This window comes from Adelges cooleyi, unplaced genomic scaffold (assembly GCF_023614345.1).
Source record: "Adelges cooleyi isolate 19-005CV unplaced genomic scaffold, UGA_ACOO_1.1 ACOO_flye_CR_arks_rails_tigmint_CR_PRNA_574, whole genome shotgun sequence".
NCBI lineage: Eukaryota > Metazoa > Arthropoda > Insecta > Hemiptera > Adelgidae > Adelges > Adelges cooleyi.
The window spans coordinates 14005074-14222651 of NW_026096268.1; the positions used below are offsets into that span (position 1 = coordinate 14005074).

Below are 217578 nucleotides of genomic sequence, written 5' to 3' on the forward strand. Positions count from 1 at the left end.
GTATTATACAGTATAATAATATTCATATTACTTAACTTTACTAGGGAGAGGGGGATATTCTAAGTGACCTGTGCTTCAATGGAGATTCCCCGTTGACACTAACATCGAATAGGTACCATCCTTGAACCAATAAATGAAAATTTAAAACATTTTAGTTAGAAAGTTTAAAAAAAAATATATTTTCCAAGCTTGATACTATAAGAATGGACTGGCTTTTTGTTCGAAAGTATTGGATAACTTACCGAGTTTACCGAAAAAATTAACTGTTTAAAAAAATCAATTTGGTAAATGGTACTTGATAAAATGTAGTGTAAATATATTCAACAGTTAACCCTGTTCGTACCTATTATAAACAATAATTAGCAATATAATAATATATAAAATATGTACATTTATATTATAATATTGAAAAACCGGTTGGGCGATGTCGTCTCTACGCCGATTACATTATTATAATTTATAACGTATAGCAACCAGCAGCTGTTATTAATTATTATGAAACTACTTAGGTTATTAGGTACCAAATAAACTGTTGAAAAAAAATTCCACGATTTCTTAAATCGTTACGTTTTTAAGTCCAAAAGTCAACTGGGGATGTAGCTCAGTGGTAGAGCGTTCGCTTTGCATGTGAAAGGCCCCGGGTTCGATCCCCGGCATCTCCAAAAAATTTTGCTTAAAATAACTACTAATAATTAATTCTAAATAAAACAAAATTTTAATATTGGTTAATTTGTAATTTATAATTATTCAAAATTGTTTAACAAATAACAATACAATTTCTATTTAACATAAAACGTTGAATTTATTGCGACATCCTGGGATCGTCTAATATGGGACACGGATTTTAACTAATTACATAATAATAATTGTAATAATAAATGTTGAATCAATCCGTGGAAAAAATAAACACATTTTTTAACACTGAACTAAATAACTCCGTCAGTGGTAGGTAACAATAGACAATAGTTATAATGTACAGTTGTACAAATTATCATTTTATTTTTATTTTTTTGTTAAAATTATACAAATATTTTGTTATGTAGCTCAGCCTAGGTCAGTACTATACTCCAACTACTGAACGTGTTCTATTTATAACATTTTGTTAATTTGTAAAAATAGTATATTATACTTAAGTAGTTTGTTAATTACCCACATTTTATTTTTACTACATGGTTTTTAGATTTAAAATAAAAATTAAATTTACCTATTCTACAATTCTGCAAAGTATGTTTTGTCACAGCAAATATTTTAATAATTTTTTGTTTTTTTAATGTAATATTTAACAATTACAAAATTGGTAGATATATTTGTTATCAGAGCGGCTAGGTTTTTTTCTTAATAATATAAATACGGGTATATAATATGGGTAATCAAGTTTTCAAGGTGGTTTGACGAATATTATACTTCATACTTGGTACATGGATTCGGAGTTAATTATATTCATTGTTTCGTAAACACATACTAATATATATTATATAAACTAATATAACCTACTTCATAACATTATTACTATTGAACAAAATCTGATTTCCATACCCTATGGCTATGTACTTACTTAAATGACGCTGTTTTCTCACTTGACATACGTGCGGGGATGTAGCTCAGTGGTAGAGCGTTCGCTTTGCATGTGAAAGGCCCCGGGTTCGATCCCCGGCATCTCCAAAATATTTTTGCAATTTTTTTCAACGACAATTAAAATCAATTTCTATATTTTTTGTTTAAAATTTCATGTTTCACAACTTGAGAGTTGATAAATGTTTTTCACTTTATTTTTATTTATTACACATTATGTTCGCGATTTTTAAATAACGCTTTAACTTAAAACCACAGGTTAACTCGTCTTATCGCTAATTTATCTCATAAATTATTTCATAAAACGCGGTAATCGTTTATTATCAAAATGTAAACCACATTTAAGGACGACGCAGCTGTTAATGAGCACTGGCCACTGAACATAACATCAATCAATAGAATAAACGATAATTTAAGTACCTATAATACAAACTGTTAAGGCTAGTATGTCCATTCTGTACACATTATAAAAGGCATTAAATGCGAATATAAATAAAATGCGTGATGCACTTTTTATTCCTATTACGTCCCATTAAGTATTTACAGAAACAATATAATATAACAATAGCTAAACACAAATTTAATGTAGAAAAAAATAGATTTTAGGTTGAAGCTTGCATAGAGCTGTTGCTAACTGTAAACATGTTTTTTAACGAATGTTAACAGATGAAATTGTCCACTGTGTTGTGGGTACAATTTTGGGACAAGAAGTCAAGAATAAAAATACTTGTTTTACGGGGATTTGGTACGTTTAGCGTGTTCTGTACGTTTGAATAATTATTTGAACCCAAATAGATCTTTACTTTTTTTTTTTTTTATAGTTGTTTAAGTTTTAGAGGCGATTAGAAAACTAATAAACGAGATAAATTCTGTGTTCAGGATGGATTCGGATTCAGCGAAAAATTTTTATTGTTTATTCTTCGTTATTGTTATTGTTTTAGTGTCGTTAAACTGCACTTAACTTTTAAGCAAAGGTGGTTGAAAATTAAAAAAAATTTTTTTCAAAAGAAAGCATTTTCTTTCTTCTCGTTCCAAACAGGCATTTTCGAGTGGGTGGGGGCTCATGTGCATGGTGTCGCGTAGAGCAAAAAAAAAAAAATTGGCATTCAAAATTGTCGGGTAAGAAAAAAAAAATATTTTTAATCAGCGACTGGCCAGCAGCGACGAGGGCGACTATTTTTGATCACCGTGTCAGTCCCTCGGATCTCATGCATACGTTGCAGCTCGAACAAATCTCATACTTGTGCCGCCGACACGAGAGTAGTACTTACACGTCGTCGTGTATGCTACTCTGAATTTTTTTTTTTTTATTATTTTTAATTTATTTATTAAGAGTGTTAGTGGTTTTTGCATCTCGCGTTTGCCTGTATAGTATCAAAAGTGTATATTATCCACCGGCCGTCAACGGAACAGAACCAAACGCAAACTCAGTTCTCGAGAACCCGGATAAAAAGTGAGTAATTATTATTATTTTAATTTTTTTTTAAAATTATTATTGCTTAATGGTCGATTAAAAGAACAGAGACAATAGTCGACAACTCCGTCTAAACGGCATTTTGAATTTTATCGATAATTAGTATGTACATTAAGGCAAAAAAAAAATAATAAACGCGATTTCAGAATATAATTATGGTTATTTTATTATTTAGGTAAATAACATATGTTTTCGGGTAATTTATCGCCCGAACGATGCATAATAACAAGAATAATATTATTATGTAATATACGGTTATCCTACGTTTGACTAGAAAAAATTGGTGTACCTAATGTTCAAATGCCACCAGTCGCGCGCCAGTATTATCTAAAAAATATCTTTTCGGCGTCGAACCAAAGCCAAGTAGATGTAAAGACTTCGCGATTTTCGGTTGTTAAGTTTTGTTATCTTATTGTAAAATTTTATTTATTTTTCATTTACATACAATCTGCAAATTTACCAAATCGTTTAATTCATACGCATTACGTTGTACTTATTTAAAGTTGAAGACATATTTTGTAGGTAAACATTATTTCCGTTAATTACCTTATAAACTATTTTATAGCGTCATCATTTATCATAATAATAATGGATTTATTTATCATTTGTATCATGTTCATAACTGATACGCCCGGCATTTGAATAATTATTAGTATATTTATAATTTATCATTATGCTAAAATAGGCAGTATAAATAGGTACTATCGGGCAAAACGGATCATTAAAAAAGAAAAAAAATTACCGTTTGATCTAAAATTATAAATTCATGCGGCGTTTCACGTGAGTAAAGAAAACAATTGGCACAGGTCATATAATATAATATCGAAATATCGTTTTACAGAGCAGACTTTAAAAATACTTAAGTACGATTTTTCCTTTTTTTTTTTTTTTCGCTCGAAATTATCTTTACTGGCAAAACACCAACGACATGTGTTCCATAAAAAAATATTAGTAGTGTTTAATCTATAGAGGTATACATTAATGTTTATTTCCTCTTATTTCTGGCGTTCTCCAATCAAACATATAATAGATTTCGGAAAAAAAAAACTTTAATTAAAGTGTTCCAAATTTAAACAACATTAAAAACAATTGCCAAAATATTTTCCCTATGCCGTACGGTTTTCGCCGAAATGACGTAACTACTAAAATAATAATAATAATAATAATATTACAATTATTTTTCGGTAGAAAAAATCCATCGGTATTTTTTGCGTTTATCGAATCTCCTTGGCTTTTATTGTACTATTGGTTCTGGTTAATATGTTTTCTCGCTATCGAATATTCGAATCCCTATTAATTATTATTCGTGTCACATTGTGCCATTACGGTACAGCTGTCGCTGGATTCGCTATTATCGTCAGCAATGACACGTCGAACGTGTATGTGCGTACGTTATGATAACAATAATAATTACTAATGACGTTCGACAATCTCTGTCCTCTGATAAAGAACACGGAGAGAACGTACACGTTATTTTATTTATTTTTTGTCCACCGTTAGACAAATAACGAATTTTCGATTGACAACGTTAACTATTCCGTAGAATAGCCAGCTAGGAAAAACGCAAACACGCTGTCCGTAAAAAAAAAAAAAAAATTAGCCTCGATAATACCCAATATTATTAATAATATTATAATAGCCGGTAGACCAGCTAGCTAATTAGGTAACTCACGAGCTGTAATAGGTGTGCGCCGTAGCGAAAATCGTACGTCGTTGGCAAACGAACGCGGTAAAGTATGTTTAATAATATATTATGATATTAGGTATACCTATAAAATTGTTCGTATCGTTATTACGATCGTTTTGTAATAATATCGACGACCGGTCGACTGTCGATAAAACGAAATAGAATAAAATTGTATAAAAAATCGGTTACGTAAAAACTAAAAACAATAGTGTATGATATAATAATTAATATTAAAATAATACACCTATTTAATTGTTATAATGAAATTATATTATTATTATCATTTTGGCAAGACGGATAACGGTGGGGCGCATAGAGGCAACGTCGTCGGTCGGCGGGGGTGGGGGGTAGGGAGGGGGCGGGTAGAGGTAAACCGGCTTCTGATAACGTGCCGCCGTGTGGTGTGTGCGATGTACGTAAAACGTTCCGATTGGCGGTCGCGGTAAATGGCCGTCAGTCCGTCTCTGTCGCACCGGTGCCGAGTGTCGAACGTTTGCACTGCCATAGGAAGTGCGTGTGCCAGTTTTAATATTAATTTTACACTACCGTTCCGTTTCGTACGTCGTATATAGCGCTCTATTGTATTATAGTAATTATTGGTCGCCCGCAAATTTACCGTTGTTAACGAGAGAATAAAAATAATAGGTAATAGTATAATAGGTATTCGAAATAGTTTTTGTAAGTTTTGTTCCCATCGAGTTTTGCCGGCGCCCGCTTACGCCAAGTGTGATTTTTCGGGTTTTTCTTTTCTTTTTGGCCGTCACCGATCAAGGCGCAACGAACGCGGTCAGTATTCTTTTCCACTTGAAACACACACACACACACACACACACGTCCTTACCTGTATAATATTAATATTGCCACCAGTATTGCCTATTACCGATAACACCATCATTTGGGCGCTAACGTGATTATGCCGTAACACGGACGCTCTAAAGGTTAGTGGACCGCACGTTTTGTATTATGTATTAATTATGCGCCTGTAATGCAAATATTTCAATATTATTGTTAGTTAAAGATTTTCCGTCCGTAAGTAGGTAAACGCGTTTTTCCGTGGTCACAACGGTCGGTCGCGAGGCTGACTGAGATCATAATTTCTTTGCCTCCTTGTCTCTACCGTTTTATTTTTCGGTGTCTTATATAAATATCAAGACACCGTGTACTTTGATCGTTCTCTGTGACGTTATTGTTGTGCTGCGCCGACCGAAAGTCGGGAAGCTCGAGACAATGTTGCATATCGGTCGTAGGTCGCATCCATATTGCCTTCATCAGTGGTTCACGTTAACGTCTGGGTATCGTGTGTTTAGTCGTCATCCATAGGAATGTATGCTGATGACTTAAGCAAAGCCGAGATAAGGCTCATACAGTTTGAGTCAATATTATGTCAACTCGCGGTGCCGAATTTGTGTCTCGCTGACCTAACTTGTCAGATTACATGTTGAATTTGTTTGTACAACAAACCTATGTACCTAGTTTAATTTGTAGATAACTATTAGGTAACAGTATATATAACATGAGGCTGCTGGTTTTTTGGGATAAAATTCATATCAGTAGATATGATAACCGGATTAATTAGCTTTATGAGCAGCTGGTATGTTATACAATGCTCCATATTATAGGTTTTATCTTTATTTTATTTGACATTGCAAATAATACTTAGACATTGTAGTTATTTATTGTAGATAAAATATAAATTCAACATGTTGATTATAATATGGATTTACTTTTTTTTTAATTTGGTGTACATGTTGCCTACCTGTTGAAGTTTCAAGTCGAACATATTTAGTTGTACAATTATTAAACTGACTATAAAATCAATACGGTTTTCTATACGCACAAAGTAGATTTAACTATATTATATCTTAATATTTGTATAAATCTATTAGTGAACAATTATTTTAAATAAATATTTATTTACCCAATTGAGAATAGAAATAGAACTCTGTATTAAATTATTTAATTATAATTACATTTAGACATAGTTATTTCCATATTTAGTTATTAAATACTTTCTGACTTTTAAGTGACTATATTTGATTTAATGTATCTCTTAGTTAAACCTCTGGTTAATTCATATTAAAAACTAAGCAGTAGTTGGTTTTTTCTAACTATTAAAAACAATGCTCGCTAATCATTACGACCAACTCTGTGCCATATAATATCTTTACACGTTTGCAGTAAGAGACACAACAATATAATTTCTAATCAACATCTCAATTTTTGTCAACAGGGTTCAACTATAGGATTGTTGTGAATGTTATATTAAAGGATTGCTGTCTTAAGCTACCAAGCCGTCCACGATGGAGGACGCCCACGCGAAAACCGTGGATGAAGTTGGAAATTTCTTTGGCGTAGATTCAGAAAAAGGACTTACCCCAGATCAAGTCAAAAGGTACCAGGCCAAATATGGACCAAATGGTATGTATTAAGTGTTATTTTTTCTATTCTTTGTAGGCTGTGACATTTATCACCTTATTAATTAGATTTGTTACCTATTGATACCGGTATCGTTAAGTTTGACTTTAACAGTTATTGCTTTCTGTTATCAAATGTTTGTTGACTGAGCCAAGAGTCCAAACAGAAGTAATATCTAACAATGTATATACTATAAATGTATCTAGTTTAAAAACTATAGGCTAGCTAAATTTGAATCTATGTAATGTATGTAAATCTATGACTAGGATATATTAGTAGAGAAAAATCTTTTAGTTCCAAATTTGTTTTCAAAATTATCGATATAAAATGATGAATACTAAAAGTCTTGGAAGTATACAACTTGTAGGTATATAGAATTAATTTTCAATCAACGTCCAAGAATAAAAACTTTTTTTATGTTAAGCATATTTTTTTTAAGGTTTCACGACCGCGATTAGGGCTCAGTATAATTCAAAATCCTTTTCTACGTTATATCCTGTTCATTTCTATGGGTTTTTCAAATCAAATTGAAATAAGATTTTCAATCTATATATTATAATATACATTCTTATCTGTGTGCAGACAATAAGTCATACCTTAAATAACAAAGTAATTATTAAATAATATTAAAATATTAATTAATCTTTTTATTAAGGAATTATTAGATAATATCAACATATTTCTTTTTATTAAATTAGAGGAAAAGGTGAGGAGGTTGTGTATCTTTTGTTTCTAATGGTTATTACGTTCTTGTTAAAAAGAAACCTTTAAAAAAAAAGGCATAGCTCATTTGTTATGATATTATAATGCATTTGTAACACGCCCTACCACATGTTCTATTATGTGATGTAATTATATAAAACACGGTTAATGGCATGCCACAGTTCTCTTTATTGCATACGAGTATAAAAATAATGAATTTCGCTGTTGAGCATTATTCTAGTTATGTGTTTTTTAACTTTTTATTTCATTATTAAAATTAAGTATATCAATGTTTATGTTAGTCTAAAAACTAGTGTTACTTGCCAGGGAATGTCTCCCATTATTGTTTTCTAGACCATTTCCCTATTTTTATTTATTTTTTTTTTTTTGGCATCTTTTTATAATTAAAATAATTGAAAAATAATTTAATTAAAAAAAAAAATAATGTAAGGTTATCAGTAAAGCTGTATTATGTTTCTTAACTAGCTATTTTGTATTGTGTAATAATCTCATTCCATGTTGTGTGCATGTCGTACACACAAGTACTTAAAGCTCTAGTATTAATTTATATATAATGTTTCAAGGTTTTTTTTTTTATTATTGTAGTAATCTTTCTGTCTTTTGAGCAATAGATAAAAAAAGATTGCACTGAGGGTTTAATAAATTATAAATAGTTGAACTAACCAAATTATAATAAAAAAGTAATAAAATGGGTTTTTTTTTACTTGATAATATTATGAACAACTTTTTTATCAATAAAAATATTCTGTATTGGTTAAATAGCCTCATGTGACAATAAATTGTTGTATAATACTTCTGTATGGATGCTGCGGGTATTAATAATAATAATAAAAAAAAAAAATACTTCTGTACCTAATGTATTATGTGCTGTTTAAATAGACCAGATTTTAATTAATTTTATAAAAATTATTTTACAAAATATTAATAAGATAATAAATACAAAATATGTAGGTTCTAAATAATATTGTATTTTCCCTATAAATAAGTCATTGAAAACTAATAAGATGTTAATTAATAAATTTGTTCTTTTTTTTTGTTTCAGAATTGCCCGCAGAAGAAGGTAAAATTTGAATTCTGTCACGATGTACTAATGATACATTTAATGTTTGAGCACATTATATTAGCAGTAACAAAAACTTATCCACAAAAAAATATATACTGATAATTTTTAATTTAACTTTTGTTAATTAACTTTATGTATATGTTGTACAATTTTTATTATAAACACAATTTATTTTTAATTATTGGATAGTTAAACGAATTCAGTGAACATTTTTATAATAGTTCATTCAACTTTTTTGCATTAGAATATTTATGATTTTTTAACTATTTTTTTTTTAATATTTTGAATTTGTTCTACTTTTAAAAAAAATTGTAATGGTTTTTTTAGTTTTTGTTAGTCATTTATAAAACTACCAAGTTAAAATTTTGATCTATCTGATAACAAGTTTAAGAAGGATAACAGCTAATTTCTTCTACTCATTGTTTTGTTTATATTTTATATGCTTATTTTTTTTTTTTTTTTATTAACTAAATAATGTTTTGTTTAAATACATATTTTTAGGCAAGACAATTTGGCAACTCATCCTCGAACAGTTCGATGACCTATTAGTTAAAATTCTACTATTAGCTGCAATTATATCTTTTGTGAGTTATTTATTTGTTGCATAAATGTACACATAAATATACATTTATGTGTACGTATATATATATCTATATATCTATCTATATACACATTAATTGTACAATTATGTTTTTTTTAAAGGTATTAGCATTGTTTGAAGAACACGACGACATTAACGAAACCCTTACGGCTTTTGTAGAACCATTTGTAATTTTACTTATCCTTATTGCAAATGCCGTAGTCGGTGTGTGGCAGGTAAGTCAAATTATGTTATTCAGAAATAATTTTTAAGTCTTAAGAAAATTAAATAACATTAGAAATGTATTCATATTATGTTCTATACATTCTGTGACTAAAAATAATAAATTTTGGGTCCTACTTTTTCATATTTTTAAAGGTAATTTTAATCATTTTAATTATTGTGTATATATGTATATTTTAAAATAATACATTTTTCTCGACTGAAGATTTTCACTATATTTTACTGTCATCATCTTGACAATGGCCAAAAAAATAAATATTTTATCCTCATAAATCTCTAAATGTTGGCTACACTTCAATATGAAAAAAATACAATATATTTTATAGTTAATTGTGTTATTTTTCAGTTAAACGTCATAAAATAATGCATACTAGGTATAGTTAATATTTTTTAAATTATTCATTATTAATTGATTGGAGTAAAAATACTTTAGAATAATATTAGGAGCTTGTCAAATATATAAATATATATATTTTGCAAGTCATACATCAGTAGCTATCATGGTGGTCCAGGCAGCTAGTGATTGATGTGTACTTTGGCTTTGTGTTAAGTTATTGGCAACAGTATTGCTCGCCCACAATGAGTTTATCTAAATACACGCATAATGACGCATTAATTTAGGCATGTGTAGCTAAAACGTCCTACATATTGTTTAAGTTGTATTTCTAACTAATGAACATAATTAAAAACTATTATATAAATAAAGCATAATTTTAGAATTACTATTAATTAGTTTTAGTATTGTTATTTTTAACAACTATAGATATAATCCAATAAGAATATGTATTAAATTACAAAACAAATTAATTTAAATTTTTTTCTTATGAGAAAATATTTTTACCTTTTGAATTTCAAAAGGGTGGTAAAGGAAAAAAGGCTAACATTAAAACATAAAAAAATTGCTTACACTTAAAATGTTTTTTAAAAAAAAGGATCACTGACAGTTACTACAGTCCAAACCTGGGAAATTTTTTTTCAAATACAAATTTGTTTGATAATTTATTTTTTTTCAATAATTTAAATCCTCGGGTTTGCTGCAGTTTTTCCCAAATCAGATAATGTAGTAATTTTCTTAAACTTTAATTGTATTTTTGTTTAGATTGTTATAAAATAGTAGTAATTTGTTCACAGTTTCATAACAGAATATTTGTTTTTGTGTTGTAGGAACGGAACGCTGAGTCTGCCATAGAGGCGCTAAAAGAATATGAACCAGAAATGGGAAAAGTTGTCAGAGGTGACAAATCTGGTATACAAAAAATCAGAGCGAAAGAAATTGTGCCTGGTGACATTGTGGAAGTATCAGTTGGTGACAAAATTCCTGCAGATATTAGATTGCTTAAAATATATTCAACTACTCTGAGAATTGATCAATCTATATTGACCGGCGAATCGATTTCCGTAATCAAGCACACGGACGCCATTCCAGATCCAAGGGCTGTGAACCAAGTTAGTATCTTTATTTCACTTATTTGTTCATTCGAAAATAAACACATTCTCCTTATCTGTTTTAGGATAAAAAGAATATTCTATTCAGTGGAACAAATGTTGCCGCCGGTAAAGCTAGGGGTATCGTTATGGGCACAGGCTTAAACACTGCCATTGGTAAGATTCGCACGGAAATGAGCGAAACTGAAGAGATCAAAACTCCTCTTCAACAGAAATTGGATGAATTTGGTGAACAACTCAGTAAAGTTATTTCGGTCATCTGCGTCGCTGTTTGGGCTATCAATATTGGTACGTAGCGTACTATTCATATGTTATAATTAAAAAACATATTACTTAATATATTTACTGTATTTTTTTTTTTATAGGTCATTTCAACGATCCTGCTCACGGCGGCTCCTGGTTGAAAGGTGCTATTTATTATTTCAAAATTGCTGTAGCCTTGGCTGTGGCCGCTATTCCGGAGGGCTTACCAGCAGTCATTACCACTTGTCTGGCTCTGGGAACTCGCCGTATGGCTAAAAAGAACGCTATAGTCAGGTCGCTACCTTCAGTCGAAACTCTCGGCTGTACCTCTGTGATATGTTCAGACAAAACTGGTACTCTCACCACCAACCAGATGTCTGTTAGCAGGTAGGGTGCAAATTATTTACTTTGTTATTTGCATAATTCTTTTTTATTTTTTTATGGAATATAAACTAAAGATTATGATTTCGCGTAGGATGTTTATTTTTGATAGCGTCGATGGAAATGACAGTTCGTTTACGGAATTCGAAATTACTGGATCAACTTATGAACCGATCGGTGAAGTATTCCTAAACGGTCAAAAAGTCAAAACTTCCGATTATGAAACTTTAAATGAATTGGGAACGATTTGTGTGATGTGTAACGACTCGGCTATTGATTTTAACGAGTTTAAACAAGCTTTTGAAAAGGTAAACTATCAACATTAAAGTTAATGTTTTAATTAAGTATATTGTATTTAAATGTGACCAATAACATTTTTTTTAGGTTGGTGAAGCCACTGAAACCGCTCTAATTGTGTTGGCAGAAAAAATGAACCCTAACAACGTATCTAAATCTGGACTTGATCGCAGAACAACTGCTATTGTTGTAAGACAAGACATTGAAAGCAAATGGAAAAAAGAATTTACTTTGGAATTCTCGAGAGACAGAAAATCGATGTCTTCTTATTGTACACCCATTAAGGCTACCAAATTAGGAAACGGTCCTAAATTATTTGTGAAAGGCGCACCGGAAGGAGTATTGGACAGATGTTCTCACGTCAGAGTTGGCGCACAAAAAGTATGTGTTTATGACCATTACTTTTGTTGTTAAAATATGACTGTAAATTATACATGATGATTTAAGGTTCCGTTGACGTCTGCACTGAAAAACCGCATATTGGAGCTGACTCGTAAATATGGTACAGGACGTGATACACTACGTTGTTTAGCCCTTGCCACAGCTGATGCACCCATAAGGCCGGAACAAATGGATCTAAACGAATCGAGCAAATTTTACACTTATGAAGTTAATTTGACATTTGTTGGTGTAGTCGGTATGTTGGATCCTCCCCGAAAAGAAGTTTTCGATTCGATTCAAAGGTGCAGAGCTGCCGGTATCAGGGTTATTGTCATCACAGGAGATAACAAGGTAATTAAACTATAACATCTTGTATTATACTAAATATTACATATTTTAGTGTATATTTCGGTTTTTCAATATTATTTCAATGTTTTTGTAGTCTACCGCTGAAGCTATTTGCCGCAGAATTGGTGTGTTTACTGAGGAAGAAGATACGACCGGCAAATCATTTTCCGGCAGAGAATTTGACGATCTTTCTCTATCTGAACAAAAACAAGCTGTCGCCAAGGCCCGTCTATTTTCTCGAGTGGAACCCGCCCATAAATCGAAAATTATTGAATACCTTCAAAGTATGAATGAAATCTCTGCTATGGTGAGTGTATTATAATATTTAATTTTTATTATTTATTTTAAAAACAATTTATCTGATTGTGTACAATGTTTGTTTTTTTAGACTGGTGATGGTGTGAATGATGCACCTGCATTAAAGAAAGCCGAAATCGGTATTGCTATGGGCTCGGGAACGGCTGTGGCCAAATCTGCTTCTGAAATGGTCTTGGCCGATGATAATTTCTCTTCGATTGTGGCTGCTGTTGAAGAAGGCCGAGCCATCTATAATAACATGAAACAATTCATTAGGTACTTGATTTCATCGAACATCGGTGAAGTTGTCAGTATTTTCTTGACCGCTGCTCTCGGTCTGCCCGAAGCTTTGATTCCTGTGCAACTTTTATGGGTCAATTTGGTCACAGACGGTTTACCAGCCACTGCACTTGGTTTCAATCCTCCCGATCTCGATATCATGAGCAAAGTAAGCGTATTCATGTTATTTAATTGAATTAAATTTATTTTTTGCATTCTATTTAATTCTAATATTCTTTAGCCCCCACGTAAAAGCAATGAAGGTCTGATCTCTGGCTGGTTGTTCTTCCGGTACATGGCCATCGGTTTCTATGTTGGTGCCGCTACAGTTGGTGCTGCGGCTTGGTGGTTCATGTTCTGTGAAGACGGACCTCAAATTTCATACTATCAACTGGTAAAATATTTTATTATGACCAAATAAATAAAAAATACTTTCAAGTTATATAATTATTTATTTATTTTATTTTTTTATTAGACACATCACTTGGCTTGTTTGACTGGTGGAAATGATTTTAGAGGATTAAACTGTGCAGTGTTCCACGATCCTCACCCAATGACTATGGCTCTCTCTGTATTAGTCACAATTGAAATGTTAAACGCTATGAACAGGTATGAACAACTTCATTTGAAATAAAAATTTTAAAAAAATGTGTCATATTTTACTAAATGTTTCAATTTTTTATGTTTAGTTTATCAGAAAATCAATCGTTAATAAGTATGCCACCGTGGTGTAACTTATGGCTTATTGGCTCCATGGTGTTGTCGTTCACACTTCATTTTGTTATTCTCCATGTGGAAATTTTATCGGTACGTATTTAGTTTACCTAAATGTTAACATTGTGTTTTTACAACTTACCTTAATTTTTAAAAATATAGACCGTGTTCCAAGTGACGCCACTAACAGTGGACGAATGGATCACAGTAATGAAGTTCTCAATACCCGTTGTGCTATTGGACGAAACTCTGAAATTTATTGCTCGTCGGTTCACTGACGGTAAGAGCGTTATCACATCGGTGTGGGGTATCGTGCTCATGTGGTCCGTGTTTTTCGCCGTCATCATTTACGGACCCTTGTAAAGGACACAAGTTGGCCACCGTCCTTTTTGCTTCTTTCCCAAAAAATTATATTTGAGAAAAAAAACATTCTGAAACATGTACAAAACAAAATTCTCTGCAATTAAACAATTTTATTATACATTTTTTTTTTTTTTTTGCTTTTTCGTACTATGACATGAAAACAAGACTGAAAAAAATTACTAACACACCTTTTTGATAAAAAATATATAAATTATAAAGTTTTTTCCTTAACATTCCTTTAGTTATTTAAAAAAAAAAATTTGCTGTGCAATAGGCGTCTAACTTTTGTTTCAAGCTTCAAATGAGCAAAAGAAAACTTGAATATGTTTGTTTGTTTGTTTTTTTCTCTTTATTTATATTATGATGGTCTGCATTTATTGTGGGGTAAGGATAATTAGTTATAATTGTAATACGTTCGTTGCGTGCCTCGGTCCTGTGATTTTTTTTTTTATACATATGGTAAGGTATGTTGTTCTTTAGACAGACGAATCCCATATACGTCTGTGATTTTTTTCACTGCCAATCGGATATTGTTCTGATTTATTGTATTGTATTGTTTTTTTTTTTTTTTTTTAACATCTGGTGTGTGAGAATTAATAAAGTTAAATGCTTCGAACGTATTAAAAAAAAAAATTAAGCGTTACGATCAAACCAATGATAATATTTTAACGATATTTCCGAAGTATTGTTAAAAGTGTTTTGAGGTTAATATTTTTATATTTTAATTTTTAATCGAGTTAGTTTAACAAAGGCAGTTATAATATTTTTTAAAGTGTCCATCTGACGTACTGTAGTAAACACTTCTGTAATATAATCTTTGAAAATCCAAAATTAGTCAAATGTTTTAACATAAATTATTTATAAATATTATTTTTTCTTAACATAATCTATATATCTACACATCTTAATAGTGCGATAAATTTATCCTTTTTATGTACGATTTATCATTTTACAATAATAATTATATTTAATTATAATATTTTATTAATTTATATATAATAAATATACATATATTTTGATCTTTATGTAAATTAAGAAAACTAAAATTTTGGTTTTATTATTGAATATTAAAAATATTTTCAGAGTACACATTAAAATTAGGAGTTTCAGACTAAATTTCTAAAAATATCCATTGTTCTTTTGAAAGGTAAATTTTAGAGCATTTTCAATATTTTGTAATATAATTTGTCATCAAAATTTAATTTTAACTCAAACAAGTTAAAAAAAGCCAACATATTTAACTCAAAAATAAAATTAAAAAATATCACCATACTATTATCGTTCAATACGCATGTGAAAATATATTCTTAAATAATAATTTAACTTATTTATTAATGATATTAATACTTTTTTTTTTTTTTTTACAAATTTTGTTGGATTTTAAAACACTTTGCACTTTACCAGCATGTACAGAATAATTGTCAAAGTAGTGAATTTTTTGGAAGGTCGTAATATTATGGAATGTCACGTAATGTTGTAACAAATGTCCACTAAACAATGATATTTTTTGCATCCTCTTTCTTACCACGTAAATTAAAAAAAAGTTTCTTAAAATATAAGTAATTTTTAAATTTACTCACGTTGACTATCTATTCTGTACTTAAATCTTTTTGTGTAAATTATAAAGATTATTATTATTATTATTATTGAAATTTTATTATTCGACTAGTTAGTGAAACATTGTGTAAATATATTTGTATGTTTTTAAGTATTAAAAAGTAACATTAAAATAAAAAAATGTTTTTAATTCAAACTTAAAAGCGATTAATCGCTGAAGAACAAAACACAATGATCGTTCATCTGCTAATTTGAGCTTATTATTATTATTTTTCTTTGTATTATGTTTTATTGTGTGATTTAATGGTATTATTTGAGCTGTTTTTTAGTTTTAAACAAAAACAATTTAACAAAGTCGCTTTGTGTTAGCAGTGAGCTTTTACGGAAAACTCTCGATTAGGTTTTGCTAGTGGGCGTGTTAGAGTTTACCTTGGTCGAAAAGATTACGGAACGGACACATAAAAACGACGTATAATCGCGTATCGCTTAAAAATAAACTTGCTTAATATGTGCGGGTAATCATCACGAGTTTTTGGGATGTACACGATTTTTTGTTATTTAAAAAAAAAAAAAATTTCTATATACAACTTATAGGTACCCAGCAATCAAGCATAATCCGTTATTACGATATCGATGGTCAAAAAGTAGAACGGGACAATGGTTTACCAAACTTAACGTGTAAACCCCACGCGGATTAATATGCTGACACGCTCAGTTTCATTGTCGTTAAAAGTGCATGTGCAATATCCCATTTAATTGCAATTCCCATTGCATTTTCGACCATACGTTTTAAATGCGCTTAACTCTATTGATATACATTTTTATTTTTTAATTTGCATTATTATTTTATGTTATTTTTCAATTACTTTAAAATGCCTGCCGAGTTCATTTTATGGTATTGTAAAGGTGAATTTTATTTTAATGTTAAATTTCTAGTGAATTATTTATTTATATACTTTTAATTATTGTAGACGTAATATTTTCATTGTGAAACTTGGTCGACAAGCGGTAGCTTTAAAATTGTATTCGGCCTCTAACATTTAGGTAATTAAAAATATAATTTTAGTTTAAAACCCTTCCACGAATCTAATTAAAAAATAAATCAAATAAGTATAGCGGTAATTCATTTAATTGACCGTTTATCGTGGTAGGAAATTAGTTTGCGTATTTAGCTAGAATACTTAATATTGTGATGCTGTTTTGTACTTATATTTATTTAACTGTTCTTCTTTTGTCATAGATAATACTTGTAAGTAATTTATAATTATTATAGTTTAAGAAAAGGTACCCAATTTTGGATACCGCCTAAAAAAATAGCACCCAGAAGTGCCTACAGGGTTGTTAATGTATGAATATTAACTTGATTAATACATAACTGTTATTATTGTATTAGCGTTGTATACAATTATGTTGTTCGCTTAACCTTTTATCCAACTTCAAAGTCACATATAAATTTCAAACTGTCAAACCGAGCAAAAATTAAAAACAAAACACAATATTTTGGGACGCTCAACACCAACCAATTTGTGTTAATCAATTGGGGGTTTTTTTTTAAGCTATTAAAAACAAAAATGTATTTTTCTAACAACTGCTGTTGAACTCGTAGTAGTACCTGTTTCAATTTTTTTAATACATTTTTTTTTACTAATCTGCATAACACAAACTTTGGATCCACGAGTGCCGGCAATTTGGCGATCGTCGAAGGTACGTAACTGCTGTTTACTTATATTAATACCTATACAATATAAATATTGCAATCTAACGTATAATATTAAAATAAATTGTATACATTTAAATATTATTTTTTATGCCAGATAAAATATTTTTTATATATATACCTACAAATAAAATATTGTCTCTGGGATAAAAAAAATATCAGTGTAGGTAGTGTACTGTGCTTGAAATGTTGACAAATAAAATATGAAGAAAATGTTGTGTAATATATTTTTCTTTCATAAATAATTTTTTTTTTTGGCAGCGAGTTGCTGACGTACAAAATTATTGGTTTGAATAGTAATTTTGGGTCAAGGACCGACTTAGCGTGGCTATAAATTCCCTTCATTGTGTTTTAACTATAGTTCTCATTAGCAAAGCTCAACGCGCGTCAATCGTTTACTATTGTTCGTTCTCGTCAAAACTATCAGCTCTGTTGAAAAAAAATTAGGTATCCATTGTTGTAGGTTACACCACTAACCAATAGAATATAATAGTAATATTATGTTATATTTAATTCACAAATGAGAATAATACTAAACGGCAATGGTTTGCATGATGATGAAATAATAAAAACTTAAAAAATCGCCGACTTTATTTCCAATATGTTTTTTATTTAGTAACGTTTAATTATGCTAAACAAAAATTGTTCTGATGAGAAAAATGAGAGACTGTGGTTTACGGGCAACAAAAAGATAGATAATATTTCTATAATGTCAAAATCATAAAAAATAATTTGTTTCTATGAACGTGCTTCTTTGAAACTGTTATTTTTTAATAAATATAATTTCACTGATAATTTTTAAGTTCTTGTAGTTAAATAATGCAGGAAAAATGATTTAAAAAAAAATGGGAATAATGACTTAACATTTGTATTTATTTGTCAAATAACAGCTTTGTTCGTACCGATACTCAGACAAATGATGATTTTATAGGCACATATTTATTTATAATTAACATATTGTTAACGTTGACAATTTAAAATTTAATTAAATAATTATTTCGTACATAATATAAATAAAAAATTAATTATTTTTGTCATTTAATTGAACAATTGCCTATCTTAAATATCAAATATTTTTCTTATCTTAAATAGTAATTTTTATGTTTATTTATTAATATTATCTATGTACAGATAAGTAAATTAAATCGTTCAAACAATTTAAAACTATTATATAAAAGATAACGAATTAAATCAATTAGTCGCTGACAGTAAATCGTGTTCAACCGATAATTTTTAAATGAATATCAAATAAATTGGCAAATGATTATTTAAATAAAAGATAATTTTCTATTTATCACTTAATTTAGATTAAAAATTATTCGAATAATATCCAACTCTGTATACAGTTTTTAAACGCTAATAACTCGCAAGATTAATGTTATCCCTTCAATAATGTTCATCATCATCCGATCCAAATGTCTGGTAAACACTAGACATCATTCTCGATTAAAAAAGTTCATTAGAATATATTGTTATATGAACGTTTCCATTAACTAATCAGGTTTCAAAACGAGTTCTAGAAATAGAAACGAGAGGAAAAATATTTGGATAACCGGAACAGCACATTATTTACTAAGGGGTTTAGTATAGGCAATACTCAAAGCATATTAATAATCTAACCCGGTATGTGTTACATTAGTTCAGGCATAGGGGTTCTTTATTAGTAAACTATAGTTTATTAGTTTTTTTGACTACTAGAGTAAAAGTATGCATTACCAATAAATTCAGATAGAAAACGTTTTTATAGATTTTTTGAAAATAATGGAATTTGAATGAACTGTGCCGTACAGATGAGAATTTTCAATTTTGTTGATAAAATTAATTTTTTTTTTAATATAAAAATGAAAATAATCGTTTATTCTATAAAAATAAAATCACCTAATATACTTTAAATCCGTTCCAAGAGCATTAGTTTATAACACAAAGTAAATACATAAATACGGCCGAATAACAAACTGCTGTTGCCGAGTAAAGGCATAGTTTAAGCGATTGCCTAACCGATTAACATTAAGGCGCACCTAATTCAATATTTTTGCCTTTATATTTTCTACTCCACTCAAAGGTAAAACAAAAAAAAAAAAACTATTGTTTTTGTTTGTACTTGTTATATATTATTATACCTTACACTGTAATTGTAAACCTATACCTGGTGTTTGTTTTTCTAGTTTCCACCACCGTGGAACAGAAATGGTGAAGCGACCCGGACGAAAAATCGATTGTTTTGTTGGAATAGAGCCAAATATTATTGTATTGAAGGTGTATTCATATTATATTTAATGCGTTCGAAAGGCGATACCGGAAGAGACGTGCAACAAAACAAAAAAAAAAAAAAAAAATTAAATTATAAAAACGAAACCTTAAAATTATTTGTAACGTTTATTAGACTGTTTGTTGATTTAGTATAATCTATAAAAAAAAAAAAATAATAATAATAGACGAAGTACAAGAAGTTTATTTTCAAATCGCTATTAGTTTATATTGTGTGACGTAGACGGTGTACGGATGGTTTTGTGCTTGTAAAAAAAAAATAATAATAATAATAAATCGGCGGTCTCCAAAGGCCAATTCAAATGTGTTCAAATGTACAACGATAATATTGTTATTTTTGAAATTTAATTTATTCTAGAAACCATCCATCTTTGTTTACGATTCACAATCGGGTACCTCACATCGTAGCTAACCCGAGACGATTTTTTGCTCATTCGCTCATCTGCTCCTGTGTTGATTATTAAAATAAAAATGTATTTTTATTATTATTATTTCTAAATAAATCGTATTTGAAATTTGCTAATACTAACTTCGATAATACGTTAAGCTTTATATACCGTCACAGTAGAGCGACAACTGGCAGTTGCCCGGGGGAATTGTGCTTAATGTGAGAGCTGCTATATGGGGCGACGCATGCTGTTTCAAGTAGGATAGTTTTAATGTGCAAAGTCTTAATAATATGATAATAATTATAATTATATATTGTGTTGTTGATTGTCGCATATTTTAGGTACTGTTAGAAATAGAAAAAAATAAACTTTATTGTTGAATTTTCATGTAAATAAAATAATTATTTTAATGTTTTTAAATGCTGAAAATGAAAGCAAATCTTTTAGTTAGTTGTTTAGCCGTTGTATTATTTGTTGATTTTTTTTTTTTGTTATGTATAAAAAAAAAATATGATTATTATATTGTTTTGTCTCGGTTAGAATAAATTGGAGAAAACCCAAACAAATTGTTTTTGTTGCTTTTTATATTAGTTAAATGGCGAAAAGGGCTGTGATTTCCACAGTGTAAAGTTGAAAACAGTTTTACATCAAGTGGGTACCGTCAATTGAGTCAATATTATTGTATTAGTCGACGATTATTATTCGTTATAAAATTATCAATACTCCTCGGTGGCAACAAACAGTACAAAAGGATATATCATATACATAAAATTTGTAAAAAATATAAATAACTATATTATTTAAAAAATGATTATATATTTTAATAAGATGTAATGGTTACAACATATAAAGAGATATGAATACACGAATGTTTTCGAATGGTACTTAATTCAACTATAAATATGTGTCAAATAAATTTGTTTTAAAATAGTCAACTAAAAAAATGAAAAAAAAAAAGATATAAATTATATCATAATATAAAATGAACCATAATATAATAGTTAACTAAAAAGGTACTTGTTTTTCAAAATAAATTTTATCACAAATTTGATCGATTTATCAGAGTATGATAACTTAACATTTGCCGAGTATCATCGCTATAAGAGCCATCCTCACGTACATTCCATACTCGGCTTGTCGGAAGTATGCTGCTCTGGGATCAGAATCGAATTCCGGGCTGATTTCAAACACTCTGGGCAACGGGTGCATGACGATCATCTTACGTTTAGCCTTGATCATAATTTCCGGTGTGACGACGAAACGGCCGCACGCTTGTTGGTAGGTATTCTCGTCTGGGAACCGTTCACGTTGAATACGCGTCATGTACAACACATCTGTCTCGGGTAGCGCCGCTTCTAGGGACGAGAAAGATTCTTGAGGAATGCCACGAGACGCGACAAACTGACGTACTGATGTCGGCATACTCAAGTTGGTGGGACTGACATAGCGAAGATTCACTTTGTACAGTGTTAATAATCTATAAATTATACATCAAAGCTTATGTTAAATCCGAGGCCAGAAAGCTTGTTCGTATGTTGTAAAAGTAAAGGTTTTACCTCGCAAGCGAATGCACAGTTCGACCGTTTTTCAGATCACCGACTAATGTGATGGTAAGGCCGTTAACAGTACCGATTTCTTCTCTTATTGTGAATATATCCAAAAGAGCTTGAGTCGGGTGTTCTCCGGTTCCGTCTCCAGCATTGATCATGGGCTTGCGGCAATGTCGAGCTGCATTCTAAATTTGTTACAATGATAATTTCCCAATTGTTTTTGACTATACATTCTGAAATACTTACTCTAACTGCGCCAGGCTGAGGGTGACGCATGACAACTACATCTACATAACCGCTCATGACTTCCACGGTATCTAAAACATATTATACTATATCAATAAAAACAACATTAGCCGTTTGACATCAGGTTTTTTTATCCTAACCTTCCAGCGTTTCTCCTTTCTTCACAGAACTACTAGTTTCGTCGACGTGTACAACTCGGCCACCCAGTCTTTGCATGGCCACTGAAAAACTACAACTGGTCCTCGTACTCACTTCGTAGAATATCAAAGCCATGACTTTACCCTAGAATTTATGAACATGAATTTTAAAAAAATGTGCTAATACATATAACAGTAATTTAATTTTTACTTTGAGTATATTGTCAAGAGATCGTCCCTTAATGACGTAAACTCTCAATGTCTGTGCCAAATTAAATATTTCGTTCAAGTGATCTTTGGAGAACATGTCGACAGACAAAATGTGATTGTGAGCTAATCCGTGTGTAGGTATAGGCGTCAGCAAGTTGAGCCCTACATCATTTGTAGTCTCTTTTGACCGTTTGTTCAACCCGGCTGTGTTTATAGTTAACAAACTCATATCCTTGGACTCGCTGCCCGATAAATTGCGCTGTCTTATGATGTCCGACTTAACGCCAGTTACACTTTCAATTTCTTGTACTACTTTTTCTCTGATTTCAGACAAAACGTTGTTAAACAAAGCTAAAAAAAATAGAAAAATAATAAAAACACTACAATTGGTTTTTTTATCATAAATAATTTTTCATACCGTGCACGTCAGTGTTCTTTATAGGCATTGGAGTTTTCATATTTATGTTCACTTGTGAGCCGGCGTCTGTGAGGACTTTTCGAGATAAGGTCGGGTCCCGTAGATCACAACCAAAACCTTGTTCAGCTAATACTTTGCCTTCGATGCATACTACTTGTCCGCGTAAAACAACTCTATGTATTGAACCGCAAACACGAAATCCGGCAAAAGGAGTCCATTTGGCTTTTGAATAAGCCGTCGAAGACGGAATGGTCCATTCGGTGTCCATATCCACTTCAATGTAAGTGTCTGGTTGAGGCGTTAAACCAAGAATTTTCATGGGATTAGTGTACATTTTTTCCACAATGTCCTAATTTTTAAAATTTAATATTTATAAATTAATATCGAGGTCATTTTCTTGTTCATTCTTCATAAATTATAAATATTATTTATACATTTGCTAAAATTTTATACATAAGTTTTTTGCATTTATGACATATTTCTATTAATTTTTATTAATGAATATATCGTGATTATGCATTAAGTAAACCTTTTTGATGTACTTCAGATTAAATACTTACTTCAATGGTCAAGCGCCCTTCTTTAACTGCATTCAATAACAGAGGCACTACAGTCTCGAGACCTGGGAAACCGGGTGGTGCTTTGTCGCTTAATTTCTCTTCTAAAGTGTGTGGTGCTAAAAAATAAAATTGTTTAAATATTTCAACATACGCTAAATTAGTACAACCATACCATGGTCTGTGGCAATACAATCGATGTATGCTAAATTATCCCAAAGAGCTTGCTGATCCTCTTTGGTACAAATTATTGGTCTGACTTGAGATTTATTAGGACCTAACGAAACAATATCTTCGTCGCATAAAAACAAATGATGAGGAGCTACTTCGCACGTCACCATTATGCCCTAAAAAAACGACAGAAATCAATATCGAAATCGTAATGTTCTAAAAGCGTATAAGATGTGTTTACTTTTTCTTTGGCCGCTTTAATGAGAAGTATTTCTGATTTGCGTGCTACGTGGCATACATGAACTGAGCGATTATACAACGAAGCCAACATAAGAATGGCGGCACAAGTCTGATCTTCGGCGTGCACAACCAATGGCATGTGTTTTGGCCAACTTTCAAAATGCTAATAAAAGTTTTTTTTATTAATTTTATTGAATTCAATCTTTTGGACAGAGTTGGAAATTACCCCCTCCCCCCCCCAAAAAAAAACTAGTTATGCTTTTATGGGTATGCGTATAAGCAATATTTGGGGGGTGAATACCAAGATTTGCTGGGCATCCACTAGGTATTTTAGTTTTGGTTTATTTTTTGCCAACAGAGCTCTACTTCAGTATTAAGTGACATTTGTATGCTCACCGACACCCACGAAGACACATTTTGCAGGCGCAACGTGCTAAATGTTTCATTGAGGTACATCTTGAGTCCCGCAAATTGATTGGCATTTTGTGCGATTTCGAAACTATTTGTATTGGATGCTCCCGCGTACAGAACATAATCACACCTAGCGCCAGCTTTAGCACACTAAAAAATAAAAATGACAATGATGAAAATTTGATAGGTAATTAAAAAAAAAAAAAATCTTCATTATACTTTTTTTGCCAACTCGTAGGATTTTTGATCAATTATAGAAGGGTTAGTGTTGGGCATGGCTGCAATTAACGTAATACCACCGGCTAGCGCCGCAGCCGTACAAGACGCAAAATCTTCCTTATGGTTTGCTCCAGGCTCACGTGCGTGCACATGCATGTCGATTAAACCGGGTAACTTCAACAATCTCTGAGACGAAATACAATCTATATGGGTTTTTAACGACGGGTTGCAACCTATTCCGACCATTGCCTAAGAAAAAAAAAAACAATTTATTTTACATATTTTATTTTTATCCTTTTATTGCTAACCATTCTAAAAACAGTCAGTATAAATGATCAGCGTTTGTAGCGTCGATGAATGGTTAGTGTTTTAGGGTTAATATAAATTTATAATTTATTACTTGTCATCAAAAACTTACTTCTATAAGGAGTTTGGCGCATTTGACGTCAGTCACCAATGGAATGGAATGTTCAATTGCCATTCTTCGCATACGATAACCAGGCGTTAAAAACGAAGCTACTCTGTTCGCTCCGCTCACCATCATCGGAGCGTTAATGACAAAATCAAAATTTTTGTTACTTATATACTCGGCCAAACTAAGTAGATCACCACGTGTCGTGTTGACGCCAATATTGTCAAATCTCCAGTCGCACGGAGTTACCTGAAAACGACATTTTAAGTACACAATATAATATTGCATTACCTAACCATGTTGTAGTTATATTACGGAAATTTCTTTAGTATTGTAGTTGTAGTAATCGGCCGTTCCGCTGCTCCCGTACAGTTTGTAGCCCATTGCTTGTAGTGCTTTTACGCTGTTGAGCAATTCTTCTTTGTGCTTAATCTTTCCGATAGACAGAAAAATTTTGGCCCCTGGTTGTGGCAATTGCATGCCAGAGCTTATCATTGCTTTCAAGTATGCTTCATAACGATTCTCGCCAAAACATGCCACTTCACCAGTCGAGGCCATTTCTACGCCCAACATAACATCAGCTCCGGCAATACGAGAAAATGAAAACACAGGCACTTTAACACCAACTCTTCTATCGATGCCGGACAATACGTCGACCGGTTCTACTTCTTCTCCTATGATCACTTGAGTAGCCATCGCGACAAAATCATGGCCTAAAGTTTTCGAGACAAATGGAAAAGATCGGGACACTCGTACGTTACATTCTATTACTTTCAATTCGTTATTTTTGGCAATAAGCTGCATGTTCAATGGTCCATTTACGTTCAACGATGAAGCAATATCTCGACAAATACATTTTATTTTCTCCAACGTTTCATCGTTAATATCTTGCGGCGGTGTCACAAGAGTGGCGTCTCCCGAATGTACTCCGGCATTTTCAACATGTTCACTGACAGCCATACAGAGTATTTGTCCGTCTTTAGCTACGGCGTCCACGTCTATTTCTTTGGCGTCTTCAAGGAATTTTGAAATAACCACGGGATGTTCTCTTGAAACTTCACTAGCGGATTTCAAATATGCTTCTAAATCGCCGTCATTATGTGCTACGTTCATTGCGGCTCCACTCAAAACATAAGACGGTCTGACCAGACAAGGGTATCCGACTTCTCGGCAAAATTCTATAGCACACTTGAGATCAGTAAGTTCTTTCCATCTAAAGATAAAAATAATATATTGCATGCATAATTTCATGTTATAACATTGCGACAATATACCTCGGTTGCAATATTTTAATTCTGTCCAACATTCTCGAGAATTTGAAACGATTTTCTGCGCCATCTACATTTTCTGGAGATGTTCCCAGAATACGAGCGTTCTGTCTGTGCAAATCCATGGCTATATTGTTTGGCAGTTGTCCGCCCATACACAAAATAACACCTTCAGGATTTTCCAAATTGTAAATATCCATTACCACCTAGAAAGAACTGATAAGCATTTTGATTGAACAATTAGAATTTGAATTTTACTTCAAACGAAATTTCCTCAAAATACAATCGGTCACACATGTCATAATCTGTACTGACAGTTTCTGGATTACAATTGACCATAATAGTTTTTTTATTCAATTTCCTCAATTCACGAAGACAGCCAACGGCACACCAATCAAATTCAACAGAGCTTCCAATACGGTATACACCCGATCCTAAACAAAATACAAATCATTATAATATAACAAATAAAAACGGAAGAAAAATCTATATTACCAATGACCATAATTAAGTTAGTAGGAAATTCTAAGTCATTGCTAATTGCGTTGTAAGTTAAATAAAGATAATTAGTTTCCGCTGGATATTCGGCAGAAACTGTATCAATTTGTTTTACAAATGGAGTGATTCCTTGTTCTTCTCGACGTTTTCGAATTACTAACTCAGTACTTTGAACGCAAGACGCAATTTGTTTGTCAGAAAATCCTAAACGCTTTGCTTTTAGTAATTGGTCGAATGGCAAATTTGGATAATTATACGATTCCAATAATGTCTGATGTTTTATAATGTTTTGCATCTTATATAAAAACCAACGATCAATTTTGGTTAATTCATATAGTTTATCTATAGAATATCCATTTTTTAAAGCAGCAGCTAAAACAAATATTCTCTTATCCGTTGGCTGTTCTAATTCGTCGTCGTTTATAGACTTTAAGTAGGGGTCGAATCCGACAAAATTTTCATCGACCATTCTAAAAGCTTTTTGAAATGCTTCTTCAAAATTACGACCTACAGACATAACTTCGCCTACACTCTTCATCGAACTGCCAATCTGATAAAATATACAAACAAAATGCAAGTTAGACATTTTTAAATTATCTTAATTGGCATGTACTCTAATAGAATATAGCCAATAATTTACTTTTGTAGTAGCACGTATGAATTTACTGAGGTCCCAACGAGGCATTTTGACTACACAATAATCTAAACTAGGTTCGAAACATGCCGTAGTAGACGATGTCACAGAGTTAACAATATCGGGTAACGCTATGCCTAATGACAGTTTGGCTGCTACATAAGCCAAAGGATATCCAGTCGCTTTACTCGCTAAAGCTGAACTCCGGGATAATCGAGCATTAACCTAACATTAAAAAAACATATTAAGTGTAAATTTTATAATTATAATAACAAATAAATAAAATTACTTCAATTATGTAAAACTCATCAGATATGGTGCTGAGGGCATACTGAATATTACATTCCCCGATGACGCCCAAGTGACGAACGACTTTAATTGCCGTTGTTCTCAGTTTATTATACTCAGCATTGGAAAGCGTCTGACTAGGAGCAACGACAATCGATTCGCCTGTGTGTATACCTAATGGATCTACATTTTCCATGTTACAAACCTAAGTAAAGCAAACTTGTATAATTTATGTAACTCACACACTGAATGAACTTATTGAAGTAAAACCTTACTGTAATGCAGTTGTCATATGCATCGCGCACAACTTCATACTCGACTTCTTTCCAGCCTTTCAACGACTTATCTAAAATCATTTGACTGCTATGAGTAAAACATTGTTTGGCTAACACGCGTAATTCTGATTCATTATTTGCAAAACCAGAACCTAAGCCGCCCAAGCTAAAAGCGCTTCGCGCTAGAAGCGGGTAACCTAATTGTTTAACAGCTTCCATGGTCTAAAAACAAATTTAAAAACTTTATTGAATCGATTCACCTTTACTTTAATATAAACTTTATTATACTTCGTCAAAAGTCGTAACAACAGCACTCGGAGCGACTCGTTCACCGATTTCAACAACCCTATCAGAAAATTCTTTTCGATCTTCTGTTGCTATTATAGTTTCAATTGGAGTTCCCAATACTTTAACATTGTATTGTTCCAGTATGCCAGACTTTTTTAACTCGATTCCACAATTCAAAGCTGTCTGACCACCGAAAGTCAACAATATACCATCTGGTCGTTCGGACTGAATTACTTGAGTAACAAAATTAAGTTCTAATGGCAAAAAGTACACTTTGTTTGCTAATCCCAATGACGTTTGTACTGTTGCGATGTTTGGATTGATTAGAACGGTAATGATGTTCTCTTCACGCAACGCTTTTATTGCTTGAGAACCAGAATAATCAAATTCACCAGCCTGACCAATCGATAATCCGCCGGAACCTAAAATCAACACTTTTTGGACGTCTACACGAGATTTCGGTATTTTGGGTTTTAAATGAGTATAGATTTGATCTATTAATTTAAATTCTCGTTTTGCCATATTATTCTTGACAGATTCCAGGAAGACATCGAATAAACATTCCAAATCTTCAGGGCCAGGACAAGCTTCTGGATGGAATTGAACACTGCGATTCATTTAGAAATAATAATATATATTAACATACAGCAATATAAGCACATTATTTTTATTAATCTAATTATTAATTACCTGAAATATGGTAAATTCTTATGGATGACTCCTTCATTAGTTTTATCGTTAGCATTTGTAAATAACACATCCCATTCAGACTCGACGTGCTTTACTGCATAGCCGTGATTCTGTGAAGTCATGTAACATTTACCGGTTTCACCCAATACACAAGGTTGATTTTGACCTCGATTTCCAAATCTAATAATTTTAAAAAGACAAAGTAATAAAAACATTTACGGAGGAAGACGGTGGTAACTTGCTCGCAGCCTTCCTTGCATACACGAGTCTTTGTTATATTAAACAAATATTAGTGTATCAATATGACCATCCGGCGCTAGCCGTACGAATAAATAAATAAAATTAAAATATTGCATCGAACTAAATATTCTTAAAAATGCAAACATACTTCATTTTATAAGTTTTAAATCCAGCAGCTACAGACAGGAGTTGATGTCCCAGACAAATTCCAAATATAGGTTTGATATCGGATTTCTTTTCTAATACTTTAATCAGGTTTAAAATTGTCGTGTTGGCCATATCTGGATTTCCAGGGCCGTTACTTATGAACAGTCCATCATAATTGTTACCATCGTTTAACGGATGGTCCCATGGCACAATGTCGACCCGAGCACCACGTTTTAGAAAACATCTTAACTGATTGTATTTTGAACCGCAATCGACAAATCGAATCCTGGGCGATCCAGTTTCGTTAAGTGTTTTAGGTGCCTAAAATATTAACAATTAAGATAAGCACACAGGTGAAATTTGATTCAATTGCAGTAAAAAATTAAATTCGCTCTTACGAATATTAATATTTAAAATATAATAGTATTAACAAACTTTAGCTTTTGTAATATTTACTAACAGATATTGAAACATCTTTAACTAAATTGATTTTGTTCGGATTGACTACATTGGTGAAGTCTTTGTCTACACCATAAACAATTTTTGCCAGTAGAGATCCTCTCTCTCGGATGTGTTTTGTTAGTGCACGTGTGTCTACACCGCAAATGCCTGGAACTCCACTTTCGGCAAGCCATTCATTCAGCAACTTTTCACTGCGCCAATGGCTCGGTTGATCACATACTTCATCAACAATTAAAGCCGAGACCCATATACGATGTGACTCAAACCATCTATAGAAAGAATTCAACAACATGACGAAGTTTCAAAAGTTTTTTTTTTTATAAATTAACAGTTACAAATTATTAATCATCAGCGACTCATTTGGAATTAGTGATTTCCTCTGTAGTTAAAAAAAATACAAGACTGTTTTTTGGGAGCTCAGGCCTGAACATTAACTTTTAGGTCAAATTATAGGCCTAACAAAATGTTTGGCCCTAGTTCTGGTAAACCTAAATATGATCCTGAATAAATGTAGTATGAACAAAATACTACATCAAGTACAAACTCCAAAATTCTGTTGTATTATTATTGAGAATCACCTTTTGATTCCATAAGAATCTTTTTCGTCGCCAGGAACTCCATAATTGCCAATAAGCGGATATGTCAAGACCAGTAACTGCTTATAGTACGATGGATCTGTTAGAGATTCAGGATAGCCCACAATACCGGTTTGAAATACTGCATAAGACCAATAAAGTCAGTTAGTAGATAAAACAATAGAAAATTAATGATCATAATTTGTATATTAACTAACCGACTTCCCCGTCGACAGGTAATGTACTAGAACCGAAATTGTAACCAGAAAACACAGTTCCATCTTCCAAAACGAGCGAACAAGGTTTAAGGGCCATTTTTAAAATTGTTTATTATAACATCCAGAGTAAATAAAGCGACAGATCAATATTTTCAAAATCAGTAGAATTTCAACTGGTAATTTGGTAAATAAAACAAACCGTTCCTTTAATCAACTGTTTCACTTAACACGTGAACTGAAATTACGAAGACTTTGGAAATTGGACATAACCTCATTAACGGTTAACAGGTGGCTGGCCTCGAGTCTCCCAATCACCAACAAATAATAAAAAAATAGAATAGCAGCATTTTATCCTCCTACAAACTAGATTTCCATACGTCATTAGGTCCCCATAGTGATGAGCACTTTTAATAACCATTGAGCATGTACAAATTTAATCAATGTAGACAATAGATCAACTTAATAATTTGTATAAAATGATATTACTACCAATAGTATAAATTATGTTTTTAAAATTCATTCAATTTAATTTATCATGATGTTTATTAAATTATTACTACCTATATAATATAGTACCTATTACTTATGACCGGACTCGCTAGTTTGGCTTAACGTTTAAGTATAGTTAACAATATTAAAATTATAGGCTAAGCTCAATTTATAAATGTTTAGTTAATCTGGCAACTGGTAAGAACGCTGAACGACCATTAGGGTACCCTCTAAAATATTACGAAATACAATGTAACTTATGAAGGTTGTGATCAATTGACTGACCTTTAAGTACAATAAACAACTAATAAGTACATTGTTATTTGTAACAAAGGTACAGCTTACAAGTAGGTCTAGACCACACTGTCAATGAGTGACCAAACTAAATTATTTTTTTGAAATACAACAAACTGTTTATTAATTGCTTTCCAACTTGGAAATAAGAATAAGTTGTAGAATTAAATTTTAATTTAACTCCCGGTTTAATAATTACAATATGTATATGCTGAACAACAACTATAGTTATGTAACTGTAGTATGTATGAACAAGAATCAATATATCTTTATTTTTTCGTATCGCAATTTAATTTGGTTCTATTAATCAGGTTTTAGTTTCATAATACACATTCGACATTTTTAGAGAAAAAGTTAAAGAAAGTTATTGTATAATAATAATAGATAATGATCATACAATTGGGTCGATTTAAAGAATACCCAAAGAACAGATTTGGAACTCTTTCAACATGCCTTTAAAAAATGTGGCATAAGTGTTGTTCTCGGTTTTAAGGAGATGCGACAATCGGTGTACTTTTTTTTTATTTCATCGCACAGATTAGTGAAATTTTTTAACCAGTCAACTTATACGGATACCTACTGAAAAATAAAAAAAAAGGGGAAAAAAAAGCTGTTTTGTGTAATTAGTTTTTTTCGTTATTAGTTTTGAATTTTGGTCCGGTACTACGGCCTAAGCTTTCAGACAATCCATGTTTTAATGCAAATTGCAAAATTGAAAATAACAAATGAATATAATGATCAGCAGTCAGCTAGTAACTATAGTAGCAGCTGTTAGCGGAGAGTCCGATTTGTATGCAGTTGTGTTTGCATTCCATGAAAAATGCATTGTGTTTTTGATATCTAAAAAATGTGTTATCAAATAATTAATCCCAAAATTGAATACTGAAATACTCTGCTGACTGCTCTGCATTCTGCAATCACTATAATATAATTATTTAATATTTACATTAATTTGTCGTACGATGTAATTACTAAATACTATTATCTTGTGAATGTTATATCGCGATTTCCAATTATGTAGTATCTAGTAGCATTTACGTAAATTTTTGTATATAATATGTATTATATGTTATATATAATACAAATATGTAGGTATATGACGTATATACCTATGTATAACTTAGAAAAAAATTAAATTTTGAACTTTAATATTAATATTCGTCCAAAATATTAACAAACTTTATTATTTTTTTTACCATTGAACGATATTGTATTGAACGAATTTGTGCATTACTCACAAAACTACTACTACGAACCTGCTACATTAGTAAGTGTTAATTAATAATTTTATACTTTTTATTATTGTGTAAGCTGTGTTTTTAATCATATTTTTTTAAACTAGAAATATTACGCGATGGATCATCTAAATGATAATGTGCACAGCGTCGAAGAAGTTGTGTTTGTACTGTTGGAAACTCTCAAAGCAAATGGAACGTTTGATGAGTTTCGCAGGGATTGTGTATCTAATATTGATGCAAAGGTATGTTATTAAAAACCATATTTCACAAAAAAAAAAAACCCGTAAGAATTATGACTTGAGTATCCTTAAAGTAATGGCCCTTTTTTTGTTTGATTTAGTTTTTATTTATTAAATATTATTAATTTTTGTTGGATTATATAATGTATGTATGTTATTTTTTAAATGTATAGCCGACTTTTCAAAACTGGAAACAGCGAATCGAGTCAAATATCAACAAATTTCTTAGTAAAATTAATTATACACCCGAATTAAACAAAAATTCAATTCGAGAGCGACTACGAAAGCATTTGTTTGATGGGTATGTAATAAAGCAAAAAGTTTTAGAGTTTTGTGTATTGAACTAACTGTCAAAGTTATAGCTTTAGCTTTATTTGTTTTTAAAAGGCAATAACTTAATCAAAATAATACCTTATTCCTCATTATTTTTATTACGAAAGTCTTAATTTATGATATTAAATAAACTAATTTTTTAGACGTGAATCTCGTGAAATAGAAGATGGAGCAGACAGAATACTTACTCAAGTGTTCGCTTCTAGAACTCTAAATGTTTTTGAAACTAAAATAGAGAATGCCGTCAATGAATATTTGGGAATCAAAAATGAGAAAACAATTGAACAAAATGGTTTGTCAATATGAATGTTAAAAATATTTAAAATTTAAAAGCAATAAAATATTTATTTGGCATTTATAAAAGTGTACTAATTTTAATAAATTATGTTTTATATATTTGTTAAGGCTATTTAAAATGAAAGTGGTTTGATTATCAAAGCTTATACATAATTATTAAAACTTTATTTTATACAGGTATGCAAGCTTCTTGCATCAATGTGAACAATTTGACTAAAGTTAGTATAAACTCTACCAACTCAGATGATAGTAAGTTAAAATGAATATTAATAATACTGTTAGGTTTTCATGAAATGATATATATTTTTTAAAAATTAAATAGGTTTAATTGTTAAATTGACTTAAATAATATGTCTTGTTTATATTTATAGGTTACCTTAATTATTATAGTCTTATCTATTTTTTTTTTAAATAATTTTTTGTATAACTTGTTTTAGACCAAGAATCACCAAGTAATCACACCGATAATGCTGAAGTAACGTCTCCCGAATTCGAACCCTTAATTTCGGGTATGGACAATGAAAATAGTAACGATGAAAGTATATCTGGAATGTCAGATTTAAATAGTATTGGCGGAAGTCCTGTGCAATGTACAACCAAAAACAATCTCGAAACTAACTCTAATGGTATTAATTCTGAAAAATCTTCAATTGATAAATTACAGTCAATTCCATCAGAAAAAAATGGCATAAGCCCTAAGAATGATGATGATGATGATAACGTAACTGATGTCAATAAAAATACTAACGATGTTGAAAAACACAAAATAAGCGATAACAGTTCAAAGAGTAAACATCATTCTTCAGTAACAGACAAACAGTCCAAGGAAAAGTCCAGTAGTAATCACCATCATAAGTCTGACAAGTCCAAAGATCGTAGTTCTAATGGTCAAGAAAAGAGTGATGTAAAAAAGAGCAGTAGCTCTAAAGATAAAAAATCTAGTAGCCACAGTAAACACCGCAGTGAGTCGAGAGATAAGGATAGGAAGCATCGAAGTGACAAAAAATCACATCACAGTGATCGAGAACGAACTCCAAAAAGAGATAGAAAAGATTCTCGTTCAGATATGAAAGATAAATCGTCTAGCCTTTGCAAAGAACCCAAATCAACTAATGATAATCGTAGCGACGACGAGAGCAATGCTGGCGGTTCTTCAAAACAACAAAAATCTAGTTTGCATAAAAATAGAAGTTCCACGTCTGAGAAGTCCAAATCGTCTTCCAGTAACCATAAAAGTGGTAGAAAAGACAATGGAAATAAAGACGACGCTGTTAAAAGTAAAGACAAATTATTAGAAAGTTCTAAACATTCAACTCGTAAAAATAGTACCTCAAAAAAACATGAAAAAAAATCAAAAAAGGAATCGAATTGTCAAAATGATTTATTTTCAAACAATGATCAAGATATGGCAAATGTTCTTTTATCGATAGGAGGTACTGTTGTTCCGTACGACAATGAAAGGAAAACTGAAGATATGACGTTAGGTCAAAGGGAAAAAATAGAAAACACTCAAGATGATATTCATGATAAGCTATCTGAAAGTTCACAAACTATCCTTAACGTCGAAGAAACCGATAAACAGGGTGGTGTAAAAACAGTGAGCCCAATGCAGAATGCTTCAACTGAAATTCCTGAAGATTTGTTAGAATTGAATGACTATACAAAAAAGACAGAGGAGCCACATAAAGATATTTTAAGTAGACATAATAAATTAAATGTTGTTGTAACAAGCGAAAAAAACGGTGAGAACAATCCAGTCAAAAGTATTTCTGATTTCCCACTAGAACAAAAAATTGAGAAAATAACAGAAATCAATGAGCTTGTTGATTCCCAAGATAATATTGAAAAAAAATCTAGAATTCCTTCTTCAGACTCGTCTATTTTAAGAAATGTATTCATCTCTTCCGATTTAAAAGAGAAAGACCTAACGGACACAGTAAAATGTCAGGATGAAAATATAAGTGTAAAGGAAGTCTTTAAATGTAAAAACCCGTTGCAAAAAATAGAACAATTGAACTGTGATATAAAAACTAGTAACGCTTTTGATATTTCTGACGTCTCCATGGATAAAGATAAGATAACTGTGTTAAACAATATATTGACTACTAAAACTATTCAATCACCTAAGGAGTTAAATTATTTGAACGAAATTCCTACACCTAACAAAGTAGGTATGATATTAAAATTGAAGAAAGTTGGGTTAAATAAATATAAAAGGAAATCCAGTACCGGGGTTGAATTCACGAGTAAAAAAGTTAGGTCGTCGAAAAACATTACGTTTTTGAATGAAATTGATATTTTTCAAAAAAACGTTCAATGTAAAAGCAATAATGTAAAAATTGACAACCATGTAGGTTCTGAAACAAAAACCATTGTAACTAATTCTACAAGCGTACAATGTTCAGTAGTGAATGATTCTGAAGTGCTTAATGATTTTATAGGGTTTACTGAATCACAAGCTGTACCTTGTCAAAACTATTTAAATTTGAAAAATTTACTTGACAATTACATTGTGGACACATGGAAATTCGAAGGTTTTGCTCCCACAGAAGTGATTCCATGTAAAAATCGAGAGAAAGTATATGCTGAAGTGGTTAAATTAAAAGGCGATGAAGAGTTTTATGGGTTTACCGATGAAGAAGCTCGAGTTTGTTTTGGGTACGAACAGGTCAAACAGCACCTTGAACAAGCTAAACAACAATTTATTACATGGCTGAAAAGTCAACACGAAGCTGTAGGTGGTGGGAACGGCACACAAAACGGAAGAAACATAAATGAAATGATGGCTGTTTTGTATGAAAATGATAAGATAACTGACATCAAATCAAATATAATTTACAGTCGGCCAAATAAAAGTAATAGCAATCTAGAAGAGATATCTACAACGCCAAATAATAATAATCGCAATGAAATTACAACATCTAGCCATTGGGTTGCCGAACAAGAAATGAAATATAAACTTTTACCGGTCAAGGTAAAACTGGAAAGGCTTTTAGAATCCAGATCTAATGGTGGGTAAATTAAAATTTGTACACGTTTAATTCATTTTAAATAAATATCATATTTAAATTTACAGATACAACCTAAACGTTTTTCTGAATCTCTACAAGTATTGAGTGCATCAAGTGTTTCTCTTGGAAAAAGTACACATATTTTCATTAATTTCACTTTTACCTTTCAATAATAGTATAAAAACCAAATAATCTTTATCAATATTCTATTACACTAACACCAATCACCACCAAAATTTACTTGGATTAACTAGTTTTGATAGAGGACAATCAAAAATATAATAATATTAATTGTTAGTATGACATCAAATCAAGTAACTCTCGATACACATATTTTCTCAATTTTTATAACTGTTAACATACACTTTTGTTACTCGTAGTATATTTAACAATAAAAATCAATTTTGTTATTAATGTATTAATATAATTTTCTAATTTGGTTTAGGACAGAAGAGAAATAATTCACAAGTTAGATCAAATCATTTTTACAACCAGTGTTTGACATAGCCAAGACTGAAATAATATTGTTTTTTTTTTTATGGAAAATAATATATTTACAATGAGCCACGTGAGAGAAAAAACTGGGAAAAATAAAATTTCAGCTTAATTAGTAGTTAAATAACTACACAAAAATTGTATTGTATTATATTACGCTAATACTTTATGTTATTATAATGATTAATTAATAAATCATCTTTAGTTTAAAGTAGTTGAAAAGAAGATGTGTAGATATATGTATGTATTTTTTTTATATATGTTTATTATTAATAATATTTATTTTTATATTATAGAAGAAAATCTAAACAAATATTAACAATGAATTCTATTATTGATTAAAATATATATTTTATGTACTAAAAAAACTTATGTAAGTTGTGATGTACGCCTTTTGGGTACGAACCAGTTTATAGTTTTTTATATTGTTAATAATTTAATATTAAAATTAATATAACGAATGAATAAATTACAATGTAGTTCTTTTTGTTTTTTTCGCTGACGCACAGTCAAAGTATTTTTTTGAAACAAAGTATCATTACAAAAGTATCACTAGAGGTTAATTGCAATTTACCAATATGATAATTAAAAATAGCACGGTTATGTCAAACAGTTATTGCAAGTGTCTCGATCGAGAAAAACCATACATATTTTTGACAAATTAGTCAATTTGTCACTAAAATGTATTTTAAAAAAAAAGTTACGAGAAATTTGAAAAAAATATTGGTATTGTTATTGGGTAAAAACCGTTTTTAATCAATTTTTATCGTTGTGTGGTTTTAACCAATCCAATTTTCGCGATAATGAGATTTTTTAGTGTTTTAAATCAGATTTTTTTTATGAATTCAAATTCAATATATAAAAATACAAGGTTTCCTAAAATTGGCTTGACTGATTTCTCGCAGAAGAAATTTTTTTTATTATATAATACATTTTTTTCTACATAAATGTTATACAAAAAAAACAATATAATTTACAGATATGGTCACACTGTTCGTCCGGGCGTTTCCTTCCCATCGATTGTACAATTCCTACTCTACTATTCTTATCAGTGGAAGGTAGAGCAAATTTTAATTTTGCAGGAGAGATTGAAATTATGACTCGTTAGTATTTTTAGTTATTTCAAATTAAAATAATTTATCCATTTAACATGGCGAACTACCCGTTATTATTTGTACTATTCGGATCGTTGGTATGTGTGCACACATCATCGGTAAATCAGGTGCCGGTGATGTTTTTTTCTTGCGGTCAAACAGATTTGGACGCTATGGCCAAATATCAACATGCAATGAGCAATGAAGAATTTTTCGACTTGCTTGTAAAATTGTCCAGTACCAAAGTGAAACTAGCTTTGTTCAGCGAGCATTCACTTAGTCTTGAAGACTTCAGGTGGAGAGGTGAGTTAAAAAATCAATATTTATTTTGTTGACACAAACAAATAATTGTGATTTCAACACAGGTAAAAACATTAGGTGTGGTCAGAAGCTTGATTGGTTAGGTCATTATTAAACTATGAATTTATGGTTTAATTGTTAGTGAATATAATCAAATTATTATTTTTTTTACCAACTGTTTATAATGTATATTAAAATATTTTATAATTAAATTAGTATTTCAAATTGAAGTTATTTATTTTACAAATATTATTGAAAAAAAAAGTCTAATAATTATTATTAAATTATTTCAGGAACTGATGGACAAAGTGCTTTCCCATTGCTGCAGGCGTTTGTAGATCGTCGTTTTATCCCTTCTGTTTTTCAGCCCAATGAAGCTATTCAAAAGTTAAGGGAGAACGGATATTTTTTTGAAGATTTTAAGGATGACGGTGTATTGCCAAATCTCGATAAATTGGTAATATCTACACAACTGGAAGATGCCAAATCGTCTGATAATCGACAAGAAATGTTGAGTAGACACGATTCAAAAATAGTGCAGTCGTTTGAAAAAATATGTGAAAAATATGAAAACGTCATTGGGTTGTTCACTGGCAAGCGGAACTCTTGGATCGAATCAAATGACATCGTCCATCATTTAGTAGCAAGGCATTTGATGGCTCTTGATGACAGTAATCCATTGGTTTTGGACGGAAAAGGCAAAGCGTTAATATACTCGTCAAGCTATCCGACGTTATCAATCAATGACGGACCTGCTACTGATCTCAAAGATACAAATACCGAGGTAGACATTTGATTTTTGATCGGTTTTTTTCTTGTATGTTTCCGTGCTTAACAATTTATGCATTTCCGTATCTAGGTAATTTTAGACGATTCTCGTGACTCCTTGTTAAAAGTAATCAAATCATTTTTGGCCAACGGAACAAAAGTTACTATACGTTTTCGCTTTGAAAAACAATCTTTCACTTGGGAATTGAAAAATATTGAATTTGAAGGGCTTAACAACAACGCTTTGTTGTCACCACAGAATTCAATTGGTGCTCTACAAGACTTATCTTACTTCTCAGAAGGACCGGTTGTGTTCTCCAACAATTCAGTTGTACTGAAGTTCAACGGCAAATTCCAGGTCAGTAGCATTAGGGTTTACAGATTTATGTATTCATTATTAAATAAAAGAGCTATTATGTTTGTTTTAAAAAGTTAAGAAAATAATAATTCAAATGAACTCTATAAACTTTGTTTCTATAGGTTCAACCGTGGATGAATACACCATCGTCAGGAAAAGCTAAGTTTAGCGAGCCCCAAGATCAAGATGCGTTCTTCACACCACCAATTTTGGCAGGGTTATTCGTGACTGCTTTGATGTTGTTTATTGTTACGTGGGGTATCATGATGATCATGGACATCAAAACCATGGATAGGTTTGACGATCCCAAAGGCAAAACCATCTCTATAAATGTCGCTGAATAATCATTCATTCCAACCATGTTCTTTAATTAAGTATTTATCTTTTGTTAAAACTTTGTTTTAGAAATAATAATTTGTTCTTAACCCTTGATTGGTCAAACTTTCAAAGGGGCCTATTAAGGACCCCTTTCCCAAGGGGTCTATTAGACCCCGCACAACCAACTAAGGGTTAATTTTAATTTTGTTTATTTTAGTGTGATATTATTTAGTAAATAACACTGCTGTTTGTTCGTAAACCATACTTGTAAAATACCGATAGATATAGTTTAATTTGGTTAATACTTAACTGTGAATTTTTTTTTTTTCAAGTAACTACAGTATCTATATTAAGATATTTTATCCATGTAGTTGATAAAAAAAATTCCTGTTTCTATTAAGATTGTAAAAAAAAAAAAAACCAATGGAACCGTCGTATATAAAAAAATCATGTCTAATCATAAAATACCGTGCATTTATTTTTATTGGCCTATTTAACTGTCCATTTTACATTTATATTTGCATTATTTATTTTACTATTTCAATTTATTACATTTGGTGTTAAAAACATAAAACTATATAGTTTCTTTGAGTACAGCATGTTGGATAGGTATTCACATTTTATTTGAATTGTAACTTATATGAAGACTATTAAACAATGTATGAAATAGATTGAAACAGATATTTGTAACGGACATTTTAAATTATTTGTATTGTAACCTTTATGAATATAATAACAAAATGTGTGTATGAAATAGGTAAAAAAAAATCTAATTTCCAACAAACATAAATGTCAATTTAAAAAGTTTTATTAACTTGAAGTGAATAGTATAGTAAAAAGTTAACAAGCAATTAAAATTATGCTAAGTATAGTTAAGCCAATAATTATGGTATTAATTAAATATACTTAACTTTAAACCTTATACAATAAACTGTATACACGTATTACATTCGGTTATAAATTAATATTAATGTTAATTTGTGTAGTGTAGGTTAACTGATGAGAACGGCCATGGAGGATTTCAATTTTTATGTTACCTACTAAAAAGTCAGTGGAAAAAATATTTAGGTTCGTCAGAAAAATAAGCAATAACTAATAACTGCGTTATTCTATTTATTTTACAGAATAGGATTTTATCTTATACAATATATATATATATAGCACTGCTATTAAGACTTTCCATCAAGACCTTAGTTCGTGCTTTCCACACAAGTTATTTATGGCATAGAGTAAACAGATTTATCTATAATAAAATTTGGACGACTAGATTTTTGGTTGTGGTTTATCCTTCACTAAATATAGGTAATAACTATAAGTAATATAATTTACTGAAAATAAAAAAAAATTTGCCTGTCTTGTCAAATTTCAAAGATTAGTATTTAGTTATCAGTTATCACTTCTATCTAGCTGTTGTAGCCATAGACCTATTAAGAAATCTTTATAGGTCTGTTAGGAGGTTTATAGGATTATTAGTTAATCTTTATAGGTCTATGGTTGTTGCTGAAGGTTTATAATCTACATATATGGATAATTTATAAACCTTGGTTGTTGCTCGTGTACATCTAAAGTAGTAACTGGTAGCTGGTAACAGACTATATACATTTATAGATAAGAGATAATAACATTGTAAAATTGTTGTCTGTTAATGAAAATTAAGATTTGAGACTTGGGTTGAGCGGTCACGAAGTGAAGATTTATTTCTGTTTGAGATTGATAATTTCAAAATATATTTTTATAAAAAAAACCGTTAATTCTAGTAGAGATTATTGTTCTAGGTTTATATGGTATTTTGGTATTCCTTAAAGTTTTTTAATTGTCTGTACAAGAACAAAAACGATGGTAACTGCAATCACATCTGAAAAAGAATTTGATGCCTTTAAGTAAGTCAATAATTAGTGTACTAATCGTCATACTTGCATTTTAAACCTAAATGTTTCAATTTTACAATCAGATCGAGCGGTTTATCAATCGTGCATTTTTATGCCGACTGGTCAGAGCCATGTCAACACATGAATGGGCTTCTCGGTGATTTGACGTCCGAATTTAAGGTAATTAATAACATTATTAAAGGTGTACTCCTAATTTTAACAAAACTATAATCGTATATTTTAGAATGTGAGATTCGGGAAATGTTTGGCTGAAGATTTAGCTGAAGTGTCAATGAAGTACAATGTTTCTGCTGTGCCAAAATTTATATTATTTTCTAATGGTGTTCAAGTGGATGCACTGGATGGAGCTGATGCTATTCAATTAAACAAAAAAATTCAATCATTGGTACAAATTTCAAGTTGAATTTTAAAAAAAATCATGTATAATGTGTTGGTTGTTCAATTTTGTAGTTGACAAAATGCGGGCAAAATAGTGATAAAAAAAGCGAAGACATATCTTTGAGATTAAAATCACTAATAAATTCGGCACCAGTTATGTTATTTATGAAAGGATCTAAGTCTGAGCCTAAATGTAAGTTTAGCACTGCAATTGTTAATCTGCTGAAAGAAATCGGAGCCGAATTCAGTACGTTTGATATACTACAAGACAATGTCGTACGCGAACAATTGAAAATCTATTCCAACTGGCCTACCTATCCACAGGTAAGATATCGTACGACTTTAGATAAAATAAACAATATTCTACTATCTTATTTTTTAGTTGTACATAAAAGGCGAATTGATTGGAGGATTAGACATTGTAAAGGAACTAAAAGATAGCGGCGAACTCGACGAATTGTTAAAACCAAAGAGCAGTAAAACTGATCTCAATGAACGGTAAGTATTTTTTTTTGTTTGTCATGATGCCGTTAGATGAATTTAAAGCAATGACAACAAGAATTCAGTATGAATATATTTTATTTTTTAACATTTGTTGTTATCCATTCAGTTGTCTAATTATTTCTAGTTGTCTGATTTCAGTTTTGTTTTATTGTAGACTAAAATCGCTTACCAACAAAGCTAACGTTATGGTGTTTATAAAAGGTAACAAACAAATGGCTCGCTGCGGATTTAGTAACCAATTGCTACAAATCTTAAACCAAACGGGGTGAGTGTAAATTTAACACACGGAATTAGTTAATAGTATTCCGATATTTAAATTTAAATCTAATTGTATCTTTTGCACCAGGATTGATTACGACACATTTGATATTTTGTCTGACGAAGAAGTACGACAGGGACTCAAAGTGTTTTCCGAATGGCCGACCTATCCTCAAGTTTACGTGAAAGGATCGCTGATCGGCGGGTTAGACATAATAAAAGAACTCAAAGAAGCCGGCGAGCTGATTGCTACTCTTAAAGGCGAACTTTAATGTAATCTTTAAACGAAAATGTTCATTATTCCCATTACCAAATTTAAATGATGAATGTAGCCTAGTATATGATCGGTTTTTTTTTTTTTTTTCGGTGATACATTTTCAATAAATTCTAAACAAAGAAACAACACGTGTTCTTATTGTGTATTTGTTTATAACATTTAATAAAACATTTGGAAAATAGTAAAATAAATTGATTGAAGTTTTAGTAGCGTGTCAAGTGTTTATCTTATTTCACATTTAGGTTTCATTAAACAATCGCATCTAATTTAATTTCTTTGTAATAAAAGGTATGAAAAAGGCATGTTATAATTGTACACTGTGTTGTAGACATCCAATTTAAATGGTTGCAATCGTTACTCGAAACACTTAGAAAACAGTAATATGATTTATACCTATGAATTCTTATCTTAATGAATAAATAAATATTATTCTATTTGGTATACTGTAATTTTGGACTTGAGTGTTTACTGTTTTTTAGATAAGATTACGATATGTTTAAAAGTAAACTTTACACATAACAATGTTTATATTTAACTATGACATAGTTGTTACGAGTAGTGTTCAACATTTAACGTAATAATTTGAAGAGTATAAAATATTGTCGTTTTTACCTAACACAACAGCATTTTGTTTGTTTAGTTGCAACAATTGAAAATGTTTTAGAACTATGATATTCATTTGGTTCGTATAGTTAAGTCTTACGGAATCTCTGTAATTATATGTGTTTAACATACCTAAAGTACACTTTTACTGTTTTTATTAACTTAAGTGGCGTGTATTTATATAACTAACTTAAAATAATATATATTTATATAAAAATAATGTTGTCATAAATTTTCTCTTTTTGTAATTAAAAGTATTTTATTGTTTTTTTTTGCATAACTCAGATAATATGATCTTCAGTTTCTCTGGATCATATGTTTAAGGATAGGAGAGAGAGAAAGAGACAGACATTTCGACAGACCATTTTAAACAACAGAGTACATTTTGTTTATTTACAAAACACAAACAATAAAACATATTAAGATAATAATAAAAATTTACAAGTTATAATGTTTAGTTCGTAATACATCGGATTCGAATAATATTTCCCGTTTTTATAATTTACACACCAAAAATTACTGAATAACTCGTATTAGTATATATTTAATAGTAATCAAATATAATAATTAATAAATAAATTGTAATGTGGGTTATATTTTATGTTGTTAGCCAAATACATTAAAGAGCAAAAATAAAAAAATATATATTAAAATAATAATGAAATATATATTTATATAAATAACAATGACCGTTGATTTATCATCGGCTCTAATACAATATCTAATAATTACTTTTAGAATCTTATTGAAAATCGCACAGAAGCGCTTTACACAAATAACGCGTTCTGTAGACTACTTTGCGAATTATCATTGATATTATAATTTACTATACTATTGTATTTATTTATACAAATAATGTTAAATTATATTTTTGGCTAAAGAATTATTATTCAATAACTATAATAGGTGTAGCATCTAAAAAAAATAAAAAAAAACCGCCATGACGTTTAAAGAGGGTTTTTTTTTAAATAGAAATATTGAGCAAACAGTTAAATAACGTTTAATAATAATAAGGTAAATATACTAATAATAATTAAAGAAAGGTCACTAAATGTTTTGTCCATATTATATTATGTTAGAGGTAAATAGATTATATTATATATTATTTTATTAATCGTTTTACATTAGGATTTCAGTAGGAGTTGAATTCAGTTATTTCAGCATACTATACAGCAGGTTGGAGGGGGGGGGGATAAGGATGATACTATAACAAAAAAAAAAAAACAATAACGATTTTTGACCTTATTTAGGGTTTAGGGTAGGGTCGCCTTTAGGTCAGTACTGGCGATAGAAAATAGCGTTTTTGTAGCCGTGTTTCGACTTGAACGGAAACACGGAAAAACCGCAACGGAAACAAACACACCGCCTGTTTTATTTCGACGACGACGCAGCAAGTGTGCACGTTTACAGTAATAGCGTAGGTCCTTAAGAATTTTGATTGTTGAAAACACCAAGCTCGACGAGCTTTGACCTTAACTGGCGTTTGGCGTTGTAAGAAAAAAAAAGGCGCGCCCCGATCAGGCCCTGATCTTTCTCAGGTTGTCGCGGCCGCCGAACGCCTTGATGGCTTCCAGTAGATTCTGCCGCGGGTCTTCTTGTTCGGGACAACCTTTAATCCCGAACGACGGCTGAGGCTTCTTGAGCACGGGACGCACGCAGTTCCTCGACGATTTGAGCTCGCCGAACGTGGGGGCCGCCGGACAAGGCTTGACGCGGTCTTCGCTGCTACGGTTCTGCTGGCAACCGACGCCGCCGCCGTAACCGTTGCTGAGCTTGGCCTGAGCTTTGATGACTTCGGACAACGCCAGCGCCGGCGGTATTTGCAGCTGTTCGGCGTACGGTTTTTTTAGCTCCACCGACTTGACCACAGGCACTCGGGACACCGACGAGTCTGGCACGGCCGCGGTCGACGGCGAGACGGCTGCCATAGGTTTCTTGTCCGCCTGTCCTTTGAATGCCACCCAAGGTCGTTGGCCGTCGTTTTCGTTCTGTTGGAACCTCTGTCTGAGGCCGCCGATCACGTAGTCCCTGTCCGTCTTGATGCTCACCTGTCTCTTGGGACGTTCGTTCCACGTGGACAGGCTGATTTTGGGTGGACCGGCGTAAGCGAATTTGCCGGAATCTGGTTTATTACGGGTTTCTGCGTCCCGAGTAACGGTCGACGTTGCCGGCCGTAAACGGTTTTCTACATCGGTCACCTCCGTCTTCTGGACGTGGGACGCAATAACGTTGTCCACGGCGGGTGTGACGAATGGTGACGTTGTTTCCTTTGTTTGTTCAACGACCATTTCTTCTTCTCTTTTTTGATTATTAGCGTTAAACTTCCAACTAGACCGGAAGTCGTCGTCGTCGTCGAGTATAACAGCAGTCGATTTGTCGTCGGCAAGTCTGAAACTTCGTTTTAAAAGAAACAATCATTATAATGGGATGAGCAACATAATGTTTTTCAATTTCATAAAATACTATCCTAAAAAATGATGATGTACACATAAGGATTACTCACTTGGAACTCGTCGTTTTTTGTTCGTATTCTTTGGGTTGGTGCTCTTGCAACTGCGGTAGAATAGTTCTTAATACCTAAAACAGTTTTATTTTTCAAAATTCTACCACTGCCACTGTGATTTATTGTGTGACGCTGGTCTTACCTGTAGAGAGTGCAGCGGTGACGTTTGTTCTAGCGTAGGCTCGTTCACAGTTTTGGGCGTTTGCTCGTCTGTACTGCTCTCTCGCGCATCTGAAACACCAAAGCGTTTGTGAAGTCGTTGAACGACTCGAGAAACTCGAAAATTATCCCACTGACCTTCCGTTATGTCGTCCACGCTGTACGATCTCCGGGCCAGAGGCCGGTCATCATAGTCCAGCGGTTCCGTTGAGTACGTACGGCCGATGTAGTGGTGTTTGGCCAACCGATTCCACGGTTTTATGTTGCCGCTCAACAGGCTTATATGGGACGTGCTCCTTTTGACCGTGACCGGGCCGGCGGCCGACACCAGTGGCGGTCGGACGCCCGTCGAGTTGAACGAATTGCGTCTGCTGACCGTAGACGTCTTGCCGGCGGCGGTGGCGTTGTACGCGGGATTGGCCTCCCTGGCCTTCTGCGTCGTCTTCCAAGTTTTCACGGAATCGTCGCAGAATATCTCGGTGGGCCTGCTGCCGCAGCAATCATCGTCGTACGCAACGATTTTGAAGTTGTTCAGTTTCTTCTTGGCGGCCGACGCGTCGTTGGTCGCGGGTTCGGCGATCTTGGCGGACGACAATTTTTCGTCCGCGTGAGCCGTCAGCTTCTCTTCACAACTGGACGGCAGCGACGAGTCGTCCGACCCGACGCCCGAATCCTGCAGGAAACACGAATGCACGTATTCGTCGACAACCACAACAGTTTTCTCGAGGCCGCTCTCCGGCCTGATAGCTTCCTCTTTTACTTCTTCTTCTTCAACAACGGTGACGGCCGTCGCGGACGCGTCGCCAATGGTACCGTCCGTGGACAGCGCGCCTATGGTGACGGTGTCGAACGCGGTGACGGTGGGCGAACGCCGTTGGTGGTCCCTGAAAGCCGTCGGCGGGTCCGGAAGCTTGTACTCCCATTCGATGTCGTCTTTGGCGGCCGGCGTGCCGGACGGGCTGTCGTACCCGTCGGTGGCGTCGCCGAATATCCTGTCGATCTCCTCGTCGTCCATGCGCAGTTCGTCTTCGTCGCCCGTCGAACAACCTGGACAAAACGAACAAGCCCAACGGTTAAGGTCGGAAAACGTGGTCGCCGTTGGCACCAAAAAAAAAAAAAAAGCTTCTTAAACATTGCGCGGCGACCGAGGGAAACCCGCTGCGTCGCGAAGCACCGTCAATAAAGCCGTGGGACGTGGGCCGAGCTTCTTGTTACATTAGCCGTTGTGAATAATATATTTGTAAATTTATTCGTCGTTAACGAGAAAATTATTATATTTTTTTCTAAAATAATCACTACTCCATTATTGTACATTTAACAGGTAAATCAAATACTTAGGTTGCAATTTGACTTCAAAAGGTCTACCTAGAAAACTACTCTTTTAAATTGAATAACGAAAATAAAAAAACATTTCTCCTCGATTAATGTTCGACACTTGTCTTCAGAGTGTCCGCTTTCATGTCTGCGTTTAGGGTTACTAATGGATTGGGATTTAGTGTTAACACAACTTTCTGGTGTGAAGTAATTTTTTTGCTCTTCGAATCAAAACCTAAATACACCAATTCTGTACAATTTTTCTTATTTGATTTAAGTATGGACACTTACATTTTACCCAAGCCTTTATATCGGACCACCTTGCACAGTCCACACGGGCAAATGGGAGAGGGGGGGGGGGTTCGGACGCATTGCGAATTTCCCAAAACGCCGTCGCCTACATAACCGGCGATTAAACAACATTATATTAGTGTTATTTATTATTTATTCTTTAATATACAATATTATTATGTACACCCGCCGCGGTGTTAGTTAACCACCCGCGGCGGTGTTATACCCGTCACCTCGAGCGTATGTCAAAGCGTTGTAGCGAATTATTGTAAAACAAATAGAAGAAGAAGAAGAAAACAAGAAGATTAATTATGATAATATTAAATTAAAATAAAAGCACCTGAAGGTAACCGTAGAGGCGATGCCGAGGCAGACTGGGGCTCCGACTGACGACCTATCGACGAAGACCGTGCCGGTGGCCTAGGCGCCGGCCTTTTGGTTCTCGGTGCATTCTTTGCCAGAGGAGCTTGTCTACTACAATCTACAGATACCGAGGACACGGGAGACGAGGGTTCGGCAAACACAACATCTATACGGATAGGGTTTCAACAATATTTATATTTACATAGGTATAGGTAGAGCTAAGAGCTACATATAAGCGACCGAGAATAACTATATTAATATTATTGTTATTATACTAAATACATATTATTATTATATACACACAGTATTAAAGTATTATAATAGATTATATTAAAAGTAAGAGGGCGAAAGCGGACAGTGGCTTAGTCAGGGCGGCATAAGGATTCTGTCGGGGGAGGGGGGAGGGCTATGTTAATATTTTAATTTAAAAAAAAAATGTTGGCAAAAAAAAAGCGACGGAAAACAAATTACAGTCGGATCGACTAAAATTACGGTCGGAATGACTAAATAAATAGTTAGGCCAACAAGTTGTTAGCAATTAGTTCAACCAACTAAATGTTTGGAAGTATAATTTTAGTCGATCCAACTGTGTATTTTTTTCCGTGCAGTTCCAAGCGGTATTTTCGTTTGTTTTCAAAGAATTTTTACACGTCCAAGAGGATAATTGCACAGGGTGGCCATTGGCCTGACCCGTACGTTTTTTTTTTAAACCGTCATGCGCTCTGACTAGGCCACTCGAAGCGGGTACGACAAGCTGTTATACAGGGTGTCACGAGGGCGCCACGACTACACGTACTCCTCTCGTTTGCCGGCCAGCACTTGGTCGAGTCGTTTCAAAAAAGCGTCCCAAGATTCTGCGGTTTTTTGACAACTACCGGCCGGGCTAAGACGGGTCGAGGAGCCGGTGTCGTCGGCACCGATCGAGTGGTGTGGATCGGAGTCGGCCGATAGGAAGCTCAAGGGCATTTTCGAGTACTTAAGCACGGCGGGCGACGACGTACCTCTGTCTACGTCGGACCGGCTAAGCGACGACAGCGAGGACGTTGCCGGGGATAGGTCGGGTGGTTCAACTACGTTATTGTTCAGCTCTATTCTGGACGCGGTTTTCGACTTGCACGCGCCGCCGTTGGCCGGCAGAGTCTGCGATTTCCGGTGCACTTCCGGTTCGCGGTCTTCCGGTTCTTCGGGCGGAGGTTCCAACTTGGGTTTGACCGCGGCCGACGGCGGAGGAGGTGGAGCCGCCTTCTTCTTACGACCTGCAAAAAAGAAAAACCATCAAGAACACATTTAACGCAACACCTCCGACTTGAACTCACGGGGGTGGGTGTCATTACGAGGGAACTGATGAACAATGTCATTATAGCCCCTAAAAAGGTAAAGCACGTTTGTGGGTAGGCGGTTCTTTGATATTTAGATTTTACTTCGCATTAAAGTTAAGTGTCTGGACCCCACCGATTAAACGTGAAGTCAACATGTCGATTGAAATAGTTGTAAATATCTTGCGGTCATATACTGGGCACGCATGGATTGTACAGTTTGTTATTTTGGCAGCCAAAGTCAATAATTTCAAGAGCAGTTTTTATGGTAACTCGTTAGTCGTTCTACAGAACAAAACAACGTTAGAGCGTTCTACGGATATTATAATAATCATTTACAGTAGATTCGCCACGAAGAGATTACAAAAACTCAAGTCTGTTTTCATTACTTACGAAACGCGCCACGACACTTGAACGTTGTTTACCGACGGTCACTATCTATATCTGTATTTATATATACTAAATATATGGTATTACTATTGTTTACCAACTCTTCGGTATAATATCATAAAGTTTATTACGCCGAAATCGACAAAACTATTGATGGCGTATTATCTGTTTACAACACCGTCGCCGCGGCTATTAGGTAAGTTATTTTAATGGTTTTTTTTTTTTTTAATTTAATTTTTTTAATCTAGCTCTTCCGAGAAGCACTAGTCGCGTTTCTCGGTACGATAGTTGCGCAATTTATTATCGTCTGGGGTCGAACCGCCGAACAACCCCTTACTCACCTTGTATGGACACCAGAGACGTGGTAGACGCCGAGTGTTTTGATTGACTTATGCCGTTGGACGTAAAAGGCGTGACCGAGAACTGGTTTTGATTCTGTCCGCACGCTTGCAGGTTGGTCATTGAACGCGACAAGCTCGGGCCAGACGCTTTGCCCATAGGGTATTGTCTGGAGCTGTATGGGGGAAAATGAAAACACCAAAACATTAGTCGATCGCACACAGCACTACAATAATCGACGTGGGAAAGGGTTCGCGCGTACACACACTTTTAGGGTCATCACACACTGTACTCACTTGCAGTCGACCGCGTCGCTGAGCACCGACGACTCGTGGTAACCGCTGCTGTCGGAACTGTTTCGCGAATGCGATATCATCGTCTGTTCCGGCACCGAGTACCGGTGTTGCTGTGGAAATAAAAAAAAATATGTCAAAAAACCCGATACGGTGGTCTACCCTATATTGTAAACAGTAACGTTGTGCGATTGCCGACGAACGCTTACCGAAGGCGGTTTTGGCGCCAGTCGCCTTTTCCGCACCGGCCTGGACGGCAACACCTTCACCATGAGTGACCTGCTGCGAGGCGTGTCCGACGATCCGTCCGACCGGGTCGGGCTCAGGCTTCTCTCTCCCAGGCTGCCGCTGCTCAAGCTGTCGTCGCACTAAAGGAAGCACCAACGAAGTAAACATCCCGTGTTAGCAAGACGTTTTTTTTTCTTTCAAGTTCAACCGTCAGTTACTTACCGAAAACTTTTTGGGCGTCCGGGACATGATGTCGTCCGAGGAGAGGCCGCCGATCAGGGCGCGGTTGGCGTTCAACACCAGAGCCAATTGCTGCAGCTTGTACTCCACCAGGGTCTTGTTCAAGTCCAGGGGCTCGTTCGGTTTGTCTGCGAAAACGATTTCGATTAGCGCCAAATGGTCATAGTATAATATATTATAAACGCGCACCGAAAAGTAACGGCCAAGTTCGAGCGAATTATTTTTGCTGTGCTACGTGCGTCAGTCGCGCCAACAAACGTGGCATTAAAAATATGAAAAAAAAAAAAACGACGATTGCTCACCGCTACGGAATTGTTTTTTATTTTATTTTATTATTTTTACGAGTAGTAGCTAAACCGATAAGATAAGCGATTACACGACGAGCAACGAGGAGGAGCTCTGCGCACGTACTACACGGGTACACGGGTGTGAATTGTTTTATTTTTATAATAAACGAAAGTCAAAACGTTATTGCCGATACCGTGACTGGGAATCGTAAAACGATAATAGTAGCTAATAAGTTGTTGTTTCGTCAGACGTCATCCGTGAACCGCGCCGAATATAATGGAGAGCACAAAAATAAAAACAAGAATAATTAATTTTTATCGACGCAATTCGTAGTGTAAATCCAGCACACGGAAAAGGGCAAGTCGAGCTGCCCGTCAAAAGAATAATATAGAAGAAAGGTGGTGTTCGCTTCCCTTATCTTTTTCACCGTGTCTCATAAAAATGGGGCGGTTTAAACTAGTTGGTCAATTCGACACCATTTTTTTTGTTTATTCACTTCACACAACCCCGTATTTTTTCTATTTAAAACACGTTTACCCGCGTTTTCTTCTTCTGATTCCTCACACCCGTTTAACTCATTTTCCTTCCCTCTTTCGACATGCCAAAAAACGTTTACAGTTAAACGTTTAGAAACGTTTACATAGTTATTATATTTTATAAATCGTATAACCACAGCCGCGTTGATCTACCAATCGATCACAAGAAAATACTATGGTTTTGCCGTTTATTCTAATGATACCACCTATGATATTACTTATATTACCTGGTTTTCTCAGAGTATACTTGGCCGGATCTAGGTTCTTCTCGGAGCACACTTGTTTCAGAATACTGGACAGTTGCGTCTTCGGACTTATCCGGGCCACGTACAGCTGATTTCTCGGCAAGTGCACCTGAAGCACGAATTAATAATAATTATTTTATTCAGGCCACTCTGCTTTTGTTGTTTTCAATTACCTGTAGGCGAAAAGTCTGTTCGAACGGTTTGGGCACGCACTTGACGGCCGACTGGTATCTGCCGTTCTTGCTAATGTTTTTAGGCACGACGTTCACCGTCCACGTATCTAAGGTGCCTGTACGAATTATCATAATATGAATAAACAAAAACAAGAGATGGAATACGATTAAAAGGTGGGCAAAGGTCAAAATAACAAAATGGCATTTTTTGTCACCGAGTTCGTGCAATATCACTAACACTACAAACGAATCCGTCGACATTGAAAACGGAAATCTGATAAAAAAAAAATAATACATCCTTCGTCCTTCACAGCGCGACGCGACGGTTACAGAGTAATTATTAAAAAGCAAGTTTATACTATTGTGTTTGTGCGCGTTGGGTATTGTACCTGTTGCTCGGTATTGTTATTGCGACGGTTAAATTGAAGAAGCGCGGTTACGACTGTTGACTTGACCGCAAACTTAAAACGTTAATAATTCAGTAGCTGTTCAAATAAAGTGCCGTAATTAATTTATTGGATGTGGACCTTATAAAAAAAAAAAAAAACACTTCATTTGTCGCCGGCAAAAGTGAAAACGAGACTCGAATAAGACTTATTTTTTCGCCGGATTTCCCGTCGGTACACTATTGTGTTATTTATGTTTGTTTAGAGAGAAAGAGAGAGCTTCGATTGTTTTGTACATGACCTTGAACGAGAAATAGACTACCAGACAGAATGTCTGTTTGCCATTAATATGGATATTGGGTGGACGTTTTGTGTACAACCGACGCGAAAGTAAAAACAAACACATCCAATGCAGTCAATCATATTGTCGTTAACACAGCGAGCGCCAAGAAAGTAATAATTTCTCGTATAAAAAAAAAAAAACAATAATATTTTCGCCTTGGTGTCGCGTTGTGATGTTATCTGAACTCGGTTACAAACTTAGCTTAGCTTTGTACAAAGCTTTTTACGTTAGCCGTTTTCCCCGGCGAGCACCTGATAACTTAACCAGGGGTAACCGCACCCTCACCCAATAAAAATACATGCACATACCGATGGGAGTGCTCGGTTTGTAGGGCAGGACTCCGAGATCTCCGATGGCGTGTATAGCGTGGCTTCCGGGCGACAACTTGTGTGCCGTGGTTATCTGCACGAGCAAGTCTATCATGGGAGTGCTAAAAAACAAAAACAAAAATAAAAACAATCGCCATTATTAACCAATCAAAACCGTACAGTACCACCGAGAGGCGAGTATATGAACCTAGCCCACGCGAATGGTCAAAAACAATAGAGGACCAAGCCTCGTCCATACCGTGTCAAAAAATCACAACATGCACTTGTTTTGCGCATCAGCATCACACACACACACATAATAATATGTATAACGTGGTGCCCGTCAAAACGTTACTATAGTGTGTCGGTGATTACAATGGATGCAAAAATCTATAACAACCTCCTCTCGTCATCGTCGTTATTATTATTATTATTGTCGTTGTCGCGCCGTACAGCCCAGAGGCTTGTATTTAGGGCATTAGACCGTACACTTTTTTTTTTTTTACTCGACTACACCGGGTACAGGCGAGCCGAGAATCGAGATCACAGGTTGTCGATTTTATCATAGAAAACGAAACGATACAGTATACTATTGTGTACACGGATATCGTATGGTTTGATATTATAGAAGAGAAGAAATGGAAATTATTTTTCGGATACGCTCACCACGCCAGACGTCATTGCGGTTGTTTGGCGCCGGCGGCAGTTGACAATGTGCGTTTGTGCATTTAATTTAATTTTTTTCCCTACATCTATTTAACACAGTAGCCAGGCCTAGGAAAACGAACAAGACGAATAACGGGTTAGAATAGAGATTTAAGGTTCACACGGTTGACGGTTATCGATAATAATGATATTCATTTATAATTAAAATATTATACATTTATAAAACAGCGCACACGGATGTTTGCGCGAAGGTCGACAAATAATACAATACAGTAGAATACCCACTATACTTTGTGACACCTTTGTATTATAAGATTTGAATTATTGCAGGCTCTGTAACCGTGTCAATAGGTCGAAAGTTTAATGTTGCGAATCGGAAATGCGTTTAAATGTTGAATTTCTGTAATGTCAATAATATATACAATACTATTATGGCGAGTTCAAAGATTAACGTTTTGAACGCACAACGGTATTTTATTATGCAAATGTGATCTAGCACAGTCTAGGTGCAAGCCGCGCCATCCAACTACATTAAACTACCTATACCACTATTGTCACAACAGGACAAACATCTATGTAATGATTTAGACTATTCTAAAAGCGTTTGCAACTATTGTGCTTTTTTCACTTTATTTTTCAATGGTGACAGCTGCGTACTTTGTAAGTACTCTTCAAGCACAACCACTTGTCTGCTTGTGTTTATATTGTTCGTGATACATTTTAGTTACAATATTAACTAGGCTATTCGAAATTATTCTCTCGTGTCAAATAAATCAAGAAACATTACAGACTGGTTACATTTTAAAATAAAAAAAAAAATAGATCTTTCGAAGAGTTTTTATTTAGAGCAGGCAGATTTTATGTTAGCACTTTGTCGATAAGAGTTATGACGCATAAATGGTGTTACCGATTGTCATTAATGGACTTTTCCTCAGTTTACTTTTTTTTTTTGGAAATTCAGTTTATCCGGAAATCAAGATATTATATGAAACTTAGAAAATCCTATGAACACACCATGCGATTTTAAAGATAATATAAAAATAGAATTAATGTGTAATTGACGCTCATCTATCCTTTTTTTCTCTGTTGATATATACTTATACACATTAGCCACGTCCACGGGTTAAATCTATTTTACCGTCCAGTACAGCTGATATAAAGCTATTGCAATGGCAAATTATAGTAGCACGTGTAAGTGCTTAACGACCTTTATAAATATAATTAACAACACTCGAGAGCTTAAAAGGGTGAGTAAACAGATACATATAAACACTATTGTCAAGGTGAATAATGATGCGTAGGGGCTAGGATGCTTAAAAGCAGAAAAAAGTAACGAGGGTGTTTTTTTTGTTACAAGTACCGTCATGCGAGACACAAATTAAAAATAAAATAAGCACCTTAATTCGAGTAGAAAAATATTGCTCTGTTGTAACATTTTTTTACTTTTGCGCAAACATGCAATGGATACTATTATTTTATTGATTATGAATTATTTCATTTACATTTAAAAATACAGAACTAAATTCAACGGTAGTGTTAAAAAAAAAAAACAAAACGATTTCGCCCTTTCTTTTTCAGTTACCTTCGAGATTTTGAAAATTCGTCTTATCTAAATACATCCGCAGCATTCCATACATTTAGTAAAAACTAAATGAATTTATTATTCAGGGCACAATAGAACCAAATCTCTATGTTGTCTCAAAGTATCAACGATATAGAAATTTAGTATGCGAGGTTTTATTTCGGTGCCAAACAGGTGGTGGTTTTACTCGTTCAGAGCGTCTCCTGAGCAAGGCAAGGAACACGGTAACCAACATTTCCATACAAATTTACTTTTTAGTCTTGCAACTAAAACGTCTCAAAGTTACACTTAGACGATAATACACATTAGAAAAGGGTTGGTGGTACCCATGTATACGGTTATGATGTAATCATTGACGACTACGATAGCATAACGACCAAGACAATAATATTACAGTTGCCCAGCAAGTACTGACCTTCTCTCGACGCTCATCTTCATCACGGAACCGTTGGGCAGTATCACGTTCAGATCCATTGCCCCGGCCAACATGTCGGGAGGCGTGTCTTCCGTCACCGGCATTATCTGCAAGGACATCGCCTTCGCCGCAATCCTGTAACACACAAAAATACAAACGCATTAGTGACACATTCGCCGACAAACCATGATGTGTTACGCTTTCGATGACACGATATGAATATTATAATATGACCCCAAGTCACGGCGCACGAAGATTAAGAGGGCACACGTCGATCCAAGTCGGTTAAAACCTTTCCAGGCAAAGTTTAGGCAGAAAAATGATACCTAACACTAATCAATATACAAATAGGGTTAAAAAATAATGATATATCATATTTATAGATATTACAGATGCTCGTGTAATGTAATTCGATGCTCCATTTATCTAGTCCTCATATTATGATTTCATTGACTTGTGAATTTTACTTTATGCTATTGTTCTAATACGGCTAATGCCACTTTATTTATTCCGTTTTTTAGTAAATTATATTTATTAAAGTAACCTCATAAAGTTGTATGTACTGGATTTTTTTAATCAACATATAATCATTATGTAACAAGTATTGAATTAATAAACCACTATAATATAGTATAATCGTTCAAGATCTAGTTAAAATATATCATGTCCACTGTTACCACAGGCACAATAATTATAGTTTGGCTTTTCGCGGATATATTATGGGTTTCATACAACTCGGGTTTGAGGTTTTAAAAATTTTATGTTAGAAGCAAATAAAGTACGAGGGGTATAATTACAGTAGTACACGTAGTCGGTAAGTATAATAACAGAGCACTTTTTTTTGGGAGGAAATCGCCAAGCAATCACGCATGACGAAAGAGAAGGTGTATGCGGTGGCGGTAGTGAATGATTTTTTCACCAAGCTTTTTGCAACGGTGTGTATTTGGTTTCAACTTTTTTTTTACTGCCACGAGGCTCTTATATTATGTTCAAAGTGAATGGATACACGCACTACCGATTCTAAATCCGTTAACCAAAGCCTAACAAAAAAAAAAACTAGACACTTTACATACCATTTTAGGGCCATATTTTAAAAAGTACACTTTTTTCAAAGAACGGAAGAAATTAATCGTATTTCTAATGTCTTATCCGTTAAAAAAAAAAACGTGTCCGGTATAACGAAAAAATGATAGGTTTCATACGCGATGTCCGGTAGACTCCGCAGAGTCCGCTTGTTGTTTTCCTATTTGCGTTTGGCCAAAATCTAATGACTTTGGTCGTTAAGTCGTTGAAACCAGTTTGGAATGGTTTGTACGCACTCCGGGGCGAATTCCGTCGATTCGATTAGTATTCGAAGGTAAGTTGTTTGTTTTTTTTTCCAGCAATTCCGACTGAGCCCCGTCGAGGGAGGTATCCACTAATGGGACGCCAAGACGCGGACAGTTTATAGCAACGAAACGGTCGGTTTAAAAAAATAAAATAAAACAAATTACTCAATATTTTGAGGTTTTTTTATAATTTTTATTTTATTCGTTTGTGTTTTTCATTGTCGGTTCAGAGAAGTGAGACGTGGCCGGCGCCGCGACCGCGACGTTTAAAAATGGACATAACACTACTTGACCGCAAAGTAACCAAGTATGTACTTATGTAGTTCTTGTACAGTTATACCGCAAGAGTTTCCGTCGACTCTCTGCGCGTGCAAGTGTGCGATTATTACCGTAAACGACGAATTAAAACTCGGTGGCGATAATAATTATCGTGTTCTGGCACGAGAAGGCGTTTATGCGATTATTATTGTTCACAGAATACCATATACGAGTTGGCATAATAATTAACCATTGTCTGTGTAATCGCAACACACGTCTTGAAGAGTTTAATGCCGGCCCGAACCCCGTTGTTAGGTACGTTATAAGATGCAAATATGCCCGCATGAGTCATTCGGCGCGACATAAGAAACGCGAGGCCATTATGGGAGAGATCTGAGTTGGTTTTTCTTTTTCAAAAAGGCAAAGACAAAAAAAAATAAACAATTACAATTTTTGAAAACCGCAATAAAATGGTCGATTTAATACGGTGAACGAATTTCCGCCCGGATACGGTTATCTTGAAAAGTAAAATACCGTTTTTATATAAGATGACCGAGTATTTAAATCTCCATAGCATTTTTTTTTTGTATTACATAATACAATAATCTGACCACGTCTAATTTATCTTTGTACTCGAACCGTCTATCGAAAATACATGCTTGTCTGGCTAGACGTTTTTTTATTGATAAACATGTTTCGCTCTATTCTTATGACAGTACAACATTTTCAACAAATTATCGATACCAGCCAATGCCCGTAACTAATGATAACATATTTTTTCAGTGCACTCTCGGTTCAGTTGTTGCTAAACACTCGTTGTACTGTTCGAGTGTCAAGTCAAAATTCAAATCAATTAAAGCAGCAATATCGAAATACTGATAAAAGCTCAGTTCGACAGTGAAAAACTGAAATTATAAAATTCCATTATATTTTTGCTTGGCATTACTCAAAGTGTTATTTAATTTCGTTTAGATGCTAGCATATATAAAATATATAAGTTTTAGATATTAGTTGAGTATACCAATATACCAAGTGGATGGGTCAAGTCAATAAGAGATAACAATAAATAAAACACATTAATGGGAGTAAGTAGGTCAAATCAGTGTTTTCCGTTGTAAAGACAACAGATTTACAAACGTAATCGTGGGCGGCTATATATATCACACGTATGTTATTGTTCCGGTTATGACTTCATCCGGATTTTGACCTTATACTTGGCGTTAATACATGGCGTACGTAGCAGGATGCAAATAATACGAGTACAGCGAACGCTACCGGTACTCCTTGACCTTCGGATGCCGCCGGCAGCACGCTCTTCCTCCGCCTGTCCGAGTTCACCAAACTTATAGCGGGTCATTGCCGCGCTGCAGCCATCGTCGCTAATTTCTACTTCGTTCCTTATGGCGATGCGATTTTAACAGGTGGCGATTAATTGTCCGTTTTCTCTATACTTAGCATATGATAATGAGCCACAACACGACGGTACAGGTATAAATGCGATTAGAACGCATCTCCGTGATCAATGCGGGATTCCGTTCTCCATAGGCATAGGATGACTTCCGAGCAAAGGTACTGAAAAACGCGTCTCCTTTCAAATGTATTCCATTAAAAAGTAAAAGCGACATTCGTATAATAAATTATATTAATTTTGATGTAGTCGAGTCTCGAGAGTAATTTGCTTTGATACAGAAAATATCAACACAACATTTTCTAATGGAACATCGGATGTTGCATTCCTAGCGGATCTGTTTATTAAAATCTTTAATATAAAATGTAACTCTGTAATGTGTATCCTGCAATAACGATGTGACAGACAAAGTATTCACCGCCGCAACGACAGCAACTGTCGTGCAACACGTTGCTGGTTAAGTATTTTAAGGTCTTATGTCGATTGGTCACAGTTCGTTATAGTCATAAAAACTCTGGTCATTTTTTGTTTTCATCTTGACCTATAGCGTAATAACAGGATATTATTAGTCAACTGTTTTCTATTTTAAATTTAAGATTGTTAGTAATATCCGCAACCATTAAACGCCCCGAAGAACCCAAGGAGTTTATTTTTTCAAGAAACGCATTACAATTTGTGATGTTTCCAAAACGCTTAATTTTATTTCAAAACAAATTAAGTTTTTAACGAGTGGTTTTGATTATTTTCTGATGTTTATTTGTTTCTTGCAATTTTTATCTTTTCATCATAATATCACCGCTTAACGCACGTTTGCGTAAAAATACAATATACCTAAAACCTCTTGACCGATAAACATCATGACTTTTAAGTTGTCACTCCACTCTGTTTACGGACATGTTGTTATGAAAATTACCGTTTAAAGAACAATAGAGTTGGCCTTGGACATCTTCTTACGTTACCGTTTACGCGAGCGTTAAATGTTAGTGGTTTTTTTTGTTGCCGTTGAACTTGTACCGATCCACACCAAAAAAAAAAAACCCAACAACGATTTTAAACAGCGCTGAACGTTTTCTAATGCTTCCAAAACAAAACGGTTCTTCACGTTCTAAATATTCGATTACGTTCTAGAGTAACATAATATATCACCTCGTTATGGCGATTCTAGGTTGTATTACCATGGGTGTAATACGCCAATCGTGCGGTTCACGCTTGGATTTCTCTAGCCAACTATAATTATTATCATTACGTTGTTTTGACATATCTACTACGTTTGAACAGAAGTCGGATGTTGACCATAGGTAATCTACAGTTGTTCGTTAAATATAATTGCTATTAATCTGCCGGTGTTTGCCAGAGAGTTTGCCGCAGGCGACCGTTTTCAGTAGGGCGCACAGTTAAAAAAAAACTCAACACTCTATCACTAGTAGCAAGCAGTCACATAAATATTTTTTAAACTTCTCGTCGATCTCCATCCATCATATTATTGTGTTCAGACAGTTGGACATGACTTCGGTTTTTGAAAAATTCAAACATTATGGTACAAGCGAGCGTATTTTAATTTAGATAATTTACTATATGACGTGTCGCTGAAACAGTTCTGGGTAGCCTTCGGCAAAACAAGTAGTGAAAACAATACAATTAAGTAAATAATTGACAAAAGTATTCGACGGGTATTACGCAAACAGTTAACAAATTAAATGCTAGGTCACGAGAAATGCGTATGGTTTACAATTAATTTAAAATGCAAATATTAAATAAGGCGCTTTTTAAAATACTTTTTCTAACAACAATATCTAGAATGACGGTACACCGCGATACTTTGCGATTTTCTACAAGTACAACATCCGGTGTTGCATCAAGTTGTATTGGTTCTCGTGACACCCTTCCGATATTACTCACCATCTTTTCCACTAATAAAATATACCTTAGAGATCACACGAGAGGGGATATCAATCGTAGTATCTATTCTAAACAGATTTGTGTTTCACATCAAGTTAGCCAAGTGGCGTTGATAATTGCTCATATGAAATTTGTTAGCATAATAAATAGTAATATAGTTTAAGGTGCATCGAAATGGTTCTTCCGGATTTGCTTTTATTTATCTTTTTCGTGGAGAGAGACCCAGTGACCTGTTTCTTCGAACCCGTTTGGCCACTACCACCTAGCACAGCAGCGAATGCGGCGGTTAGGGGCCGTCTCACTGGTCGATGAAGCTGTCTCAAGGCGGTTTAACATATTCGAAACATGCCTAACGTTTGACGAATCCAATGACTAATTGGTTTTTACTCTCACCTTAAAAAAAATAATTATTCTTGGCGAAATCTCAATAGGTCGATGTAAAAATATGTTCAAATTAATTTTTGTAATAAAAAAACTCGACCGGTAGTTTCAAATTTCAATAGTATAATTTATGACTTTTTTCAATACAATTTTCAAACTGACAAAACGTAAAACTAGACTTGAGTACGAGGTATAAAAATGTGTAGATTAAATTTTACTGCCAATCACGTGATGAATAATTGCACTCGATACTGTTTAACGAAATAGTCGATAATAATTTCTATGTGAATTCCTGTGTGTTATAAAGTTATTACAAAACAACTTGATAGATAATCCGGATTACGGATAATTGTTCTATTATATGTCTTTTGAGAATGAGCGTAGAGGCAATATAAATGTTTATTTATAGCTACTATATAATTTAAGACCTTTTATTTTGTACAAGTCTCATGATATTGTTTGGTGTGTCATCAAATAAACAGGCATGCCAGTTAGATAACGATTTACAACACTGTTACAACAAAGTTTTAGCCAGCAAGTATTTTTTTTATTAATCTTTATTTTTAATCTTAAGGAAAGTTGGATTACATTTTTTTATTTTAATGGTAATAGGAATAATTTATTTTATCGTTTAAGTCTCGGGAGAGCTATCTTGTGCAGAACAAGTTTGTTGACGAAACGCCAGTCGTCCTACCATTAATAATAAATAAGTATACCATTGATACTTTATAACATTTGCTAATTATTCTCTAACCATCATTAATATGTGCAATTGAGTAAAAATAAATAATATGTCTAGTGTACTAAGTTAATGACAATATTAAACTTAATTACTATAGTCTATAAAATCAAATTACTTCAGATCAGCTAAATTATGGGAATTGAGGACGGATGTGAAATGGTATTATTAAAATAAAATAAACACCGTGACCAGCGTAAACCGTGAGTGGACAAGGTGGTTCCAGCACATCGGTTCTTTGCAGTTCAGTAGATTATCACAAAAAACACACTCAATGCCAATGTAGATCTAATTAATAATAATAACAAGGCGCTGGAAAATTATAAAATGTATAAACCACCAACCACGTTGTGTTTAGCATAATTATTGTTATTTAATCCGTGAACTTTCTCTACAATTATAAACATTGCACGGAATGGACATTTTGTAGTGTCCGGTGCACGCGTCTGCCCTTCGTTAATAATGATGGTAGCCACTGACCAATTTGTGTGAAAGCATCAAATAGGTACTGGTAATCACACGGCGGCTGGTATGAATGAATGCACTGACCAAACACCGTATCATTAGGGTAAGACGATAATTTAGATCGCGTTCACGAATTTTTTTCACATCCTGTTGTCCGGTAGAACTTCAACGCGGGGGAAAAAACGACGAGGAGTTCAACTGTTCAAATAGGAAAATCCGATGAACCGTTCAAAGCAATTTCCTCCGGTCGATTAGAGTGACTTAAGGCCATTTTGACATTTCGGTCCCTACCGACCAGGATTGTCGCAATAAATATTTTGGTCAACGAACACATCCATACAATGTTGCTGGGGTTTGGAAAACGCGTAACATCTCCTTTTCAAAATATATCTCTCGAACCTACCCTTTAAATTATTATATATCTCTAGCGTCTCCATTTCGCATTTATCAAACAGCACAACCCACGTGCACAAGCCGCACTTCAAACCGTTAGTTTATATTTTAGACGATTTCGAAATTTACCCAATTGCCAATAATGGTAAATACACGATTTATGAATGGAGCCTTAAAAAGTAATAACGTGCTGAAGAATGAATTATATGATTTTTTAACAACAAAACATATATATAAAATAACTTATAAACGTTAATGGTTAAAGTTTACTTGTTTTTTTCCCATTCGAAGATTTGTTATTGTGGTAAATTCTGTTTGGGACATGAAGTGAATTAAAAAACACGTCTCTTACTATCTGGCTTCTGGCATGTATGTGTCTTTTAAACAAAACTTAAGAAAGTACATAGTTAGTTTGATCATTTTCGAATCTATCCACGTTGTCATTAGCTGTTACCTGTCGTTTCGGACCGATATCTTCAGAGCGATAGTCACCGTTCCACTGTTGCGGCTATACTGAGTAAAGGTAGAATGTAGAAGTTTTTGGTTTACAAAATCATTGTTTACTAGAGCCAACGATTAAATCTTAAAACGATTGGCAATAGTGACAAACAGAAATTAAATTCACCAGTAGTAGACTTTATATGTGAACACCAATCCAGTGAACCGGAATTATAACACTTTCATTCGGTTGTTATGTTTAACGAGCTCTTGTTTGCTTACTCGATCCACATAAATGTTTTCAGTGTTATTTACTAATCTGATAAGCAATTAAATGTCAAACATTGAATGTTCCATTTTCCTCGCACGGAATCGGTATTGACCGCGACCGGTTTAGATTGTTGGGAAAAAAATGTTATAAATGCGTTCAATTTCTTAATTAACATTTTTGTCCGTTGCCGCCGAAGACCATGCGAAAACTCTACTTGGCGGTCGCATGCTTCATTTTCGTTTTTACTCTTGTCCTTTCAGCTGAGAATCTCGGGCTCGCTTTCTCTGTCTATTGTGCAAAGTACTTACACGAGTAAGGATAATATTTACAACATATTCGTTTTATTTATCCGCTATTATCCGGTAACAACGAAATGTACTCCCAACAACGATTTTGTCCGTTCTCTCTCTCTCATTAGGTCTTAAGACCAGCCAGACCCAACACACAACGGTGTCTGGCCGAGGTCAACAACCAGATAGGACGTGACTCGCACGCATACACCTTCGACCGCCGTCTCCTCGAACCTAGCCGATGAACACGCTCTAATTGGTCATATGGAGTATAAAGAAATAATAACAATAATAATAAAAAAAAAAACCTCGGTCGCCCTTAATTATAATTTGACGTCAGCGGAAGGCCGTTAGGTTTAACGCTTAAACGAGCATAATGTTAGCTGTACACGATGGATTATACGTTTTTCGGTCAAGAAATGTCGGTCGGCTGAACAGAAATTTTTCTCAACGGACTAGCGACAACAGAAGAAGTGACGTTTGATGGCCCGTGAAAGCTGTTGCCGTTTTTATACCATCTTTCGCCCTTCTAATTTGGCAAGTAACCGAATTTCGAAACGATATCGAATTACGCAGCCAACACATTTCCATGTCACCGATTACACTGAATAACAAGAACACGTTCACTTTTATCACAATTGCACAACATTGTAGCTCTTCTATTGTAGAATAGTAAAAGTGTCATCGGCGGTAACTAACAAGTAGAACTAGCCAGTGGGACGCGCAAACGTTTAGCAACGAACAAATTTCAACGTCCGTCAAGGGAAATTACCAAGATTTAGATTCTCAGGGATCGACATTGCAGACTAGAATGGCGGTAGAATATTAGTATACTAGTTAGTAATATTCCAATAAAATGAAATGTCAAAATGTAAGATCAAAATTGTAATAGTAACGTGTGATTGGTGACATTATTTCAGTCTAAACAACATTTAGCTTTTTTTTTCATGGACGATTTACGAATTTGCCGGTGAACATTTTTATTTACTTATATCATGGAATTGTCGGTACTTGTAATTTTATATCTATTTTCTTTTTAATGGTGTGTTTTCAGACGATATGTCTAATTTGCATAGTTGACGGTTTGTAGACTTGTGTTCGGACCTAATGTACTGTCAAATAAATGAAGCAAAAATAGATATAGTTGCACTTTGGACCGTAGTTTGTGGAGAGAAAAAAAAATGATTTTTAAAATATTTTTTTAAAAAAATCATTTTTTTTTCATATCTCTTCCGGAAACGTAGAGAGAGAGAGAGGAGAGCGACTAGTCCGGAACACCAAAAACTCGACAAACATTAAGGTTAATTAAAATTACGTTTTTTAATATCGAAAATCAACAAGGTATTTTCCCCCGTTTACACCTGATCACTTCGTATGGGCGGCTGTGCAGCGGTCACGATTACTCATTTGGTAAATACCGGTGTTATTATCGAAAGACCTTTTCTAATCCGATTCACCGGTTACCAAAAAAAAAATGTTTATTTTTTCTCCAACACTTTCACAAACTGGACGCGCGTTTTGGTTGGAACACGACATATTATTTTACTTTCCGTGATTCACCCGTGTCCCACAATTAATATATTTTATTATTAGTAGTACTACAATATTATTGTTAACGTCTGGCAGCCGACGAAGAACGTGGCGCATACCGCGGCTGACAACCGTGAACTCCAGAAGGTCGCCGCCGACGTAACATCGGTTGTCGTCACGATTCCGGCGGGACATTTCTCCGTGCGCCCAAGATAGCTGTTTGACGTTTTATTACTATTTAATCCTACATTTTATCGATATTGGTCGGTTTACTTTCGTTGTTGTACTACGCACTCCCGTCGGATATCCTGCACTCGAATTCCGATCGTCCGTATGAATGCAATCATCGGTCTCAAGGCTAGAACAAGACTAGAATATAACTTTGGACGGCGCCTTCGAATTATTGTTAATAATTAACCATAAATAACACACAGTTAAAACGGATAAGGTATCCGGCTTATATAATTAACGATTTTGAAGAGGGTTACATATGAACCGTCGGGCAATCATATTGTCTAGGACCTAGACGTCCCCTACAGCCTACGCCGCAATATCTTTCGGTTTACACCGGACGTATATTAAATTGGCTGTCGGGCACACGGTATTTCGGGATCACATCAGCGCAGAGTGACGAGTCCGAAGCGGTTGTCCGTCCACCACGTGCGTGTGCCAGTTCACATGTCCGTCATAACGCGTTCGTTTATGGCTCGGAATTAAAGTGAAACCGACCGAGAAGAAAGCTTTTTCTGAAGTCAAATCGCAGAATGCATTTTCACAAGCCTAACGCGATAAGGTTTTACTTTCGACTTGCATTATTACCGCGTCAGTGCAATAACCCACGTACTCGCACATAGTTTTGTGTAGAATTTTCGATCATTAATAGCTGTTATATCGGATTGTTGTGCGGGAACGCGGTTTTCTTAAGTATTTACCATTACGCCAAGGTTATGCCGCCTTCAAGGTAAGCACGTGTAATTAGGCTCTGTCGATGAATTCCGCACACCGCCGCTCTGTCGCCTAAACAGGTCCGCGCACGTCGTCAAAACGGACGTTTTTCAATTAAAACAACGTTCGCCTCACAACGCCATGACGACCATCGAATCGTTTAGTTTTAAGCCACGACAAGCCGCCGGGACCGAGTATACGATTTATCGTATATGGTCGTCTGTTGTGGGCCCTCGAGTGACGACTTTCAAAAGAGACGGGTTATCTAGGAGTATAATAATAACAGTAGAAGTACACTAGGACCGACGCGACGGTATATTCAATCGATAGAGCACACGGCTTCGGGGCTTCCGCGTTTGTGTACATAGTCATGGACATGGGTGTATTTCTCGTGTGATGATGATGATTATCATTATTATTGTTCATCCACCGTCCACACACAAATAGACGGGCACATCGCGAACACAACACGCGAGAGCATGGTTTATTGCACGCACACAAGTCAGGTAGGTAGGCGTAGGTGCGCGTTTGAGAGGGACGTGTTGCAGTCGCGTGATTGATGGCGAATCCCGAGTAAGTATAAATTAAAGTGGATTTTCGTTTGGCGCAACCTTTACCGCCTCATATGGATATCATTAGAAATAAATTCCCAGCTTAATTTCGATCGGCCACCTGGAATCATACACACACACACACACACCTATTGTTATTGTATATACCGCGAACGCGTTATATTAATTTTATGGTGTTTGAAGTGGGCACCACGTTCGTGTTCCTATGGTCGTGGATGCCACGGGCTAGTATATTTGTACACTTTCTAGCTGGTATTATGACTTTGTAGTATATTACACTGTGTATGCGCCGGCGGTCCAAAGGAAACGGCCAAAATGGAAATGTGCTAATGCTAATGTCCGCGGGAAATACGGTTAACGAATAATATCGAACGAGTATAATTGTTGTGTATGCCGATTAAGCGCTAGACGAAGCAGTCGTTAATGGATAATAAATTATAAAATTACTACGAACCAGTCAATATCTTAAAAGATTTAAGCCTTGGTTTAATTATTCTTTTTCACACTTTCACAGTTTATAGATATATATTTTTAACAATATAACCCCACCATGTATTAAAACCCTATGAACTTTAAATTTTTTTAAATAGTAACTTACAAGATGCAGAAGGCAACGGGAAACCACTGCATTAATTTTCCCAAACAAGCAATGAAGGTTAATCATAACAATGAGGAGAACCAGATTTGCAACGACAAGGCAAGGCCTTTAGTAGAGAAGAAGAAGAACTTACAAGATGTTTCCATTATTTTTAAGTTGAGATTAATTTTAAAATAGTCCAGTATCTTATAAGATATTGACTGGGTCATACTTGGTGGATCTCACCTTGTACACGGTGAAAAACTTTAGGCTAGCATGTACTCCGGCAATCGCTGGTACATCTATTACACCGTCTGAAGGTGTAACTCGGCGGTGGTCTCTCTCGTGGAGGACAAGAGTGATCAAAACACACGACCGCCGCCGTCGTAACAACAACAACACAATTGCTTTAATAAATATTATACTTTTTTTTTTTTTTAGATTCGTCTTATTACTCGTACCGGTCACGTTCTCCTTATCTGTTTTATTATATGCCACTACCGTTATGAATGTATTAAAAAAAAAAAATCCCTATCGTACAAACACACGCACACGGGGCGCTGGCCTGCACGCTAACCGTTTAAAAGGCGTGTCACACTCGGCCGGCAAAATAGTCATCCACTTCCGAAACGATTCTTCGGGGTCTGCCAGGCGTGACCGGCCGCCGCAGCAGCATTCGACGGAGCTATCGGTTTATGGTGCGACCGTTTAAAAAAAAAAAAAATACCCCAGGACATATAATACGACTTCTTGTACAATATAGTAGTATGACTTGAATCTACCGCTTTTTCGTTTTCTCCGCCTAGGAAATATAATCTCAATGTCCGGAAACGGGACTACACAGAATCGGATCGCTTATAATAATATTATGCCTGTACACAATGCACAAAACAATTCCTATTATTCGAAATCCGAGTGCGTGCGAGGGGCAACTCCGCCTCGTTCGGTCACAATGCATAATCCGCCTGCGCTTATAATATGTACACACATCGACCAAAAGAAAGCGCCGAATCTCAATAGTGTCTATCGGACGGATTCGAGTTTACAACTACGAGCACGAGTAAATCTTATTCTCGTGTAAACTCTGTAGTAAATAATATTAAGGTCTACGGGTTTTGAGACATGTCGGTCAGGTTCGCGTTCAAAACGTTGTTATTCAAGTAGTGAAGTGCACATTTGTACGGCTGTCGTAAACACGTCAAACGCAAAAAGTTTTACGGATATAATTTAAAATGTATACAAAATATATATATGCGTGTGTGTGTGTGTGCACTGTATGTTATTGTGCTCAAAATGTATTAAATTTTTGTTGGAAAAAGGCCGAGGTTTTCTCATAAAACGCCTTTTCCCGGATCGATATCTTTATGTTACCCGTGGTTGATTGTAAAGATGGAAAAGAGGTTGGCCGTTGTTATAATGAACTGCACTTGCCATCAATTGGTTTATACCTTTATTTGCGGTACGTTATTTACCTAACGCAGTCCCATTCTCTGCCCAAGGGGTTTAATCGAAATTGTCGGTTTTTCGTCGTGTGTGTACTTACGATGTTATTATTATTATTATTATTATTACAACCACTACTAGAGTAAGCGGTGCGTGAGTAGGTTGTGTATTGTTGGTTTGTATGCGGGAGTAGAATCTTGTGAGAAAATCGGTACATTGCATGCGGTTCAATCAACGTTATGACCGCAAGGGTTGTGTTAATAATAAAAACGGGTACAGAGATAGAGAGAGATAGTATAACGGTTAATTTTTATTATAGATGAAACTCACCTTGATTTTTCCGAGTTTTTCGAACGAGTCCTTTTTAACTGAGACCTGTAACAAAAAAAAAAAAAAACGTAGACTTAGTATATATTTTGTAAAATGTAATCGTGGCATTAGAGTATGACGGCGTGTACAATTGACTATCAGAAGGCCATCTGCAAAAGTTTAGTAGATATTTTTAGTATTTTATTAAATACATTTTTTTTTTTTTTTGATAACGAATAGGTATACTTTATGTATGACAAATCTTGTATATTATTTGTACATTTATTATTATGATTTTTTCTTAATTTAGAGACATAGAAACCGCGAAATTTGATGCATGACGTAGGGTTCTCTCTGTGAAATACATTGTATGGTATTACATATTTATATTCGACCAAGGAGAACTCGTGTTCCTTTCTCGGCCATGCAACAAAAGACACATCGCAAGCAATTATTTCAGGCGGGCCAAATACAAAATTGTGCCACGATGAATCAATAAAAAAAAAATGCAAAAGACATCCGTTGACCGCGTGCTCGTCGGCCGAAGATTTGCATACAATTAATATACACATACATCTGTGCACGGATTGTTATGATAATGACATTATTTTAATGGATAAATTTCATACACGACCGTGTTATGCGCAATCATCGTTATGGATTAACGTATGTGTTTATTATAACGGGTTGACCAGAAAGCAAGTAGGTCGTTGTCGTCCGTATTTAAATATACAACCCCCGTCTTCATCACCATCGCCATATTATTATAATGCTTATCCGTTGATCACATTGTATTATTCTGCGCGTCGTTTGCATAACATTTAATACACGTTACGGTCGTCGGTGTTGTTACATAAACAAAATCCACTCGTGTGCATATCGTTTTGTTTGTTTTCGAGAAGGTTAAACGCACAAAAAAAAAAAAAAACAATAATTCTTACTAGTTAACATAAAAAAAAAATGTGTTCATCGTAACAGTGTATTCGATATTGACCCGACGGTGTTGTTAGTTATCGTGTCAACGTTTTCTACAATCCCGGAGGATTGATGTTCAGAGGCACCATAGGACTCCGCCCAGGGCTTAGGATACAATCGAGGGCCTACGATCAAAATAAAAAGTAACTAGGCACGTGGCAAAGTAAAATAAATTATACAATAATACCGTAATCGTGTAAAAAGTAAATGGTCAAAAATAATCCAGAGTGCAAGAAACAATTTTTTAGTGCTCAAGTTTATTATCGCGTCAGCCGTTCTGATACATAAAAAAAATGTGTGGAATCGAACGACCTTTTCTTTTTTTTTTTTGTATATATTTTGAACGTCAGATGACCGCTGGTTATTTTGTTCGCGTGTAAACTCGATGAACGCGTTTTTTTATATTATGATAAGTAGGAAAGTTACCCACGACGGGTTAGCGGTTAAACATTCAAGTCGAGTATTGGCGGGAGTTTTTTTTTGGTACGGTTCAATAAAAAAATGTTTATTCCAGTTTCCGGTGGCCGCCTGCAATGATGGCGATAAACCTTGACCATACAAGAGTGTGTATTATCATCATAGGCGGGACTTTTTAAACCGTAATCCATATAAGATATATATATATATATATATGTATACTTACATATACATTTGACACATAAGACGTATCAGTACAATGTGTATGTTTTACGTGTTTTCTGTGGTGACTTTATGTAGGTTTCTGGAGCTGTAATACTTTTTTTTTTGCAATGGTACACATGTATGCGTTTAGATATTGTATTGTTACACAAAACACATCCAATACGTGTATCACCATGACTGTAATATAGTTCATACTACACAGTATTCGCTTACGCCGTACGAAAACTGTTTGCGCGGAATAGGTTTGTATTATTAACATTATTGTTGTATTATATATTGTATAGTCATTTTAATTTTCGTTTTATACGGTCATGTACATGTAGCTCCGGGCACTATAGTACTATAGCAGAGGTACACACTGAGCTAGACCAGTTTTTGTTTGTTTGTCACACCGACCTTCGACGCATATTATACCTACGTAGTTATTATTTATAGTAATTGTAGTGTTTTTTTATTAATTTTTTTTTTTAATGTCACTTTATTCCTTATTTTTGACCCATAACCGCATCTACTAGTTTTAAACAACCTGTCGTAATATTTTTAACGTTGCATACAGGTACTATTGTTTTATAAATATAATCAATACAGTGAACGACACGTGTATTTGTACAGCTTTTTTATTGATAACAAAATATTCCGAATAAGTTTACTTAAAACGAGATTCGATAGAAAAATAATATAAAAATTGAACTTAACGCGGATTGGCGTATAATAATTTGTATTAACATTTAAGAGACTCGGCAAAAAAGTTCAATAAATAAAAATAAGAATAGTAGGATTAGATTTGCACAGGTATATTATACAAAAGGACCTTCGATAGCAATTTTTGCTTGATGATTCTATACAGTTTTTAAAACGTAGAATTTAAATTCGAACAAACAATAGAACTTTATTTTTTACAAGTCCATTTTACCATGAAATTATAAAAAACAACAACAACAATATGTGCGCTGAAACAATTGTATTCGTGTCAATGTCAATTTAAATATTAGCTTCGGTTAGAAAATTGTATTTAATTAGTTAATAACTTTATGTTTAATTTTGAATTATTCAAAATGAAAGAATTGAAAATAACATGTAAATGCATTGTATTTGTGACATTGAAAAATAATAAAACAAGGAAATCATTTTTTGTGAGAAATTATTGTTTCAGGACTAGGACAGTACAATGTACTAACTCGAGTGTATTAATTATAATATTATTATTTACACACAAATACAATAATAGTATGTGCATTTTTTAATTAGTAATAATAGTAAAATGCAAACGCGGGTATTATATTATGTCCGTGGCACATACGAATAGGGAAAGTGTAATTACGATACAGTGATATTTTGAATACAAGCGAGCATCTAAAACAACAAAAATTAATTATCACTTTTTGGACTCGTCGACGGAAAAAACAATTTCCAAAAAAATATTTGTTTTGTAACCGAGCAAAACAGGGAGACAGGAACCATTAATTCGATTTCAATATAAATTATACTACCCATAGTTAGGCGGGTGACGTTTTGGCAACGTTTTCGCTTATCAACACCGCCACGCCCATCGACCGCTGGACCAATGGCAGGCGTTTTATTCGCTCGAGGTTGCCGATGTGCAAAGTGTATAATATATATCGGTAGGATTTGCGACCATCGGCAATTTCGTGTCCAATCCGACGCCGTTAAGCTGTTATAATCCCTAATGGTTTTGTTTCCTACGGGAATAACACTGGATGTGCTGTCATATTATATGGCTTTTTGATTACGACATGTATTATGCATTTACCCAGCCGGGAAACCGTACGAAGCGGTATACATCCGTGACAAGGCCTCCGGGCACGGCAAGAAATCGTCGTCAACCGTTTTAAAAACGTTTACAATGTTCATTTAAAATAATAATGATAATAATAGCTATTCAGTCGTCGACGCGTGATTATTGAGATTTTTGAACGCCATTCCTAATAGAAAGTCTGTCCGTCAGCTAATCACTATCATAAACTCTTAATAATCTTAAGAACGTTCGACGTGCTAATGGCACGCGTTAAATAATAGTTATTTCTGTAAGTGACTACGGCCTTTAAACAAAAAAAAAAAATAAAAATAATAATAAGCCAGTAAGAGAGATAATTTTTTAATTCCCACTCACGAAGAGCTGAAAAATAGTATTATATTTATGTACAGAAAAGGTTCGAACAGAGGATCTTGACAACGCAAACACACACAACAAGTTGGTCTATATTTTGTGAACGCCTGGGATTTACAGAATACGGTTAAAAGGCCGTAATACTTATTAAGATTATAGATTAGTTAAACTAATAATTAAACCGGTTTAAGTTTGTGTGAAGTACCTATCTATTACATTTGTAAGTAATAAAATAATTTGGGGATAGTCAGTGATTAGTGCAAAAAAGTTAAAAACGAAAAGTTGTAAAAGAAATTGTTGTATTAAGCCAAAACAAACAAGGTCTACTTACTAACGAAAACAATATTTTTGTTTGTTACTAAAAACCACAAAGTGTATGATACATATCATGTTATATGATATGTATCATATTTCCTTGTATATCTAATATATTAAAATGTGTATAACTATAATATTGTGTTTCAAATTATGTTTTCAGTGATGTCGTTAGTTATATTTTTGTTTATACACAAAACACACGAAAAACTTGAGCTTTTCATCATTGTCAAAGTACAAATATTTTGATAAAATTATCAATCAACTCTTAAACCTCGACTTTCATAACTGCGCCTAGTAATATGAAATAAATAAAAAAACTTTCTCCACTTTCAGATTCCTAACAGAGGGTAGTTAATTTTGGAGTGTTTTTTATTTGATTTTAGAGCTGGAGGATAGCGAAATTTTAGGAACGGCCTGTGGTATCTGATCGAATTAAGTATCTCTATCAAAGATAGAATTAAATAACGTCTTTAGGCACAAAAAAAAAATCATTGTTAAACTCATATTTGTCCAAATTCATATGTACCTATCGACGACAGAAAAAAAATTCGCAGTTAGTTCCCCCACTAATATTAACAAAAATGTATTAAATGTTGTCAAAACGGGCTACAGAAATTTGCATCCGCCGGGAGTTGCGTGGGATTAGTACACCTGTATGTATTTGTGAGCCATGAGTAATGTGTCGAAGAAATTTTTTAGCGTTTGTAGTCGGGGCACCTTTAAAACTAGTTTTTCACGCCTAGAGCTTTGGCTACGGGGCTGTATAAAAGGTCGACCTTGCCACTCTCCGAAACCGCTTTGCCCAAGGTCAACGTCGATCTGCACACCGGGCTCGTTAAACGATCAAGTATACACCGGAGCAACATAATAAATAATCAATTTTATTAATACACCTCGGTCTAATTTCAATGTACAACAGATGAAATTTCTTGTAGACGTTCGGCCGTATCCGTGTTGGTGTGTGTGTATGTGTGTGCACAGTCGATTTGATTAACGGTGGTTTCAATAGGAAGAACAAAAGGAAAACAATTGGAAAGTTTATTATGAATAATATACAATACGACAGTAATATTATACCGGCAGTGTTTTTTTAATAATAAAATACATTGTTTTTACGACGAATACATTCAAATTGCTCGAGGTTTAATAGTTATTATTATTATTACCTATGAGTTAATCCTTCAATAGTTTAATGCACTGTAAAGACTTAATTATCGACTGAACACGTTTTTTGATTTAAACAAAATAGAGGACCGATTAGTCGGTGGTTTGCATTGGAAGTATTCGTCGCGTTGGCCTCTTTTCGTTTGTTTTTATATTTTCAAAATTAGGTTGGTTTCACATAATGTGCGTTTTGGGACTACTACTTCTACAAAAACATCTGACATTTACTACTCTTATAAAGAGTTTGCCGCCGCCACATTTCTACTATATAATATTTAAGCTTGTTTTTCTACTACATCCGCATCTTGATTCGACCCTATCGTAAGAAAATTTTTTCTCGATATTTAGCTGTGAAATAAAACCGGTGCAAAGTTTAAAATAATATTGTTAACAACTAACAATATTACATTAAACGCGAGCAAAACTTTTGTATTACACACATATATAGTTAAGTAATACAAAAATTACCCCCATCAGAAACATGATAATACACTTTTCAGTATACCTGCGTACCCAGTACTGAATATTATTGAATCATGAATTATTTTTTAAACATATTATATTCGTGTAATATAGAAAAATTCGACATTGTCTGCGAAATCTCGTTAAATTGACATTAATAATGATAAACAAGGTCGTCATGACTTTAAGAAAAACTATAAAGTTTATATTACGTAATTGATTACATGCTAAATGACCTCTGCTAAATTAACTCGACGGTCATGAAATTAGATACTTGTAGTGCAACAAAATCATTTTAGTACGGATAAGTAATTTTGTGGAATATTTAAAATTCGGCGGTGGGAATACATCGCCGACTTCGTGTGCTAAGGAGTTGTCTTCGGATTTACAGTGAAAATGGGGGAAATTCGTTTACGGAAAAAATGATTATGTAACACGACAAAACAAACACTCGGTTTTCGTATTTTATTAAAAGCCATTCCGCTTGACCGATTAGGTTCGGTCGACCCGTTTCTTTTTTTGGAAATAATGTTAAGGCTAACCGTTCATTTTCAACATGAACTTCCCCAATAGGTGTTATTACCCGACGGTGCGGTCATCGATCGGTCCCGGCCTATAGAAGGCCATCGTCCAGTAATAAGGCAATTAATCCGCCGCCCGTTGGGCGATCTCGGAACGCACGACTTGGGATTTATTTCGCTTGGTTTTTTTTCTCCATAGATATTTTAAATTTGTTCAACGCCGGCCGAGGCAGCAGAAGATTAACGGTCGAATCTCCTCGCCGGTCGGTTCGTCTGTGGTCACACCCCGCGGTCGTTAAAAAGATCTCAGCCGCAAAGTTTCTCATGGCGTACTAAAAACACGAGGATGACGTGTCCGCTAACGATTTGTCTTACTATTAAATTACTGTTTCTTTGGACTTGTCCGGCCACGCGCCTTACACCGCGCCATAATTACCACGGACGATCGGTTTTTCGTTTGCCCAGTGAAAGCCGGCCGTGTGTGTGTGTGTGTTGGTCGTTATTGAATTGTCCCAGCGAAACCATCGTTATCATTTACTTTGGCGGCATTGTTGCTGTTGTATGCAGTTGGATGGAAAAAAAAATCGAAGGCGACGTAGAAAACAACGGCGGTGCAATTTAATTGGGCGGTTTCGGATATAAAACTACTCGTTTCTCGAGAGCGCGAGAAAGAAGGTGAACAAACTGAAAGACAGTACACTCACGAGTTATTTTGACCGTTAGACGTTCGAAAATTATTGTCGGTTGGATCCGCCGGTGTTTGATTGTGGAGTGTGTATGTGCATTTTCTTTCTCTTTACCGCAATCGAAAGAGTTACGAGGTAATAACCGAATGTATTTTAAATATACACATTTAACGCAACCGTACAATAGCCTCTGTTTCGGTTCATTTGTTATTTTAGATTAAAAGCTATTAAAAAAAAGTTTCCAAACTCTGTTTTTGAAATTGAAACGAATTTGAAATTAATCTGTCACTAAAAACGCGCGCAGGGATAAAACAAAAAAAATATCATCAAATAAATGTACACAAATGCGTTGTATTTTTTGGAAGTTTCCCATTTCAGTTGACTATAAAAATTGTCATTTCAGGCGGTGTCGATTTAATTTGCGGGTTTACTTTTGCATACTATTTAAATTATTTGGGTTTGAATAATTTAAGGGTACACAAATTTGCTATATTAGTTCCGAGTAAATTGTTACATGTTATAAAAGTATAAGGGTTTCCACTTTTGTCTGTAATTACAACGAAGGGGGATGACGGTATTTGTGAAATGTCAAGTAGCTCAGCAAATGTAACAGATCCGTTTATAATAGAGGTGGTGGAATAAGCGAAAAAATATATAAGCATAAAAAGCTTTGTTCATTAGTCATTACCAAGACATTTTTCGTCTCGCGAATTGGTTACAAGTTTAATTTCTTTGACTAAACGACCGTTTTCATTTATCGCGCCAAGGTGTTCCACGTAAATGCAATAGTAGCGAATTTGTGATAAAAGTTTTGCTGTATTGACATTAGGTCGCTAAGTAAAATCTCTCTGTAAGAAACGCAAGTCACAACATAAACCGTAGGTAGCGAATGAATTATACTCTTAGGCACTATCCGTCGGTAAAGTATATTATCTACTGAATTTGCAGCCTTTGCTATCTACAGTAACTGTAGCTGATAAAGAAAATGAATGAAAAAAGAAAAATCCCACACCGTAATAATTCATCCGGTAATTTTTTTTTTTTTCATGAGCAAATTTTACATGACGTTTGTATATAATTTAGCTTCGATAATAATTGCGAATGAAGAGGCGTTATTCTATACGGGGTTTCCGATAGAACCTACGCGCAGTCGTGTTACGGTCTAGTCCACGTTTCACATGTCAGCAATGACATTAATCAAAATCACTGATGTAAATAAATCTGCATTGCACGGATCCGAACAGAACACGATTCGTCAGTTTTTTTTTATTAATAACGTATGCGCAACTTTAAAATTTTTTTTATTGTTGGGCTAAGGTTTGAACAACAGCAGGCAGTAGGCACACACAAATTAATTGTACACAGTTTTACACCAACTGTATTACGTTTGAACTTGATTCACTTTAGACGACTCGTATATGCCGCATTACAATGTATAATACTACCGGAGGACTTGACATAGGTATGTATATATATATATATTAGGTACATCGACAAATTATTTTGCTTCTCTGTACACGCCACACAAGCGGATTTAACAATAGCACACTGCACAATGAAAGTCGACCGGTGTTTGATTTAGCTGCGTTTCCAAAGAAAGGGAGATTTGTTTGATTTTTTTCCTTCGCACAAGACTAGCAACTTTCTTCAATCGAAGATATCGACACAAACCACAGCGAGAGCTCACGGGTCGTGGGAACTCATGTTTTTTTTTGTTGATATTTATTTGATTTGCTCTTATTTGTTTTTATACACGCATTGAGTATCACAAATGATAATTTAACGTGTACGCAAAAAAAAAACGCAAGTTAAATTAAAACAAATTAACATGGAACGACTTTTTTTTCGGCAAACCTAGTTTTTTAAATTTTAATGTCAACCCAAAGAAATACGGCAAGCGTTAAAAAGTCTAACGTTTGTCCGTTAAAAATATATACACATAAAATTGATACCGAAATTCTTAAATTTTCGAGACGAACAGAATATACATAGGAAATACTTGTTTCTGCTTAACGTCACGTGAAAATTAACAAGACAATAAATAAAGACGTTGACCTCAACAACGAGTGTAGGTATTGATTGATTCAAGCTAATACACGTCCAGAGTCCATTGGTAATTGTTAATCCCGAAGCACTTGCAATGTTGGGCTTGTCGACTTAAACATTTGTATCGTCGTCTATCTCACGGATTATATTATACAGAAGAAGCCGTATTGTGCAAAAAAAAAAACTATTAGTAATATTTATAGATAGGTCTAGAGTCTATTGTCTAGAGTTTGATATTCGCAAATAATAATACAAAACAATCTTTAGGTTCTATATGGAGTAATAGATAGGACGAGGTTGATCGCTTTAAAATAATAACTCAAACCTTATAACTAGCGAGTGAAATATTGGGGTGTCTTAATTTTGTAGGGTAGATAAAATACAGTGAAAAGAGAAATGGTCAGAATTGCATGACCCAACAATGTTATCTATTTTGTGCACGATTTCTGTTCGGTAATATCGACTGAAAACTTGAAATTATATTTGACGGTCGTTCATGAATCGTGAATAAAATATGAAAATCAATACACCGTTAAAATTCCTGCATAAAGTATGTACAATAATAATACAAAATATCGACACACACAATGTGGCTTTGAACAATATTATTTGTTGCGCTCTTTTTGGTTCACCAAAAACCAAGTATTTTCGACGGGCTTTTGAAAATAAATGTTTTTTAACGTTATTTTATTATATTGTTAACAGCTGTTGATTTCATTGAGAGCACTCGGACAAATTATGTAAAACTATCCAATTTATTTTTTTTTACAATAAGTTACTAGGTGTTTCATAGAAATGTTTTTTTTATTGTGAATTAAATAACAGTTCGGCATATAATTAACTAAAGTAGTTATATGGGGCTCAGTACAACTTTTACTGCATCTTGTGATTTAACGTGAAAGTTCTCTTGTCGAGCACTATATGTGTTCTACCACGAGCGCGACGTGGACTAGGAGATGATATGGTTTCTCCAATTAATAAATGTAGTTTCCGGCATGTACTATACGGGCGCGGCAAATTTATATCCGTCTTGCAGGAAACTAGACATGTAATGGGATGACTTTATCCAAGTCTAGTGCAATATTTTCACTTTTGAGTAGTGGAAACAATACCAGTATCGTGGATCCACGGAAGTCGTTAGCCTTCCACCCTTCGTTTTCCATTTGTGGAGTACAAAATAAGATCCATAACAAATATATCATAAAAAAAAGTATTATTACAATACAGCAAGTATGGAACATGATACTCATTTGGCTTTTATTCATTTAATAGCCCATTTGTTATATTGTCTCGTTCGATGTAAAGTTAAGTAAAAATAAAGCAATTTCCAAATGATGTGATAATATTTTGTCAGTCCATCTACTTTAGATATTCCAACAGTGACGTTTTCGATCGTTCAAACCGTGCCTGGACTTAAACAAACCCGATAATGGCTCAAGGGCACGCGGACGCATCATGATTTCACGTATTGCGTTCTGTTGACAATGCAATGTATTATAGCAGTAATTATTTTTATTACGGTCGAAGGACGCGTTATAAAAATTAAATCACCCGAGAATTTATTACCTCGGCTAGCGCGCGGTTATTGAATAAATGATCTGTCAAACGCACACAGAGGCGACGGTCGTGATTAAATGGAATCCATTGACCAGTAGACGACGGTAGTAGATCAACTGCGTTTACAAGCCAAACACAACTCCAGCTCTACGAGGCCTTCGAAATACTGATTTCGGATATGCTTATCGCTGGCACACGGAATAAATAGAAAAGAAACTATAACATTTTTACACGGGCTCTATTATGGGACGAGATAAAATCTTGTCCGACATCTTGAAAATGATCGAGAAATGCTCAGTGCCAAGTGTAGGAAAATTCTCATTTTTCGTTCATTCCGGCTAAACATTGTTGTAGGTGGACGACGATATTTAATAGGTGAACAGTGTAGCCACGAATCACAGAAATTTTTTTAAAAAAACTGATATATCTGGCACCACTGCCTATATCTTAATATGTCTGATCGTTTTTTGATAACATCTAAGATTTCCTTCTGTTTATTCTGTGGCTGATATTTTGTTTTATCGAAACGCTCGGTGGCCAAAACGATCATTGGAATATTGCAATATCCGCCTGTCGAAAGTACAAACGTGTGTGGTCGTTCACGCGACATTTTAAAAGAAGAACATTTCGCAAAAAAAATAATCACATCTACTAACGCAACGTCACATTACCACCGTGATTAGATTAATACACATGCGTGTTTGTGTGTGCTAAGGAAGAGCAATAAGATTACTGTTACTGTGACCGACTTACGTGTATCCATACCAGTGTGTGTGTGTGTACATCGGTGTGTTATAAGGCTTAGAATATATCATTTCATAAAAGTTACATATGTGAATGTGTATACTATGAGCGGTTATCAGCTTGATTAACGTTTGTATGGTGAAGAGTTTTCAGGAAAACGGATTATTACTATTAGTCGGTACGGCGTAAAACGTGTCTTAGGATAAATTAACCGTCGCCGTGTGACTGGAGAAAACCGTGTGTATCGGTGATATCAGAAAAACGGAACTTTCGACTTAATGACGGTCGTCGGAAAAAGGCCCTCGGCAGTCGAGTTACGGTGTTATAATATTTTATTTATCATCAATTGCGTTACGCATTGTGTGGTCCGCGGTTAGAGACTTGAGAACGATTTCCTAGTTTGGACGATTGGTCGTTAAATTTTGAGAGCAGAGAGTGCGATTTAAGAAAGTAAATTGACTTGATGTGTTTGTTTTTTAAGTATGATATTTATTATTCTTTAAGGATTCGTCACAGCAATAGCGATTATCGTCTAAAACTTGGGACGTGCTTCTTTCGGGTCAACGATTGGTTAGCGAAAACTAATTTCGAGGATTAACAATAATCCTCGGGACGTTAAACTCTTTACAGGAATCTCGTCACACCCGCAGCACTATTTGCGTAGAGCTTTCCCCAGGAAAATAAATTAAGCCTAATATAGGAATGACGGCTCTCGGGGGGACACGTGCTCGTCTCTCCCTTTTTACCTCGGACGGCGTGTCAATAATAACGATGTAATGGACTGGTCCGGGTGCAGTACGCAGCGCATACGTTACGGTTCACTTACCTGAAACAAAAAAAATAAACATACCTTCGTTTAATAACATGCTGACAAGCGTACATCCACATGTATATATATATATATATTATAGGTACACACACTATGGCATACCGAAACGGCGACGGATATCGACAAGGGAATAGTATTATTGTGATCATTACGACACCGACGAACGGGTTATAGAGAACAAAATACTCGACGACGCGTGGATATTATGCATAAAAATATTTATTTATAACTAAGCAGAAAACATAGCTTAAATACAGACCCGGTACGTCAGTAAAAATTGCACACACAACACGATTATTATTATATAACTGTTGCTCTACAGGTTTTCTCAAGGCACAAAGCTCGGTCGTAAAATTTGTAGAGCATCATAATATCGGTTTCGCGTACAATCAACATGTGGTATCTATTTCGTGTAGACTTGGTGCCGACCGTTGGGATCTCGTTTTGAGCTTATATCACAGATCAATAATTAATAAAAACACAGGCAGTCAGTTAGTTGTGTGCACTGTTATAATCAAATAGACGATAAAACCCGCCAGTGTCACATATAGGAACGGCTATAAGTTAGGTTATGTTAAATTGATGGATATTCATACTATTCAAAGATGGTAGATAAAATCTAAATCATTTGGAAATGCAAGAAGAAATACTGATCGAATGTGTATTAGAAAAATAGCAACGCCCTCGACGCGAGTTCAGAAATATTTCTCGTTTTTATTATTGTAATTGGTGAATAGGCGGATACACTTAAAATATACACCAATTATCTCCTATTAAGTAACTGGTGTTTTTATTTTTTTTTTCATTTCTATAATGTACCCATTATGAATGGTTTTAACTTTTAGCACCAAAACGAGCATAACCCAGCGGAGACGGAGAAAGAAAATTGTCAACAGTTCCATAGTTTCTCATTCGTCAGTAATCAGTTTTTATTTTATACTCGCAAAAAAATAATATTTAACGACTAAAGAGTTTTATCGACCGTTTTGTTTTTTGTCAACGCTAAAATGGGTTGGTGACGGTGTACGTTTTACTATCAAAAAGTACAGCGACAACAATTTATAGTGGCAAAGTAAAAAATTTAGCAGTAATACAGTTTAGTGTTCCATTTATTAATCGCTTTTTCCGAGCAATTACAAAAGTTTAATAACAAAAAAAAAATGGGAAAATCGTCTGGCGGGTCAAGTACATTTCATCCACTCAACAGTAAAAAATTAAAAAAAATGTATACAACCCGTCGAATAAACAAAGTATTCATGTTTGGGTTTTTACATAAATCGTTAATTCTTCCGAAAATATGAATAATTTTGATTACATTTCTGCTCCAAAGTTGATTACGGTTTTTTTTTTGGCAAAACTATTAAAATTTGAAATTTAAATTGATACCTCCGCCAAACTCATACTAATATCGTTCATTCAAAATATATTGACTTGTTTTGAATAAATAATATTTTTCATTTATGTTTGTATAGTTATTTACTCCAATCGGCTCAAGTCGAGTATTAAGTATTCATTTAAAATGTTATAGGAACGGCTAGGTTTGTTGAACTTTAATTTTTCATTTACATGAAATACCGTTTGAATTAAACGATCAAACCTTGGTAATAAAAAACGTGTAAAAAAAAATGAATTTTAATCACAATTTCGATTTTTCCTGAGTAAATATTTTATAGACTATTCGAAATGGTTGTAAGCGCAACATCAGTTATAGAAAAAAAAATGTCAAAGAGAACATATTACAGGGGAATATTCTTGAAACAACGACAAAATCTTAAGATATTCTCTGAGCACATTTTTTTTATAAGTGATAAAGTGATACCACGATAAAATACAAAGTAAAAAAAAAACGCGTTTCTAGGATTCGACTAATTTTTTTTTGCTTGTCTAATACTTGTCACTGAAGATAAAATGATTAGACATTTTCACACTTTCGGAGGATCTATATTTAAGATTGGCTATAACAGTATCATTTATTATATAGACAATGGACATTGGACGTTTCAATATAAACGCAGATGGCTTTATTTTATTTTTAATCGATAATTTTCGGGGTAGCCAAGCAGTTCCAACGTCCACCTCAACAGTACCTTTTAACGTAAAATAGTTTCATCGAGGCTATCTATAGGGAATAGTGAAGAACTCGATTGTGATGTGCATGCGTATGATCCTGTATAAGATCCATAGGTGTTTTTGTTTGTTTGTTATCTCACTCAATCTTCTAGATTTGTGTAGTTTCGATGATTTTTCGTACACACCGTGATATTATACACAAATTGGAGTTCGTCTCACGTCCAAACACCACACGCCGTCAACAATACATTAATATTACAAAATCGCCGACATAAACGGAATAGCGAAGACGGGCATTGTATTTGGGCACTCACCGTGGTCATCACTCGCGGTTGCTAACGAGAAGTTTTTGTTGTCTATTGTAGCCGGGTGTAAACGTAATGAAGTATGTGTACACAAACACACTGTTGGTCGTTGTTGCTGTCGTCAGACTCTTACTCTACCGCGGCATTCGACGAGAGACCACCGCCGTAACCGTCTTCTTCGAGGAGTTGCTCAAGGGGCTTAACCATTCGAATCTCCAAAAGCGGACGAAAATTGCGCAATATCTTGGCGTGAAAAAAAATTACCCATGACGTGTATCGCACCGGGCGGATATCTTATACAACAGCCGAGCCGCCTGTCTTACATTACCGGCACCCTTCGAACCGATAAACAAACCGGTGTTTACGCCACTGGCACCAGTTTAATGTAATGTGTATGCGCATTGTGCATTGCATATGGTACGCCGCGAGGTAGGTAACCGTTTCCTTTGAGAACCGCAGTAGTTTTCGAGTTATGATGTTTCCATTTGCCGTGCACTGTACTTACCGATTAGGTTAACCTAACCCAACCTAACCTACCGGCCATGTTCGTACGTCGGGTACAGTATATTATAGTAGTATATTATAGGTAAGTATATTATAAGTATATTATTCGCTGAACGGCGCGGCGTTTGTCCGAGAATCGGATAGTACTGTAGATGGAGCATTTGGCGAGCGGTCGTTTTAAACATTAGGATAATGGGAAGAAGCACGTGCGAGTGGCCGACTAGCGCAGGTAAACGACATTGATATTGATAGAGTTATAAAATCATGAAAACACCGTCGTCGATATTCGAAAACGATACTAAAGCGACAAATACGAGTTGTGCCGCACCAACAGGTTTCTGTGTATACACTCGGATGTGTCGTAACAACGGCAACGATTATTATTATTATACTTGGATGTAGCGGCGTTATGTCAATACATTTAGTATCTCTATCCGCAGCCGCGTTCACTTAATCGACTCGATTAAGTTGTCATTTGCCCGAGCGAGTCGCGAGACACGGCGTTTTCTTCTAGTCAAAAGGATTAAAACGTCTAGTATACGTGCAGGTGTTATACTTGAGAGACAGCCAACACATTCAATAGTCAATACAACACATGGAAGGTGCGATTACCGAAGTTTTTTTATTTTTATTTCCAACAAAACCCATTTGTAGGGTACAGCACGAGTCGATAAACTGCAGAAACTCGAATCGAACAAAAATGATGTTAAATCTGCTCAGACGATTATTGGCAGCGATTCACCAAGTAAATAGTTGCGGTCAAATTTCTTTCGATAACGCTTTTAGTGCAAAACGATGAAATTATTTACATAAATAAATTTCCTCCCCCTTGAAAAAAAAAACAACAATACTTCCTTCGGTTAACGTCGACCGCGGTTGGTGGGCGATGAGCCAAAGATGGCTCGCAACCGTCACACAATGGTATCGTCGTTATAAACTTAATATCTGTCATTTAAGCGACAACAATCGTTTCGGTCGTCGGTCGCTACGAGTCTAATGATGTCAGAAATCATCATTAGTACCGCATAATAAATAAATAAACGCTTGAAATCGATAAGAAAACAAACATACAATAGGCCAACAATGGTCGTTTTATCGGCGAAACGCAAAGCTTTAAAAAAGTTTTCCATTTCAAAATGTGTTTGTACACGAATCGATTGAATATTAAACACAGTGCGTCCTATAACATGCCACTGTAGTCGTTTTAAGAGCTGATACTCTACGTATATGTTGTGTTCACTAGTTTTACCATAAAAGCGTTCAAGCACAATCCAAAAACCTAAAGTTTTTGTGTATAAACGAAACCACCGATGGCCTGTCGACAAACTAAATTCTACGACCGCCAACACGTGTTAATAATAATAAAACATAATATAGGTAGTATCATAAAAACTTAATTGCCATCGAACATAACGTGAAATTTAATTGTTTCGCAGTTGTGGGTAGGTAATTATAGCTATAGTAGCTATAGTATAGGTAATTGTAGCTATATAGTTAAAAATACACTTGGTAGTCTAATGCAACCAGAGTAATATTTTTATTCGATAACGATTACCATAGTTGTAGTTGTAAACTACTTTTGTGTTGTGGCACAATACTATGTTTTTACTTCGGGAAAAAAAACACACATTTTTCATCATTACAGCGCAAATGAGTTCAGCTATTAAAGTGAGACGGACACATCGAATGCATAATAACTTGTTGAGCGATCCTTTCCAAAGTCGTACAATGTGTTTAGTCGTTTTAATAACGCGAGTATTAAGTGTAGGTATAGTAATTTTTTTAATGCCGAGCAGCTTTACCTCGTAATGTTGTAAAACATACCTCGTTGCGTTGATAGTTCCTTTATACTGAACCACCACTCTTTAAGTACAGCAACTCGAGTCCTAAACCGGTCTTGCGGAAAACGAAAACTTCAAACATTGGTTTGCCGAAAAGATTCTAAGTATAAGTTTTTACTAATTTTTCAAATATACCTATACTAGTTGACACATATCGCGTACCATAATAAAATGTAACGATTGTGGAAGATGTTTCTTTCTTTCAATCCGACTGTAAACACTTGAATATAAATCACAATTTGATCAGGGCCCAGTTCGAATTGTTTATGTTCCTGTGCTCATACGTTCCCACGGGTAGGTACTATCATTTGTATTCGGTCGATGGCTGGCGGCAGGAGCAGTCGAGGTTTATCGATATCTTTATTATACTAGCTGTTATAACATCTTGCTTCTATTTTTTTTTTTTTTTTGCAACACACCATTCTGACCGGTCAGAAAGTTCTTTTTCGCCGAAACAATGGACCGGTAATTACTGGTGTCTGCTCCTGCTGAACGAAGAAGGCACGTCTGACGTGACGGAGGTACCGGCGAAACGATTGATATACAGTAAAAAAACAAAAGGATGGACGTCTGTCGTAGAGGAAAAAAAAAATCAAAAGAAATACCTTGTACATAATAACGTATAGTATATAATATGTATGTTGTATTATATATTATTCAGACCGGCTTGAGCCGCCAACCACTACCGGCGTTGTTATCATATTTTCTTAGCTTAGATTTTCAGACGTCATTTGCCCTTCCGTCGTCCTTGACTTCGATCCACTTGCACGCCGGGACTCTTGAAAATTCTCTAATAGAGACCTCGACACCGACGACGGCGTTGTGTGTAGACGAACCTATATACTCTCTCGTGTAATGTAAATTATTGATACAGGCAAATTAGTCGACCAACCGAGGGCCGGTTCACGCGACGTTGGTAATTAGCAAAATATATTATATTGACTTACAGCTGTCGGTGAAGCGTCGTACCTACATATGTATGTGCAGTCGACGAAATACGATTTTCTACTCTGCAGCGCACGAAAAGCCCAGAACGACCGTCAGTGTTGCTTTTTGAGTAATCAAATTCAATCTACACGGGTATATATAATTTTTAAGGCGAGATCAAACGCGTATGATGGTAATGAATGATTGAAAAACGACGGATGACTATTTTTTATACGCGCGATTAACGTTTGTAGATTAAACGTTACGAGATGTTGAACTTGTCGATATATAAATAAATATAAACTGGTATAACAGTGCCGTTGCCGATACCAGTTCTGGGTGCAAGTCTAATGTTGCGGACATTTCAGGTTATCTTATAATGGTCGGTGAACGACGCTCGTCATAATATTTTGTCACAGAGTGTATTTTTGTAATGAACGTTTTGACTTTCGTCCAGTATAGCTTTCGTGTCGTCAGAAAATGTTGATTGTATAAAAGATAGCGTTGCACACTTCATACTCCATACGTTCAATCGTTACTACGCCGTAATAAATTCGGATATTCGCGTTATTATAGTTTTTTATTGACAAAAAAATTAATTTAAAAAGCGCACGAGCATAATAACAATGCGCCGTCGCCGGCAATAGTAAACTCTTCCCACGCGCCTCGAAAATAAGTATACATTTTCACCTTGAACACGACCGTCGTTAGATTTACATACCGGGTTGTGGGCAAAACAACAAAAAAAAAATATCCCCCGGCGATAACAAAATCTAATTTTCTAAGTTTACGGTAAAGATTTGTGCAAAAAATTGCGTCGTTTCCGCGCCCAACAAGTCAATACACTGCGTGGGGGCAATTGGCATGGACCGATATGGAAGTCGTTCGCGGCCAACCCATCCGATTATTGTAATAATCATTTTTTATGTCCGTATTTCTTATTGGCCGCTTTTAAATTCCAACTAAGATTACTCATTAATGGTCCTTCCGATCTACGTGATAGCTCACAGTCAGCAACGTGTAGGTTTATCTGCGCCATAATCATACAAAGTGTAATATGCTTGCAAAAATCAAAAAACACCAGACCAACTTATTTATTTTTCGATTAGGGTTTGTTTGCGTGCACTCCAAGTGAGTGCATATTTCAATGATAAACAGGCCTGTCATCAGGTTCGGACACCCATATTTTTATACTTAATTATTGGCTAGACGCTTGGCAATTAATATTCAATTGACCAAATGATAAAGAAAGCGAAAATCCAAAATTAAATTCGTCGAGCATAATTTTTATTTTGATCTGTAGCAATTTTTCTTGAATTTCTCAATTTTTTCGTTTCCATGTTATGCTGAAGGTCGATGGTGTCGTTAAGAATCCGTCACCTAGATAACAGTAAGCCGGCACCGTCTCCGCGTACGAAAACGACTGACCGCGATTCGCAATAGTAATTAAGTCGACAATTTTTTTTTACCCCATTTAATTTGACGGTATTCGCGGTACATGGGTATAAATGGAAAACGGTCGACTAATTCTATCGGGACGGTTTAATAATAATAATAATGAGGGTTTGGACTGCCTTGTCCTAGATACCGTGTTTCGTACCTTACCGGCCGGATCTTTTGTTGTCACCACAGTCCACACAGACACTCGGACGTGCCCTCCTATATAGTATTGTACTTATGTATATATATATATACACAATAAACCGCAGCAAGAAGCCTCACGTCTCTATTGAAGTACATAGCGGCGGCTTGTTCCGGTCATTTGCCGCTGCTACCGCTGGTCGGTCGACCGACAGGAGTCGCCGCCGTTTCGCCCAGTCATCGGCAACGGCTATATTGCGCCCCGCTTTATCATTATCATTATCGTCATTATTGTATTGTAAAGAACTATATAATATATTATACCTATGTATGTATAAGCCATCACGGACAAGACCCAAATAACAATAAATAATAATAATAATAAAAAAACAGTGACTCGATATACTCCGCGTCGCGTTTATACATATTATAGTTTTAGTGTGTTTCTCTCTCTCTCTCTCTCTCTCTGTGAAACCTTGAACACCATATCATAATCATGTTATAATGTATATTTTATATATAACGCATTGTTTCGAAACTGAGTGAAATTAATTGTTCATTTTTTTTTCTTCCGAAAATTAATTTTCCTGGTCGCCACTGGCCTATAAAGAAAAATCTAATTTCTGAGCGAATTCGGTCGTCCGTCCAAGCCGAAACGTCAACAACGCGTCACTCGACCGCGCACTGATGTGTTTTTTTTTTTTAAGCCCGAAGCAGTTTCATTACTTATTTTACAATTTAAGGTAACCTTGAAATAAACACAATGACGTGAAAAAAAAATATATATAATAACGAGTTCGACGTAATTTGAAAGAGGAAGACACATAAAAAAAAACACATGATCGCGTTTCAACGATACGATGATCGTAATGAATATTCGGCACGATCAGCGCATCTCCTTTATTTTGTTTAAAACAAAAAAAAAAACCTAATTTTCAAGTGCTTAACCTTCTCCGGCGGTGGCGTTTACTATGGCGAATAAATAACCAACCGTTGTAATCGGGTTATCAAACAGTTTTCCTAAGATTTTGTTTTTTTTGCAAGTCATTGTTTGTATCTAATGGCCATTATAAGTATGCATATTAAACACGAAGCTTCACTTACAACAAAGGAGTTTTTATTTTTGTTTATTTTTCCTTTTTTTTGCTAATTATTTTTTTTTTTTGGTCCACCATTGTTTGAGGGTCCGGATTTGAATGCCGGAAACTGTTAAAGCACTGTTCCGCCCTTACACCGCTCTGACGTGAGATCTTTATTCATCTCACAACTTTTTTCCCAAATTAACCCGAATCCAATCTCTGATCAGTGACCACCGACCAATCTAATGATAAACACCTTGACCGATAAAATACTCAATGGTAATTTTAACTTGTGGTACATTATAGGCGCTCGATAGTGTCATTGAACATTTTTAACTGTTTGGATATTCAAAAAAAAAAAAACAGTCTCAATACAAATGTGTATAAAAAAACATCCTTTCACGGGTACTTAAAATGCCACCAATCGATACGTATAACCGACATACATAATCACAGAAATAAAAAAAAAGCTCTTCCCGAGAATTTGCTTAATTTTTTACTATTTCTCGTTCATCATTGTCGCTTATTGTGTACATTTTCTTATTGATCAGTTCGATATACCATATATTCTGTACAAAACGAGTAACAAACCAAAAAATTAACCGTCTCAAATATACAATGTAGGTATACCTAATGATTTATTATGCATATATATTCAAATTCGGGTAAATGCGTTCGTCACTGACACGTTGTACGATTAATGTGCTCGCCGTACACGTATAACGAGCATACAGATAGATACACACCGCGTAGGGGTTAAAACTTAAAACCCAATTATTTCGACCGAATCTAACTAGACGTGACGTTGATTTCGGTGTCGCGTACCTATCTACCAGTTAACCTACCTATACGCTGACACAGTTTAGCAACAATGACAATAATAAACACAGTGTACGCTGATCCGCAAGGGTAGCAGCAGCATCCTCGTCCGGAACTACATCCAGGTTTAATTTCGCCAAAAGGCTTTTACGCGCACAACCCTAAAACACAAGTCGCATATTATATTACCCGTGATTATTATCGTTATTACTATATCGCGTCAAAGGGCGCCAGGATAATTCATCTTTCCCAGTTTCCAATTAACCACCCGAGCTCACAGCACCACCTCAAAGGCATCGTACAAAGTAATAATAACAATAATATTATCGTCGGATTGTATAATAACGAACGATAATTGTTTACTGTGGTATTATAGATCGAGTTACTACGACGGTATGAGTTACACACCGATAATGTAGTTAAACACAAATATCTGAAGGAACACTAACTTTAGGCGCTAAACGATAACGTCTAGAGATACTTTAAATGGGAACAACCGCGGTAACCGTTGCGTAAATATTGTAATGTTACTGTAATAATAATGTCTCGTTGACATTTCCCGTCGATAGGTAAACCAGTACAGCTACTGGAAAAAAAATCAACACAAATATTATAACATACAAATAAACGCACGCCGTATATATTATGACCGCAACTGGTATTCAGCAAAATCGGTCGGCCGGCCGGCCGGTCGGGTATTCAAAAGTATGTACCATTTTTAAAAAAAATATAATTCATTTGTAAGGTAAAACATTAATTACATAACAAACGTTTGTTGTTCAAACTATATTTTATAGTAAAAATCATGATTTTTAAGATGACATATCATTACATAAACTCGGTAAAAAAACCGCAAACACGGCTAGAAGTCAACGCGATGGAGTTGAATTGGCCAAGTATCAGAAATTAATGTATAGTAAAAAGTTAATCTAGATGTGACGCGTATAGCCAACGCACACAGCAGAGCCGGTTTGGACTTTATAATAACGTTAACGGAAAATAGAACAGCAAGACGTGATGCCGACATCAGTAATTTGGTTTTCTTTATTTCCCAAAATACCTGCTTAACCGGGACACTTACGCGTTTCTCGGAAGGTCGTGTTCCCGCGGGAGTCGTTTACTCGGTCCAGACGGAAACCGTGTATTATCTTCCCCTGGTAAATTTTTGATTTTACAAAATCTCTATCTTATATTAGCGGTCATTCAACCTCTTTTGAGCCCGCCAGCGAATCAATTTTGACTTACAGTTTATTACACATGGGTTGGATTAAACAATTCGCAGACACCGCTAGACCCAACAATATTGTAAGTCGCAGATTTTTATAACAAACCCAACCTACACGATTGATTTCTATTTTCGTTTTATAACAAAAAAAACTTGTCGTTAGGCACAGATATTGTTATAATAATATAATTTACTCACTACTTGACGTAACACAACGTGCATTAATTTAACGAAATAAGACTGATGTAGTTATTATTTTTGGTATGAAAAAGAAATACTACACTAATAACTATATAGGGCCTCGCCTCCGAATGTCATTATCATATTGTAAACACATTTTCTATTTGTCCGGGTCATGTCGCAAGTCCTGTACATTTTACTCCTAGGCCCTGGGCCCAGTGTCTATAGCTGTTCAGCCCCGGCCCCGTTCATAATAATATAATAGATTGCAGTCGCTTAAATTGGCAATATTAAAAAACTTGAATCGCGTTACGTAAAGCGGACAGTGGCTCTTATAATGCGCATCCTATATTTGGTTGTTTCAGTGGTTTTTAAACGTTTTTCATATTATTGTTGACCATTTATATAATATTCTCATAGAGCGTTGTGTATTGTGCGATGTGTTGTAATGAAATATCTTCGAATCGAAATGACGTTATTTTCAAATTTAATGTAAGACACAACACAAAAAAAAAAAAAAACACATTTATAATATTATTATCGTTGCCGCGATAGACTTTAACAGCCTATACACTCTATAGGTATCCCTAAAATTTAACGACTATAATGTTAATGTAGTTGGCATTGATCCATCGCCGTTAGTGTTGTAATCATTTTAAATGCCAAACATGTATAAGTCTTCGTCGAAAGATAATATTCGAAACGACAGTGTTAAGTTTTATTTTGTAAATATTATGTTATCGATATTGTTGGATTTAAGCAGGCGACAACCGTCGTACGACAGCTAGGAACACACATGACAATTGATATACCTAAACATAATATTATAGCGGTTTGAATTAATTTGTAAATGTAGGTACATTTTATGTAGTCACATAAAATGGTAAGTATTGGTTTAACTATGATGTAAAAATTGAATTTTTATACAATTAAATAATAATATTTTGTATACTCATTGCTTAGTTGCATTTTTTATACAACTGTACTATACTATACGTTTTAGGTGAACTTAAATAAGATGAAATATTATGATAACGAAAAATATATTTGTTTCAATCAATATTTTAAACAATAAAAGGAAGACGCGACACAAATTGAATTCGAGACGCTATAAAAAAAAAGTTGTATTATAGACAAAAAAAACTTCGGCCAACAGACAGTTATATTCTAGTGTTTTTTTTTTTTTGGATAATATTGTTATATTTCGCGACACGCGTTGGAGGAATTTTTTTAAATGTACAGATTTACTTTTTTTACTTCCGTTGAACCGTAAAATTGAATTTATCCGGAAGTTCGACGACACGCGGCCAACCTCCGTTAAAGAATATATTATGGAATTGAAAAAAAGGCCAGTTCTTTTGTCAAAAATATATTATAGACTTTACGTGGACACGTTATTATGTTCACGCTTATAGGATAAAAAAAATCAAACCCAATATAAAAACCCTGGTACATTAAGAAGTAGTGTACGCTAGTCGGGTCGAACGAAGCAGTCGCTGGTTTGGCGGTAACGATTAGATTCACTCCCAAGTAACCGGTTGAACGCAAAACTTTGTTACTTACATCAGATGACTACTTGCTTGGTTTATTATTATTTTTAACGTATAAAAAGTTCAAATACGGTGCTGCCATGCACTAATAAAATCTTAAAACATACTCCATTAAAAACCGGTAAAATAATTTACAAAAAAGCTCAATCCTTAAAATAATCTTAGATCAATAAATTGTCTAAATTTTTTACCACCGTTGAGCTGCATAAAACTAACAAATACATATTTGTCAATTATTCAATTGAAACAACACATTTACATCAAAGAAAAAAATATATAATTGCATATAATTTCTTTGAGAGGTAATAAATTCAAATTAGAAAAAAACATTTTGTTCCTGAAATATATACATGTAATCAAATGTTTAACTGTAATATTAATTGCAATCTATCTAAATATCAGAACATTTATAACTAAATAACATAATATTAGTATATATTAGTATAAAAAATATTAGTACTAAAACAGCATAATATTAGTATATATTAGCATAAAAACTATTAGTACTAAAACAACATAATATTAGTATATATTATATACTAATGTCAACATAATTTTTTGAATAATATTAACTATTATTATTGCTCACCATTTTATTGGTATAATTAATTTAGCCTATTTTAAAATGAATACACATTTAATAAAAACAACAAGAAATATGATTTTTTTACAATTGTTATGCACATGAATTACGCAAAATATTCTCTAATCTCTGAAATACGCTCAAATACCTACTCGAAATCAATTTTCAGTCGTCCACAATTTTTAACCCCTTTGAGCTGCATAAAGTGGACCCTCTCTCTAATTATAATACTTCCTATGAACTACAGAAGCGTTTTAACGTTCTCGGTTGATCACGGGCTAATTTTATTATTGCCCATTAACCGGCGACTGCTTTTAAACCGCCGCTTTGAACTCTTTGTACGATTGGTTTATGCTGTATTTTTTGTTTTGTTTTTTATGCCGCGTTAACTCTCTTACTCAACCGTAATTTTCGTTCTTATCGTTAAAAATATTGCAATAACCGCGCGAAAGGTATGAAATGGGTTTAAATTATATATTATGTATGTTTTTAATCGCGGTCGTGATGTTGTATGAGTGTGGTTTTCGCGTTCTTAGGAAGGTCGTCAACACTTCAGCCGACCGGTCGTCGGTGGACATCGCGTGCAGCTATTCCCCTTTTCTATCGTCCCCTCCCCCTCGACCCCTTCACTTCTTTATAGCGTTCTCAATTTCCATTTTAATTAAGAACGTGCTCGACGCCGGACAAATATTACCCGCCACACGATCTCCCCACTCCTGCACACTTCGGGTCAGCTAACAATGTTTACTTGTGTATGCAAAAGAACCACCAAATCAATACCGACCAAACGCCCGCGAGTAACCGTTATGTCTCTGACAAAAACCGTCCAATTGCCCCAAAGACTTCCCCCAAAGCTAAAATGTATAAAGAAAAAGACTTGGAATTGTTCAACTAAAGCCCGTTGGAAAAAAATGGCAAACTTCTGGTTTTTTTTTTTGGTCACGTTATTATTACTTTAAGGGTTTATTTTCCACGGAACTTTTGATCTTTTTACAAAAAAAAATAAAAAGTGGGTCAACCCCGAAGGTATATTCCGTATAAACTTCAATGAATTAATTAGTGTCCGATGTTTCTTAGAAATTGTATATTAAATTCATGGAATGCATTGAGAGACATTATAATAAAAATGTTACTTTACAAAATAATATTCAAAAGCATAAGAAAAAATCGATTTTATTACATAGATAAAAATTTGTTTTTAACAACACAAATTATATTATGTGTACATGTAAGTAGTAAGTCATGGCTTGTTATCACATAATTATATAAGAGTAATGAAAAATTTAAAAAAAAATTATATGTATCTAATTACCATTTTTTTGTTATTTGAAATATTCGCCTTAGTTTAGCCCGATTTGTTTGCGCCCACTAAATTAATAATATAGAATATTATGTATTTAATCAGAAATATAAGTTCAAAGAAACTTACACGTTGAGTGTTTTGAAATGAAGAAGGCTATACACAGTTGGAATTTGAGAGTAATCTTTTACTGTGAGCAATGTAAAAACATCTCATTAACCCAGAAATTGGTCAGTCACGTTTACAAAAATGTTATCTACTTCTATTATGAACTTATCTATGCATACATACTTGTCAAACTTAATAAATCAAATACGATATTATGACGTGATACTCAAATACACGGTTGGTTTTTCATTTTTGTCAAAACGTCACGTACTGGAAATATTTGTAAAATAAAAAGCTAATTTCACGTTGTTATAGCATAATACGTCATAATATTACAAGCGTTAGCCTTTATATAATGAGCATCAGTGATAAATTATAAATGTTATAATATTATGCCGTTTAAATACAGTGTTTTTTGGTAGCGGATTAATTTCCGGTTTTGTTATTAACGTTCGCTTTATAGTTGTAATTATTACTACACTCTAATAATAACACTACACTAGGAAAATAACGGCATGCATTGTATATTAGCGGTAGCTGTTTGAGTTTATCTCACGGTCGTTTCATTTTTCATAGGTGTTCCTAACAGTCTGTTACAGTATTTTACTGTTGTCGGCCGGATTGCACAAACATCAATTCGAAACATCCCATGCAGCAACCACCTAGACCGCAATCGTCTTGTCGCAAGACGCTCAGGTGCATTTTACTTTCTTCGGATGTAGGTACAGTCGACCCGACACCCAGCAGTAAGTAAGTTTTGATTGTGATTTCTATCGGTTTTCAACCGGCCTTCTCCTGAACAGACAGAATGCCAATACCGGGGGGCTTTTGACAGTGTTGTCGTCGAGCTCTCCGTTATGGAGTGGCAAGATCCACCGGGGATAGATAACACTATATAACTGTACAGACCAGCGACGCGAATACTTCCCGGAAGTTGCCCTACCGGACCGACGGTGTACATATTATACACACATACACAGTGTCGTTGTTGGCGGACGACTTTAGTGCACATAACCGCCGCACCCGTTAAACGGGATTTAGGCCAGAGCACAACACACTCCACCACGGCTATGACGTGTGTGTATATGTACATACTAGTATACTTCCCAGTTTGTGTGTGTTGTCATACTATATGTTGTGTTCCGAGCATGTACATAAGTATAATATTATTATTACTATTATATATACCTACTGTGTACGTGTACACGTCACGATCACTGTTGAATCGACGCGGTCATTGATAAAAGCAGTTTCCGGATTTCCTTTCACAGCACAATCATCGCCGCCGCAATGGGAGGAAGAACTAAGAAGAATATAATATGAACCAAAGACGTTTGAAAAAATATATAAAACGCATCGAACGTGTGTTCTCGGTCGCGCATTGCATTCGGCTTCTTGGCATTGGTTTAATACACCCCTCTTGTCCGACTTAACCGATTCCATTTCTATACAATAATAATACTCGGCTAATAACAATAATAATATGTACACGCTATCCGGGGCCACACGGAGTTTTAGGTTTATTATTTTTCATTGACACACACACACACAGATGAGCGCACGCTCGCTTTCGGCACAAGGTGAATGAACACTATTGTTATTTCATATAGTACACACACACACACACATTATAATGCCTATCACTATATTATACGTACACAGTTTTTTTAGACGGACACAAAAAAATAAAATGCTATTTAAAACATATTTTGCGGTCAAACACAATAGGGAATTCATCTTCACATCATCATCGTCTTCCTCGGTCCGAGTCTTCAAGGTTTCCGGACGCCAAAGTTTTCAAGGTGCATTTTTTTTTTTCAAATACATATTATGATCAAGACGCGATTCGGCTCCGTCACTCATTTTTTATTACTCCTCGTATAACGATACAGGTAAACCGCGTACAATTGTTACCGAATTGAACGGATAACACACGTCAAGTTGGCTTTAGAGACGGGCTATACCCAAAGTACCAGATATTCGCTGTTATGTCTTTTGTTTCATAATTCATAATAATATCATCCCACTTTGAAAGTGGACTGCATTCGAGCGTTATAATATATTATTTGTATTATTCCGGTCCAATGGTTTTTTACGCGTTTTTTTTTTTTTATTAAACTAAAACATCCTATTATAGTGGTTTTTTCTACACTGGCCAAGACCGAGCTATCCGAAAAAAACATTAAACGGTTCGGTTAACATTGTTGCTCAACGACCACATAGACTAACGGCGGCGTACTCCGGTCGTGTTATCGAACCGGGTCATGCGGTAGTTATAATTTGTTTATAATAATAATTAAAACAGATACAATACCGTGGATAACGTTAAAATTCTATACGAGTTAACAATAGGTATCGGCCGTCAATTTGGCTAATGTTTTTTTTATCGAAAACCCTATTTTCCACAGCCGGTCCACGACGACGACGACGACAGTGTAATAACCGCAATTTATTATAATAATAATAATAATAATATTAATACATGTTACCGTGCTACGGTAATTAACGCCGGTGTATGCTAATAACCTCGTGTAATAAACAACCCATATCGATTTGGCGGCGGTCGTTCGCATCGTTGGAATTATGTACATAGTATTAATATACAAATCGTGAACTACTTATCGCCGGCACTGGGAATGTATTAAGTAGCAATAATAAAATAATAGAAAAAGAGAGTTTTCACACGAACCATAAGTGTATTAGAATAATAATAATATAGACGAGATCAAACCGTATTTATGTGTTAGCGACGGCGAGAGAACGTATACTTGTGACTTGTGGCGTAGATTGTTGTGTTATAAAACCAGTGTAGGCGTCAGTTATGGCCAATATTGTATTATGTACACAACATATTAACAATAATAATAGTGTGATCGACGACGACACAAAGTATACAGCTGTACCCACGATTTCTCCGGCCAGAGTAGGACCTTCGGGCGCAGTTTCCGACTCGAGTGTATTAGGGTGTATTATTATATTCAATAACGATAATTTAGCAAATTGAGCGCTTTCTTTAAAATCGAATTCCCATTAAACGAAACCTAACCTAACAAAAATACGTTTCGAATGAACAATTTTTTTTTCAGGGCGTCGTCGCCTACACCGATGTGTTTTTAAAAAGTTATGAAAATACATTTGATAGGCGATTATGTTGTATGAAATATTTCTACTAAGACCGCTCTTATTTTTTTTTACTCCCCAATTTGTTTACACTTTGTATAATATCCCGGAGTTAATGGAACCGGTCGATTTTATGCAACACCGCGCACTTGAACGCTCCATTAAAAAAGATAATAACCATCGACTTTGGGCATGTATACATTTTTTATATTATACATAGGTACATATAGATTGTTATTTGTGTTATTACATAAAGCGGCGTAACGGTATTTACCCGAAGAATTAAACTGCGTCGTACATCGTGGACCGCAACTTAAAAACAATCCGTTAAGGCCAGCGGATCTAATGGGCATAGATTATTAAGGGGTAACGTATAGGCAAGATTTTCGATAATGTTTTTATCGCGACAATAATATCTATATCTGCATACACCTAATTTTTTTTTGGTAAATACCAAATATTTGTTGGGCCGAGACGAGGAAGACCTACTGGGTATTTTTTTCCCTCAAATAGGGACAGCGGATGAGTTGTCGTTGTCTGATGAACAAAACTCATTAATCAAATGGAACTTTGCACTGGGCCGATGCTTAACAACTTGCAGCTATTTTGCTAATGCAAACGGGACTATTAATACTAAATATAGACAATAATATAATTGTCGATTGGACACGAAAACCGAATCTACCCCTCATTAAAATAGCGCAGAGATAATTGAAACACGATCATTATATTATAGTAACACAAGCGTTAAAGCACACAAGGTCGTAAACGTACACCTACACAAGCGAGATGAAGTCAACTAATTAATGATAATAATAACTTGGGAGTACCTAAACGCTGTTGCTCGCGCGTGTGCGTGTATTTTCGTCACACACTTGCATAATATTTAAATTACAAGCAATATTCCATAGTGAAGAAAATAGTGTGTTTATAAACAATTAGTAGGAAGGTGTACCACCTTGGTTGTGTATTTCCCATAGCAATAAACAACAATATGGTGGCACACGAATGAAAATAATATGTAATTAGACCAAATATCGAATGATGAATAAGTACAGACTATTGTATTTGTCTAAAAGTACAAGAAAAAAAAAACTTCTGGATTTAACGTCGTTCAGTGGCCGCTGTTATGCGGAAGCGGTCGAAAGAACGAATGAAAAAAAAGAAATGTAATCCCCACAGTTAATTCTAGATCCGTTAAGTAAATCGTATACACACTTCGGATAGTGAAAGCAATAATTAATTGTGGAAAACGTGAAGCGGGTTCGGAATACTTTTATGAGACAAACAAACGCATTTAACTTTATCCTAGCGTTGTAAAAATAATGGGTTCGATTAATATTGCGTTGAGGGGGGGAAATCGTTTTAGATTATTCACGAGGAATTTTACCATTCTTGTACACAAACGTTATGGCGGAGACGTTTGAAACATTAAACCGAATTTAACGAATTAATTGGTGGCTTACATTATTATTATTATTATATTTTTTTTTTAGTAACAAAAAATACCCGTACAACAATTTCACCTTGTCTTGACCTGAATGGAATCGTCGTTATTTACATATTTTATGTTTACTGTAATTTGATAAAACTGTACTAGTTGCATTTAGCAACGCAACACAATAATAATAGTAATATAAACGTATACCTCTATATATCTACTACAGGTATGGCGATACGCGAACACTTCAGCTACGTGGAAAAAAAATCCTAGAAATTATATTACACCAGTTCCATACTCGTTGGTATATTGAATGTCACTACTCGCATAACTAGAACGTTTATATTGTATAATAATATTTGCATTGTATACCAAGTACCGTTCTGTAAAGGACCAGATCGAAAAACATGACTTAAGGGCAGTGGAAAGATGAAATTTGGTCAATTTTTTTTTTTTGTATTTTAGTCGAAAGAGATTATAATAATAGTTTGAATTTTTAAGTACTATCAGTGTTATTAAAGGCTTAATTTGTGTTAGTCCAACAACCAATAGAGGCCAATGCGTCGCGTAGGAAGTATCCCATTACAAATATATATATATATATATACACAATATAATGTATTAAAATCCAAATACTCTGCGAAGCGTCCTCTCCTTTGCCGTCGGGTAATTTTTCATCACAGAACCACCATTCGTTTCCCTGTAAGTTTGCGTTTAGACTGTTAAGAAACCCAAAGTGTGTACACTAATGATGATTTACGGCTAACACAACTACTCTGATGATACGGGGACTTGAGTGGTAACGACGAAATTAGAAATTGCCTATTTTTGGTCCCACAACAGCCACGTGCAGCCACCCATTACTACAAATTATACTACTAAAGCGCCAACATATTAGCGCAACCATTACACAGTTTTTTTTCATTTCTTCCAAGTTCTTCGTAAAAAAAAAAAAAAAAACATGCCTCACCCATTCGAAATGTTACCATTATGTAGTAGCTGTACTTAGGATTTCGTACAATTCATTAAACCGTATTGCGCATTAGTGTAATGAAAAACACTGATATAGCTTATTTTATTTGTTGTTTGGTATAGAAAAAAAAAACAAATGTTTTTACTTGCACTACACTGAGATAGTGCCTTGCCTTCCGTATGTCATAATAATAATACATTTTGTAATAATTTAATAGACATATTTGTTATTATAGTCACAGTTAGTTATTTTTTCTTCTAAGCCCTAGACATCAATTGGTGCTTATTGGTCTACGCCGGCCCTGGTCGAGGGCATTACCATTTACAATGTGTTCACCGTTTATCTATGAAAAGAGCCAATAACCCTTTACAATTTGTATATAAACAGAATAATTTAGATTTGAGGAGAAGAATACAAAATAAAACTTGACAATGCGAATTCCATTTCAAGGTCAGATCCAATTAAAATAAATTATCACAAACGCTAGATGATCGCATGCTACTACCACTTCATTGGACTTTCTTGAACTCTTAATAGACCAATCGTGTTACTACACAAACGGTTTATGGAATCAATAAAGTTTTGTGTGACCCACCATTATTCGGTTAACAAACAGTTCAGAGTTAAGCGGCTAACAATGCGTTGGCGGTCGACGGTTTTAGATTTAGTATCGTGTACAATCATCGCACTGTATTTAACGTAATTAGATATAATAAGATGGATAGATTAATGGACGTTAACTCGCAGTACGAGTGGCCGCCCAAAGCAAATTAAAATCATATCTACTTAAAATGTTTTTTTACTGTGACTGTACTAAAATATTTTTTGTTCTAGTATTTATTTTATATAGAAATTATTTTTTCTTATGATGACGCAAAAGTGTGCAAGGTGATTAAATGAAACAACATCGGTTGCCAATGTCGCACAATGATTACATATTGGTAGATGGGTGACGATAAGCGGCTATGCATATTCAAGTCTGTTGTACAAAAAAAAAAATCCAATGTAAATTTTTTTTTTTTTATTCAGATTTTTCAACAAAACCAACTCAAAGTAGAAACGGCTGAAACTAATCGTTTTTTTCAAAGACAAGGCTTGGCGGATCTTTTCAATTTTTATCTTGCATTCAATAAATAATTGGGATTTTCCTGTACAATTAGATTTTAATTATCAAAGAAATACACTATTTTTGTTTTCTAACAGCAATAACCAACATAAATGAATGTATTCGGCATACACGGGAAATTTGCACAGGTGTACTGCATATATTCCAACTGCGTAAAATGTAAAAATAAGTTTTTTTTTGTGATAAAGTAGAAACTAATAATTCTGGGCAAAACCGCTATTGATGTCGAAGAACAATATTTTACGCGAAACCCATTTGACAGCAGCTGTTGAGCAATAATTATTATCGACGGAAATTACACATTTTTAGGGATTATCGTGGTTTAACCGAAAACGATGCATTTGGAACAACTAATATCCACAAGAAACTATAAATAAAAATCAAAACACTGTTTAAAATAGTGTATAAAATAGATTAAGGGTTAATTGGAGATTTTTCACGACCAAAACCAATACGTCATGTTTCTGCGGTGTAAGGGGGCCGGAGTGGGGGTTTAAGTTATCTCGAATATCGAATATTGATAACAATGTAACGTTGACGAGGTAAATAAAGCCAGTCGATAAAATACAATATCGTATACGTATAATATAATAACAGTGATTTTCTAAACTCGAGTACCAAAACAACATTATCAGTATTCCAGGTGGATCGTATTATCAAAGGTATTATCAGCTGATCGGTTTTCCTTTGTTGGCATTTTGCGCACGTATAAAGGCGGCACTAACCACAACACTGTGCAACCACGTTTCACGCGATAACGGCTATATAATATTTAGAGGACTATATTTTTGACCTTAAAATTTAAGGCAAACTGTAGCGAAAAATAAAATTGAACTTCGAGCAACCGTTTTTTTTTTTTAATTTTCTACCGATCCAATACAGTGGCAGTTGATATTAACCAAGTAACGTGGGCGCAAGGTTACTAGATCATAGTCTATGATCTATCTAGATAATATATCTATCTGTATATAGATTATAGACTATAATCTATTAACGTTGACACGGTTGCCCCGGTCACACGTTCGTTCCTTATCAATTTTGTCATTTTTATACTTATATTATTATGATTATAACGCGTTCGATAAACACACGACTTGAGAAAAAACCCGTTAGGCGGCCAAGTAGGGTATAATGATAATATTGTTATTTTAAGCTTTTTGTCAGAACAAATGTTACCTTCAGTATCGACGCGGCTGGATGAAAACATAATCCATGATTTTTTTTTTTAAGAAATCCCAATATTCGTTAACAAAAAAGTCGCGTCACGCTGTAGTTCGCTTGGCACAGGCGCGCACTTAACACACCCGAAAAAAAACTTAAAAAAAATTGTAGTTATTGTAAGTTTAACGGTATGTTATTTCTATTTTTTTGGTTTTTTCTACACAATTCGTTATATTGACTAGTATAATATTGAATGGGGTAAAAAAAAAAAATGATAATAACAACCGGACAAACGAAAACCGTAGATTACTTTTAAAATTTTTTTTTTGGAAATTTAAAATAAATCACGAACACACACACACACACACACACTGACAAACTGGGCACGTTACAACTGGTCGGGCCGACGACGTATGGCGCGCGCGCGCTATCACTATAGAGAACGGTGTTCGACTGCTTGTACGGCGGCGGCAACCGTTTTTGTAACGAACATTTTTAGTTAGCCGCCGGTCCCCCCTCCCCCGCCTGTGATCCATCGCGGCACGCACGTTTCGTCAACCGGTAGCCGGCAGCCATCTCCTTCTCCTCCACAACGGCTATATAAAATAGTGCGCCTCCAAAACCTGCGCCTCCATGTTCCCATGATGGACACGACTTTTGGCCTTTGAGCGCTTTCGCCCCCCCCCCCCCATCAAAAATCATATCACGTCGGGCACTACCATAAAGATTTAGAACATAATGTAAAATCGATACGAGTTCAATAAATGAAGCGTCTGTTTTCAAAACCGGCCAAAAAGCGATTTTTTAAAAATGTTCACAAACAACAAAATATAATTTCTTAAGATTAGCGATTTTAAAACCAGCCGACACAGTTTGAGTTGGTCATAAATCATAATCAGTGTGGCTACCTAAAAAATAAGACACGTTTTCAAAAATGTCTTTTAACTGGTTTTGAAACTGGACGCCTCGGGTGTTGAAATATTCAATAAAACACTACACGGACATAAGCGGAATATTGTCAATTACACGTGGATGTGAATTCACGAATAAATAAATAAATAATTTTTTCTCCGCCCTCAACACATACTAAAATCCGAGCACTACACCGTTTTACCTTTTTTTTTTTATCAAATACCTACTAATTGCATTTTATATCTTATCATTTAGTGCTTAGACGTGTTACGTTTTCAAAAAATATATATATAATGACCAGTCGGGTCTATGTATTTTGTGCGCAAACGTGTTGCGTTCAGGGTGAAAATACCAAAAATCTAAACACTCGTGTCCGACCAAGAACTACCCTTATTGTATTGTCCCGTGTATTGTATGGCCGGGCCTCCGGTATAGTATTATTATTGTAATTTTCGAGTCGCCGCGCCCCAGATGAACACATCAAAAAACGAATACCCATGTATAGCTGATACCGAAAGGTCAAAAACAATATATATAATAAAGTCAATTAGTCGTTCCGCCCTTCTGTCCGACCCGTAGGTACGCGCCACGGTCGTTGTCGTTGAAATACCTCGATCCGGGTTATTTTTTTCCACCAGAACAATGAATAACCGAAGAAAACGATACAATCCAAGTAGACCGTGGCATACGTGGAGTTCGTGTAGAGCCGTGATAAAAACTGAGTTTTATTATACATTTTTTATTTACTAGTACCAGAATGGTCAACGTTTTTGTCAGTTGTCGCCTAATTATTAAATAATTACATTTTATACTTACACCGTACTTGTTTATTATTATATTTCGAAATTGCAGTTATTCTTGGAGCTGTACAAAAGAAAAGAAAAAAACGAAAATATAGAACTTTTAGGAGACGAGAAAATTACAGTGTGAACAGTAGTTTTTTGAAATGTTGAAAAATAAAATAGGTTAACAGCTGTAGTGCGTTAATTATCTGTATAGAAAGTCGATACGTTGCAATAAAAAAATATATATATCAAAACAACTCGAGTTTTTATTGCTTATAAAATTAACGTTTTGGTGGAAAAATACACGATTGAAATTACTACTTTTGCACAGTATTATGTACATTTTAAAAAAAAAAAATAAACCGACATATATCCGATGAGTAGCACTGCGACGACATTAGCAGCCCCCCCTTCTTGGTATTTGTCACCAATCTACAGGAGGTTCGATGTAGCACACCGTCCAAGTTTAAAGGTTAACATTCAGATGCGTATAAACATTATTGTGTAAAGATCCTTATTCAGTTTACGTTTATTCGGCTTACATGTTATTGTATGTTTTTTTTCTCAAAAAGAATATCGTCGTGTGTTGTGGAGACAGCGAAGGGCACGCACACACGTTTCCACATATTATACAATATTATTATGTATAGCTACGAGTGTGGACAATGCACGGTTTGCATGACGGTATGCGTTTTCGGGGGAGAATTCGGACAAAAGGAGAGAATAAAAAAAAGTAACCGAGTGCGTACATCGTTAAAACTACCCTTTTCGAACCAGTTGGGGGGGGGGGGGGGGGGGTTGGATGGATGACAGGTGGGCGAGACGTGGCTGGGTTGAAAATTATTATTATAATGAAACCCGAGCGCCCGGGCAGCACCTGACCGTTAGCGATCAGGTTCGTTAGCTGCATAATAATAATAATAATAATTATTATATATAAAAACACGTTGTAAAACGTGTATTATCACGTTTGTTACATAATCCGATAGACTAATTAATATAAATTAATATTGACTAATTAACGATCTAGGAAATTGCAACGCCCGCAATGTTCGGAGCGTTGACGAAAATCGCATAAAAAATATGTACCTAATATATTATTATCTCGTTTGGACTTTTCCAAACGCCTTCACCGACAACCGTTAGCGTTCCTCGTCTTTATTGATATAGATACTTAAACACGTTTTAAAAATATATAATCAACGTTCGAGTCAACACGTTCGTCTAATATGGAGAGTGAATATAAAATTCAATATAGCTCTCGTTGGATAGTAAAAAACATAATATTATCGACGGTTAACGCCGTTATTTCAAATAGCTTTACATGTTATTCCATTTGTACGTATGTATGATGTTTTTATACTTACACAAACGCTTACCTTACCGGATTGATTACCATAAAAAAAATTAACATTCTGACAGGCTCAAATAAATGTCCATTTTTTTTCAAAATTTGTATGACTTATGCTCGTCAATGTTACTCCACGTTTAATAAAACTAGGCAATTTAAAAGACCTCGCACGTAGACTTTGTCGAAATAGTAAATTCCAATATATTACACAACTCGTATGAGTTTAGTCAGTAAGTCATAAAACCACCTAAGTATTTTGAGTATGCTATTCAACGCTTGGTAAGCATATTTAAATGTAGGTAGGACAACGATATTTTATTAATGGGCAGTCGCTGTTTTTTTGTTTTCGCGTTTTATCACTTGTTGGCTATTGCATACGTTGTATTATTTATAAGCACTAATATAACACAAAACTCTTGTACAATACGTTTTAGACACAATTTACCTTGTTGCTAATTTGTAGAGAAATGTCAATTACTATAACAAGTTCATAGAGTAGAAGGTAGATTAAAATTACAACGAACTGCAAGGAAAAAGCGCTTGCATATATTGTATCACATATGGTTTTCCGAATAATAATAATAATTTGTAATTTTGTCAGGTACCTACCTATATAATCGAATGATTTTTAAACGTAGGTTATTGCTTTTTAATTAAAACGTACAGGTCATTAACATTTATTATAAAATCAAATGGTTCTATTTGTATGCGTATGCATATTATAATGGTATGCTGTACAAATTGGATAAATGAACTTTAGGTTGTTTCCTGTACCTGTCGATCTTACGAAATTAGTGTCCGGTTAAATACGGACAAAATAATATTATGTGAAACGACCGTTTGATAATATTATGCACGACTCGCCGTGTAAAGCTAGCCGGTAGTCGATACGATATTATAATATAATATCATCTCTGGGACGGTTTACATTGATGGCACGCTGTATAATAACATACTTAGATATTCACGGCGACGTTGCTTGCTCTTTTGACGATGATTTCTCAAACGGTGCTCTAATTTATATTCGCCGTCACGTTTTAATAACGCCACATATATAGCGTCACGGCGATTGTGAATGGACTGCAGTACTCAAGTTAATTAAAACCTAAATATTCTATTGGATCCCGGTGGCTTATCATAATAATATATCATGCGGATTATACACTTGGTTTTTATGTGCACGGAAAAATATAATTTGGTTATAGTAAAAGGTCGGAAATATTCTAGTTAGATTTACCATGGTTGCGCCAACTACATTATTTTCGGTTAGAATTACCAAACTAGTTTAGTTGTTTTCGAGTAGATGGATTAACTATATTTTTTTTTTTGTTAAATATCTATTTTTAGACACAGGCGGAAGCATTTTTTAATTTTTCGTCAAGAATATTTACGAGTTAAATTACATTTCATCTATATGATAACGATGACGCTTTTCCGGTCATGCCTGACTTTTAATATTATTCCATGGCGCTTTGCTATAATAACGCACGTGCTTGCTATGGTGGTGGGATCGTTCAGGGAACGGTACGCCGAAGGATTTTAACAGTAATTGTTTTACTCTGCTATACAAGAGTCTGCCGGGATGTTTCAATAGCGTTTGATTTGCATGGCAAATGTATTGATTGCCGAAGCCACGCCAAAGCAATAGACTTAACCACTTGTGACACGGCCATTTGTATTCTGTACATGTATATATTTCACAGTGATGGCCGACGTACATTAAATCAATTCTAAATGGTTCGTCAACACGAGTCCATATATATATATATATGAATAGATAGCAATTTAAACAAAACGATGACGAACACTATAGTGATGCAGTGGCGCCAAAGAGTTTAAAAAAAAAATATATATAGTTTGCTAATTTTCCGGCCTTAATCTTAATTATCGCAAAGCGTTCTATTACATTATATTGTAACGAAATGAGATGGAATTTTAACTTAACGAGGCCTGACTTCAGTAATGACTATGGCGCCACGCGTATAGCTTAGGTTGGCCATAGTAAAAACAAAAAGATGCCACGAATCGGTCCACACGAAATGGATAAATCTATAACTGCAAACTTTAAAATATGTAGTATGGCCTATTTTAAACAGTTTTCTATTTTAAACTTGTTCGGGCTACTTACACAGCAGGTTTAAGTTTTCTAAAATTTGTGGGATATAGCAAACCCAAGAAGAGTAGAGCTACCTAAACAGCCAAAGTTAACGCATTCTATTCAATTAAATCGGATGAAATCTGTATAATATTATTAGATTTAGACACACTTTATTCTCGGTGACTGATGTGCATCGAAAGGGAAAAATCAAAGAAACTCGTTTGGCCGTCGGTCGATTAAAAAAATAATAATACATACATATTGAAAAAATAAAACCGGGATAATTCAACTTGTTGGTAATTATTAAGTACGCAGTTAAATAAGAACTTGTACCGACCTGAGGTTGTTTTTTTTATTATTAACATGACCATGAAGACAAGTTGCTAATGGCAATAATAAAAGGGTACATATTATTGATGATGTACGCACTAGGTATAATCACTAAATGGTTTTAACTTTTATGTTTCAAGTTGTAGTACTTCCGTGTGTCATTCGAAGCGAAAAATTCATTTGATTACAGAATTGCAATGAAAAATGCAGTCAGGTTAACTAAAACATTCGCTACAAAAAATCAATGCACAGGAAGAGACTTAAAAAAAAGGGACGCTTCGTTTGTTATTTGATTCGAACAAAAATACAACAGGGTTGAACAGTAATCATTTTTTTATTTTTGTCGTTTTTAAGTCGCTTTTTTTGTTTAGCCTGCAGCCAAATCGAGAACGCCAAAAAATGTTACATAACGTTTTTGCGGTTTGGGCACAGAATAGATGAAAGCAGAAGGATCACTTTCAATGTAAATTTAATGTTTTTTTTTTCTACAAACAACAATCTGCGTTTACCGCAAACACATGTTGTGACAATTAGGAAAATGTGTTCCTACGATGCGATGTGACTTTTTGAGAGCCACCGAGACCATATACATATACCCCGACTTTATCATCTTATTATTTAAATCATGTTGTTCATTAATATCATTCTACCGTGGTGCAAGGGGCGGCTTACGTTGCGCATATTAAAACTTAAAAATAATATTACTGTACAATAGATTTATCACTGTGTGTATACAATAGAATACAGGAAACTTAAACGTTTAAGTGATGCTATTTTAACGCACCTCTATTATTCAGTGTCGAGAAAAGACTAAGGAACGGATTCCCGGGACGAGTTCATTTTGTGGAAACGAAGGGATTAAAAAAAAAAAAAAACTATAAATCGAAAAGAACGCTTTTATCGAGTAAAAATTAAAGATTGCTCCCATTTTTACATCTCATAGTAAATTTTATTTGACTCTCCATAGTCCCAGGGACGTGGGATCGCGAATTTAAAAAATACCTACACGTTAATCCTAGTCGATCCGACGAGGAGACTCTTTATACGGAAATCATATTTGGGCAAGTCCTATATAGTGTTTCCGGTTTTCGTTAGGGATAATTCAAATCGGCTTGTATGATGTATCGTATTAATATTATATTATTATCGTGAGCTTGGTTTAGTCGACGACCGACCGCATCAGTGTTTGGCATTCTACTTGTATTATGTTCCATTCAAGTCCCGTGCGTTGGCTGACAAAATAATTTTTGAACGAGTTACGGTTTTACTTTTTATGATAGCTCCTCTGTACGATATTATTAAATATGTCGTGATTGTCGGTTTTTACTTTCAATAGTAATAATAGGTAATATTATAATAATGGCAGTATGCACGTATGGTGAGACCACTCCGTCGTCGTCTTCTTTGGTCGATACTATAGAACGTCTTTGATGGCGACGACCTTGGAAGGCGTTCGACGTTGACAGACACGTGTGACAAAATGCGGATTTCATGTAGTGCGCACAAGCACTTCTTGCGATGGCCAACTTAGTTTAAACCGTTTTGGCATGACTAACAGTACATCGTAGAAGGTCGAGTAAACAAAAGTCTTTAAGTAACCTATACAAAAATCTCATATGCGGACACGTTTACCTCGTGCGAGGAGAAAGAATTCTGTGGTCATAGAACCAAAGGCTGAAAAGTATACTTTCCAGGAGAGTAATTTCAAATGTTTGGTAGCTATTCTGATCGTTTTAATACATTTTTCGAAGGTCTTATTTCATATTAGAGCTACAGCTACCATATTTTGTCACAAGTAAAATATCTCAATCGCACAAGTATCTCAATCGCAGATATAAGATGTAAAAAACGTTGTATTGATAATTTTTGTACCAGAAGAACGCTTGGCTTATGACGAGAGTATATTTTAGAACAGTTTTGTAAATTGATTTTTTATTTTTCATTAAAACTAACTAACATAGCTCAGTAATAACATTATTATCAAAAGGGTATACGGACTACTTATTTGTTTTTTTTTTAATCTCTCAATGTGATTAAAAAAAAATTAACAGGCAATCAATGTCGGAAAAATATTTTAAATTGGCTCCTGTTATCAGGTAAATCCCGAACGAACCCTTAATAATCGATTCCCATAAATTGCACCCGCCAGGCACGACCAAATTGGTTATGAAGAATGTAACACGATTATTTTTCGCCCAGTGGGGTTCACAAAATTTGGCTTCAAAAAGTAATGTTAACTAAGTACGCGCTAAAACCACTCTGGTAAATGACGTTTCAAACAGAGTGGATAGCTCGAAATCTTATGTCAAGGTATAAACTTTCACGCTTGAACGAACACGTTTAGACAAAATATTGTGAAAAAATACCATACCATCATTTAAAAGTTTTAGACTCACTCATATTCCGGAACTTTCTGAAATTTCTTTCTAGAAAAAAAAATACAACTCTTGTCAAAATAAGTTTGCTCCTAAAAAAAAAAAAAACAAAAGAGTAATGCGGTTTAATGTTTATAAGAAGTACATGTATCTTGGGACGAGCATTATATGCACACTTTGCGTCGCCAATGTGATTTTCATAAACGAAATTTCAAATCTAAACAAATTGAAAAGTTCGATTGAGTTTTCCGAAACTTTGAAGAACTTGTTTCTGGTATTTTGCGAGGGAAATAAGCTTTGTAAGTTTTAGCGCTCCACTTTGCCAGAGTTTTGACTAAACACAGTTCGGCTGAATAGCGGAAACACATATTAGCAACTTAATAAGCCGTGGGTAGTTATATAAAATAAAAAATAGAAATTAATTTTTAAAAACTAACGATTTTTTCATAGCGTCTCGTCCACGGTATTACAAACGAAATCCCCGTGTCCCGGATAGAGATACTCGAGTAAGAGGACTTTTACAATAACATTATTCGTCTCGAGGGCATCTTAAACGGTTGTTTGGATTTTACAATCTAATTCGATCGCACCGGCAAAGACCGGCGAGTGTCGGCAAGAGAAAATATTATTTGATATCCAAACTATATTTATATAAAGGGTGCACCCATCCAAACAAATGCGGTAGTGTTATTATTATTGTATTGTAGAATAATAATATTATGCATTTTTCATTCGCCGTGTATAAGGCTCGTTTGCGTGGCGTTGTGGTGTTATTTTGTTTGGTCGTTTAAACGCTGTAACAACACAATATTGCCCGTGTGTGTGGGTGGGTGTATGCGGTGCAATATACAATAATGGATGTTCTTCGTCGTTAATCAACGGTCCCGGTTGGATTACAACGGTTCTAGTGCAAGGAGACGGCCCGGCGATGCGAATAATAAATTTAAACGTCGCGTTCCCCAAGAATTTGATTTATAGCCGTTATACATGGGTATATATATTTATTTTCGGTTTACCTACGCGGTTGTCTAGGGGTTGTTAATATTGAATAATGTATATATGTATCGAACTTGAACAAAAAACCCACTCTCGGTCAGCCGTAGACGCAAGTCGATGAGCAACACCGATGTGCGCGTTAACTCGGTAATTAGCTAAGTATTTGTTTGTGTTAAAGTCGATGACCTTCGCGGTTTTATTTGTTGTTAAAAAGTTCAAAAGACCCTCGAGAATCTATAAAATTGCATTTCAGTCCAAATCAATATCTATAAATCGGTATTCCAGTATCAACAGACACATTTCGTTTGAAAAATTGCTAAACAGAAATCAGGATTAACGTGCACATAGTTGTGGTCGGGTTTCTCCAGCTCTATCCGGACTCTTTTTGTAATAGTTTAGCCCCTCGGTGTAGGACGAGTGATCGCTATAAGCTCTATGGTGGCATAGCAGCAGCCGTGTACCCGACGACGGAAAATGACACTGCAAGTGTGTCTCTAATTTATGACTCGGAAGACCTTAAGGATGAGCTCGACCAAAGTAAGCTACTCCGTACCGACGACTCGGATTTTGAAACATGCCCGTTCGAGTAAACGTTTGAACCATTGTGTTACTGGATTGTACCCAACTTTTTACACTTTTAACATAAAACTACCAACGTCGAAAGCCGAGCTAAAAAATCTTTATTGAGTCCTCGTGTATATTTGATATTTAACGCGGTATCAGCCGTACACCGACTACCTATTATAGCTATCCTTTTTTTTTTACCAGAACAAAAAGACAATAGACATGACAAAGGCTTGGATGTGCCTGTATACTTGAAATTATTCCCACTTCATACATCAAGCTGTATAATGGAGAGAGGGCTTTAAAATAGGTTTTTATATTTATTATTTCCTGCTTATAATTATTATAACATATAATACATGTTATAACGCTATATGTTTATAACAAACTTATTGACTGGAAATTAAAACAATATTAAATGCCTAACTAATTATTGTACTAAATAACACAGCTAATATTTTCCTCAAACAATTCTATACATTTTTCATTATTTTTAGACTTTTATACATACACAAGAATGTTTGAATAAAAACAATGGCTGGTCATTTTTTAAAGTTAAAAACTTTATCTGATTTGTTCTGGTATTTGTCAGCGTAAGTCCGAAAAATAAAAAGGTTAAAAAGTGAAAAAGATCTGAGAAATCAAAAAAATGTCGTTACTACATTTCGGGTAGCAGATTTATGGAATTTGAATGGTTACAAAGGAGACCCTTTTATTTTTGAGAATTGTGTTTGTAAAAACTTTGATGAAAAGGATGAACTCGTTTAGGCACTTTCGGCCATTTTGCAGCAGAAAGTCATAGCCAAGAGGAAATAAAAGAAAATATTAAATTGAATTAATAGTAATGGAAGTGAAATTTAGTGGGTTATAGCAATAAGTCTGTCGCTTGCTTAGGGAAAATTGGGTGAAATATTTATACGGATGAGCTAATCCCAGTCTGTCCGCGTCTGCCTGCAGCAGTGTCGTTTTTAAATTGCGTTACGAGCAAAAACATACATACCTATATAAATATATTTACTATTGTACTTGTTCAAAATAGGCGCTTGTTCGATAAAACACATGTTATTCGGATAAGTCGGGTTCCAACTGTACAATACAAGCAGTATGTATATATACATACTGCGTGTGACCGAGTTTGCGGTAAAGGTTACAATCGCGTTTCGAGCAGAACACTAGCAGCTTTTTTTTTTTCGTATCGCATATATAAATTGTGCATGACGGAATGAATTGGCCATCTGCGACTATTAAAATACATAATGCCTATACGCGATGTATACACATAATATTATACATATTATAGTGTGTACCTACATAATATATATGTATATATATATATATTATATTACACATGCTACGGCTTGTGTGCCGAATAATAGCGTACGAATCACGATGCGTGAACTATGTAAATGTAACGACCATAATAATAATAATTATTATTATTTAACTGTTGTTTAGGCAAAAAATAAAATAAAAATAAAAGAAACCTCAAAGCGTTCACGGACGTAGGTACGTCGGTTTCGTAAGTCGATAACTCGATGGGAAAAATGTCCATAGTAATATTTTTATCTCGGTGTGCATCAATGATATCCATCTGGATGACATATTGATGGTGTCTACACTAAGCGAAATTGGCATGGGCGCAATTTCTATAAAAACTAAGGCTGCTATCAAGCTCTGCGTTTTCCAGGTATTTGAATTTGTATTAACGAATTTAATGGTTTCTTTTTTTCGAGCAAGAACGTTGTAAAACAATATTTAACATTTTAGTTTATTGAAATTTTAATGTTGATCGACTATTGTTAATCAAACGCCGAGCTCGACCGTTTTCCGACGGCAGACGGCTCGAGTGAGCCCATTTTACTTGCTAACGTTTTCCCATTAGTGAAGTAGGTATACCTAATGTATGTACAATGCACACGGTGGATAGGACAGGCACTTGTCGGTGGTTAACGTGTACAACGCGCGCATGTGGTATATCTCAATTATTGCGGTTCGAGGGTTTCGAAGAAACGAAACTTTATCGACGGCTTCGAAACTAAAACAAACAAAATTCATTGTTGTGGAACCGAATTGTATATGTGAGTGGAAACGGTTCTCGTTTTGCGTTTCACAGCTTTGGCACACGGTCAACCGAAAGCAGTCGAAAGCAAAACAAACATAACGCGCAGCTTTCATAATCAATCAACCCTATTCGTCTTTACCCGGTGTACATTCTTAGTTGTAAGATTATAGTAGTTGTTGTTCTATGTTACCTTATTCCTTGCTCTTGTGCCTACGCATACCTTATGTTGTAATGTCATCGCTCATCGGCGATTTCGAGTGTTTTTGTGACAGAAGTGTTAAAAAATGCATTTTACAAGGACTCTTTAAAATCCACTGGAATAGTAAGAGCTCGTTTTAATTTATTCTCGTTAAAATCGATAACTTATTATAATACCGTGGCGTTGTAAATAAATAATTAATTCGTTATTTAATTATGCCGTTAATTAATTTATTATTTAATCAAAACCGTATTATATACCGGAATTATACGGTACAGTTGCATTTGCGATTATTTAATAATTAAAATAATCCGATCACATAGCTTCACTGAGTTTTATTTTGATCAGGAAATGAGATGTTGTTTTCTACCGAATTACCTTTACTGTACAGTCCTGGAATATTCCATCAGAACAGCTGTTATGGATTTCTCATGTATAATATTATGTTGTGATTATTTTTTAGCCCAATAATAAATTAAAAATTATGACCGGATTAATTATTCGGCCTTTTACATAAAGACTTTCTTCATTGCTGCGCCTCCTGTAGTGTGAATCCTCTAACCTAATCTAGCTAATACGCGAGGGCATCTTAAATTGCATTGATATACAAGATTTAATCTTGTGTACTTTATAGCGCAATCTGATCGACAGCCGTAGAAACCTGATCGAACCTTACCTAAAAGACGTGTTCGTCTAGTATTGTAGGAAAAATTGTTTACATGTTGATTATTAATTATAAATATTATACTGATTAGTTTCTTGTTGATTTCTCTTTTATGTCTTGACCCTCGAGTCTTAGCTTCGATATTAAAAAATAGAATTTCACGGTTCTTGTATACTTTTGATTTTTGACACATTTCTAGAAAGGAAAAAAAAACACAAAGACATTTTTCCTCTAAAAATGCTAATTGATTTTCATTATTTAACTAAAAATGTACGCACTTTTCTTTTTTGAATTCATTTTTAACGACATATTATTATTAAAGTCTTAATGAACTACCAAAAAGTGAAAACGCAAGGATGATCTGGTCTGGATAATTTTTTTCATAGAAGTCGTGATTGTTAATTTTTTTTTTTAGCCGTTTCCATTAATATAAAAGACATGTTGACGTCCTATACCTACACAATGCGCGTGTATTATCATTAATACAATTACCGAGTTTCACTAGTACGCTAATGTAAAATTTCTCTCAGAGTTAGCCCCCTCGGCCCAAAAAACAACAAGAATTAACTTGTACATCACAGTTTATTAACCATAAATGTTAATATCAACAATGTTTTTTTATACGAGGTCACAAAAAGTTTTAATATTGTTTTCATGTTTTTGATAAAAACTTTCTTTACGGTGAAGTGATAGTTAGATTATATTTTGTGTCTACAATTGCCAATGTATTAACGTTTACACAAGTTTGGCAAGAACTAGAATTTTTTTTTTTTTTATACCTAATCCAGGTGTGAACTGAGGTATTCCCAAGTAGCAAACCACATTTAAGTAATTTAAAAGGTAAATTATTATTATTTATTTATTAAATGTATGAAAAATATTCTTTTGTTTTGTTTTACCTCGCAAAATAGCAGTGTACGCTTACTAGGTTTTTTTTTCCACACTAGTCTTCATGTTTATGTATAATACAAATGATCAACAGGACATTTTTAGTTAGGATTTTAAATTAAACTAAGTTGAGCCTAAAAAAAACCGGCCGGTAAACATGTCTACGAAACCAAAAAAGTGGATAAATTACTATTAATTCTTTGTTAGCAGTAATTTTATATGTATAGTATTATTTTTACTATGCCCACGGGTAAATGTTTTCGAGCAAAACCATATTTTGCATGTACACTCGAAGTGGCGAGGAACAAACACATCATTGTCTACAGGTGGTGACGTTGTTTGTACAAAAACAGCTTGTCCTTTTATCGATCACACACATAGCATTATGTATACATAATATTATATAGGCAACGCTCTTTTTGCTTCTTCTTTTAGCTACGGGTAATTATAGTTTATTTGATGCTTGGAAACGCGACGGAACGGCGAAAACAAGCGCTTCTATTCTCCGTTCTCGACGTTCGGTCGGGTGTATCGAATTACCGTTTTTTTTCTCCTTCTTTACATTATAAGTCAGTTAATAATTACAAACTTACGTTGGCACAAAATCGCAACTGCTTATTATTGGAACACGCGGGCGAGTATAGGTACGGTATAGGCTACGAATCTCAAGAACAAAAACGGTGTGTTGTGAGACACCCTGTACCATGTTACAAGTATCACAGCCCACATTCACGCTAGTCTGAAAATATATGGTTCGCAGTGGAGTACCTGCTAATAAATATTTGGCAATAGTCGGGCGATAGTTGAGCAAATAAAATACTGTACATACAACATAATATAAGCTGATATATTCTATTGAAGGCCGGTTCTATGGGCGGTTGTCGGGTACCGAAAAAATAAAAAGAAGATGAATAGAGTTCTAAAAAAAAAAAAAATCATACTAGGTAGCGATAGAAGAAAAAAAACGGTCGTTAAAAACCAATAAAAAACTATTGACGCGGTGAAGTGATTATTGAATTCGTATTCTTTGGCCGCACAACAACGTCGAGCCCTGTCTAGTATTTAATAAACGTTCGAGTAGTTGGCAAATAAAATATTGTATCAGCTTAATGCGTAAACTATCAAGGGTTTTGTCCTGCGTCTGTTTAGTATACAAAACGAGTGCGATAGCGTTGAACGGAACACACCATTGATATTCGTTATAGCGTTATTCCTGCAAAGAACAACTTAACCTTGGGTCGGATGTTGGAAAAAAAATAAAAATATTAATAAGTATGCCAAAACATGTACACGATGTAACTTTTATCCGACTGAGTGAAATAAAAATGACTTTGTCGATGCGATTCGGTATTAATACTTAAGATACTTGAGATATTTATATTAATAAAAAATATATGTATATAGAGATTATAATACCTACAAATAAATACAGTTCTTTTGAGCGCATTAAGCGTTGCGTTTAAATAAAATAATGTACTATTTTTTAATATAATATCGCTTAAGACTGGATTTAATATTACTCTTTTGGATAAAAGCGTCGGATGGCGAGGCTGGAGCTTTACCGATATTGTACTTGTAATAAATTATTGTGCAAGAAACTGCGCTTTTTGTGTGCATAAAAACTGATTAACGTTGTTTTGGATTGCATAAAAGCATGACACGCTTGCTGGTCGATACGAGGGCATAATAATACACTAGGACTATTAAAGCACACATAATACAAATATTATGGAATATGAAAAATAGTCGGATAATAATATATACAATGTATAGCCGAAGCCTTGGCACGTTTTCATCGTTATTTATTCATAACTTACGGATTTCAATTATTACGGTGACAATATCATCATCAATCACGATGATCAGGTCAACACACTATGTATGCATATTTTGTAGGGAACCATCTCTTTTGTTCTATTCGCGCAGTTTTGTATAATATATATGGCGCCGAGTGTGGTGGTTCCCAATCGAATTGAAGTAAAACTTTAATTGTTATTTGTTCAGATGTCGACGGCCGTTTTCGTGTGATTTAATGTATTCGGTTAACGTGCAATTACATCCACAAAACCGTATCGTTAGGCTGTACTGTGTTGAAGCCCCATCGACATTAGTATTATAATATATTGTATAAATTTTAAGTCTAAATAAAATTATCCCGAAGGAAAATGTCCGGAAGAAAAAAATATGCCCATTAACGAAATTTGTTTGATAATTTATTGGTTAATTTTTAAAAAAAATTCCACCATAAAAATGCTTCCCCAGCGATATTTGATAGTAAAATACCAATGACATAGTGCTCATGACTGCACAGGTGTATTTTTTGTTTATAATTTTACAAGAACGACGTTTGAAAGTTGATAACATTACAGTCTACATTATTCCATGTATTTGTTTATGTTAGCATTAGTAGCATATTTGTTGCTATCTACACATAGCACAATAGCAGTATGGCACATCAAACGGCACTTTACATACCTGTGCAGTGTGCATGGACATTGTATGTAATCAAACTTGTGATACATTTATTCATGTATGATGAAATACATCAGTTTACATGTCTAATTCATTTTTAGGGATGTTAAATTTGTATATTTTATTAATGATTTTATTGGGTTTGAAAAAAAAAAAATTATTATTAACTTTAAAAACAGATAATGAGCATATAATTTTAATTCTACATGTTATTTATAATAATTATGAAGAGGGTTTAGATTTTCGCTGTTTTTTAGACTGCTTAAAGTCATTTAATACGCGTTTGTACAATTTGTACTAGTTATTATGAAATAATGAAAAATTTATACCTATTCTAAAATGACGAATGGTGGACAGATTTACATCCGTAGCGCAACGCGTTCACAAATTGTGTTGTTTTTAATTTTTTTTTTTTAAATAACTTGCATTTTGTCCGTGTAACGAATCCCGTAATGAATGCATGGCGTCATCTCATTATGGAACAACGAACGTACCATCAAAACTAATTAGCATGCATACACACTGATTGAGTGTTATTGGAATATAATACATTACATTATATATATATATATATATAGTAACTACTAAGGAAGCTTACTGTCATTTCTTTTATTTTTTTCTGACGTGCCAAGCCTAATAATTAATTGCGTGCATAATACGTTTCGATCTAACCTTGTAAACTTTTTCTAAAGTAGCTCGATAGTTGATATATATATATATATATATATATTCTCGGTTGTACGGTTGTACTTATCCAGACGAACACATTAAAAGTGTATGTACATTCTGAAAAATCACATTCCCGACCGAGGACGTAATCGTATAAGTTATAACAGTTTAATGTTTTAATTCCGGTTTTTTTGCTTTTGTTTTAGAAATGGTTAACAATTTAGTCGTTTTTTTTTCATACGTTTTGTTTTCAAAACCAAGTAAAATATAAATACTGTGTGGCGCTGCCATTATACAGGGACGACATGGCATACCGTTTTTTAATGTATTTTTTTTTTTTAAGAGATAATTGCTTCTGTGCTGTTTTCTCTCTCAACAAAACGGTTCTCGCCGTTCAGATAATGTTTATTGTGTGTTAAGTGCGGTGAATTGTAAAAAAACAAAAAAAAAAAAAACCCGTCAAACGATTTTCCGGCTACGCGAAAGGTTTACTCGGTTCAATTTTTATTTAATTTTTTTCAAACTCAACTCGACCCTGCAGTGCACGACCGACTGCGGCCAACAATATAATATTATATTATTTAAATGGGACCGCGTCCGAGATGTGTATCTAATCTCGTGTGTATCAATGCACTGTTCGCACACTGAATCGCGGTCATCTCCGACAACAGCTGTTGTGTTTTGCTATCGGCTTCGACCGACCACTCCATCGATATACTATAGCAACTGCGGAATTCAACCGTATGTGTAACAGTACATTGGATTTATAACGGAGGTCAGCTGTGAGCTTTTGGCCGGAAACGACGACATTTGACGCAAAAGTAAACTTGGGTCAATTCGTAACGCAATGTCGCAATCCGAGCAAGTTAAATGATCTAAAATAATTGTACCGCGACACAACCTGATGCGAAAAAATAATAATGTGCTTCAGTTTGCTAATATTTCAAAAGTTTTCACGGCTAGTTTGGTATAACTTGAAATAAAAATGCTTTCATATTGAATTTCCGACAACAAGCGGCGATACTAAATTCCAGTTGCACGCTCTCTTTTAATTAAGGCTAAGAGTTATTGTGTTGTTCCTTCGCTATTACTCGATGTTCGGTTATTGGCTCTCTCTACGCGTCGTAAACACACACTTAACAGGTCGACGCAAAAATAAAATGATAGTTAATTCAGAGGAGAAAAAAAAACGTGGTCGTTCATAACAATAATTATTAACCAGTTGACAACACAGGGCCGCGCTGTGCTAAGGTTCAGAGCACCAAACTTAACTCGCAACGGGTAATGTTATTAGTAATTTTGCCCAAGACTATTATGGGCAATGGTCCGTGCGATCGAAAATAAAAACCATCAGTATTCTAGGTCGTTTGTTGCTCAACGCTTCTAAGGACCAAGTTGCATAGTTTTTACGACCGAACTGTGTTTTATATTTTTTACAGGTCGAAGAATGTGCAGATCTGTTTTGTTTCACACACATATTTAATAACAAGCTGCACTCGCTCTGGTAACAAACGTATAGGCAGACCCTTTGGCTCACATATTGAGTGTTTTCTATGTGTTTTTAAATATTATAACGGGCAGTATTTACTGGAAACGAATCAATTACAACGCATATCGGTAAACAAGTTGACACGATAAAAAAACATTTCGTGAAATATATTTTAATCTGTTTATTAATCCAATTCAGATGACTTTTTTTTAACTTTATTTAACTCATATCGTTTGCATTATGTAAACATTAGAATGTACCGTTAATTAATAATTTTTATTTTGTATGATTTTTTTTATTTACAGCCAACACATATTTGGCCTTATTTAAATACATAATTTCAACTTCCCACTGTAAAAATAACTTTGTAAACTAATAGCATTCATTAATTAGAGCAAACACTTGGATTTCGATAAAATAAAAAGTTTATAATCACAATGGGCTGTTTGATGTCGCATCGGACCAGTGCAGCAAACCATGTAATGGTATATAATATATGGCATTGAACAATTATCACCCAGACGGATGTGCTGTGATCCCTTTGATGTGTACAATATTGACCAAAGCTGAACAACGAATAATTTGGTTTCAATAACTCATCACTACTACTCTAAATAGCAACGGGAAGCTTGCTTTTGCTATCAAGTATCCTACTGAAAGTCAATACTCAAATAGGGCACCCCCACGGTTGGGTAGTATAATAGTAAACGAGAATTCGACATTATTTTCCCAACATGCCGGCGGTTTAGGATACACATCGAGTTAAATTACACTGCTTTGTAAGATCTTCTTCGATCCTTTGTAATTATTTAACTAAAATTACTGACCGTCTTTGATGGCGCCGCAGCAGTTGTTCAAGACAAAAACTAGCTTTCATCCGTTTCTCATGCGATATGAAATTCCATATTTCGTTCGACGTCAACTTATCTTGAATTCCATAGTAATGGATAACGTTTTTTATTTTCATTTTTTATTACTCTATCGCTTTTTCGAGATTGTGCCGGCACGAGATAAAAGTTTCTACTTTTCTCGAAACGGGGCGACCGAATTCATCTAAAGAGGTTTTGTCGAAACCCGCTTAAAATGTTCGAAATGTATTCTACTTGATGAATTTATTTAAACGCCACTACTTCTAGTTGATGGGTAAATTTTCCTTTGCAGAACGCACAATAGGTATTACTTCAGACTGTTTAGTTAAATACACGCATGCATTCGATTGTGTTATATTCGCCAATGGACATGAAATATCAATTGCAACAAACAATATTTTTAAATCTTTGTAGATTCGTCTGGAAGGCGTGCGTGCAATACATAATTGGGTAAAACGGTTGGGGTATTATTTTTTTTTTCGGCTCGTCTGAAGATATTTATTCGGCGTGTTCCGTGAAACGAAATCGCGTTTGGGCTTGAACAAGAAAATTCGCCGATCAAATGCCCGTTGACGGTTCTGAAACGTGTATAATTAACGTTGTCCGACCAATGCGAGTGATTTATATATTATTATACAGTTCATTATGCGTATGGTTTGGGAATCGCACATGGTACACGATGATTGGCACACACATCTCGACTTGACCGTGCAAACCGTCCGAACAATGAACTCCTCATTGCTGCGCGCAACCACCATCGGAGCAAGAAACCGGAATTTCCTAAAATGGATATCGCCGTCCGGATAGTATGTAAGACATGATATTTTTTTATTGATTTACTATAATATCATCGCGTCATAATTATTGTTATATTTCTGTCGTTATCGGCAGTAACGCATCGCCGGGACCACCGGCCGCGTCTTCTTCGGTACAAAGTCAAAAAAGATTGTGTTACAAGATACAACAAATGTGTATGCCGGATTCACACATCCGATCCAACACACTGATTGTGCGCGAGCTGCGGCCAGGCCACGTGCTGAGATCTAACCCATTAGCAAAAGAAGACTCCAACGAATTGCAGAGGTGCAGAGGCGATGGGACCGAATGCCTTTTGAAGCTGTGAACGAACCAGAAGAAGACTTAGGACTATTTAAAACTCAAATAATATACGGTCCCGTACAATCCCCTAGCTATCATTAAAATATTATGTTAACATATAATTGTATTTTTACTCGGATAATGGTTGGCCGAGTGTGATGGTGGTACGATACGAGTCGCAACCGCGGACCTGAAACAATAGAATCGTCTTTCTATTATTGTGGCTTTAAATAGACATACAACTAAAATCGTAGGCCTATGCCGGATTCATTTCACAAAAGCACTTGCTGGATCCGGCACAACAGAAACGTGATTTAACGGTTGCAGTTATGAAGTAAATCGCTGTACGTCTTTCGAAACCAATAGTGTTAATAAAATATTATTTAACAAATGATGAAACCTTGCGCGTTAACGTTTTGTAAATTATATACTCTGAACGATTATGCGTCCACTTAAAGAGCTGTTCAAAAACGCCTTTTCATTTTCGCGTCTAAGCTAAAAAAGAATTAACTTGACACGGTTTTCAGATAGAATCGCGCGCCATCGGTCGTGCAGACCTTCATAAATGTGTTATTAATAGAAGTTCAAGCAGTGGGTGCGTACAATATCTATGAAAAACAGCAATTAGGTACAAGTTGTATACTTTTTGACACGATTAGACAAGGAATCAATCCGCTAGATTCATTCGGAGATACCGTGCCTACTACTACTCACACGTTTACTAATTTATGACTGGTTTGCTTTGCGGTTTTGACGGTTTTCAATTGAGTGCAACACAATTTGGCTACTTAATTTAAGTTTTACTCGCGTATCTCTCGCTTCCGGTTCATTTGTTTCGCTTGGAACATCCATGACACATACATACATTATATCCCGGTAGCTTACAATCGGCACACCTATAGTCTTACATACGGGCAATTAATTGTTTGAGAATATCAGTTTTCAGATTGTTCGAAATAACAACTTTAACGTGTTTGTTCTAAAAAAAAAAAATCAGACGCTCGACTAAATTCTAAGACTTGGTGAAACTGGGACAAAGTTCAAAAATATTGGTTTGAACGCGTTTAAATGGCGAAAAAAACCTTGCAAATCATCGACTTTGTTGTTACCCGAGTTTTATTATCGTTTTTACACAAGCGGTCGGTAGGTAGAAAAACGACCGTGTAAAATGAGTATTATTTTTTTTTTTTTAGAGCGCGTACGGCCTCAAGAGTGATTTATCGTTTTGTAATATAACTTGGGAAAAAAAACACAGAAGTGTATGGACGGTTTTTAGGAAAACGGGTGGCGTGCCCCCGAGATTTGGCTGGCGTACGGTCACCAGAAACATTAAAAACCTTTGTTCGGATACCTAAGCCTAAACGTCATTTCGAATATTATATATACGTCGAGTGCAAGTCACAACATAGTAAAGTATATAATATATGTACAGATATTTTATAAAAAAAAAAAAAATACTAGGACCGGTGTTTTACCTAAATTCCCGTTGACCGTGTCTAACGCGCGATACGAGCCTGTGTATGTGTTTGCCGCGCCGTCCATTAGTGACTCAACAAAAAACCAAAACGACTTTACTTCTACCTAAGCACAAGTCTGGTGTAATGGTATACACCCAGTGGTCGCCGCCGGAACCGTGGCCTTGGGTGAACTTGGCCACACCGTCGGACCTAGTGCACGACCCGTCGGTGCATTGATCTTTTAAATAATATAAGACAACGGTCGTCCTCGTTTGAGGTCGGCATCTCCGGCAATCGCTATGCTAATATGTACAGACATGCCTATTTATAATATTGTGTTATATCCATTTCCTTGCCAAACTGGTCCGAGGCGTGGACGATTAATAATAATATGGTAGTATAGGCGTAGGTAAAGGCAAAACCTAAATCCATAACGGATCGGATAAACTAGATCGAATTTCGAAGAGGTCGCTTATGAATGTCTGTCATAATATTGACTGCTTTTATGTTTTTATCCGTGCCGGATCCATAGTACTTGAATACATTAGGTACACGTCTTGCATTTGTTCGGTTCCGCGCTGAAAACATTTCCTCCTGGTTGCCTTATGTAAATCTTGCCCTTATGGCCCACCCAAAAAAGATGAACTATGTTATTTTTCTATAAGCGTAACACTCTGTAACTGGTAACAGTTTGTGATTAGTCGATAATATGTTACACTCTGCTAATACTGTAAATGGTAATTACATACAAATATGTATCCATACTGAAGGGTAGTAGTATGTGGATAATAGATATTTTAAAAAAACAACAAAATTGTATTCATACAAATAAACTTCACGGTTTTCTGCGGAATGAACACGTTTTAAATTCATTCTAGACACGTATAGCACGCATCCCTGTTATCAACATTCTTTTCACTTTCTCTCTCTTCCTCTCACTCTTTCTCTGTCGAATTCCGAAAACTTTGTCGTATAGTAATTTGAGTTATTTCCAAGTTTAACACAGCAATAATACCAAAATACCACCGAAAATGTGTTTTGTAATAGCGTTTAAAAACGTTTCTGCAGCACTGGGCTCCAAAATATTTTAAACTTGCTGAAAATGTGAACGAACAAATGTTGTCGGCTAAAATAGATAGCGGACCGTAGTTGAGTGCAGTTGTAACAATTAAGAATTACAATTTATATTTAAAGCTTAAACGCTTACAAAATACATATTATTTCAAGAGAAACCCCAAAATGGTGTTTGTAAATTTAGACATAATTTAAAAGTTGGTAAATTAAACTCATTAAAACTTTTTAATTGTGATTTCTCAGATAAGTTATTTTTTTGTCAAACTGATTATTTTATTTTCATTGCGTTATTTTTACATTTTTGATACAAACAGTTGCGAGTTGCAACGTCCCTTACAATTATCGTTACACGAACAAGTTAATTTGATTATTATTTTTTTAATTGCTTAATTTGGGATTGTGTTTGTATTAACTAGAATGCTGCGGTATTTGTGCAAAAGAGGTAAGGTAAAATTTCTGTTTTTTTCACATTACTTTGTGCTAAGAAAAGTTTACTGTTTTCCTAACTTCAATATGAATTCCGAGTAGCCTGGTTGTAGATGCTACACATATCTGCGCTCTTACAACGATTTATGGTTAGTGAAAAGTAAGTTTAAAGGCTAATAAACTATATTCTTCTGGACAAAAGGAAACGCATACAATTTAAACTTATCCCTTTTTGTTCAAAATCACAGAATCGGGCCAGTATACCAGACACGGCTTCAAGTTTAAAGTTTTAAGTTTGAAGACGGCTGATAAATGAATAGTTTTACTAGGATGGTTTCTAAAAGAGTACTACCCGCCAATGGTCTCGTGTGTGCACGACATTATAACACGGCTACGTCCGGAGGGAGAATACACGTTAAATTACTTTGTTTTGTTTGAACGTTTTTCATTAATCAAGATGGGTTTTCCACAATAAAGGACCGCTACAGGTGTGGCCTGCACGTGATCGAGTTATTATAATAACCGAGAAAAAAACACAAGTAATTAGGACTACCCGACCCATAGTTTCTATAGTGTAGGACGGAGTTTACTTATTTTCCCACGCACAAATTTCCATTTGATTATGGCTTGGGTTTTCGTTGTACAGAGAAGGAGAGATGGAGTTAATTTTGCAATTTTTTTTCCATCTCCAACGGTAAACTCGGATATTGTGTTATATACATACGATGTATACGACGGTGCGTTGGTTATGGATTTTCTTGCGACGTCTTCGAACCGCCCAGGCAAACTTATCCGACAAATTAAGTCGGTATTTAACGTGGCTTGCTATTATATTATATGGCTAGTACATACCGAAAGGCGTGTTACACACCGCAAGCGGTTGCGGTTTCGTTTTGTGATCGCGGTAGACGAATTCGGACCGATAAAAAAACTCAACGACTTAGCCCCGAGTACACAGCAAAACGGATGTTTCGCGAGACGGTTTCTTTGAAGTGTTATTATAATATCAGTTCGACTCCGGCAATGGACCGCAACGGTAGCTGTGGTCGTGAGCGTGCATCCAAGAATAAAGTTGATTAGCATTTCAAGTTACATCTGTTCAAATTCTGTGAACTTCTGATGAACGAAGACAGATATTTAATACATTATTATTGTCGATCGATAGCGGTGTCAGGTATTCAAGTAAAATAATTGTCGGTACACACGCATGAATTAATACTGAAAGCATTAGGTTTAAACCTCGACGTTCGAATTGCACACAACTTAAACGCTTAAACAATAAGTCATGGAAGAGTTTGAATCGCGCCATAATTAAAACAATGCGGGTCCCCGAGACCAATTAAATGGATGTGGGAAGAACAAACCTCTTTAACGAGGCTCATTGCGGCTTGCCTAGAATATAATATGATATGATTGTGCCGATACGATTGTGGTAACGATAAACGAATATCTTTGATGTCTTTAACTTTCAACAATACGCTCAAGTGTCAGAACTATTTGTCCCCTTATAGATTACAGGACGGTCTGTTCTCGACTGATCGGTTGATTAACATAACTTTACTTCGGAACGTGCGAAAAACAACAAACGGGTAAATCATCCCTCGTCCAAGTGACAACATGTCAATGACGTGATTAAGGTCGGGTTAGATATCATTTTATGAGACGCTGTTTCAAATATCTGTTTAAATCCAAGGTACAATTAATGTTCGTTCTTTTCCAGAGAATAAGTCATAAAACTGAATCGTACTAAAATAAGTACAGTTTGGTTTTTACAACAGTCAAAAAGTCGTTGTAAAAATGCATTAGTCATTAGTACATTACAGGCATATTTCGTTTCTAACAAATAGAAAACCCCCTATAGTGATTTTTATTTATAATTCTTCTCGGTAATTGTCTTCGAAAGTGCCCACCGGAATCTTTTAATTGAATAAACAATACGTCGAGACTCAATAGTCTCAATATATTAATACTGCTTTATCTTTATGTTAGATTTGCTGACTTTCTACAGAAATGACAACTGTCTTTCGTTTTTTAATTGATGAAGAGCTTTTGTGTGAAATTTGTCATGCCATACGGTAATAAGAAAAAATTCTATAGAAGATAAAAAATCAAACGTAGTCGATTAGTTTGACGGCAAAAAACATCATAATAAAAAATAACTTTGATTGGATAATACCAGTTACCTAGTTGAAAAAAAAAACAGATTAAATAACTTGCTACTAAATATCTTTGAGAGATTTTCTTAAGTTATATTTTATTTTATCAGTGGAAGACTAAAGATTTCAGCGGACTTGAAGAATATTCCGAGTAGATCATTTGACAAATTTCTTACAATACATATATACTTGTCTGTTACGACACTGGTACTACATTATAGTGCATGTATAGATATTACAGACTACAGAGTTTCGTTTACAGATAAATGGGACTGCTTTTTTCCGCTATTTTTATCAAACAAAAAGCTGTGTAGAACCTAGTATGTGTCGTAGGTACATAATATAATAAGTTATACGATTTTAATCGTTTTAATTGGACTGTTAAAAAAAATACAAAAAAAATATTTAAGTTCACAGTTAGCTTTTTAAATATAAAAGATCAGAGTCTATAAAAAAAAGGGTTGTTAAATAGTATCAGTATAAATTATATTTGAGGACTCTAAAAGTCAAGGAATAAAAGTGCATTTTTAAATTTTTTTTTAGGAAATATGTTTAAAAGTTATGGCAAATTTTATAAACTTCTTCGCCTTCTTACAGTAAAACTATTTCTTCTCTGGCACTTTTTTTTTGTCAGTATTATCCGTTATTGAATTTGCCAACTTAATATAATATAGCTGCTGTTTATTTTTTTCAAAATACGAAATACAAAACGTGACAATACTCTGCTGGACGGAGTACACCGACCGGGTTGGCTCTGGCGTGACATAGAATGTGTACACTGGGTTTACTCTTGTTTTTTATTTTTTTACTTTTGTTCGTGATTAGGCTCGGCAGACCAACAACGTATGTGTGCGCCAACGTTCCTTTGATACTTACTTACTCTTTTTTTTCCTTCATTATTATCATCATCATTATTATTATTATTGCTATTATTATTACTATTATTATTCAGTACATACTTTTTGTCGTCGGTTGTTTTTTTTTTTTTTTTCACTATTCGTTTTACTTATTATTCCTCTTTATGCCCCGCGTCCGACCATGCCGTTCCAGCTACCATTAAAACCAACAACGAAACAATGTCAACGATCCGTGTGCTCCTCCCAACCCGGCCCCCTCAGGCTCGCCGTTCCGGGATCGATTTTACTTAGTACTTAGTGTGCTCACTAAACACAATGCACACACACACACACACACATCGACAATCATGATTTTCACAATAATATGCATCTTCTAATATAACATGTCAAACGTATGTAAAAAATGTATATAAAACATAGTATTTCGATTATTCATTGATATTATGTGATGCGGTGGCGCCATTCCTTAAAATGAACCGAAAAAGTTTAAAAAAAAAACCCACCAGGTTCGACGGCTGGGTTATACGGCTGGTAATAATTAGGTAAAATTACACGGCAAATAAACCATTGTATTTTAGTTATTGTATAAAGGCAGTAGCGTCGAATTAACTTCAAGATTAAAGTAAAAAAAAATTCCATTCTGTACGGTTTGGATTGGTTAAATTTAAAATTACCGAATCACTCAATAACACAATATTATTATCGGCGAGTGTCTTACAGTTTACTTGATGGCTGGGTACCATTTATGGGTTAAGGCGTTAGAAGAATATCGTTAAATACTCAATACAATTTACCCATAACATATCACCCGGTCTAATTGTCCAGCCTGAATTTATCACCTGGAATTAAAGTTAAATAAGACAATAATTTGACTGCTGTCGGGTTTAAGCTTAAACATAACTCGAAAAAGATTTGATAAAAATAAATATTCAAAATTTAACAGGCTGTGAATTAATTTCAGCTGTATTACAATATGGCGTCGTTTCAATTAGAATAGGTGATTATTATCAGGTTATATTTTCATTTATAGAGAGCACAAAAAATTATCAATCTTAAATATTATTCCTCAAGTAAAAAGTGTCTGTTACTGATATCAAAACAGCGACTCTTACCTAATATGTTTTGAGATTTTAGTTGGATACTTTTATGTTTTTTTTTAAACTTTATTTACAGTTTAACAGCTCAAAATTATATTATAATGTTCTATTCGTCTCGGGTGGATGCTGAATGTTTACAGTGTTGGGTGGCAAAAAAAAAAGGACACATTGATCATAATTCAATTGTTTCTGTATTGTTAAATTTTCTAATCCGAAGGATTATATTATTATTATATGTTTCATTTGATCTTGAACAAATACAATCACTTTTCGGACTGACATTTCACAACACACACGATTCGAATAATTTTGATTGGATACATATCATATCATTATTATTATATATTGTATTCTAGTTTATCATTGACCCAATTAGAATAGACAATTCCTAGTCAACGGAAAGTACCTATAATAGCTAATATGTGTAATTATATATTTTGATTTCCGAAGATGTTTATAGACAACAAGACGAACTATAATGGTTTCTTAAACTTGCGGTGTGGCTGTGGGTAACGTAGGTTTTCCAATAATTTAGTTCAATCGTTCCAAAGTTTTCTAGCTACACTTGGAGACGCTGTGTTTTATTTATTATATCATATGGTCAAATGTGTATTCTACGGTATCCCATTCTCTTTTTGTTTTATTTGTTTAACGCCGTCGTGCACTGGCCACCCTATGTATACACTATGTCCGGGCAAACTATACAATAATATTATATTGAGCACGTTAAGGCAAACATTATATATTTTCGGTTTGCCCTACTATAATGTTTTGTTCACGTTTTGCGACAATTGGAATTTATCGTCGTCGTCAGCTTTACTTCGGTGCTTTTTCCGTTTTATTTGTTTGTTTTGTTTATTATAGTATTATTATATAGCAGTATAGCGACAAAATAGGTGATACCAGGATCTTTCGATAAATTCCGACCTACCCGGAGAAGAGAAGACGCCGCCCACATTCCTCGGGTGCCAACTAGAAACTAGAAACCCGTTTGACAATTTTTAATTTTTCCGGGTTCTATTGAATGCAAATGCATTACCATAATAATAGTAATACGGAAATGGAGTCCTTGTTTTTATCGTCGATTATTTATCCACCGACCTATTTACGTTGAGTACTAAAACCGAATTTATGTTATTCGCCGATAGATATGGAAACGACATGTATGAAATGATTATTGTACTATTAGCAGGGTTTCCGATTTAAAACATCAATTAATGACGGGAACTTTGATTTAGTTTTTGCATTTGCAAATCCACGGCAATAATATTTATGTGTCCGTTTTTCGAAACGGATAGACTGCTGTAAACAACATGTTACACAACACGGGTCTTAATACTATAGAGACGGTAATCTACTTGGCGCAACATAGAAACACACCTAAATAATAATGATAATAATATAACGTTTACACGTTCATTGTGGTGTCTACATATTGTACCATTGTATCGAGAACACTTGTTGTGTTTACATTTAAATATAATGTAGTGTATGTATTTGCATTTGGTATACATTAATCTTCCAAGAGTGTATAATACTGTAATACAGTACTTAAGGATAAGATGTAATAATATTATTATTTATATATATTGCTTATAAAGCGAGAACGGATACACATATATAAATGGATTGGGCCTAGTCGTCCTAAACGGTGTGTTTTAACGGCATTGCTATTATCCAAGTGTAAAATACATTATTTATGATTTAAATGTTAAATAAATTATTATCATTTAGAATAATGTAAAACAGACATTACTTAAAGACATTGGCAGCGAGGCACTCGAAAAATAAATTAGTTATTATGTATATTGTACACACGTTTCACACAATGACTACATAAAAATATACCTTCTTGTTCCCTTAAAAACATGTTGCAGATCCCGTTGCTGTTCACAAACATATGGATACGATTTTGTCTGGAAAATATAACAACAGGATACACTGAAATATGAATAAAGGATGGGAATGATTTCGTTTTAAAGTTGAAAATCATATTAAAATGTTTTTTTTTTGGAAATTGCACCAGATACTCTATTTTTTTTTTTGAATATGATATTATGTCAAATATTTTGCACTAGGCGAGAATGATAGATTACAATATACATATTGTAATTCTTTTTTGCAAACAATATCTATATGAAATATACTATGTTGTTTTACCATAAAATATAGAAAACAGCAATTCTATCGATTAATATTTCATAAAGATATTATTGGATGTCTTCATTGTGTTAGACAAATACGTTTGTTTCACTAATAAGTGCAATTTAATATAATAATATTAAATTCATTACAACGACAACGTGAAAAATGCGTTTTCTTTTTGAGTTTTCGGTCCTTGAGTATACTTGATTGTGTAACAGAATATTGCGTACAAGTTAGATAGCGATTTTAATAAGGATTAGTGTTCATCTTAATTACGTATCTTTTTAACATCTTGATAATATCTTAATTAATTTTAAATTCAATGCCGAGTTGTTTCCTATTCACTTAGCACTTACAAGTAACCACATACAATTCAGTATTCGCATTTTACTATAGTGAAATTTATTCTTTTCTTTTCTTTGACTGTGTTAATTAAAAAATATATATATATATTTTCATAACGTTATCATTTTGGCCGCGGAAATCCTATTTTATTTGCATAATTTTAAGTGTGTTTTAATTTACATTTTGATCTAATAATTATATTCGAGGTGATTGTTAAAATTATTAATTTTAATCTTAGTATTTATAATTAAAAAAATTTCTCCTAAACGTTAACAATTTGGTAATTTTTAATACCACGTTAAATTTTCCAATGTCGTGTTAAATTCGTGTGTGTGCATTACTAAGAGTTTAGATTAAGCGCTTTGTCAATTAAACTAAAAATGTATTCAATTGTGCAAATGGTGGTTTATCATCTTTTTGTGAAATTCGTACAAAATGAGAGACGTTTAATATTAGAAAAGCGTAGGTGGGTACAAAATATGATTGTATTTTCGAATAATTGTGCACGGACCACCGCAGATATTGAAGATAACACCGGTAGCTATGACAACGATGTCGGAAGTGTACTTGCAGGAGCGCATTTCAGGCTGCCTTTTGTACAACGCAGAATCGTATCGAACATGTGTAAGTAATGATGACGATCGGTACGACTTGATCATTGGTTGTTAGGTCTAGCTTCTTCCAGATCGATCACGGATCAATGCTATCTCGTCGTATTGTCCGTCAGTGCCGGATGCAGCTCTAACGTTGAATTGACCTTAACCTAACTGAATCACGTATGCGGTTCACACGCAATTTAAATGAGGATCTCAGAAGCGAGGGCATATAAGTATGTTTCTTAAAAAGTTTCAGGAAAGACACTCGAAAGTGCATTATGCCGTATGGTTATATGTATTTAAGCTAGTGGCTCGATCGAGTCCAACATAAATATTTAAAAGTCTGTCGGTGGTATGCCCTAAAATGAACTGCCGCCGGCAATGCGCAAGATTGGGCCTTAACTTTTAAGTAGATCGCAGAGATATCGTTAGCCTGAAAATATTAAAGGACCTTATAGAGATGGCAATACAGGCTAACCTTATCTCCTGTCAGTAATTCATATTTAGAGCCACTTCGAATTGTTTGCGAAACGAGCCTATCGCATGCGTAAGGCCAATGAGTATTATACCTATCTCGTTTGGTAGTTGAATTAGGATTTCAGCTATCCATGCATTTCTCCTATTATTAATTGCGTTTCTTATTGGCTGAATTTCCCACACCAATTATCAGCTGACCAAGAATTATCCGCTCGATTTATGTAATTCCGAAGCTGCTATGCTATTATTGTACCGAGTACATTTTAACTATTGGCTATGTGTATTTGAACTGAAGTGAATTTTTTTCTTAGCCCTCCTCCCTTGTTTATAATCCTACTTCCGCACCCGGTAAACGGCATAGGGTATCAAGATTTTTGATAACAATCGACCGGGGCGGACCGGCATCGAGTGTATAATAGGAAACGGATGTTCCTCAACAAGGTCAATGGGTCAGGCACAATCTTCTAGCGAGGCGATGCTGGGGTAGGTAGGTACGCGTGAAATATTCGAGAAGGTTATATGATAATCAGGATTGGGTATGTATACATATACTATACACGTAATAACACAATGTCTTATTGCGCGCAACGGTAAACCCGACCGGTTTTTTTTTTCATCAATGGCCTCACGCTGCTTGTATGTGTATATATATTATCTTTCGTACGACTTCCACCGTGCATAAGCCCACGTTTGTGCAAGCGTAAAACAAAAATAATAATGAACCGGGTATAATAATAATATTGTTATGCACCTAGGTACTACTGCAGATATACACTAATATAATATACCTACCAGGCAGTCGTCACCGCGGAACACGATCGTTATACAATAATAATATACAAAAAATAAAAAACCTACGGCCAAGTTTCTCGTGCGTCCCATTGTACCTATAGTGTTGTATTATTTTGTTTTGTTTTTTTGTCATCTATTCATTTTGATTTTTTTTTTTATAATCTACCACTCTATTCGATTTCCAAACCAATAACGGCGGTCGTGTGATATAATAATTGCACTTCCTATAGCGGCGAAATCCTTTCACCGCGTTTAATTGCTCATTAATCGTCGCCGAGTTAATTTTCTTTCCTTCTCCGTCCGTTTTCTATGCTGTAGTAATCGACGGTGGTTGGAATGATAATAATAACAGTAAAAACCGCACGAACACGTGTAATAAAGCTATTTTCAAAGGACACCTAGACCGCGGGGCCATTGCCGTTGTGCCTTGCTGTGTTTATAATATTATTATTAATGCTCCGTTTATGACATCAAAGCACATGAAACCGTAATATTGATATTATTATGCACGCAAATGCCGCAGTAGTCCTGGACGGGCACAAACGGTGTACAGCCAAATACATTGGGGTATTGCCACAGACTATATTATTTTTTATTACAAAAACGGATAGCTCACTGCAAATACTATAAAATATGATAATACCGGAAAGTCAATGTTATTTTTATTGACTCAAAATTATGACCCTTCAATAACAGTGTTTTCCAAATTAAGGAATCAAAATAGCATTATTCTGAAACAATGTCTACACTGAAAATTGAAATTTTACATAGGCTTATTAAATATAAATTATTACCATACTGAGCCCCTCTAAAAAGACCTAGCCTTCCGTTATTATCATTTATGGTATTTGCTCACTCGCCCGAAGACAAAGGAAATTGTTAAAAATACTGATGAGGGACTTGCGAAGATATCAGCGTAGCCTCGTAGTACAAGTAATTTTGCAGATATTTTACAATATTACTGGACAAACTCCTTATCAATCATAATATAAATGATAACTTAATATATATATATATATATGATAACCGACTATATTATCACATATTAGAAAATTTCTTTTTATCTAATCCGTAATAATGTTGTGAAATTTGAATGATCGAATCTGCGGTCACACTGATTTCATTTTGAGTCATGGCTTTTGTTTACTTACCGAGTGAGCTATCCGTTTTCCATGGTTGAAGTGTACAGATTTTTGCACATCGTCTCGAATTGTTATCTTCAGAAATCAAATGACAGCGTAAGAGGATATTAATTTTACTATATATTTTACTGTGTACATAATATATACTTGATTTCGGCTCCCGTTACGGTGCAATAACCTTGATTATTTAAATCACTCTGTTTTCATATCGTCTGTGGTATTGCAATAGGCACGGTTTTATCTGCAAATGCCATTTCCGTGGAAAACAACATTCACAGACTGTGCGGTTTTTCGGGGAAAATCTTTTATCCGGATTTTCCGAAATGTCTACGGTGTTCCCACCAGGCATCCTATATCCTTCTATAGTTGGCACTCAAAAACCTTTATGAGACGCCCACACACATGGCAATTGTTACACCCAGCTTTTATTGTGCAAAGCGGTAAAGACCACCAGATGCGTGCACATTAACGTCTCCCAACGGCCGGAATCTGTTCTTACCGTTTTTATGACAATATTGTATCTTTTATTTAATCATTTCTCGCGTTTTATTCACTAGGGTTTGTTTTCGAAACTTTTAATTAATTCAATTATTAGACTATAAATCGTCATGGTAGGTACGGCACAACGTCACACCATTGTTTATGCGTGTGACACAATATCACTAGAGAGGCGCACTTTTCTGAACATTTGTAAGCAATATATTTGTATAGGCAATGTTTTTGTATAAAAAAAGCCCCCAAAAATTGCGTTTTAAGAATCGGAATCAAATATAAAACTACATTACATTATGCCTTTTTCATTAAGGATTCTATCGAAAAATGTCCTATACTTTTACTCTTTTAATGAAAATAGGCGGTGCGGCGACTGTCGAGGGAAATAACTGCCGAGAATAGCGTTAAAAACGTATAGCTATATATATCTTATATAATGAAGATTAAAGTTACTAAGCTTATGAACACAAAACGATTTAATGTATATAAATAATCTCGAACAATGCTCCACTAAAACAGCCGCTGAACGCCGAAGGACCTTTCTAAACGCTTCTATTGTCCTGTAGCTTTAACAATATTATACATCAGTTTAAGAAAATAATAATTACTGCGAATAGTCACTTTCAGCGTCTATAATGATAATAATAAGATTTCAACAAGTACTCGAGCGGACGACACTCCTTGTTACACACAAATCAGACGCCCGCGATTCAATTGTCTAAAAAAAACACAATCATTATAAATTATAATGATATAAAATTACATTATAATTTATAATGTAATTTTATTATTTTTTTTTTTTTTAAACTTAAAACCCTAGACGAATAAAACGTTATTTCCACAGGTGCTAATTAGCGAATACACGGAGGTGTACATTAAGCAGTACACAATGAGATGGTGACCCAGTGAGAGGTGGGAGGTGGATTAGTGTAGTCGACACCTTTCGTGTGGGATAAGACCAGAAATACAAAAGTAAATGTGATCACATATTTTTATTTCATTAATGTCTGCGAAAAATCTTGCCCACGAGGAAATGTTGAAAAAACACAATAATAATAATCTAAAAATAGTGTAAAGCGAACAGTTGTCGATCTGCCATAAAAAAAGTTTCCATGGGTACATGACAACAGTTGTTTTAATTTGAATAGGGTTTGTAATATTTTTAGATCATACAAATTTCGAACAGAGCTGAATAGTAACTAGTTCCGAAGATGTAAAAAAAATCAATATGTTTCCTATTAGTATAATGTTAGTTATTGGTACTGAGATGATCAAATCGCTAAAGTTATTCGAACATGCAGATTACATTTTTTAAAAATTAAAAATAGATGTGTATATATATATATTTATGATAAGTATACGTTTATTGGTAAGGTTAGACTTCTAAATCGCCGGCAAAACTGAGTAGTTACTAGTGACGGACATTTTTACGGGTCTTTTCATAATAAGGCATTAAGGGGGAAATGTTTCTCAAATTATTTCCTTTCAGCTAGTTACAGTTTTACAAAGTTATGAAAATCGGTAACTTTGTGCAATTAACCTGGTTTTTTCCCTCGTTAGTAACATATAAAACAAATTCCATTTGTGTCCCCCAACACAAATGGAATTGCTTGCCCAACTCTTATTCCTAAGGGATAACCTTGCATAATAGGCAGCGTTCAGGATCGTTAAATATATATTTATTTTAGAATATAATAATACGTTTGGAACATTATGCGCCTTTTTAGTACTCTCTCGATCGCGTACGTGTATATTGTGTTGCGACCAGCGCCTGATACGTTGACCTGTTTAGTTGTCATTTATTTATTGTTAATATGGCTGTGTTTGTGTGCTTGTTGAAACTGTTTTTTTCTTCAAAACGTAGGTGCACATTTAATTTTATTGAAAAAATGATTTTACCGAAAAAGTTTCAAACACACAATTAATTTTTACAATGTAAAAAACTGCAATTTTCTAACTTTTTCAAACCGAAATAATTAACAAAAAAAAAATAATAAAAACTATGCCACGATCGATGCCCTGAAAATGTTATGAAGTATTCGAATATTTTTCCAAAACTTAAGTCTGACTTGTTCTTAGGAACAGCACGTTTGAAGTAGAGTTGTTTTCGACCAAAAGTACGCAGGTCAACATAATATTATATTTTTTTTTAATCCACACGGTACCGTTTACAATTTTGATCGCAATCCAAATGAGCTAACGCGGATATCCTATTTTGGGATCACGCTTTTGAACGATCACCGAGTATGCATTATTCATGTGGCGGATACCTAACCGGGGTCACGCACATAGTAGTAATAATAATAATAATAATAACGATACATTTAAACGCACAGAGCTCGCAGTGGCCGTTTTACGTTCGAGAGGCCTTTTATTGAAATCGAAATGGCAATATGTGGTGTTGGGTTCGAGTCGACTTGCACTGTGAATCGAATCTGGTTAACAAAACCATCCGGACACAACAGATTGTGCGAATCGACCGTTGGCAACACATTGTGCGACCAAATAATAATATACCGTTGACTTTCAAAACGACACAATTACCGAACCTTTGCAACGGCACCGTTGGCACAGTGTAATGCACACCCTGTATGTAAACTATCGATTAGCCGTAGTCGGTGTAATCCTTCGTGCCGTGGTTTCTTAATAATAATAATAATAATATAGTAAACAAGTTAGTTAAAGCAACGTATTACAGGAAGTTGGCCGTACAATACGCGTGGGCATTGTTAAAGCATTAACAGTTTAAACCTCGAACGTTACCCAGCCATTCGCACTGGTATTACATTAAGTGAGACGCGTTGGAGTAAATGAAAAAAAAAAATTCTTTCTCCACTAGACCGCGTGTAAATTAAAATCGAAAAGGGTGTAGGTACAGTGACAACGTCGAGATGGTTGTCACTGTACCTACACCCTTCTGGTTGTTTGTTGTGAACAAGTTAGACGGAATCGATAATGTTTGAATATAAGATGATAGTTGCGCCAGGCACGAGAATGAGAAGTGGATCGATGAATACGTTTCAAGAGAGGACATTTTTTACTGGTCGACCTTACCAATAATTGTATGGGATATGCCGGAAAAAGAACAAGAGGATGACACTAGTGTATTGTGTAAATACATTTGTTTTAATTGCAAAAGCCCCAATGTAATTGTCGTTTATAGTTTATTACTTAACAGATTTTCGTCAAACTTGGATGTTGTGCAACGAAAATAGAAACTTGATACTTTGCAATTTGGAATGAAATACATTTCATGCCCCGTAGGTATGGACAATTTGATGGTATTTGAAAAGGAAACTTATAAGTATATATATATATATATATTACAATAAAAGCGTTATTGTTGTTAGGTACCTAGATTGTCGTTGGTAGAAAGTAGCTGTGGACTTTCAACGTGATGTATACGTTCAGGTGTTTTCGACGAGGAATAAAAAAATAAATAATACCGTTTTGAAAACATTATATTATTATAGTGTAATATGGTATTGCGCGATTTGCTACTTTCCTCTGCCGGTTGCGCTATTAAATCGATCCTGATGTTAATCGATTCCCGTCGTTGGTGGTACGCAGGAAGGCGAACCTCAGGGGCCATAATGTATTATGTAGGATCCGAGATATAAGAATAATACGGTGATCGTTATAAGCTCTTCTACGCTACATATGGTGGATTCAAATACGACCAGCGCGTAACGCAAAACGGACCGTGCATAACGAGTGTTTGTGGTCAAACCGTATAGTGAAGTCGATAAGCTATGCACAAAAAAAAAAAAATAATAAAAAACATATAAATAAGGTGATTACATTCTATTTATGAGTTGTACGTAATGCGACGATCAAATCGACATCGATGGAGTTTCTCGAACGCAGCGAGATAGGTCAGCGGAAATAATAAAAAAATACCATTTCAACTTGGCAATTAAAAAAAAAAAAAAAAATCGGATATCCGACTCTTCTCGTGCATTTGTTTATTGTTTTCAAAACGATAACTGTTCTGTTTTTTTTTTTTTTAAATGCAACCAGGGCGGTAATTTTGCTTTAGTGTATAAACAAGTTTACCGGAGTTTAATGTGGAACATATTGTTGTTATCTATCGACCGTATGGTAAACTAGTAAGAAAAGCAAGTTGCCTTTGTTCCGGGACATTTTGACGGATACTTTGATAATATTTCTGGAAATGTAAACCAACGACAAAGGCCAAAACGGTACGAAAGGCTGACTGTAAAAGGCAGTGGGCAGAAGCAGTTTCACCTTCGTCAACGTCACGGTAGTATATTTTGCTTTGACTTCGTTATCATGACGTCAAAAATGAAGTATTGTGCGGATCACATGGACACACAGAAGTTCACGGATGAAAGAGCATTGTATTTCGTTTGTAGTTATGATGGAAACGCATCTCAAGTATGACAACGGAAAATAGCGATGATAAAAGTGTATCAAATTCAGAGGAAAGTTAAGCTTGACCAGTAAAGACTAGGGTGACTACCTGTTGGAATCAATTGAAGTGAGTTTGAAGGAAATTAAAAAAGTGGAACAAGATGCAAAACTATAGTTCATATCGTTCTGGTAAATCTTTATGTTTTGAAGTTGAATGATTTATACCTCAATACCAGCATTAACATTGTGTTTTACTAGTTGTTTAAGCATTGTTGTATACGAACTACTGTCTAATAAAAGTTGTCTGTGTTATTCAGCGTGCAAAAACTTTTTTAAAATAGTTTTTTTTAAAACTCTTTTGTAAACTAGATGTAAACTTTCAACGACACTTGGTTATATTTTCGCACAAGTGAAGGTAATAAATGGTAGAGAAAAAAAAGTGATGTATTACTATTTCCATAGTATTATTATTCGGTACTTGTAGGGACAAATGCCATAACTACAATCAGTGCTTTTTGGACATTTGTCTTACTTATAAAACGAATTCGTTTTATATTAAATAGTAATTTTACATTCTGTGTATTCTTTATTTTTTATACACAAATAATAGTTTAACATTGTTTTTTAATAGTGAATACACAAATTCGTTGTCACATGGATAGCTTCCTTACTTGTAGTCTCCAAGTCATTTATTTACATTGTTAACATATTTGCTTATTGTATATTTTTCTTCGGGTACAGATTGTAAATGTTATTAAAAAAAAAATGTACTGCCTTGCTAGTTTTTAGTAAAAAAAAATAAATGCATATAGAAGCAACATATTTTTTAACAAACAAATTTGGTCATTAGCTTCGTTATAGTTTTAGATGTGTGCTTCAAACGCAGAACACGTTATAACATTATAATTTTCAGGTAGAACCCAAGTTATCCAATGGCGAATTTCTATGTAAAAAAAAAAAAAAAACACAAATCCCGTTATGCAGTTTTATCCGCATCGCGTATACTTTTGGACCTGTGCTTAATTGTCCATAATTTGGTAGCAAGAGAAATGTGTAATATGATTTGTCGTTGCCTTGGGCGCATACGTGCGCATATTTTAGTAAATCATCTAACGCTTAGTTTAATAACACATCGTAAGGTTTTATATTTCCCGTTAGAAAAAATAAATATGTACAATATGTATAATATGTATATAGTTTGATTATAAAATGAAAAAAAAAAACTCATATTATAATATTAACCAACGACTTACATGTTTGAGGTTTGTATGTTGGCCGTCATTTGCGGTGACCAAACTCCTCGGTGTTTGTGACGAAATTTCAAGCACAACACGTTCATCCTGACAACATATAATTTGTATTTAAATAATTATTATCATTTGTATAAGTCATAAATCATAATAATTATTAAATGATACAAACACATTAGCATATAGAAAAAAATATAGCCGATTATTATTGATTATTTTTTGGATAAAAATAAGTTTTTATATCTCTTCGCGGTTGTTTAAATAATAATAATATGTAAAGCAGATATTTTTTTTTTGGTATCATAAATAAGCCTCGACTATTCGGTCATTGGCTTCAATATTAGGTAAATAACAATTGATAAAGAAAGATAAGATTTTCATAATAAATAATAATAGTTGGGTTTAAAAGATATTGTTTTTTTTTTTTTTGAGAAAACCAATCATGTTTTTTTTTAACTTGTGTGTCAGAGCTTCTTGTTGATGTTCTGATTTATTGAATTCGGCACGCTGGTCTTCATAAAACAGGCTCATTAGAATATTTAATGTTTTTTTTTTTTTTTTTTTAAAACTGCGATGACTTGTTAAAATATAAATATTAAAATTAAAAGATTGGACTAGCCATTTTTTTGGTAGTTATTTTCTTTCTTTTATCCAGTGACTTTCAAATATTATAAAGGAAGTGTTTAAATCGTTTTGGTTTAAACCGCCATTAATACCACACTTAAGTCCTGGGTGTGATGGTATAGTATTGATTATGGTTAAGAGGTTAAAAACCATACACCAAAACATTATACGAGAAAGTCATTAAAAATTCATCAAACTACTTTGAATTGTTGTTAAAAATGAAAATGTGTTTATTCTAGAAAAAACTTAAGCAACACTTGTGGTTATATTATATTATAAAATATTTAAAAAAAACCTTAACCACAAAAATAATACTCTTCAGAGTGTAATTTTTGTGGTTAAGGGTTTATTTTAATATTTTATAATATGTTTATTATTAGTATTTATGCACAAGAGCCAAGAAAATTGTATTTTATAGTATATCATTGTTTTATATCATAAAATTTTTTTAAGAACATGATGCATTTATTTTATTTTATTCATGGGTTTTCTACAATAGACAATTATAATATAAATACAAATTAATGTATTAACGTTGTATGTATTTCTATTCATTCGTTTATTTTCAATCTTACTCGACTCTTTTTGTCCATTTAAAAATATTTTTAGATCGTCAAAACATCAAAGGTAAAAAATCAATGAGTAAAATTAACATTGTTCTGGTAGTTTAAGCATTTTGACATTAAGTAAAATTGCAACAACGACCCAGATTTACCCAATGAACACATTATAGAAGTACTGTAGGTTTATAAAATAATATAAAAATATAAATTGTATAAATTATCCGATTAATTGTAGAGCTTTGTAAAGATAACATGATATATTAATTTATATACACTTAATACGTATGTTTGTTAGAAGTCACCTTGACTTGTTGTCGTTTGGTATAATTTATGAAATGTGATTTGTCAACAATTCAACGCATGGACAGTTCATACCTACTAAGTAATAAATTAATAATACTTAGTAAAAAAAAAAAGTACACACTTAACAGATGTTCATTAATTCATTCAATTGAAAGCTGTTGCAAGAGAAATTTTTTGAAACGAACGTACCTATTTGGTAAATAAATACTTGTAGAACGATTTTTTAGAAGTGACACTGAATGTTTTTCATTCTATCTCATTCTCTCTTTCTTTCTTTTTTTTTTTATCGTTGTGCATCAGAATCACATATAACCCATGGCAATCGTCCAGCAATCGAATAAATAAGTACCGAGTATTGTTTTCACTATTGACTTCTGTTCGAAACCGACACAACGTGCGACTATTATTAATGCGATTGCAAAGCACGCGTTTGGTTCGCTGTCTGTCATAATATGGAACTTGGTAAATTAGCACTAAAAATACTATATTAGCCGCAACCGGTTAAACAAACGTGTTAAGCCAAATTTGACTGTGTAAACAAATTTACGAGAAAAAAAAACTCGATATCCCTAGACTACTAATATATCTGATCACAGATAACAAATATAGTCATTTGTGAGTTCATTTGTTGATAATATTTTGTCGATTTTCCCACATAAATAAAAACACATTTTCAGGGTTTACTATTAAGCACGTTTTACAAAATATTTAGTAATATAATTAAGGTATTTTTTTTGGCCGATTTTCCGCTTTATAAATCTCCACTGCTCAATGGTTATTACCTCCAGACACGTGATTACAGCTCAGAAATTCAATGTGATATTATTTCAGCTTAACCAGCCCCTATTGGCACGACCGCGTGGGCGTTAACTAAATATTTGCAATTGAACGGTCTATCAATTTGTGTACGCTTCAAAACTTGTCGACGTTTATTTGTTTACAGCGTTATTTCTATAGGCTCGGCGTTTTCATTTTTTTTTTTCATTTCTCGTCAAAGAAAAAACGGTTGTGAGTGGAAAAAACTATTCCGGCGATTTCGGCCGGAATCCGTAAAAAAAACGATAATCATTATTATTATTATTTTGTACTGGGGCGTTTTCGGTCCGAACATCTCCGGTTTGTATATACAAAACATCACGGACGAGCACATGGGCCGAACACCGCACGAACAGTATAATATACAATATATAATAGTATAATACAGAAGAACCTGTATGACCGGTACGAGTATCCCGTTGGACGCTTATCGTTTAATTATCTTGGCTGTGTACCTACCTATCGTCATTTTCAAAAAGCCCCTCGTGCATGCCCGCCATTCCCCAGGGGCCGAATGCGCGCCATAACACAATTGTTATCGTTATTCACGGTTACCCGTAATGATAATAATAATAGTAATAGTAATATTATTGTATGTATAATTATTATTATGCGCATATTACAAGATCCCGACGCGTCTTATTGCATTTTGAACTCGACCGCAGGTAGGTACACTATAGGCACAAACCGTTCAAGCAACTATGCAATATAATATTATATCTATTATATGCTCAATTTAAACGTATTCGACCTGTGGCTCGAGCTCGAAACGTAGGTTTAATTACAGCCCACGGCGTGGGCTTAATAAACGTGAAAATTATTATCGATTTTGCGCCCAGGTAATCCGACGATTTTCCACAGAAATACAATTAACCGTGTCTCGCAGAATAGCTTGCCCCGTGTTTACAATTAGTTTATATTTTGTCGTTGTGAAAAGGTTAAAAGGAGTTATAGGTAATTAAAACGTAAATAAAGTAAAATTATTATTGTAAAAACACCTTATTTTCTATCTTTGACCCGAATACGTTAAGGTATAGGTTTTGCATTGATTTGATTTTTGTATCCGGACCCACGATAACTTTTTCATACATAGCAGCAAGGCTATAGACCGAAAACCGTACACGGAAGTTACTTTAATTGGCAAAACGTCGGAAAGGATCATTAAATTACTGAACTTCGAAAAATAGTAGAATTAGTTCCCAATTTGTTTCTTTACGTCTATAGATTTGAATTGAAAAACATATTCCCAGAGGGGATGAAACTTTTACTTAGCTTCGACCATTTTAGGAGTAGGTTTAGCATTTTGGGTCTAAAAAATTGACCGAACGTAGGACTGCAGTGGCTCTATAGTGTATGAGATTTATTGAAAAAACTAGTGTGGATTTTTTTTTTTATTGAAGAAAACCAAACAAAAACCGAATAGCACAAACTGCAATAATATATTGTTACGCCCCGTTGATATTTAATATTTTCATATATTAGCATATACATGGCACAACACTTAACACCGGGTACTCACTTGTCGGTAGCTTAACGTTCTTTGTCTTAATTATTATCGCACATGTATATATTCCTTCAATTGCATCTATATCGGATATCGTTATCGGACGGTCGACCCGCGTTACCGGCACATGCGAAATCGTTGGCGACCACGGTGATCGAGGCCGAGGTAATGTGATTTCTTATACTTACTTACAAAACAATAATAATAATAATAAAGCTAAAAGCTCCGACACAAGCACAAGCGACGCGCACAAACGCACAAGATCACTGGCGCACGACGACCCGAACCGGTATAAACGTTGCAATGGTCGAGAGCCAGCCAACACTCGCTAGTCCGGCCACGGTCTATCCCCGTCGCCCCGCAATAAGGCTGATTGATCGTGTGATGTGTGTGTGTGTGTGTGGAGGTGATGGACACGTTATAATAACTGTTGCCGTTGTGATAAAAAAAAAAAAAAATTAAAAAATGATGCCGCGTCTGATGCTGGAAATTAATCGTTAACTTAGTACTCGGAAGACGATCACAAGTAATAATTATATCCACCGTGTACGGTCCAATCGAATAATACAAATAATAATTACTAAATGTTGTTTTCGGTTCGTTTTGCATTCCAATAATCAACACGCCCGTTCGGGTACGGATGTTCTACAACACTCAACGGGTTCATGATGTACAAAAAAAAAAAACTATTACTTAAATTTAAATTAGAGTCCGAGATCCATCCACGAGTTTGGATGGTAGCTAAAGTCAGAGCCCATCTCGTTGGCTCTCAATTAGTTGGAAGACTCGGGCCTCGGTAACTGCCCCAAGCGTTAGCTGTATAGCAACAGGTCATCAACGCCAATTGGTACAAATACAGTAGACTATATTATTATGATAATCTATGGAAGTATCAACACATTGGCAAATGTTCAAATGTCTGTTGAAATGAAGGGCTGCGGGGGAAAAAGATCAATGTCAATTTTTTTTGAAAACGAGATTTTGGTACCTTCAAATGTTTGAAAAAAAGTATGTTTAATTAAACGCCAAGTAAATCACTTTCTCAAAAATACCTTCACAGTTTACAGCGTCGAAGCGAAAATTAACAAAATTTTTTCATCATTAACTCGATTGAAATAAATTGAAAATCGGCACACACAATGAACATTATTTCATTTTTTTTTTTATCAGATATTTTAATACGAAAAAAAAATGTCAACTGTGTTTAGCAGGTATTTCTATTTTTAACTGCCTTAAAAATGTTTATTACAACTAACCGAGTTTAAATATTCTAAGACTTTTCATTATTATTTTTGTATTTTCCTAAGGATAAGATAAATTCTTATATTTAAGGTGGATTTTTTTTTTCGGCCAAGTTTTTACGCATTCAGCATTTCCGAGAAGTTTAACGAGCGGCGGACAAGTAAATGAGGCGACGGACAGATGGACTGATTGGTCAGTTAGTGAGGCACCATTATAAAGTTTGGCAGCTGTTGCAATACCATTATGTTGGTCTGAAGATGACAGCCGTAGACGTTTTTATGGGGGTGGTCGTTTCAGACGATAGCTGTTTTTGCCTGTTGGAGTTCAACGTAGGCATACAACTGAGCATAATATATTGAAGTATTGGGCAGTAGCTTTGGAGGTGTAAACTCTTTATTTTTCACATTAACGGTCCGGGTAAAAATAGTTATGAGCAGCCATGACATGGTCATAATCTGCATACAATTACACTTTATTTAGTAAAATGTGTAAAAATGTGTTGACATTTTTTTTTTAGGGACATTTCCTGTGGACAGTCGGGACAACCGTGCCTCGGGAAGACTGTCTTCTAGGCAAGACGCGTGTACCTATCAACGCAAACCAAGTGCGCGTGCTTAGGCATTGGCTGTGGCGAGATACGTTGTGTTCATAATAAATTGCTATTACCGTAAGGTCATATTCATTATGAAAATAGACCCAGAAACAGCTATCGTACGTACTATGTATAATATGTACCTACTCACTCAACGCACATCAACGTCATGTATAATAATAAAACATTATTATTATTATTATTATTATTAATATTGTAGCAACACGCGCGAGGTGAGTTGGCTCGTCGCTGTAAATTGTAACGAATGTTGACCCCCACAAAATATATAGTCCTTAACGACGGAATAATTGTTTGCTTGATTGTGATTTGACCGTAATAAAAATGTCAACAGATCATTCTATAAAGACAGTGTCTGTTGTTGTTCGTCAAGTCCTCGGTTGTGTGTATCGTCACTTCCGAATTGGTTCCACGGTGTATTTCCAATTATTATAATATTGAATTTTATGAATTATAAACAGCCGTTAATGGATTCTAGGTCAAACGGCGGTTTTAGGTCAGCCGATCAAAACACATTTCGTCAAAAGACCGTTAATCACCGACAACAATGATCAAGTCGAAATTGATCAAAGAACAATCGTTTGTCAAAAATACCAATCAAGTAATTATAATACAGAATAATAATAATTATAACACCTACACCTATTTATTAAATTTACATTTTGTACAAAGTATTGTAAAAGTAAAAAAAAATGTATTAGTTTAAGACCGACAAACGATGGAAAAACAAAAGAAGTAATTTTCGACCGTTTATATTTTTTTTTAGAAGACCAATTTGATATTTATCATGTTCCACGACCTGTCTGGAGAAAAAAAAATTACGGTTATGTTGATTTTCCATGGAAACTAGCTTTTCCATCAAAGTGGTACTCTAACAAGCTGAGTATTTGTTTAAATCACCTACCGAGTACCCTTGTAAGTACAGCTGCGCCGTAGGGCAGGTAGTTTAGCGAAATGACATACTTGGAATTGAACCCGATACTTGCTGGAGTTTTTTTTTTTAAGTCTGGTGATGTACCGAACGACTTCTTTATGCCAGGATAATAAAAGTCAATATGACTTCTATAATACTTCATCGGTTTAACTGAGTAATAACCTATTTGACATATTATAGCCGGTATTTGAACCCCTTAGTCCTAGCGTACAGATGTTAGTATAGACCTTTTTTTTTTTTTGTATTTAAATATAACACTATAAGCCGATTTTCACGGTTAAGTACATGCAAAAATTGCATTTTCAAATATACAATATTGTGAAACGCTCGTGTTCTGCCAGGAGCAACGAATTATTTTCAAATTAAGAAGAAATGTAATACACATTAAAAATAAAATAGTAATTACATAATCCACGTCAACGTTCATTCGGAACTAAGCACCACACACACAACAACGCTTGGATGCCATTTAGAATGTATAATAATAAAAAATACCCCGCGATACTTAACCCGCGTTAGTCCCATTCTATTTTAATTATGATTGCATCTCGTTAGGGATCCATAGAAATAAATTATACAGCATACATAATGGAATAGCCGAAGTCTGAACAGTCAAATCAACATCAATGATTAATTAATGCAAGAGGATGAGTGATAAGTTGTTTGATTGAAAACTATAATCTTTTCGATGACAACACTAATGTTAAAAGAACTAAAAAAAAAAAAATTGATTTTTTAACATAATGGTTTTTTTTATCATCTCGTATAGGTTTTATACGAATTTAATAGGTCAATAAATTATATTAAATACATTTTTTCTTCGATGTTAAATTGAATAATTTATCGTTTGTTTTAAAACAAAAACTTTTTAAGTACTTGAATTAAGTGAATAATGCTGGCAAAAATATAATCAGGTAAGTTTACTAATTATAAATGTATTTAAATTTAAAAGTGTCAAAAAACAGTGATGAATGAATTGAAAAAAAAACGTCCGTGTGCTTTACTCACTTTTGCAAATATCAATATAACAATTTCGCCGTTAACATTTTTTTATTTATTTTGTATTTTAAAGTTGAGAGAAATATAATTGGATATAGTTAATTATTTATAATTACAACTCTTTAACGAAAATACATACTTATAATAGGTACAATAAAAATTGTACAAGTAATAACAAACTACCAGGGAAAATTTGAATATTAATACCCGTCAAATAAGGACTTGTATATTTTCAGTTTATAATGTCTTCGCTTTTTACTATTTTGACTTAAGGAACAAATTCTCATACTTCATGGGAAGTCCAGGAATTACAAACAGATCACCGGTAAAACCTCTAAAACCGCTATAGTAATAGAAACCAGTGAATTTTGTAGAGCGGTTCGAGGGACGAACAACACTGCAAAATTATTATTATTATATTTTTTTATTACAAGAATCGCATTTATGCAATTGCCGATTAAAATATTTAAACTAACGCGTAAAACTTTAATCTAGTTGACACCAATTAATATTATAAAGCTTTGGTAACTTTAATAACACATAAAATATGAAAATGTTGGCTCAGTTTTTAATCATAAATTTATTAAAGAATTTCGTTCATTTTGATTATTCAGGGCGTTTCAGAACTTTTTAAACTTATTAATTAAGGTGTCACAATATCTTGTTAAACTTACTTTGGTCTCTAGTATAAGTTAGTATAGTCAGAACACGTCTGGTTGAGATTTCCAGCATAATCGTGTATTAATTCCACTTTAATTACTATTACCATAACATTAGTTAACTAAGCTAGAAAAAATCAGTTAAAATTACCCAATTTTGGTGCTGTAAATTAAATTTAATGTACAACATCAGGCGGTCAATAGTATGCAATATATTATAATATATTTTGTTGAACTCAACGTGCATTCGATAACCATTCTGATGACTGTAACGAGCTACAATGGATTTCTAGTAGTTAGTCTGTACACGCAGTACAATAGTTTACTCATCAGTCATCGTGCGTTTAGAGTTAAGTTCGTGGCTTTACCTAAGCGTACGGTTATAATCGTCTAAGGAAATCTGACATAGCTGTCGTTTTGACATGTAATATGATAAAGGATTTATTAAACAAAAATTTGTTCACCTAAGTCGCGTTCACTTGGGCCGACATGGATGTTCAGTTTGTAAAAAAAATATTAATTACAAATTAATTTGGTCAGTAGCAAATGTGTAACAAAAAAAGTAAAACTTGTATGACTTACAGTAGTATTATATGGTTTACAGTGTAGTCGCACGGGCAAGCGCTTATAAAAATGTACACCCATTACAAATATGGCGGCTTCTTTAATAACGCTAAGCCCATAATAATAATAACACCAAACACGGAGACTTACCGTGCGTTTATTGCGCTTGTCTCGGCCACAGGTATTAAATACATTGTTGCACTCGAATTACTGTTGTGTTGTACTGTACGTTGAAGCAAAACAACTTCTCTAATTTATATGGTAATTTAGTGAACTCAGCTTTTGGCCTAAACAAAGTACCTTTCGGGTACGATTTTTGTCTATAGACTTGCTAAATGAAGAAATCGGCAGACACAAAAATAAAAACAAATCCAGCAGTTACAGCTAGTAAAAATCTAGTCACAAAATTGTATTTTCATTGCACGATATCACTGTCCCGTGTCACAGTAACCCATTATAGGCTTAAGAAAACAATTGTTTTTAACGAAAGCTCTACTGCGACGACCGTTTTGAAACTCTTGCTGTCCACGCGTTGCAAAGAGGGTGTTTTATTCTTTCTTTCGTGACACTTTTATTCGCTTGTCCGGTTTAGCTGTCGCGGCGCACGAGACAAGATTCGAACGCCGTCGCAAGGCGTGTATTTTTAATGGCTTTTCGATGTAGGTACAAGCTTAGTTAATTATTTTTGTCGTTCCCGCCGAGCGAGTACCCGCATACGTAAAATACATTAAGACGGGGGTAAAAACAGCCGAATCGCCGCCAAAGTTGTAACCGCTTTTTATTTTTTTATTTTTACATTTTAGTATACCACTCACATATTATACCCACACCCTTCGGTGGTGGTGGTGGTCGGGACCCCAAGGTGACCGTGGGCGGACGGCCGGGGTAGGCGCGTGTTAGCGCAGAACACGGTCGGATGTGCGGAAGGGGCATAATATAATCTCCGAAGATTGCCGGGCGCCTCTCCGACGGCGGGTACGTGTTGCCCGAGCCAGAACGGTTTTTCACGCAAGTCCCGCCAGCGACGACACGGGCAACAACCGGGGCGCTTCCAGCGGGTCCGGCGGCAGCACTGGGCTATGGGCGAAGCGACGGTGGGAGGGTGGGGGGGGGGAGAACGAATGGCCGGGGGGGGGGGTGTAAGCACGAAGGGTTATTTTGCGCCCCAGCGACGGGGCGGCAGTGCTAGAACCGTAGTCCGGGTAGTCGGTGGGGCGGCGCTACATACGCAGTCCAGAACGTGGTAGTCGTTGCCGAGTGTCGGTTTTTCCGGTTTTCCCCGAACAATTCCCGCGTACTCCGCGTCCACCCCGTTGTTTTCCGAATTCGTTTTATTTTTATTTTTCGGACATTTTTTTTTGATTTTAATCACGCGACCGAGCGTGTATAACAACGGTATGTCCTCGTCGTCGACGACGGTCTCCCGCCACCGCCGCTGTCGACACCCGTCATCGGAGCTTGAGTAAAAACTCAGTAAAAAAAAAAAAAAAACCCCAAAAAAACCGAGCGTTTTGACCGCCCCAGAGAATATGTCAAAGGTCTAAAATCCGGCCACGGCCCTCGGCCACGACGACCGATTGATTTTGACCGTTACGGCAATTGTAGCACGGAGATTTGCACACACACACACAACAGCTATATAAGGTAAGGCATCATGACAATAGCGACACAATAATTATTGTTATATTAAAAAAGAGACACTCTGTGTCGGTTTGTACGCAACAATATAGGACGCATGCGAATTGCCTCCGAAAACTACAAATTGCATCTCTTTTTTATGGTTTAACTTTTAGGTTCATAAACTATACTAGTCAATATCCGATTTTCAAAAAAATTGTGTTAAGAGGACGCCTTCCGCCCATTTTTAAGGAGTAAATAAATAGGCAATTTTCTTACAAAAATCTCAACTATGAAACTTTAACTTAAAAGATTAAGCCGTAATGTGCAATTAGTGGTTCAGTAGTTAGGTTTTATTTTTTTGGTAGTTAAATTATTTTTCGGACTATCAAAGATTCCTTGACAGAGATTTAAAACAAATGTTTGAGAAACAACTGTCTCCGCTTTCTTGATACAGATTTTCCAAAAATTTGTCTGGCAGAAGAGTAACTTATACCATCTGAAAGTTAAGAAGAACCTTATCTGTGTCGCCTCGACGAGTTTTTTTTAATAACGCCATTAGGTACTTTTGTACTTAAAAAAAAAGTTTTTTAAACACTTATTTTGGTTTTAACAATCAAGTTAATATAAAATTCTCGCCGAGGCGACACAGATAAAGCTTTTAACTTTCAGATGATATAAGTAACCTTTACTGTAAGACAATTTTTGGAAGAGCTGTTTCGAAAAATTTGATAGTATGCAACGATAATATATTATTTCCACCTATGTGCCTTTATTTATTGTGCATTGAACGTACTAGAACAAACCTTCACGACCATCTATTGATGTTGTTGAGGGTTTTGGTTTTTTTTTTTTTAATAACAACAGAAAATAAATCTTCCCTTTTTTAGTGTGTGCGTGCGTGTGTGTCAGAAACAGAAACTATTATGTTATATTACTTAACGTTAGGTTAGGGTACGTATTATCGCGATCGTTATTAGCGGAAACGTCAAAATAAACCCGAACTCCGAGAATACATTATGGCTGACGATAGTTTTCAAAGTGAGTCCAAAGTTTCAACAGTGTTAATGGATTTTTCCTACTAGGGTACGTTTAATATTTTAGCCACACCGGATTAGTTTACAATATAAATCAAAATGGAAATTTAAACGCGCTAAAGCTTTCGCCCGAGTTGTATACATTATTCACAGCTGTGTTCATTTTCCACTAAATTCACCGATTGCAAAATGCAGAGGTTAGGTAAGGTTTACAGTGATCAACTCCGACAAAATCATGGTTTAGGCACTTGTCTTACTAATTGTTATCCGAACTGGCTGCGTTTTAGTAGTATTTAACGTTTGATTCGCCGTCATCTATGTGTACACTGTCCACGTGGCTGTTAGTCCTTTGAACGGATCTCGGACAAATGTATCAGGTAATGACTAACGTGGGAACCTTCTTCCCCGTCAGACCGGCTCGCACAGATGTGTTAATTTGGCGGGTCGCAATCACAAATGGCCGTGGACCTAACAACGACCGAACAAGCTTGGGGACCTATTAAAGAAAAGACACGGGGGGGGGGGGTGAGACTTTTTTCACGGTAGTCAGTAAATGGAAAAAAAAACGAGCAGGCAAGAGTGCGTAACAACACACGGCCACTCCACACGAGCCGTCCCTTCAAGCGCCCTGTTGCTGTAAAATAAAAAAAAGAACCTTTAAGTTCATACCGAAAGGCTCAAGTCGGGCCAAGACTGAACTCGATGCCAAAGTGTATGTGCTTGTAACAAATTTATCCGAAACGATTGACGGGACGTGCTTTGTCTGAACATTTCAGGCAGCAGTACATACATGGCATAGGTGTATGTGAGGTAGTAGCAAGGTTGGGTACGGGGCGCAGTAACTTTGCGTTTAAATCCGATATTAAAGACAAAGGTGGGTAGTAGGCGATTTGTTCTAAACGCATTCGACTTGTACGGTGAGATAATTCTACTCGAACCGATTAAGTTTATCTAGAAAACAAAAGTATTTCGGCCGTCGCTTAATGAAGAGCGACCAGACTTCAAATAAAAACGTTATGGAGTTTGCGAATCCACATTATTGTGTCTACTCGAGAACAATAACCTCATCGAGTTATTGACTGCAACTGACAGCTTATAATTTTTCTACACAAAACGTTGGTCAAAAAGGGTAAACGGTCGTTTCGAGGGCCCTATTAAATGACCGTCGCCCAACCAGAGGCGCACCAAATGATATTTTTTTCATGTAAGAATGATTTGTTAGGTGATTTATCTAACAGAATCAATAAATGAAAATTGACATTAAGTCCCCGCTAAAAATCTTTTTTTGGTCAAAATTAATAAGTGGCTATAAATTAAAAGCATGCGATCTCGGTGTTAAGTACAGCTTGCATTTTTTTTTGTGACAAAAACATTTTCTACCGTGATATAAATATTTTTATTATCATTTTTGACTTGTTATAAAAAAAATACTATGTAATGTAGGTAAAAACTACTACAGTCAATACAATACTATCTACAGTTGGTAAAAAAACTACAAAATATTTTTAAATAAAAATTGACGTATTTTATAAGAGTAATTTTGGATCAAGTTGTAAGCTTATTTTTATTTTTTCAAATTACTATTAACTTATTTCCTTATCAACAGGTTGAAATTCCGTTAAATTTTGAGCTTGGGAAATAAGCGACGTATACTATGATGTACTAATGTAAAAGATAATGAAATTTAATTTAAAAATACTCGAGTCTTTTAACAACGTTTCAAATCTATTTAGTAAAATTATGATATTGGGTATCGTACACCGATGGCGTTCTACATTTGCAAAATTAGGCCAAGGTGACCTAGAACCGTTATGAACACCTTTGTTAATTTGTATACGTCGCTCGAGGGTGTTTTAAAAGTTTTTAGAAATGGGAAAAATGAGAGGGCGGGTAAGACACAACGTCATTGCCAGCATTTTCAGTTACGAGATAACGGAATAATTTGTATTGTGCCTAAAAACGGTGTACTTAAAAACTCTGCCGAGTCGATGTCTTTGTTTTTTGCTCGAAGTTTCATTTAACAAGAAAAGCGATTCAGCATTTTTTTTTTAAATAATTTGATTTTACCATGATAAAAAGTACAATATTAGGTGACGGATAGTAGTTGTTCTGATATGACAAGGGTCTGCACAAAAAAGTAATTATAATAAATAACAAACCAACTGTAACGACCAAATATTGATTTGTATATTATTTTTATTTGAAAAAAATCATCGGTAAAATTATGTAACGGTTTAATTACTATTGTATGCACATCGGACACTTAAACAGTGTACAGTCGTTATATTTTGGTAGGCACTTGTCTTCAAGATAGTATACTACTATGTAATTATTCATCCCATCCAATGCGGTTATGTATGTTTGTTGTCATAGACCCACTATGTCACTGACAAACATAGTATTATGCAACATGGCGTATGGGGGGCCGTGTTTGCACAGAGTCGTGTGTCTGTCTGGCCTATCCTTAAATAAATAGCACAGCCTCCGTTGGCGTTAACGATCGTGCACTGGATGTGTTTGTACAGTTTGTTTAAGTTTACAAGGCGATGCCATTGATTTGTTATCACAGCCATTACATTTTTTGTTTTTTTTTTTAGTAATTACCGGCATTGAGCCATTTAGCCATAAACTATATACATATATCCGTACATCGTTTGTTTGAATCTGATTTTTTACCGAACTGTGTTCGTTCGTGTAAATTATATTCACGATGAACAAAAAAGCAATTACACAATTCAGGGATGGAATGTCGTTCGCGACTTTCATAAATTTAAATTTTCCATTATAATAACAACAACAAAAAAAAACTCCCCAACGCATAGCTGTATCTGACATTCAATTATAATATTAGAGCATTTTTAATAGCAGTTCAAACATAAGAATGTTTTTTTAAGATTTCAATGCACTTTCAAAATTTTATATAACAATAAAAATTAATTATTTTCAGAGAAAACTAATGCACCATCTTACTACTGCTGAAGTTTTAATTAAATATTACTTATGGTATGTGCAATAATATTGCGTATATTGTTATATCGATGAGTCGTTTTGTAATTTAAACAATTTGGTAATTTAAAAAACGCTCAATGAAATACTAAAACTAATTTGTGAATGGTAATAGTAAGTGTTGGGCGAAGCGAATTGTAAAGTGTCGGTACCATTTTGTTGTCTGAACTTTGGTTAACTTACTAATTATTCATATATTCTATGAGTTAAAGTCATTTTTGAAATTCGTTTAAAACTAATACGCATACATTTTGGCGAAACTAATTCTAATACTATGTGTAAAAATAATTGTACAATTTTAGAAAAATGTACAAAATATAATATTTTATACATTATACGTATTAGTTATATAAATAATAAACATACTTAATAATAGTATTATTTGTAAGTAAATCTTTTTTCGTAGATAGGATGACAGCATACTTAGAAATGACACTTTCATTTCCTCTGCTGTGTTAAAAGCTTTTAGTAGAGCTTCTACTGCAGAGGGATTCAGTAAAGCAGAATTTGTAATTTATGCATGAGCTGCCAGACAATATAAAATATTTGTAATAGTTGTTGTTCGAGCTAAGATGGAAACTGAAAAATTATTTATATTTTAAGAAAAAACCCGTAGTACCAAGTTGTCTTTAATAATACATAATATAGAAATTCGCCGTTATGCCATGAATACAAGACTTACATACAACAAGTATGTAAACAATTTTTTTTTTAATCCCTTAAGTTTAGAAAATGAGTCAAATAGCCTCAGTATGACCTCGTAAATGACATCAAAACGTATACATATTTTCGGTATAGTAATTTGTTTTAGAACATAATATACTCTTTGGGAATGCAATAAAAATAGTATTACATTTTGTTAACTATTTCAGTATTATATTAGTTGTGCAATAATTTGTTAAGACCGCAAAATTGGTAAATCTCGGTTCTTATTTATAGGAGTAATACTAAACTGATGCTGACAAAAAAAAAAAACGGATTACAACCCGAATTTTCGAGACCGGTACACTAAATTAGAGTCTAGTCGATACGTCGTGCGTCGGTTTATCAACCTTAAAGTGAATAATTATAGCAGTTACAATAAATAACTAGGAACAACAATCGTAACTGACTATTACTATTATTGCATTATGTACTAATGAACCATTAAACGTGCTGTGTAATGTGTACAGTTGCATGGGACCGACTCATAACTATTATTGTTGGATATATTGTTTTGGTGCCTACGCACTTGTATCGCAAATGTTATGTGGTTTGAACAGCATTACTAACCTAACGTTGTGTGTTTACAACATGAAAACCGAACAATAATCTAATAATGAAACAATAAAATTACAATTTGTTAAATATATATTTGAAAATAAATACACCAATTAATATTTACTACTATGAAGAAGAATAAAAAGTATAATATATTTTTTAATGTTTAAACAAATCAAAACAAGAAAATAACAATGTTTCATTTATTTTATATTACTTTTATATACATTTAATTATATCAATTACATTTCGTTTACATTTTATTGATGTATCTATATCAAAATTAAACTAATATTAATAATCTCTGTGTTGCATAATATCGAATTATTTTCATTACAATGGTATTTTATAAAAATTAATTGTATGGTCTTATCGGTTGTAACTTGTAAATCGTTTACGGTGTAATTTTTAAAATAACGTGTATTCTAAATTGCACAATTTAATTTTAAGTCGGCATTAAAAAAAAAAAGTGTAAGAATAATTCAAACCTACTTGGATATTGATTTTAATCCTCGAGTTTAATTTAAATAATATATGTACTTTTAAAATATTTCCACCCTAAGGATTTTACTTCCGTCTTCTTAGTGTTTCGAATTCTGTTAGAAATAAAATAATGCGAAAATATGCGCTTACACAGGAACATGTAAATTTCAACAAATCTAATGATATAAGTATTCCAATTTTTTAGAAACCGTTTAATAAATAATTCGGCGTTTGTAAGTGCTAGCTCATAACTTTAAATAGTAGCCAGAGTATTAGTCAACAGGGACTTACTGAGATCGTCGAAAGATAGAGTAGAAACACAATTCCAGTCACTTTGAGTTTAAAAAAAACTATATTATAATATATTAAATGTTTACAACCGTTGGCCGCGTGGACACAATTTAATGAAAAAAAGAAAACTAAAAATAATTTTAAAATATTTACAAGAAATAAAACCATAAATCAAATTAATACCTAGTCACGTCCTGACCTGAGACAAAACCCAACTGCTTAAGAGCAGACTTGCCCAGACTTTTGGCGGACCAACATTTGGGTTAGTCGCGACGACATATTACTATTGTTTGTATCTAATGTGTCTGTTCGTGTCATTTGGGCGTGTTAAATACAAAAAAATAGTAAAATTTTTATAGTTTTTTGAGTAGTATAGTCAAGAGGGAGAACAATCACAGTCACAGTTTTTGCTCGTGTTTCGCTTTGTTGATGAAGTCACGATAAACATATTGTCTCTGCTCGGGGGAGGGAAAAAAGTAATCAATATAATGCAACGTATACGGATTACTTGTCAATGAGTCTAGGAAATGTATTCCGAGGAGTTTTATCCAAAAAGAAAGTTACAATTTGCGGAATATTCAATAGAAATCCAATCGACAGGACCGCGATTAGTGTCAACCCCCTCAGCTGCTAGTACTTGAACAGTGGATAATTTAATCTTGAACATTGCAAAATAAAATTAAACGGTCGAGCGTGAATATTGGTTTTGGTTATAAAACTATTTGCTAAGAATCCGATTAGAAATCTTATTTAATTTACATTTTGTACGGCACCGGGTTCACCGCTCTCAGAACCCTTGAATTGTTTAAGAAATTTGCCATCTATTCATTCACCATAGTTATCTATTCTCCGCCCAAATTATATCTACTGAACGTCCTCTACAGTTTGGCTAAACTTTTAAGCCTAGCTTAACCTATGATTTTAGCGTCGTAAGACTATACTTGGTTTTTAAGCTAAACTGATTACGGCCATTAGAGACTTATTGTTTGCACTAATACAATATTAAAGTTCAAGTACCAAGTTGGCCGGACGTGTTAATGGGACTTAAAAGTTCATTGAATTATTTACAATAATTATGTGAAACAAACTGATTTCGATCAATATTTTAGCTTCTATACCCAACTGAGAAGGTATCAGATTTACAATGATGTGTTTTTTTTTTGTGTAATATAGTGAAGGTAATGTTTGTACGGCAATTCGTTAATTTCTCAGTTTATCAACAATCAATTATTACATACCTATAATATATTGTAATAATATGTGTAGTGGAATTCGAATAAATTTGTTGATGCTACTATCGACGAAATCTATCCTGTAAAATAATGGTTTAAATACAGCATTTCTGTTACACTTGACAGACCGTTATAAAAAAATCGTTAAACAAATATTAAAAATAAATATGTTGCTTTGTTATTAATTGTATACTGAATTATATACTGATTCAGACGTTCAAACTTATGGCTCTTCGGGGAATACCGTTTGAATAAACCGAAAGGGATATCGTATAAAATCGTATTTATGGTGGCTGTATGATTGTATAAAAATAAATTCAACTGTTTTGTTCATACCTGAATGAGAACCTTTTTAATGCTCAGGATTAATTAGGTATGTTTTTATAGTAAGCCACAGTTACATCTATTACAATATTATTATGGAGTGCATTATAATTGAAGCACTTGATTGTGTGAAATTTAGTTAAAAATATATTTGCAAAAATATTAAAGAGGCTATTATTTTGGAGTACGTATTAATAAAAAGCTTAAAAAATCTGTCCCGATTTGCCGTCGTCGTGTCGTCTCGAGTAGGCCGGTGTTAATTGGCTCCTTTAAGTTTTCCGTTCTTACCGGTATTCTGGTACTAATAATTATGAAAAAAACTTTTCATTTCGTTATTAAATATAATACAAGACTGCAAAAAGAAAAAAAATATATATTAAATTTGAAGTTTGATTAAAAACTTTAGATTGGTCTTAATTAGTAAGGTATTGGCATTGGCATTGGCATTACAAAAAAAATATATATTATAGTAACGATGTCTTTTTCGTGAGTCTAAGTACGACTTTTCTTTTTTCATACTCTGGATTTTATTTTGTTCATTGTCATTTTATCAATTTTTTTTTTATGGTCTAAGATACTATAGAATAACTCGTTTTTCAAAACAACTTCATTATTCACTTCAAACATGAAGTTAAAGTTAAACAAAAAATGGTTTTTCTAATGCTTATTTTTGTCAATTTTAAAAAAATGCTATTATAATATTATGCAGAATGTAATGTACAAAACTATATTTTTTCTAATTCTTTAGCATTGAAACTTTTTGAGATATGATGATAAATAAATCTAAATAATTTTAAAGAATATTATATTAGTTTGGGGTGAAGAGAAAATATTTTTAAATTATTTTTTTTTACTTTTGGTTTATAATAGTATATAGGTATAAACCAAAAGTAAAAAAACACACTATTTATGTGAGTTATTCTGAAAACGTTTTAAAAAAATTATTTTTTTTTTCAATACATCCTATTGTGTGGTGTCTATCCAAAAATAATGTTTAAAAAATACACTGTTTGCTATTATTGTTTTTCGTTAAGTGTTAAACAAATTTAGTTCTTATTTTAAAATGAGCTGTTTGTACATCAAGTGCATCGTTTGTATTAAGTAGATTTTAACAGAGCCTCGTTATTATGGATAGCCTGTGGCAAGTGCTTCGTTATGCTTTCAAGTGTCGAAAGTTAACTCATTAGCTTTCATTCGGCATTTAAATAAAAGGCTCATAATTATAGGTATATAGAATAATAATGCCGAATAAACTTTTGTATCTCGAACAAATGAGCCAGTAGATTAACAATAATTAATTAGTCTCTGAATTAACCAAGCGATCCAATAGAAAACACGACTCTTTAGTTAATTCAATTATTTGTTGTGCCTAATTATTTAGCCCTGGTCGATTGTATATTACACAGTTCCATGATTGTTTTTGATCATCAGCCGAGTGAACTTTTTAAGTTTAATTTAACTGATGGGTTTTATTCATTTTTTGGAACCGAAATTATTTTATCAAAATATATCTGATGAAACATTTTAGATTAAAAAAAAATATGTATTATTATTAACCGAAAATATATTTGTATTTTGCTCGCACATTTTATTGGGATCACTTGCATCCTTTTGATATTCACCACTTAATGATATATGTTGTGTTTGTATAAATCTAAAGGTTATAATAAAATGTGCGAGAGTCGTTGTTACTAAGTGATCCTTAAAGATGATCTGTAACAAAGGATCTTAGAAAACAAAGTTCAACAACAGTCACGTCGTGGGTAAATTAATACATTTTCTAAATAAAAAGGGATGATATTATCATTGTTGGCGCACACGTGGTAACAGTATATAAGTCTTTATTACATTACCAATTCCCGGGATTAATCTTTCGTTTAACTCAGAGTTAACGCTTCAGCCCCGAGGCGAGAAAGTAATGAGGACTTTTTAATTGAAATCAATGGCGGTGACCCGGAAACGCAGGCGGTTATACAGGGGCACCGGCGAAAAGCATTTACATTAAAACTACGTACAATGTATTATGATGTTCTTTGGTGAACGACCAAACGAGTAATGACTACCGATAATAGTGTTGTTGAGGTCTGCGTCAACAGATAGGTCGTTTGCGGTTTACAGTGGTAGGTGAAACAATGTAATTGGCATACCGACTACCGAAGTACATAATTACCTTTAATTTCAAAGTACAAAAGTACCGAGTGTGAGATGGTTTGCAACCAGATGAGATCAGATCGCCCACCAGTTCAAAAAATTGCAATCTATTGGCGCATACATATTTATATACATTAAGTCCACATGCATGGACTTCTTGTGCTTTCTTTTCAGTTTTAAAAAACAAAAGCGAAGTACAATATTAAACCCATTAAATAAGGGAAAATGTTATAAATACATCGGGTTAATGGACTTTGGTACATTATTTGATTATTTATTGCAGCTGTGTCGTGGTGTAAAGTTTGAATAACTAATACTTTTTTAAAATTATTTTGGCATAATAATAAAAATGCCTCTCGGCTCAAGGTTTGTCGGATATTGCAAATTTCCGTTGATTTTGACCCTTAACAAAATGTATATAGCCTTTGGTGGTGTACACCAGACGTAGCTCTTAATTGAATTTATTTTGAATTATTATTTTTTTTTTACGGTTTCGAATGACGGCTTTACGGTGAAATCCGAATTTTTCACTACACCTTTTTATGTATACCTATTTCACGTTTTTCCGAGTAATAATCATAATAATAATTAGTAAACGGAGACACAGCCTATCGGGTTATTAATCAGCGGGCCGTTAAATCCGGCAACGGGGAAAAGCCGGGCGTGGGCAAAAACCCAGAGATTAACCGAAGGCCGGAAAACGAGACTAGCACGTGCGATTTCGATGTGATTAATTACCAGAACGAGTCCGGTCGATTGCCGACAATTTTCCTTTTGCTTTTCCTTATTTCTTCTCTGGTCGTCCGGCGTTCCTTTTGACGATCACACGGTCCACATGGCGCCGCGCAATAATGGCAGCAGTTACAAGCAACAGCTGTGCGGTTCAGCTGGCAGAGGGTGTCGGATGCAGCCGAATGGCGTTTATTGATTGTGTCGTTTGTACTTGGGTACATAATACTGATGATGAGCGGTGTTGTGTTAAAGAACCGCGTGAAATGCAGTACGTTTGTTTTCCCGTAATTCCTCAAAAAACGGTGATATATTATAACACTCGGGCGTAGTATATGTTTTGTTTGATAATAGGCGGATATCAGAGGAGTGGGGCTTGGGGTTCGGCTAAATATGTTAAGAAAAATGATTTTTTTCAACTCGAAAGAAAGTCATAATAATATTATAGCGTGCGATTACCCGCGGGAGGGGGAAAACGCTAGGAGATAAATTCAATTCTGTCGTGCGTGAAAACTATTCGTTAAAGTCAAAATGATGATTTAAAAAAAAAAAAAAAAAAGCATACGTTCAACTCTCGCGTATAATACGGGGATATTATCATAATGTGGTTATCGATTTTACTTCATAAACATTTATGTTTCACGGTTTACTTCAGAACTTCATAACCGTAAGTTCGCGCCCATATAATAATCTACTACCGAATGATGTGCCATAGAGTTTTTATACCTTTTGAGAAAATGTGCTGTTTAACTAACTTATCGGCACGTGATTCACTTTTTGGTAATCAACGTACAATTTCATTCCGGTCCATTTTTTTTTTTATTGCGGCCAGTGTTTTAATGATGATGAGTTTTGTTAATATATTTTGTATAGTTACCGACGGTGTAGAATCCGAGAGACGTATATCGACCAAGTGCAAAAGTATACAAGTTGGCAAATTATCAGGTTTTCTTTTAATACATTTCAAACGGTTTGAAATAAAAAAATTTTGAATAACAGACATTCTAATGACACAGCCTATTAAAAACTGCGCATAATTTATCTATTCTGGAAGTTTAACGAGTTGACAGTTAAATTCAGGTTAAATTATTATAACAACCATACGGAGATCATCGCGGGTTGATGGAACTCCGTTTGTCAATGACTTAATTGCCACTTGTGTAGATTCGAGAACGGACAAAATTTTTCGGGTAAAATTACTGTTGTTATTCTGTATTGAAAGGAGGGGTGGGGTAGTATATGATACTGAATATACGGCGGCCGCATTAATTGAAAAAATAGAAAAATAATAAATTTCAACAATGAAAAAATATATATATACTCTGTTAAAGTACTACTCGGTAACTCATGGTTTTGGTTTTTGAATTAATGCTTCGCGTTTTGCGATTACATAAATAATTGTTTACACGACATGACAAACAAATTTAGCTTAATGGGTTTTCGTATCTATCTGGTTTAAACACACACGACGGCTGCTAAAGTAAACACGGGGAGTGTTGAAAAACTTTCTAGATACACCGCCTGTGTTGTTGTTATACAATGAACACGAAAAATATGAATTTTTTATTAATCGTTATTTCCGACGATATTTCGTTAAAAACCAAAAAAAAAAAAACTCACAACTAGTAGAAAGTTTTGTTTTTATGTACTCAGTCTATTTTATTATTAATTGATAGCTGTTTGTGGGTGTAAACAAAATAAAATTGACTTTTTATTAAAACTATTTAAAATTCCGTACTGGACTTACGCCTGCAACAACATAAATATAAAGAGTGGCACGATATTAATAATTTATTTAAGTAAAATGTGTGGGCTTGTTTAATTTTTTCCTTAAACCGTCCCGCAACCTAAAAAACCTCCACAGATATTTTTTACCCGAGTAGATAAAATGGCGAGGCTTCTTCAATGCTCTTTGTGTTGTTTTTCGATGTTCTTGTTAATGGAAAAAAAACAATATTAAAATTGTATTAAAAAAAAAAAAAAAAATACCTCGATCGAGTAAGAAATGAATAGTACATATTATTTTTTCAGGTAAGGTTGTCAAGTTCGAAGAATCTCTTTTCTTGATAGTATGTTGATAAGTAAGGCGAATTCGCAGGTGCATTTGGTAAGTATTGTTATAAAATAGTATTTTGATTTATTTCAAGCTTTTTATAAGTCCAAAAAGAACGCAGTATTATACGAATCAACGCAGTGAAGGTATATTTTGATAATATAAGTAGTACAACGAAAGTGTTTTTGATTTTACCGGATTAGAAAATAAAAACGAGGGAGATAATGTCTTAGCACACTACTTTATTTTTTTCGATATCTCTTCTCCGTTAATATATTTTTTTTTTATTATTTAATACAATGTTCGCATATTATATTATGTGTATTTGCAAATATTTGTATAGTTCTATGTACCCTCTCTTAATTCACTTTGCCGTAATGAAGGTTTTGTTATTAACTTTGGCCGTCGGGTATGTACAACTCTACCCCACAAACAACATAACCATTGCGTTATCTTCAACGACCGTTCATTATTAAACAGAGCATGTACGGCCTACCGTTGACCCCAGGGCACATCTACTTTTACGCTGACCCTATGAAGGACTTTTTACATGGGTTTTTTCTCATTTATCATTGGACAATTTTTTTTTCTTTATTCCTTCACTTCAATCAACCTACATCATGGCTAGGCAATCGATCACACATGCGTTCACGAGGTCGATACACTTCAAAACAACGGCTTCCTTTTTGCTAGCACATAAATCGTTCTGTTGTCGACTTCTTTGGCTTAAGCCCAGGCGGCAACGCGAATTAGAATTTACGATCCCTTTAAACCGAACGTTTAACTCTGCCCAGATCTAAAATTGTTGATCTATTGTTAAAATGTAATCCTGACACAAAGGCAGTTAATTAAACCTTATTTTGTCAACTACACTGAAGAGACGAACAATTGTAAGAGTTCAAATTAAATTTAAAAGGTGTCAATAAAAAAAAAAAATATTATGTTAGAATTATAAACTAATAACTGTAAAAAAAAGTATCGAATCGGATGATGTTACCTATCAAAATTGAACAAAATTTGTTTATTATCCGACAAAAAATCGTTTAACATTGTCATTTTTATACATAGTGACACATTTATTTCCATTGAATAATACTTTACAATTGTACTTTTAATTATTAGGTTCGCAACGATTCATTAAGATTGTTATATTCCTAATGTTTTATTATTGTCGAGAGGTTAATTTACCTTTTTAACGTGTGCACTGTGCGCTAAAAATAATCATACTTAGAATATTATTTTCCAATAGAATATTAATTTATAATCAGGGAATATATCAGGTTTTCTAAAAATCTAGATAATTTGACGGATTATCCGGTTATTCAGATTCAATTGTTTGTATCCAATGGAAATAGTGAAAATATTATTATCTTGAATAAACATCACAAACCTAAAGATATAAGTCTTGAAACAAAATTTGTGTTATTCAATATAAATTAAAAAAACAGAACCAAAAATTCGGATAGTCCATAAAATACGGATTTAAATATCTGGGTTTCTGGATGCTTAAGATATTCAAATTTCAGTTTAAATTCTAATCACAACTTAAAGGTTATTAAATACAACTTTTAAGTGTACCTAAAAGACACTGTTAACAAATATATAGAAAAAAACTTAAAAACGGTCTCTTGTAAAATTGTTGTACTGAATTAACAATAATTTATGATATAATATTATTATTTTGTCAACGCAAATCTCAATTTCATCTCTACTCTACTCGTCCTGTCAATCGTGGTCTTATTATGTTATGATTGGGATTAATGATATGCTGTCAATTTGACTTTGATATACGGTTTACGTGATCTAAAAGGATATGCACGTAAGTACAAATGACAGTTAAATAATAGTACAGTAATGACAGTTTTAACGTTAAATAAAATGTCCATTTCCATTAAATACTAATTGTTCATCAGTTTAGTGAACAATTTCCAATTAAAATGCCACGCCTAAACACAAAACAAATGTGTACAAGTCCTGTACTGTTTCGAATGCTTAAGTATTTGTTTCAACCTAGTGTACAATATGGAAGGGTTGAGAAATCATGTTCTCAGTCTCTGTTAATCGTGTTTGGCGGGCTACACTAACAATAATTATTGAGATTAATCTTTTCTACCAGAAACGAAATCCTGGATTTGCCATTTTCGAACGGTTCTCTTTGTTCGCTTCGGCGTAATGGCCTTTCAATTGGTATAAGACCAAATGGGTCTTTGCCTAATCGTTCATGTATAATTAGGATTACAGTCATTCGCAGCGATGTCCCATTTAGTCGTTATAACGCCTTTGTTTTATTTTCAATTATATAACAGTTTTACCAACAAAAAACCTATCATACTAGTCATAAAGTGTAACCGTGTAGTAAGTTTACTTAACGTCATCGGTGTCCAGTGACAGCGCGTTATTTTAGACTTGTTTTTTTAAACAAATTATTATGTTAATTTTATTAAAAAACTCTCTTCGCCAATGTAATATGAATCCATATTACATATTGTTGTTCTGTTGGTTCTTTGTTTATTTATTCATGATGTTTCTGGAATATTAAACGTGTATTGTGGTTATTTAACAAACTCGATTGTTTATCGATTCGCCATACAGAAATGGATGTTTCAATGAATATTTATTCGGAGTTTTAATTAATTATTCGTTTTGTAAGCGCAGAGTTTTCACATAATACAGTTATGAAATATTTTGGTTTCATATAAAATTGTCATTGTGTTGAGTTATGCGTTTGTATAAGACTGAAAAATGTAACTCCGTTCATCAAGCTATAAACTGAACTTTGGCGAAATCTTTGTTTCATAGAAAATATTTTAAGGCACGCCACAGTGTCCAGAGATTACAAAGACCTTTCATGGAATCAACGACGATACGATAATGGTGTAGTACATTAGTTATAATTGATTGTTATGTCCTATCGTCGAGGGCTCTCTTATTCATAGCCAACGGTGATTAATCATTTTCACAATTTGCAGTGCGCGGTGTTTTCCAACATGAGTCTTTAAAATCTGTACAGAAACACATAAAAGAATATTTTAGCTCGATAAATTAATAATAAATAGATTCAAGTGGGCGTTTAGTCCGGTGTCTCTATGGGTCTTAAGGAATAATGACGCCGGTGGAAAAAAATTCAAGTCTATTTTCCATCAGAGTTCCATCCCGCACTCGTGCTATGGCGATACAGCGGCCGCCGGAGTTAAAAGCAACCATTAATTCATGCCCGTCTCTTGTGTAGAGTGTTTTTCAAAATGAATACAAAACCTGAAAACGGGGAAAAGGAAAAAAAACGAGCGTTTTGCGTGCATCAAGCCATTGTCATTACAATGGCGGTTCATTTTTTCTGTTTAGCATCCAACGCCCAACAGTAGACATCTGAAATGTATTTTTTTGTTTTCTTTATTTAATGTTTCCGATTTCTTCAATCGAGATTGATGTCGTATCAATCAGTTGCTCGATAAACGGCCACTATTTTTCAAACCGCTAATATTTCGCTTTATTTTATCCCTGTTATACTGAACGATCGCATTGTTAAATAGTATAAATAAATAATACATAGACACAAATGTATACATATTGTTTGTTTATAACCAAACAACCGTCAATTGCTCCTCATACACTGTACGCTCAGCGACCGGAAATGTAACTAAAGGAAACGAACGTACAGCACAAGGATAGCGTCTAATCTGAATTGTTTATCACATCCGACTCCCAAAGTGTCTGCCAGATGCATTAAAGGATTGCCGTACTCGTTTCCAAGGTATCCTCGCATCAATCATAGAACGTGCAGACCTTGGTCGCGACTTAACGCGTTTCCATGCGTACGTTTCACTCGAGTTAAGCAAAAAGTACATACGAATGTAGTCATTTTTTTTATGGCACACACGAAATATATGTAACGGAGGGTGTGACCTTAAAACAAATTAGAAAATAAATGATTAATGACAACGGTCACGGAAAACATGTCACAGGGACATCCAAATCCTGTGCGGTATTTAAATTCAACAATCATTAATTATATACGAGCAGTGGCACAGTAAGAGAGAGGGTTTGGGCGCTTGAGGTGTTTAGACCTACTCACCCTAACACTTCCCCTCCCTCGCACAGAAAAGTTAACGCTATTTGCGCTGGTGTTATAGATCAGCTATATATAGTTAGAGAATGAAGATGTTTCACTTACAGCGGGCCAGTCCTGATAAAAATAACTTCCCCTTCCTGACATTGTTTTCTACCTGACCTACATTAGAAATGTAGAAATAATTCGTCTTTTATTTGTGTTTCACAATAATTTTACAACTTTTGGTAATAACGACGTATATACCGGCTTTTTACTATAAAATACGGCAAGAATAGTCGTTTGTAAAGCTATTATCGAAACTTCTTTAATTAAATATAATTTAAAAGTTTGACTCTTAAGCAATTTTTTTTATAAGGCACCCGCGCTGTACAGGCACTTACTGAGTATAGTTGTCAACTTGACTTCCATAAAGAAGTATTATACAAATTATTATTTCCGTGTAAGTTAGTGATGCATTTTTTTTTATGGACCAAAGTTATAGAGTCTAAGATTTCAACCAACCTTAGGACATCTCCGTATTGTTACAACTTTACAGGAAATCTGGTGTATAAATTATAACATTGATTTGAAATTAAAATGACCAATATACTCCACTAAACTAATATATCACTGAACTGTGTATGATATAAATCATCTAGGTTGTTTCAAAATATTGTTAGTAGTAGTTTTCGTAAAATTAAAAAATATAATACTTTTTTAAACGCAAAAATCATCGAATGAATCATTTAAATTATGAACAGTTTTATTTTATTCGAAATAAGTAAGCAAAAGGTTTTCTTTTTCTTTTTAATAGAATTTCTGTTTGAAAAATAATACAGATTTTCAAATATATTCAGTTTACTCCGACAAAATATATAATATTGCACAGATACAACACGCAACTGAAGAAAATTTCATTAAAATACATTGTTAAGAGCGGAGCTTTTGAGAACTTTATTTTTAAGTTTTCGCACTGATGAAATAATTTAGCTTTTTATTAATATTCTTGTTACGGTGGACGTTTAGCTTTTACTTTGTCTGTTTATGATTGACGGACGATGCTCTAGTCGTTTGTTGTGTTTAAATAGCAATCATTTCAGCGGCGATTCAGTTTAAATTTCAAGCTTCGTTCTGAGGTTTTCCACAAAAACATATTGTACAAACTGGTAAAGAACACTGATGTATTATCATCAATTTTCTAAACAAAGTTAACGAATTTCGTGAGCGCTGAGCAAATAATAAATTAAAGTCAATTACACACCAGAGGTCACCGACGGCTTTGCAGCCACCGAAAAAAACTCTCATAATGGAAGCGTCTGCCAATGTTTTGTTCCTTTTGTGTGTTCACACAAAAGAATACCTTTAGACGGTTTCTAGCAGTAACAACCCTTGACACAGTGGCAATAATGCTTTTTTTTCTTCTTAACTACGTGAACGATTTAATTTCGCAATTGGTTTTGTTTCGAACTATTCAATTCCCAATTAAAGTTTCTTTTGAAAACTCCATACAAATTAGTGTTTTTTTACAAGACTTTAGCATTGAGTAATTTTAGTCTTTTAAGACATACTCTTTGTCTTACTATTCAGTACATATTTTTTTTGTACAAAATGTTTTTCTCGTTTCTATTTTTTCCTTAGAATAATGTTAAAACGTTGGATATTTTAAACGTTATAAAAATACAAAACATATTAGTACACGTTATCCTTGACGTTTTAAAGCCAACACCTTCAGAACTTAACATAGGTCATAGTATACGGGTTGCGATTGCCATGGGCCAGTTCACCGACCCATTCGACCCGTTCGATAAATGTGGAAACGGCCAAGAAACGTTTGTTCAATAAAGTTTACAGTGACGTTTGATGTCTGAATTTTTGTTGGATTTCACGTGGGTGTATTAAGTATGCATAATGATATGTTGACGTGTAGGCTGTACGGACACGCATGTTTCGACGAAAAAGGTTTTTTGTATAATGTAGTAGCGCCTACATAGTATGTATATTGAATGCGTTTGTCAATGTGTATACTAGATAATAGGCTCGGACGGAATCTTTCAACAGAGACTTGTGAAAAGTTGTGATATTCCGTACGGGAATCCCTTCGGTGCGGTCCTTAGCGTAAAGTATTCAACGGTTTACACAATATGGGATACGTCATGTATAATATTACGGTCGGCATCGCCGCCACTAGCTTCCAGTGTGTATCATATAATACTGTATTATATTTTGCTGGTTCGACACACGGGGCATAATGTTGTTGAAAGCTTCTTCGGTTCGGCAATTATCAATAGAGACACGACGCGGATGGTATTCCTATACTTATTACATTAGACGTTTATTGGCCCCACGCACAGACGATGCTGCATTGCTCCGGGCTATTTAGCCGCCGTTTTCTAATAATAATCGCGAAATCCACATTTTGACCTTTGCGACCCCCGTTTGTGGCTGCGCCTGGTAATTTACTTAACAGACCCGGTGGCTGAAAACAAGCAACACAATGCTTTTGACACGCAACCGGAAACTCGGTCTACCTACCCAACGTCTGTACACACACACACACACACCATTTTCGTCTCCCACCACCAACAATAGGTTTCAGACTTTTGATTAATACACTATACCCAGGCCGTACGATCCGTGGAATTTGTACGAGAAACGCGACTAACAGAAATTTTAATCAAAACCCATTTATTCGGACCGTAATAGCTTTGATTTTTCGATAAAAACGATAATTGCACAATTATTATGCAAATAATTCACATCTGGAACGAACAGTGTGGTCGAGCAGAGGTCACGGGTCTTGAGGAGTCACCGTAGACGATGGCCATCACACTAGTTTAACAATACTGAAATATAAACTGAATACTTAAATGTCACACTGACACGAGAAAGGCCAGAAAGCACTCTACAAAACCCCTTTCGTTGAGGACCTATAAAGATAACATAGCGTGTATTAAATGTACATGTAATACATTTTATGTACAACACACTAATTTTAAAACCGTGTTATGAGGATGTTTGGGGTTTACTCGATGACCAAAAAACTGAGATTACAGATTTTCGAAATTTTGTAGATTTATACCAGTCAAATGTTAAAACCCATTCCAAAAACCGCAGCTAATAACGCGAAATCAAGACAAAATTGATTTGTTAAAATAACACTCCCATATTTCATTAAACTCAAGCAATCAAGTTAAGTTTTTGTATATTTAGAAACAGGTACATTATTATTTGATTAATTAATAAAACGAATGACGGTTTTTTTTTCAAGTAAATAAGATATACTATTTTTAATATTTATTCTATTTGTTATTGAATTTTGTAGATTTTGTTCGTAAAGTTAATACATATAAAAATGTTATACATAAATATAATAAATAGTTATATGTGTTCCGGGCAAAGCTATTATTTTTTTCGTGTTAATAGTATATGAAAGTATTATAGCCAAACAAAGCATAGTAATAAAACAACAAAGAAATTACTAATTATTGGCTTCCGGAAAGGAAGAGCGGTGTTGACGTTGATCCAATAAAAATCAGTCAAATAGATATAGTATAAAAGTGCACCGGAAAATAATAGTTAGAAGTGAGAGAGTATAATATCACAAAGAAGATAAAGATGGTCAACAAGAGAGATCCCATTGTTGAGTTATTTTTTGCCGGATCTTTGTTAAAAACATCTACTTTGTGTGGTATCGTCGAGTCCTTTGTGATGTATTGTTTTCAAAAGCAAACTGAATCTTTTGCTTAATACCCCGAGGCAACCGAAACGTTTTCTATGTTTAATCAATGTCTGGTATTGTTCAACCGACCGTAATAAGATACGGTTGTTATGTAGTTTTAAAAGGCATCTCCTTTTGCGGTTTTGTTATCGTACCACACACAAGCTACGGGGGAACTGATAAATTATCCCATCTGCTTTTTTGAACTACTCTAGATTATATGGTTTGTGTTTGGGATTTGCAATCATTCAGTTCACGAGCTAATCTTGATTTAAGTTTCATAATATTATTAAATGGAAATCTGAATTGTATTGCAACAGCTGTACATAATTTATAATTGTACCGTTGTTTATACGATCAATTGCAATTAGTTATTTTATTAATACATTTTATATATTCTCATATAATTGAATAAAAAGTATGTTTAATTATTTCGCACTTCCGTAGGGATAAATTGAGAATTTTAATTTTTATCGGACATGAAGAACTTTATGGGTTTATTACTCTCAGTTTGAATACTATGTTATTACACTTAAAATATATACCCTCGAGAGTACCTGTATAATTTACTGGTAGCTAAATTGTAGATCAAGAGTACATATTTGTATGTATATACTCACCACTTTTATTATTATTATTATTTTTTTGTTTTTTTTAAATGTTAAACGAACAAAAAAGTATTATCAAAATCGTTTACGCCATTTATGTATATTTTATTGTTGGTACATTGTTTTTCACGGTCCAACCGGCGGTGATGCGTTATTGCAATGATGCTGTGTCTGTCGAGTGGTAAAAATCTGATAAAAATGTAGGTCATCCGTGTAGCCTGCCGAACCTGGCGACCGGGACATTTGATTAAAATAAAAACGTGCAGTGGTAGAACGCTTTTTCCGGTAGTGGCTGCCGTTCGAACTATTGAAAAATGCAATACGACAAATTCCTGAGGGTTATGTGCATATATACCGAGCAGATGAAATTCATAATATCACCGGGTCGTGCACGAGACAATAAATTCGTTCCAATTCATAAAACATATAATATATAGGTTCGCCGTGCGGGTGTGTATAGACATACACACAGACATTGAACGCATACCGAGACGTTATTATCATTGTTTTTTTAGTCGTAACAAACGTCTTGTACGTTTGAGTGACGTCGACTCTCTTGTCTTATCGATTTTGGCGAGAGAATTTTCAAACGAAATTAACCCTGCGTTTTTAGCACGTCGTTTCGCGTTAAAATAAATGCACCCGTTAATGGCCGGCACTAGCTTTTGGTAAGAATAAGATTATAGAATATACAAAGATGTACGGATCACTCGACTGCGTGCAATGACGTTGGGAAAATAGCGGCAGTGTCTGCCGTATAATTTAGTTTTGAAATTGAATTATTTACAGAGCAAAAATAATACAAGAAATGACGGGAAAACCGTACTTTGAAAAGGAATAGACTTTTAATGAGAACGAACAGCGAAAATAGTATTACAAGACTAAAAAAAATTATTTCCTTGTTTTTTTTTTTTGGCTTCTTTTTTGTATCGCGTTTTTTCCCATACGGTTTATGTAACAAAATCGGCTGTTTACTAGTTAAACTAAATCAACGACATCCATCTTGTATGCGGTGGAGCTCCTGCAATGGCAGTGTCAGATCTAAAGGGGTTCGCTGAAAGAACGTGGTTGAATATCTGAAGTGTAGAATAATTCTACTTTTTATAATTGAAAGTTAAGTTTGTCTTTGTCAAAACAATTTTCCATTCTCCAATCTGTAGACGTCTAGATCATTATAAAATGGTATGCGTTTGTGCATTTAATTTAATCATACTTAAGACATAGTTGAAGGAAAATGTTATTCAAGACCGTAACTCGAGAATTTAGTATGAAAACCAACCAACCATTGACTATTAAATATTCAGAGGGACGACGTAGCAGAGTGCAATAAGATGTTGTTGCGTACGGTCAATGGTTATTCCTCTCTCTCTCTCTCTGGGGTAAAAATAATGTTAGGTCAGGTTAAATTTAACAGCATACAATCCCGGTAAATCAAATACTCTGCCATTCAGACGTTGGCCGCGCAGGTCAATGTATTTATTGTTTAGTATTTGTATGTATATTTATGCGCGGGTCGTTGAAATTTTGCATTAAGTGTAGCGATAAAGGTCATAGTGTTGTCGAATGCACCAAATATTCAGTTGGTTGCACTGCGCTGTGTAAAGGCAAACCTCTCTGTATTACAGAGTAAACTTTAAAAGAGCTGTTGACAATGTCCAACAAAATATACACAAACAACGAACGGGCGCTCAGACAATCACTTTAAGAAGCACGCTTCAATACTTAACATAATCGCATTAAGTCTTCTTATACCGAAACATTATTATCAGAGTTTTACAAACCAGTGTTACAAAATATTATGACTCGAGAATTATAAAAGCACCGGTGAATTTTTAATTAAAATATAATATAATATTGTCGTAGAATATTATGAAACAACAGAATTTTTACGCTGAATTTATTGTGTTTCGAATAATAGATACTTGTGCGTTTGAGTCATAAACATTTCTATGTCCTATTTTAGATACTTAATAACCTCTATTGTAGTACTTTAGCCAAACTACTTTGCGGAACGGAAACACTCGACGCTACAAAGGTTTTGTTTAATACTTTTTTTTGCACACAAAAAACAAAATGCTTTGGTCTACGCATACACAAGGGTAAGATTGTCGCAATCGGAGCAGGCCAAGTGCGCGTGACATAGAAATGAACGTCAGTGGAAACTGTGTAAATTAATAACGCAACAACGATGGCAGAGGGATAGTAAACAAAGAAAAAAAAAGAAGATGTTTGAAGTCATATTTTTCATCATCAAGTTATGTTTTTTTTTTTTAATGTTTGTCCCAAACGTGACGTTGTAACGAAAAAAGCAACGCGTTTGTCGTCACTTTGACAGTAATGACATTTATGGACGCTAAAGGGTTTCAAACCTTTTTTAAATAATGTTTATTCATAAAAATTACATACTTCACAAAGAACTCAACTCCTAAGTAATATGGTAAGGGCCCCGTAGTAGTGAACAAAAAAAAAAAAAACAAGAAGAGACAGTTTTGTCATACATTAGAATACAGTCAGTGCATTTGATGTCAGTCTTTTGCTATTATGAGACCAACTCAAGGTACCATATAATATCCAACTGAGCCATCTATAATATCAAAAATGCCTGCTCAATAATATATTTTGAATATTTTTTGTGGTTCGTGTTGAACGATAATTTTTTAGCTTTTTTAAACATGAATACACACAATGTTATTTTTTTTTTTATAAAATGACAAGGGCATATATTATGTCATGTTTACTAATATGCGTGTTGCACCTATTTCGCCGTATCGGATCAATGAATGCGATGACGTCAGAGTTTATACGAGCATACTATCTTAAAAAATATCAATGATTGAAAGCGGCATTTTCTTTTTACACGTGATGACTAGCCATTAAAAGATTAATCGCCTTTATAGCCGTAACAATATTATGTGGTCACATAAACAAAAACCGAAACAACATTTAATTGTAAAACCTAAAAATTAAAACTTACCGATAAATGATTTAATTGCTCTTGAAGTGTACCTATTCATATTGAAACGTATTCATTTTGTTTTAGGTCATCTGAAAACAAACTAGCTGTGATAAGTCACCAACATGGAAATTCCAAAATTGCCGGCAGACTTCAGGAAAGATGGGTTGGCTCTCGTCTCGCGCATGGTTAGGACGAAAGACTTGGACGACCTTCAAGGCGAATCTACCCCGCCGGGAAGATACGATCCCCATCACCAAACAAAGCTAAAGGTACGTTGCAAAAAGTATTGGATGCCGAAACCTTTTTTAACTGCTGGTTTTTTAATGATGTTCAAAAAAATATGGTGTGCCGAATAGGAGTTGTACAAAATAAACACGTGCTACTAATATAAGAAGATATTGTAAGTCTTGCCCTATTAACGAAACTGAAAAATTGTCCATACAATTATCTTGGAAAGCAGTCGTACTCGGTATTTATTTATGTATTTTTGATAAAAAAATGAAAAAAAAATTGTTTTCAATTAACTCTCTGTAACTTTTTTTATATAAAACCACTTTGAAAGGCTTTGGCGTTTTACATTTTTAAATTAAATGCACATTCCTTGAATAATATTATTTCATTTTTAATCCAATTGTGTACATTTTATTTTATTTTACTTTGACCAATTTAATTGACTGAATAGCTACGACATCCTCGTTTATGCTAAAAAGTATATATATATTTTTCAATCAATAATTGTTGTGATGTATTTAATGAATTCCACGCACGCACACGGGATAATGTGATAACTATTTTCAGTAGTAAAGTTTTTTGTTTTCTTAAAAAAAAAACATCCCAGAGGAATCGAAAAATGTGTGATTTGAATATTTCCATGTTTGTGTTGATCGGTTTAACATAATACAAAATTCCCGTCAAGTTCTTAAAATGAAACTCGACTGCTCTTCAGTTTAATAGAACTAAAAAAAAACAAATACAAATAAAAGCTACACGAAAATGTGTGAAAATGTATTTATTCAACAGTGTAAACTTTAAGGTTGCAAATACAGTGACTTATGTGTTTGTTTACTAAACCACCATTTTATAGCTATTGACTGGCAACGCGTGGACAATAATATTGAGTTATTGCATCAGCTAGTAATGATTACTATTACTGACATTTTTTTTTTAAACTTATACCCCCTAGTATTTGTATCGTGCAAATATCCAGCGAATCTCAATAAATTGGTATATTTATTGCTAATATTACTCGTCGGATGGATGGAAATTGTTGGCACTCAATACAATACAAGTTATAAGTTTCAAATAATTCACAGAACCTTCCTCGTTTAAGTAAAACTTGAATTTCAACGAGAAAAATGATTGATTTTAAAATGGTTTTGTAATATATTATTGATACAATATTTGATGCGAATTTTGTTTTTAAATGCCAACTATAGCTGTAGCAAAATGATCTCAAAACATACATAAAATGTAAATCTTTCTCTCTCTTTCTTAAAAATAAATTTCAACGTTTTCGCTTGTCATCATCCATCCTGAGGCATATCAAATTGTTTGTTTGTTTGTGATGTACGGAATATTTTGTCAAGTATTCGATTGTAGTATATAATATTTATAGACGTACGTTACTTTCAAATAAATGCAAAAGATCTCACGTTAGCCAATATCCGTTTTCAAGTAGTACGAACGTGTCCTATTTCCGATCTATACAGGCGTGTGCACATTGCAAAAAACTGCTTTCATGTGTGCCTACGAGCGCATAATATCAAAGGAAAACAAATAAGTAGTTATGAATTTTTTTTATATAACACTAGTAATACTATATACTATTATCTTTTTTTTTTTTAATCGTTTCTTTAATATTATACATATATACTTTTGCCTACTCCGTTTTATCGAATTCTATAAAAAAAAAAAATGTTATGTTTCAATAGAGAGTGACCTATGAGTGCACCCTATGTAGGTATTTCAATATACACATTAGTTAGTTACCGTACCGGATACATGTATAAATAAACATCCATAATCTACAAATATCATTGCTATACGAATCTGAATATCTCGAAACTAATATTAAATTTACATACTGTACTCGTCAACCCACGGTATATACTTCACATATCTCAAAACGCAAAGTACACAATTACTTAATATAGAAATTAATTAAAAGCCCACTTAAAACTGAATATACTGTGGGAGACTACTTCACCCGACAAAATCAATACAATCTACAAAGTTTATAGAACACAATATTTCTCAGATTTTCTTTGAAATGCATATTTGCTGGAAATAAACAGTTATAATATAGCAGCAACGCGGACTACCGTCTAGCAATGGATTACAATTTAATTGGAATATTTATTTTTTATAGAAACTTTGAACGCTCAAAAGCGGCGGTTCTCTTTCATATCGGAATTGAAAAAAAAAACAAATGCTAATTAAAACCCAGTTTAATGCAATAGGAATTCTGCTGTACTATTTCCAAACTTATTGGACTCTATAAAAGCAATTAGCTAGACTTGATAAAACATAATTTTTCTTTCAAAATGAGTCGAACATGTTTTTATAGTGTTATTAGCGTGAACAATAATTGTTTTGTATATTGTTGGCCATTTATTTTTTACCCTTTTGTGAGCGTTACAATTGCAATTGACTGGAATTTAGTCAGAAAACATTTTAAAAAACAGTCGCCGAAGCGATAAAAGGCCAACGCGGTTATTGTAGAAAGCTGTTTAATTGGTTCTTACAAAAGTAACAATACAATAACGGAGTTTACCGCGCTTTTTGTGTGTATTGATCGATGAAAAAAAAGCGACACCGTAATTATGTATTATGATTGTCTTAGAAAGGTTTTTGGACGGTATGGATTTTTTTTATAACGCGGCGCATTGCTTAGGCAATCTTGCTACACCGGTGTCGACGGGTCGTGCACCTCGAGTATTGTTAATGTGTTATTATTTTTTCCCTTATTCGTATATCAACAAATAAAAATATCGAGCTGTGGTTTTTTTTTTTTTTATGTAGGTGTATTATTATTCTGCACATAGCGATACTGTTTATCTTCGGAATAGGGGTTTTTCGCTAAAACATCAGATAGTGTTTTCATTTCTGTTTACCTTTGGGAATATAAACGAGACGAGCGCTCGCGCTTTATTTTCTTTCTTTTAACGCCATTTTTATTTTAACAACATTCGTTTTGGGTATTATTTTATGATGATACGCCGTTTTTCTTATTTTACACTTTATTTCGGCGTATTGTCTACGATGATACTGTTATCATTATTATTATTATAATACGTCACGCGTAACAAACGGACGTTGTGTTAGTTTTCTTTACTCGAATAATACCGTTTGTTTTCGTTAGTTAAATTATTATTATATATATATAGGTTTCCGGAATAGCACGGGTCGCATTAACGACCGCGAATTGTACACCACAGGGTGATCGATAATCGTGCAACTATGCCAACACCTGACCTAACTGAAATAAAACCGGTTGCCGACCAGTGAAGATCAAAATCTACTAAACATGTATACCCCTGATAACTGTGTATACTATTATGCGTACTCTAATGATAGCCATTTAAGTGTTACTGTTTTGGGTTTGCGTTGTTTTTGCCCGCACTTTGTTATTCAATATCGCCAAACGATTGTAATTGTTATTTATTATTGGTAGCGTGTAAACGTTCAGTTTAATTTCGGTCGAATCGATCAATGCGAATCAGTGCCCGTCCCGCCTGTCAACGGCTATTATCTGATTGTATTGTTTTAAATACTGTTCGACTGTATCCGATGCGAACCAAGCCCCTTTAATCGGAACCGCCGATAATGGTGTTTACGATATACAAATACATTACCCAAAGCTATTTGGATTTTTGTTTTTGGATGTTGCGTTGCCGATTAACGTGCGGCAAGTGTACTGTGCAATTTGTTAACTGGACAACTTGAACTTGTACCCGAACGCCTCGCATTAAAATTAGCCATCACAAATGGCGATAGAAATGTCATGTAACAGCAATTTTTTTCCACTCAATAGTTATTTCAGTTAAAACCGTACCAAATTTATCTTAATTATATTAAATATTCAACAAAAGTTTTTAGTGTTCCAGATGAAAAAAAAAAATTACCCTAAAGGGTAGTTTTGGATTAAAGTAAAAAAGCGACCAACTTTAAACGCCAAGAACTCGGGAAGTTATTCAAAACTTGTTATCGGCTAGCCATACATTTTATTAGGTAAATTAAGTACAACAGTATGTTGCTATTTGACTTTTAAAGATAACTCTCTAAAACTACCCTTAAAATAATAATTTAAGTAGACTAATTTAAAAATTTTAGTTTAACTAGTTAAAAATATTTTTAATTTCTTAGTATAAGTAATTTTATTTAAAAAAAAATAAATTTAATAGCATAAATTACTGTCCTCCTTGTATATTATGTAGTGCTATCCAGTTGAAAATTTCCATATAACTACTAACTGTACTTATTTAATAGGTAATGTAAAATATAAATCTCTCCGATGGTCGTATACGCAATGTTGATTTTAATTTTGTTCCGGGCGAAAAAAAATTATAATTTTTCAATCTGGCAATTTTATTATACGGAAAACGGTTGTCCCAACAGGTGCGAACATAAATATTCATCTCGTTGCTTGCTATCCAATAAAAAAAAAAACGTGAAATGATTTATACAGACACCGACGAACGGCAGATTGCCGGGTAATTCTAGTTAATCCATACCTCTGGGAGGCCGGAAAAAAATTATTCCCGACCCTAAAAATCCATCCAATCTCGGCCCTTTGCTTTTTGTGCGTTAACGGAATCACACTTGTCGCCAAAGTGTAACTTGTCTTATAATTGGGGGTTTTGCCGCCTTGACCACATTTTGGGTACCGTTTGCCAGTGTCACGTCAAACCCAGTCGTCGACAAGAAGAGCGACGGTGGCGTTCAATCAATAAATGAAATATATAAAAATATTTCAATCGCGTTGTCCCGCACTTGAAATAAATAAAAAAAACCTTATTCAAACATGTTTTTTTTTCTTCTATAGAAACCGTCAGACAAAAGTGTACACGGCGGTTAAGTCGGTTTTCGCCAAAACTGTCTGTGACGAGTATTCCGGAAAAAAAAATGTCACTTTACGCGTGCTATGTTGGCCTTAAGCTCTCGACGTGTAGAGTCTACCCGTTCACCCCGGTAGTCGGTGTTTTTTGTCATCGGTAAAACCGCTGAGGATTTATATATTTTTCTTTTCACACGAGCGTCCCGCTTTCTAAAGTCTTATCGCATTTTCAAACATTCGCCGCAGGACATCTGCTTTGTACAATAAACGCAATATTAACAATATAGACCTCGTTGTACGCGAGTAAACGACAAAACTCTCAGCGTGCCTCTTTCGCAAACGATTTGGCCGGCCATTATTTCACTATGTAATATATGCAGTATGCTTATAATTTTGCTATAATATCCGCATTGTCGTAGACACCGTGCAAGGCACTCTCGGTAGTGAACAACAACGCAATTGAATCTTTCTACAAGAAAGCCTAGAAAAAATGTAAAATTTACTTATCTGTAGTATTAAAAAAATGTTTATTGTATCATTTTTTGTACTGATCAAGATGTCGTTTGATGCACGAAAAATGGATAAAACCATTCGTTTTACAACTGTAGCGGGTTTTAGGTGAAATTCTCATACTACACCACTAATGTTATAATAAGAGGACTTATGGTCGCGCAGTTTACACGATATAAGCTGTGAGTGGATAATTTCAAGCCGATATCATTAACCGATTACGACCGAGTTATGCATATCAGCTCTTGCCAGAACTAGTTTTCCATAATATTGTCAATGCACTCAGAGAATTGCATTTTTTTTTTAAATTTATTGTTACCACGCTGTCGCATGCTGACTGTTGTGGCGTACAATCTTATTCTTAATTAAATTATGTAATATTATGTAATGTGTATTCGCTTAATATAATAATATTAAATGTGTATTCCCTGTTTTGTCAACAGAAATGTTTGAACACCGTCGACTTAACCTCATTGGGAGTAGGTTCTTGTTTGGGCACCGGTATGTACGTAGTGACCGGATTAGTGGCCAGAAGGTTCGCCGGCCCAGCTGTTGTCTTGTCGTTCATTATAGCAGCGGTAGCTTCTCTGTTTTCTGGTGAGTAATCGAAGCATTAACACAACTTTACCACTCCGATTATTAACACAATGAATATTATTAATGTTAGCCAACAGTAACGGTTTCTTTGCACAAGCCCATTTGTGGTTCAATGCTAAAGGTCTCGTTGGACATTATTTTATGGCGAGCAGCTTCAAATCCTACAACCGATTTTTTCAACAGAAATACAATATTGAATTATAATAATAATAATAATATATTCAATGGGGTGACTGTCTACGAACCGGATTTAATTTGGTTTCCGCTCAATCGAACTTGTCGTACCCGTCATCATCTGTCATCCGACAGTTTCTTGATATCAATTTGACACACAAGGGATTTGGTTTAGCTTTAAATTGATTATTTTTCTGTCATGTTATTACGGGCAAAGTACATAAAAAAGTCGTAATTGAATATTACAAAAAAAAAGCGGATTAAATAAAAAAAAAACGGGTTTGGATTGACTTCTTTTGAAATCGTTGTTATTCCTTCGTGTTGACATGAAAACAATTTTTGTGGAAAACATAATAATTTGCCTCGATAAACAACAAAAATCAAAATAATAATAAACTTAATATCACAGTATGTATTATTCTTTATGTCGTTGCTTAGCTAAATTTTCTATTTCTGAGGGGTACTAACACTATAGGTTTTCATCAATGGTAGAGATACCTATGAAATAAATAAATAATTTTCCAAAACGTTTATCAAATTTTATGAGAGGCATAAATTTACTGGGATTATGCAACTGTCTAGTACTTTTGTTTTATTACTTTAGTTGTAGTTATTAAATTCAAGGTCCAAAATTTAGACAAAAGGTGTCTTATATATATATACAATATTTATAATATCAGATATCCCTAATGTGGCTAATAGTTTTTTTTTCCATTTATGAAACTTTTTCTCAATCTACTATTAGATCGATTTCAATATTATTTTGACGGTTTGTTGAAAAAAAAAATACTAGTAGGTATTCTTTTTTCCCCCCAAAAAATCAAGCCTTTAAATGGAAACCCTTATGAAATCCAGTAACCCGATGGGAAACAATAAGTAATAAAACATATAACAACCAAGAGACCCAGACTGGATCTGAAATTATTCAGCGTCTTCAGCCGAGGGTCCTAGTGCTTTGATCACTGAGTTTAACCACTTTCTTGGGTACTTTTACCATACTGTTCTCGTGTGATGGAAAAGGAGACATTAGAGTGATTGTATTTTTTCCCAATATTCACGATAATTTTTTTTTTAATTCAATTCCACCCTTGTGGATTTCATTAACGTTTCGTTTTGGTGTTTTTTCTAGGCGCTTGTTACGCCGAATTCGGAGTCCGAGTGCCAAACACATCCGGTTCCGCGTACATGTACAGCTACGTGACCGTCGGAGAGTTCATAGCGTTTCTCATCGGCTGGAATATGGTCCTCGAGTACCTCATCGGGACTTCGGCTTGTGCTTGTGCCCTAAGTGCTAGTCTGGACTCTTTGGCCAACGGGGCGATCAGCGCGTCCGTCCAGAGCGCTGTTGGCTTTTTAGGTAAGAACAATAAAAAAAAATAATAGCCGATCGACAGACGAACGGGCAGTGGTGGTTTTTGGTTGTGTTACTGTTATCCTTTTGAAATTAATTACCGTGAAGTGCATAGTAGAATAATACGATCATAACGCAATCCAACGAATAACTACGGTCCTCTCGAATACATAATTATTATTGTAAATTGTGTAGGTATATATTTATATATTTTAATTATACGGGCTTAACTACCTCCTAGTCCGTCGAGTAATTAAGGTGGTCGACCGAATTTACTTAATCCCCGCTCGTTAAAATCCATTGTGTACTTTTGTAAGTACAATACCGCACCTGTGATTCGTCCGGGCACACTCGCTATACAATATACATTCGTTGAAAACCCGCTCACTTGTTTAACGGAACGACTATTATCCGGTAACCAAACGAGTACGGCGATATGATATCAGCTAATAATCGTGGAAGTTATCCAAAGTAAAATGTAGCATTGTGTCAACGTGAAAATATGTTTTGTAGCTTGTACAAAAAGTATGCACCTACCTATTAACGTTTATGTAGTTTAATTTTTTTGCATTATAAACACTACTGCGATTGAAAATAGTTAATTTTCGCTTCCGACCTTGCTTGGTTTTGTTATTAACCGTATGTTTATGGAGTAGTTTGATTTGCCGGACAAAATTAATATTGCATTTAATCTATCTGTAATTAAATTTGTTTGTTCTAATGAAAGACAAACAATAGATACAGAACAATAAAGGGGTCAATATTGTTAGAACGGATATGTATAGTCTGAATGTAATCCTTTATCAGACTATCCTTTCAAATATTAATGTAATATGATGTTGCAACGAAATACATATTTTATAAAAGTTACGGTGTAAATTCTTTATAATTTTAACTGTGCTCTATAATTTTCGAACCTCCGACGTTCAATCGTTATTATATTTAAACGGCGAATCTATCGACCTAAGTCCTTTAAGACATTTTTACCTCTTATTTGCGTATCCACTCCCATACAAATTTTAAAAAATATTATTCAAACCAGTGAAGACACAGTTTGATTTTTTTTTTCATCGTTAGTCGAATCAAATGAAAAAGTTCATTGTAAGTAGGTACGATAAGAATTCGGTACACTACTAAGAAAATATCCGGAATTCATTGACTATATAATTATTTTACGTTTCCTGAGAATCCCGGTAACAACAATCGTGAACTGTGTTCACAGCTAACGTTTGGTAAATAAGAGGGTGGTGGTGTAAGAGCGATTTTAATTTCTTGCGTGGGATTCGCCGAATCACCATAAAAGCGCCGTCAAAGGCAACCCTAACGCTGCATTGTTCATTATGTTAATTACAGACTGAAATACCTGTGCATACATTTACAAACATAAACGCGCAGGAGTTGCAATTTCTCGTAGTTATCCATTTGACTATCTCGGTTTGAATTGTATTTAATTAACTAAAAGTACAAACAAACGTTTATAATTCATAAATCAGCTTAACACCTACTATATATTATACTGTGAAAGTTTTGTAGCCAAATCGATTAAATTCAATTTCACTGTTTTATAGTGCAACGGTTGCAGAAAGGAATAATTACATTTTTGTTTTAAATTTATGTACTTGACGTTAAAACGTTTTACCGCCTCTGGTCCGTTCAATTGTAATATTTTATTTTGTTGTGTACATTTTTGACATTCGGTGCGAACTTATCGTAACTAATATTTTGGGTTCGCTTTTGTTTAAACAACAAAAAAATATGTCAGGCGAATTGCATTTGTCCTGTTGTGCCGGCGAAAAGGGGTTTTCTGTCTAGTACCATTGTCACGCTTACCCCGAGATAATTGGGTTTAACCGGACATGCCTAAATTTGTGTTTTTTTTTTACTAAAATTAGTTACGAAGGTTATAAATGATAATTGTACGACTTAAACGTTATTATGGGATTGTTAATGATCGTCACTCGTAGAATGTCACTTGAGGAGAGCCTTAAAGATATTAAAATGATTAAGTATTTCATATTATATAATAATGTTTCTTTATATGCGTATCATTTTTAGCAGTTGATAAATGTAGTTTGAATAAGTGTTTGTCAGAGATTTATCGTTTTTAAAATGAGTCGTATTAGGCTTTTTTTTTTGTATCGCAAATAAAAAGTCACACATCCATTTGTTTTGTATGAAAATTATGAGCTTCGAGGAATTCTTTTAACCCTAAATATATAACATTCATCTGTGTATGATCATAATTTATAACTGAACTAACTGGCTGGCTTGTGTTTGTATTTTATAAAATCTAACCAGTTTTTTATTTTTATTTTTGGTGCAGATTTTGGACTTGAGAGCTGAAATTTGGACTAAAATTTGTACCTGATTAAAAATGTTTGTAGAATATATAAAAGAATATAGTTATTATAGTTGTATTACTATAAAAAAAATTAAAATAAATATTAAACATCAGTTTTAAAATATGTTTTTTTATGCCTATTGGCTGTTAGTGCTTAACTCGAAAATTATTTCAAGGATGTGAATTTTAAATTTACTAAACTACAGCTGTATCGACCTATAATAATAATTAGACAAATAAAATACATTGGCCTTCGCGTTTACATTATATAAGTTTTGGAAGTTAAGTACTGTATTGGTTGTTCGAAATTGTAAGAAATATAAGACAAATGTTTTGGTTTCGTTCCAAGTTTAACTTGTAAAACTGTGGGCAAGACTGAACAATGAGATAAGCGTCATGTTTATATGGTACTAGGTCTCGACGATAACGCACATCTTTTCGGATCAAACTTAAGTAACTTATATGATAATACGGTGACCAAACACTATAAAGGCTTAGAGTTCAACGACTGATTAGGCCATTTACTAGATAGTTTCAAAAGTTTAAAGTGCTTATTTGGTAAGTATTTATATATGAGGGAAAGTATAACATTAAGGAACTAAAACATCCATCAATTTTTTTTTTTAAATCCAAAGTTATAACGACTTGAAGTTGAGAAGACGCTTCGTTCACGGACAGGGCAAAAATGATTTTATTCATCATAAATATCTGCCAGACCTCGACATTAAAATAAATTGAATTAGTTTTTCAACTGATGTCTTAAGATATTGACATGGAAAATGTATAAAAGACAATTTTCAGGCTTATATTATTTTTACAACGAAAGTCGAGCGAAGCGTTTTACTACAATAGTGCTTTATTTTAATATTTATAAGTGTTTGAAAATAGTAAAATCCGTACCTTTGTTTTTATTTCTTTGGCTATTATTCGTAGCGGGTTAATTACGTTTCATGAGTGTTATTATTTACCTTAACAAAATACCATGACGGTATTGGTCAGAATATATTACAGTTAATGTACCCAACCATATAATTGGGTTGAAAGGGTCAAACGAATATTTATTTTCATTTGATTTGCTTTAACGAGTCAACAAAGTAATAATGAGTGAACTCAAGTTTATATCGACAATATTGTAAACACAAAATTTATCGGTAATTTGAAACGATAGTTCCCCACTCTCCATTATAGTCGAAAAACCGTGTTCAGCACGGCCATCGTTTTATGATACTAACAAAAATCCACAATGATAAAATTACTTAAAAAAACGTTTTGTTAGGAACGCATGGTTCTGGTTGATAAAAAAAAATTAAATATTTAAAACGGGTAATTCATTTTAATCACAGATTTTTTATCAAAGTGATTATTACTGAAAGCAATTTTTATCATTTTCAAATTTCTAATGATTTCTTAGACAGACAAGAAAGACGATACTGACTTATTTTTAATATAATATACACTGAAGTTTTAAAATTAATTTTGCTTTTATTATGTTGAGTTATTTTGATGGGCGTATGCACTAAAATGTGACCGTTGAAATTGCAATAAACTATTTCCATATGAAGTTAAATGAATGCATGTAATTTACCAGGAAGGCATTTAATAAACTATATAGTTATTATAAAAAATCATAAATAAATAAAAATGATACTTGGAAATATTATAACGTTGAATGATAAAAATGTAATTTTGACATTTCTTTATGAACGTAAATGAGTTTTTTGAAATTGGTTTTTTTGATATTCGAATACTTCTCGAACATACCATTGTGTTGCAAAATATTGCTTTGTATAATGCTTTCAAAAACATATTTCAAAAGTTACTATAGAAATATGTTTACATGATGTCGAAAATCATGAAAAACAACTTACACTTTAGGTATTTTGTTAATAATAATGAAAAATATTCTTAATTTCTTACCTTGATCACTACTATAACTGAGTTCTATAATATATAAGACTAGTCAGCAATTTCAAAAATACAATTTGCTTAAAAATGATTTTGTATGTAGTTACAAAACCATAACCGATAACGAAAAAAAATAAACTCATATTAGTAGCAAAAAAAAAACCTTTTAAATCGATTAAATTTTGACTCAATCCGAACAACGGACAGTTGAAAACTGTAACTCGTTATTTTTCGTCAAATTAAATTGAAATGTTTAATAAATTACCTAACTGCCTGCATGTATTCCTATCTAAACTGTTGCAACGACGCTAAATAAATAAGTAACAATATTATAAAATAACGATTTTAAAATTTGTGTGATTATTTTTACAAATGTTTGTGTTTTTTTTCATTGTGACATCTGATATTCAGTATAATTTTTTTTTTATATAAACCTTATTCATAGTGTAGTAACACACGGAATACAAATCCTCGGGGTAAAAAAAACTATATTCTTGTGTGTATCAAAAGTAGTTTTGGCAAATAACTTTTTCTCCTCTGGGAACACAATGACGTAGGGCGGCGATTCATGATCAATAACAATCTCGAAAAAAAAGTATTTTTTTGAACAGATTATATATTCTAGTAGCTGCAGCGGTATTGAATAAAAACTGAAAAAAAACTTTTATTTATTATTTTTGTGGAATATTTGTGTGACAGAATATATCAATGTAAATACAGAATTTCAGGTCGAGTGCACAGCGCGCATAATTCGAATTACATTATTCTATTGTTTTTTTTAAATTACCTTTTTTGTTTTTGTTTGCATAATTGGGTTTTTCACGCGTATGGAAATTCGGTATCAGCCGCGGACCGGTCGGAGTACCTTAAGCCTTGTCCACGTCGACGGTTATTGACCTTTTTGCTGGTTGTAATTTAAGTTGACCACCAACGAACGGGAAACGTCAAGGTTGACTAATGTCTAAAAGAGCGAAACAAAGGGTTTTTGTCAATAAAACTTGAGCGATTTAATAAGTCTCGAAACAATCTATTCGGGAGTGTCCGTGCTGTTAACACGAACAACATAAAAACAAATCTCAAGTTAAAAACATAACGGAAGCACCGACAAACCGTAGTGTGTATTGCGCGTGACGTTTCATAATAAATTTATGGCACCTAATATTATTGCGTATGGTATAACAATTATGTTATTTTTATTATTATTTCAAGTATAAGTGCCGCATAATAGTTTTTTTTGTGCCGTTTCTACTACGAAGAAATGTTTGCGTGACTCAGAGCAGTTTTTTTTTTTAAGAAATCGTTTATATTTTATCAACACAACCGTTAAAAAATATATAATAAAATGAATCAAAACAACCACGCATCGTAACTAAAGAAAATAACAATAAAAAAAAAAAATGATTGGGATTGTCTTATCCATCAGACATGACACATCTGGAAATCATTTTCCACGAAAGACTTGTGATTTTTCCAATGGCGGAAATAAATCCTTATAGTGTCGATACAATCGTTATAAAAGCCTCTCGAATGGGGTTTTAAGAAACATTTTGCAGTTTTTATGGGGTTTACTCAATAAAAAAAAAATGTTGACGACAGATTTTTACTGCTTTACCACTTAACCTGTTTACAGTCGAATTCCGCCAAAATCGCTACTACAGTACAAGCTGAAAAATAAATAATTTCGCTCCTTCTGATGGGGAGGATTTAAGTTGTGTGTCGAAATTGAATTTTATTTTATCAGGAACATAACAAATGCATTTGTCTGACCAAGTATCTAAAAGGAGGAAGAAATAGATACTTGTGACAATAGAAACAATACGTTGCAATCTGTTATTATAAATAAATACTTATTTTTTTTGCCTAATATACTGTTATTTACTTTGATAATGGTCTCGGCCGTGAGGTAATAGGTAAAAACGTTGTAAGTTTGATTGAAGAAATTGTGTGTGTTTTAGGCAAACCTGATCTCTTGGCGGCTGGAATCACGTTGTTAATGATGGTTCTATTAGCCGCCGGTGTAAAAAAGAGCTTAATGTTCAACCATTTGATGAACGCCATCAACCTAGCAGCTTGGATATTTCTTATGAGTGCCGGTCTGTTTTATGTCAACATCGATAATTGGATTGAAAACGATGGATTTCTCCCGAACGGCTGGGGAGGCGTGAGTATAAAACAATAATCATATCTCTTGTATTTTGAAATTATTCAAATCTCTCATTCACCATCATCATCATCATTTAGCTTAACAGCCGTTGAAGACCCAACTCTGTCATCATGAACTAGACATTTTAGTTTCTGTTCTACCAGTTAATTACATATTTTTAGAGTAATTTTTAGTATTAACCATTATCCTCTTAAATCTATCCATGCATCTAGTCGATGCAGTATATTAAAATAATAATAATACATTACAAAAAAACTGTGAATCTAGGATTATGGCACTAGAAACTAAATTTGAGGAGGTATATCAATATTGTTAATGTGTCCCATGTGAAATTCTCGACTTAACAAGACCCGACGGAAGCTTAGTGTTAATAACATTTGTCTATTATAGAATTAACACTAAGCTTAGCGTGTCATATTATTGCAGTTTGATTAATTTTGCTAGTGATTATGCGGCGAACTTTAGTTTGTGTAGATTTTCTGTTGTCTACTTTGTATAAAACGCGTTATATTATAATATTATATTCTGTGTACACGAGTAATACATTCCACGTGAATACCGTTGTATGAGCTACATTCATGATATGTTTGCAGGTGTTCAAAGGTGCAGCGACGTGCTTTTATGCTTTTATAGGGTTTGACATCATAGCAACTACCGGAGAAGAAGCGCACAATCCCAAAAAATCCATTCCTTTAGCCATCATGGCTAGTCTGATAATAATATTAGTCGCCTACGTTAGTTCGTCGATAATCCTAACTTTAATCGGTAAGTTTTTCACTTCCATTACATTCTATCTAATATTAACACTACGCTACGGGCAAGTCAGTTTTTTTTTGCAAAATAATTTGCATAGGTTAACAAAAACTAACCAAACCAAACTTATTTTCCTTCACTTTTAAATCGCAAACCACAATCGTCCTTAATTCTATTCAGTTTATGCTAAACTTGTATCATTTTTTATGATTTTGTTTAGATTTTTATTTTCAAACGTTAAATGTTCTGTTTTACATCTGTTTATTTAAATTTCATATCTCCCTGGCGCTTTCCAACATTTTTTTTGTTCAAACTTATACACTTTATTAAAACAGGACAATCAGCAAATGTTAAACAACAAAATACTCCTTATACGATGTTCCACGCCACATGCAAACTAGTCAACTATTTCCAAAGAAAACAAGTAAAACCTATCCCTTCTAACTTGATCTAATCTAAACTTTTAGTGCTGCTGACCCTTAAATCCAGACAAACGCCTGTTAGAGTTTTCCTTTTTCTATTGTTCTATTTAGGTCAAAGTACCTTAAAATATAATAAGTTTTTAGTTATAATTTAGAAGTATTTACATTTTTTTTTTTAAGTGGCAACTAAATGCCTAAAAAAAAGACCCAATTAGTAGGTCACATATATATAATACTCATAAGTTCAATTTTAAGCTACGAATGCATTTAATTAAAACACGTCATATACCTTTGTAAATATTTATACATAATATATATCCTAAATAATGGGCATTAGATGTTATTTTAATCGATAAAGACATTAATACATTTTTAGAGTCGATAAAACTGTTTCTATTATAATGTTCATTAGAAAAACGTTTATTGCCTTCCGGCTAATCGAATGTGCCCCATAACGGCCACCCAGTAAAGTAATAAAACTATTTTACGATCCTGATATAAAGGTTCTAACTTCTATCAACACGGAACATGCACGTCGCACTATTTTAGTTTTGTATGTGGTAATTTATGACTATAAGATATATAATATTATATATAGTAGTTATTACTTTCCACTATTTATGATACAGTTATTGAACATAATAACTATTTATTTAGGTAGTCTTACGTCTTGGTTAACCTTTTTTGATTAAATAATGTCATCGATACTGTTAGGTTATATGATTTATGTTCATATATTATCTTTAATAACATCTTCCGGTTAGCATGAGTTTTTAACAATACCTAAGCTGTAACTTACCTGATTTAGATCTGTCAAAATTTGGACTATGATCCATATAATGCTATCGTTGGAATGTATTGAAGTTTAATTAGTTTTTTCTTTTTCACTGTAATATACAGTACCGTACAACAAAATCGATGAAAACGCTGCTTTGTTGGACATGTTCGTACAAGTGGGCGCACCTCGGTGTCAGATGATAGTGGCTGCCGGAGCGATGGCCGGTCTGTTGGTAAGCATGTTTGGGTCCATGTTTCCAATGCCAAGGATAATCTATTCGATGGCACAAGACGGACTGCTGTTTAAGTGAGTTTCCTCAAAGCACACACACACGAGTTCTGTTCGTATAAAATTGATAATATACCGACCAAATCCGTTATAGATCACTAAGTCAAATTTTCCCACTGACCGGTACGCCTCTGATAGCGACCATCCTGTCGGGAGTGGCGTCCGCGGCAGCCGCGTTGGTCATCAATCTCGATACTCTTATCGAGATGATGTCCATCGGTAAGTACTCCAATATTATTATTATAATATTGTGTTTGGAGGTTAATTTTTCCACCTAGAAACATTTTGTTTGAGGTCGACTAAAAAAAAAACCCACCGTCTGGGTAAAAATGTTATTGTTTTTTTTTTTTTTTTGAAAATGCATTAGGTACAATTTAAAAAAAATTTTTTTTTATTTTGTTTTTGTTATCAAACTATTAATACACGTGTAAATTGTGTTGACCGAAGGCACGTTGTTTGCCTATACGCTGGTATCGACGTGTGTGTTGATACTCAGATATCAACCGCAGACATCCACAGCCATACACTTCTTCCCCGAGTCGATGCGGTCGCCCATGACCGCGCCAAAGCAAATTGTCACCAACGGACGGGTAAACTTCGTAAATGCCTGAATGCTTTTTTACGACTGCCGATCAGGTTTTCTTTTAATTGCAATCTTTGTTCCCGAAGGTGGTCGACCAAGACGATCAGAGGTACGCGTACGCGAACCAAGCGTTCGGCACCGGCGACGGGGGCGGCGGCGGTGTGCCGTCCATGTTTTACCAGACACAGTTGCCGTTACCGCAGCAAATTATACCTTCGCATCAGTCGCAGAGGATAATGGTCCGAAAAGTAACCAGGAGGTAAACGATTGCATTGTATATATATATATATAATAGTTATTATGGTAGCACATTTAGATAAACGATAAAAGATAAGACAAATGGATAGAAAGTCCAGAATGTCTCTGAAAGGATTAAACTTTAAACGATCGGTTTTTCAGCCAGTCCTTATCGAGTATCCATTACCATTCTTATTACTACCTCATATTTTATCGGCCGATTCCCCTTTCCTTATCCATGTCGATTTTTACAGGGTTGCCATATTCCAATGACAAATGTAGAAATCTCAATTTTCTAAGGAGATATATTTCAACTAGTACATCCTCGGGGGACACATTTTATTTATATTGGAAAACCATTGTACAATGAAACAGCAAATCGGCTACGGCTAAGCCATTCGGGTGTTTTTCCTTAAAACTTTGAAAGGAATTTCATCAGTTCAGCTTATACGGACCGGATAAAAATAAAATCCTATGTGTTTTTTCACACAGACAAAATATTTGTATTGAATGTATGACAAATAGCAGTACTGAAAATGGACTGTTTTGGTGAGAAAGGGTACTATGACGTAAAGTAATATTTTGAATAAATATATATTTTTTTCATCACTTATCACCCGTTTACATTGTTTTATTCACAATTGTAGTTTTATAGCTATAAGTGAAAACATTATTTTTGGTGAGATGTTTACTCCTTGCATAAATTATCAAGTTTTTTTTGTCTCCTGAAAAATCGTATTACTTGACTTATACCCTTTCTCGCCAAAACCGTCTAAATATAATGGCATACTGTTGTAACGAGAAACTGCTTATGTTAATACCGCCTTCGCTTTACACACCCTATTTGCCGCCTGGTCCTTTTATAATAGTACGTTAAAAGATACCAACTTTGTTTCTTCGGAAACTCACTAGCAACTGGATTTTATTTCTCGCCGTAAATCCATTCGCTTTTGTTATGTTTGAATTACTTATTTGGCAAACTAATGATTACTCACCTACAGCACCCGACTGTATGAATTATTTATGTCTTTAGGTGGCTAATAAATAATTCATTTAAACGCCGTTTTCTCTTTGTAAAAAAAAAACTAATGAATAACAATGTAGAATTTTAGCGAATGCTCGTACAATAATTTATGTATAGCGTTAATGGACTAGATTGATGCAGATATTTCACAAAGTACGGTATATCGCTTCTTTTGGGTAGATAATTTTAAATCAATTTCTTATCGTTAAAGAACAAAGTCCGACACTCGCACAGAATGACCAGTAGGTATTAATATTTTATGAATGAATGTATTATACGAAATTCATACCTTTCATTATGCTTAAGTGTAATCCAAGTGTACTTCACTGTTCTATAAACATCACCGTACACCTTGTGCAGCTTGTACTTATATTACTATAACGTGGCTGCCACTTGTTTTACCTTTACAGTTTATTATGCTACATTCTAACCGAGTATTCCTACAGGAGCCGCGAACGGGTGAAATGTTGGAAGTTAAATTGAAAATCATCTAAACGCAATCAAATTTTTGTGTACCTATCTTGATCAATTTCCCCCCCCCCTAGAGTTTGTGTCTAAAAATAACGACGTTAGAAATAACGGCGGCGAGTATAAAAATATAATATATGGTAATTTTTTAAAAAAAATGTTTCAGTTCTCCGGACTCGGACGACACGTACTTTGGAGACGATTCGGAAGAGGGACGTGACGACCAGTACTTAGTGTCGGACAGGTGTGAGAGCAAGTTCTACGGTTCGGTTCACGGGGGATCCACGGCTGGTTCTACGGCACCGCCCAGTGGATTCAGCGCCGCCAGTGCAAACATCAGCCGGTCTATAAAGGTAATAATTGGACACTATTCTGAGATGACAGTGAGATAGGACAGTCATAGGTTTATTTACTACATTGTTTACAAGACTTGAACAGTTGCTCCCATACTCGGCCGGTTTGACAGGTTCGGGACGGACGTTTCAACGGGACAAACCTAAAGTCCAACAATACACCCATAATGTAATATTCACATAATTTCCAGTCATAATCATTGTTATACGCTGTGGTGTAGTTTTTAATTGCCGAACGTGTAAACGGATTTTTTCTTACATAGTTATTATTTCTATTTTTTTTTTTTAATAATTTCATTCGGTTCCTATAGCCGCCGTAACAATAATACAGAATAATGACCACCAAACAGAACAACTTGATCCGACGTCGTCGTTTTGGCTGAAATTTGTATATAATACACTCGTTAAAAAAAAAGCTGTAACCAAAGGAAATACCGAAATCACGTTTTCGGCTACGGTGAAACATAAACTTACTGTGCGGGTCTTATTGTCGGCTGGGTGACAGCTGGCTGTGCACATAGCCCACACACGGTAGAGTCGTTAGCCGGTTGCCCTGTCGTTAATCATTTAATGTGTGTGTTTATTGTGTTTTGCGACCGAGCCGTCTCACCTTACATATGCGGCGGCTGCTGCAATATACAGTTGTTTCATTCCGCTGTCGGTTTTTTCGCAGGCCGCCACTTACCTGTGCCCGGCCATATTCCCCTGGGTGGACACGGGCCCCGCCACCGAGGAGAGCGGTTTTATGGTGCTCAAGTTGGTCGGGGTGTTCTACGTGCTGGTCATTGTGTTCGACGTGCTGCTGGTGGTCATTTCGCCGGACTCGTCGGTGGTCACCTACGTTGTGTTGTACGCGCTGCTGATCGCCCTGTTGGCGATTTTGGGCGCCATATCGCGCAAACCGCAAAACAAGTGAGCGACATGACTTTATATTTCGAGAAAAAAAATATATTAATTACTTCCCCACCCCCCCCCCCCCCAATCGATAGTCATCATCGTGTAGCTTAACGGGCCTTTAAGGCTCAACGCTGCCGATGGTGGTTTCTCATCCGCAATCGATAGTAGCCTATTAAAGTGAGAAATCCCTAAAGTTTCAGACCCCGAAAAAAGATAAACAATAAACCTGTTAATATGTTGTGGCACATCACTAAACGACCATTGTTTGCTGTTGAATTTGTCACTTTAACAGACCGTTAAACTAAAAGTTACAAGTGTTAAGACCAAAACGATGGTCAGCTTACAGTTTGGTTAGGTCGAGCAGACATTGAACAGCATCAGGAAACTGACTAGATTATTTCTTGAATTTTAAAACACCGATGACCGTTTTTACCATTTTGGCTTGACATTTTACTACACTTTTAAAATTGTTTAACCATATATTTAATGTTTAAGCTTAACTAATGAAAACGGTCGTAAATCAATTTTTAAACGATAGAATCCTACAAAAAAAAAAAAAAAAATGTTTGTTTTTTCAATTGGAATATTACAGAACATCTTTACATAATTGTATATTTAAACAAACAAAAATAAATTTGTTACAAATATATAATGGAAAATTCAGCCTTTAGCTTTATAAATAATTCATAAGTACTTTTTTATAAAATATATTATATTTAGGATACATCTATAAGCCTATTGTCCTTCAGTACCTCCCACACACGTCTAAACCATGTGGGTAGAGTTCTTCATGATACATTGATTTTGTTTCTGAAATATTTTTTAAAAAATGTCATACATTTTTTTTTTAATAAATCTAAAAAAATGGTATGTTATATGTCATTAATATTAAGTATTTAAAAACAATGGTTATTCGCCAGTGTTGGTAGTACTGCGGTACTATTTTTGAACAACATCAATGAGTGAGTTCTTTGTTGTTTTATGAAATATTTTTAATTTTTTGTGTAATTTATTTTATTGTTCATCGCAAAAATAAAAAATGTAAATATTCAGAAACTACAACTTTTACAATGAAAACTTTGTAATATTTTTTTATTCGCCACAAAGTTGTATTCAAATTGTTTTCGAAGTAAAAATATTTACATTATACCGAAAAGTCCTATAATTGCATTTTTAAAAACTTCTTGTTTTGTTTAAGGGGCGACATGTCGTTTGACCGTTATACTGTAAAGTGTAAAGAAAGACAAGCAAAATAATATTGACTTTGATAAAAGCGATTTAAATATATATTTAAACTATAATTGGATTATGTATTTAAATATTTTTCTTGATTATAATTTTTAAAAAAATTATTTCTTAACATTACTTATGTATATATATCATGATTTTCCTTCGATACTGAGAAATAAAAAAAATTAACTTTTTTGTTAAACCAATATTGCGCAGTATAATTTATACCTGTAGTGTATACAAATTCAATGGTTTGGCTTAAAGCAATTTTACAATTCACATAAAGAATGTAAAGACATTGCATTTAAACTGTTAAACTGTAAAAAAAAGGAATGATTGCATGCGTTATTAAATTGTGCGCCCTGTAAAAGTTGTTCAGTTGAGATGACTCTCGGTATTTTAATAACGTAAAAGACTATAAAATGTGTTAACACTTTACACACTATATATAATTTTTTTTTTTTAAGTTATATTAAAAATTCTTTGGTCCTCAGATAAGTGTATATTATATTATACAGTGTAAAAAATGTATATTCGTATTATATCTAGGCTGTAAAATATGCTTGAGAGCATATTGCCATTGAACTCACTTTACTGCTAAAAATATCTATAAAATGTATAACCGTTAGTTAACTTCAAAACGACAGCAATAGTTTCTGACTCCGTTTTTTATTTGTACATTTCCAAGACCCATCACGAAACATATACTAAAAATAGCTAATTATTAAAAACTGTTTAAATTTTATAATATATTTATTACAGGCAAATACTCGTGTTCAAGACTCCGTGGGTTCCGTTTGTGCCGGCGTTTTCCATTGCCGTTAATTTGTACTTGATATTTCAACTGAGCTCGATGACTCTTCTGCGGATCGTCGTATGGGTGTCAATAGGTAAGTGTACAAGTCGTAGCGACAGTTAAATTCCAATCTTACTAGTAAATATGGACCGCATTCTAGCGCAGAGTAACTACACTGTTCATTATGTTATTTTTAAAATGTTGTTAATCCCAATCGGTGTTATTCCAAAATTAATAGTTCTAAATTTATTTTAAAAAAAGATTTTGTACTTTTTGAATACAAATATATACAACTGTATGTCATTTAATTACTTCTACTCCAACCCAATCGCATAATATGACTTCATGGGCAGAACGTATTATTACTAATGATAATTAATAACTCAGTATAATCTATAAACGATCATAATATTAAAATGATTTAGATTGAAAAAGCACTGCAATTATCATTAATAGGAATGACTATATAATTTTATTAATTCAATTTTTTTTAACGTAACAACATCATAAGATTAAAATTAATAGCGCATTTAACTTTGTTTAACATTGTTGAATAATAATAGCCTCTTGAATAATAATAATAACTTGGTAAATTCACTTTATAACCTTATCTGATCCTTTGAGGCTAACAAAGTAATATGTAGGCCGGTGTAATAGCTAACATAGTTAGTTTTCTAATAATGGTATCCTTTTAACGTCATTTTTTTAAACTCAGAATAAAAAAGGTTCTACCTTTGAAACCAGGTAGCTTATAAGTTCAAAAATAACGTTTTACAAAATGTCTTTATTGAAGTATAAAAATATATTTAAAATATATTTAAGTAAAATATAGGATATAATAATATGATTATAATACTTAAAAAAACAATGGTTTCGAATAACGTTTAGAAAATATTAACAAACTTTTCGACAACGTGGGTTTAATATTACTTAGTTCTTTATTTTTACAATTCACCGGGTTTATAATAACATTCTAGCGGAAATATGTCCACGACTCGTATTTCGACTTAACCTGACAGTTTAGACAACCGGGTCGGCGGTGAATCGGCCGGTCGGACTCTTTTAACTTACTAACCGCTTTCCCGTAAAACTACATAATATATTATATATATATATATTTTTTTTTTCTTACCAGGTTTATTCGTATATTTCTATTACGGCATCAAGCACAGTACGTTGGAACCGGCGGTGGACGAAGACGAACGAATAGAACTTAAGACCAAACGACCACCGGCTTCGACGCAACAGCAAGCGAAACCGCCGGCAAGTCGACCTCCGCCAAGACCGTCTCCAGTCGCCACGACCAGCGTGGACGGCAAGAGCACCACCGAACCGAAAAGGCCGACCAACCTGGGACCGCCGCCGCCGCCTGACCCGAACAAAGATAACAGCATGTTTGTGTCGCCGTCCGCTTTTCCCAAATGGGACGATTAGTTTGACTGAGATAAAAATATTATAAAATTACACAATGATTACACTAAATATAATAATATAATAGTATATTTATATGTTGTCGTTTTGTGTGTGTCGACCACAATTGAAACGAACGCATGATTTATGTGTCAACTATTGTAAATAGGGATGTAAAAATACAATTATTATTATTATTATTATACATACTAATTAGTAATTTTATTTTATTGATTATTATACGCGCCAAAAAAAAAAAAAATATTTATGCTGTCCTCCTTTTCAAAAGTGCCGTAACTCGAATTTAACAAAGTAAAATGTTTTTTTCTCGGTGTATTCGGTTTTTTATCATTTTTTTTTTTTTTTTTTGAGTTACGGAATTTTTGCTAAGCAGGACAGTGTATACATACGTGTAACAATAATTCAGCCTACACGATTAAGATGTTGTATTATGAAATATAAAAGCGGAAAACGATTATAACAATATTAAAACATGTTATACAAACGTGATAATATAGCGCGGTAGTGTGAATTTATATACATTTTTATTGTATTCACTTCATTAATAAATTTAAACAATACAACAGTATTGGCGTAGCTATAACGCGATAATACTTTGGATGAAAATATTGTATTGTTAACGTTTTCAAAGGAATATTATTTATTATTAATTGATGAACGCGCGAAAATCCCCTGTACGAAATTTGTATTCTTTTAGTTTTTTGTTCCGGTTATCAACGCACCACCGACTCTTTTCACCGATGTCTCCCGAGATGTAAACTCCCCACAATAATAACAATAATATGCGAACATCCCTTATCCACTCTGAGGGCTTAGAGTAATTTCCGTTTCTGGTTTAACAACCGTTCATTACACTCACACGCTAACGAGTAACGCCTGGACGACTTTATTAATGATCATCAACATGGCCTCGTGTCCTAACGGTTGTGGCGAGCACACAACAGCGTGCACTTGACTTGTTCACTTGATATCATCAAAAGACTTTACAGCCACCGATCAAAGTTGCAAAATTTGTTGAATATTAAAAAAAAAAATCATGCATGTATCTCAAATTTGATACCGATTTCCATTAATCTCATGGTTATTTAGTTAGCAGCTGATCGTTTCGATTTGTAAATTGTATATATTTGTGTTAAACTAATTTTTAATTTGGTTTACTATTCGTTTTTCGGTGTCGGGCTGGAGATGTTAAACTGCTTATAAACTTAGTTAAGTTACTTAATTATGACTACAACAAAATAATAATAATATTATGTTTGTGTTATTGTTATGGCAAGACTGGTTTTTCGAATTGTAATATAATATTATAACGTTTAAATATTATTAAATTTGTTATGTAATTATAATAATATTATACTTAAATACTATTAAAATAAATATCTCATTATTTACTATTATTATACCTATATTATTAGTCTTTAGACGAAACTAAAAATATACTGTACAATTCCGTTATCGGTTAGAGCATAATAATATTATATTCAACAAATTTGTATTTATTTTCAGTAAAATAGTAAAAAAAAACAACTTCTTTAACTATAAGAAAACGATCAAATCGCGTTCAGAATTAAGTTGTTTTACAAATATTACACTAAACTATTCAAATATCTTTACACACATTTTTCCAACACAAACATTTTATTCATATTGGTTTGTCCTTTTATTCTTTACAGGTGATATTTTCCAAAATAATTATCTTTTTTTTATGCCGCTACTAACTAAAATAAATGATCTGACTATAACATGGCAAAAAAATTATATTGTTAAATTATAAATTAAAACTATGTTTAACGCGAAACGAATATTAAATTAAACTTGAATTACAAATATTGCATTTTTCTCAAATTATTTTACGTGCCTTATTACACATATTTTTAATTATAAAACAATAAAATGTGTATATTTTTTATGTTTTTTTTTTCAGAACTAGCTACTATAATATATATACTATATACATTCTCTCATGTAATTATGTATGATGTAATTTAGATTTTTTTTATATTCTTCATTGCATTCATACATTTTACATTTCTATACATATGGTGAAATAAACGTACGTAAGTCAAATAAAAATGTGTTTTCACCCCAAACGGACATTGATAACATTCAGTCACCTATTGTGTTTTCTTTTTATTAACATTAAGTTATCATTATATTGTTATTGTTGTTGTCCATATCAACTTTGTTACATATAAATTTCACATATTATGTAATTATTGTTATTTTATAGTTTCTGTACTGGAGTTTTTTTTTTGTTTTGTTTTAATTTGATATAATTTAATTTCCGATCCCTATGTAGTTATCATTGGTGTTGTTGTTGTGCCAAAATTTTTACTAAATAATATTATTACATAAAACAATCTTGTTATCGATGTGCTTTGGGATCAACTTGTCATTTTTTAATTGCAACTTACTGACATAATATACACTGGTCAATGGACATCAAAATAGGAAAAAACATGTTACTGTGTCATTTAGTTGCACTCAATTTTTTAAATTAACTCTTCACACGTATTGCATAGTATGTGTAATTTAAAATTTTTTTGCTTTGTCTCGAACACCACCGAAATAAACATGAAATACATTATCGGTATGACTTACTGGATTTTAAGAATTATACTTAAATTGTCATTTATTTGTTTTTATTACGATAACAATGTAAAATAAATATTCGTTATTTTTTTATTTAAAACAAAATTAACGTTATCACCATTCGTCACTGTTAAACGTATTTCTTTTAAGGCACACAAAGACATAAAACGTTAAAAAAAAGTGTAAAACATGATAGTTAATTACTATAAGTAAACTGATTATAATCTCGTGTGTTTAAATTACTCTTATTATTATCCTTAAATTCTTTGCAAACATATTACTAATGTTGTTTTTAATAATTATTATATATAGTTGTAAACTTTTAAACTTTTTATACTTTATTTAATTTCCCCATTATATGATATTTATCTATTATTATATAATTACTATTATTACAATTATTATGTCTTCTATCGGACTTTTGAACATGTTACCTAATATTCGTTAATTATTACAAAATATAACAAAAACATTTAATAAAACAAATTGACGTTGTTATTGACATTATACATCAGCTACCGGTCAACGCTTTGTGTTATATTAAACGGTGATATTATCAAAACTAAGATTCTTATGGAAAGTCTGGCGAATATTTTATGCACAGCTATATAATAATATTACTAACGATTATAAGTATTTACTATTTATAATGTTTGGAACTATTTCAAACAAATAAGCAACTGTTTTATTTTTTACAAGATTTTTAACGAATTGTTTCCCCCCCCCCTCTCCCCGGTACACATTTAATGGCCACGCATTAAGTAAGACATAGTTTTCTGGATACCAGAGATAGTATTTAAATGTTAAGACTCGATATTACATTAGGTTTAATCAAGCTGCCTCTATAGTGTGATTACTCACATTACTCACTAGGCACTACTGTATAACTCGTTGGATATGCAGTATGGTCAAACCCCTATTAACGTCCGTCATTAATATATTATATTTACACCCCCCAAGTTACGTGGAAGTGGTGTATTTTCGGAGTAATTATTTTGGCGACTAATTGATTTTCTTCGGGATTTCAAAAATTAAATGATTTCATCTCACACTGTGATTATAAGTATTATTTATAAACTTTAGAAAATATTGTGTACCTAAGGCTATTTGGCGTTCGTAAATAAATATATTTTATCTTAATAATTAAAAAGTTTCCGGTCGACGGTTTCTCTTACATTAGTTAAGTATAAATTCGATTTGCGTCTGCTACCGAAAATTGAAAACAAGGTAAACTGAAAAACAGCAGACTTCCGTTTATTTCATTTAATGAATATTGTATTAGGTTTACTTTTAAAATACTAAGTAACTGTTATACGTCGAAGTTCTTCCGTGAAAATGGTTTTCGCCGCAAGTAGAGTTCTTTCCACGAATCACCTTTTCCCTTTAAAATTAAAGGGAAAAAGTTAACCAAAAATAACATGTAACTTACGGAGAAATAATTATTGATACTCCAGCGATGGTATTGAGCTGAGAAGGTATTGTATTTACAATAGTATGTTAATTATCCAAAAATAGTGAGCGAACAACCAAAATTCCCAGCAAATTATTCTAAATTTAAAAAGCTCATTAAATATATGTATTATTATTTAAGTTTAAAATTGTATAGAGTACTGTCTAATATTGTAGAATAACAAACTAATGTATAATCACAAACTTAACTGAGTATGAACTTCCATACTCAACTGATTATCATACTAAAAGCCTCTATGTTTTTGTACATAATTTTACATCCATTAAAAAGTGTATTAGCGACCCCTTGTCGTTTCTCCTTATAACCGGTTAACCGTTGGACTTACGGCTAAAGTACAAATGATAAAAATGTAAGGCCGTCAAATTTACCATAAGAAAACATAAATCTTGTTATAGTTAAATTTTCACCGAAAGACAACTGATAAAAAAAATTTAATTTAAAAAAAAAGTTGTAATTGTATGTACCAAAAATTATTAGTCATACAAAAAAAAATGACTTACTATAACAAATTAACGACCTAATAATTTGATATAGAATTATATCGATATATCTATATACAAATCGATTATTGCTAGAGTAAAGATCATATCGAAAGGGATATTGTCATCATAATGGTGTCATCATTTCAATTTTAATTTCATTCAAGTGGATAAAAAATTATTTTAGCCATAACATATTACACAGATTAACTTTTTAATCATGATTATTGTAATCCAACAATAAGAAGTAAAAATATTCACGAGTACAAATTTTAACTTTAAGTTATGAATAAATTAATTATGACTAAACTATTGCGTTCGACTACACTGTAGTCAATATGAGAAAAATTGGTTTTTCGCTATTTTCTTAAAAAAATTCAACTTGGCAAAAAATTTACATCTATACAATTTTGTTAAATGTTAAATTTACTACCAAACAAATCTTTCGACGATTTCCTCCAAAACCGACATTTTCTTAAATAATTAGCAAAGTGCGAAGGGTAGATTACATTTTTGGCTATAAACCGACTATTATAGTTTTGCGTTTTTCTTTAAATTAGACATGACTGCTAAAGATAAAATAAATATTATATTATAATTATTTATTGAGAAATTAAAGTTTATACATAATCATCTATTTTAAAGTAAAAGATAAATTATTTTATAACCGTTGTCGTTTGGTTACCACCGTTTTAAAAAAAAATTGTTTTAATTAAATTTTGTTTTCTTTAAAAAGTTGTACTTACGGCTATTTTGTGATAAACAAAGTATAAAACTTAGCATATTCCTGTGGTAAATTTGACGGCCTTTAATTTTTATCCATTACACTTTAACCGTAAGTCTAACGGTTATCGAGTTGTATGTACGTACCAAGTAATACACAAGACCGTCCATTTTCGTTCCATGTTGTTCAATTCAAAAGTAAATTATACAAGCTAAATAACAGCTTAGACGCTATGAAATACTACGGTTTTTTTTCAAATTTCGTCTGTGAAGAAGTAAACGTTTTCAACTTTTACCCCCCCCCCCAAAGTACCAACTAGATAAAATTTGTGATTTATAGAGTTGCTACTCGAAGGAATTGGTCCAGTATTAAAAAAGTTACAGTGTATACAGATAAAAAAAAACACACATCAGAGTAAAACCAGTACCTTCTCGCTTTGCATCAAAGCTAAAAATGAAAACAAATATTGGACAATACCTAAAATATTTCAAAGTTGTGCAAATATTTTTCGAATAGTGAACAAATAAATAAAAGTTAAAAATAACCCGTTATTCACCGAAAAAAACCACTTTTAGTTTTTACTTATTTTAATAAAATTTATTTTGATGTTTTTATTAGTTAATCAATTATTAAATTCTTTATTATTTATTAATTTGATTTTAGATCAATTATTTATAAACACACATAAAATTTGTAATCATAAATATAATTTTTCTTAATATATTTTCAGCTATTTTTTTCTATTCACGAGTAAATGATTTATTGACATTTATTAAAATAAATAATTGTGTTAATAATAATAAAAAAATGTTACTTTTTATTCAGTGAACAACTAGATTAATTGTCTTTACTTAACAAGTTTTGAGTTTCGACACGAAACTGAGAATTGTATAGTTTTTATGATGATTTTTATTTAAATTTTTTATTCCAATAGTTTTTCAACGATTCTGTATTTTTTAACGATCGGATTTGCACGTCAGCACCGCAATAATGTATACATTCGAGCTGATGGCATTGTTGTTGTTTTTTTTTTCTTTTTGCCGACAACTGATTTTTCATTTTTACAAGCTTACATATAAATTCCGAAAAATCATTCATCGCTATACGTGCACTGTTTTGGGAGACCCGATAAAAACATACACTGGAGTTGGCGGAAAATCGGAAACAGAAATTCATCAATCTTCCCGAAATCTCAAAAGGTAGTGACAGGCTCATTAAAAAAAAAAAAGGTAACATTTTTCGTTCTATTCGTGTGGAGCCATACATACATACATACAGCCAGTGTAACGCCAACACACGCGTCGGTTCGTATTTGACATTTTCGAATTTCACGTTGACACGACTCTTGTAATAAGTTTGTACTTTCTCCTAGAAAACAGTTGGACCGTATACAAATGAATATGTCAGTTTACACTTACTATCTATTCATATAACATATACCAATATGTAAGAAGGGAAAGTAATTAGTCATTTTTTCATTTATAATTTTGTTCAATTTTTAACCCATCGACAGCTAAACAATAATTGGCTTACAACGCAATCGTTGACGGCGACAAAAACACTATGAAATTACTGAAAATTTACTTGTATTTTTTTAAGCCATTTAATACCCTAAATGTAAGTAAACCCGTCTAAAATTGTTGAAATTGTTGTTACTTCAAACTGACCCCTTGAAGGATTATCCTACATAAGTAGATGACTCTAAGTTATCACGTATTTGATGGTTCGCACGGCATTACACAGCTGGCCCGTATTGGCCTTTTATTTTAGACTATAAGAAAATCGTACTTAAAATAAATTATATACATACATACACGTTAGATACAAAGTTTTTATTAACATATCATGCAAAAGATTTAACACGGCGTTTAGTGTATGCAATATAGGTGCATACGTGTCAAGCAAATCCAAAATGCAATTGTAACAGCAGCTGGGGTTTTTTTTTTTTTTAAATATGTGCTGATCGTTGCCTGATTCATTGGTGGAGATACGAATTTTACTATTTAAACTATATAGTGAAGCAAGATCAAAAATAAATATCTACCCGCGGTATCAAACAAATTTTAAGGAACCCGATTAATAAACACACACACACACACGGGCGAGCCTATTAAAGTTCCTACAAGTTTCATAAGCTTGCACAGTATATTTATCGAAAAACCACCCGTTGTGCACACCCAAGAGAGAATCGCCTGATCCTTTTCATCGACCCGTGTCAGGTTTCCCAAACAGTACACCAAAAAATATATGTGAAACAACAAAGCTTGTATACTGGTCTTAACCTGGGCATGCCCGGAAGCGTTTAAATCATTTTTTTTTGTTTTCAATCCAATTTTCTGCTAAAAGAGCATCTGTTCTTTTCACCAGTAAAACACATATATATGTATCATCTATAAGCCGTTTAAAAAGCTAATGTTTATATTATTATATAATATATAAAATGAAAAGTATGCTTTTCCTCACAATGATAATTCCGACCAAACCGTAATCATAAATATCTGGGCTGTATGTATTTTAAGTGTTTCCCTACGTGATATACAATTAATAATTGTTTTTATTAGGTATATTATCCAAAGAAACTATAATTTATGCTTAGACATTTTGGACTAAGTTTTAGTAGAATCTCTTTACGTTCAATCAAAGTACGGTGTCCAGTTGTACAGCATACTATGTGTATATATATTTCAAGCAACATAACGATGACAGAACGGTAATGTTCGATTTTTGCATACAACTTACAATGTCATAATGACATTTTTAGGCACAGAAAAATACTGTCTCTATTTTTGTTATTTCGTGTTTACTAAAATTTGGTATGTCCACCGAATTGTAATGTTTTTGAAATATGTATATTTTTTTTTAAAACAATTCTCAACGAATATTCGAATGACCTCAGCGGATAACGGACGCGTTCACAACAGCTAGGAAATAAACATTTTTCAACCGAAATAACGTCACTATTTATTTTCTAGGCCATATTGTAGTACAGCACGGCGCTAGATAAAAGTGTTGTACCTCGCACGACATACTCATCTGCCCCGGGCAACATCAAAATATATATATATATATAGGCACGTAAATAAAACGACGGCTCATAATATTTCGCATCAGAAAATTGTATTCCACGCGCGTCTCGTGTAAAGTGACATAGGCACGGTGTTGGAATTTTTATTGCACGCAATAAAGTAGCTATTTTTATGTACAGATCTATATTTATATATATTTCGCATAAATTCTTACCGAGATTAGGCAAAACTCTCTCGGACCAGATGTACGCCTTTCCGAGCATTTTATTTCGCACTGGCAAGGGGAAATATGTTTGGGCCTCCGTGCTGTAAAATGGGTGTCAAACGCATACCTGAACGCAATTTAATTACAATTCTGGTCTTAGGATTGCACAGGTTTCGTATTGATATTTCCACACTGGCCTGATTTGAAAAAAATGTCGGTAACAATCAAAATAATAATCAAATTGGTAATAATAACCAAACAGCTAGCTAGACATTGTTTAATGTGTACGCAGTTTATTCGATCGATTAACAATGTTTGTAATAATAATTGAGTGTACAGAGAAGAGCGACTTATCTCGGGTCGTCCCGTTAACCCGGAGGAAACCAATATTGTCGCTGTATACAATTTCAACAATACCATCAAACTTGTAAACATATAAACTCAATGTAATTATGTATAATATGTACATACCTCTCGTTGTATAATTTAATAATCAACACCGTGTCACCTTTATGCAGTCGAAGCATTTTTTCTTAATCGATTTCTTTGCCGTATATGCAGCACTGTTACTCGCGAGTACATGCGCTAATTATTGGAACGAAAAGTCCTACTCATAACTAAAATAACAAAAAAATAATAATAACGATGTGCTCTCGTAGAATTTCCCAATATATAAGTTGAATACACTGAGAATGCATCAGGTGCCTAATAGTATTTTGACGTGGCGTTGTTGTAAACAATATTTTGGCGCGGGTAATTAATGGCCTCTACGGGTAAAACTATATAACCAGCTATACCGGCGCGGCGGTAACCGGTCGGTCAAAACTCAAAACTTAAGATTTATGTCGAAAACACGGTGCCAGAAAATAATTTACTTGCAAACTCTGCGCGGATGCGTTCTCGAATGTGATTTTCTATTTCACTCCGATCTCGCGACCTAACCGGAAGTTTCCCATCCGGTACAGATATTGGAAATATAGTTTATAAAGATTTTTTTTTAGACGTTTTTCGAGGATTACCTACGAGTGGTTTACTGTCGAGGTGAAGTATTTTTTTTATGCCGAACGATGGTTTGGCACATATATAATAGATATATATATATATTGTGGTCGCTCCGACATTGTCCAAGTGTGTTTGTGAAACGATATGATGGCCATTAGTTTTGTTTCCTCGGACGGTGCTCCAGTGACGCCATCGTTCGACACGATGACAGGTCACATGTTTGTAATCGAAGAACCGTATAAAAAAAATAAATCCATCAAAATATATAAATAGGGACAAACACACGCTTGCAGAGTGGCACAGACAAATATAATCTCCCACGATACGACGTAGTTCGTTAATAACGTTCTGACCATCAGAAAAAAAACACCGACGATAAAATATGTTCAACCATTACACGTACATTTGATTACACTACACGCATTCTGTTTGCGTGTAGTGTAATCAATAATTTTGCAATATTTTGGCAAATTTTCCTCACAAGGGCAACGGATTTATCTGCAGATAAACCCGTGTAAGATACGGTTATATAAACACAATATTGTCTCGAGACGTAAAGTAATCTCCAACGATATATTCATAGTGATTTCGTTTTGTAGATAACGATATTGAACCGAAAACTTTAGTCTGCATCTAATGCGCGCAATTACATCCGGTCATTTATCTTTGATCGAAGCCGACAAATCGCAAACATCATTAACAATGATTTTACTCGAGCAGAAACTGTCGTTTTATCTCGTTTCGTAGAATAATTCCTTCTAGCCGCAAGCTGTTTGTGTTAGATATCTTCTGTATTCGGTCGCATTGTTTATTTTTCTTTGGTCTGCTCATGCAAATCAACTCGATGAAGGCTTAGAACCGTACACCAAACGATTTCCACGATGCTAGACAGCATTTATATCATATCACAAAGTATGTCATTAAATAAGGGTTTTTTTTTTAGACTTGTTTCAAGTAGTGAATAATTCACTGTGAATTCATATTAACTCGAGAAGTCATTTTTTTAGAGTAGTTACTATCAATTTAAACAGTCTTAATTCGTATACATCTATATGTACATACTATATGGATCTTTTGAAAAATGCATTACAATTCATTATTAGCTTCTTATTACCTTCTATTAAATAACATTATCGACCCCGTCGTTCGTCGATAAAACCGATAACCAGATAATAATAAAACTCTTTACTTTTTTTTTTTTATAATATATGGACAAGCGGTTCTTTACCTACCGTGACATCTTATACACGTCTAGTCAATTGTTCACATATCTTATCAGTAGACACCACTTTCGACAAATATATTTTCTAACCTAACCTTTTCATTTTTTAACGGTATGATAATAATGATATATAATATTATTATCATGTCCAAAAATGTGCGTGCAACGTGACTTGCATTGTGTATTCAGAAACCGGATAAGTCCTGTGCTGTTTTGTTAATACATTGAAGTATTGTCAATTAGTATTGTGTTTATAAATTCCCTAATTGTTACTAAATTTTGTGTATTGCTCTACAATGTACGACGAAAACTAATAAACGTAATGATTTCATAAACAAAAACTTGTTCCTATTAGTAATAGTGAAAATGTTGTAATCATATTTTTGATATTATTGACATATTATGCCCCGGCTACTGAAGATTTGTGAATTTTACATCCATATTCCATAGTAAACATTATAATATATTACCCTGATGTGGAAGTAATAACTAATCATTGCTGATGGTAATGATAATGGCAATTAATATGGAATAGATATTGACGACAAATCGCCGGAATGTTTGTAAGTAAAATTTATCGAATATCACAATAAATAAATATTTTATAAAATGAGATTTTTTTTATGAAGATTACTGTTAAGATATTTAATGCATTGAAATTGTGAAAATTGTTGAACATTTACAATGCATGTGTAATTTGTGACTGACAATAGTGGTAATGGTTTGTCAAGATCAATATGACATTTATGATTATTCAGTTACCTATATTTCAATTATAGGTATGCATATTTCATTGGTGTAAATTTCATAAATCTATAATATTTTGAACTGATTAAATTATTATCATGTATCGTTGTGTCTTTATTTTGAAGACACAGTTGGCTTATAAACCGAAAAACATACAAAATACTAGTAATATTGCTATAGATTAGGTATCTTATAGGAATTTTAATATGTAATATATTTAATATGGAATTATTATTATATTTATTTTGTTTTAGGTGAAGATTTAATATAATTAATGTTTCTTTCTACTTGGAATCTTTGAAGAAGGATATAATCAGTGTTAATTAAACTCAACATTTTGTGTCAAGTAATATTACCTCATAAAAACATTTTATTAGCACTTTTATTAAATGTTAAAAACATAGTAGTTTTCTTTACTTGAAAGTCACTCCATATTATGTAAAGTTGATAACTCTTTTTTTTAAATGTAAATTTGAGTTAGATTTGATGTTTTGTGAACGTTGTTGATATGTAGCTCTTTATATAAACTAAAAGATTTTTATATTTGATTAAAATTTGTTATTATAGTAGTTCAAATGTCGAGCTTTTAGTTAGTTAATATTTTATAATCTAACCCAAATTCTGCATTTTATATACATTACGGAAATTTGATGATGAAATATAAAATTAAACTAAAACTTGGTGCTTGACTATTATTTGTAAATTTTTTATCAAATATTTCTTTTTAAATATTAATGGTTGATGAATAAGGCCATATTAGTAACATTTTCTATGATTTAATAAGACATTCAATTATTAATCAACATCAAATGTAACTTTTTTGTCATTTTTTAAGCCCTCACATACATAACATACTTACACCGTAGCTTTTAGTGTTTTATAAGTACAAAAATTGAAATAATATTGTAAACACCCCTGCACAACTAACAAGGAAATTTTTTAAGACGAGACTGCTTGGACACAAAATTAGAACAATCAAATCTCAGTAAAACTATTTTAGTTGTAATAACTTACATGTATAAACTAAAGCAGTTTACTAATACTGATTTAAAAACAAAATTTAATCTTAAAAATAATATTAATGTTTTGTCATGTTCTTAAACTAATGTATACAATTTTTATTTTTTCTTATTAATTAATAATAATCCTGTAGAATGTACTTTTAGTTATAATTTAAATTCAATATTTTAATATCTTATTTATATGTAAATATTTATTTAAAAAAAAATTAAAACTAGCATGTGATTTGGCTTATAATCAGAACATCTTATAACAATTTTTGTTCCATTAATTATAAAATCTAGAAATGTTTTAATTTATTTTTAGTTATGTACTTACACATTTTTAGGAAATGAAAATTAGTAGTTTGTTGTATTTAGCTTTTCAGCACAAGATTTATAACGTTAATAACTTTTCCTTATTGACGATCAGTTTTTTTTTTAATTATATAATGTCATAATGATTTTTCGAATCATTTAAAAATGTTACCTTTACCCACTTCACACTATAAATATTTATTTAAATACTAATGGATTGATTTATTTTGTAATAAATATACGGCTCATTTGTATACCTATAGGCTATTGTGTGAGACTTGACTGTTAATTCTATATTTTAATCATTTTTACTATTTTTTGGCAGCGGTACTTACTAGATGCCTTTTTTCGGGAATTTTTTCCATGTACTCTTAAGTGATGTACACCATTAGGTGTTAGTATATTATATTATAGTATGTAGTAATATATGATATCACTAGACAGTATACCTAGCGATGGTGAATATTGTTAGCGTTCTAGTTGCAAATATTTTGAATAGCTCACCGTGCCTGAATTGATTTTGTTGCCCATAGAAATTTACTAGGTTATAAATGCAGGTAATAATAACCGGCGCATACTGTAATTATAAAGTTCATGTTGTAAGAACAACATTCTTATACGTTGCCGTTAAGTTATAAATAGGTGAAAGTGTAAAAAAAAAATTGAATTTTGTATGACAAACAAAATTCAATTTTTTTTTTATGGAACAATTAGAACAGTTTATTAAATAAAAAACAGATGACCAATAGACCAATAATAATAATGAACCGGATTGCTTGTACTGAGACGACAGCATTTTTGAAAGCGGCGCGGCGACTTTTGGAAAATCATTTGTTGACCAATTTAAATACACAGGTATGCTTATATTATTAGTATTTATTATTTAGCATAAAGTAGGCAAATATTAAAATGGAAATACATAAAACTTTCTAATATTATTTTTTAATAACTTATAGTTATTTAACTTAAGTACACAGCTATATATCATAATAATTTAATACTTGTAAGATATTTAAGTGGCTTGAATAGCGTTTTTTTTTTTGTGAAAATAACGGTTTTTCTGATTCCCATCATTATAGTTCGAATATTATCGAAATTTAACGTTGCAGTCGTCGGCTGCTCTAATCTTCTGTTAAACATTTTTAAAAGTATATAAGAGAGAAATTTTCAAAAAGCAATAATGAAGACATCGATGACTGCAACGTTCTTACATAATATTTAAAATAAATTTAAATGTAACGAGCAAAATTTTTTAGTTTTAGCGTTTTTTACAGTTGTTTTTTTGTTTTAAATTTTAATTAAAATTTTTATTTAGTATAGTTATTATGTTTAATTATTTGCACTGGCTTAAGATAAATTATAACTTACTAATAACATACTAATATTTGGTCGTTATATACGACTAATAGTGTACTAGGCGACGGACAAAAGCAAAATCGCCAAGTCGATAAATAAACAATGATCATTATCTGCGATTTTTACTTTTACATCAACTCGAAAAATTGTCTTCTTGACGAAACTCAATTATTTCTTTGTAAATATATTTTTTACAGAAAAGTAATATAACAAATAGTAATTTCTCCTTGTGATCAAACTAAGACATTCCATCAGATTTTTGAAAACCGCGGCTGTTCTCGATTAATATTTTAATGTTTGTTTATATAATTATTATTATTTACATAGTATCTAATGAGTACAAAGTATGAAAATATTCAAACGTAAATACATAAAATTGTCTAATACTATTTAATACGCCAATTCATCACGTGTCTAACCTAACCCTTCCTCGGGTGGCCACCTTGACGTTGGTGGAAGGGCTTCTTCATCTCGAGGAACCCAAGGGCTACTGGCAACGGTTACCCAACGCTAGTACGGCTGAGGGCGAGAGGTGAGACTAAGAGTCACCCCCGGGTAGGCGAGCCCGTTAGTCTGGTAAGACAATCGCCTAGGTGAGGGCAAACACCGATATAAAACCGTCCAATAGCCGGTCGTTACCTTAACTGGTCGAGGCCGGCACAGGGAACCAACCCGCCCTTCGCTCATAAGCCCTGGAGATATGCAAGGCAGCCACGATATAAACCGTATTGGGACGAATAAGTGGTGGCGACAATGGGGTTATGTCGGGAGAACGGTCGGCTCCCGGCATTTTGGAAGACCTGGAACGGAACACGGACAGCTGGGAGGCCTGGCAGTAGGCTAAAAATGCAGTATGTGAGTTATGAAGCACAATTCCTGGAGCCCTCCTGACGGGAGGGGTCGGACTCCAACGAGCGGCAGGTGAGGGTGGCTCGTCCCACAGGAACTTCACGGGGTCCTGCCACCAGCAACGGTGCTTGAGGGTGAAATAGCCACCGGACATTACGGCAATGGCAAACGGGATTACGGCAACGAAGCAATACGGTCTGGACAAGTCAAGACTACGGCGTCGTGCACGAAATACTTTCACGACACACTATCTCTGTCTAGTGTTTGCCCGGAGCAGTTGGCTCAACTGACACCGAGAAGAACTTGTCCATCTCGTTGGATAACTGCAACACGACGGTTAGTGCACCCGGAACAGGACTTTGTTGCCTCCACCGAATCAATCGGAAAAAGTTAAGACGACAAGTGAAGAAGACTCTAGGCCTCCTTTGAAGAAACGTAAACTGGGACGTCCTCGGAAAAACGCCGTTAATCCATTTGAAGAAGTCGTCAAGCAACTTTTGTCAAACAATCAAAAAAATAATAAGGAAAAGCAAGTTCCTCTGGCATCTGGTTTGTTGAGCGGTGTTGCCTCAGTCAAAGCTAACAAAGCAGAAACGTCTTCTGGTAGTCAATACAAAACCAAACCTAAATTAAAAGCCGATGTGAAGGCAAATTGAATCTACATTCAGTTAACTTGATAAATGTTCTTCAAAACAGTGTAGATAGGTGTAATATATTAATTTTAAAATGTAATTTGTACATAAATAATTTTAGGTTTTTCCTAATTGTTTTCCTTAGTATTGTAATTTATTTTTTATCGAATGACCTTATTTAATTTGTTCATATCCATAATCATTCATTCCTACTAATGGTTACTATAATATACATTTTAATTAGTTTTTATAATCATCAATACATTTTTGTTGTGTGCTAAAGTAAATAAATAGGACTGGGACTTCGAAAATTAGAATAATAATAAATGTATACATATTATGTGTTAAGCGTGTGTGTGTAATATATAATATGTCTTAGATCAAATTTGTAGACATATATCTAAATTAAAAATATGTGAACAAAAGTTAAAATTGAATGAGAAAAACCATAAAATTAGAGTATTAAAATAACTTTTAATTGTTTTTACAGCGTCATTTCATATGCAATATTTCTTTTTGACATTAATTTATTAATATTAAATTTTTATAGATTTATTAAACATAATAGTATCATATATCTTTTTTGTAAGCCTATATTTTGAAAGTCTCATAAAGTAAGATATGCAGAGACCTTGGAGCTCCCACAAGTTAAAGTCATGGCTATGGCTGCTACTGTCATTTACCCTCTCCCTTTGCAGAGTAAAACCTAATTACGACCGATGGCTGATTCAGATTATGCTTCATATAATATTAAATTTTTTAAACATTTTTTTGTTAACAGGCGGATGCTGTTATATTTCATATATATTATATTTCATCAAAAGGAAGCCGTTAGAAATCCGGTAATTCACGGGAGTACATTAAATAATAATTCTAAAAGGGTATGCTAAGTATACTTGACCTTTTTCCCAAGACGCTCTTGACATCCTATGCAATATGAAATAGGTAAAGCTAAGTAAACCCCTAATGCGGTTATCTTAAATTCTAAAGGAAATACTTCTAAAGGTATCATTAGTGGAGTTCGCTTCAGACACGACGTCATTTATTTGAATAAAGTTGGTATATTTATGTAATATGGTATTATATTATGTACAAGTTCAATGATTTTTTTTTTTTTTAAATATACATCGACTAAAATGTATTTTACGAACAAAAAAAATGACTAAACGTGTAGAATTATTAATATTACAATATACATAATAATAATAATATTATTTACAACATTAGTGGTAAATATCGTTTTTGTTCATAGATATTGTTCTTTTGAGACATATTTTGTGTTGAGTTCATACTTGTGGCTTTTGGTTAGTATGGATTTACGTTGTGGTAAACCGAATTCTAACAAGTCGGGGATCCTTGTTTTGCCAGTGGTTATCTAAATTAACACAACATTGTGAATTAGTTAAAAACCGCTGTGGTGAATAAGTCGGCAGTTGAATTCCAAATCCTAGTCACGCATTAAAAACATATGCATATAACTTGAGTTGTTAATTTACTATTTTAAAATATGAAAATAAACTTTGTTGTACATTTTTTTTTTATTTATAAAAATCAGTTGTTTTAATGTTGTATAAATGCATTTTAAGAGAATGCGTGTTTTCTGTTGGAATTGCATTCCTTTCGAAAAGAAATGTTCACGTCAAGTATGCAATAATTATGGCACAATATATAGCTGTTCCGACAAGAGTGCATACCAGATCAAGTGGTCGGTTTTTTTCAACTTAATAATTATTTTTTTCCGTGTCATGGCGAGACCGACCCTTGTGTTATTCTCTATAATTAGAAAATACAAAGTTTTAATTAACGAACGCTTGCCACATAAGATAATTTGAAAATGCTGTAGACGTTTACCATACAAGTGACGGTTCGCAATATGTTATAATGGATGGGATATGTTTTTCATATTTAATATTTAGTTTCACCTAACTTGAAAAATAACTTTTTGAAAATTAAAAAAGTTTCCGAATCTATTTCAGTCAAAGTGCAGCAACGATGTGAGATAGAAAACTTTACGGTCGACTCGTTAATATTCCAAATACTCTTCTGCGGAGTTGACTGAATAAAATGTTTGACCTTTTCCCGTGCGGTCTTTACCAATGCAAACTCGATATTGTATTGATTAAAATAAAAATATCAGTTTTTTTTGTAAGGTTATCAATAACACAAAACGATATAATATTAATTTTCGGTGAAAATATTTCCCGACAAACGAGCGAACTTATAGACAAATCCAATACCGAGCAAAGGTAACATTATCTGATCTAACCATACATACAAATTTAAATGTTAGGTCCTTGCCGGTAGGTTGTCGAGTTAAAAAATGGGGCAAGTTGCAAAGTTAGTACTCGAATCAACTCGGGATGTGGTGTAACGAAGATAAACGAGAATTATGTTCGTTTAAGTTTTGAGTTTCTTCGAAAATTGCACGTTAAACCCAAGGAGTC

General features: G+C 33.8%; 7 protein-coding genes and 2 non-coding genes across 20 annotated transcripts; 7 read left to right on the forward strand and 2 right to left on the reverse strand.

Annotated features, from left to right (window-relative positions):
* Positions 1-590: 590 nt before the first annotated feature.
* Positions 591-662, forward strand: Trnaa-ugc (transfer RNA alanine (anticodon UGC)). The gene has a single exon. It is a non-coding gene; the product is annotated as a tRNA-Ala (tRNA).
* Positions 663-1590: 928 nt separating this feature from the next.
* On the forward strand, positions 1591-1662 carry Trnaa-ugc (transfer RNA alanine (anticodon UGC)). Its single transcript has one exon. It is a non-coding gene; the product is annotated as a tRNA-Ala (tRNA).
* A 1112-nt stretch (positions 1663-2774) lies between these two features.
* LOC126843658 (calcium-transporting ATPase sarcoplasmic/endoplasmic reticulum type) lies at positions 2775-20243 on the forward strand. Of its 7 annotated transcripts, none has more exons than XM_050581317.1 (18): positions 2775-3025; positions 6964-7151; positions 8914-8931; positions 9436-9518; positions 9637-9750; positions 10922-11203; positions 11269-11491; positions 11569-11833; positions 11922-12135; positions 12212-12505; positions 12572-12856; positions 12948-13160; positions 13242-13598; positions 13671-13823; positions 13905-14038; positions 14119-14236; positions 14306-14423; positions 16658-17452. In XM_050581317.1, the coding sequence occupies exons 2-18, from the start codon at positions 7034-7036 to the stop codon at positions 16759-16761; spliced, it is 3093 nt and encodes a 1030-aa protein (XP_050437274.1). In that variant the 5' UTR covers positions 2775-3025; positions 6964-7033; the 3' UTR covers positions 16762-17452. The 7 variants fall into 7 exon arrangements, with proteins under 7 accessions (XP_050437274.1, XP_050437277.1, XP_050437279.1 ...); XM_050581320.1 differs by lacking the exon at positions 2775-3025 and adding an exon at positions 4650-4775; XM_050581322.1 differs by lacking the exons at positions 2775-3025; positions 16658-17452 and adding exons at positions 5193-5671; positions 19946-20243.
* Positions 20244-21277: 1034 nt separating this feature from the next.
* Positions 21278-30867, reverse strand: LOC126843043 (CAD protein). The gene is made up of 25 exons (XM_050580343.1): positions 30592-30867; positions 30377-30515; positions 29797-30067; positions 29338-29657; positions 28950-29129; positions 28260-28866; positions 27972-28193; positions 27698-27901; positions 27415-27633; positions 26772-27324; positions 26535-26710; positions 26283-26482; positions 25324-26221; positions 25015-25257; positions 24597-24845; positions 24363-24527; positions 23968-24129; positions 23731-23902; positions 23559-23674; positions 22999-23347; positions 22582-22931; positions 22374-22515; positions 22234-22304; positions 21994-22172; positions 21278-21914 (listed from the first exon to the last, which is right to left on the reverse strand). Exons 1-25 carry the CDS (start codon positions 30686-30688, stop codon positions 21512-21514), a joined length of 6687 nt encoding a protein of 2228 aa, XP_050436300.1. The 5' UTR covers positions 30689-30867; the 3' UTR covers positions 21278-21511.
* A 1484-nt stretch (positions 30868-32351) lies between these two features.
* On the forward strand, positions 32352-37239 carry LOC126843428 (biorientation of chromosomes in cell division protein 1-like 1). Of its 3 annotated transcripts, none has more exons than XR_007686424.1 (8): positions 32353-32641; positions 32717-32854; positions 33025-33152; positions 33328-33476; positions 33659-33730; positions 33919-36492; positions 36558-36785; positions 36938-37239. XR_007686424.1 is itself a non-coding variant. In XM_050580971.1 (7 exons), the coding sequence occupies exons 2-7, from the start codon at positions 32729-32731 to the stop codon at positions 36997-36999; spliced, it is 3111 nt and encodes a 1036-aa protein (XP_050436928.1). In that variant the 5' UTR covers positions 32352-32641; positions 32717-32728; the 3' UTR covers positions 37000-37238. The 3 variants fall into 3 exon arrangements, 1 of the variants encoding a protein (XP_050436928.1); XR_007686423.1 differs by having other exon boundaries at positions 36558-36624; positions 36938-37238; XM_050580971.1 differs by lacking the exon at positions 36558-36785 and having other exon boundaries at positions 32352-32641; positions 36938-37238.
* A 799-nt stretch (positions 37240-38038) lies between these two features.
* LOC126842804 (V-type proton ATPase subunit S1) lies at positions 38039-40160 on the forward strand. The gene is made up of 4 exons (XM_050579970.1): positions 38039-38384; positions 38675-39165; positions 39241-39507; positions 39630-40160. Exons 1-4 carry the CDS (start codon positions 38138-38140, stop codon positions 39849-39851), a joined length of 1227 nt encoding a protein of 408 aa, XP_050435927.1. The 5' UTR covers positions 38039-38137; the 3' UTR covers positions 39852-40160.
* Positions 40161-41456: 1296 nt separating this feature from the next.
* LOC126843813 (glutaredoxin 3) lies at positions 41457-43337 on the forward strand. Its single transcript, XM_050581614.1, has 7 exons — positions 41457-41705; positions 41777-41873; positions 41938-42099; positions 42165-42416; positions 42475-42590; positions 42751-42861; positions 42943-43337. The coding sequence occupies exons 1-7, from the start codon at positions 41662-41664 to the stop codon at positions 43124-43126; spliced, it is 966 nt and encodes a 321-aa protein (XP_050437571.1). The 5' UTR covers positions 41457-41661; the 3' UTR covers positions 43127-43337.
* Positions 43338-45112: 1775 nt separating this feature from the next.
* Positions 45113-145918, reverse strand: LOC126843812 (cordon-bleu protein-like 1). 3 transcript variants are annotated; one of them, XM_050581610.1, is made up of 17 exons: positions 145650-145918; positions 141828-141914; positions 69380-69424; positions 56113-56247; positions 53450-53571; positions 52413-52528; positions 52222-52348; positions 51153-51298; positions 50912-51070; positions 50706-50815; positions 50412-50584; positions 49366-49620; positions 48342-48530; positions 46535-47443; positions 46380-46468; positions 46238-46311; positions 45113-46128 (listed from the first exon to the last, which is right to left on the reverse strand). In XM_050581610.1, exons 2-17 carry the CDS (start codon positions 141911-141913, stop codon positions 45252-45254), a joined length of 3612 nt encoding a protein of 1203 aa, XP_050437567.1. In that variant the 5' UTR covers position 141914; positions 145650-145918; the 3' UTR covers positions 45113-45251. The 3 variants fall into 3 exon arrangements, with proteins under 3 accessions (XP_050437567.1, XP_050437570.1, XP_050437568.1); XM_050581613.1 differs by lacking the exon at positions 48342-48530; XM_050581611.1 differs by lacking the exons at positions 141828-141914; positions 145650-145918 and adding an exon at positions 103339-103764.
* Positions 145919-151839: 5921 nt separating this feature from the next.
* On the forward strand, positions 151840-200972 carry LOC126842790 (probable cationic amino acid transporter). 2 transcript variants are annotated; one of them, XM_050579942.1, is made up of 14 exons: positions 151840-152286; positions 176240-176424; positions 182165-182318; positions 183622-183849; positions 190045-190250; positions 190847-191018; positions 192329-192512; positions 192589-192713; positions 192942-193093; positions 193164-193336; positions 194973-195159; positions 195833-196071; positions 198049-198176; positions 199218-200972. In XM_050579942.1, the coding sequence occupies exons 2-14, from the start codon at positions 176278-176280 to the stop codon at positions 199514-199516; spliced, it is 2394 nt and encodes a 797-aa protein (XP_050435899.1). In that variant the 5' UTR covers positions 151840-152286; positions 176240-176277; the 3' UTR covers positions 199517-200972. The 2 variants fall into 2 exon arrangements, with proteins under 2 accessions (XP_050435899.1, XP_050435900.1); XM_050579943.1 differs by having other exon boundaries at positions 192942-193084.
* The last annotated feature ends 16606 nt before the right edge of the window (positions 200973-217578 follow it).

What these genes read in the sequence shown, in the direction of transcription:
- LOC126843043 (XM_050580343.1), bottom strand. Translation starts at nt 30,688, where the DNA reads ATGGCCCTTAAACCTTGTTCGCTCGTTTTGGAAGATGGAACTGTGTTT. An exon ending in TTTAAAACTTATAAAATGAA is followed by an intron (nt 29,130 to 29,337) that starts GTATGTTTGCAT and finishes TAAAATTATTAG; the next exon opens with ATTTGGAAATCGAGGTCAAA. An exon ending in AAGAATTTACCATATTTCAG is followed by an intron (nt 28,867 to 28,949) that starts GTAATTAATAAT and finishes AATGAATCGCAG; the next exon opens with TGTTCAATTCCATCCAGAAG.
- LOC126843812 (XM_050581610.1), bottom strand. Translation starts at nt 141,913, where the DNA reads ATGAACGTGTTGTGCTTGAAATTTCGTCACAAACACCGAGGAGTTTGG. An exon ending in AAAAACTCGGAAAAATCAAG is followed by an intron (nt 56,248 to 69,379) that starts GTGAGTTTCATC and finishes TGTGTGTTACAG; the next exon opens with GATTGCGGCGAAGGCGATGT. An exon ending in AAGATGAGCGTCGAGAGAAG is followed by an intron (nt 53,572 to 56,112) that starts GTCAGTACTTGC and finishes TTTGTTTTTTAG; the next exon opens with CACTCCCATGATAGACTTGC.
- LOC126842804 (XM_050579970.1), top strand. Translation starts at nt 38,138, where the DNA reads ATGGCGAACTACCCGTTATTATTTGTACTATTCGGATCGTTGGTATGT. An exon ending in TCAAAGATACAAATACCGAG is followed by an intron (nt 39,166 to 39,240) that starts GTAGACATTTGA and finishes TTCCGTATCTAG; the next exon opens with GTAATTTTAGACGATTCTCG. An exon ending in AGTTCAACGGCAAATTCCAG is followed by an intron (nt 39,508 to 39,629) that starts GTCAGTAGCATT and finishes TTGTTTCTATAG; the next exon opens with GTTCAACCGTGGATGAATAC.
- LOC126842790 (XM_050579942.1), top strand. Translation starts at nt 176,278, where the DNA reads ATGGAAATTCCAAAATTGCCGGCAGACTTCAGGAAAGATGGGTTGGCT. An exon ending in CCAACGGACGGGTAAACTTC is followed by an intron (nt 193,094 to 193,163) that starts GTAAATGCCTGA and finishes TTGTTCCCGAAG; the next exon opens with GTGGTCGACCAAGACGATCA. An exon ending in GTCCGAAAAGTAACCAGGAG is followed by an intron (nt 193,337 to 194,972) that starts GTAAACGATTGC and finishes AAAATGTTTCAG; the next exon opens with TTCTCCGGACTCGGACGACA.
- LOC126843813 (XM_050581614.1), top strand. Translation starts at nt 41,662, where the DNA reads ATGGTAACTGCAATCACATCTGAAAAAGAATTTGATGCCTTTAA. An exon ending in ACTGGCCTACCTATCCACAG is followed by an intron (nt 42,417 to 42,474) that starts GTAAGATATCGT and finishes CTTATTTTTTAG; the next exon opens with TTGTACATAAAAGGCGAATT. An exon ending in CAAATCTTAAACCAAACGGG is followed by an intron (nt 42,862 to 42,942) that starts GTGAGTGTAAAT and finishes CTTTTGCACCAG; the next exon opens with GATTGATTACGACACATTTG.
- LOC126843658 (XM_050581317.1), top strand. Translation starts at nt 7,034, where the DNA reads ATGGAGGACGCCCACGCGAAAACCGTGGATGAAGTTGGAAATTTCTTT. An exon ending in ATCTCGATATCATGAGCAAA is followed by an intron (nt 13,599 to 13,670) that starts GTAAGCGTATTC and finishes AATATTCTTTAG; the next exon opens with CCCCCACGTAAAAGCAATGA. An exon ending in ATGTTAAACGCTATGAACAG is followed by an intron (nt 14,039 to 14,118) that starts GTATGAACAACT and finishes TTTTATGTTTAG; the next exon opens with TTTATCAGAAAATCAATCGT.
- LOC126843428 (XM_050580971.1), top strand. Translation starts at nt 32,729, where the DNA reads ATGGATCATCTAAATGATAATGTGCACAGCGTCGAAGAAGTTGTGTTT. An exon ending in GAAAACAATTGAACAAAATG is followed by an intron (nt 33,477 to 33,658) that starts GTTTGTCAATAT and finishes TATTTTATACAG; the next exon opens with GTATGCAAGCTTCTTGCATC. An exon ending in CTCTACCAACTCAGATGATA is followed by an intron (nt 33,731 to 33,918) that starts GTAAGTTAAAAT and finishes AACTTGTTTTAG; the next exon opens with ACCAAGAATCACCAAGTAAT.